Source organism: Ovis aries, chromosome 11 (assembly GCF_016772045.2).
Source record: "Ovis aries strain OAR_USU_Benz2616 breed Rambouillet chromosome 11, ARS-UI_Ramb_v3.0, whole genome shotgun sequence".
In the NCBI taxonomy this organism is placed as follows: domain Eukaryota; kingdom Metazoa; phylum Chordata; class Mammalia; order Artiodactyla; family Bovidae; genus Ovis; species Ovis aries.
Genome location: NC_056064.1, coordinates 60,457,499 through 60,731,188, shown reverse-complemented (window position 1 = coordinate 60,731,188; position 273,690 = coordinate 60,457,499). Strand labels below are relative to the sequence as shown.

The following is a 273,690-nucleotide window of genomic DNA, read 5'->3' as shown; positions in this document are numbered from 1 at the left end:
CCTTTGAGATATGGCTGCAGCCCTTTTAATAATGAAAAATTGTTTCACTACATCTTAAAACCGTTTTCACGAATGGTGTATCATTTTACATATGCCTAAATTTCTATCCATTTTTTCTCTCCTCACTATGCGTTTTCTCGGTATCAGTTAGTTTTCCTGTTTTTTTTTTTTTAAATTTTTTTGCCCATGTACTAATAGTCTTTACTAGTACTTTATTTTTATTGTGAGCTGTCTCAACTCCTTTAATCAAGATGAAGTGAAGTGTTAGTCACTCAGTTGTGTCTGACTCTTGGCGACTCCATGGACTATAATTTTCCAAGTTCCTCAGTCCATTCGGAGAACTCTCCAGGCAAGAATAATGGAGTGGGGTGCCATTCCCTTCTCCAGGGGATCTTCCCAAACCAGGGATCGAATTTGGGTCTCCTATAGGCAGTTCTTTACTGTCTGAGCCACCAGGGAAGTCCAATCAAGACAAGATGGTATGAACAGTGAATAATAATTGAGAATATTGTATTCTGTAATGGAATCATTTTCTTTTACTTTGAAAAAAATTTTAAAGTCTTTTTTGACACATAAGCCATGTAACGCTTTCTGCATCTGATTCCCACAAAAATCCCAAGAGAGGAAATACTTGAGAAGGAAGCTCGTCAGCAGCCCCTCGAAGGGGTTCAGAATGAGCGTCCCCAACAGGTGCCATCTGGGCACGTGGGTCATCCTGAGCCGAAGGCAGCTGAGACCCTGGGGCCTCAAGAGAAACATCGGCCGCTCCGCCAGTTACTTGGGAAAATGGAGAAGGGGGTCTTTCCAGGAGGACAATCGCCAGGGACCCCTTTTATCTGAGTGGCCGACCTCGACTCACTCACCTGCTCTTCCGCTGTCCCGTGAGTCCCCTCCCCCCCGCGGAAGCCCAGGTCCCTGACCATTTCTTAGCTCGGGAGGGCGTGTGTACTCACTCCTCGTCTTCCCCTTTTGTCTTTGAGCCTCTTGGGTTTGTATGAAGCTGCATTTGTTTCCCTCCTGTTACTCTGTCACACGTTGACTTGACTAGTAGACCGGCTGAGAGAGTCTTTGAGGAGTAGATGAAACCTTTTTCTCACCAACAGCACCATCCTTCTCCTCCCAGAATTCATACCCTCCTTCTCTGAATTCTTTGCCAACATCTTTTTGCCCTGCTGGGACTTGTTAAAGGAGCCAGGCTCTTCAATTTTCCAAAACACAGAACACCATTCCTCCGTAACGTCTCATCTTTCGAATGGTGGATATGCAGCATAGAGTCTCAGAAGTTTGCGTTCACCTAGACATGGCCATCTCTTTGTATTTGTTTTTAAGCATCTCTGCTCTTCAAAATCCCTCATCAGAGAAAAGGAAGGAAATGGCCTTTTATGAAGGACTCTCCAACAAGCAGAAACTGGATGTGACGTTGCTGAGACAGCGGGACCAAGTGTCCAGCAGCTGTGGTTTGCATTTTTGCAGTAAGTCCAATAGAGTCTCATACTGAACGATCGCAAACCACGGCCACGATCTCTCTATAAAAACTGGTTCAGGTGGCAGTTCTGAGAATAAAAAGCTCTGGGAAGTCTTCTGTCCTCTTCTTCCCAATCCCCCATCTTCCAATCCTCTAGGCAATTAAAATAATTATCTTAGAGTTTGTTGGTGTTGGCCTTCTGCAAATTGGAAAGGGGTCTAGGTGAGGTGGTAAGCTTTTTTTTTTTTTAATTAAGGTTGTGATAAAAGAAAAAAATTTAAGAAATTTGTTTATCATACTCAGAAACTGAAACAATTTCATAAAAGTAAGCTTGTTTATTCAGCATTTATACAGAGAAATAGAATCAGGGTAACCTGTAGAGACACTAAGACATTCCCGCGGGCTGGGCTCAGCCACATGCCTCTGCCCACATTATCACTGCACTGATCCAGCACTCACACCTCCTCTCCACCCACAGAGAACCACATCAATGCTTACACGATGGTCTCTACAAATATGACATTGATGCTATAAAAATGAGTGTCTTAGAAAACAAACAGGAACATGGGGGGTTTGGGGCTTCAAGGCTCTTCCGGTGGGAGGAACTTCTGCCTCACTGAGGGTCACGTTCCTCCATTAAATCATCCAGCTCCTGCTCCTTGGAGAGCCCCAGGAATATCTGAAATAGAGACTAAAGACAGGAGTGTCACACTGCTTCTCATGGTGCTCGCGAGTGCCCAGCGTGTGCACATCTTCGGCCTTCATGTTCCGGGGATGGTACGAAAGCGTGAAACAGACCCACCTGCGCCAGGGTGCGCTGGGGCGGCTGTGCTCCTCCAGGTCAAAGCTCTGCCCAACTGAGCAGAGAAGGAGGTTCGTTAGGGGTCCACATAGTTTTACATCCAGATGGTCCCATAAGTCAGCATATAGTACAAACCTCCGGGAGTTTTGTGACGGACAGGGAGGCCTGGCATGCTGCAGTCCATGGGGTCGCAAAGAGTCGGGCACGACTGAGCGACTGATAGACTGAGAGTACAAATCAGTTTTTAAAAAATCTTAAATAAAAAAGTTAAGGTAATTATTGTTCATGGTTTAAGCACAGAACTCAGTTGAAAATATACCAATCCATTCACTTGGGTTTCAGGGCAAAGGGCTGGTATTATGTCTGTGAGCTGCACAGTTATTGAGAGATGCATTTAAGGGATAAATGATGCTGAGAAGGCTTTCTGCCCCTCATGTGACCAGAAAGAGGGAAGAGGTGGACGGAAGATGCCTTCTGGAAAGGGTTGTGTAAGAAGATTATAGAGAAAGATGCTTGTGACCTCTTGCCTGAAACCATGCCAGCATGCCCTCAATTGGATTGAAGACCCTTCTTATTGACCAAAGTAGATTGAGAAGGGTGGTAAGAGCCCGGATCGGTGCCCAGCAGATGGGTGATGTGTCCCCAGCAGTACAAGGCTGGTGCTGGCCACGGTGCCAATTGGGAGAGCTGGGAGGGACCGTGGTCCAGGTGGCCAGTTGCTTGGCTCCCAGGATGGAAGGAGGCTGCGTCATGGACCATGGACGCTACGGGCAGGGGTGGGAGCAGCCACCCAGAACCAGGAGAGTCAGACTTCTTCCTCAGGAAAGCTGGCAAAGCAGCAAAGATAGTCTGTGAGCCGTGACAAGGGAGAGAGAATACCGATGGATCCTGGACATTTCAGAGAAGCAGGGTGCATGGGCTCGGATGGAGCAGGCGTCCGAACCTGGTGGTGCCGGGGGCCATGTGGGCAGCTTTACAGTGTAATGAACACAAGAAGACTGTCTTAGGGGCCAGGCAACAGGTCAGCTTCTAAGGCAATAACATAATACACACGTCCAGATAAAACTTAATTCCAAATACATGTGCATCTGCAGTCCACAAAGAAATACTGATATTCTCCTAAATGCAGGTATTATTGAGTTTTGACTAGTATTGTTTTATTGGCACACACACAGACAAATACATAGAAACACCCCTCAAAGCAAAACTCACTCCCATTGGCCCCCAAACACGCACGCAAGGTTCTCCACCCCCTTGATTTTCTGGTCCTACAATTCAGTCTGAGAGTTTAACTTTTAAATTGAACACAGTCCGTCACATCCCTTTTTTTTGTCATGCTGACGGATTAACTTATGATTTGGAATGATCCGCTCTCCGGGACCTTATTTCAAAGCTTATAGCTCTTACTCTTCTCTCATTTGAAGGAAGCTTGGGCTAAACGTGGAGCATCTTCCACTGGTAGCTCCTAGACCGTCAGAGACAAGAACCTGGGGCCAGAGGAGAGGAGAGGGAGGCGGGTGCGTCTGGGGCCGGTGGAAGCCGGCTGAGCCATCGCTCGGGGCGGGTGGGCCGAGCCAGTGAATGAGTGGGGATCCACAGCAGCAGCAAGAGGCTGAAAACAAGGAGAACGGGGGAAGGAGAGCAGCCTGAGACGGTTCAGGGTCCTTGTTCCCTGGGATGGAGATGAGCCGGTCCTGGTACAGATTTGCCAAGATCACTTTCCGCCTACTTTTCTTTCTTTTTCAAGATTTTTTTTTTTTTTTAAATTGGAGTACTGTTGATTTGGGGCTTCCCGAGGTGAAGAATCCGCCTGCCAATGCAGGAGGCGTGGGTTTGATCCCTGGGTCGGGAAGATCCTCTGGAGGAGGAAGTGGCAACCGACTCCAGTGCTCTTGCCTGGACAATGCCATGGAGAGAGGGGCCTGGCGGGCTAGTCCATGAGGTCACAAGAGAGTCAGAAAGACTTGGAGATTGAACAGCAGTTAGGTGGTTCACGCAGGATGTTATCAGTTCAGTCGCTCAGTCGTGTCCAGCTCTTTGCGACCCCATGAATTGCATCCTCTCCATGACCAACTCCCAGAGCTCACTCTGACCACTGGAAAAACCACAGCCCTGACTCGACGGACCTTTCTTGGCAAAGTAATGTCTCTGCTTTTCAATATGCTGTCTAGGTTGGTCATAACTTTCCTTCCAAGGAGTAAGCGTCTTTTTAATTTCATGGCTGCAATCACCATCTGCAGTGATTTTGGAGCCCCCCCAAAAATAAAATCTGACAGTTTCCACTGTTTCCCCATTTATTTCCCATGAAGTGATGGGACCAGATGCCATGATCTTCGTTTTCTGAATGTTGAGCTTTAAGCCAACTTTTTCACGCTCCTCTTTCACTTTTATCAAGAGGCTTTTAGTTCCTCTTCACTTTCTGCCATAAGGGTGGTGTCATCTGCATATCTGAGGTTATTGATATTTCTCCCAGCAATCTTGATTCCAGCTTGTGCTTCTTCCAGTTCAGTGTTTCTCATGATGTACTCTGCATAGAAGTTAAATAAGCAGGGTGACAATATACAGCCTTGATGTACTCCTTTTTCTGTTTGGAACCAGTCTGTTGTTCCATGTCCAGTTCTAACTGTTGCTTCCTGACCTGCATATAGGTTTCTCAAGAGGCAGGTCAGGTGGTCTGTATTCCCATCTCTTGAAGAATTTTCCACAGTTTATTGTGATCCACACAGTCAAAGGCTTTGGCATAGTCAATGAAGCAGAAATAGATGTTTTTCTGGAACTCTCTTGCTTTTTCGATGATCCAGCGGATATTGGCAATTTGATCTCTGGTTCCTCTGCCTTTTCTAAAACCAGCTTGAACAGCTGGAAGTTCACGGTTCATGTATTGCTGAAGCCTGGCTTGGAGAATTTTGAGCATTACTTTACTAGCGTGTGAGATGAGTGCAATTGTGCGGCAGTTTGAGCATTCTTTGGCATTGCCTTCCTTTGGGATTGGAATGAAAACTAACCTTTTCCAGTCCTGTGGCCACTGCTGAGTTTTCCAAATTTGCTGGCATATTGAGTGCAGCACTTTCACAGCATCATCTTTCAGGATTTGAAATAGCTCACCTGGAATTCCATCACCTCCACTAGCTTTGTTCGTAGTGATGCTTTCTAAGGCTCACTTGAGAGGCAGGTTAAAAAACCAGCACCCTTGGACTTGTGTATAGGTGAATTTGCTGTGAAAATATTCCAAGGACTCTACCTAAAATTGCCTGCAAAGGGCAGCATTGTTCTTCCAGAGGTCTGCACCGCCATCCACAGGGCAGGAATTAGCCACAGGTCACAGCTCTAGCGCACCCAACCTTGAGCAGAAAGACAGAGAATATGTGTGAGCAGTGTGGTGATTAGCTAGCAGATTTGTTCCTTCATTTCATTGCAGCATCCCCCCGATGCTTTGTGCGTAATAATAATATCGCACCTTTCTATAGCCCTGATCAACCAATGCCACACAATTATGTCCTATTGAGCCTCTCCTGCAAACAGCAGGACTTGACTGCTCCCGAAGGGTATTCAGTGCAGGAAGACACAGTGTGTCTCAGCGGAATTTTAGCAAGTAAAGAGAATCTGGAACAGGCCTCAGTTTTCTGGGAAACATGCCAGGGATGGAACTTGAAAACATGAGTCAAGGCTTCGGAGCAGGGAGCCAGCAGCCTGCCCTCGACGTGACCCTGAAGTCCCGAACCTGGAGTGACCAGTCCCTCTCCTGCGTGGGTCACATTGGCCACAGAGAGAAACCGCGTGGCCGCCGCAACCTCTCCCCTCGGCTGGGAGCAGACTGGCTGCCGCCCGGAGCACTCATCCTGTTGGTTACGAGCAGGATGATGCGCCGGTCAGTGCCGTTTCCTGGAGGCAAAGCTCAGAGGAGAGATGCGGAGCGGTGCTGACAGGAGGCACGCTGGCCAGGGCCTGCCAGGGGGAGAATCTGCCTGCAGTGGCTGGATGAGCTGAGCGGCAGTCTAGACAGAAGCGGACCGGAGCTCACCCAAACCCATGTCCATCGAGTCGGTGATGCCATCCAACCATCTCATCCTCTGTCGTCCCCTTCTCCTCCCACCCTCAATCTTTCCCAGCATCAGGGTCTTTTCAAATGAGTCAGCTCTTCACATCAGGTGGCCAAACTATTGGAGTTTCTACTTCAGCATCAGTTCTTTCAATGAACACCCAGGACTGATCTCCTTTAGGATGGACTGGTTGGACCTCCTTGCAGTCCAAGGGACTCTCAAGAGTCTTCTCCAACACCACAGTTCAAAAGCATCAATTTTTCGGTGCTCAGCTTCCTTTTAGTCCAACTCTCACATCCATACATCACCGCTGGAAAAACCACAGCCTTGACGAGATGGACCTTTGCTGGCAGGGCCTTTGTGGTCCCTCTTCTTAGAGAAACACAAGTGTCCTCAGATTAGGGCCCCACCTGACAACCTCGCTTATCTCTTTACAGGCCCCACCTCCAAACACAGGCACCCTGGAGAATGGATCTGTGAGTTTGCGGGGAACACAGCTCAGCACACGACCGGAAACAGTAAGGAGAGCAACAGCAGCAACGACTCAGCTGAGTAAGGATGGACCAGAGAACCGCGCCGATTGCAAAGTGTTTATAGGATGGACAGGCCACAGCATATGCAGACAGAAGAAAGCGGTACCTATGACGTTCTAGCACTGTGCAGTAGACCCTCACATCACAAGCAACGGAGAACAAAAACATGCTTCAAAATGATCAGCTCAGTTCAGCTGCTCAGTCGTGGCCGACTCTTTGTGACCCCACGGACTGCAGCATGCCAGGCCTGCCTGTCCATCAGCAACTCCCGGAGTTTATTCAAACTCATGCCCATCGAATTGGTGATGCTATCCAGCCATCTCATCCTCTGTCATCCCCTTCTCCTCCCACCTTCAATCTTTCCCACATCAGGGTCTTTTTAAATGGGTCAGTTCTTCACATCAGGTGACCTAAGTATTGGAGTTTCAGCTTCAGCATCAGTCCTTCCAATGAACATTCTGATGACTGATTTCCTTTAGGATGGACTGGTTGGATCTCCTTGCAGTCCAAGGGACTCTCAAGAGTCTTCTCCAACACCACAGTTCAAAAGCATCAATTCTTCAGCACTCAGCTTTCTTCACAGTCCAACTCTCACATCCATACATGACTACTGGAAAAACTATAGCCTTGACAAGACGGACCTTTGTTGGCAAAGTAATGTCTCTACTTTTTAATATGCGGTCTAGGTTGGTCATAACTTTTCTCCCAACAAGTGTCTTTTTAATTTCATGGCTGCAGTCACCATCTGCAGTGATTTTGGAGCCTCCAAGAATAATATTGCTTTATGCCATAAGGGTGGTGTCATCTGCATATCTGATGTTATTGATATTTCTCCCCCCAGTCTTGATTCCAGCTTGTGCTTCTTCCAGCCCAGTGTTTTCATGATGTACTCTGCATATAAGTTAAATAAGCAGGGTGACAATATACAGCCTTGACGTACCCCTTTCCCAATTTGGAACCAGTCTGTTGTTCCATGTCCAGTTCTAACTGTTGCTTCCTGATCTGCATACAGATTTCTCAAGAGGCAGGTCAGGTGGTCTGGTATTCCCATCTCTTTCAGAATTTTCCACAGTTTGTTGTGATTCAAAATTGTAAGATGTGTTTTTAAAAAACTTTCCTCGACTTTAACGTTCAGTTTCTCAGTACGACCATTTTAATGGGTTCCACGTTTCCTGTATCATCACGACAGATGAAGCATGACTGTACAGTCTGAAATCTGAGAAGTGACGGGAAACAGAGGAGAGCAAATTAAGAACAGGTGAGAAAGGAACGGAAAGAGCAAGACTGCGCTGCCGTGAAACGGTCAGATTCCGCCTCCCTGCAGCAAACGGCCAGCGTCCTGTCTCACTTTGTCTTTGTGGTTGTTCAGTCATTGTTTAGTCTTGCCCAACTCTTGTGATCCTATGCAGCCCGCCAGGCTCCTCTGTCCATGGGCTTTCCCAGGCAAGAATCCTGGAGTGGGCTGCCATGCCCTTCTCCAGGGGATCCTCCCGACCCAGGGATCAAACCTGTGTCTCCTGCATAGGCAGAAAAAATCTTTACCATTTAGCCACCTGCCTACTTAAAAAGATGAGAAAATAGTTAAGATTTTAAAGGTCAGAGAAAGAAAATTATTTTCTGCATCATTCTCAGAAACATAAAAATTCCATAATCAGGTGCATTTTAAAATCTGCTGCTGTATGAAACACTGGGTTCAGTTGCTGTTTCGGAGGCTGCCTGGTCCGCTGAGCCTCAGTGCTCTGACCTTACTCCTTAGTCCTACTATCCAGCATGTTATTGAGAGAAGTGATGATGTGAGTTTCAAAAGCATTTTGAAATCATATCTGAGCCAAGGTATATTGACGCTATAAAATGTTGTCTTAAAAATCGCGGATTTGGGCTTTAAGGCTCTTCCTGCAGGAGCTTCCACTTCACGGACAGATCAACTTCCTCATCAGAATTGTCCCACTCCTGCTCCTTGCAGAGTTCCAGGAACACCTGCAACAGAGGAAGGAATAAAGAGATGGGGTGACCACTGCTTCCTGTAGCCCCACGTGAGTGCAGAGTGTGTGCACATGGATCTTTATATTCCGTGAAGAGCAAAGTGTTAGTCACTCAGTCATGTCTGACTCTCTGGGACCCCAGGGATTGTAGCCTGCCAGGCGCCTCTGTCCATGAGATTTCCCAGGCAAGAATACTGGAGTGGGTTGCCATTTCCTTCTCCAGGGGATCTTCCCCACCCAGGGACTGAACCCGGCTTTCCCACGCTGCTTTACCGTCCGAGCCATCTGGGATGCTGTGGGGCGTGTATGACGGACCCACCTGCTCCAGGCTGCACTGCGACAGGCTGTACCCCTCCAGGTCGAAGTTCTGTTTAACTGCAGACGGACAGACGTGTATTAGGACTGCACATGTCTTTCATTTACAGGTCTGCCTAGTCATGCACCAAGGGCACACCCGGACAGATCTTAAATATGCAAGGTGGGTAACGAACTTGGATTGAGTGCGGGAATGCACGGTCCCCACGTGATCCTCTCTCTCAGCATCTTAGAGCTCGGGCAGAGGGGCCACAAGACTGGAAACAGGGCGCGAGGTTCTGGATTGCCCGTGCGGGTCGTGCTAAAGGCTGGACCACTGCCTCCAGCCGCTCTGCATCCGCCCTCACTCTCCTCCACCCCGCTCTCTGCTCCAGAGCCCGACTCGGGGGGCTCCTCCTGGGGGGTTCCACCAGTGGAAAGCCCAGGAGGAGGGACAGAGAGGAGACGGAGCTTTCATCCCTCCTCCTCCTCCCTGACCCCAGGCATGTCCTTGGATTCAAGGTCACTTCTTCCGTCAAGATGGCAGATTCTCCCCGACTCTGCTCCCAGAGTCCAGTCACCGCCTCCTCCCTTCAGCCCTTTGGACCCAAGAACAGGAACCCTGGTGTCAAGCGCAGCCTCAGGTGACTGCACCGTTCCTGGCACCTTGCCAAAGAGCCCCTTTATGAGGAAAAGTTCCTGGAATTATCCTTTTTCATTTTTTAAATTTATGGCTTTTTTTTATTTTTTTTGGCTGCTTGTGGGATCTTCCCTGACCAGGAATCGAACCTGCACCCCGCACTGGAAGCTTGGAGTCAACCAGTGGACCACCAGGGAAGCCTGGAATTATCCTGGTTTTGAGTTTCCTACCTTTTACCCTTGTGGACTGTGCCTGAGAGTCCAGATATGCAAATACATAAGAGAGAAACACCAGGAGTGGAGAGGAGACCCTGGAGAGTCGAGACTCCTCGAGGACAGTTAGTTACTAGGCAACAGTGAGTTACGAGACCACCGTCGCCCCGGGCCTCTAGAAGACCTTGCTGTTGCTGTTTAGTTACTCAGCCGTGTCTGAGTCTTTGTGACCCCACGGACGGTAGCCCGCCAGGCTTCCCCATCTGTGAGATTTCCCAGGCGAGAATACTGCAGTGGGTTGCCATTTCCTTCTCCAGGGGATCTTCCCGACCCAGGGATCAAACCCGCGTCTCCTGCATTGGCAGGTGGGTTCTTTACTGCCGAGCCACCAGGGAAGCCCCTAGAAGAGCCCCCAGACACCAACTATACCCCAAGCACACCACCAGCTGTGAAAGCCAGAGACGCAGGGAGCCCGCGTCACAGCGCAGCATTCCCGCACACCACGGGGGTGCGGCCGCCCTCGCCTGGCGCGTGCGTGGCGCCGCTTCCCCAGCGGTGTTTCCTCACTTTGTCTTTCTGTGTCTCATGTTGCTAATTCTCAGGATATTTCAGATCTGATTCTATTTCTCATGCCGATCCATGATCTTCGATATTATTATTATAGAAAAAGATTACCACTCATTTAAGACTCAGATGGAGGCTCTCACTTTTTAGCAATAAAATATTCTAAATTATGGCAAAGTAATTACGGCTTTTAGAAATAATGTTATCGCACACTTAATAAACTATGATACAGTGTAAACATCTTTTTTTTTAAATGTGGACCATTTTTAAAGTCTTTATTGAATTTGTTACAATATTGTTTCTGTTCTATGTTTTGACTTTTTAGCCTCAAGGCATGTTGGATCTTAGCTTCCCCGACCAAGGATCGAACTTGCACCCTGCACTGGAAGGTGAGGTCTTACACACTAGACTCAGGGAAGCCCCCTAAACACCACTTTTATTCGCCCTGGGAAACCAAAACACCCATGAGACTGCCTTTATTGCAGCATTCAATATACAGTGATGGTTGGAACCCAACCCACAATACCTCTGAGGTCTGCCTGTCTCCCCAGAAGTTGCCAAATTAAAACCTTACTATTTACTTATAGTATGTGAAGTGAAAGTCGCTCAGTCATGTCTGACTTTTTGCGACCCCATGGACTGTATACTTCCTGGAATTCTCCAGGCCAGAATACTGGAGTGGAGAGCCTTTCCCTTTTCCAGGGGATCTTCTGGACCCAGGGATTGAACCTGGCCTCCCGCATTGCAGGCGGATTCTTCACCAGCTGAGCCACAGGGGAAGCCCTTATCGTATAATATAGTAAACTACACTTATAGTATAATGTCACGTTTTAGGCCCATGTATTCAGACTTCTTATGCTGGTTTTATGCAAGACTTGAACGTGATCAGTTTCCAGAGGCTCACCTCAAAGCAGGCACTCTCACCTGTCTCTAAACAGAAGAAGGCATGTGATAAAGGGTGCACATCCTCAACGGGCAACTTGTAGACCAGCAGGGAGGCGAACCTGGGGGCGAGCAGAGAGAGAGCTAAATTCAGGACCCGGAGGCATGGCCGCGAGTGGGTGCCCTGTCTGGGAAGGGGCAGCAGGCTCATCCAGGACTTGGCTGTGTGCCTGGAGCTACCGAAACATTGTGAACTCACTTGCAATCCAATTATAAAATAAATAAATAGGCTCTTGAAAATTAAAAGAAAATAAATAGGAAGAATGTTAATTCCTTTACAAGAATCAGCTTCCAAACCAGGACTTGGTTCTCTTATTTCCCTCCCGTGCTATCCCTTGGAATTGGATATCTCTATACTCACTGAAGTCCTCATGATTCCCATACAGTTTTTATGTTTTTTTTTTTTTTTTTTTTTTTTTTTAAGAATGAGAAGATGAAGCTTTTATATCTTGCCATCACAGAAAAACAGAGCAAAGACCAGGACAAAACAGAACGAGCCCACATTGACCTCTCCTGCCGAGCAGCCTGGGGGAAGATCCTCAGGACCTCGCCGTGCAGAGCCTCCAGCTGGGCCAGGCTCTTCAGCTTCATCTCCAGCAGGTAGCCTCTGCTGAACTTGCTCTTCAGATGCTGGATGGAGCCGACGCACCTGGAGGTGAGAGGAAGATCAGCTGGCAGGGGAAGCGAGGGGAAACCCGCTGGGGACGCAGGGCCCCGGGACCAGAGCAGCCGGCCAGCCCAGCTCCAAGCATAGACCACCGTGTTGGGGAGAGGCCCTCGCTCAGAGCGCGCCTGGGGACCCACCCACCTCAGGCTCCCGGACACCATGACGGCCACACGGTCGCACACGGCCTCTGCCTCGGCCATGGAGTGGGTGGTCAGCAGGGCGCCCCGCGCTGTGTTTCTAAAGGAGGCCCGGATCAGCTGCCTGAAGTGAGGCCAAGGAAAATAAACGTCAGTTAGTGGGGATGCTCCAGACAGTGTGAAAGTAACGTGACGACGTTCCCACTGGCACTCACGAAACAACAGAGAATTCAGATTCACTCCTCAAAGAAAGGAGGTTCGGAGGGACAACGGGCACAGAAAGAACCAAGCAAACAGTGTCTCGTTCGGAGCAGGGCTTGGGCTGAAGGCAAGGAATGGCAGTAAGTGCAAGCTTGTCTACAGAGATGCTGCCTGTCAGTAATATTTATGAGAAGGCAGTACGAGGGAAGACGAGACCTCATGAGAAAGCGTGATGACATGCCCAGAAGCTCAGAAAGACAGATTTCAGAAAATTCTTAAAATGATTAGGGAATATATTGAGTATAATCTATAACAAATTTTTGAATCATTATATTGTACAACTGAAACTAATAAATATTATACATCAATAAAAGAATTTTTAAATAACATAAAATGAATATTTTGCAAGTCAAAAAAGAGAATACATTGGAATTTACTCTTCCCTCCGTAAGAATTATGTATTGGGTGATGTTGCAAAAGATTTAAACTTAATAATAGATTGATCCGATTAAATATAAAAATGAGCCTTGAATACTTACTTGGAAGAGCTAAGATGAAAATGAAATTTTTAGAGTGAGGATTGAGTTACAATTACCTTTTTCTCCTTAATACAAACTGGCTGTGATATGACGTCAGGACTTTTTTCTTCACACTGTTTTTTCTGGTAATGTGGGACATCTTTCCCTTTATAAACAGTGGTTTAATTTTGTTTTCTTTTTTTATTGCGTCAAGGACATTTTTAGTGGGAAATTTCAGACTTTTAAATAACAACTGCAAAGTGGTTGCTTAGGTGCCTTCATACAAGTGAGTCCAAGGGGAAGGAAATCTGTCAGCACACGAAAAATCACCCCTCTCGCCACTGGGTCTGACATGACCAGCAGTGCTTTCGAGGGTCAGCGGTGACAGGTGCCACATTCGCTCAGGGGAGCCCCGACGCCCCTCACCACATCTGCAGCTGCCCCTCGGGGTCCATCCCCGTGGTTGGCTCGTCCAGAAGCAGCACAGCCGGGCTCCCCAGGATGCTCAGCGCGAAGCTCAGCTGCAACAGAGAGGAGCTGCGTCGGCGCCGGCCTGGGGGCGCACAGGGGAGCCCAGCCCGGTCCTACCTTTCTCTTGGCCCCCTCGGGTAAGGCCTTGGCGGGGAGTGCCATCTGGTCTTGCAGCTTCAGCGCGTCCGCCAGCCTGCGGGAAGCAGGGGGAGTCAAACCCACAGCACCCTGCTCAGGGTGGGGGATGCGTCTGAGAGAACCGGCAAGTCAGAACAGATGCAGAGAGTTTAAATGAGGCTCACAGTGAACCTAAAATTGAAACCACCTAGGGTGTTTTATGAACCCTTCTTGGCAGCCAGACTCATTTCTGCAGTAACTTCTTTCTGTACTGAGAACAGTGAGTATATGATCCTATACGATCCTGCAAAGATCCTGCAATCCCACACTAGGGCAGACATCCAGAAAAGACGAAACTCTCCATCTGAAACCGCACGTGCACCCCAGCGTTCACGGTGGCTCTGTTTACAGTAGCCAGGATATGGAAACCACCCAAATGCCCATCAGTGGTCAACTGGTTTAAGAAGGGGTGGTGCACAGAAGCAATGGGAGATTACTCAGCCGCAAGGAAGAATGAAATATCGTCGCTTTCAGCAATGCGGATAGATCGAGAGAATATTACACACCGCGAAGTTAGTGCAAAGAAAGTCAGACAAAGGCAAGTAGTATATGATGTCACTTATACGTAGAATCTAAAAATATAATACAAGTGATTCTATATACAAAACAGAAATAGGCTCACAGAGCTAGAGAAACAAGCTTGCAGTTACCAAAGGGGAAAGGGGTGAGGGGCAGGATAAATTAGAACTTTGGGTTTAACAGATACAAACTACTATACATAAAATAGCTATGCAACAAGGATTTCCTGCAGAACACAGGGGACTGTATTCAGTGTCTTGTAATAGCCCATGATGGAAAAGAATCTGGAAAAAATATGACTGAGTCGCTCTGTTGCACCCGTGAATCTAACGCCGTATTGTAAGTCAGCTATACATCAGTTAAGAAATGATAACACATGGCCTTTTTCTCTCCAGGCGTAAGGCTGGCGAAAACACTGAACTGGGGTCTAGACGGTCCGCAGCATGGAGCTATCAGCACCGCCCGCCTCATTCTGTGTGAAGGTGTCTCAGCCCAGGTGGGGAGCAGGTGAGGCCCCCCCCCCCACGCACCTGGTGATAGCGGCCGCGGCGTCCGCCCTCCGCAGCCCTTTCACAGCAGCCGACACCTCGAGGTGCTCCCTCACGGTCAGGCTGGGCCACAGCGCGCTCTCCTGGGGGCAGTACCCCAGGAACCCCGGGGGCGCCCCTCCGCTGCCCCCTGCGAGCAGCACCTGCAGAGACAAGGCCATTCTCACCTTCCCTCCAAAATCACGCGTGTAGGCGCTGAGCATTATTTCAGCGGTGTCCTCCTGCTCACTCGGGGCCAGGAGCCCAGAAGTGCGTGGGTGGTCGCCAGCTCTGGGGAAAAGACAGACACTCCACGCGGTGACAGACAGCTGCTCTCACAGTTTGGACTTCGGTGCCAGGTCCATGAAAGAGTCCAGGGTCGCGTACTTGGTTGTCTAACTGTTGTTGTTCAGTCACTACGTGGTGTCTGACTCTTTGTGACCCCAGGCACTGTAGCCCTCCAGGCTCCTCTGTCCATGGGATTTCCCAGGCAAGAATCCTGGGGTGGGTTGCCATGTCCTCCCCCAGGGGCTCGTCCCGATCCAGGCAGCCAACCCGAGTCTGCCTCCTGCACTGGCTGGCAGATTCTTTACCACTGAGCCACCTGGTAAGCCTGGTTGTCCAATGCTTGACTTCGTTTACTGATCCAAGCATCCCTAGGAACAGGTATTTGTTGAAGATTCCGTTTTTCCAAAGTTAAAACCGTTACAATTACGGGATATTTCACAAGTATTTTGTGAAGATTAAATAAGCTAGTTTTTTCCAGCCCTCCTGCCAGGGGACATCTGGCCTGTACGGAGACACTTGGGTTGTCCTGGTTGAGAATCTAGTGGGCCGAGGCCAAGGATGCTGCTAAGTACCCCGCAATGCACAGGAGAGCCCTTCACAACAGGGATGATCTGGTCCAAAGTGACACTGGTGCCACACTGTTGATCACCTAACGTGACAATATGGGATAAAAAGCTTAAGAACATGGATGGACCTAGACACGGTCATACTGAGTGAAGGAAGACAGAGAAGGAGAAATATCGTATGACATTATGTGTAGAATCTAAAAAGAAATGATACAAATGAGCTTCTTTAAAAACAGAAACCTCAGATACACAGAGGACAACACCCTTATGGCAGAAAGCGAAGAAGAACTAAAGAGCCTCTTGATGAAAGTGAAAGAGGAGAGTGAAAAAGCCGGCTTAAAACTCAGCATTCAGAAAACTAAGATCATGGCATCCGGTCCCATCACTTCATGGCAAATAGATGGGGAAACAATGGGAACAGTGAGAGACTATTTTTTTAAGCTCCAAAATCACTGCAGATGGTGACTGCAGCCATGAAATTAAAAGACGCTTGCTCCTTGGAAGAAAACCTGTGACCAACCTAGACAGCATATTAAAAAGTAGAGACATTACTTTGCCAACAAAGGTCCATCTAGTCAAGGCTATGGTTTTTCCAGTGGTTATGTATGGATATGAGAGTTGGACTGTGAAGAAAGCTGAGCGCTGAAGAATTGATGCTTTTGAACTGTGGTGTTGGAGAAGACTCTAGAGAGTCCCTTGGACTGCAAGGAGATCCAAGCAGTCCATCCTAAAGGAAATCATTGCTGAATATTCACTGGAAGGACTGATGCTGAAGCTAAAACTCCAATAACTTGGCCACCTGATTCGAAGAACTTACTCCTTGGAAAAGACCCTGATGCTGGGAAAGATTGAAGGTGGGAGAAGGGGACGACAGAGGATGAGATGGTTGGATGAAATCACCGACCCGATGGAAATGAGTCTGACTAAACTTGGGGAGTTGGTGATGGACAGGGAGGCCTGGCGTGCTGCAGTCCATGGGGTCACAAAGAGTCGGACACGACTGAGTGACTGCAGTGAACTGATAAACAGAAACAGACCCACAGATGCAGAAAAACACTCATGGTTGCCAGGGGGATGGGCTGGGGGAAGGGATAGTTAGGGAGTTTGGGATGGACACATACACGTGGCTCTATTTAAAATGGATAACCAGCAAGGACCTGCTGTCCAACACAGGGAACACTGTTCAGTGTTACGGAGCAGCCTGGGTGGGAGGGGAGTCTGGGGGAGAATGGACACAGGTGTGTGCATGGCTGGGTCCCTTAGCTGTCCACTTGGAACTATCACAACACTGTTAATTGGCAATGTGAAATAAAAGACATTTTTTAAGTTAAAAAAAAGAGAAGATGAACAACAAAAACAAGCATCCTCGCCCCCCAAACCCCAACACGTCCCCAGGGCCAGACCTGAGAAATCCTGAGCTAAGGCAAATGGAAGCTTCTCAGCACTAGTCTGGCACATAGGAATCTATTAATACATGCATTTATAATTTTTTACGAGCCAGAGAGGGTGCCATATAATAATAATAACAGGTATGTATGTTTATCAGCGCTTACACTTTCTGTGTTTTAAATTATTTTAAAATAATAACACCCGACCTGGCTGGGGCATTAGCTGGATAGGCCTGCTTCACACGTGAGGAAACAGACGAGCCTCGTTTGTTGGAATCGTGCAGGGGGCCGCTCGAGGTAGAGCTGGGAGTGGGAACCGGGGCCTGCCCCGGGTCGGCAAGCCCTTGACGTCGGGGCTGTGTCGTCTCTGCCCAGGACAGAGGAGGAGAGCCCTCGCTAACCTGGCCTCCGAGGGCTTTCCGTCTAGACAGAGAAACAGGAAGCACACCAGCGAGCACACGCGCGAGTGAGTCACGGCGCCTGCCGAGCACACGCGCGAGTGAATCCAGATCCCGCCGAGCACACGCGGGTTGAGTCACGGCGCCCGCCGAGCACACGCGCGAGTGAGTCACGGCGCCCGCCGAGCACACGCGCGAGTGAGTCACGGCGCCCGCCGAGCACACGCGCGAGTGAATCCAGATCCCGCCGAGCACACGCGCGGGTGAGTCACGGCGCCCGCCGAGCACACGCGCGAGTGAGTCACGGCGCCCGCCGAGCACACGCGCGGGTGAGTCACGGCGCCTGCCAAGCACACGCGCGAGTGAATCCAGATCCCGCCGAGCACACGCGCGGGTGAGTCACGGCGCCTGCCGAGCACACGCGTGAACCCGCCGAGCACACGCGTGAGTGAATCCAGATCCCGCCGAGCACACGCGCGAGTGAGTCACGGCGCCTGCCGAGCACACGCGTGAACCCGCCGAGCACACGCGTGAGTGAATCCAGATCCCGCCGAGCACACGCGCGAGTGAGTCACGGCGCCCGCCGAGCACACGCGTGAGTGAATCCAGATCCCGCCGAGCACACGCGCGAGTGAATCCAGATGCCGCCGAGCACACGCGTGAGCGAGTCACGGCGCCCGCCGAACGGCCACACAGGTGTTAGCCCCGAGGGTCACAGGGGAAGGCCTCTGGGGACGTGGATTTTAAAGTGACGAGAAGGAGATGAGCAGACACTTGAAGAGCCCAGGGCGGAGCACTCCAGCCCCCGGGGGAGCACACCCGAGGGGCTCGAAGTGGGAAGACCACCGAAGGCTAGCGGGAGGCAGGGTCATCAACGGAGCCCAGACCCTACAGGGCCTTTTGCGGCCCCGGTGAAGGTTCTGCGCGCGCTCCAGCCGCGAGGTTATAAGAGGGCGATGGTATGAGCACTTCTGCGTTTTCCTAAGGACCGCTCTGGCTGCCGTGGAGTGAGAGGGGGAGGGAGACCAAGAGCGCCATCAGCTTCTCGTGGTGAGCGCGCGCTCCCGCCTTCACCTTCTGACCAGTGCTGGCAGCGTCTGCCCTGCAAATGTGCGACACTGTGGGACTTCCTTGGTGGCCTGGGGGCTGAGACTCTGTGCTCCTAACGCGGGGGGCCCAGGTTCAATCGCTGAACCTGGGATTGAGCCCTGTAACTTCAGGTTCAGTGCCTGAATCCCAGTTCAATGCTGTGACTAAGACCCATTGCAGATAAATAAATAAATATTATTTTTAAAAAGAACAATGGAAAAGCCAAAGTTGCAATACTTCAGTCCTCTGTCCATTACTTTCCACAACTTGGCCCAGACACAGCACCTCACTGTATTCATATACTATTGTGGTTTTTGCTTTGGAACTTGGACAGTTTTTCACTAATCTAAGATTTCTATTTTCTGAATAAATCCTGGATCTTGGCAGTCCAATTCAACAAGTTCTCAGGATATATAACTTAAAAAAAAAAAAAAGAAAGAAAGAAAGAAAAGAAAGACCATGAACAAAGCTACTGTTTAGCTTTACTTTCCCAAACGTTTCCTGCGAATGTGTCTATTTCTCACTCAGTAAAAGGCATCGAATAGATAACACGTAGGCTTCAGTGCCTAACTGTTTTCGGAATTAAGGGGAGACAGTTTTCATTAATCCTCTTCATTCAGTGCATAAATCACACTGATTAACAAGAAAGGACCAGATATATATTTTTAAGATTGGCCCCTGTGGCCACTGGAAAACGTTTGCTCTGGGCAGCACCGATTAGCGCATTTCCACGTGTTCACTGACCTGCCCTGCGGTTGGCCGCGCGTCTCCGGTTATCATCTTGACGGCTGTGCTTTTGCCTGCTCCGTTGTGTCCCAAGAGCCCTATGACTTCACCTGAAGGAAACAGGTACACTCAGAATGTCACCTTACAATGCAAGTCACACAAATGCTGTTCCATGGCTCACCGCGTGCCAAGCCACAGGCATTATTTCACTTCTTCTTCGCACACAGGCCTGAGTGTTGCCACTAGCTTCATTTTGCAGGCAAGGAAACGGAGATGCAAAGAGAATGAAGAGGAAAATGACCAAGGTCATGCAGCCAATCCGAGATTGAGCTGGAATCTGAAGCGCCTTTTTTTTTTTTTTTTTTGCATTTAACCAATACGCTGCAAAGCCTGCTGTTTGTGAGGAAGGATGCACTGCGGTACCCCAGGGGGTTCCTTCCTGGGAACTAATCCCTGTTGTGAAATTCATTATATCACTTAAAAAAGAAGTCCATCCTTCTTAACAGAAGGACCGCCTCCTTTTTGGTCATTGTTCTTATCATTGCTCTTTTCTGTGTGTCTGTCTGAATGGAACAGAACTGTCTTCCTATGCAAGGAAACACCATTATAATTATAGCTGAGATTTTCCATAGCCTGGCTCAGCTGTAGCCTGTGGAGGAGGGCTGGCTGCCCTCTGGGTTCCTCTGCAGATGGCCCCGGATTCAGACCCTCCCAGGCCTTTCAGGAGACCTCACGGTCCCGGGTCAAGACGGCTCTGCCAGCGGAATGAGTGGTTCCCACCTTTTCTCACACAGAAAGAGACATTTCTTATGGCTACTTTTTTCTTCCTCTTGGCAAAACAGTTTTTCTTTCTGCCTGCATATTCCTTCCGTAGACAGCTGGCCACAATGGCAGGTTTCTGGAAAAGCAAGGGGAGTCCGATGCAGCTTCATGCTCACTGTGAAACGCGCGTGTGTCCCCTCCTCCCCGGGTCCAGATCTCTCCTGCTCGATACCATGAGTCAGACCAGCCCTCCCCCCTAGAAACGGCCATTTTCCAGCACACTCCCCCAGTCTTATACATTCCTTCAGGGAAAAGACATCTGTACTGTATCATATGATTCCTGCTTGCTCTTCCTCTGAAGACTGGAATAGAGACATCCACTCAACCAGTAGGTCTGTGAAGATGTGTGTTCACGCACACAAATATACACAGAGACACAAACAGACACACCCAGGCACACAAACACACACACACCTCAGATGAACTCTCTCCCCTGAACTGCTTGCAGTAAACTTTACTCAGTGTAGAAAACTTACACAGCCTCGCTTTGGTTCTGTGATGATAAGCTTTACTTGCCAAAACTATGACTCTGAAAAAGGCATGAAGAATTCAGTGTGTGTGTTCCTCGGTTCTCTCATCTTTGTGGGCACTGCATATTCACAGAAGTCAAACGATGGGCTCCACGTGTAAGAACTAAAGAGCCTCGCGTGTTTTCGGAAAAGTAAGACTGCACACTGGCCCCCTTGCCCCGACAGAGTCAAGCATCCGACGCGCGATTCCACGGCTCTACCTCCTCCGAGTCCGGGGCGGCCACGGCGTCTGCTGTTCTCCTTCTTTCCATCTGGACGTCTTCATCCTCTCCTTCGGGTTTCTCTGGGTTTGCAAAAACAGCACTGCTCCTTGGCGAAATTCTACAAGCAAAACAGTGCGAATCTAAGAGGTTTCCAGCTGAAAACTGTGTACCAAAGTGGTGAATTCTGCATGTACTGCGATCAATTATTTGGACAGATTGAGTAGCTGTGGGGCTTTCCTTGTGGCTCAGCTGGTAAAGAATCCACAGCAAAATCTCTAAGTTTCCAGTCGACACTGTTCTCCTTTCAAACAGCCTTGCTCCCATCGATGATGCTTTCACATCATCCTGGCTTTCTGCCTGAGCGTAACGCTCCTTACTGGTCGCGACTTCTTTTTAAATAATAAAACAGTCCGCACTTCTCTGGAAAAGGCTTTTGAGGCAGGGTTGCACGTGGAAGGAACCTAGGAACTATAATTTTAGCACAGATACTTCAGAATTCTGAAGGCTTTGGGGCAACAGTGGACCAAAATGCTTATCATCGGAGGCATGACCTTCAGAGCCCAGGACTCGCACTCACCAGTAACTGAGCACCGTCGCTTCTTGGGAATGTGTTTCAGAATCACCCTTTTCTGATTGCTACCCACCGAATTCTCTCCTCCATCGTCCCACACCCCTGGTTACGGCTGCTCCCTCTCTCCCAAACTTCCACTGGCAGCCAATGCCCTAAAACAGAGCTGTCTCCCCACCCCCTCCTACTCTGCTCACTTAAGCTGGACTTGAGCTTGATTCCTCTTCTGAGTAAGGCAAGGTTTTCAAAGCACATCTGTCCTCATCTTCCATCGTGTAACTTTCAAAACCCTCCTTAAGCGTCTCTACCCAAGACCCTTCAGTACCGAGCTTCAGGTTAGGTTTTCATGGTCCTGCACCACAGGCCTCTAAGTTAGTTCCAGCAGCCTTCTCAAATCTGCAGGAAGCTGGTGTTTATTCCAACTTTCCTCCTTTTGCTCAGCTACTCCTCCTTCCTGGATGCCTAGACTTATCCAGCTGCTTACATAGATGTGCCCAGGAGTTGGTGATAGACGGGGAAGCCTGGCGTGCTGCAGTCCACGGGGTCACAAAGGTCGGACATGACTGAGTGACTGAACAACTCTACACAGTCCCTTCAAAGCAACCTTACACAAGACTTTCTGTGCAACTAATTAGACGTATTAAAATGTCTTTAAACAATGAGTATTAAAATAAGACGCGAAATAGTATTTGAATTTTCTTAACCTGAACACAGGATCCTTTCTCATTGGTTTCTTCCTAAATTTCATTTCCAGACATCGTAAGATAAAGAGGAAAATGAAGAAATGAAGGTAAGGCTGGGGAGAGAAAGACAATCCCAGTGAGCATCAATATAAAAGCAACTTCCATACTGGAACTGATTTAAGGAGCTTGATCATGTTCAAGGTTTTTAAGGATTCATAACATTTTCACAAGATTGAAAGATACTACAGTTAATATTTTACGAAGCTCCCCTAGTCTGTGTTATTGTGCTTGAGAGATCATGACAGAAATAGTAAGCCGGGCTTCCCTGGTGACTCAGTGCTGAGGAATCTGCTGGCCAGTGCAGGGGACGTGGGTTCGATCCCCAATTTGGGAAGATCCCACGCGCCACAGGGCAACTGAGCCCGGGAGCCGCAGCTACGCAGTCCTCAGCGCCCTGAGCCCGTGGTCCACGAGAGAAGCCGGGGCAGCGAGGAGGCCACGCGGCCCAGCTAGAGCGCGGCCCAGCTCTCTGCAACCAGAGAGAGCCCATGCAGGCTTCTCTGTTTATTTTTAAGTAAATGAATTAAATTGCTGTAAGAAAAGAAATGGTAATGCGTTGATACTAGCACTACCTACACCAGTGAGAGTTCGGGCTTCCCACTCAGTATCAGGAGATGAGTGTTAACCAGTGGCCAGATGCCGGAAGTGAGGAATTAAAACTGAAGTGGCGAAATCAAAACTGTTCATTTAACATAGAGCATACAAAGCTGTCCCCTCAGGCAAGAACATTTAAATGAAAGCATCTTCTTACGATTAGCAAGGTCAGAAATGCAACCTGCTGTTCTGAAGCCCCCAGGTAATCCACCGAGTCGGGAGAAATCTGTGAAAGGAAGAGAAAGGGGTGTTTACATGCACCTTGACCTGTGTGTGAATCTCTTCCCACAAAAAATGATGTCCGTTAAGTGACTGTCTGCATTCTACCTGAGTCCTCTTCTGCATCAGGTAAGAGTCAGTTCCTAACTGCGCCTTCCTTGCTTCCAAGGTCACTTGGCGACCTACCTGCTAACCTGAGTTTGGCTGTAGCTCAGGTGCGTCTGGGCAGGAGTGAGCAGGATTTGCTCTGCTGGCGGAAACCTGGGACCCACTGAAGCCAAGGGCAAGACGTGCCTGGACTTGCCCCCCGCCCGCTGCTTTTCTCGCCACGCCTGCGCTATAGAGCCGGTGCGCTGCCCCGCCGCCCGCTGCCCTGCTCCGGAGGACGCCTGTGACGGACGCCTGTGACCGTCCCTCAGCCAGGAGACAAAGTTCTTCACCTGGCCTTTCACCTGCACACACTCAAAGGCGTGGTTTTCATCAGGACTATTTAAAAGGTCTCCCAACTCTTTTGTGAATGAGGGCCAAAGGATCTGTTTTGTTTCTCAAGCTGTATCTCCCAAGACTTCTCTTCTGAGCATCTTTAATCCGATGTAGTAAATCTCTAACCACCACAGCCATCCAGCGTCTAAGATGATTGTTTTCATATTGGATGACCTGCCAGGATCCTGACGTCATCTTGCTCAGGTCCAAGGACTGGGTCATATCCAAAATCGACTTCAGGCCCCCTGGTCTTTGCTCTGTCTGCCACCAGTTTTATTCCGAGCATCCTTTCTCTATAACTTGGAGTTGGTGACGCTCCACCCACCACTCCTCTGTCCACAGACCCCCTCGTCTCCTCCCTTTCCTCATTCCCGAGCTTAGACGCCACGGTCCGTTGTCCTGACCCCTCTTTATACAGAAACGCTGCCTCTGACCCTTTGCTTCATCAACTCATCTGGCAAAACCCTATCCCTGGTCAAACCTAACTCTCCGCTTCTCCTGAGTTACACAGGAGCAGCAGACAAGATTACAGAAACAACTCTGCTGACTTCACTTAAAAGTAGGGTCGGGGTGGGGGGTCCTCTACTGCTGTCTCCGTTCTGCTGACCTGCCCTCTGAAACAATTTTTCACATCTTTCTTCTACCTTCAAAGTCCCAAGACCTCCCTTCGCTTCACTCAGATGACAATGTACCCTTTCTCCTAAGAAAGGAGAACATTTCAGTTTCCATATGCTCTGGTCATGATCTTTTTTTTTCCTGTGGCATCTTTTTTTAAATTGGACGGGGCCAAGATCAGTACAATCTCTTTCCAACGTTGTGTTGGTTTCTGCTGGCCAATGGAGCGAATCAGTTATGCGAATATGCATACCTCCGCTCCCTGTTGAACTGCCCGCCTCCCCAGCCCACCCTCTAGGTCATCACAGGGCGCTGAGCCGACGTCCTGTGCTACACAGCAGCTTCCCGCCAGCTCGCTGTCCTACACGCACTGGTGTGTACCTCGTCAACGCTACTCTCTCGACTTGCCCCACCCTTTTCGTCCCACCACAGCCCCGCCCTGGGTGCACACGTCCATCCTCTCCATCTGCGTCTGGAAGACTCCAGCTTTAGCGACAGGACCCCTCCCACCCCCGGCAGCTTGTGCTCTCTATGGCATCTTTTCCCAGATCGTCAAGGACTTGGCTTCCATCTAAAATTTCTCTCAAAGCAGCACAGCATCTCCTTTCTTAAACCTAAATCTATTCTCGCTCATCCACGCTTCCATCTCACTGGTGCTCTTTTTAGTAAAGCTCCTAGAACTATGCGTCTATAACCACCTCACTAGCTCTTCACTCTGCATTCTGCACTAAGCTCGCTCCTTCTGAGCTTTCGTGTCCACCCTTCCACTGACACCTGTCTTGTGAACATCACCAAGGACTCTAATCTGGTCCAGCCCAGCAGTTTCTTCTCAATTATCATCTTTCTAGACCGCTCACTAGATGACTCCCTCCGTCCTTCTTGAAGCATGCTTTGTTGCCATCCGACACACATCCTTATTTATCCCAAGTGTTCAGGGGGTTTCAGAGATGAGATTCTGGTGCACAAATCTCCTTTTTTTCTCCTCCCTCACAGGCTCCTTCTTAAACTGGTTTGTGGAGTCCTCCTCTTCCCAATCTTTAAAGTTTGTAGTTCAAAGTCAAATGCTTCATCTTCTTTTCAATCCATCAATGCTTACTCTGTAGATTATACAAGCTAGTCCTGTGGCTTTAAACATCACTCATAAGCATGTGAATCTCAGGGGTTCAGCTTTTGTTTTGAACGCACACACTGAATTTTAGGCTCCTATGTCAAGTGACCACTCGCCATTTCCCACTGCACATCCCTTAGGAAACTTAAACTTCATGTGTCCGGAATGAGTAGAAAAAGGGCATCTCTGGCACCTCCCAGTGGGTCCTTTGCCCCCAGGTGTGAGTGATCAAGAGCACTGCAAAATTCCACCACTGAGCCTTTGCCTCTGACCTTGATAAAGCATGGCGGGGCTTCCTCCTGGAGACTGTGACCCTCGCCTGTGGGAAGTGAAGTGACCTTCTGAAGACAGGCATCGAACGCTGACCGGCTGAGGGCTCTACATACGTTGTATCATATCCAAGGTTTTCTCCAACGACAGCAAATTTCATGATCCCAGAACAGACGTGAAATTACTCACCTCAGAAAAAATGAGTAGAACACCAATCAGTGTGAAGGGTGGTATTAATATGGTGCAGAGAAACAGCCCTAGGAATCCGTGTTCATTCAGATAACTAGCAACAATGGCGAAGAGGGTGACCTAAAATAAAAAGAGCATAGTTTCACCAAAGTATAACATCCTGAAAGCAATATTAATTTACCACCATGCTTACTACAAAGATTGAAATATATATTCTCAGAATTATTAAAAATAGTTTAAAAATAAAATCACACACATCATATGCATACTTACAAGTAAGAAGAAGAATGACCAAATGCCACTATTTTTCCTCCCATGGCGAAAGATGAATGAAATCACATATGTCAAGAAAACAAGAGATGAGACATAGCCAATTATACACAGGGTCTGAAAATAGAAATATTACAGTCACCTAAGGTAAATGCTATCTAAATACAAATTTATTTTTAAATCCTAGGACACAAGGAGATCAAACCAGTCCATCCTAAATGAAATCAACCCTGAATATTCCCTGGAAGGACTGTTGCTGAAGCTCTAATACTTGGGCGACCTGATGTGAAGGGTTGACTCACTGGAAAAAATCCTGATGCTGGGAAAGATTGAAGGCAGGGGAAGGGGACGACAGAGGATGAGATGGTTGGATGGTATCCCTGACTCAATGGACATGAATCTAAGCAAACTCCTGGAGATAATGAAGGACAGGGAAGCCTTGCATGCTGCAGTCCATGGGGTTGCAAAGAGTTGGACACGACTTAGGGACTGAACAACAACTTAAACTCAGCTTTCCAGAACTAAGCTATAACAAACATAATGGGACGTTCTTTGGTTGAAGATGAATAATGTAATTGCATTTATGAAAAGCAGTCTAGGAAAGCCTTTTGATAACTTTTGCCACTTACCTGAACTGCCAGGTTTTGAATGATAAACACAGACTCATCTGGACTAAAAATGTAATCCATTATTTGCATTAGAAGGAGGATCGAGAGGTACAGGGGAACATCCACCAGCGCCTGTCCAAACCAGTAAGCGGAAGGGTAGAGGCCTGAAATCCGCAGCTGGGAGTGAACTTTTTTCTGATAAAGAAGCAGAAGAATCGTCAAAAGTTTTTGAATAGTTTAGGCTGGAGAAATCGCAAATATGCAGCCCAAAAGCATTCGTTTCTATGTCTCTCTTATATATTATGCTAATTTAGCAAATGACACTGTGACTTGCCGGGTTCCTATTTCAGGGGCATTGATAATGCTGTATGCCAGTTTGTCTCTGGGAAGAAGGGATCTACACAGCACTGCGGCGGTGAGAAGATTCTTATTCTTTTCTTGTCAAAGCTACTGATGCCTCTGACCCTGTGGAGCTTTGCAAGCTGCACAGAGTTTCAGGAGAAGGAGGTGCACAATTTCCCGGAAGATTCTTGAGCTTTATGCCGAATGTAAACAGCACACTTATAATTGGCATCTTGCTTTGCTTCTTATGGGAGAAATTGCTCAAGAGAAGGATAGTTTAAGAGCAGGGTAAGTGAAAATTGATTTGAGTCCACCAGCAGCACCTGCTGAACTTTCACAAGGCTCAGCGGTGCAGAGGGAACCCCAGCGGAGGACGCTAAGGACGTGGAAACGCGAGGAGGGAACTTCTTTGGCACGGAAGCACCGTGGATGCAGAGGAAGTCTATCGTGGGTTCCTGACATTTTTATAGAATCTTTGCAAAAAGAAGCTTTAAAGGGACACTCTTCCAGCAATAAGCCAAAGTACTCTGGTGCATTGCTTAGGGCTGTTACACCGGAGAACCTCGCCTCCGGTCTGGAACGGGGGATGGTGTCAGCAGGGAAGTAGAACCCGCCAGACAGAATCCGCGGTTCCCAGCCAGCTGATGGTACCTTCTGAGCTACCCTTCCTGAGGTCTCTCATTGAAGGCAAATAGCGTCTTCCGTATATTCGCCAAGCTTTTATTCAAATGGTTGACCCTCCATTGTTTCAAGCATTGTTTAAATTAGGTGCACGATGCACGTATACGTGCGTGGTCATAAGATGGGGGCGGGGTCGCGGGGTGCTAAGAACAGAGCAATTGGGAGAGTAGCTCTGACCCATATAGCTACCGTGTGAGGCAGAGAGCCGGCGGGAGCTGCTGCGCGGCGCACCGAGCTCAGCTCGGGGCTCTGGGGTGACCCAGGGGAGGGGTGGGGGAGGGGGAGGGGTGGGGGAGGGGGTGGGGGAGGGGGGGGGGAGGGGGTAGGGGTGGGGGAGGGGAGGGGGAGGGGTGGGGGGAGCTCAGCTCCCTGCTCTGGGGTGACGCGGGGGGTGGGGGGAGGGGGGGGGGGGAGAGGAGAGGGGTGGCGTGGGGAGGGGGAGGTTCAGGAAGGAGGGGATATATGTGTACATACGGCTGAATCACCTTGTACAGCAGAAACCAACACGACGTGGTGAAGCGGTTATACTCCAATAAAAAAATATAAAAGAACAAATAAGGACTTTTGCTTTTTATTATCATTACTACTTAGTATAGGAAACATTTTTTTCCCTCAGGGAGGAAACTTTGAGAAATTTTACTTAATCCCTTTTGTTGCATTTTTTCTTATTTCTCGGCTTTTATTAATGTTTATTTTATACAGGGGTATAGTTGATTGACAATGTCGTGTTGGTTTCAGGCATGCGGCGGAGCGACTCAGTCGTCCGTCTGCATGCATATGTCCCGTCTCACTCTTTCCGTGTGGGTGTTACAGGGCATGGAGCAGGGCGCGGTCAGATAGCTGCTCTTACTTTGTAGTCACCGATGCTGCCCATGGCGATGTACGGAGCGAAGCAGGCCACCCCGGGGATCCAGAAGAAGGCCATGCCCAGGTACCCGTGCTCGTAAGACTCGTGCTCCTGAAGTCATGCCGGACACGTCAGCCGACGGCGGTCAGATATAGACGTCATTTATACGATCTCTAAACCAAATCATTTCAATGCGTGAAGCGGTCTAACTACCCAGAGCACTTCTCAAGGTCCTGTTTGCAACTTTGCTTCTTTAGTCGTGTGTTACAGCGGCTGGGACATTTGAACATGCATCCTGATTGATTCACGAAGAAGCAAACTCCATTGCATCGCATGAACTGACTAGACTCCCATGGTTAACAAAGGGAGACGTAATCACACAACCTCTTCTCCCCAGCTCTACGCTGACTGCATTGAGGCTGACATTTTAATAGACAGAGGTTGTGGGCTGTCGACAGGGGAGCTACTCTGCTATGTTCAGAACCTGAGACCAAGTCAGTTCAGCTCAACATATAGGAGGAATCATTTCTCTCGTTCAACGCAACTGAGAAAGCTCAAATGCCTTCAAAGTGCCGGGGGGTATGAATGATTGAGTAGGTAGGTGTCTGGGCTTGGAGAAAAATGGTCAGCCCACACTCCACATAAAAGCATTGAGTTAAAGTGACTCAAAGTCCTGTACAGGTTAAAGAGGGCTTTGGGTCTGGCTCGAAGCCTTGCTCTCATTGGTGACTGGTTGCCTCACTGCTTTGCTCATCGTCTGAGGTCGGGACCCTGAGCCTTGAGAGCTGCTTACACTCTCTCAGCCCCTCCTAAACGGAGGGCCCCTCTGAGCTCTTGCAGCAGGTCAGCACTGCCTGAATAAGGATGCACATGCGGAGATAAGGGGAAGAAAGTGCACCCAGGTCCGCCTCAGCATCTCTGATCTCTGCCTGTGGTCACCCCTGCTGGCTTGCCAGATCTGGAATATTTTCAGTGTGTGTTAGTCGCTCAGTCATGTCTGACTATTTGCGCCCCATGAACTCTAGCCCACCAGGCTCCTCTATCCATGGGATTCTTCAGGCAAGAATACTGGAGTGGGTTGCCATGCCCTCCTCCAGGGGATCTTCCTGACCCAGGGATCGAACCCAGGTCTCCTGCACTGCATCAGGTTCTTTACCCTCTGAGCAACCAAGGATGTTCTTTGGGAATGGAAAATTCACGATTAGTCTCAGTGGCTGACCCCTCACTCGAAACTTGGTTCATAAACATCACATTCTGTCCGTGTTAGAGGACGTGGATCCGCGGGCAGGGTGTGTAGAGCTCGGCCTGGAGGAGCCCACGGAGACTCCTGATGCCAGTTGGGTGGTTGGTCAGGTGGGGGCATGCACGGTGGACAGTGGGGGACCCTTCAGGACACTCTGATGGATGGTTAAAGGCATGAGTGGGGTCGGAAGCGAGCTCTGTGCCTTAGACTCAAGGCAGATGGGCTTGTAGAATTGGAGCAGACCAGGAGTGGGGGCGGGGAGGAGTCGACAGGGTTCACGCTAAGAGAAATTATCTGCACAGGTACCCAAGGCCCGCTAGCCTGGTAGGTAGCAGACATTTTGTAGTAAACCCATTTTTTTAAAGTTACCACATAATTTAATGCCGAAACTAAGACACTGCAGTGATAAAACTGTTACTAAATATAACTTCTTTAAAGTTTCACAATATTTATTTGAAGATTAATGCATTTTCTTTATTACTAGTAAATTCAAACTATTTACATTTTAAATTACCGGCAAATTTAAACTATTTTAACATTAAAATGTATTCTAAGAAATGAAAGCAAGTTATATTTTACTTATATTTGTATATTACAAAGTGTTCTTAAGTAGCTGAATTTTATGGGGTAAACCCTAACTTAGAGGTTCTAGACCCACGAGACACAGTTGTCCCGCTACCTGACCGACGGCACATTAAACAGTAAAAACCCGTCGGAAGCAGGATGGTGTGCAGGTCTCTCCCGCAGCCCGAGAGGACTTCTGTTCTGCAAGGCTGAGTGGGTCTTCATCTCCAGGAGGGCTGGGGGTCCAAGCTAAACCCTCCCCTAGACACCACACAGGTCCCCGCGGCGGGGGCCACCACGCGAGCAGAGGGGACCGGGGCAGCCACAGCCCGACGGCCGGGTAGCCCTCAGCACCTCGTCCTTGTCCGTCTACACGGCCAGCACCCGCCGCATTTTACTCAGGAGGGGCAAGGCGTGCTCCAGACCGAGGCCACTCTCCTCTCGGCTCCAAGAGGGTAGACTGCTGAAGGGGAGGAACGCGCGCCTCTCACCCGGGCCGCGCCCGCGAGGCTGCTGCTGACTAAGTCTTTGAACCGGACAAGAACTTGAGGTTTTGGACAGCACTGGAGTAGTTTTTGACAACAGAAAGTGACCCGTGAGCTACAGAGTATGCCCGAGGCGTCATTTAAAGGAGGCAAGGGGCGACTCACCAGAGAGGGACGTAAGGGGTGGCGCACAGATGCGGACCTGCACACCGTCACCCCCTGTGCGCGTCTGACTCGGGATCCGAGCATGGCCGGCCAGTCGTGTTTTACACAAGCGCGTCTTCTAGTTCTAATTCAGCCGGTCCCTGGTCTAGTCACAGCTGAACATTCTTTAATGGAAACTTGAAGAATTCCCAAGAAAAACAGCACTAACCTCAATAATGAGAGTACGTGCAGCTACCGAGCGCCTCTGGTTTTCTGTGTGCCCTGTCACTTGTCTTTATAGCAACCCAGCCCCAACACCTCCTGCCTTGTTTCCTTCTTAAGGGAGCTTTGTGATCGAGTTTCGGTCTTCCCTTATCATTCTCCCTGTCTGCTTTTATCTGTGGCTGTGCCTGGTCTTTGCTGCTGCCTGGGCGCCTCTCTGTTTGCCGTGCACGGGCTTCTCACTGCGGTGGCTTCTGCTGTGGAGCTCGGGCGCGTGGGCTCAGGGCTCGCAGCTCCCGGCTCTAAAGCACAGGCTCAGTACTTGTGGCCACAGACTCAGTGGCTCTGTGGCCTGTGGGATCTTCCCAGACCAGAGGTCGAACCCATGTCTCCTGCATTGCAGGCAGATTCTTACCCACTGAGCCACCAGGGAAGCCCCAGGATAAGCTTTTTATCTGCACTTTTTGGTGGATTGTTGAACCTAGAGCTACAAAAGTTCAGTTGTTACAAGGTCACAAAGCCTGGGATTTAAGATGCTGGCTGTTTAACTAGGTCCCACTACTGAGGGCCACAGATGGTAACAGATCTAAGCCCAAAATGCATCATTTTTTCCCAGTTAATTGTATTTCTGTTGTTCATTGGCCTTGTTATCCAATTAAAGTTATAGTGCTTATACACGTGTGTACATATAAATATATATGTAATTTAGTTGCATATAAAACATAAACATTCAAGAATAAGTTCATTAAAAACTACCCTGTTATTTCAGCATTTCAAGTATTTTCCTGAAAACGTCTCAGTTCAGTTCAGTTCAGTCGCTCAGTCGTGTCCGACTCTTTGCGACCCCATGAATCGCAGCACACCAGGCCTCCCTGTCCATCACCAACTCCCGGAGTTCACTCAGACTCATGTCCATCGAGTCCGTGATGCCATCCAGCCATCTCATCCTCTGTCGTCCCCTTCTCTTCCTGCCCCCAATCCCTCCCAGCATCAGAGTCTCATGACCTACGAAAGTGAGATAATACTATGCTTACCTCAGAATACGTGCTTCTGTCCGTCTGAATGTGTTCTGAAGAATTAAGCATTCCAAGTAGCCCATTGCTAATGATGTCCATGAGTACAGGAAAGCAATTCAGCCTTTTGGTGTTACATGCTATTGAAAATCTGGGATCCTAAAGCATAGCAAATATGCATTCTAAGTCCTCAGAAAGCAAACATAAAATTTAATGAAAGTACATGGTAGAAAAGCTTTCAAATTATGGACAACACAGGAAGGCTAAAGCACTGAGTGTCATGAACCGTCACTCATATTATTCAATCAACTCCCAACATACGGCAAGGAGTTCAATATTTAGATCCCTACCAACTGCAACAGCATTAGCTGTGTGACTATTTATGCCTAAACTAAAACAAAACACATCATATGATTTTTAGCAGCAACACTTGTGGCTCAGCTGGTAAAGAATCTGCCTGCAATGCGGGAGACCTAGGTTCAATCCCTGGGTTGGGAGGATCCCCAGGAGAAGGGAAAGGCTACCCACTCCAGTACTCTGGCCTGGAGAATTTCATGTAGGGTCGCAAACAGTTAGACATGAAAGAGTGACTTTCACTTTAAGCACTCACTATAAAACTCCATAATGCAACCTCACTTAAACACAACGGTAGGCTTTGTTTCAGGATGTGATACGTTCAGTTTACAAATAAAGAATGTGCAGAATGAATTACCCTCTAAAAATGAGAACTGTCCCGTCTGCTTGTGTCAGTGGGTATGTATTGTTCAAACCCCACGCTCCTGCCTGTCCTCGATGAGCTGGGCGGCAGAGCCCGGCATACCTTGCCATCTCCTGTCACAGTGATGGCCCCGTTGTACGATGACTCATTGGGGCCATTTCTTGTTCCAAAGGCGTCCACTTCTAAATCGATGTTTTGGTGCCTCAGTGAATGTATGAAGTCATCAATGCTTGACCCTATCATGCAGGCAAGATCAAAAGAAGCAAAAATGAAGTAAAACACAAAAAGGAATATTTTTTAAAACACTAAATGATGTCACTCAAAGCATACCATAATAAGGACGCTTAAGGATTTCCTTACAAGGGCAGAACCAATGCCGTGGGACTAAAATCCATTCTGGCGTCAAGGAAACGTCAAACTTGCTTTACCTACAGCTGAAGCATTTACCGATCATTTCTGTTTGTGTGCAACTGCTACTTAAAATTAACGTTCAAATCCTCGACCATATTAAACTTCCATCTTAGAAATGTGGAAAATATTTCTTTTCTCCAAAGCTCACAACTGCATAGTACTTAAAAAATGTTATAGGACGACCTCAGAAACCAGTCAGTAACCCCTTTCCTAAATTCCCCTGGGCTGCTGTGTGCAACATGCTTTAGGGTTTGAGTAAACTTGCAAAATGTGTTTTTAAAAACACACTCCCTACCTTGCATTTTTCACTCTGGAATTCGTTTCCTGTTTGGCCTCACCTACACCTTTCTAAAACATACAGAACTCCTTTTCCCCTCGTGGGTCCTGTGGTCTAGGGGAGTCTCTCAACACGAATCAACATTGAGCCGGTGTGTCCAGCCCCACGTTCACCTGTTCTGTTGATGACCAGTAAGCGGGTCAGCGGGGCTCGAGGTGGTTGTCCCGGGGAGAGGAAGTACATGTTCGGAGACAGTCCCCAAGAATAGCTTTTTTGGTGTAACCGATAGGACACATGCTCCAAAAGCTGAGGACCAAAGGTAATGCCGAAAAGCAGAAATCTGCAAGGAGGAAATGGAGAAGAGAACAATTCATCTGCAGCAGCCATTGCAGATTTTCCAGTTCAAGCAGGTAACGGTGCGAAAATAGAAATAAGTCACGAACACTGGTGAGCACATGAACGCGCTCCCGCGCTCCTGCCTCTCTTCTGACGTGAGGTGGCTCGTGTGGGCCCGTTCTGGGTCTCCCTGCATCCCTAAACCACCTCCCCTCCACCTCCGAACACTTCTTTCCAGTTGACGAAGTCGTCTGCGGACGACTCTGAAATCTCTCTCTAGTGCCCGCTTCTTCGTCCTGCTTCAGCCCTGCTTGCCATTTTTTCTGGAACGCTGCAAGCTGGCACGAGGCCAGCGCCCAGGCGTCCTACGGCCTGAACCTCCTCCCCTTCCTGTTCCCAGTTTCTGTAAATGACGTTTTCTCATTTGCTCAAGCTTGAACTTCAGCCTGTTTCTGCTTATTTCTCTCCCTTATGTCCCTTTTCCGAATGGCTGAAATTTTCTGCTTATCATATCTTCATTACTGCTTGCCTCCAAAACCTCTCTCCTACTTTGCAAATTTGGACCTGAATGAGCCCTTTCCTGACCTCTTTCCAACTGCCCTCAAAGTCTCTCTTCCTTGTCTCCAGTGCCTACTGTTTCCAGATCTTTTTGCACGCTTGCACAATTACGTTTCTTGGCATTCTGTCCTAGTTATACCAATCACCCATTCAAAGATAATAAAGGAGCCTCATTAGTTCCTTACTTTGTATATAGCCCAACTCCTTAGCTCTATTTAGTGTATTTTCAACATTATTCTTACTCTTTCGTAAATCCCGTGCTGCAGGATGTCAACTACCTGAAATTAATTCCAGTTCTTCCTCTCTCCTTACGTATCTCCATGCTCCAAACTGCTTTTTCTGCCGGCTTTTTCATCCTCCTTTCTTTCCTTAGCTGCATGCTCCAATTTTCTTACGCCAAATTCAAATTCTCCCTCATGTAAGATTCTCCTTTGGGAAGCCCCATTTGGACATCATTTCTCTTGTACCAGTGAAGGAGATGGCAGCCCACTCCAGTACTCTTGTCTGGAAAACTCCATGGGCTGAGGAGCCTGGTAGGCTACAGTCCATGGGATCACAAAGAGTCGGACACGACTGAGCGGCTTCAGTTTCAGAGCTGCAGCTGACGACATTGTCTAACTGTGCACCTGTGCTTTTTTTTTTAATTGGAAGATAATTGCTTAACAATGCTGCGTTGGTTTCTGCTGTACAACACCGTGAAGCGGCCGTGAGTATACACAGGTCCTATCCCTCTGCAGCCTCCCTCTCCCCGCTCCCCACCCCACCCCGCTAGGTTGTCACAGGGCACCAGGCGGAGGTCCCCGGGTCACGCAGCAGCTCCCACCAGCTCTCTATCTCACACGCGGCGGGGGTATGTGTCAGAGCTGTTCTCAGTTCATCTTGCCCTCTCCTTCCTATGTCTGTGTCTCCATTCCTCCTCTGCGAACAGGTTTTCCATAGATATACATATACATTAATAGACAGTATCTCTTTTTCTCTTTTTGACTTACTTTACTCTGCATAAAGGACCTAAGTTCATCCACCTCGCTAGCACAGCCTCAGATTCATTCCTGTCTATGGCTGAGTGATATTCCATCGTATGTAGGGACCACAGCTTCTTCATCCATTCATCTGTTGACGGACATCTAGGCTGCCTCAATCTCCTGGCTGTGTTGTGTTATGCTTCTTTAGTGTACTTCTAATCACCCTCCAAAACCAAATCTCATGTCTGGTTTATTCGATAAGTGTTTATTCGATAAGACATTCAGCAGAGAGTGTTATGCAGGAGTACTCACAAATATTTTTTAATGAATATGTGTCCTGGGTAGAGAGAGGACTCATGCAAGGAATTACTTAACAAACGGCCTGGAGCTCTCTACAGGTAAGTTCCAGGAAATGACTTGAATTTTGTGCGAAAATAAAAACAGCCACAGAGCCGCTCTAGGGAAAGAGGCAAGTCCTTAGAACCTAGGGCCTGACTTCCAAGCTTCTGAAAAACTACTTCAACCCTTTGATCAGAGCAGATTCTGTCAAAATTAAAAGAAAAATCCCAGACTTTATCTGGTTTAATTACATATCCACCAAAGCAATTAAAATTGATTTCTGTGTGAACTTATGGTTGCCAGAGGGGAGGAAGAAGGGAGGGATGCTTGGTTGTTTGGGGTAGACACGAGCACACTGCTCTGTTTACAATGGATAACCAACAAGGACCCGCTGTACAGCACAGGGGACTCTGCTCAGGGTTACCTGGCAGCCTGGGTGGGAGGGGAGTTGGGGGAGAGTGGACACGTGTGTGTGCGTGGCTGAGTCCCTTCACTGCCCACCGGAAGCTGTCACAGTGCTGTTGACGGGCTACATCCCCCGGGCAGAGGAGCCTGGCTTCTGTCCACGGGGTCACAGAAGAGCTGGGCTCAACTTAGCGCCACAACAGCACGCTCCAATATGAGATGAAAAGCTGAAGAAACCCTGGCTTCTGTGTTACAAAGGCCAGATGCAGCTGCGGGAGCTTCTCTCACGGCAGCTCGTCTCTCCTGATGCTGTTGACAGCGCACGGCTCACGTGAGCCTGAAACTCGCAGGTACTCACATGGCGAGCAGGGCTCTCTTTTCGCTCTTCAACTTCAGGAAGCGGACTTTGGCTACCGCACAGAGCTGCTGCCTCCAGAGGGCCAGGCCGCTGACCAAGCTGTTTGCTTCACTGAAGGACGACACGACCTGTTCCGGCTCAGCAAGGCTGCCTGTGGCATTGGTCCTGCCACTCTGCAACTGCTCCCGAACTCCAGGTCCTACAAAGGATGAAAGCAACCATTTATAAACAGCCGTTTGCTGTGGTTCAGTCGCTCAGTCGTATCCGACTCTCCGCGACCCCGTGGGCTGCGGCACACCAGGCTCCCTGTCCTTCACTGTCTCTCGGAGTTTGCTCAAACTCACGTCCATTGAATCAGTGATGCCAACGTGCATCATTTAGACTTTCCTGGGATCTTCGTTTCAACAATTGTTGTCAGAGGAGAGAGTCTTGGGCAAAGATGCAAATGATCTAATTCAGGGCACCACTAGAGAAACTGCTAAGGAAACAGGAACAGAGGAAAAAAATAAAAAGATACAAAGACAACAATACAGGAACAAGAAATAATGACTTAATAAAAGGAAATCTTGTATTTTCTGGAAAAAAAAAAAAAAAGCTCTGTATCCAGAGCTTTAAAGGACTGAATTCATTCCAGAGAACACAATGGACAGAAATCCATCTTTAGCCTGGAAAAATCTATTGCCAGAGATAAACTATCTTAGTATTTTTGACCAAGGGGAATATGAAGGAATATGAGGAACAGAAGAATAGGAAATTGGTTGAGACAATACTTGTAACAGCCATAGCTGAAAACGAGGTAAGTGAACATCGCTTATTCATGTCTGACTCTTCGTGACCCCGTGGACTGTAGCCCGCCAGGCTCCTCTGTCCGTGTGAGCCTGGGAGTATTCTCCTGGCAAGAACACTGCAGTGGGTTGCCAGTCCCTTCTCCAGTGGATCTTCCCAACCCAGGGGTCAAACCCGGGTCCCCTGCATTGCAGCTGGATTCTCTACCATCTGAGCCACAAAGGGAAGCCTGAAAACTAGATAAGTTACCTCTTTTGGAAGAGAAGCCTAGCGAAATTGATCCAACTCTAGATGCTTTGAATGTATGTTCCCTAAAAGTGAATTACACCACTTAAAAAAGTTATCAAGTATATAAATAAGACTTCCCACCTGATCAATCAAAAATGGAAAGAAGACGAGAGCATAGGCAAGACGAAACCCAGAGGGATGAAGGCAAACCAGACAAAAGAAACGTCTTGGAGCAGCTAGAGAAGAAAGGCAGAGAGCTTTCCAAGGAGTAACAACTAGCCTGGCAGCGAACCGTTCAACAGCAGCAGCGAAGTTCCCGAGGGCTGCCATTCCCTTCTCCAGGGCGTCTTCCTGGCCCAGGGATCGGACCCGGGCCTCCTGCGTTGCAGGAGGACCCTTTACCACTGAGCCACCAGAGAAGGCCAGTAGTGACATAATATCCTCAAATATGTCAAGAAAACGACTTTCAACTTACAATTCTAATTTCCTTTTATCCATAGCAGTTACATTCAAAACACACTATACTGCATATTTACGTCTGCCGCATAAAGACCTGCTCTGTACACGGCTGTGTTCCATGGGCTTAGTAAAATGTCCGGGACAAAATACAGAATTCAAGAGATGAGACCAGTGTTGAGAGAAGAGGGAAGAAACCAAGAAATAGACTTCTCATCTGCTCTAACTTTTTCCAAGATCATATTGAATCATAACACCTCAAAAATCATGTCACTTCATCATTCCAAGTGTGTTTTCAGGACAAAATATAGCGCAGAAAGAGAAATTTCAAGTTAAAAATTATTTATTACCTGATTCATCAATAGCGGATCTTCCTTCTAATTTCAAGAACACTTCATTCAGTGTTGTCATGGAAACACCGTAATTCTCAATGCCCTGGTTGGAACAGCTTTCAAGATCCCTGTAGAGGTCTAAAAATAGGCATAAAAATGTACTAAGTTAATATCAGTTGTAATGAGATTGATAATAGCTCTGTTTTTCAAAGTAGAAAACACTTGTGATAGGACAGATACGCTCGTCAGAAACAAACCTATGCTACAGACGGCCCCTCACTTCTGAGATAAACGACACGGTGCGTTAATTTCCAGATATTCTTGGGTATAAGAATCTAGAAATTTCTGTTTTCATGCCTAGAACACTACACATGTGGGGGGTTTTGGGAAAAACACATATTCTGTTTTATTTAATGTTTTTTTTTTTAAATGCAATTGTTAGGCTTCCCAGGTGGCTCAGTGGTAAAGAGTCCACGTGCCAATGCAGGAGACATAGGTCCCATCCTTGGGTCCAGAAGATCCCCTGGAGAAGGAAACTGCAACCCACTCCAGCATTCTTGCCTGGGAACTCCCATAGAGAGAGGAGCCTGGTGGGCCACACTCCACGGGGTTGCAGAAGAGTTGGACACAGCTTAACACGTATGCACACAAATCATGCAAGTATCAAAGGCATTGCATGAGTTAATAGGATCGTTATCTCACTGATTCTAAAATGAATACATTTCATCAACTTTTAATGCATCTGAAACGAGCATCCATCATAAACGCTAGGCGGTCATGTTTTAAATGCCAGCGTTGTTTCTTTCTGTTTCTTCCCTGGTGGCACATTCTGAAATTGAGGGTGTCTGAAACTTGCTGAAGTACCATAGGTGCTACCTGTCAGATATTTTCCAGGTGCTTGATTTATAGTTAACATTTTTATAATAAATGTAAATGAATTAAAGCTTCATAAAAACCCTATAAAGTTCATACTAAAATGAACCACTTTTTACAAATGGTCAAACTGAGGTGGAGTACACTAATATAGCCTGTTTGGGGTGACAGGGCGAGTACCCGCAGAGCCGGGCTTTGAATCTAGCCAGCCTGGCTCTGCCAGCCGAGCTTGCCTAGTGCTGTATCAGTCACAGTTGTTGCAGGCTTATTAATTCAAGCATGCAGATTGGTCCCAAGACCTTCCATTAACAGTTGGCAAGTTCTTGGAACGCAATAAAGTAAACACATTTTTCTGGGTTATACTTTTTAGTGCAATCCAGCTCAGAGTGCTTGGGGAATGAAACAGCTTGGGAAATCAGACAGAAGAGGGGTAAAGGCGATGCCTCTCCAGCCGTTCGCATTTGCAGCAAAGCTCTTGATTTTCATACAGGCTGATCATAATTACTGTTGAATTGTGGAGATTATAACGTTATGTTGTGGTGTCTATCACGCCTTCAACCTTCAGTGCACGCTCCCTCGGCTCCCATCCGATTTCCCGCCAGGGTTTGCCCAGATCTCTCCCTGCTTGGACCTCCGTCTCACGAATTCCCGACGCAAATTTCCCTAATGCTTCTCATTGTAGCTTGATGTCGCCCTGTATCTCTTGACTGCACATGTAACTTGAAACATAATTAGCATTTTCCTGGCCTCAGTGTGCTCATAAGTGCTGTTGAAATATTAAACAATATTCATAAATAATAATAGTCATAAATAATTCACAGTGCTATGTACTTTGCAAGCAGCAGAATGTCAGCCATCATTCTAAACACCACAGTGATCGTACACAACCTTATCACAAACAATTCTGAGGTCTCTCGCATTCTGTTACCTGGAAATTTGTTTGTCCTTTCCAAAGGCAGAATATACGCCAGCTTTTCTTCACTTTGGGCTGTTAATTTGGCATCGGGGATGTGGTGTTTAACAATCGACGTTACACTGTCTGGATCACACGTCTCATTCAGATGCAAACTGATGTTTAAAAAGAGTAGGTTAAGGCTGTTCTTATCCAACGCGACCTATACAAAGAATCCTAGCATGTGTCTGTTGCTTCATTAACACTTATGAGACAAACCAGTATAATCTAACCGAGGAAGCAAGACTTAAACATATCAGTGTAGCCCAAGTTGTATAATCTACAGAGCCTGCAGAGGGAGGAACATTAGGGATGCTTAAGGACAGGTAAGGAGACTCAAGGTTTGTTATTCGGCAGAAAGAGATGACCGGCTCCATCTTGACTGGGGTTAGACGGGGGAATGGCGATTTTGTCTCCATCTGTTCAAAATCTCAACTTTTGAATTCTCTCTTTGCAGTAAAGTATGAGTTCTACAAAACAGGGAGGAGGAAGTAGGAACGGAGAGTGTGAATTTGCTACGGTCATTAAGAACACCGCTCTCGTGCCCTATGGGTCCATATTCCAGATTCAGGCCTCTGAGCATCTATTTTCTACTCTGTGATTGGAAATAACACTCAGGTCTCCAAGAGTTTTGGAAGACATAACAAAACACAGTATGTGTGGAATCATATAGGTCTTGGCAACACGTAAACCTCAAAATATGTTAGCTGATTTTATCTTTTGGGGGGGCAAAATTCATTCAAGTCAAAGTTGGTCCATCTTCTTGATGAGAACATATGAAGTTCCTTATGGAATCATTAGCTTTAAGAAACCCTATTGTTGGTCACATCCACTGACATTTTCCGAGGCTGGGACTTGCCTAGAGGTCCAGTGGCTGGGACTCCATGCTCCCTCCCAATGCAGGGGGCCCAGGTTCAATCCACGGTCAGGGAACTAGACCTCACGTGCAGCAACTAAGACCCGGAGCAGCCAAGGAAATAAGTAAATACTAAAAGAAGAAGTCAGAGACTTTATCTGACACTAAAAAGAAAAAGAACCGCACTGAGGTTGTGCAATGACAAGGCATCGTAATGGACTTTGGTGAGACCAACCCCCCAAAATCAATTGCAGCTGAAAGTATTCTGAGTTTATAAAACCCCGCGTGACTCGCTCTTCAGGATACCAAACACGGAGAATGTGGTGCCTTCCCTAAAGGCGCTGGGGGCGTGACAGAGATACGAGCGGGTAACGGGAGGAAGAGGGAGCGACGCTGAGCTAAACCGGCTGAGCAGCTGGTTGCTCGTCAGGTAGTCTTTCAATATTTTTATTCTTCACTGCAAAGTAAGTATTGTTGTTTCGCCTTTTTAATTGAGGATCAAAGAAGTTAATTAAGATGCCTCAGGCAACAATTCAAAATAGTGCTTTCAGGGTTGTAGTCAAGAGGATGCTTATTGTTCAAGAGAAGGCATTCAGAGAAGACCTTCAAGAGCAGGTAAGATTTGAACACTGTTAAAATGTGATGGAGGAAGAATCAGCATACAGACGTCCCACCTTAAGCAGACTCAGAACACTTCAGTGTGGGGCCCCCTGAGGACAGCGTGTGTTGGTTTTAGTTGAGGCATTTATTCAATCAAGTCTTGCCCCCAAATCATGGTGGATCATAAATTAGGTCAAGTTAAACACTTGAGAGTGAATGATGTGAGATCCATTTAACCACTATGCAGTGGTTAATCACTATCCGGCCAAGCTGTGGTTTTTCCAGTAGTCATGTACCGATGCGAAATTTGGACCACAAAGGAGGCTGAGCACCGAAGCACCGATGCTTTTGAATTGTGTTGTTGGCGAAGACTCTTGAGAGTCCCTTGGACTGCAAGGAGATCCAACCAGTCCATCCTAAAGGAAACCAGTCCTGAATATTCACTGGAAGGATTGATGCTGAAGCTGAAGCTCCAATATTTTGGGCACCTGATGTGAAAAGCCGACTCATTGGAAAAGACCCTGATGCTGGGAAAGATTGAAGGTAGGAGGAGAAGGGGAAGACAGAGGATGAGATGGTTGGATGGCATCAGCGACTTGATGGACATGAGCTAGAGCAAACTGCGGGAGATGGTGAAGGACAGGGAAGCCCGGCGTGCTGCAGTCCATGGGGTCACAAAGAGTCAGTCCCGACTCAGGGCAACAGTAAAGCGCTCGGAGAGAACAATGTGGGGTCCAGGTAGCCGCTGGGGATGGAATGACTTGAATTACTTTTTAAGAAACATTACACTTTACTGGGAAGTATAGGGAGTGGTTTATATCACATCTATAACCTTGGTCCAAATTGCAATGTGGGAGACTGGGTTTGATCCCTGGGTTGGGAAGATCCCCTGGAGGAGGGCATGGCAACCCACTCCAGTATTCTTGTCTGGAGAATCCCTTGGACAGAGGAGCCTGCTGGGCTATAGTCCATGGGGTCCCAGAGAGTTGGACAAGACTGAGTGACTAATCACAGTATAAATGACGTGAGAGTGGGCAGATTATTAAAATTCTTTGACTTGTCAAAGAAGCATAATAATACCATCTTTCCAAAGTTATTTGGAGAATTACGTATGGTTATATGAGGAGCCTGGCATGCTGCGATTCATGGGGTTGCAAAGACTTGGACACGACTGAGCGACTGAACTAACTAACTATATGAGTATTGCATATGTGAACATCTTTGGACGTGCCTAAAATATAGCCCACGCTTAGTAAGTGACAGACATCCCCTAATAGTGCTAAAAGGAGACAGGACAAAACGGCAGGGAATGAAGTCAGGGAGAACAGAGAAGAAGCTACTGAAACGGCTGTGACTGGCAAAAATTAGCATGAGAAACAGGATGAGAGAGAGGCTGGAGTGTCAGTAAATTTCTCTTAGCAAACACTGGGTTGTGAACATATTTTCCAGATACTATTTAAATCTCACTGGTGGTTGTTATTTCGTTGCTAAGTTATGTCCAACTCTTTGAGACCCCATGGATGGTGGCCCACCAGGCTCCTCTGTCTGTGGGATTCTCCAGGCAAGAACGCTGGAGTGGGTTGCCATGCCCTCCTCCAGGGGATCTTCCTGACCCAGGGACCCAATCGCGTCTCGTGCATTGGAGCCAGGTTCTTTACCACTGAGCCATGAGAGAAACCCACAGACTTGATTTAATCATTCGTATATTCTCAATGTCTGCAATCCCATAAGTCATTTATTCTAGCTAAGAAAGAAAGCAGTTGTTTTAACACAGCTCTCTCGAAATGGTCTTACTAATGGAGCAACCTACGTTAACATGCTACCAGTGATGTCACGCCCCTGACATTTCCAGCACATTCTAACATACAGCAGGGGCTGTACCTTAGATGGTAGCCGATGCCCCATCTCTTCTTCAGGAATAGAGAAGAGCCCGCACACTTCAGCCTTCCGTTGGACATAAACACCTTTCTATCTAAGTTGGAAGAATGAAATAAATTGTATTCAGAGGTTGTTTTTTCACTATTTATTAAAAAAAAAACACACCCAAATTCATGAACAAACAGTGTATTTTAGGAGCACCACTTGCTAACACAGGCACATCCTAATTCTGGCCATAAGTAAGCCACGTTCTTCGACATCTGATAAATCAAGTGATATGTTAGTTTATTCTTGAGTAAACTAAATTCTTCTAATATCTTCTAAGAATTTTTCTAAATTCTTAGAAAAACTGTCATACACTAAAAGGATGTTTTTCAAGTCAACTGTTGTTCCAAATATACTGAATGTGTGTATGCATGCTCCGTTGTATCCAACTCTTTGGGACCCCATGGACTGTAGCCCGCCAGGCTCCTCTGTCCATGGGGATTTTCCGGTCAAGAATGTTGGAGTGGATTGCCATTTCCTTCTCAGGGGATCTTCCCGACCCAGGGATTGAGCCCACGCCTCTCGCGTCTCTACACTGCAGGCAGACTCTTTATCACCGAGCCACCTGGGAAGCCCCCTTCATGCAGGATGAGTCATAACGCATCTTTGGGAGCATGCTTTGTATTTAACAACAGGTGAGGCGCTTTGCAATAGGGTCACAATCCTTTCTGGGACGATGCCCTCTGGGATGAAGACACTCAGATCGGTCAGAGGACCGTCCTCCCCCTTGGCTCGAGGGAGCCACATGCTCGGAGCTGGCCGGGAGCCTCGCTACACAGGTTCCGCCCAGGTCCCTAAGTTGTCATTGAGATACACGAAGGAAACCCAAGGCTCACCAGCCAGGACGTCAGCCTCATCCATGAACGGGGTGCTGAAGAGGACCACGTGGTCTGCCTTCCTCTCTCGCAGGAGGTTCCACACCCGGTGTCTTGAAAGAGGATCTGACCCCGCAGTCGGCTCGTCCAACAGCAAAACCTGCCCAGCAGGAAAGCCCCTGAAATCGCTTTCCCAGTTCGTGCGGGATTCTTTTAAAAAGCAATGTACAGTGAGTCAGGAGATCAGGATGGACTCTATACACAGCGGGTGTGAAACAGACAGCTATCAGGAAGCTGCTGCACAGCTCGAGGAGCTCAGCTCTGTGCTTGGTGATAGTCTAGGGGGCGGGGGTTGGCGGGGAGGGAGCTCCCGGGGGAGGGCATGCAGGTATGCACACGGCTGATGGACACAGTTGCAAAGTAGAGACTAACACCGCATTGGAAAGCAACTATATCTCACTAAATAAGAACACCCCAAACCAATTAATAAAAAAGAAGAAGAACAAAAAATGAGCAATATACCGCGAACTGGTGAGCACACAGCTTTGGACTGCGAGGGCCTGCGTATTCGTGGATGGCTTTCACTGCACACCACAGCGCACGCAGTCCCAGGCTGGATGCACTTGCAGAGGCGGGACCATGTGTGCTGACGGCCGACTGGAAGGTTCTACTAGGATTTCCCACCATGCAGAGGGTTGCTCAACACCCCCCACCCCCGGCCCCCACCCCGAACCCTGCACTGTTCAAGACTCAACCGTACTTGCAAAATTATTTAGGAGAAATATTTTAGCACCTAACTCTTCATTGGAACAGTTCTCCTCCACTTATCAATTGCAAATTCCGTGTGATTGCACGCCACAGATTCGCAGCCCTCCGCCTGATTTCACCAGTAATTTCAGATCGACTTACCTGGGGATCTCCTAAAATGGCAGTCCCAAACGTCAGTTTCCTTTTTTGTCCACCGCTTAGATTTTGAGCAAGAACATCTTGAATGTTTCCCATCTCCAGATCCTGTAAAACCCGTTGGACCTAACAAAGGATATTGAGTCCAAATTTAGACCGTTTCTCTTAAAGACACTATCACTTTGCTGTTCATTGCAAAGGGCCTTTTGGATCTTTTGACGATGAATCGTGTAGAAATAACACAAACACATTTAGGATTTTCTAGGTAAGCAGTTTCATTCTCGTGGCTGTTGCAGCTAGCGCAGGCATCTACCTGTTGCTCCACTTCATGCGGCTGAATCCCTTTTATCTTAGCAAAGAGCCTGAGGTTTTCTCTCACGGTGAGGAAGCCAAATTGCACGTTGGCTTGTGGACAGAAGCCAGTGAGCTTGCGGATGTATTCTAGGTCAGCCGCTTCTGAAAGTGAGTGATTGTAGATGGTGACGGACCCTGGAAGGGAAACAGTCAGCCTCAGGATAAAGATCCAGGTCTCGTGTGAGAGATTTTAAAATGGAAAGCAACGTGTGTCAATACTAAAGTCCTTTAAACATTATAACAAGATTATTACAAGGCTTTTAAGTTTACTTGGAAGAAACAATAATGTGCTCAAATAAAAATAATGTGCTCAAATACAGGCAAGGCATAATGTCTGGAATATCTGTTCTTAATAGCGACCAGGACAGCCTCCCAGTGAGGCGCCATCGCTAAATCACACTAGGCTACATGTGAGCCCATTCCATCACCTTCCGAAGCTTCTACTTTCTCAGACTTTCTTTATCCATATTCCTTTCACCTAAAAGGAGTACTGTACACTCTTGATGAATTAAAACTTAATGTTCACCATACATCCAAGCCCATTAGGGAGCAGAAGAGCTACTTCTCATGACCTATTTAAGCCACAAAGATTTTCCTAAATAAGTTCAACATAAATCTGTCAAATAATAACTTGGAGGGCCTTCTGAGGATCCTGTCTCAAGTGCCTGAGTGCGGCTATTAGCCGATGAGACTGCTTGCTGGAGCTCGTGAATGGAACAGTGAGTGGATGAAAACACAGTGGGCTCACTTGCCCGCCCTCCTGTCGTGCCGTGACTGTCTTCTCACCTGACGTTGGGGCCGACAGTCCGCTGAGTATATTTAACAGCGTGGTTTTCCCAGCTCCACTGTGTCCGAGGATGCCCGTGATCTGGCCTTCGTATATGTCCAATACCAGGCCTGGCGTTATTCCAAGAAGATGACACTCAGGGCCTACACGGTAACTTTACAGTCTCTGAAATTTTTATAAATTCTCACAGCATCTGTGTATTTGGCTAGCAATACTCAAAATAAAACACACCCCCAAATTCATTCCTTTAAAATTGCATCTTCTGGGACTTCCCTGGCAGTTCAGTGGTGAACTCTGCCTTCCAATGTGGGAGGTGTGGGTTCAATCCCAGGTCAGGGAGCTAGGTTCCCACATGGACTCCCAGCAGAAAAACCAAAAGGTCACACAGAAGCAATATGTAACAAACTCAAAAAAGACTTTAACAATGGTCCACATCAAAAAAAATCTTAAAAAGTAAAACTGCGCATTCTATGATACACTTTGGACACATGCAGTATCGTCATGATAAATATTATTATCTGATTAACAATTCTTTTCAGTGAAAGCAATCTTGTCATTAAAGACAGGCTGACTATAACAAAGACAGCTTTAGGGTTAATACCATGAGTTGAAAATAAACAGTACCACGCTATCCTGTATCCTTCAAACCCATAAGATACCAGTGGTGCATCTGACTTCCTAAAATTATTATAAGATTTTGAAATTTACTTGGAAGAAACCATAATATGCTCAAATAAAGGCAATTCACGGCATCTGAGTATCTGTTCTTAATCGAGACTGAGACAGTGTAAAGTGAGGTACCGTCACTAACTCACGTCACTAGGTTACATAGGAGGCTATTTCATTACCTTCCAAAGCTTCTACTTTCTCGTGCTTGCCTCTTCCATATGCTTTTTTGAGATTTCTTATTCTGAAAAGAGAGGAAGACGTTTTGAGCAAATGGTAGAGGTGGACAGAGAATCCATGAGTCAAGCTGCCGAGGCTGTCAGGAAAGCTGGAGGTCCTTTTCCTTCACGCAGGTCCGCGGGCGGACAGAAACCTCTCGGCACCTCATCGGAGCCTTCCTTCTGGTCTTATTAATCAGGAAGCAAAAGACGAGAGATAAAGTGAACTGCAGAGAGAAGGGGGCTCAGAATAACAAAGACGAGGACTGCGTCTGTCGTAAAGGGAAAGGACAGAGAAAAGGCAAAAGAAAAGAGAGCGGGTGACGAAAGCGGGGATGTGGAGGTTATCACTTCGCTGATGGAGGCCGTCCTGTCGTAAGACATTAGTAAAAGCAAACGCGGACAAGATGAGGAGGTGGAGTGCTGTTAGGAGCCAGGCTAGCCTTGGGAATCCCTGGGTAGGCCAGTGGTTAGGACTTGGAGCTTTCCCTGCCGAGTTCCCCTGCTCCGTGAGGAACTAAGGTCTTGTAAGCTGCATAGCGGTGTGGCCCCCCAAAAAACGAGTGTAGCATCCTGGGATGGTGGGTACACAGAGGCACTGAGAGAAACCTCTGTCCCTACCCCGATCTTGCTGGATAGAGCTCTGCTCTCGGACCTGCTCTCCATTTCAGCCCCACGTGATATTTTCATTACCTGATGGCTTCTTTCCCGTGGAATTCGGGAGACACTGGTTCAAAAGAGTCATTGGATGGAGAATCTGGACCGATGTCATTCTCGAGGGCCGCACGATCAGCCCTTCGGCGTTGGAACCAAGAAGAGGACTTGAGGAAAAACCAGGGAGGCTGCTGACGTCCATATTCGGCTACATGGACAGGCGGTAAAGATGCACTGGGTCAGTCACCTCCTTGAGCGCTAGAGCCGCCGGAAGACGGTCCCAGCAACCCGTCTGGGAAGGTTTAGAGATTCCTCAGACCCAGCATCAGCAACTAGCATTCTCTGGCCAGTTCTGAGACAAGCACTAACAGTGTAGTTATCCTGAATCCGTTATCCTTAATCTATAAATTATCCTTAATCTATAAGTACCTTTTTCTTAAAGAAACCATCTAAAATGTTATGGTAGAACAAGATCTTAGCAAGTGATATTAAATGCAGAATACCGCTGAGGCTTATTTTAGAAACTTTGGTGGTGGGGGGGGAATGCTTGATAATTTATATCTAATATGCTGCAGACAGTTATTTTAAAGAAATAGAAATGAATGAAATTGTGTTGAATCACAATCATGCTACTACTTACTGGGCAAAATTTTGTCCAAATACAACGTCAGTACCAAATAGAGAAGAGCATCGAACGCCAGCATGAAAATAGTAGCTATTATGAGGTACTGGTCGTTTGGAGAATCTGAACGGATGTTAGAATTCACATCGTAGTCCAAGTGGATAAGCTGGAAAAAAAAAAAAAAAAGCTACATGTGTGGAATCGGAAAAGGATGACCAGGGCATTAAAAGTTATATTGTCTTATTTCTGCTAGACATTGGAGTTGAAACAATAAATGAAACATGATTCTGCCTTCATAGAGCTCTAATCTCTTGGAAGATACAGGAAGGGAACTAACCACAGGCAATTCAGGGAGTAAGTGCAGGTGGTACTCAGGGTTTAGAAGGCCACGGTCTGCAGTAGGGCAGTCTTCCAGGCAGAGGTGAAAACCAGGAAGCTGCTACTGGAGCTGGGCTGCCTGGGGGCTTCATCAGGCTGACCATGGAGGAGAGGGGGCAGTTCTAGAGGGGGGACACTGTTTGAGAGTGAAAGGGAGAGGGCTGGAGTACTTTTGCAGTCGGGCAGAAGACAGAGAGTAATTTCTTAGTAGAGGTGTTTGTGACCCCATGGACTGGAGCCCACCAGGCTCCTCTGTCCATGGAATTTTCCAGGCAAGAATACTAGAGTGGGTTGCCATTTCCTCCTCCAGGGGATCTTCCCAAGCCAGGAATCAAACCCAAGTCTCTTGTGTCTCCTGCAGTACAGACCGATTCTGTATCACTGTGCCACCTGGGAAGGTTTTCAGATTCCCCCTAGGTAATTCACACAACACTTACCAAAGGTTAAAATGCCCCTTTGCTTTTGTAAAGGTGCACACTGAAAAGACAGGAAAGGTTTTTCTTTCTCTCTCTCAGCATTATCCGTTTTCTTTTAGATCTGATTAATATAGACTGATACCCCATTACTGGTGTGGTCAGCTTTTACTTTTATAGGGCTGTCCCCCCAAAAAACATGTATTTCATTTAATGCTCAGGAAACATGACCCTTCCTGTTATCAGCTGTATTCCAGTTCCCTAGAGACGTTGTTAAGATCCACTTATTTACGTATTCACGGCTGTGCTGGGTCTTCACTGCTGCAGCAGGCTTTTTCTAGTCGCGGCGAGAGCGGGGTCTACTCTTCACCGCCGCGCAGGGGCCTCCATGTCGCTGAGCGCCGGCTCTGGAGCACAGGCCCAGCAGCTGTGGTTCCCGGGCTTAGTCACTCTGCGGCGTGGGGAACCTTCCCAGGCCAGGGATCGAATCCGTGTCCTCTGCGTTGGCAGGCGGATTCTTAACCACTGGACCCCAGCGATATCCTAGAGCACATTTTTCTTTCTTGACTGGCCAGTTCTGTACGAGACTGACCTCCTCTCAGAAAATTTAATTCTAGTTACAACATCGTAACTTGTGCTTAGTCGCTTCCCTGGTGGCTCAGACGGTAAAGAATCCGCCTGCAAAGTGGGAGACCTGGCTTTAATCCCTGGGTTGGGAAGATCCCCTGGAGAAGGGAACGGCTGGCTCCCCACTCCAGTATTCTGGCCTGGAGAATTCCACGACAGAGGAGCTGGACACCGCTGAGCGACTAACGCACGCAATAAGTGAAATGGTGAAGCAGTTTCATGAACTCTTACCTGGGCCATTCCAGCAGTGAAAGCAAAGGGGCTGAGAAGACATAAGATCCACTCCAAAGCCGCAGGAAGGCGTCTGTACAAAGCTGTGAATCCCAGGCTCCCCCAGAAGACAGTGAGGAGGAAGACCACCAGCCCCGTCAGGAAGGGCTTCTTCACCAACACACTCGTCAGGAAAGCTAACATTATCTGAAAGGAGAGGAAGGCTCCAGGTGGTCCACAATCCGCTGGGAATCACCAGAGGCATAACAGAAAAGAATTTCACCACGTAGAAGTGTATTTCATCATTGCCCCCAACCGCTAGATACTGTCTCATGCAAAGACTCAAATATTGCAAACAGAACAGAGGCCATGTGAGCAGAATCAGTGAGAAATGGCTGGTAGTCTTCTCTGAGCAAGAGTTCAGAGAGAGAGAGAATTCACCAACTCACCAAGGACAGGCCGTAGAGGAGAAAGAGGGTGAAGACCGCCGTGAAGCCCGTCAGGACGACCACTGGAGCACATGCCACTATCAGAGCCATCAGAGCGGCCGTGACGGAGATGAAGCCGGCGTACATCAGACCCCAGGACAGCCTGGCGGAGAAAGAAAGCGCCAGTTCAAAGCGCCGCTATTCCATCCATCGATCCATTAATTTCTCAGCAGCTGTCTTGTGAAGCTCGCCATATACCAAGAGCAAAGGAACAGACCATCTCGTAAGTCAGAAAACTTCTCTGCCCCTGAGCTTCATCTTCTACTGGAGAAGGTAGCAATTAAACAAGTTAATGGGTGAAATAGGTCGCTAATTTCAAAATAAGACAAATAAACTGAGATCAAACCAGCCCATCCTAAAGGTGATTCAACCCTGAGCATTCATTGGAAGGACTGATGCTGAAGCTGAAGCCCCAGTACTTTGGCCACCTGATGCGAAAAGCCAACTCAGGGGAAAAGACCCTGGTGCTGGGAAAGATTGAGGGCAGGAAGAGAAGGGGGCGACAGAGGATGAGATGGTTGGATGGCATCACCTACTCAATGGACAAGACTTTGAGCAAACTCTGGGAGAGAGTGGAGGACAGAGGAGCCTGGTGTGTTGCAGTCCATGAGGTCACAGAGAGTCGGACACAGCTGAGCAACTGAACAACGAAGCTGGACATTGTAACAAGACTAAATGGGAGAGGTTTCCATGGAAGACATTTATGATGATTGATTTGCCAGTTCTGGACCTCCTCTCTCAGTAATTACATAAACATCATGGAACAGAGACCAAAACAAACAAAGCGGATGATGAAGCAGGGATCAGCAAACTTTCTCTCTGAAGAGCCAGATAGTAAATATTTCAGGCTTTTCAGACCATATAGTCTCTGCGGCTACTACTCAGCACTGCCTTCAGAAGACAGAAGCAGTCACAGACAACACAACGGTTTGACCGTGGCTGTGTTCCACTGAACATGTATTTGTAGATGCTGACATTTGAATTTCATATAAAAATTTGGTGCCATAAAATATTATTGTTCTTATGTAAAAGCCATTCCTAGTTTTTGTTGTCGCTGTTCAGTGGCTAAGTTATGATGGACTCTGTGGCCCCCTGGACGGCAGCACGCCAGGCTTCCCTCTGCTTCACCAGCTCCTGGAGTTTGCTCAGACTCACATCCGCTGAGTCGGTGATGCCATCCAACCACCTCACCCTCTGCCGCCCTCTTCTCCTTTTGCCTCCAATCATTCCTAGTTTTGTAAAAACAAATGGCCCACTCAGTCTGCCAACCCCTGACGCAGATGACTAGGTCTAGACTGAACATAGACACATTTATACACAGACACTGGATACAGATAGACACACATGTTTAGATGGAAATGAAGATAAGCTTTGTTTGTCTTTTTATTTTATTTTTTGAGATTGATTTCAAAGAATCAGGAAGAAAGCTTCTTAATAAGGGAAAGAATAAGCTCTCCCCTTCTATGAAGCTGGTTTAAGCTTTCTCTGCTATACTGTACCTATCTGACCCTGAGGGTAGTTACTTATTCTGTTTAAACTTCCTTATCCTCTGCTGAAAAATGATGAGATAATTAAATGAAGTGCTGTGTTTTATGCGTTTAATGTGGCCACTGGTTTGTAAAGGAACCTACAGGCCCATTCACTCCATTCCTACACAAGGCACTATTTTATGACAGTATCAGGTTTAGATAGGAGACTTTACAGGTCTAGGGGGTCCCACCAGCTAACTTGCTCTCTCTAGGTTGCAGGATGGAGCGTAGCCATGGGGTTTACCAGAAGGCTGACTCTCGAAGTCCCATCACTGCCATGACTGGCTTCATGAATTGTCTTTCTTGGGTCACACTGACTGATACGTAGCATACGGAGGCAGAAAAAGAAATAACGCAGAAGAAAATGAAAAAATCAGTCATAACTCCTGCTTGGGCAACAAAAGGTAGTATCTTCATGTTTATACCAGTCACTGACATCAGTTTTTCCATCACCGAATGATTCGTTGTGATCTAAAGACAGACATCAATGAACACAGTGTTAGCATTTAGCTAATTATAGGCTCATGCGTGTTGTGCCAATCATGGAAGCGACGTGCATTCACTCCACATTTGATCTTACGTCCGTCGTGAGTCGTCCCCTTGTAAATCCTGGAATATACTAGATTTTGTCTCAATTCCTTAGAATATCCTTACTTAGCATCTCCAGTGGGTAAAACTCTACACACGCGTGAAGTCACTTCTGAAGCGTCACTTTGGTTAGTCACTCTTCTCCGACACATCTCGCCAGAGGATCCTCTGCCTGTGGCCTGCCTCGCCGTCACTCCGCTCCATGACAGAGCCGGAACTCTCACTACAACTGTCTATCCATGTCTCTGTCCCCCACGATCCAGGATCCCTGGAGAACGGTGCCGGCGTGCTACGTCTTCCTTAACCCTCAGTGCTCGGTGTGAGGTTTGGGTAGAGTAGTAACTCACTGTGCTGTTATATTAAGTGACTAAATTAATTAAATGACAAATCCATTCCATCGCCCTCCACGAAAGCCAGATTTTCAAAGCAGTTAGTTTCCTTGGTCTCGGTACTCACTTCTATGATGGCAGCATTAATAGCAGCTTGGAAACCTACGAAGCCTTTCTCCCAGAACAAAGAACCTTCACACATGACACTTTCATCCATTACTTGACAATGAGCTTTAGGGGAAAAAACGAAAAAAGAAAACACCTATTATGATGAGATGGTGCAGACTGGGATACAGGGAAAGTCAGAATTTCAAAAGTTCCAAAATATTGTGTCCTGGTCCACAATAATACAATGGACGGTACGGGTTCTCAGGGGAGTTCACCCAAGGAGAATAGACCAGGCATGCTTTATCAGTGTTCTTAAGACCCGCTCTCAACAGCTTTTCATTAAATTGTATCACCCTTTCTCTCCATTAGTTGAGGATGTTTTGTTGAGTTTTGTTCTTCTGTTGCTTAAGCACGACTCTTTTAATGACTGGAAATCATTAAGCAAGAGCCTTTTCTTGAGGTTTTATTTAGGAGAAACATAGGAATGATAGCAACATGATTTCTTAAAAAATACACTTAAGATCACAGACTTGATTTAATAAGGATGACTCTCACGTATGTTTAGAAATTAAACTTTATGCTGCGTACGTTTGTAGCGAGCAGACATCTGCTGTCACACAGGCCCCCTTGTGGCTAGTGACGATATAGCAAAAAATAGATTTTGTTTCCAATAGGAAGGTTACCTGAATGGTCTCCATGCTCCTTCATCGTGGGGATTCGATGTCCCCACAGAAACTTCAAATGGTATGAGAAGGCGTCATTAAAGATGACTCTCACTGCGTCTGCAGAGTAGTTTAGCTCCAGCTCGCCCATGCTCTGCTCATCAGGCCAGCCGGAGATGGGCCTTCCTGCCGAGCGAGAGGAGGGGACGGGGGTGAGATCTCTGTGTGGTCCAGAGACAGCACTGTGGCTGTGGTTCAGGGCAGCCTCACTGTCCCAGCCTTGGCCCCTCCGCTCTGCAGGGACCGCTGCTGTCCTCTGACAGGGTCCCTGTTCTCTCCTCGGGTCCGCCAGAGACCCTACTCCCACCCCTGACGTTCTGAGGTCGCAGGAGGCGCCTCGTCAGCTAGTTTTGTTGGACACGCTGCCCTTGGTTTTGAGGCAGGAGATGGATGGGCCCCCGCTGGAGCAGCGGAGACAGCCGCTGCAAAGCAGCAGGAGGGAGGAGAAGCGGAGTCCTGTCTGCGTACGAGACAAGAGACCGCAGATTCCTCTCCTGGGAGGTCAAAAGGGAGTGATGTCAGCCTTCCCGTAGGCCTCATCACTGAGGCGGGCACGCGTGGGGGCACCAGAGACAGACCAACCCGACTCAGGCTCGTGCGGAGTCATGTCCGACTCTGTGTGACCTTGCGGACCGAGGCCTCCAGCTCCTCTGCCCGTGGGATTCTCCAGGCAAGAAGCCTGGGGTGGGTTGCCATGCCCTCCTCCAGGGGATCTTCCTGACCCGGGGATCTCCCTGACCTGGGGATCTCCCTGACCCAGGCATCTAGCCCGTGCCTCCTAGACTTCCTGCATTGCAGGCAGACTCTTTAACCACTGAGCCATGGAGGAAGCCGAATACAGACTCAGAACCAGGCAAAGCAAGGTGATCGGCCAGAGGAAACCCAGGAGTATCTGAAGAGATTACAAGGCCACGTTGTCACCACCTCCCAATCTTCCCAGAGTCTTCTCACAAGCATATGTCTGAGTGGTCCTGGACTGTCTCATTTTGATAAGGACTACAACGAGGATCACCTTTTTAATATAAAATTTCTTCAACAGAAGACTAGTAAACAATAAGAAAATCTCCTTGATACTCGAGAGGAATATGAATTAATGTTAACTAAATCTAGATACTTGAACGTTGAACAGTTTATCAAAGAAATTGCAAATGAATTGGTGTATTTTGCAAATAAGGAAATTACCATGAACTGCCTAAAACGTACCTTTTATGAAAGGGGCAGAAGCCAACTTGTTCATTATCTCCTGGGTGGTCTTGGATTCAGGAGCAAAGGCGATAACGTAATCAGAATCATTAAAATTATCTACACGACCCAAGTCCACAGCGGGCAGTTGAGGGAAGTCATTAACTTGGTGCAAATTAGAGGACAACAGGAGAGCAAACAGCACCAGAAGGCAGGAGAAGAGCGATTCCTACAGAGCAGAGAGAAAAAGGGAGCAAGTCAGCAGCTGTTCCGCTGCGGGCTGATCGGAGACGAGCGCGCTGAAAGCTGGTGATTCTGTTGCGTTGCTCGGGCACTGTTTTTTCCTCTCTTCCAGTGTTTAAGTGTTTCGACTTTCTTCTGTCCTTTAATCTGTGTATTTTGAAATATGCACATCATCCATCAAGACAGAGTTTCAGTGTCAATTCCAATCATAACTAATAATTTAAGTTTATTTACTTTAATGCAAGTGTTAAAGGCTGGATTGCTTCATGAATGGTCGTGTTGACCCCTGAGTGAGAATGACAAAGAAATGTTCATTGGAATGAAATAGACAATCCGCCTCCATAATCAGGAATGAAGCAGTATATTTATTTTCTGCTGCCCCAATGCAAAAGAAGACAGCTCCAAAAACGTTGCTTCATGAAAAGAATTTTAAAAGCCTTTGTCATTGTGATGGCATTCTGGAATTGGAAATGTACTCCAAAACATTGCTTCCCGAACGGACTTTTAAAAGCCTTTGTCATTGTGATAGCATTCTGGAGTTGGAAATGTACCAGAATTTAAAATGCATTTGAAATCTGATAAGAACACACTTTATTGTTCAGTTATAGGGATAAAACCCAGGTCTTCTGCATTGCAAGTGGATTCTTTACTGTCTGAGCTACGAGCTGCTGCTGTTGCTAAGTCACTTCAGGCGTGTCCGACTCTGTGCGACCCCAAAGATGGCAGCCCACCAGGCTCCCCCGTCCCTGGGATTCTCCAGGCAAGAACACTGGAGTGGGCTGCCATTGTGTTCTCCATGAGCTACGAGGGAAGCCCATACATGGCCTTTAAAAGAGGTATATATCTTATTCACCAGATGATCATACTTTAACTCATATGTTGGCTTGTTTTTACACCTATTCTGTTTAGATAAATAAATTGACAGATATAATCCTTATACTGAAAGAAATAAAAAGACGTACAACATCTCTATAGCATAGACTCCAGCTGTTACACATACATGATCCTTCCTCCATACAGGGATCTTCGTGAGCTTTCATCACTGCCGATTTACACACTCAGTGCATATTTGTTGGAAGGACGAGTGCACACTTGCAATGTTCAGACAGTGAAGTGTTAATACACCCACGCTTGAAACATGGGCATTTTACAAGTGACTTTAAATTACATTTTTCTGAATTTATTAAAGTCCCTGCATGAATAGCATGTGATCTTCCTTACAAAGCTTACTACAAGCAAGAGTTCAAATGCCATTTTCCTTCCCTCTTTGTTTTTCTGCTCTTGATTTCTTTCAAATCGACATCCTCTCTGTCCATAGTACAATGGTGTGCAAATGCTACAATTTGTCCTTGGAGTTATTTTTTTTTTAAATTTTGTATTACTTTCTGGATTAAGTTCTGATTACTTTCTGGGTTAAGCAAATTTGTTTCACTTTCCTGTTGAATTTCTGTACTTATTCCTTTATGAGATTCAAATGAATTCAGATGTAATTGGCACCTCAGTAGGATAAATTTTCAGGCTTTATTTTTATGGGAGTTTATTTTCACAGCTTTATTTTTCTTCCCTGGTGGCTCAGACGGTAAAACATCTGTCTACAATGCGGGAGACCCAGGTTCGATCCCTGGGTTGGGAAGATCTACTGGAGAAGGAAATGGCAGCCCACTCCAGGACTATTGCCTGGAAAATCCCATGGACAGAGGAGCCTGATAGGCTACGGTCCCCGGGGTCGCAAAGAGTCGGACACGACTGAGCGACTTCATTCATTCATTCATCCATTCATTTTTCCTGGAGTTTCTGAATATAAATTATTTACAAAATGCTTCCAATAAGATGTGTCGTAATGACATATTTGAAAGGAATCTCACTTGAAATAATAGCAAAACTCAGAATTTGGGGGAAAAAAAAATCCAGCCTGCTAATTAGAAATAGAATATCTATGAAAGAGTAAAGAAAACAGATAAAGTGTTTGTGCCCAAGAAAGTACTGTGTCCTGTGTTCAATATAAGATGACATAGACTCCGAACCGTACCGACAAGGTCTCTCTTTTCATCCTCCATTTCTTAAGAAAATTCTTGCCAAGAAGCGCCCTCGTCTGCTGGCCCACGCTGAAGTGCCTCTTGCTCATCCTGACCTGTTTATTTTAAAAGGAGAAAGTGAAGGGAGAAAATGTGAGGGTTGGAAATAGAAAGCATTGAGCAACCCAGGCAGAGAGGGGCATCACAACAGCTGCTCCCAGTCGCGCGAGGAGCGAAGGGGCCGGGAGAGCTGAAGAACACGCGGAGGGATGACGGCGCTCGGGGTGGAATGGAAGAAGCCTCCAAACAAGCGTGCGCGTGCCAACTGCGCGTTGATTCCTCATCAGACCGAGAAAACTAGACAAAGCACCGGAGTCAAGGGTTCAGTTCTTTAACAGGGATGAAGGAACGTCACTGCCAGCGGGAGAAGGCCGCACAGCCCTTCTAGTGATCCATCACCAGCTCATTACTACTTAGCAACACCCCGCCGCCAGTCAGTACCGCTCCGGGCGTGTGTACCAAGGAAATCCCCACACGCGGCCACGCGGGGACCTGTACCAGGATGCTCTTCGTAATGTAGAGTATCGGGGTGCAATGTCGTCAGATTCGAATGGATACAGTTCACAGAGTACCAGGTAGGATTCAGAGGCAGTAAATCAGTACCCACTGATCCTCGAGAAGAGATTTTAAAACACACGGCCAATTTAAAAACTGGAAGAGAAGGTTGAAAGCGATGCCGCTACGTCCCTCATATTGATTAACGCATGCATGCTCAGTTGCTCTGTCCTATCTGACTCTTTTGCGCCCCCATGAACTATGGCTCGCCAGGCTCCTCTGTCCTTGGGATTTCCCAGGACTACTGGAGTCAGTCGTCATTCCCTGCTCTAGGGGATCTTCCTGGCCTGGAGACTGAACCTGTGTCTCCTACACTGGCAGGTGGGGTCTTACCGATGAGCCACCTGGGAAGTCCGTATTAAGTAATACTGCAAAAAGAACATCCAGGACAGTGAAAAGGTGACCAATCACATCCAACATATATAACCAGCGCCTACAACTCAACCCCCCCAAAACAAACAGCCCTATTACAAAGTGGGCAGAGGAGCCGAACAAACATTTCTCCAAAGAGGAGAGGCAGAGGCACAAGGAAAGACACTCAGCATCACATCGGCATCGTCGGGGAAAGGCAAGCCCAAACCCGAGGAGATGCCACCGCACAGCGGTCAGAATGGCGTCATCAGGAGAGCCGCAGCCTGCAGACGCGGGTGGGGGTGTGGAGAAAAGGGAACCCCTGAGCGCTGCGCGTGGGAACGCACACGCCTGCAGCCCGTGCGGAGAGCCGTGCTAAGGCTTCTCGCAGAACTGGAAACAGCACTACCGTGCGGCTGAGCAGTGCCGCTCCGCGTGTGCATCTGAAAACAAGAACACTAATTTGAAAAGATAGAGGCACCCCAATGTTCGGGCTTCCCCTGTGGCTCAGCTGGTAAGGAATCGCTTGTAATGTGGGAGATCTGGCTTGGGAAGTTCCCCTGGAGAAGGGAAAGCCTACCCGCTCCAGTATTCCGGCCTGGAGAATTCCACGGACTGTGTAGTCCATGGGTCGCAAAGAGTCGGACACGACTGAGCGACTTTCCCTGTCACTTCGCCAGTGTTGATAGTAGCGTCAGTTACAATCGCCAGCGTGTGGAAGCAACCCAGTGTCCACCAACAGACAATGGCTAAAGAAGATGGAATATTACTCAGTTACAAAAAATGAAAAGTTTCCATTCGCAACAACATGGATGGATTTGGAGAGCATTACGCTAAGTAAAATAAGGCAGATAGAGAAAGACCAGTGCTGTATGACATCACGTATATGTGGAATCTAAAAAATATTACAAGCTAGTGAACAAAACAAGAAAGACAGACTCTCAAACACAGAGAACAAGCTAGTGGTTGCTAGTCGGGAGAGGGGAGGGAGACACAAGGCTAGGTAGGGGAAGGGGTGGTCATGGGGTCATACGAATTCACATGTGTGAAACTTTTGAAAGCTGTAAAGTACCTGATGCAGAGAGCCGACGCCCTGGAAAAGACCCTGAAGCTGGGAAAAACTGAGGGCGGGAGGAGAAGGGGACGATAGATGATGAGATGGTTGGGTAGCATCGCCGACTCAATGGACATGAGTTTGAGCAAGCTCCAGGAGACAGTGAAGGACAGGGAGGCCTGGTGTGCTGCAGTCCATGGGTCGCAAAGAGTGGGACACGACTGAGCGACTGAACAACAACAATTGAATTTAAAGAATCTTTCATTCACCTAGAAAAGGGATGGGCGTGGAGGTAGCACATGAAACGGGAGTTTTAAACTCAGGAAAATAAATGATCAAACAGGCAGGAGCCTAGTTTGCGCTAATCATTCAGTCATTCAGCTGAAACAATGAGCGGGTGGAGGTTGTTTGAATATAAGAGATTGGGAAGGAAATAATACTAACTATATTTAATGATGCTATTTTTATGTTCCAGGTAGTGCCAAGTATTTTATTAAAATTAGTTCCACTCTTCCAATAGATCTTTGGGATATTATTCTCCCCATTCCACAGATGAGGAAACTGAGGCACAAACAGGTCCACAAGGCCACGGATTTAACCCAGGTTGCCAAGTTCTGGAGACCTTGCTACTAAGCGATGCACCCGGGGCACAGGAGGGTAAAGGCAGCAGCCTGTCGTAAGGCTGGTAGCCAGCTGACTTCTAATCAGGGAGATAAGCTTGGATCATCAGGGCAGACCCAGCGTCACCACAAGGGGCCTTAGACGTGCAAAGGGAGGCAGAGAGGAGGTCAGAGAAGCGATGCGGTGAGTGTACTCAGTCACTCTGTCGTGTCCGACTCTTTGCAGACCCGTAGACTGTAGCCCACCAGGCTCCTCTGCCAATGGAATTTTCCAGGCTAGAATACTGGAGTGATTGTCATTTCCTCCCCCAGGGGATCTTCCCCACCCAGGGATCGAACCCGCATCTCTTGCGTCTCCTGCATTGGCAGGCGGATTGTTTACCACTGCGCCAGCTGGGAAATCCCTAAAGTGCTGTTTCAAGGACTCAACCTGTTGTTTGCTTCCAAGATGGAGAAGGAAGGGCATGAGCCAGGGACACAGATGCGTCTAGAAGCCAAGAAAGATAAGAAAACGGAATTCTCTCCTACGGAGAAATTGTATGTATGTATCCGTACAGTGATGATACATCCTCCAGAAAGGAGCACAGCCTTGCTGGTCCAGTGACACCCAGCTCCCACTTCTTACCTCCAAGCTGTACAGTGATACAGCTCTTTATGAGTTAAGCCATTAAGTGTGTGGCCATTTGTTTATAGCAGCGATTGAAACCTAACACCAGGAGCAAAAGAGGAGTCTGAGCACATGCAGTCAGGGAACAAGACGGAAGAGGCCCTGCAGTCGGTCGGTCCAGAACGAGGGCCTCGGGGCACACAAAGAAGATGACTGGAGAGTCCGTCTGGGCTGTACCTCGTTGGAGGAACACAAGAGGGCATGGATTCAGGTTTAGAACCTGTCCAGGAAGGAAGGGTTTAGAAGCTGCGTGGATGAGCTCCTGATGATAACGTCATCGTCAGAGCAGACTGCGGCAGCTGAGGCTCTGACTGAAACCGAACCAGAATCCTTCCAGGGCTTCTCGGGTGCCCCGGTCGCTACGAACCTGCTTTGCAGTGCAAGGGCCACCCTGGTCTGGGAAGATCCCGGTCGTGCAGAGCCACTGAGCCCATGAGTCTGAGCCTGTGTCTAAAGCCTGCAAGCCGCAAGCACTGAAGCCCGAGGGCCCTGGAGCCCGTGATCCGCAACAGCAGACGCCCCAGAGGCAAACAAGAAAGGAAACTCGGATAGTAAACATTTCCAGTTAGGAAACCAGAGCTCCCGGAGACCGTGGTGTCTAGAAGGGTTAACACACTGCTGGGGTCTCCTCTGCTTTCTTGCTGTGGATGGATGCGTGTGCTGGAGAATATTTTAAAGAATAATGAACATGATCTAGTCATGATTGTGGTGTTTCTAACTGTTAAGGCTGATTTTTTTTTTTTTTTCCACAGCATGTCCTGATCGGAAATAAAAATACCATTCACTGTAGTTGCACAAAACATCTATTTAGCTTAAATTGCTCTGAATAGGAGCCCGTGTGATCTGGAAATAATAACTTGGCTATAAAAGCCAGTCATTTCCTATTCAGACAGAATTCCCAGTATTCAGAGAATAAACATGTTACACAATAAATTTCACAAAAATTGAGGATGATAAACAAAGTCAATGAAAATATAGCCTTAAGATTTCTTGATGAAGCCATTTAAATCATTTAAATACTCAGAACCTTAGGTCTCTGGTTAAAAAAAAAAATTAATACTCAGAAAATCATGTATCACCCCAATGCATGTAAAGCCTCTGGCAACAAAATTGAAAATGAACAAAAAAGAATAAGTAATTCTTACAGTTTGAGAAATACAGCTCATTCTTGTAAAGAGGCAACATAAAGTCACATTCCTTTCAGCTTATCCAATAGTCTCTTAGATAAAACATGCTATTTGTCCAAACATGCTTTAGTCATTGGGTAAAAATTTAAATAAATCTTGGTTCTCTACATGGTTATTTAGCAATACAATATGAAATACTCAGATAATTTGAAAAATCAGAATGACTTGCTAACACCATCCTGCATCTAATAGTTCTCATCCAAGTGTTTGGCATTCCCTGTTTGAAGTCACACGTTATATTTTCATATGCAAAACCACGATTTCAGAGGTTAACTTACTCTCAGGAAAGCTGGAGCAAGACTCCAGAAACAGTTCATCCACGGGTCTCCGCGGGTCCTGGAGAACAATTCACATTCCTTTTGGGTCACTACTACATCACGCTTTTAATTTCATGTTTATTGTGAATAGTTCCGTGTAGAATGATTTCCGAAAAGGATTATGGTCTTAATTCAGCCAGACTGCCAAAAACTCTGTGCTCACATCACATGGTGACTTCTTTGCAGTTTTCCATTTCTCTGTCTCCCTGCCAGCTCCTGAGCAGGGCGTTTGCGGCTGCAGATGGCTGGCTGGACACAGCGAGCGTAAGTACTATCGATTCAAAGAGAAGCTAGTCTCTCCAATTAGCTTTTTCATAAAGGCCCTCATGGGAGAGCTGGCTCCCAACACAGTCTTTTAAAGAAACATAAGTAAAGAAACAGTTTGGAACAGAGCAGAAACAAGTAAAAAAGAAAAAAAAATGACATGGAGAAGGGAACGGCAACCCACTCCAGTATTCTTGGGAGAATCCCATGGACAGAGAAGCCAGGCGGGCTATTGTCCATGGGGTCTCAAAGAGTTGGGCACGACTGAGCAGCTCACACACACACACACACACACACACACACTCTGTGCTGAGCCCGGGGGATGCCTGTGAGAAGCACGCATGCACCCATTCGGAAAAAAAAAAAAAAAAGAAAAATACAGAAACGGGCCAGAAAGCAACTCGAAAGTCTCCATTGAAATTTAGTTCTTAAAATCTGGATATAGAAATATGGCGATGAAGAATGTAATTTTTTTTAAGGGAACAAAATGAACTGAATTTTCATCTTCATCTGAGTTGGGTTGCATGCCAGCTACCTGCAGCACCCTTCTTGCAGTGGGCAACAGGAGGGTCCTTAGAGCAACAGCGCCTAAAAGCACCTGCCCTCCCAAGGTGGACAAGCTTGTTATTTCTGCAGAAGTGCCAGAAGGCAGACTACTTTCTCCGTTAGCAGCCGCTGGTTCCTGCTGTGTATTGGTTTCATATTTTACTGAAGAAACATTTTTAACAGGTAAGAGCTGCCATTCCATCTTTTTTTGGGCATTTCAGGTAAATCAAAGACGAGGCAATTCTAAAAAAAAGTGAAAAAGTTGCTCATGAAATTGCGTGAAATTGTAACTTCATGAAAGTATAATTCATGGAGAAGAAAGGTGAGTAGGGGCCAGCGTCTCTCTGCTCGCTGCGGGGGTCTGTTACGGTCCCCTGTACTGTAACTACTTTCTGAAAACGCCCCTGAGGGCATATGCTGTTCGGGTAATTCTCAAACCAAGTAGACTCATCCGTTTCCTACAGGCTGTGGTAATCGCGTGAGATCGTCCTCATTCACCTCCCATTCTCTCATATTTGTTCCCTTGCAAATTGTATGAGTCCAGAAATTGCTAGGCTAGCAAAATAGAGGCAGGTTGAACTCACTAAGGCCTACGACTGTCAAACAAAGACAGGCTCTGATTGTTTCTGTACGTCTGCTGTCTCCTCCAGAAGATACGAAATTATCATACTCAATAACACCTGCCAGAGAATATAACGTGGACATTTTGTTTTCAGCTGAACTTTGTATCTAGGAGAGAGATTATGTCTTCTGACCCCAGCTGGCTTCTGGACTGGATTCTTTCCTTTCAACACCCTGGCCTCTTCCCTGACCATGTGGCAATCTTTATAGTGTCATAACACAGCAAGCACACCCGCATGAATCCTCTTTTTCAACATTTTCTTGATCAAGTCATGTCTGCACTCTCCTAAATAAGCTTTAGTTTCAGCTTCCCAATTAAAAAAAATTGTCCTGTTGGGATTTCAAAAGTGGAATAGCGCTAATTTTGGAGCAGAATGCCCTTATGAAGCAATCACATATGGTATTTATTATGTGCAAGGCACAGTGAAATATTGCCACACTGAATAAACATAAGACTCTCATGAGGTGGGCATTACCATGCCTGCTCATTTGTGTCTGGCTCTTTCGAGACACTTTGGCTTGTAACCCACCAGGCTCCTCTGTCCATGGGATTCTCCAGAGAGATTCTCCAGTGTTCTCCAGGCAAGAACACTGGAGTGGTTGCCAGGTCCTCCTCCAGGGGATCTTCCTGACCCGTGGATGGAACCCAGGGCTGTGTCTCCTGCATTGGCAGGCAGATTCCTAACCTCTGAGCCACCTGGATGTCGGGATCAGCCCAACAACGAACCAACCCGAGGGAGCGGTGCTGCAGAAGAATAAAGAAAAAGAAGACTCAGAAATTAAGTGGGGACCAGGGGGCTGACCACTTGCAGGCAACGTGAGAGTGAGGTTGCTCAGTCGTGTCCGACTGTTTGCGACCCGTGGACTGCAGCCCACCAGGCTTCTCCGTTCACGGGATTCTCCAGGCAAGAATACTGGAGTGGGTTGCCATTCCCTTCTCCTGTCTTTTGCAGGCAGAACCCAGATCCCAGTTCTCGCGTGTCTTCTATTGTTAACTTCTGCTTCCTTGTTCATGCTCTAGAGCTATCTGTTCTTTACAATCTCAGATTGGGGATAAAGATACACAAGGCACAGGCCTCAGTGTCAAACCTGCAGGCCTTTCATGACTGTTCAGCTTTTGGGCTAGTGACGCCGTTTCTCAGCAGCTCCCTCAAGGCTCTGGTTACGGGAACAGTCACTAAGGGTTTTCCTTCAGTCACATCAGTACCTCAACACCTTGTTTTCAAGATCTTTCCATGATGTACTTTTTACTGCTCCCAGCCCTTCGCCTGGGGGCGATGCGAAAGTCATTCTTATTTTTCAAAGAAGCCTCGTTAATTATAGTACAGGGCTATGCATAGCATATCCCCTTCACTGGAAAGCCCAGGCATTCGTATAATCACTCCTATTTCACAGATGAGTAAAATGAGTCCCTGAGCTCAAATAACTTGCACAAAATCAAACAGCTGGCGAGCAACAGAACCTGGGTTAAACCCCACCCTCAGCCTGGGAGCTCAAATGACAATGCTGTGCCGTGAGCCCTCTGCGAGCCTCACGGGAGGTGCTTGGTTTGACAGCTCTCCTTGACTTTGCCTCCCGTGATTTGCAGCAGCATCCTCTGGTGCCGGAAGTCAGATGCTGTCCTTTGGAGCTGACGCATCCTCCTGGACGCCCTCCTGGCGATTTGTGCAGAGTACCTGGGGCCGTGGGGCTTGTGTGCAGCCCTCAAAGCCGCACCAGGTCAAAGTGTAAAGCCCTGAACTGCCAAGAGAGCACGCAGCAGCCCAGAAGCCTGACAGAGGCGGGGACGCTGCTCTTTCCCAGTCTTCGCTGCTCTCGCCCTTCACCCTTCCTGACCTAGCCTACATTTGGGTTTTGGTAGATTCTCTCTCAAAATTTCCTTGTTTCTTAAAAATATAACAAGGATATTTCACTTGGTCCTGCTTTATGAACTTCTTTTTTGTCTCGCCACACCCTTTGTATGACATATTACTGTCCTCCAGTCTTATCTGCAGGCCCATTTCTTGGGCATCTTTTAGCCTCTCTCCATGACCTGCCTGCGCTTCCCAAGTGGCTCAGAGATAAAGAACCTGCCTGCCAATTCAAGAGACACAGGAGATGCAGGTGAATCCCTCGGTTGAGAAGATCCCCTGGAGAAAGGAATGGCTACACACTCCAGTATTCTTGCCTAGACAATCCCATGGACAGAGGAGCTTGGCTGCTGGGGGCCAGCGTGAGGAGCTCCACCCATGGCAAAGGTCATGAGGAAGGAGGCTTGGCATATGCAAAGGCGTGATCAAGCCTCAGGAAACCCCCTGTTCCCGAGCATCTACCCCCAAAACCAGAGTTTGTTTTATGCTCTCACCTACACCTCTGACTTTACGGGGGGCTCTCCCCCATAGCCGTTTCTCTCGGAGAAGGAGTAAACGCGCAGCTCCAAGGCAATAAAAACTCCTGGGCGTGACAAGAGTGTTTCAGCTTACGGACTGCTCTGAAGGTTATCTAGCCCGTCTGTATAGGTTCATCCAGCCACATGTGATTGTTTACAGCCTCCCAATCTGAGAGGCACGAGATGTTTTAGACTTACTAAAGGCAAATTCTTTCGGGGAGTTGGAAATTATTAGTATAGTGGGTTGGTTAGGAATTATATTGGTGAAGGGTTCTTCATTTGTTGTGTCAATAATTGCTGCTAATTCCCTCCCCTGGGTGGGACAAGGATGTCTCAGGTCAAACCTCTCTGCTGACAGACTAGCTTGTGTGACAGGATTATCCATACTCCTGCCACTACCTCTCAACCAGAAACAGCACAGAGAGTTTGGGAGTATTTTGAGAGTCTTAATTAGCATAGGGCTTTTTCTTCTCGTTGAGTCAATGATTGCCGCCAGGCCTCCATATCCTTAGGCACCTGGGAATATATTAATCAATGTATTTGGAATATAGAAAAGGAAATATAGTAGTTTTTAAGGTTAGTAATACTAGACTTTTTGAGTTAATGAATTTTCTCTTTTGTAATAGATCACTGTGCTTTGCTATAAATCACTGTGTCCTTGCTATGTAAAAATGTAACTTTATCACTATCTTAAGACTAAATAGATCTTAAGGGGAGCATTGGTGAAAGGATTTTCATTTGTTTCATTCATTTTCATCTGTTGTTACTAACTTTAAATGATTTCCAAAGAAAAAAAATGTCTTAGGGATATTACATCATCTTCTGGCCTCAAGTGAGACCTGCTGACATTTTATGATCCTTTCTTTCTGATAACCAAAACACTTATTTCTTCCAAGGGTGTTTTTTCTTAAACCAGGCACCACCCTCCAAATAAAGTTACATTCCTATAGGGTGAGGGTATAGTGAGTTACAATCAAGAAAGGAATTTATTTAACCCAAGGTTAACATGATTAATCTTAAAGGTTAATGCTTATTTCTCCTATATGCTAGTTATATTCATTATAAGGGCAGGGAACATGGAGATTTAGCAGCAAACAGCCCAGCAAATGAAACCCTTTCACCGGTGCTCCCCTTAAGTCTGTTTAGCTTGCTGGTGGTTTCCACTTCCCCATTCCTACACAGGCTGTGTTTTCCTCTGTTCCCCTCCTTGCTCTTTTTCTCTCTTCTCATCTGGAGAGTTCTGAGTGAGAACCTCCCGGTATGTTGTCCTACTGGTGCTCACCTTCAAACATTGGCCGATGTATCTGAGCCTACGCTCTTTGGGAGATGTGAACACTCAGCGTCTCCACCATCTTCCCTCCACGGCCTGATCTGGACACACGTGCTGCCTTCCCACCCCCGAGGATGTCGTTCAGCACATTTGACCTTGAAACCTTAGCCTTGCTTCTTACGGGCTGTGCAGTTCTGACAGGTGATTTTTCTCTGGAGACTTCACTTTCCTCACCTGTAAGTGTCAAAGAACACAACAGCATCCAACGGGGTCATATAGAATTTTTAAATCTAGGGTTTGTTGGGCAGGGGAGTAATGGGTGAATACGTGATCACTTATGTGTGGAATCCAAAAAATAAATGACGGAATAAAGCAAGTCAGAAATAGACTCACGGATATAGAGAGCAAACCAGTGGTTACCAGTGGTTTACCAGTGGTTTACCAGTGGTTACCAGTGGGCTGAGGGAAGCAGGGAAGGAAAAGGGGTTAAGAGGTAAAAGCTGTGTGCATAAATGTGCTGCAAGGATACACTAGACAGCCCAGGGAAAGAGCCAAGGTTCTGCAATAACTTTAAATGAGGTATAATCTGTAACAATTTCGATCTCTACATTGTATACATGACACTCACATTATATACCAGCTATAAGGAAGTGAAAGTCGCTCAGTCGTGTCTGACTGTATAGTCCATGGACTTCTCCAGGCCAGAATACTGGAGTGGGTAGCCTTTCCCTTCTCCAGGGGGTCTTCCCAACCCAGGGATCGAACCCAGGCCTCCTGCATTGCAGGCAGAGTCATTACCAGCTAAGCTACAAGGGAAGCCCAAGAATACTGGAGTGGGTAGCTTTTCCCTTCTCCAGATCTTCCTGACCCAGGAATTGAATGGGGGTCTCCTGCATTGAAGGCAGGTTTTTTAGCAACTGAGCTATCAGAGAAGCGCCATATATCAACTATACTTCCATTAAAAAAATGTCAAAGAACTTGTATCTGTTTTTAAGCTCTAGGAAATTTTCAGCTAATACATTGGTCAAATATGGCCTGCCTTCTAGTCAATTTTTTTTTACTGGAAGTTTACTAGGTCTTTGAGATATATTTTCCCTGTCTTACCTTTTGCCTAACCACCATCTTGAAATTGGAAAGCAATCTGTTTCACACCGCACATAAACAACCTTTCCACTACATAATTTAAAACTTTTTATTTTTTTACTTTATAAAATCTATGTCTGTTATTCATGTTTATTGAAGGATAGTTGCTTTACAATATTGTGAGAGTTTCCACAGTACAGCAAAGAGAGTTAGTTACACATATACATACAACTCCTCCTTTTTGGATTTCCTTCCCATTCAGGTCACCACAGAGCCCTGAGCGCAGGTTCCCTGTGCTATTCACCAGGCCCCTCTGGCCAGGGGGTTCTCCAGGCAAGAACACTGGAGTGGGTTGCCGTGCCCTCCTCCAAGGGATCTTCCCAACCCAGGGATGGAACCCATGTCTCTTGTGTCTCTTGCATTGGCAGGCAAGTTCTTTACCACTAGCACCAACTGGGAAGCCGTTTTAAAACTATATATGCTGCTAATTGTTACATATGACATGAGCTGAAATCACATCAACAGAGAATGATCAGGCTGGAGGCTTCACGGGCCCTCTGAGGGGCAGAGGAGTTTCCATCTCATGGTTGTATCAACCTCTTCATCGACATTTCCCAGCTCCTGCTCCTTAGAAAGTTCTATGAACACCTGAATGGGAGGCGAAGAAGAAGGAAAAACAATAAGCAAGCTGTTGATTGGCTTCAAAAGAAACAGGGGATATACATGGGACTTTTATGTGAAATTTACAGAAACAAGACGCCAGATCACACGGGGCGACTCACCTTTTCCAAGGTGCACTGAGAGAGGCTGTATTCTTCCAGGTTAAAGTTACGTTTCACTGAAAAAAAAAAAAAAAAAAAAAAAAGACTGGTAGTAGATGCTTGCAATTTATTTATTACCAACCATCTTTTCAAAGTCATCTGAAATAAAAGTGCCAGTAATCAATATAAATGGGACACAGAACGGAATGAGCAAATGCTCGGTGAAAGAATGAAAGTGAAAAGTCATAGTGTCGGTATAAATACAAATTAAACTCATCTTGACATTAGAATTTTCTCACGTTACTTACCGATAATATGGTTTACTACTGGGTGGGCCACAGAGTTCTTTCGTAACATCTTATGGAAAAACTCAAACGAACTTCATAGCCAACCTATTACTTAGTAGGTGTATCTTGGGGAGCCAGCTAAGTTCCTTGAGGGGCTGAGGAATTCACCGATACATTCTTACACACGAGGAAGGTTGCAGTTCCATCGCATTCCCTTTAAAAAGATCTCAAAGTCCTGCGTCACTGTGCTACGGCCAGCTCCTCTGAAGGCCTGTCTCTCTGCCGGGCTTCCCCACCAGGAAATCTGCGTGAGACTGGCCATCAGATGCACTCCACACTCACGGGTGCACGGCTCACCGTTTACACACTGAGGCTCCTCTGTGCACGAGCCACCCCTGGGTGCCAGGGACGGAGCAGTAGAGATGAGGCAAAGCCTGAACCTCTGCCTTCATGCCGTTCGCATCCTAAAGAGGCACTTACATGTGCAATAAAGTAAATAATAGTAGCTACTCTGGAGAAAAGATATATCTAGGAAATAAGGGATGTTGGTGCTCTTTTTCCAGGATGGTTTTAAGGAAGGCCACAGCAGTAAGGTGATAATTGAGCAGAAACCTAAAAGGAGCGAGGAACAGCCTGGGTATTTAAGGAGCAGAATTCCGGGAAGAAGGATTGGAGTGTGAAGCCTGGCGCAGGAGTAGGCAGGCGTATCTGGAGTGTTGGGAAGAGCAAGAAAGCAAGCCAGAGAGTTCTTTCGTCTCAAACATGAGGAGTCGGGCACCGTCCTGGGCTCTTCCAGATGAACTTACTCAAGTCCTCCTGGTAATTCTGCCAAGTGGCCACTGATACTACCTTTCACTTAGAGACGAGCCATCTAGACACACAGGGGTTACGTAGCTTTACCAATGTCTCCTAGCTTGCAGCTTGTTCTAAAAATAGAATTACTCTGTGATCTAGAAATCCCACTCCTGGATATATAGCTAAAGAAAGTGAAAACACCAATTCAAGAAGATTCATACACTCCAATGTTCAAAAACAGTGCTGTCTACAATAGCTAAGATAGGGACGCAAACTAAGTGTCCATCGACAGATGCACGGATAAAGAAGGTAAGCTGTGTTATAAATATCTCACATAGAGTAAAAACTACAGGGATATACTGTGCAGCCCAGGGGATACAGCCAGTATTCTACACTAATTTTAAAGCGAGTATAATCTACAAAAGCTTTGAACCACTACTTTGTAGGCCTGAAACAAATATAATAGTGTAAATCAACTGTACATCAATTGAAGGATGAACATAATTAAGGTAAGAACTAATTCTTCAAAGGTTTTACTTAAAAATGGCCATTCTTACCTGTCTCTAACTTGTGAAAGGCCTGGGAGAGGGGCTGAACGTCCTGCACAGGCAGTCTGTAAGCCGAGAAAGAGGAGTACCTGGAGGCAGAAACAGTGTCACACTTGATCTTGAGTTTCAAGGGGGAAAATGACCATCAAAAAAAAAAAAATGCTGATGTTAAAAGTTAGTAAATAAATTTTATTATTTAAAAAATTTATTAACAGATAAAATGAATGCAAATTAACACTTGGCTTCAATATGAAACAATAAGATAAATTTCAATAGCTATTTCTTGCAGTGGTTTTGTTGGCTGGCGGCTGGAGATAATTCTCCTGGAAATGACCCAGTATAATTACATTTATGCTCCAGTTCTTCGACCATCTGATGCAAAGAGCTGACTCACTGGAAAAGACCCTGATGCGGGGAAAGATGGAGGGCAGGAGAAGAGGGCAACAGAGGATGAGACGGTTGGATGGCATCACCAACTCGATGGACATGAATTTGAGCAAACTCCAGGAAACCGTGAAGGACAGGGGAGTCTGGCATGCTGCAGTCCACAGGGTTGCAAAGAGTCAGACACCATTTAGCAACTGAACAACAACGCTCAGTTTAGTTTATTCAAACCTTTTTCTCGTGCAACACAGGCATTCTGAATGAATCCCTTTGATGAGTTTGAGTAATTTAGAACTAATCCCAACATGTCATCCTCGTAACCAGAAAGCAAAGGCAAGAGACACATGGTTGAGAGTGAGGGTCGTAACAGTGAGGGGACTGAGACGGCTTTACATGTGAAAAAGAAAAGCACGACATGAGAGTTGTGAGTCAAGTTTGATTTGGGGCAAAATGGGGACTATCGCCTGAGAGGCAGCGCCTGAGGTCGCTCAGAGACACTGCTCCGAAGAGGCACGGGGCAAGGTCGGCATGGAGGTGATTCTGGTGGAGGGGGGGTACGTGCAATCAGGAACGTGTTTTTTTTTGGCAGAGGATTCTGCTGGTCTCGTGATGGTTGCTGCTGACCACGAGGAGCCGTCATCACCATAAAGGAGGTTAGTGCTTTTCTAGATGTGGGGAGGTGCAAGAGCTGGGCTCGTAAAATGGGCTCCTGAGAACATCTAACCATCTGAGGACCGGAGCTGTTTCCCCGGAGCACAGATGCCTCATGCCTGCCCTCCCCTGGAACGCTCTCGGGGGTGTTGGAGGGCCGCAGCTGCAGCAGCAATCCTTGTAGAGGGAGGCAGGCCGACGGCTTGTGCCAACCTGCATTTGACCCAGCTCGAAGGAGAGGAAGTGCCGGGGCTGATTTCTGCCCCCGTCACCTCAGGCCCATGCACGGCTCCTTCCAGACAGACTGTGAAGCCCCCGGCCGCTCAGACCCTGGTCTCCACCCAGCCCGCCTCTCCTGCCTCTCCATCCGCATCAAAGCTGCGGCTCGAGGGTCTGGGAACGGGGCTGAGTCTGCGTCCCCGCACCCCGCTAGATAATTCCGTGACTTTGTACTGGGTGTTACGCCCTGCTTCTTCCGTGGCTTCTCCCCACAAGGAATTTCAAATTCAGCTCCTGCTCCAGCTCCCTGCCCTCCCCTTAAAAAACCACACCCCTCTGCCTCTATGCTCACAAACACGCTCCCTTCTGTTCTTCACTGTGAGGCAGGAAAATTCCACTAAAGGGACATGCTTTGATGATCCCAATTGCTGTTTCCGATGGGGCCGATTCACCCTAAACAGTTGTGTCTTTAAAATGGTAAATATTTACATCTTTTAAATATTTACAGGGAAGCCTGGGGAAGGTGTCCCAGGCTGGCTGCGCTTCTGTGAAGATTCAGGTCAGCAGAACTGCCTCTCTGGTTTTTCCAAGTCCCGCTCCAGACCTGGGGACCAGCCTTGGGTGGCCGCAGAGGCCCAGGCCAGTGTCCCCAGGCCTCCCTGTGGGGGAGGGGGGCACATCTTTCTGGGGACTCTCACAAATCTCCTATGATGGGGAAGGCTTAAATCTGTTTCTGAGGTCCCTCCCTTGATGCTGAAGTCTCATCGCCCTGAAGTGCTCACGGAGCAGAGAAGGAACCATGGATGGGAAAAGCCAACCTGCTCCTCCACAACCAAGAGCGCCTTCACCTTTCCTGCTGGGCGGCCTGAGGGAAAAGCCGCAGGACCTCCGTGTGGACTGACATCCCCTGGGAAGCCTCCTTCAGCTTTAATTCCAGAATGTAATCCTTGCCGAGGCTGTTTTTCAGGTGTTGGATGGAGCCGATGCATCTGTAAACGAGAAGGAAGACGTGCTGGGAAAACCTCGCCCCGGGGTTTTGTCCTGTTACTCCTAAATTTCAGGTCTAGGGAAAGGGGTCCCTGAGGGAGGGGGGAGAGTGTCAGCTGGTTACAGTGGCTTTGCCCTTTTCACGTTGCTGCTGGGTTAGTGGCTAAGTTGCGTCCAGGTGTCTGCGACCCCGTGGACTGCAGCCCGCCAGGCTCTTCTGCTCATGGGATTCTCCAGGCAAGAACACTGGAGAGGGCTGCCATTTCTTTCTCCAGAGGATCGTCCAGAACCAGGGATCCAACCTGCATCTCGGATTCTTTACCGCTGAGCCACTGGGCAAGCTTGGCCCTTTCATAGCAAGCCTCGTTTAGAAATCCAGGGCAGGCTTGGCCGGCACCCACCTCAGCCTGCCGGACACCATGACGGCCACACGGTCGCACACGGCCTCCGCCTCGGCCATGGAGTGGGTGGTCAGCAGGGCCCCCCGCGCCGTGTTTCTGACGGCCCTCTGGATCGTCTGCCTGAATGAGCCCCAACAGTAACGCCGTATTTTAAAAGGGAGAGAATAGAGACGGAAGGGAAATTTTACAGATAAAATACAATTCATGAATCATATTTAAATTCTAAACTTAAAAAAACAAACAGGAAAATGTGATTACATACAAGGTTTTGATAAAAGTTTTTAGGTGTTTTTAGGTGTGTTAATGGCATTCTGGTTAAGCTAAAAAAAAGAAAATTTCATTTCTTTAGCAGGCGTTCACTGAAATGTTCATAAATGAAGGACATGCTGCCTACTATTTGCTTCAAAATAATTGGAAAGCAGCAAAAGGAAGTGGGTGGAGGCAAAGACGAAGACAGATGGGCCTTACATGGAGAGCATTTGGCTAATAGAGTCATATATGATTCTCTTTCCATTTGTATAAAATTTCCATAACAAAGTTCTTTTAAAAGGTTGGGAAAATACTGGACAGGCACAAATATGAACGTGGATTGGAGGGTTTTATAACTCCAAATATAAAGTCCTCGATAGGAACATAAGAAGAATTTAAAAACTATTAAAAGAAAATCTAGATCAACAAATTTAACAGGTTAGGTAAAGGCGGGGCGGGGGGAAGCAAAGGAGGAAAATGTATAAGCAAGCTAATAGTTTCTAAGAAAAAAGTTACAGACATCTCAATAATTGGCAAAATTAATCTACATTCCAAATCGCAAGACCTAAAATGCCAGAAAGATCTTGAGAGGTTTTCTAACCCCACGTGAACGCCGCTTGAAGCTGGTGCCCTATGAGGGGATGCGCTGCTCAGCTGCTCGGTCATGCCTGAGCCCGCCAGGCTCCCCGTCCACGGGGCTCCCCAGGCAAGAACACTGGAGCGGGTTGCCATGCCCTCCTCCAGGGATCTTCCCAACCCAGGGACCGAACTCCCGTCCCCTTTGTCGGCAGGCGGGTTCCTTACTGCTGAGCTACCAGGGAAGCCCCTGGGAGAATCTACTTGTTAAACACTGGTTTTCCTGGTCCTGCGAGTTGTCTCCACTCAGCTAGGGGTCAGTGGATCTGCATTTCCAAGGTCAGCTTGAAAATGCTCCTTTCATGGAAGGCCCCTCCTCCTGGCCCTGCGGGCACTGCTCACCACAGCTGCTTCTGCTCCGTGGGGTCCAAGCCCGTGGACGGCTCATCCAGAAGCAGGATGGGTGGGTCTCCCAGGAGGCTCAGCACAAAACACAGCTGCAAGGCAGAGACAGGGGGCTGTTCCTGCCACCACCCGCCACCCGCAGAGGAAGCCCGCGGGACACACGCACCTTTCTGGCGGCCCCTCCCGGTAACTTCTGCACGGGAACGTTCAGCTGTCCCTGCAGCTTGAAGGCGTCCACCAGCCTGGCGGGAAACAGGGTCAGACGGTGAGATCAGGAGGCGATGTGGAGAGAAGGTAAACCATACGCAGGGGTTACGGCCCCGGGCCCCTCCTTGGCGCCATCACTCTCAGAACTTACCGTCAATGCAACGATGCAAAGCAATTCTCCTCCAATTAAAAAAAAAAATTAAAAATCTAACCATCAAAGAATAAAGTTTATTCTGAATATGAAAGATTTACATCTCATAAAAAAATTTTAAAACTAACTTGAATTCTCATGAAATAGGTGATTATTCATGATCATTCATTCAGTCAACATTTTTTCAATTTATTTTGTTGAACCGTAGCTGATTTACAATGTCGTGTTAATTTCTGCCACACAGCACAGTGAGTCAGCTACACGAATGCACGGCCTTTTCCATATTCTTTTCCCTTACGGTCTAACCCAGGATACTGACTAGAGTCCCCTGGGCTGTACAGCAGGGCTTTGTTATTCATCCATTCTGTGTGTGAGAGCTGGCACCTGCCAAGCCCAGGCTCTCTCTCCATCCCTCCATATCTCCGGGTCCCCGGGCAAGCACAAGTCTGTTCTCTGTGAGTCTATTCCTGTGTCTTCGGGAAGTTCGTTTGTGCCACAGTTTAGATTCCACATGTTAGTGATACCCTATGTTTCATTGAACACTGACAGCTACTCTACGCCGTTTACTGTTAAATGCCCCCCAGCCGGGGATGCAGGGTTTGGCCCCTGGCCTCCATCCCCGCTCCACCCCTGCTGCTCCCGGAAGATGGAGATGGCCCCCTACTACCCGCTCCTTATCAGCCTTGGCACAGAGGAGCCTCACGGGCGTGCAGTACCGTGAGATGGCCACTCGGGCGTCTGCTCGCTGCAGCCCTTTCACGGCGGCAAACACCTCCAGATGGTCGCGCGTGGTCAGGCTGGGCCACAGCACGTTCTCCTGGGGACAGTAGCCCAGGAACCGGATGCTGGCGTCCCCCTGCTGACCCGGATCCGAACCGTACCCCGTCAGCTCCACCTGAGAAAGTGCGCTGGTTTCAGAAACGTGCAAGCCCGTCTTCAGCCACGTGATTCCTCAAGAAACTGACCTGCGGCTAACGAATGCCTCAAGTTTTGGAACATCGAAGAAATACTACAGAAGTCACCCCGTGTATTTATTACAGGAAGCTATTAAACGACTCCCAGCACAGCCTCACAAGGACGTCACCTCCGTTACAGCATGTCTACTTGGGGAGCGGAAATCGCATCTTCATTTGCGCTACGCTACCTCTCCAGCCGTTGGCGTCGTCATCCCAGATATCATTCTGACAGACGAGCTTTTACCAGCACCGCTAGGTCCCAGCAACCCCAAAATTTCTCCTGAAAGAGAGGCACCCGCCATCAGGACTGGAAGTCAAACAATAACATAAATCTGCTTCTTCAGCAGCTTTCTGAGATACATGTTCAGCTCCATTGCCATTTTGAAATTTACATCATATGTGTAATTCATGTCGCCAAAACATGTTCTGTAACCCCTATAATTAGATAAAACATTTTGAAAAAAAGCTTAGAGACTGACATTTGCTGTCCATATATGGGTCTTTTTTCAGATTACTTTTCCAGTGGAAAAAGGTGCCCATAATTTTTTATACGGCAGACGGCTGACCTGCTGAGGACCTAAGCAATTCCCAAACCTGGGGAGCCAGGCACCTTTTCTCCGTCTCAAACTCGACCACCTGTGTCTGAGTCATTCTCATCTTTCATCTGAGATGGTACGATGATATGAAAGCCTCTTAACGGGTCCACCACCCAAATTCATGGACAAATAATAGCCAGGGTGAAATATTTTTCAAAGTATCAATTAAATGGTGACAAAAACCCTCTAGAGGCAGTCTGCTCAACTGGCCTGAAATCTAAACTCCGCTGTTGTTCACGCCGGACCCTGCGGGCACAGCTCACCTCTGAGAGCATCCCTTCTGATCACAGAGCATCTGCTGGCCCCTCTGAGCGCCTTACCCACTCCAAAGGCACGCCTGGGTCTGAGCCCTCGCTGTTTCCTCTGTCTGGGATGCTCTTATCTCTGCACTCGAACATAGCTGGTACCTTCTTATCATCTAGTGCTGAGCTGTGCCAAGTTGCTTCAGTCGTGTCTGACCCTGTGTGACCCCCATGGACTGCAGCCCACCAGGCTCCTCTGTCCATGGGTTTCTCCAGGCAAGAATACTGGAGTGGGTTGCCATGCCCTCCTCCGGGGATCTTCCCGACCCGGGGACTGAACCCAGGTCTCTCATGTCTCCTGTGCTGGCAGGTGGGTTCTTTATCACTACACCGACCTGAAGCCTGTCATCACCTGGATTTGGCCTAACCGTCTCTGCTCAAGAAAAGTCTTCCCTAACCCTAAGCTACGGAAACCACTAGACCATTCAGGTATGATCTAAATCAAATCCCTTAAGATTATACAGTGGAAGTGAGAAATAGATTTAAGGGACTAGATTTGATAGATAGAGTGCCTGATGAACTATGGAATGAGGTTCGTGACATTGTACAGGAGACAGGGATCAAGACCATCCCCATGGAAAAGAAATGCAAAAAAGCAAAATGGCTGTCTGAGGAGGCCTTACAAATAGCTGTGAAAAGAAGAGAGGCGAAAAGCAAAGGAGAAAAGGAAAGATAAAAGCATCTGAATGCAGAGTTCCAAAGAATAGCAAGAAGAGATAAGAAAGCCTTCCTCAGTGATCAATGCAAATAAATAGAGGAAAAGAACAGAATGGGAAAGACTAGAGATCTCTTCAAGAAAATTAGAGATAGCAAGGGAACATTTCATGCAAAGATGGGCTCGATAAAAGACAGAAATGGTACGGACCTAACAGAAGCAGAAGATATTAAGAAGAGGTGGCAAGAATACACAGAAGAACTGTACAAAAAAGATCTTCATGACTAAAATAATCACGATGGTGTGATCACTCATCTAGAGCCAGACATCCTGGAATGTGAAGTCAAGTGGGCCTTAGAAAGCATCACTACAAACAAAGCTAGTGGAGGTGATGGAATTCCAGTTGAGCTGTTTCAAATCCTGAAAGATGATGCTGTGAAAGTGCTGCACTCAATATGCCAGCAAATTTGGAAAACTCAGCAGTGGCCACAGGACTGGAAAAGGTCAGTTTTCATTCCAATCCGAAAGAAAGGCAATGCCAAAGAATGCTCAAACTACCACACAATCGCAGTCATCTCACATGCTAGTAAAGTAATGCTCAAAATTCTCCAAGCCAGGCCTCAGCAATACGTGAACTGTGAACTTCCTGATGTTCAAGCTGGTTTTAGGAAAGGCAGAGGAACCAGAGATCAAATTGCCAACATCTGCTGGATCATGGAAAAAGCAAAAGAGTTCCAGAAAAACATCTATTTCTGCTCTATTGACTATGCCAAAGCCTTTGACTGCGTGGATCACAATAAACTGTGGAAAATTCTGAAAGAGATGGGAATAGCAGACCACCTGACCTGCCTCTTGAGAAATCTGTATGCAGGTCAGGAAGCCACAGTTAGAACTGGACATGGAACAACAGACTGCTTCCAAATAGGAAAAGAAATATGTCAGGGCTGTATATTGTCACCCTGCTTATTTAACTTCTATGCAGTGTACATCATGAGAAACGCTGGGCTGGAAGAAGCACAAGCTGGAATCAAGATTGCCGGGAGAAATATCAATAACCTCAGACATGCAGATGACACCACCCTTATGGCAGAAAGTGAAGAGGAACTAAAAAGCCTCTTGATGAAAGTGAAAGAGGAGAGTGAAAAAGTTGGCTTAAAGCTCAACATTCAGAAAACGAAGATCATGGCATCTGGTCCCATCGCTTCATGGGAAATAGATGGGCAAACAGTGGAAATAGTGTCAGACTTTATTATTTGGGCTCCAAAATCACTGCAGATGGTGACTGCAGCCATGAAATTAAAAGACAGTTACTCCTTGGAAGGAAAGTTATGACCAACCTAGACAGCATATTAAAAAGCAGAGACATTACTTTGCCAACAAAGGTCCATCTAGCCAAGGCTATGGTTTTTCCAGTGGTCATGTATAGATGTGAGAGTTCGACTGTGAAGAAAGCTGAGCGCTGAAGAATTGATGCTTTTGAACTGTGGTGTTGGAGAAGACTCTTGAGAGTCCCTTGGACTGCAAGGAGATCCAACCAGTCCATTCTAAAGGAGATCAGTCCTAGGTGTTCATTGGAAGGACTGATGCTAAAGCTGAAACTCCGATACTTTGGCCACCTCATGCAAAGAGATGACTCCTTTGAAAAGACTCTGATGCTGGGAAGGATTGGGGGCAGGTGCAGAAGGGGACGACAGAGGATGAGATGGCTGGATGGCGTCACGGACTCGATGGACGTGGTTTTGGGTGAACTCCGGGAGTTGGTGATGGACAGGGAGGCCTGGCGTGCTGCGATTCATGGGGTCGCAAAGAGTCAGACAGGACTGAGCGACTGAACTGATTGACTGAACCCTAAGCTTCCCTGGTGGCTCAGATGGTAAAGAATCCACGTGCAGTGCATGAGACCTGGGTTCAATCCGCGTGTTGGGGGGATCCCTGGGGAAGGGAATGGCAAGCCTCTCCAGTATTCTTGCCTGGAGACTCCATGGACAGAGGAGCCTGGTGGGCCACAGTCCATGGGGTCGCAAAGAGTAGGACACGACTGAGCGACTGAGGATTTCCGCCTCCAGCCCCAAGTGAGCGTGGCCCCGAGTCACTCAGGTCATTTCTCAGATTTGAATGTTCCCCGTAGAACCTGCCAGTGTGACATCTGAAACTTCTCTTGATAAGTCATTTTTGTCTAGTGACCCCTCTGGGGATGCAAAAGCTAAGAGGTCATGCATTTGTCTCTTTGTTTCATAATTATCTTTCCGGATTCTTAAACAGCCCCTGGCACACTCAGAAAGACATATGCTGAATGAGTGAATGAACACTTCAGCGAATACAGCGGCGTCGATAACCTCGATGTTCAGGGGGTATTATTTCTAAAAATAACGGCGAATTTAAACAGTGACTGTTCCGAACCTTTTTTAACACAGAAGGAGATGTTTCTCACTGCTGTCTTCTTCCTCCTTCTTGAAAAGCACCTTTTCTTCTGGCCTGCATATTCTTTGTGCAGACAGCTAGCAATTATGACCGGTTTCTGGAACAGAGAACAGCGTGAGTTTCTTCTTAAGCAGCAGTCACTTTTCATTTCTGTGCTCTGCCTCCTGGAACCTCTCTTGCCCTCTGTCATGAACCAAAGCATGTTTGCGTCGAGGGCAATCCACGTTGCTTGTCTCAAATGTAGCATGCACTCGTGGGTGCTGACAATGCTTCTTGCTAAAAACAGATGAGTGAGTAAAGAATATAAATATTACTCAGTTATAAAAAGAATGAAATCATGGCGTTTGCAGCAACATGGGTGGACCCAGAGATGGTCACACTAAGTGAAGGTGAGTCAGAAAGATACAGACAAATGTCACATGAAGTCACTTCTACGTGGAATCTAAACTATATCACAAATAAACTTATCTATGAGACAAACAAACAAAAAATCAGTGGACTGAGTATCATTAGTATCAAATGAGTATCAAAAAGCATCATTTCAGGCTGGCTGCTTGCCTTTCAATAACAGAAGTATCTAAACTCATGTGAATACCTCCCACATCAAAATCAAAGAGTAATCCTTAAAATCTTAATCTCTACCCGGCATTCTATAACAAATCTCACGTAAATTCTTTGACTCATGAAACTGGGGGTTTGAAATTGCAGCTCTACACATCCAAGGCCATTTTTCTCAAACAAACGAACAAAAAAAGATGAAACCAGTGTGATTGGCATTCTTCTTGGAGCATCAAGGACTTCGAAAGAAGTGCCTGCATATTGAGGCGTTACATAAATGCATGGATTCCCTGGTGGTTCAGTGGTAAAGAACCCGCCTGCAGTGCAGGAGATGCAAGCCACGCGTGTTCAGTCCCTGGGTTGGGAAGATTCCCCCGGAGGCGGGCATGGCAGCGCGCTCCAGCGTTCTTGCCCGGAGAATCCCAGGGACGGGGGAGCCTGGCGGGCTGCCGTCCCTACAGTCACACAGTCAGACACCGCTGAGCACGACACACACCCAACTCCAGACTTTCTCAACAAAACCCAGCACATCAACCTCTACTCCTGAGCTGCTGAGCACTCCACTAACACCCATTCTGCCGCTTGCGTCCCCACCTCCTCTATTGACGTGTTCAGGGCGGTGGCTGTTCTTATTCTTTCTGCTTGGACATCTTCGTCTTCAGCTACAGGTTTTTCTGTATTTGAACGAGCATCTCTGCTTTGGGGGGAAATTCTACAGAAAAGATGAAATAGACAGCATGCGATTTTTTTGGTAGGTGTCAAAGATGCCTCAAATATCAGCTTCTCTAACTATCCCTTCCACGCGCCCCCACAGACTTGCACACCCAGCTATAGTTAAAGCGGGTAACCGACGAGCTCCTGCTGCACGTCCAGGGAGCTCAGCATCGTGCGGCAGCCTGGACGGGCGGGGAGCCTGAGGGGGACGGATACAGGCATATGCCGGCTGGAGGTGCTTTGCTCCTCACCTGAAACTATAGCACTGGGGTTGGCCGCACCATCATACAAAGCAAAAAGCTAAAAGAAGTCAGCTTCTCTGTGACTTCCCCGTGGTCCTTTCAACAAGCTGGTGATGGGGCTGACTATGGCCAGCAAGTCTCCTTTTGCCAGGAAGGTCCACCCCTGCAGTCGAATCCCCTTCTCTGTGTTGCTGTGGTTCTCCTAACGAGTGTCTCTGACCCTTTCAAATTTCTCAGCTTTGAAAATCAGGTCCCCTGCATTCTTCTCTGCTGACTCTGAGCCCATGTTACTCACACCCAGTATCTGCCTGGTATCCTTCACTGTTTGGCGCTTCCCTGGTGGCTCAGAAGCTGCCTGCAGTGCCGGAGACCTGAGTTCGATCCCTGGGTCAGGAAGATCCCTGGAGAAGGGAATGGCAGCCCCCCCACCCCAGTGTTCCTGTCTTGACTGTGACCCTTGCTAGAGTCCCTCCCCTGCTGGAACGCTCTGAGTTGTGCTGCCGAACCAACTCCATCCTAACCCTCTGGTCGGGCATGTGTGAGCCTCTTGAGTGGGAAAAGGGCATATTTGAGTTCTCATTAAAATGCTTTTCTCAGTATATATATTCTATTGAAGTAGAGTTGACTTACAATGTTTCAGGCGCACGGCAAGGTGATTCAGTTACACGTACATAGATTTATTATTTTTCAGATTATTTTCCTTTGTTCCTTATGATAAGATATTGACCACAGGTTCCTGTGCTATACAGTAACCCTTTCTTGCTTACAGAATATCTATTTTTTTTTTTTTAGTCAGAAATCTAGCATTCTATGCATATTAAGTCAAACAAGTATTTGAGTTCTCATTCAATTTTTGAGAGCTTGAAAGCTCCCTTCAGCTGACTACTGGCAGAGCTCTGCCTGGTGGGGGTGATTCAGTCACTCAGTCGTGTCCGACTCTCGCCACCCCATAGACTGTAGCCCGCCAGGCTCCTCTGTCCTTGGGATTCTCCAGGCAAGAATACTGGAGTGGGTTGCCATTTCCTTCTCCAGGAATTCTTCTCGACCCAGGGATCAAACCCAGCTTTCCTGCATTGCAGGAAGATTCTTTTACCGACTGAGCTACAAGGGAAGCCCCTGCCTAGGTGTCCCGTTTCCTGGCAGTTCAGCCAGAAACCCATCGGCCATGCCGAAAATCAGCATGCTATTCATACTGTCATACAAATCAGCATTAAGAGGCTGGGGGTGCAGCCACTCTCTAGGAATATTAAAATGCAATATGAAGTATGAAATTAACTTTTATCCCAACCTGAAAACAGGATCCTTTTGCATTATTTTCTTTCCACATTTTGCTTCTAGGCATCGCAGGACAAACATGAAGAGCAAAGCCTGAAAGTAAGGCTAGGAGCAAAGAAACAATTACACTGAGGGGTGAGTTCACATCAGAAGCATCTGAATCATAGTTTGGGTCTTTTGTCTTCAGATAAAACAGGTGTGAGGCATGCGTACAGATCAGTTCTATAGTGGCAATCCAGCTCGGGGAACCTGACTTCTTTCCTTCTTCCTGTTGTACAACCGACATCCGGTCTGTCAGCACGGGTGACCTGCCTCTCCTTTCAAAGTTACCGGGAACCCAGGGCTGCCCCCGACCCTGCCGGGCCGTAATCGCTGACGGTAACACCGCAGCCCCTGGCTGTGGGTCTCTCTTCTTCCCTTGCCCCAAACATCTACTCTCAACACAGCAACGGGAGGGAGCTGTATTTTGAGCATAGACCAGATCACGGCACTTCCCTGAAAACTCCACTGGCTCCTCGCCCTCACAAAGGAAGATCAAAGTCCTGGACGTGACCCAGGATCGACAAGCCACCCTCTCTGTTCACCCTCACTCAGCTCGGTTACCTCTGGGACCTTCACTCTCCCCTGTGGCTACCCAGTTCCACCCACCTGGCCACCCGCCTGCATCAAGCCAGGGTCACTCTCCCGCCTCCTCCGGGAATATTCCTCCCCGTGATGTCCTCACAGCTCACTTCCTTGCCTCCTGTGGGCTTTTATTTTTGAAGTCCATCCTTTCGCACAGCATGTTATTTACTTAGTTTATTATCAGCCTCCTTCCACCAGAATTGAAGCCCCATGAGGGCAAGGACTACTAGTTTTGATCTATGCCTAGAAAAGTACTGCCATATATGCAAAGACACTAATTTTCTTCAGCCCACATACACTGGTATAATCATTTTCCCTTTTCATTTTTATTTTTTACTTTTGCTTTGTTTATCTCTAACTGCAAAGGATTTAAGTTGTATTGCATGGATTTCTTTACAAACTCTCAGATTTGAGAGGCAGTAGACAGGATAAGCAAGAAAATCTAATTTTATACGGCATTCTGGATTTACACAGTCCATTTATGCATGTAAGAAGTAACTAGAACGTAAAATCGTATCTGAATGTGATTGCTTTTCAAAGACTATCTTAAAAACACTTTCAAAGTTGGCACACTTCAGACAAGATCAAAGAGTTACTACAGTAAATGATAACCCCCCCCAAAAAAGTGGGCAGTGAGGTAGAAAAGCCGTCTTACTATTAGGCACACTAGAAAGTCAGCTGCACTCAGGTCATAATTTGCCTCTTGATATTTTATCCAGTATTGAGAGATTCTCTGCAAAGACCAAAAAAAAAAAAAAAAGGCTCAATGGAAATTCATCAGCATTCTTATTTGCATTTAATTAACAGGGAATTTTACATATTGGAGATTTCCCTCATTCAGTCTGATTCCCCCTTTGTGCCCTGGTGACAAGCAATTCCCCACAGAGAAAAGAGAGGACCCCTACCCAACCCTGCCTGCCTCTCCAGGGAGGTGACCTAAGTCTGTCCATCTCTTCCTTCTATTTTTCCTTGATATTTTGGTTTAATGTTTGCTGACCGTCTACTCAAGCATAACAGACAGAGGGGTCTACACGGTGAATGATTCTAGGGCTCCACCTTTGCCCTAAATGGCCCCAGGAGCCATCCTGGGTCCCAGGGGCGACTGTTTCCACCACAATAATTAGTCCCATCCTGTGGTTCTTTCTTCATCAGCAACGCGTTCAGAAAGTCACTCATTCCGCCCCAGCCGTGTGCGTGACACACGTGGGTTGGGGTACTTCACCTCACAGGGCGACTTGCACCTTAGGAGAGAAACGCTCCGCGTGAAGCAATGAGTTTGTAGTAGGGAATTCCAGGCAGTGCCAGTGAGGGAAAGGACAGTCTGCAGCGGACTTCCCGGGCCCCTGGGAGCACACGGGGTCGGGGGGCCCTCGAGACTCCCTTTAAGCCACCACCTCCTGGCAGACGGCGTGCTCCTGGCCGAGCTCTCCTGCTCGCCTCGCCGTCCGGCTCTTCCTGTGTGAAGCGCCTCTGCCTCCTCAGCGCCCCATGCACCCTCTCCTGCGTCCCTGCCTTGGCCTCCCGCACCTGCCTCCCCCACCTTCGCATCAGGTGGCCAAAGTATTGGCGCTTCAGCATCAGCTCACTTCTATTTCTCAATGAGTAAGTGGTATTGTGTGGGAGTATATGCTCACACTGGATAATGAATACCCAAGGAATCAGGCGATGTGTTTCTATCTGGCATTCGTTTTAAATACATTTGACAATGCTTACGTGTTGTAAAGTGCACATGGCAGAAGCTTTCATTTTTAGTTTTTGGCTGCCTGGTATGCTTTTTGGGATCTTAGTTCTCTGACCAGGGATTGAACCTGGGCCCTCCACCGTAAAAGTGCTGAGTCTTAACTGCTGCCCGCCGGTAATTCCTGGCAAAGCTTTCAGAATGGCTTTATTGTGGTTAAATTCTCATGCCATAAAATTCATTCATTTTAAGTGTACGATTCAAAGCTTTTTAGTAGATTCGCAGAGCTGCAAGAGCATCACTGCAAGTCGGCTTAGGAACATCTCCACCACCCCAAAGAGACACCTACTCCTTTCCCACCTCAGCTCCCAGGAAAACACCAGCCTGCTGTCTGTTTTTGTAGAGTCAGGCAAAGGACTTTAATAGGCTGCACATTCAAAATTAATGGCACATTTGATAACATTTCTTACCTGTTGCAAGAAAGCTGTAAATCCACTCAAGGTTGCCGAGGGAACTAAAGTCATGCAGGTTATCAGGACAGGGACGTCGGGCGCAAATAGCATGATGATGCCGAATGTGATGACCGTGACCTGCGAGGCAAGGGGGACACGCTAGTGCCGCCACACACACTCCGCGCACTGATACTTTAGGAAATGCGTGAGGTGGGAGGCGCGCTGATCAAACACATGGGAGCTTTCCCTCGTGCAGGCACAGTCCTTCCAGGGGGAGGAGGGAAGGGAGGCGATTTTGTTATGAGAAAGTGGATGACCTTCCGCTCCTAACAGGAAATTCTTAGAGGGAAAATCTGGAGACGAAGGTGAGAGCTAAATTGTTCAGACTCGCTGAGACCTCAGTTTTATCCCGAGTCGGTCACTAATTTTTGTGTGACTTTAAATAGGCTACTTGATACAAACTATTATGTACAGGACGGATAAACAAGGTCCTGCTACAGTGCACAGGGAGCGACGCTCCATGTCCTGCGATAAACCACGACGGGAAAGAAAGTATATATTTTACAGCCACTTTGCCGAACAGCAGAAATTAAACTCAACACTGCAAATGAGCTACACTTTAATAAAAAAAATTTAAGAAAAGAAATTATAAAGGATTAAAGCATCAAAGAAAAACAATCCAAAAGCCGAATAATTTTTTCCTTCCATAAAATGAGGAGAATTATGTTAGATAATCGTCATTATTTTTCAAATCTGACATTTCAATCTTCCGTAAATATGTGGTTACTTTTCAGTGGTATAAAAAATGAAACTGACAATGTAAAGAAAAAGGGAAATAATCAGAAAGTATGACACTGTAACACTGTGGTGTATTTTTCATATTGTGAGGAAAGAAATTTTTAGTTTGCAAAATTTACTTTGTTTTTGCAATACTGCTTTGCCTTATTTTCATCCATAATAAATTTACAATGAATAGGCAATAAAGGGGAAAAAAAGATCTCCAATCATTTGTAGATACATTTCGATTGGAAAAAATATAGTTTTTCGGTGTCAAAAGTTCAGTTCTTTGCTGTGGTTCTTTATTTGCTAAGGCTCACTTATTCACACGATAGTGAGAAGGTCTTAGTCATCGTATTAATCCACAAACCTAACAGGAAAGGCCTTGGTATCATCATGCCTCTCCTTAGAAACAACAAAGCCAAATTTCCTTGTTTGTTTGTTTATTCACTTGCTGCTGAGGAATTCACGGTAAGACAGTGCAGACTCCAGCCCGCTTCTACCAGGCGCTGGAGGAAGCCTGTCCTCACCAGCCCTGCATCCCTTACTATGCCCAGAACTGGCCGAGGGGCGGGGGGAGACGGGGGGACGGTCTCTGCTCTCTAAGTGGAGAGACACGGAAGCCCCACTCTGGCAACGTCTGATGTTTCGAGTTCTGGAAGCGCTGTCATACGCTGCTGTAGTTGACACACTTTGGAATCTGCTGAGAAAACTCTTTCTCATTTTTCCCAACTGAAAGCATCACTGCAGAGGCCCGCTGCCGCAGCGAAAGCCAAGGGGGAGGCGCGGTTCTACCGGAGAAGCTGAGTGAGTCCTCATCTGAGAGGCTGTTGCATCTGTGCAGACAGGGTGAGTGGTGAGTGCCTGGCAACCCGACGGCTGCCTTCTCCCTCGACACACCGCAGCGGGCATTCGTCTAGAAGCGCATTTACTAAGTCTCAGCCTGGAGCGGTTTCTGCTCAACGAGAGCCAACAGAGTGACTGGGCAAAGACATAAAGAAAAAGGAAGCGCGACTCTGGGCTGCTGGTGACTTAGGACTGAAGACCAGTAAGCTCAAAGAGCGGCTCCGAGGCTGCTCACACTAGGATGGCTGAGTCCTCACTCACTCTGCAGGGGCAGACCTGTCAGAGGCCCTGCTGGCCAAGAACCCTGATGCCGCCTGAACGCCAGCCCCGAAAGAGACTTTGTTCACAGCCAAAACGACAAGAAAACACAGAGTGTGCGCGCAGATGTTTTGTCCACCTTTTCTGGACGTATGCAAACCAAGAGTACGGGCTGAAAAGAAATCAACTGTCAGTCAGACTGACATCTGTTCCGCTTACCCAGCTTCTGGGTTTACATTGTGCAGTATTATTAAGTCTGTTGGCTGGAAAAAAAAAAAAAAAAGAGTTCTCACGGCAAAGTACAAATGGAAAGACTTTGGTGTACCAAATTTTCATGACTGTCTCAAAATCAGTCTTTCAAATAAAGTATCTCTATAGACACTACCAGCTGAATACCGAGAAATACTGGGTTGGCCAAAAAGGTTCGCTTGGGTACTTCCATAACATCTTAACTTTTTGGCCAACCCAATACCACCTAGAGATGTCTGCTGAGAAAGGGTGAGTCAACAGCTAGCTGCTGACCAGGACGATCCACTGCCAACGTCTTACAGAAATCAGTGCATGACACCATACGCATTTTCTTAGCGGGTAGACTTTGGTTGGGTTCCTCTCGTGGTTTCAAGACTCCTACTCCAAGAACTGAGAGCTGTGTATGCAAGACAGACATTCAGCCAGCAGCTGAGGAGTTCAGCTAAACAGCACCTGAAATGCTGGGATCAGGCAGCCCCAGAGTTTTGATAAAACCTTTCCGTCCAAGTTTTCTGCGATCTTACGTGCTTAGTCGCTCAGTCACGTCCAGCTCTTCTGCAACCCCAGGGGCTTCCCAGGTGGCGCTACTAAAGAACCCGCCTGCCAGTGCAGATGCAAGAAAGTTTAAAAAGGAACTGTTTGTGTAAATACTTACTACATAGAAGCAAAATGACCAAAGGCCGCTATTTTTTCTCCTCTTACGAAAAATAAATGCTATCACGTATGTCAGGAAGATAAGTGAAGCCGCATAACCAAGCGTCATGACAACCTGAAGATAATATAAAGAAACAGCAGAGTCAAAAAAATGAAATACCAACTGCGGGAGAGGTTACAAGCATTGCTTACGTTTCTCATTACACACGCACTCTGCAGGGTTCTGTTTGGGTGTATGACAAACTAAAAATGGAAACACCGTGACTGTATGAAACTACATCAGCGCGAAAGTTTACTAGGAATTGCTGTGTAAGATATTGTCTGTGCCATTGTTACTTACCAAAGCGAATATAACTCGACTTGTGAGATAAATGTACACCATGTTTGCTAGGTAGAAAATCAAATACATGGCAAGGAGAATGAGACTGTAGAGGCTGACATCCACCAGCGCCTGCCCACACCAGTACGCAGAGGGGAAGAGGCCAGAGACCCACAGCTGGGACTTGGTTCTCTTCTGATGGGAAACCAAAGCAGAAACATGGATTCAGTTGAAATTCAAATCCCGAAAAAAGCACATCAGGTGATTTTCAACGGTAAATATAATCTAATATTCTAACACATTTAAAAAAAGATTTAAGTGTCTTGAAGTGAACCATTTTGTGAAGACTGTGTTGAACTTGTCACAACACCACTTCTGTTTTATTTTGTTTTTTCGCTGTCAGGCACACGGGATCTTAGCTTCCTGACCAGATACTGAACCTGCACCCCATGCATTGGAAGGCGAAGACTGAACCACTTGGACCACTAGGGAAGTCCCTAAATTTTTAAAAAAATCTAATATTTTTAAAATTTTAATATTTTAATCTGCTTCCCTGCTAGCTCATTTGGTAAAGGATCTGCCTGCAAGGCAGGAGACTCCAGTTAAACTCCTGGGTTGGGAAGATCCACGGGAGAAGGGATAGGCTACCCACTCCAGTATTCTTGGGCTTTCCTTGTGCCTCAGCTGGTAGAGAATCCGCCTGCAATGCAGGAGACCTGGGTTCGATCCCTGGGTTGGGAAGATCACCTGGAGAAGGGAAAGGCTTCCCACTCCAGCATTCTGGCCTGAAGAATTCCATGGACTATATAGTCCATGGGGTCACAAGAGTCGGACACGACTGAGCGACTTTCACTTTCACTTTTTCAATATCTTAATTACGTGTGCACCGCTTTTAGGGAGCCGATGACAGAAGAGCCAGTTGCATCAAGGTGGACGTTTAAACACGAGAATTGTTTTATCTGGCAGGTTCGAAGAATAAATAGAACAGTAGCCTCCTAATGATCAAAGTCTGAATCAGTCTCCTTCAAAAGAAATGCTATTTTGTCATCCCGAGAACAGTAAATTCTCCATTATCTAAATATACTCCTGGATGATTACTGACTCAGATGGTAAGAGATGACCTGTTTAAATCTGATAGGACTGTCTTGCCTCCATAATGGGTGTGACTCAACACAAATACAACCAAAAAACTGTATTCTGCACAATGGCAAGTGGATTAAAGTCTTAACTGCGGTCCTCAATTTCAGTATCAATGATTTCTTCCGTGTGGTTAGGAAATAATGTGGTTGAAAGTTTTATCACATTCCCCTTTGAAGGTTTAGATTAATTTGAGTGCCCGCCAGACTGTTTCCCTTTTCCTATCATTTTGAAGTCACAAGCGCTTTGTGTTTTTAGAAGTAACTTCTCTGCTGCTGCTGCTAAGTCGCTTCAGTCGTGTCCGACTCTGTGCGCCCCCATAGACGGCAGCCCACCAGGCTCCCCCGTCCCTGGGATTCTCCAGGCAAAAACACTGGAGTGGGTTGCCATTTCCTTCTCCGATGCATGAAAGTGAAAAGTGAAAGTGAAGTCGCTCAGTCGTGTCCGACTCTGTGCGACCCCAGAGATGGCAGCCCACCAGGCTCCTCTGTCCATGGGATTCTCCAGGCAAGAGTACTGGAGTGGGGTGCCATTGCCTTCTCTGAACTTTTCTGACTTGATGGAAATAATATTGAACTGCATTATCCGAGTTAAACACGTTACAGTGTCTTCCTGTGAGAAAACCCATGGCATTGAACACAGAATGACTGGGGCCCCGGTGTTTTTCTGCCCTCCTCCCTCTTCTTACTTTGTAATCGCTGACACTGCTCATGGCGATGTAAGGAGACAGGCTGCACGTGACAAAAAACAAGAAGAACGAGCCTTGGGGGAGCCCCGTCCAGAGCAGCACGTGGCCCTGCGAACAGAAGGCACGCTTGGTGGGCACACGAGCAGAAGCACAGAGTCACACCAGGAAGCCGTGGCGTGACGGTGCGAGTCGATGCCACCTCAACAAACAATTCATTAACCACATCCATACAGTGCAGTGCTTAAAGCCAGTGAGCATTTGTAAAAAAGGAAAGAAATACCGATCTTCACAAAAGCCCGTGCTTCTGGAAGTACTGAAAAATCAAACACGCACAGCTAGTTCCTCGATCTCCACCCACGGAGGCCGGGGGCAGGGGCGGGGAGAAGCTCCTGGTCACTCAACGTGAAGCTTCAACTCCGAGGGAAAAAACAGAAGTGAAAAATGACTCAGAACCATTTCAGGGCCTGTATCGGAAGAACGGAAAGTAGAGACCCATGCGCACTGTTCACAGCAGCGCTCTTCACACGAGCCAAGGGGACAGAAGCAGCCATGAGTCCTCAGGCAGATGAACGGATGTGCACAGGCAGAACTGTTCGCCCTTAGAGGAGGACGTCCTGTTGCACGCTGCAACACGCGTGAACTGAGGGGGTATCAGGGAAGCGGGACGGAAGCCAGGCACGAGACACACGTGCTGGTCAGATTCCCAGAAAGAGCCGCAGAATGGGGGTCAGGAGGGGCCGCGAGGGGTGGGGAGCAGGGAGTCTTGTTTGGCAGAGATAAAGCGCTAATTCCGCAGGACAGAAGAGTTCCGGAGATCTGACCCACGACGGTGTGAACATACTGAGCACTTCCGAAGCGCACCCTTAAAAACGCTTAGATGAAATGATAGCTGGTGGAATCTGCTGTGCGGCTCAGGGAGCTGAAACAGAGGTGACAGCCTCGGGGGTGCGGTGCGGTGGGAGACGGGGGGTTTCAGGAGGGAGGGGTCTATGTATGCCGATGGCTGGTCCGTGTTGACACCGACACTATACTGGAAAGCGATTATCCTTCAATCAAAAATAAAGACATTTTAAGACATGACTAGATGGTAAGGTTTTGTGTTACGGGACTTCTTTTAAACCACAATACAAAAAATAATAATTGAGGAACAATGAGAGAAGTTGATCATTCAGGCCCGAGCAACCGTCTTCCCCAGCAAACCTAGTGATGAGGAGGTGAAGATACCGGTAGCTGAGTGGGAGCTTCTGAAGCACAGACTTGAAAGGAAACCCCTCTGCACTAAGCCCACCATCAAAGAGAGAAACTTGAACTCACTTCCCCCAAACCGGGGTCTGAGTCTGGCCTTCAGCTCGGGGCGGGGGCTTCCCAGGTGGTGCTAGTGGTAAAGAGCCCGCCTGCCAGAGCAGGAGCGCTAAAGAGATTTGGGTTTGATCCCTGGGTCCAGAAGTTCCCCTGGAGGAGGGCACAGCAGCCCACTGCAGTAACAGCCTGGAGAATCCCATGGACAGAGGAGCCTGGTGGGCTACAGTCCTTGGGGTCACAAAGAGTCAGACACGACTGAGCGACTTAGCACAGACAGGTACAGGGCTGCCTCCAGGATTAATTACAGGAGGCCAGGGCAGTAGTAGCCTGTCTCAAAATCATTCTCAAACTTTCCTTCAGGCTTTGGAAGCTACATCTACAAATTCTAATGTTTCAGCAGATGGGAGAACACGTCACTGTCTTTCTGTGAATGGCTGGAAGGAGAAAGGTATGCACCTCCGGGGATGTCTAAGAGAATAACCTTGAGGCCTTGGTCCGTTTTGATCCTGAACAAATACGCAATAAAATGAGGAGACTCAATGACCAAGAGGGGCTGTGGCCCCCTCGGTCTACCTGGTGGCTCCCCTGTCTGCAGGGTCCCTTCAGACCCCCTGGTCCGGCCACTGCCCAGCGCTCACGGCCAGCGGCTGCTTCAGCTTAGCCCCGTCTGCCCCGTCTGCGTGTGCACCCAGCGCCATAAGGCAGCGGAGGCCCAGACTGAGCTCAGCCCTCCGTCACAGACCGGGCTCACGCCTCTGATGGCTCCATTTCCAATCGCGTTTCTCGCTCTCCCAACCTCCTGGTTTGGAACAGGCAGGTCCGCTTCGGGAGATCCCTCCAGGGCACCGGTCGGGGTCTAATCAGAAAGCCTTCACCCCCTTCAGTACTTTAAACAGAGGGAAGTCAATCACGCAAGGGTTACACGGGTGGGGAGAGTGGAGGAAACAAGGGTAAGGAAGCCACTGTCCCTTCCGGGTTAGAAGGCGAAGGGGAGGTGATGTGACTGGAGCCCACGGTGTGTGGCCTTTCTGCCCTCCTGGCTCCGATCCCTGCTTTCTGCTGTGAAAATCCAGGCTACAGCTGGCTGACAAAGACCCCTGAGAACGTGGCTCTGGGTATCAGACACCCTTGCGATGCAGAGCAATGATGGGTGAGTAAAGGGACGGCTCCGAAGGAAGATGGCCCCAAAGCCAGCAGATTCTCCTTCATTTCAGTCAACCCACTAGCCGCGGAGTCAATGAAGGGTCCACCACTGAGTGATACTGGCTTTACAAGATTGTAAAGCTGGTTACCAGGGCTCCCAACTTCCAACCCGTTGTACACACACACACACACACACACACACACACACACACACACACACACACACACTCACTCTCTGTCTCCAAGACACTTCTGCAGTCAAGCTTGTAGTTTTTCAGAAGATTCCCTAGGAGACTATCACAGAATACTGGAAAATATCCCTCCTGCAAACCCTTTAGTAATAACTTGGGAAAAATCATATGTTGCCAAGTATAGCCTGATTGAAAGATTAAGACGAAATGGTTTTCAGGACTGATGCCCCAGAGGACCCGTAGCAATTACTCAACAGCCCAAGAAGGTAAACGAGGAAGCCCAGCACTTACCAACGGGTACGCGCTTCTCTCGGTCCGAATGCGCCGCGTTTGATTGAACATCCGAAGCAGCGCGTTGCTGACGACGGTCACGAGGACGGGAAAGCAGTGCAGCCTCTTGGTGTTGCACGCGACTGAGAACCGATAGTCCTTCCCAGGAAACAAAGACAAACAGCGTCAGGCTGGTTCCACGCCACTGAAGAAGAGAGCGCTCGGCAGTGGCGCTTCTGGGCTGTGTGACCACCTCTGGGTGAGCTGGCCTTTCTGAGCATCGCTCTTCTCTTTTGTCGGGGGGGCAGGGGGACAGTGAATGGGCTGTTCTCTTTTGTGGGGAGGACAGTGAATGGGCTGGGATATGGCTTAAATGAGGTCATGTACAGCAGGTTCTGGTGGAGCGGACAGCATAGCTGGCAATACGCATTTTTATCAGCACTACTCATTTGAAACCATTCATCCTCATTTTGCTTACGAGGAAGTTTCATCAACCAGGATTCAACAGTGGTCCTGACAAGGGGCACTGAGCTTTCGGAGAGCAAGCAAAGGAACCCTGACTTTCTGGGTAGGAAAATCATGGAATCTGGCCCCAGCTTTCCACTGGGATGTAAACTCAGTTTTACTTAAGATTGGGATGTATTTTCAACAGTCTTATTCCTGTGAAAGGGTTTCCATTATCACTTGCACTCTTTTACCCAAATTGAAACATATTGAACAAAAAAACTGAGAGCACTTTCCTCCCAGAGATGTCATGTGGTTATTATAGTATTTGATGTATTTTCTCAATATATAAAAATATCACTTGGGTAGTTCGTCATTAGATGGGATTTCTTAAATTCATAATTATAGGGGTTGGTACTCAGAAGGTCTAATATTTTACTGAGTCTGAATAATGTAATGATATCTAGGTACCTTCAAATGTAAAAAATCTTATAATTCAAAATTTAAGATAAAAATGTTTTACGACAACTTATTTAAACGTCACGGTTTATTCAGTGATAACTCCACGTGTTTCTGAGTTGTCACTGTATACTAGCTGGGTTGACTTTTCACAGTGTTTTCATCAGCTAAAACGTAGCGCTTTAACTGTTTTTCATAAAAGCAAACACAAGAGGCAAGCGGCACGCATACCTTTTGTTTGCCAGAAACGACGATGGCCCCGTTGTAAGACGGATCTTCGGTGCCATTTCTATTTTCAAAGTCATCTACCTCCAAAAGTATATTTTGATGCTTCAGTGACTGTATGAAGTCTTCAATGTTTGATTCTAGTATGAAATCCAGAACAGAAGGCCACAGAAAGCAAGAACACGCGTGACCATTTTTTAAAAATAAACCACACACACAGTCAAGATTTGTAGAATGCCGTGTAAAGGCACATCTCTGTGGGCAGCAGAAGAATAACAGTGCCGGCCCGCAAAGGAGAAGCCTTTGCTTCTGTCTGCCGTTATCAAATCTTACGCTTCACCACTGAGCCACTGAAGAAGCCTGAAGTGAGCAGTCAGGCAAAACCAACTGCCCATCATTTAGGGGAACAAGATCATGGGTTCTAATCGGTCTTGAATCTTCCTAGATTTTGCTGGAGGGGCATAGGGTATAGCAATGCCATCGTCATGCTATCAGTCGGCGTGTACAGCGTTTCGGGTGTGGTTAGGCTGCTGTGACACAGAGACCTGGACACCGAGTGCTTCTGTGAGTACAGAAACCCGTCTCCATCTCCCAGAAGAGCTGAGGATCCTCAGGAGGATAGACTGGCAGGTCAGATGAGTTACAGGGAGACTCAGGCTCCCTCCGGCTGTCCCAGCAGCTCCAGAGTCACACAGACACGCACCGCCCCTCACAAGCTCTTTTCCATAAGTGAGGTTTAAACGCACATTTTACCCTCTTAGAACTTGCTTCCCTGCTCCCTGTGCTATTTAACAATAAAAATCACTATTTTCTGGATTTAAAATTTGTCTTTCTGTTTACCTGTGTTATTGATGATCAATAAGCTGGTACGGGGGTCTTGGGGAAGTTGTCCCGGAGAGAGGAAATACAACTCAGGTTTAAATTCCCAATCAGTGGTTTCATTCAACACAGCATAGAATATGCTTTCCACAATCAAAGGGAACACTGCAACTCCAAACACGAACAGTCTATCAATAAAGAAATATCACCGTATGACTGCCTCTGTGACAGGACAGCGTTATTTTTATTAGTTAGTTTATTCAGCCGGACATTTCACAAGCGTTTGCTGGGTGCCATCCATAATCAGTGCTAATGTTTTGAAAGTCACACCTTCACATGCCACGCGTGGGCGCATGCTCAGTCCTACGTCGTGTCTGACTCTCTGTGACCCCGTGGACTGTACCCATGGGATTCTCTAGGCAAGAATACTGAGGTGGGTTGCCATGCCTTCCTCCAGGGGATCTTCCCAGCCCAGGGACTGAACCCGAGTCTGTTGCACTGGCAGGCGGGTTCCTAACTGCTGAGCCCCCAGGGAAGCCTGGCATTGGGATATAAGCACAGACTATCAAACTATGAAAGTTAAACAGACGTGCGGAGAAGGCTGCTCAGGCCCTCACATCGGGCGTCCCCGCTGTTGGTGCAATCAAACGCCACATTTATTCATCCTCTGGCAGGAACGCTGCTGGGGGTATTGTGTTCCAGGCTTCTCGTTGGCTTGTCTGCTTTTGTCTTTTTTAGGTCCACAATAGCAACTTAATTTTTGCCCTTTTTGAAATTCTTTTCCAGTCTGGGTTACTGTAGAGAAGCGCTCCCTTGCTGCATGGCAGGCCCTGATTGGTTTTCTAGTTTTCACGTAGTACGTGTGCGTGTTCATCCCAGGCCCCAGCCCACCTGCCACCCCCAGCCTTTCTCCTTTGCCAGCTGTGAGCTTTTCCTGCTTCTGCCACTCTGCACTCTGCTTCTGTTTTGTAAATAAGTTCGTTTGCACCTTTTTATCAGATTCCACATGTAAGCAACATGCTCTGACTGTCTTTCACTTTCTCCCCTCACTAGACAGCCCCTGGGTTCACCTGCTGCTGTCAACGACGTCGTTCAGGTTTTTATGGCTGAGTAGTACTTAGTCGCATTCTAGTTTCAGATTCCCTCCCGTTTAACCCTCTCTTGACACTCACTGTCTAAGAAGCCGCGTGCCCCGATACTCACAGGGTCAGAAGCCCTTTCTTTCCTCTTCTTAACTGTAAGAAACGGAGCCGTGCCATCGCCCAGAACTGCAGCCTCCAGAGGCCCGCGACGCTCACAGCCTTCTGCGTTTCGGGGGCAGAAGGGCAAGGTGGATCCATCTCATGCAGCCGACCCGTGTCCCTGCTCATCTCCTCTTGTTCAAAATCTACACACGCGCGCACACACAGAATACACGCACATTACTAACGGCATCACGGGCACCACAGCTTTCTCTTTGTAACAATATTAAACATGGTTTTAGAATGTTCCCGGTTACAAAGCAAAGAAGGTCGGAAACAAATGAGGTACGTGATGCACACATTCAATAAACACGGTGAATTCATACCAAACGTGGAGCTCAGGAAAGATGATCACATTATGCCCAGTCTTTGGAAAGACAGAGAAGGTCTCATATGTGACAATATTCTGAGGATTTCAAGAAATCTCTTCCACAGGAACACCCAATCATGGATGCCTAAATATCTACTTAGAATTTTATGCGGAAAAATTGTCAGATCTGAAACCACTAGATCGGTACCCGATTCCCAAGTACATGCCGTACGGGCAGCATGATTTGGGACGAAGCATCTAACTGCTGTCGGCCTGATTCTCTGGGGTGAAAACGTGTGTCCAGGGCGTCTGTTACAAAGGCTATTCTGTTGCTTGTTAGTCGCTCAGCCGTCTCCGACTCGGCAACCCCAAGGACTGTAGCCCACCAGGCTCCTCTGTCCCTGGGGTTTCTGGGCAAGAATGCGGGAGTGGGTTGCCATTTCCTTCTCCAGGGGATCTTCCCGGCCAGGGCTGAACCCCCACATCCTGCACTGCGGGAGGATTCTTGGCGACTGAGCCACCTGAAAAGCCCATAAAGGTCATCACAGGAAGGTAGTTGCAACACAGCCACACGTGGATCCAAGCGTCTGCCACGAAGGCTGAAGCGGCAGCTCTTTCCATCATCGCCCATTAAACACACGCTGGGCTTCCCTGGTGGCGCAGCGGTAAGGGATCTGCCTGTCAATGCGAGAGGCCCACTGATTGAGGCCAGGGTTCAGTCCCTGGGTCGGGAAGATCCCTTGGAGAAGGAAATCACAACCCACTCCAGTATTCTTGTCTGGGAAATCCCATGGACAGAGGAGCCTGGCGGTTTACATAAAGGAGAGTCGCAAAGAGTCGGACATGGCTTAGCAACTAAATGACCACCACCACCACCAAAACACACCTCAGGAGATTATTGAACCCTTTTCCCCATTAAGGGCTCGGTGGAATTCTGCATATGAACAAGGCAAGGGCAATCTTGACGAGAAACATCTGCTCAGACCTCATGACCCTGTTGGAGAGCCTCTGACATCCTCAGAGCATCCAAGAAGCAGGGATTCTCTGGGAGAGGAGACAGCCGCTAAAAGAGGAAGCGAATCGTTTCTGAAGGGACGTCTGGGATGTGCCAAGAAGGGACCTGTGTTTAGTCCTAGTGACGACGTGAGGAAAAGGTTGACAGTCCTTCCCAAACAGCACAATCAGACCTGGAATGTGTCTCGTTCCTTGGCGAGAGCCACACACAAGACACTCTAGATACTAAGCTGGCACATGACCCTTTGGACATTGGTCTTCCATGATGCATACAAACGGATGTACCTTGCTCAGCCACTGAGTTTCCTTCCAGTTTCGTGACGACTTCATTCAGAGTTGATGTGGAAACCTCATAACTCATCACACCCAGGCTGCAACCCTCATCGAGGTCACCGAAAAGGTCTAAGACAACAGGAGGGGACAGAGACATCTGAATACCACGTCAACAGCTAAGCCTAGTGAACAGACCCCTGTCCGAACGATGATGCCGAATGTTGTGCAGAAGCCCCTTCTTTGGAGGCAAAATTTCACCAGGGTGCACTCCCTCTGAGACATGAAGCGGGAGGCCTCCCCACCCGCCCACCCTCATGCACAAACCCTCTGCCTCCATCGTCTGCCTACAGCTCACGACGCGCCCGCAAACCTCTTTGAGGAAAGACGAGTGATCAGAGAGAGCACCACCTTCTCACAACACCCCATAAATCAACTGTCACCCCACAAATCACCATCGCCCCTCAAACCACCGTCACCCCACAAATCACCATTGCCCCTCAAGTCGCTGTCGCCCCACAAACCACCGTCACCCCTCAAACTGCTGTCGCCCCTCAAACCGCCATCGCCCCTCAAATTACCATGGCCCCTCAAATCTCTGTCACCCCACAATCACTGTGCGTTTCTGCTTCTGTTGCTGACTTTCCTTCCGGGTGATCTGCAGCTCTGCCACCCAAGGCCGCCTCTTTGATTTGGGTCCTGACCCCCTCCCCCTCTGGGGCTCTCAGGGACGTCCCCAATTACCTCCTCCTTTTATCTCCTGCATCATCAGCGTCTGCAAGTACCCGGTCATCCCAGGTCACGTGCCAAAATGCTGTAAGGTCACCCACTGGGCAAAGACGTGTGCGCGCGCACACGACAAGCACCAGCAAAGAAAGGAAGACCCTGCTCCTCCCACCAAAAGCGCCCACCGCTCCCAAGATCCGTCTCTTCTGCTCTCTCACTGGCCACTCCTATCCACACCTAACCTACACAGACCCAAAGGCTGCCCTCATCCCCCCGCCACCTGCCCAGAAGCTACTGTTCGCAAGCACCAGTGATTCCAATTTTCTTAATTCAATGAATACGTTTTCTTGGCTGGGGAGGGGGGAGTAGTTTGTTTTTATTCTTTAAACTTGGTCTCTCTCTTTTTAAAATGTAGTGACATTCAAAGCTGTCGACTATACCCTCCTTCTGGAAACATTTTCTCCCTTGAGTTGATAAGAGCAAACTCTCGTTTCTCCTCCAACCGCCCCAGGGGTTGCGGATCTCCACCGCACTCTGACCCGTCCTCCACTCTCTCTCGGGGGTTCAGTCCTATACCACCTGCTCATTAATCCAGTCTCTTGCATTAAATCCATCTAATACACAGATTCAATATCTTCAACCCGAATCACTGAGTGAGTGGTTCCCAGATTCAGCTCTCACTCTGCTCTCCGAATTCCTGTATCCCATAGCCAACTATCCACTTGGCCGTTGGACAGCTCCACTTGGAAGTTCTCATCTCAGCTTCAGCTCCTTGAGAAACTCAACCCCAAACAAAATCCAAATCCCCCACATATGAAAGCTGCAATAATGGTGTGAACACTTGTTCCCAAGTTCGTCCCCTTGTACTTGTACTTAAATTACCTGGAAATTTATTTGTCCTTTCCACAGGCAATATATACACAAGCTTTTCTTTGCTTTCCGTTTTCAATTTAGCATCAGGGATGTGGTGATTAATAAGCGATGTTATTTTTTCTGGATCACACGTTTCATTTCTGTACAAACTAATATATAAAAGGAAAGACAGTTCATTTGTGTTTTCTCTGCCGCTGCCACAAAAACAGAGCTCTTATCAGATTTCTAGCCTTTGTGTATTAGTTTACTTGGCTTTAGGGAGCAAACAAATAGGAAATAATAACAGTAATAATGATGTCATCAGTTTGGAAAATCTTGGGATCTATACAGAGATGTATCAGCTCAAAACAACTCCAAGTACACAAAACTAAGTAATGCGATTAAAATGATATGTCAAGTATGAAGAGAAACACAGGCAGGCAGGAACATTAGGCAGAAGAGATTTCTTAGGGAAAATAATTATTACATCAGACTGTGCCGATGGTAAAAAATTAGTGTCTAATAGGGAAATCTGCCCTTCACCCATGCTTTGTTTCATCATCAAGGTTTTTTCCAAAAAGTATTGGTTTGGCCTGGATACACTCGCTGGTTAGACACAGTCCTCCGCTCTTTGTCTCCAGATTGACTGCCTGTTGGTGGTAGCTTCTGGAAGGACTTGACTTCGTGTCCTGTGAAAGGATGGCCATCTACCGGAGTTCTGCATGGGTCAGCTGAGGAGATTCAGGGCAGGAAAAGGTCGAGGCCTGTCAGACCACACATGGCCTCAGCCTGGATGGGGGTCCATGAGGTCAGACCACACACGGCTTCAGCCTGGACAGGGGTCCATGAGGTCAGACCACCCATGGCCTCAGCCTGGACGGGGGTCCATGAGGTCAGACCACACACGGCTTCAGCCTGGACAGGGGTCCATGAGGTCAGACCACCCATGGCCTCAGCCTGGAAGGGGTCCATGAGGTCAGACCACCCAACGTTCTCAGCCTGGACAGGGGTCCATGAGGTTAGACCACCCATGGCCTCAGCCTGGACGGGGGTCCATGAGGTCAGACCACCCATGGCCTCAGCCTGGAAGGGGTCCATGAGGTCAGACCACCCAACGTTCTCAGCCTGGATGGGGGTCCATGAGGTCAGACCATCCATGTCCTCAGCCTGGAAGGGGTCCATGAGGTCAGACCACACACGGCCTCAGCCTGGACGGGGGTCCGGGAGGCCATCATCAGTCCGCCAGGGCCTCTCCCTTTGAAGCCTGCCCCATCCTCAGCGCTGGGGAAGATGCAGGCAACAAGAATACAGAGGAGCACGCGGCAGACCTGGACCAACCCAGCTGAGCGAGCTGAAGCGTGAGGTCCCAGTCTCTCTCAGGGCGGCCCACCTGGGAGACAGCCCATCACTGAAGATGTGTCTACAGAGCCAGGCCACCCTCGGTGCCTTTACCTTAGGTGATAGCCGAGACCCCATCTTCGCTTCAGAAAGACAGAGGAGCCCGCACACTTCAGCCTCCCGTTGGACAGGATCACTTTCCTATCTGGGCAGAAAGAAGCGAGAGAGGGAAGACGGGGTCATCACCTCCTCACTGTGTGGAAAACATGGGGTGGGGGGGTGCCAGGACTCAGATTTCCAAAGAAGTGTCCTGCGAGGGCCTAACTCCATCTCACGAGCTTTTAAAAGCATGAGACACGCACCGAAATGGACGCATTTAAAATGAGCTTCTGCCAGCCTAGAAGGGAGGGGCGTTTGGGGGAGAAAGGGTACACGTGTATGTAAGGCTGAGTCCCTTTGCCTTTTGCCTGAGACTGTTGCAACACTGTTAATCAACTATACCCCAACACAGAATGATTTTAATGTTAAAAAAATTTTTTTAAATGTTATTGTGTATAAAATAAAGTTAAAAGTAAATAAAATAAACTTCTGCATGGGAGAATGGATAAATGTATGTTTTGAACTGTGATGTTGGAGGAGACTCTTGAGAGTCCCTTGGACTGCAAGGAGATCCAACCAGTCCATCCTAAAGGAAATCAGTCCTGAATATTCAATGGAAGGACTGATGTTGAAGCTGAAACTCTAATACTTTGGCCACCTGATGCAAAGAGCTGACTCATTAGAAAAGACCCTGATGTAGGGAAAGATTGAAGGCAGGAGGAAATGGGGAAGACAGAAGATGAGATGGTTGAATGGCATCACAAACTCAATGGACATAAGTCTGAGCAAGCTCCAGGAGTTGGTGATGGACAGGGAGGCCTGGCGTGCTGCAGTCCATGGGGTTGCAAAGAGTCAGACACGACTGAGCGACTGAACTGAACTGATATGTTTAGCTGAATTTCTCTGCTGTGCAACTGGAACTATTACAAAACTGCTCATCGACTATACTCCAACAGAAGATAAAAAGTTAAAAAATTAAATTAATAAAAAAAATGAGCTTCTGCATTCCAGTCTACCTCAGTGGCCTCTGATACTTCTTGAAAAAAAATAAACAAACCATAAATTCCATAAGCATATTTTCTACTCTGGATGATACAAAATGAGGGGACATTTTCAACCAAACAGGCATGAAAGGAGATTGGGATGCTGAAACTAATCGGAGCTGATCTGAGAAGCTGTCGGCACGGGTTCATTAGCGCCCACAGCCCAGCACACACAGAGCCGGTGAGGAGTGCTACAGTGGGGCGAAACAGCAGTCATTCCCCGGATTCCTGTGCCGTATAGACACACTGAGGGAGCAAGAGCAGCAGTCTTGCCCTGGGAATCCACGCCTCCCGAATTCTTCACTGTCAGACTGAGACAGAAGCTGCAGTTACCAGCCAGGATGTCCGCTTCATCCGTCAGGTTGGTGCTCAGGAGGATCACGCGGCCTGCCTTGCGCTCCCTGAGGAAGCTCCACACTCGATGTCTTGAGAAAGGGTCCAATCCCGCAGTTGGCTCATCTAATAGCAAAACCTACGGTGGATGAAGATATAGACACCATTTCTCTCGACCGAAAACCGTGCCAAACAATGACTGTCCAGCACTTGTGTCCAATATACTAACACTCACGGTGACCCATCCTGTGTTCTCTCTGGATACATTGTAACGAAAACTGGACCACTTTCAGGGGTGAAAGAAGAGCTTCATTCTTTGACATTGGTCTTAGCAGTATTTTTTTGGATACGCCTCCTCAGGCAAGGGAAGCCAAAGCAGAAATAAGTGGATGGGGCTGCACCAAGCTCACAAGCTTTTGCAGGGGCCTCCCTGGCAGTCCAGTGGCTAAGACTCTGCATTTCCAATGCAGGGGACGCAGGTTGGATCCCTGCTTGGGAACCAAGCTCTCTCAGGCCATGTGGTGTGGCCAAAAGATTAAAAAATAAATAAGAATAAATTCTAAAGTAAAATAGATAACTGAAATAACTATAAAACCAAAATAAAGCGTTTTTGCAGGGGGAAGGAAACTATCAAAAAACCCAAAAGGCTGCCTACCACGTGGGAAAAGATGCTTGCAAATGATTTGACCAATAAGGAATTAACATCCAAAATATACAAAGGACTCACAGGACTCTCTATAAAAAAAACCTGATTACAAAATGGTCAAGGTATCTGAACAGACATTTTTAAAAGAAGACATATTTATAGCCAACAGACACATGAGCTAGTCAACATCACTAACCATCAGGGGGAAAAAATGCACATCAAAATCACAAGGATATATCACTCACACCTGTCCGAATGGCTCTCATCCGAAAGACAATGAATAGCACATATTGGTAAGGATGCGGGAAAAATAGGACCCTTGTGCACTGGTGCTGGGAATGTGCAGTCACTACGGAAAACAGTATGGGGTTTCCTCAAAAGCTGAAATTGAAAATTGAACTACCATACAACCCAGAAAGTTTACTCCTGTATTTTTCAAAAAAAAAAAAAATCCACAAAAACAACCCAAAACACTAATTCAAAAAGACACATGGGTCCTTATGTTCACTGCAGTGTTATTCATAGTATCCAAGATATGGAAGCCACCTAAACGTCCATCGGCAGGGAATGGATAAAGAAGACGTGGTGTATATATGTATCTATAGTGGAATATCACTCAGCCAAACACAGAATTAACGCTTGCATTTGTGACGACAGGGATAGACCTGGAGCGTATTGCGCTCTAGGTATTAAGCAGAAGTCAGAGAGAGACAAATGCTGCATGACCCCATTTCCATGCGGAATCTAAAAATCAAAGCAAACTAGCAAACAGAGCAAAACAGAAACAAACTCACAGGCAGAGAGAAGGACCAGGTGTTGCCAGAAGGGAGCGGGGTGGGAGGATGGTGAAATGGGTGAGGGGGACTGAGAGGCAGCAACGTCCAGTTGCAGGTAAATGAGCCCCGTCCAGTGTGCTGCACGGGGCAGAGAGTCAGCAGTATTCCAGCTACTTTGCGCGATGGCAGATGGCTAGATTGATGGTGGAGGTCATTCTGTAACGCACAGGAATATTAAATCACGGCGCCTCGCACCTGGAGGTCACATAGTGCTGTAGGTCAGTTATGTTTCAAGAAGGACGAGAGAAAGAAGAGGGAGGAAGAGGAGGAAGAATCATCTGTGTTTACAGTAAAATGTTTTATTACACACACACACACACACACACACACACACACACGAGCTGGACCTTGTCCTGACGCTCACTCCGCAATCCTCCTCCTGTATAATCTCACTTACTTGAGGATCTCCTAAAAGGGCAATCCCAATGGTCAGCTTTCTTTTTTGACCTTCACTTAAAAGTGTAGCAAGATTATCCTGAATGTTCTCTATGTCCAATTCCAGTAAAACTCTTTGTACCTAGACAAGGAATAAACAAAGCTTGACATCCAAGATGATTCATATTATGTGGAATCGGTAGCCATTCCCTTCTCCAGGGGTTCTTCCTAACCCAGGGATCAAACCCAGGTCTCCCACATTGCATGTGGATTCCTCACCAGCTGACCCACCAGAGAAGCCCATATGTATATATATAATATATATTTAAGGATCTCACCGCCTGCATTTCATTTACAAGAGAGCAGTAAATCACTGATTTAACTTGGCAAATGTGCGGCAGTTCAGAGACTCTGAGCACACCCGTGTACCTCTTGTTCCACGTCCTTTGGCTGAATTCCTTTTATTTTTGCAAACAGCCTGAGGTTCTCCTTTACAGTGAGTGTGTCAAAGTGAACATTGAATTGAGGACAAACACCAGTTATCTTTTGGATTTCCTCCAAGTCTTGCATTTCAGAGAGATTTTTATTATAGATGGTAACTGATCCTAAGAATAGAAGTTAAAATAATTTAAATTTGGTCAGATAATATATTTTATTAATGTCTGTAGATCTTATTTAGGAAAATATTGGCATATATTCAGAAGCATCTAAAATGATGATTTTATTATTTACTAGCAACCACTAACTACTCTCAGCATAGATGTTGAGAATAGCGTATACACAGTATCTCCCCTGAAATATCACACAGCAACAAAGATCAGGATTTTCATGAAAATTTGGGAAATCGAAAATATCCATAAAATCCTGTAGCTCTGGTAAACAGCTTTAGATAAACGAACATCACTTCCTCTAAGGCGGTTAAATTACAACCTGAAAATGGAAAGGCACACACAGTCCCATCCCACGCTCAGGCTGCTCGCCTTTGGGAAGCGTCTTTTGCTCACCTTCTGTTGGAACAGATGACCCGCTAAGGACGCGCAGCAACGCCGATTTGCCAGCCCCACTGTGACCCAGAATTGCCGTGATCTGACCTTCATAGACGTCAAAGCACAAGCCTATTTTCAGAACAAAACATCAGCATTATAAATAAGAGGGCAATAGATAGGGCCATTTCTAGAAACAGAACAAGACACTTTATGTTAATTGTGTTTTTGAAGTATTTCAACAGTTTAAAATACATAATATTCAGTATTTTCCTGGTTGCTAAAATAACATCTTTACTGTAGAATATTTGAGAAATAAGCATAATCACTTAAGATAAAAATCAACCATAATTCCCAACAGCCTCATTATAATACATTTGTATCATGTGTATATTTGCACATATGACTATGTAAATATATTTATAAACTTTGTCTATATTTTTTTCTAGGCTGCCTTTTCAAATATTTAATCATAAACCTTTTTCATGGCATTAACTATCTTTTAAAACACATTCACCAAAAATCTGTGTTTCACCTTAATTCCATTTTTGTATTCTTTTGTTAAAAAAGAAAAATCATTGAGCTAAAACTTCTTTGAGATATTATTTTTTCTTTATTTGCTTTACCACCATGTGAAATCCAAACTTCATTGCAGAAAGTTGTTGAACAGAACAAGATGAAATTCTTAAGAATCTTGTAAAACATCGTATCTAAATGATCAAGGTCTTTCAGGTAAAATAAGTGCCCTACTTTCTAGTAATATTGAATTTAATGACTGGACTGAACTTTCAGTTCATCTATTTTCTATCTGGATGATAGACAAAACTTTATAAGGCTGGTTTACACAGTTATTAAATATACTAGTAAAAATAATTATAAGAGAAAATGCTTCCTGTTGTAATCTAATCCATTAAACCCTCACTTGCAATCTGACTGAAAGATTCTAAAAGGTCATTGGAAGAACAGACTCAAATGATTAGGAAAATCTGCAGAATAGTAAGAGATCAGTCTTGGCTGCAAGATATTAAAATATATTTGAGAACCATAATAATTAAGATATTAGTAATACAGTTATACAGTGGAGAAAATCTAATAGATAATATATTATCGGTCTAGAATACACTGACCAATAGAATCAGAAAGAAACCTAAAATGGACCAAAGTCAAGATAAGAAATTATAATCAATGAAACAAGCTTTCGAATCTGTTACAAATATGAGTTAATTAATAAACAATATGGAGAAAACTAAAGAAGCACACTGACACATCTTATGCTCATTGTTTTTAAAGGGAAAGATCAGTGTTTTCAAGGATAAAAGGGACGCTAGTTATCCAGAAAATTATACAAACGATCTGAAAAAAGAAACAGAAGCCTCAGTTTCCTCATATGTAAAGTGGAAGCGGAGTCAGGATCTCCTGGGTTAAAGGAAACGTCCAGGCGGGTCCCTGAGCATTCTTCCCAGCACACACTAGGTGCTCAATAAGCCTTGAGTGTTCGTTGCTACTATTATTTTTGTTGTTAATAACTGCTTGTGGGAGTATGAATTTTTATAATCTTGGAAGGAAATGATTTGGTACTTCAACCAAGAATCTTAAAAATATGGACCCATTTGAATAATTCTGTTTCTAGAAATTTTTATTCGGGAAGTTATTAGCAATCTTTACAAAGATTGAGCAAGAATGTTCACGATAGTGTTTTTATGACAGGGTAAAAACTGAAAACAAACTGAATTTCATACACCATTGTGTGAGTTAAGTAAGTCATGGTATCCCTAGAAGGGAGTGCTATTTAACTCCATTCAGCTATTAGACTGTTGTTATTATTCACTCGCTAAGCCGTGTCTGACTCTTCGCGACCCCATGAACTGCAGCACACCAGGCTTCCCTGTCCTTCACTACAGACAAGTTATTTCAAGGGCATGTTTTCAAAGGCGTTCCCAGTGGCCGCATGAACCAGCTGCCTCGGGGGGAGAAAGATAAGAGGGACAGCCACCACCTTTACTTCCCGAAGAGCAACTCCAGTGGGTTGTTTCATATATTTTTACACCTATTGATGTTCGATGCTTTAAAATTGTTTAAGGTTCTGCTACTTTAAAAAATAGAACACACCCTTGCAGAAGCTGGAACTATTTAGACATATTGGTGAGGGCAAAAGTGGTTCATACTGGGCTCTGAAAATGGAAATGAGATATTTAAAAATACTTTAACGTGTCTTCGGCTATAATTTAAAAGAGAAACCACAGGTCTAGATGCTTTCGGATAAAAATAAAATTCGACTGTCAGGAAGAAATACTTTGGGAGTCTTTCCATTTATCCATCTTAAATGCATAATATAAGGAGACATTTTTAAAAGATGCAGAAGGGAATGTGAATAACAGCAGTTTTTATCAACTAGGAAAAAACCCAAAATGTTTACACAGGTACATTAAATTTTCAAAGGGAAGACATACTCTCAAAGGAAGAAGCAAAATTGAGCTAAGGGATCTGCATTTGTTTGCATGTAACGTAAGCAAAGTGGACCGAGAACTTGCAACCTTGGGAGGGCTGACGGCTCTTCCTTTTTTAGCTGTTAAGGCTTCTGTCTCTTCTAAAAAGATATTCCTCCTAAAAATAATTATCTATACAGCAAGCTGTCCTCTATGAAATGTCACCACTAACTTTGATGCTTCCTACAAACGTTTGTTTGTCATAGAAATATATTTGTGAGAATACTCAGTTTCAAATATGTCAGTTCACTAGGAATCATAAACTATGGTTATTGTAGGGTACTGACTTGTGGCTCAGGGGTAAAGCATCTGCCTGCAGTGCAGGAGAGCCAGGTTCAACCCCTGAGTCGGGAAGATGCCCTGGAGGAGGGACTGGCAGCCCACTCCAGTATTCTTGCCTGGGAAATTCCACGGACAGAGGAGCCTGGTAGGCTACAGTCCGTGGGTCACAAAGAGTCAGACACAGCTTAGCAACTAAACAAGAACAGCAACAAAGGTGTTTATTTCTCTTATGTTAATCTTGCAGTACTCTGGCCACCTCATGCGATGAGTGACTCATTGGAAAAGACTCTGATGCTGGGAGGGATTGGGGGCAGGAGGAGGAGGGGCGACAGAGGATGAGGTGGCTGGATGGCATCACCGACTCGACGGACGTGAGTCTGAGTGAACTCCGGGAGTTGGTGATGGACAGGGAAGCCTGGCGTGCTGCAATTCATGGGGTTGAAAAGAGTCGGACATGACTGAGCGACTGAACTGAACTGAACTGAATCTTGCCAATACATATGGACTATGTATATTCCTTGACTAATATAAAAATTTATCCATTTTAAGTCTCAATATTCTTTCCTTACAGTGCAAATACAATAAAGTATTGCTAATGGCAAAGTAACCTTTTAAAATAGTGACATTTTTCTTTGTATGCTTCCATTTTCGTAGATAAGTAGATCCATGAGACATCTGGAAGGGTTTTACATCCAATTCTTAATTGCGGTGAGTCTCCAGGTAGTGGAGTGGGCTGTTTATACTTTTTTCTGTTTTGCTTATCTATAATCTGTAATTTTTTACACTGAACTTTTTCCATTTGTTTAAAAAGTCAATGAAACAATGCAAGTTTTTCTTTACCTTTCAGTACTTCCACTTTCCCAGTCTTTTCTTTATATACTTTTTTAACATTTCTGATTCTGAAATGAAAAAAAATGGGTGCTTAGGTAGCCAATAGAAAAGTTACAATTGTACAGATCACGAATAACTTGAGTTACAGAGAGGCAGCCAACTTTATGTGAAAAAAGATGACATAACAGTCTACTCAGAAAGACCAAGACTTATATCTGACTAAACGCTTCCCCTAAGGGGGAAGATTAAAGAGCCCCTTTAGAAAGTTACAGTTAGGGTGAGAGAGGAGCCTGGTGGGCTACAGTCCATGGGACTGCAAAGAGTCAGATGTGACTTAGCGACTGAGCGTGCACGGGTGGTCCAGTGGATAAGACTCCAGGTTCCCAATGCAGGGAGCCTGGGTTTGATCCCTGGTCATCGAACCAGATCCCACAGCCACAACTAAGGGTTCACACGCCACAGCAATAGATCCCACATGCATCAAAGAAGGTCAGAAAGATCCTGCACGCCACGACCAAGACCCAGTACAGCCAAGTAAATGTGTGTGCTCAATCATGTCGGATCTATGCAGCCCCGTGGACGCAGCCCACCAGGCCCCTCTGCCCATTCAGTTCTCCAGGCAAGAATACTGGATGGCTTGCCATTTCCTCCTCCAGAGGACCTTCCAGGGATCAAACCTGTGTCCCTGTTATTGCCTACACTGGCAGGCGGATTCTTTAGTACTGTGTCACCTGGGATTGCTTCATCAAACACACACACACACACACACACACACACACACACACACACTTCTAGATCAGTGATCACCAAGCTTGAATACACACTAAAATTTCAAAGGAAACAGATATAGGGCAAAGCAAGAATCAAGCTCAGACAGATGAGCAATGTCAGGACCTCATAAGACCACATATAATGCATCTTTGAGTTCAAAGGGAAACTTCACCCTCCTTTCTGACCCTGAATGAGAATAAAGGTAAGGACATTTATCAACCAGGAATGCTGGCGGTGGGCAGGTTAGAGCAAAGAGTCTGGAGATTTAAAAGAAAAGGCGTCAAAGCTGCTGAATCCAAGAGGACACTTTATTTCTGCCTTTCTGGCTATAGTGAGACCCCATGGGTGTGGGACCTCAGCATTTTAATACATAAACTTCCCCTTGGGAGAGGCTGCTTGATTTTGGATTTCAAGATGACAAACCACGGTGTTTAGAGCAGACACACTGATTCAAAATTTCTTGCTTCTTCCATTAGACAGTAGAAGCCAGTCAAAAGTACAGAGGAAAGGATTCAGAGACCCTAAGACCAGCATGGGAAACAGATGGGGAAACAGTGTCAGACTTTATTTTGGGGGGCTCCAAAATCACTGTAGGTGGTGACTTTGAAATTAAAAGACGCTTACTCCTTGGAAGAAAAGTTATGACCAACCTAGATAGCAGGCAAGAGTACTGGAGTGGGTTGTCATTTCCTCCTCCAGGGGATCTCCCCGACCCAGGGACTGAACCCAGGCCTGAGCCACCAGGGAGGCCCTAAACAGTAGGCAATCTTCCTCAATAAACTAAACACAGAGTTGCCATACGATCCAGCAGTGCCATTCCTGGGCTCATATCCGGAGAAGACTCTAATCCGAAAGGATACGTGCGCCCAGTGTCCACAGCAGCACTGTCGACCGCAGGCGAGCCACGGAAACAGCCTCAGCGCCCATCGACGGACGAGCGGACGCAGAGGGTGCGGCGGACGCTCGCACGGAGCGCCACTCGGCCCCGAAAGAGGAGGGAACGGCCGCCCTTGGCAGCAACGGGGATGCAGCTAGAGACGATCGTGCCGAGTGCAGAGAGGCAGAAAGAGGAAGACGGACGGCGTGCGGCATCTCTCATGTGTGGGGTCTCAAGCACGACACAGGTGAACGAACCCACGAGCCAGGAACAGACTCACAAACGGAAACAGACGCGGTTGCCAAGGAGTGGGGGGAGGGACCGGGAGTTTGGGGTTAGCAGAGGCAAAGTGTTAAAAACAGGACGGATACGCGGCAGGGCCCTGCTGTGCAGAACAGGGAACTGTCAGCATCCCGTGACAGACCACGGCGGAAAAGAATATGCAACTGAGCCACCCGACGTGCGGCAGAAATCAACAGGACACCATCAACCAGCGACGCTTAAATGAACTTTTCAGTGAGCTCATTTCCTGCGCCCTCATATCAGTACACGAGTGACTACCTGACGGCTTCTCTGCCCTGGAATTCTGGGGCTACGGGCTCACAGTGATCATCAGAGCGGGGCTCAGGGTCCACGTCTTTCTCATCGACATGACTACCAGTCCTCCGGTGTTGGATACAAGATGAGGAGTTCAGGAAAAACAGTGGCGAATAATGGGACTCGTTTCCATCTAATCAAGAGGTGGTAAAACATTTGTTCAGTACCATGAAAACAGTGAGCACATAAGCCTTCTTTAGGGCAGTGCAGAATGTCTTGGACTTTTAAGCATCACAAATATTGCTTTCTAACTCCCTATTATCGAGAAGAAGTCTTGAGAGTGAAGGAAACAATGAAAATTAAAAAGAAAGGACATTATTACGAAAGGTAAACAGTATAACAGAACCCTTGATAAGGTATAAATTAAAGACTTGAATAAATTGCTTTCTAAAATGTGTTTAGGATAATGATTAAATCACATATTGAGTGGGAAAAGCCTTCACATGGCACATTAAAAATAATTTTAAATATGCTTGTGAACTTAAGAAATCATGTGACTCAACAGGATGATTGAGCAAAATACTGAAATCTATATGGTACATCGATGATATGGTACATGGAGAACTTAATTTATTCAGGATGAACCCATGGTCATTCTCTAGATTTTAAAAAATGGAACTGCATTTGCTACTAAGAGCCTTCAGATGTTAACCAGAAGTGACAGACAGACAGACAGATAAACATGTAGGAATATACAGATCAAATTTAAAGCCAGTCAAAGAGGAAGAAACATAAAAAATAAAATATATAAGTAGGATCATTCAGGTAAAAAAGCACGCTGATTCTAGTATGTGTGTAGGAAGTCTAGACTTATGTGAAATTTTTAGTTGTTTTCAAGATAAAGAAAGTCTAACTGGGTAATAAAGTGAAGTCTGACTTTTTGTGATCCCATGGACTGTAGCCTGCCAGGTTCCTCCATCCATGGGATTTTCCAGGCACGCATACTGGAGTGGAGTGCCCTGCCCTCCTCCAGGGGATCACTGCTGTAAATACGAGCAACCTATGACAAAGGTGAGGAGGCACTTCCACTATGCAGTGTCCCTGTGCCAAGCAACACCATCTAAAGAACCAATTTATTCCCGCCTGTCCTGATTCAAACCCTCAATATCATTCTTTGAGAACACTTTCAGTGATCTTTGAAAAGTGTAACATTATTTAAAATATAATATTTGAATTATAATTATAAAATATAATTATTATATTATAATAATACATGGTTGTAATTATAATGTAATTTAATCATATTACAATTACAATTAAAGTATAATTATAATTAAATATATTTAATTAAAATATAATTAAAATGATCGTCATTGTATATTTAGAATGTGTATCACTATATCACATTCGGAAGAATAATTATTTTGGGGTAGCAATTCCTTTAGACCGTTAAAGCTATGAAGTAGAGGAAAAGAAATCATTCAGTCTTTTAAGGGAAATGCTTGCATTCCTTATGTCTTAAAATATATAACTTTAGGAAAAACATCTTCAATGTGAGCAGTACCGGTAGAGGTCAGGAAAAAACCGTAATTACTTACAGGGTAGGATTTTGTCAAAGTATAATGCCAACACCAAGTATAAAAGGGCATCCAAAGTCAACATGGAAAAAGTAGCTATCATTATATATGAGTCTCCAGAAGCGTCAGGAAAGACGACACCATTCATAGTATAATCCAGGTGGATAATCTAAGATTCAAACAAAAATAATAATAAATACTTAAATATAATTCAGTGTAGCAGCAAGAACCACCACTTTATTACACAGTTTCTCTAAGAAGCCCTCCTAATGAGGCTGTTAGGGGAACTTTCTATTTTACAGCAATCAAAGCAATATTAGAAGGAAACCCTGACTTTTAAAAATATAATGTTTTAATAATAGGAATTTAAGTTGTAATTGTTTTTCAAGAGAGTCTTTTCTAAGTTCTTAGAAATGATGACAGTGTTAGAATTAGCTGTGATCTCACCTGGTTAAGACCAGCGCTGAAGGCAAAGGGGCTGCAGATACTGAAAACCCACTTCAAAGGTGAAGGAAGTTGTTGGTGAAACGCAGTGAATCCCACACTCCCCCAGAAGAGGGTGAGCAGAAACACGAGCAAACTGGTGAGGAAGGTTTTCTTTAGCAACACAGTCATCAGGAACACCAGAGCGATCTGCAAGAGCCGAGACACGGCACAGACTGACGGTCAGCGGTCCCACCTCAAAATAAGGACTTTTGTACCATAACATAAATGTTCATCACAGACATAGCGATGAACGGCATTAACGGGCAATTATGCTCAATCCATCTCTCAACCTCCCTGTAAGGAGAATCTTTATTTGCCTACTTAAATGCTGGGCTTGAAAGGCTGCAGGAAGAGCTGTTGTTGCTGTATAGTAGCTAAGTTCTGTTCCGACTCTTTGCGACCCCGTGGACTGTAGCCCACCAGGCTCCTCTGTCCACGGGATTCTCTAGGCAAGAACACTGGAGTGGGTTGCCATGCCCTCCTCCAAGGGATCTTTCTGACCCAGGGATGGAACCCGACTCCTGCACTGGCAGGCGGGTTCTTAACCACTTATCTACTTGGAAAGCCTGCAGGAGGAGCTGAGAAAAGGATAAAAGTGCAGCCTTGGAAAGAGGGAAAGAAATTAATATATTAACAAAGAGCGTCTACTGTGTTTTGCAGAAAACCCCCTGGAAGGTTCGGGAGAAGTCAGAGGAGCCTGTTCAGAGAAGGAAGAGAGGGTGACATGGCCGGTCAGACGAGGGTGGGATGTTACAAGGAGATGAGATGCAAAAAGCTACCATCCGACAGGGAACCTTTGGGGAAAAAAAGGTGGGTCCAGCCAGTACTATTGCCTGGGAAATCCCATGTACAAAGGAGCCTGGTAGGCTGCAGTCCACGAGGTCGCTAAGAGTCAGGAATGACTGAGCGACTTCACTTTCACTTTTCACTTTCCTGCATTGGAGAAGGAAATGGCAGCCCACTCCAGCGTTCTTGCCTGGAGAATCCCAGGGACGGCGGAGCCTGGTGGGCTGCCATCTATGGGGTTGCACAGAGTCGGACACGACTGAAGCGACTCAGCAGCAGCAACAGCCCTTAAGAACATTCTCATCAATCTATAAAAATCTTAGCTATTTTTAGAGTCAAAACAATTTTCTTTCTTTTTGATGCATCATTTCATTAATTCAGACCTTTACGCAAAAAAAAAGTGTCAATTTTATTTACGTTACATCATTTTCTCATAAAGACTTCTCAAGCAAACGCACACATACACGCTCACGTACACACACGCACACAGTGTGAAAGAAGTGGCTACAGGAGCCTGCTCAGACATTCTTTCTGTTACCTATAACCAAGACCGAAGCAGAGACAATGGTAGCAAATGTACGAACTTACCAAGGATAAGCCATACAAGAAAAAGAGAGTAAATATGACCGTGAAGCCTGTCAGGATGATAATTTCAGTAGATGTTATGATGACTGTGATGATTATGGAAGCGACAAAGATGAAGGCAGCATAGATTAAACCCCAGGAGAGCCTAAAAAAGACAAACAATATTTCAGTTGCTTTAACTTCATTATGAAATATTTAAAACATACAAAAATACTTAAAGAATATACCATGGCTCCCTTTGTACCTGCCACCTATTAACAGATCCTTGCTCCTTGGAAGAAAAGCTATGACAAACCTAGACAGAATATTAAAGAGCAGGGGCATCACTTTGCCAACAAACGTCTGTTTAGAAAAGCTATGGTTTTCCCAGTAGTCACATATGCATGTGAGAGTTGGACTGTGAAGAAAGCTGAGCGCCAAAGAATTGATGCTTTTGAACTGTGGTGTTGGAGAAGACTCTTGAGAGTCCCTTGGACTGCAAGGAGATCCAACCAGTCCATTCTGAAGGAGATCAGCCCTGGGATTTCTTTGGAAGGAATGATGCTAAAGCTGAAACTCCAATATTTTGGCCACCTGATGCAAAGAACTGACTTATTGGAAAAGCCCCTGATGCTGGGAAAGACTGAGGGCAGGAGGAGGAGGGGGTGACAGAGGATGAGATAATTGCATGGCATCATTGACTCAATGGACATGAGTTTGAGCAAATTCCTGGAGAGAGTGAAGGACAGAGAAGCTTGGTGTGCTGCGGTCCGTAGGATGGAAAAGAGTCACACACAGTTAAGCGACTGAACAACAAGCTAAAGCACTACGCCGGCTGCGCTGGTGTCAGGCTGCACACTGCCTCGGCGTTCGCACTGCACGACTAACGTGGACGGGCTTCGGCAGCGTCACCTTGCCTGTGTTCTTCCGCAACTCGCCTTCACTCACAGCACGTGACTGTCACAGACTCTGCATAGCATCTCACTGGGCGAACACGACTCAGAGTTCTCCTGCCCGTGGCTGTCTAGGCTGTTTCCAGGCCGTCTTTCTAATGCAACATTGCTAAGAATGTTCTTGCACTTGCCTTTTTTGGGCAAAGTGCACACAATTTTTCTTTAAGGTGAAATTGCTGAATTCCAGGAGATAAGCATTTTGTGTTTCCAGCTTTGTTATATATTACCAAAGTGTTCTCATTATAAAACTGGAAGGAAACAACAGCTGCTGATCCATCAGTGACCGTGGATGTACCGGGAGCCAACCGATGATGTGGTCATCCCTGAGAACCGCAGCCAGCAGCAGCCCCGCCTTCCCTCTAGTAGAAAGTTGGAATCTCATAACCACACTGAGCCCAGTGCATGCTTGCTGCTCCTGTTCAGTATTTCTTTCTGAAAACGGATGCCGATCATGGTGGGTTTCCCAGGTGGCTCCAGGGTAAAGAATCCTCCGGCAATGCAGGAGACACGGGTTTGATCCCTGGGTCTGGAAGATTGCCTGGAGAAGGGAATGGCAACCCACTCCAGTGTTCTTGCCTGGAGAATCCCATGGTCAGAGGAGCCTGGGGGGTTACAAGTCCATGGGGGTCACAAAAGGAGTTGGACATGATGGAACATAGATTATGGCAACACCCTTATGTGTTCACACTGTTTTGCTACAGATGTGCTGGGGTTCACATTTTTATGAAGTGGGTATTAGAAATAGCAGTCAGTCTTAGATCTACGAAACCTGGAGAGTGTTTAGCCCAAGCTTCTCATTTTACAGATGAGTAAATGGCAGTTCTTCCTGGTAAAGGGTCCTACTCAAGGTCACCACAGTAAATCAGTAACAGAACTGAGAGAGCAGCTGTAGGCTTTCTGTCAGTTCAGAGCTCTTCCTTGTACATAAAACTGCTTAATAAGAAACAGCTGGAGAAAACAGTGAACTTATTAAAATCGGGAATTTGCATGAACATATCCCAATAGAGCATGTTTCAGTTCAGTCGCTCAGTCGTGTCTGACTCTGTGACCCCATGGACTGCAGCATGCCAGGCCTCCCTGTCCAACACCAACTCCCAGAGTTTACTCAAACTCATGTCCATTGAGTCAGTGATGCCATCCAGCCATCTCATCCTCTATCGTCCCCTTCTCCTCCCACCTTTAATCTTTCCCAGCATCAGGGTCTTTTCAAATGGGGTCAGTTCTTCGAATCAGGTGGCCAAAGTGTTTGGAGTTTCAGCTTCAGCATCAGTCCTTCCAATGAACACTCAGGACTGATCTCCCTTAGGATGGACTGGTTGGATCTCCTTGCTGTCCAAGGGATTCTCAAGAGTCTTCTCCAACACCACAGTTCAAAAGCATCAATTCTTCGGCACTCAGCTTTCTTTATAGTTCAACTCTCACATCCATACATGACCACTGGAAAAACCATAGCCTTGACTAGACAGACCTTTGTTGACAAAGTAATGTCTCTGCTTTTTAATATGCTGTCTAGGTTGGTCATAACTTTCCTTCTAAGGGGTAAGCATCTTTTAATTTCATGGCTGCAATCACCATCCACAGTGATTTTGGAGCCCCCCAAAATAAAGTCAGCCACTATTTCCACTGTTTCCCCATCTATTTGCCATGAAGTGATGGGACCAGATGCCATGATCACAGTTTTCTGAATGTTGAGCTTTAAGCCGACTTTTTCACTCTCCTCTTTCACTTTCATCTAGAGGCTTTTTAGCTCCTCTTCACTTTCTGCCATAAGGGTGATGTTTGTCATCTGCATCTTAGGTGATTAATATTTCTCCCTGCAATCTTGATTCTAGCTTGTGCTTCTTCCAGCCCAGTGTTTCTCATGATGTACTCTGCATATAAGTTAAATAAGAAGGGTGATAATATATAGCCTTGACGTACTCCTTTTCCTACTTGGAACCAGTCTGTTGTTCCATGTCCAGTTCTAACTGTTGCTTCCTGACCTGCATATAGGTTTCTCAAGAGGCAGGTCAGGTGGTCTGTATTCCCATCTCTTTCAGACTGTTCCACAGTTTATTGTGATCCACACAGTCAAAGGCTTTGGCATAGTTAACAAAGCAGAAATAGATGTTTTTCTGGAACTCTCTTGCTTTTTCCATGATCCAGCAGATGTTGGCAATTTGATCTCTGGTTCCTCTGCCTTTTCTTGAAGAGATCTACAGTCTTTCCCATTCTATTGTTTTTCTCTATTTCTTTGCGTTGATCGCTGAAGAAGGCTTTCTTATCTCTTCTTGCTATTCTTTGGAACTCTGAATTCAGATGGGTATATTTTTCCTTTTCTCCTTTGCTTTTGGCTTCTCTTCCTTTCACAGCTATTTATTTGTAAGGCCTCCTCAGACAGCCATTTTGCTTTTTTGCATTTCTTTTTTTTGGGGGATGGTCTTGATTCCTGTCTCCTATACAATGTCACGAACCTCCATCCATAGTTCATCAGGCACTCTATGTATCAGAGCATGTTTAATTACTGCTTATTCAACTGGTTTTTAAACTTTTATGTCATTACAAGGACCCGGACTGCACTAGACGATCAGCATTTTTGGAGAGGCACGCCTCATTCTACAGAATTCACCTCCTGAGTACAGAAGGGAACTGCCCTAGGTAGGAACTGAAAAGCCATAGGGTGTGGGGACTATGGATGAAGGAAGTTAAACCTTTCTAGAAAAGGAATCTATAGCAGGGAGTTGTGGGTGGAGTTGGGGGGGGGGGATGTTAATATATCTATGAAAAGCTTCATGATAAAACAAAGCAATTTCAGATATCACTACAGTAAATATTGACTGCTTTTCACATTTATTGCTTTAGTTAAAAAAAAAAAGTGGGAGTGTTGTAAAACTTATTACCACTAGACATTCTGTTCTTAATAAGAACATTTCAGATTTTTCTTTTCCTTGTTAGTTTTAACATATACCCATTTTGCTAAATTTTCGGTTACATGCACACTAAGAAGCATTTACCCTGAGAATGAAGCCTCATCTAAATAACCAGCACCTTCCTGATTTTAATCTAGAGTTGGCTTGTGCCTACCTGTCCTAAAATGGCTGCAGGGATACTGTCATTTGTACAGAGTTCCTCTCTCTCTTTCCTCCTGACAAACATCATTTACTTCTTTGTATATCCCAAGGTTTCACTGAACAAACATTACTTTCCTTTTTTAAATTTCAAGACCCACTTTCCCCTTTTACTATTTCATAATTCAGTTATATTAGAATTAAAACTCTTACTGTTAATAAAATATACTTTATAGGAAACTTAAAACTTCCTAGACCTTAATTTTGTTTCAGCAAATAAGTTTCTTATAAAGAGCTGTTCAATAAGTAGTCCTTAATCCATTCCAGATAAGTACTATACCCATAAACAGCATTTTGTTGCTAGGGGGAGTATACAGAGAAATATCTCCCAGGAGTCAACACTGAAAAATGCACAATTTCTTTTAGGGTAAAGCAAACAGATTATTTTTCTTTTTTTTCTCTTCCTAGACAGTATGAATTTTATAACTGATGCTATCACAGAATTCTCTAAGAGCCTTGGCCTCTTCGAGGTTTAGAGATTATAGTCACTCGTTAAGTTGTGTCTAGCTCTTCATGACCCCCTGCAGCACGCCAGGCCTCCATGTCCTTCACCGTCTCCCAGAGCTCGCTCAGACTCATGTCTGTTGAGTCACTGATGCCATCCAGCCATCTCATCCTCTGTCATCCCCTTCTCCTCCTGCCTTCAATCTTTCCCAGCATCAGAGTCTTTTCCAATGAGTCAGTTCTTTGCATTAGGTGGCCAAAGTATTGGAGCTTCAGCTTCAGCACCAGTCCTTCCAATGAATATTCAGGACTGATTTCCTTTAGATTAGACTGGTTGGATCTCCTTGCTGTCCAAGGGACTTTCAAGAGTCTTCTCCGGCACTAGTTCAAAAGTATCCATTCTTGGGTGCTCAGCCTTCTTTATGGTCCAGCTCTCACATCTGTACATGAGTACCGAAGAATCCATAGCTTTGACTATACGGACCTTTGTCAGCAAAGCGATGTCTCTGCTTTTTAATATGCAGATCATATGATTTGCATATTTATCTGTTAATCTTATCTACTCATTATTTTGCTCAACCTCTGTTTCTACTCCTCAATTATTATTTGTTATTATAATATACACACACAGAGACATACATACATATATGATAATCATGTTGAAATAAAAATGTTAAAATCACATTAAATCATTTGTGAAATGGGGTAAGATATGATCTAAGTATATCAATGTAAGAAGCAAGTGCTCTTATAAAGTGCTTCCTACCTGCCAACCTCTGGACTGGGCACCCTTATAGGCCATCTCAACTCCAATACACGGCATTTAGTTGCTCAAAAAAATATATCCTTGGTACTCAAAATCTGAACAGAAACTAGCTATTATAAGCCTGTACTTTCTTCAGCAGGAGGAAGTGGGGAGAAACCAAGCGATAACCCTGGGTGGGCCAGGTGGGAGGGCACTGGAAAAGATGTCCAGTATCACCCGTTATTAGAGGAAGGCAAATCAGAACTATAACCAGGTATCACCTGCCACTGGTCAGAACAGCCACCCTCAGAGCATCCACACACAAAACATGTTGGAGAGGGTGTGGAGAAAGGGCCTCTCCTACCCTTCCCACAGGAACGTCAGTCGGTGCCGCCACCATGGAGGGCAGTGCAGAGATTCCTTTAAAAAACTAAAAACGGAACTACCATACGGCCCTGGGCTGTAACGGACAACAATGCAGAGAAAACGGAAAATGATGCACGCACCCCCACGTACACTGCAGCGCCCCCCACGTGCACTGCAGCGCCCCCCCACGTACACTGCAGCGCCCCCCACGTGCACTGCAGCGCCCCCCCACGTGCACTGCAGCGCCCCCCCACGTACACTGCAGCGCCCCCCCACGTGCACTGCAGCGCCACCACGGGGCCCAGGAAACGGCAGCGACCCACGTGCCCATGCGCAGAGGAGCGGATGAGGAAGGCGGGGCACGCATTCACAGTGAAGGATTATCAGTTACACACAAAGAAGGGAATCACGCCAGGATGGACCTAGAGATCGTCAGGCTGAGTGAAGTCAGTCAGAGAGGGAAAGACAACGATCGTACGATATCGCTTATATGTGGACTCTAAAAACAAATGGGACAAAGGAACTTACTTACAAAACAGAAAGAGTCACAGGCGCAGGAAACAAACCTACCTGCCCAGGGGGGAAGGCAGATGGGGAGGGGGTGGTGGGAAGAGGTAAGTTGGGAGGCTGGGATTGACATATACACACTACATATGAAATAGACCGCGAATAAGGACCTTCTGTATAGCACGGGAAACTCTACCCAAGACTCTGTAATGACCTATATTGGGAAAGAATCAAAAAACGAGTGGACATGTGCACATGTATAATCTGATGCACCGCGTGGTCCCGCAGAGACTAACACAACACTGTTTTGGCTTTTCCAGGCAAGAGTGCTGGAGTGGAGTGCCATTTCCTTCTCCAGGGGATCTTCTTGACCCAGGAATTGAACCCAGGTTTCCCGCACTGCAGGCAGGCGCTTTACCGTCTGAGCCACCAGGGAAGCCCTGTAAATCAACTACCCTCCAATAACACTTTTTAAAAAATTACACCACCTGGTCTGGTACACATCTTCTTTCTGACACTAGGTGATTCTTTTTTATTCTCTGTGATCTTAACGGTACTTCTGTCGTTCCACTGGCTTAATATATGATGGCACAGAAATACAGCCCAGAAAAATATAATCACTATCTTGCATAGCAAAATTTAATCAGAACTAAATAAAAAAGTCCCAACAACAACAAAGTAGGCTGTGCATCGAGTTTAAGTGGTTGTGTTCTAAAACAGTAATACTCTTCCGCTGCTCCGGAATGTCTCTGTTTATTCACTTGCACTGCTTGAATCAGTCACTTACCAGAAGGCTGAATCTTGCAGACCCATCAAGTTCATCAAATCCTTATACTTTTTTCTCTCTCTTGTAACATTGAGTGATAGGAAGTATAGAAACGGGGAGAAGTAAAGCAAGCAGTAAAAAATGAACATCTCATTTTGAAGGTTCTCCTTAAAGATAAAGGGTGGCGTCTTCATATTTACAGCAGTAACTGACATCAACTCCTCCATCACATAGTGATTTGCTGCCGTCTAAAGAAGAAGGCACATGAACACAATCATTAAAGTATAGACACGTGAATAAGCTATGGGGCTCGGACCCTGGTACATTTCCTGTTTTAAATACTGTTCTGTGGTTATGCAAGATGTTACTTTCAGGAGAAACTAGATGAAGAACAGGTGGGTGCCTCCCTGTATATTGTTTTTGAAACTTTCTAAAACTACTTGAAAATTTAAAGTTAAAAAAAAAAAAAAGTACTCCTTCACCTAAATGTCAGTTTTACCATTTGGATACCCAGTTCATTATGTAAACACATGAAGACCTGAGTAGACACCATCTTTTATCAAACCTTGATGCCTCTGGAATTAGCTCACTTCAACTACTAGCGCTTTTCTTACTTGTATAATAGCAGCATTAATGGCAGCTTGTAGAGGCACGAATCCTCCTTTCCAGTATTTCTCCAGTGCACAGGAAAAGTCATTGATATTCGTACGCCGGCAGTAAGCTATAATCACACACAAGGGAAGCAGAACCAACATTATGGAAGGAAAAGTCATTAATATCTGTACTCTAGCAATGAGCTAAGGACATGGCAACCCACGCCAGTGTTCTTGCCTGAAGAATCCCATGGATGGAGGAGCCTGGTGGGCTACGGTCCATGGGGGTCACAAGAGTCGGACATGACTGAGCAAAATGAGAAGGAGGGGGGGCAATGAGCTATTGGCTCAAAATAAATAAATAAATAAATAAATAAAAGGAAAAAGCAGAACCAACAGTACGGGAGTAAGGCGGTTGGAAAATAAGATACAAGAATCCAAGAGAAGCTGCTCTAGAGGAGCCTTCACCAGGCAGGACTTTTTTGGGGGTTCTGTTTTTTTAATTAGTTTATTTAGTTTAATTGGAGGCTAATTACTTTACAATATTGCAGTGGTTTTTTGCCATACCTTCATATGAATTGTGCATGGGTGTACATGCGTACCCCATCCTGAGTGGGAATGCAAACTAGTACAGCAACCACGGAGAACAGTGTGGAGATTCCTTAAAAAACTGGAAATAGAACTGCCATACAACCCAGCAATCCCACTGCTGCGCATACACACTGAGGAAACCAGAATTGAAAGAGACACGTGTACCCCAATGTTCAACAGGCAGGACTTGTAACCACAGGAAAAAGGAGCAAATGTAAGTTCTAAATAAGGCGGCTTTACTCGGGGAAACTGTGGCATGCACAGGATGTCTCAGAAAATGAAGAGAAGATGGAAGCAAACACTCTGTTTGGCCCATCCTGGGCGTCTCATTGCGCCTCAAGACGCCAAAGGCGCTGCAGCACCAGAGCTGGCTTGGTGCCCAAACGCTCTCCCTGCAGGAGGGTCTGGGGGGCACGCCTTCCTGTCCTCTGCTCTCTCTACAAAGGTAAACTCGTCACACAGGCCCTTCCTGGCCGCCAGAATGAGAACATCTCCACTCTGGTCTAGGGAACGTGTGGAGTTCAAATCACGGTTGTTCTGAAGCAGTAAGACTCCCCCCGGCTTCAGAATTCCTCTGTTTATTCACTGCTTGTAACAGTCACCCACCAGAAGGCTGACCCTTGCAGACGCATCCTGTCCATCCAATCCTACGCTTTGCTGTCTCTTTTGTGCCACCGAGTGTTCTATCACTCAGCATGTGAGCGGAGAGGAGCAGAGCAGGCAGTGGCCAGGGAACATCTCATTGTGAAGCAGAACTAGTACATTTCACTCATTCTCCCCGAGGGGCCAGCGCTCCCTCAGGCCTGGAAACCTAACCGCGTCTGCCCTGATCAAAGCACCCTGATGCCTCTCCGCCGCCTCAGCCCTCGAGCAGGGCCAGCCTCCTCCTCCCGCCGCGGCCCCTTTTGCGAGCTCTGCCCACTTAAACACAGGACGGCTCCTCTGCCGAGTGGCATACCACATGCTCTTCCCCACCCCAGCGCCCCCGTCCACAACCCCCTTTACTCTCTGGAAGGTGAAGTCCTTGGCTCCCCACGTACGCCACCCAGTCCAGGGTTCACTGAACCATCACTTCTCCAGGCAGAGCTTCTCTCATCACAGGGCTTCTCGGGAGCCCCCGGTCTAACTGCCCCGAGCACCTCTCCTGGCGCTGGTCATTAACTGCTCACCTGTCCTGCTGACCCTGGACGCTCACCTGAGGCTGGGACTTCAGTCTCGATCACCTCTGCGTCCTTTCCAGCATGCCCTTGGGAATTCACTACATATCTGCTGGATGACTCACTGGGCTTTTGAGAGCCATCCTCAGAGGGGAAGAGACGACTGAGCTTGGAACAAGGTCAGCAGAGTGTGTGTCGAATCTGGTGCTCGCACGGGTACCTCTGCCGCCTGTCCCATCCTAGCGCTTGTGTTAAAAACATGCAAAACGCAACAGTAACACTTTACACGGAAAGTCACCTGTGAAAAAATCCTCCTTCAAAATGGGAACGTAATATCTCCGATAAAATTTTAACTTATAAGAGAAAGAGTCGTTAAAGATGACGCCCACGCTGTATGAGAAAGTGTCTAGCATTATTTCATCCATGGATTTCTCATCTGGTACCCCAATGATTCTTCTTCCTGTGAATTGTATGGTTAAAAAAAAAAAAAACAAACATAGAGGATTGTTAGAGTTTCACCAAAACAGAATGTGATATTCAACTTGGCCATCACCTATTTTCCATTGTAATCAACTAAAATCATTCTACCTTTAAATTAAATATAACCCCCCCCAAAAAAGGGAATTTTTTGGTTGTCATTTTAGATTCTAAAATCAAGAGATATGCATGAGAATTAACAGTTTTCCTTTAATAATGACAGGCATTAGGGAAAATTTTAGGTATATAAAATGGTTATGTCAAGAAAGAAGTATATATTAGAGAATCAGGGTACCAAAATAGAGGTAACTGTGGCAGTTACGATGTGGTCAAAGGACTCCAGATTTTAGCTTTACTAAGCAAATGAACTTCATATAGTCTTTGCCTTATATGGTGACCAAGAACACAAAGTGACTTTAACAGCAAGCAATTTTACCTGTTCAAATCCAGAATTTAAGAGTAGGTAACCAGACTGCAGCCAGCCTGCCCATGAGTGAAAAGCACATTGTGGTTCTCTCAGTTACCCAGAGGCCTCAATTAGAACGAACACCCTTAGGGACGTCCCTGGCAGTCCAGGGGTGAGGGCTCCGTGCTTCCACTCAGGGGCACGGGATTGATCCCTGGCTGGGAACTAAGATCCCACAAGCTGCATGGTGTAGCCAAACAGCAAAAATCTAGAATGAAAGACTTTAACGGTGTTTACAAATTATACCACATGCAGACAGAATATCCTTAGGTTATTCACCCTTAATTTTCACAGTTTTGAAATTAATGTTATGATAACCATACCTAATTTCTTTTATTTATATGTTTTTTCCTAAATTATAAATATTAATCATTATATTTCCATGTTAAAAACACCCACACTCACCAATAACATATTCCTCCTAGGCAGTATTCAGCAAATCTGAAACTATAAAGCTATTCCTTTATTTAAATTCCAATAGAAATGGAGGCCGGCCTGAAGTAGATTCTCATTAAGCCAGAAGGGTTTGAAAGGCTAATAGCTCAGGCTAAATGAGAGAAAGAACTGACAAAGCTCTGCTATCTTGCTATCTAGATAATCAGCATCACAGTTAACTGTGGCTTCACATTAAAAACGCACACATTTTAGCAAAAAACCATAAAGAAATGTGGCACGTATATACAGCGGAATGCGGACCAGCCGTAAAAAGAATGAATGCCGTTTGCAGCAATGTGGACGCAACAGAGATGATCCTACTGAGTGAGTCTGAAAGGGAAAGGCACGCGCCATGTGACACTGCTTATATGTGGAATATGAAAAAGGGCACAAATGGACCTTCTATGAAGCAGAAACTGACTCACAGACAGAGGGCAGACCTGGGGCTGCCAAGGAGGAAGGGGATGGAGCAGAGGCAGGCCGGGAGTGTGGGATGGACGCGAACTCTTATGTGCAGGGTGGATACACAACAAGGCCCACTATACTGCTATATTCAAAATCCTGTGATAAACCATAATGGGAAAGAATAGGAAAAAGGAACGATTCTGTGTGTATGAGTCAGTGTGCTGTGCAGCAGAGACTGACGACACTGTAAGTCAACTGTACTTCAACTAAAAAATAAACTAATAAAATCGGTAATACTTTTTGGCCGGTAGCACACCTACCTTTCATAACGGGGGCAAATGCCGTCGTATTCATTATCTGCTGGGTCAAGTTGGAGACTGGTGTGTACACAACATCCATAAAAGACCTATTATATTTATCTACCCTTCCCAGGTTCTGGGGAGGCATTCCAGGAAAATGGACATTTTGATTTAAATGTGAAAGTATGCACATATGAAGGGCTAAAAGTATCAGGAACCCCCATTCCTATATTAAAAAAGAGAGAGAACAAATTTAGATTGTCATCCCTTGAGGAGCTTAGTCAACAGAAGAGAGCAGTTGAAGACAAATTCCAATTTCACCGCGCAGGTGGCTTCCCGTTGCCGTCACTCTTCAGAGCAATGGGACCCAAACACAGACCCACACCAGGACAGCCGCCACACAGCGCACGCTCTACCGCTGGAGCTGAACTCCTGCGGGAAATCATGAGCTCCCGCGGAAGCCATTCCAGGGCCACCAGGATGGCGAACAGGCCCACAGTCCTTATGTGCACGGCAGGTGGTCCCAGAGCCCACAAGACACAGGGCACCCCAGGGGGCGTTCAGCAGGGCACAGAGCACCATTCCGTCAGCTGTCCTATCCACGGGCTCAGCGGTAAAGAATCCGCCCGCCAGGACAAGGGGATGCAGGTCTGATCCCTGGGCTGGGAAGATCCCCTGGAGAAGCAAACGGCCACCCACTCCAGTACTCCTGCCTGGGAAAGCACACGGACAGAGAGGCCTGGTGGGCTACAGTCCCGCGGGGGTCGCAAAGAGCCAGACTCGCCATAGCAGCTAAACCATTACCACCCCCGCCGCATCCGTGAGAAGGGGCGGAGTGGTGGAGAGTGTGAGTGCCTCATCGGCATCCATCAGCTCCTGTTTGGCACGATGCTAGACAGCCTTCCCCGCCTCTGCAAACGAAGCGGGACCAAATGCTTGAGTTCTGGCAGTGGGATGTGGGCCCAGGCCCGGTTAACGGAGCCCTGCGCAAGCTTCCTTCTTCTGTCTCAGGCCTTCCGCGTCCTGAGGGTCCAGGGAGAATCTCCAAAGTCTCGCACGATCGCTGGCAGAGTCGCTCCGTGAAGGAGCCTGGGGCCCTGCGTGTCGGTGCGGAGATCCCTCCACCGAGCCAACCTGCGTCCCTTTCCCTGCCAGCCTGACTTAGACTGCAAAGAGTGACAAGCAAACCTTTGCTGCGTTGAGCTATTGAGATTCGGGGCTCTAATGCACACAGACAATCAGTGGGGTCACTTGGTCATAGTTCTTGGAAATAATCTCTGGGTAGAAAATGTATGGCCTTGAAAATAAATGCCCCCAATTAAAATTCCTCTATTTTTGCAGATGCTGTGGTTAGTATTTCTTGACTCTAAATTTACTACCCATGATGGCAGCCTTAATAGTTGCTATGTGCTCAGTCATGTCTGACTCTTTGTGACCCCATGGACTGTAGCCCACCAGGCTCCTCTGTCCATGGAGTTTCCCAGGCAAGAAGACTGGAGTGGGCGGTCACTTCCTTCTCCAGGGGATCTTCCTGACCCAGGGATCAAACCCAGGTCTCCTGCATCGGCAGGCAGATTCTTTATTACTGAGCCACCTAGGAAGCTCAATAATTGCTTATAATCTAATTACCACATAATTAGATTTTAGTTACTTTCCTTTTTTAAAAAAAAATATGAGGAAAACTTTGTCTTTGCAGTTCTGGGTTGTTTTTCAGAGACGACTGTGAGTCTCTCAATTCCAATAACTGGAGAGAAATTCAAAGTCAATAAATGCAGTTTTCACAGATACAGAGAACAACCTGGTGGTTTCCAGCGGGGAGAGGAAAGGGGTAGGGGCAATATAGGGGTGAGAGAAAAAAAGGGTTATTATAGGAGCCGACTCATTGGAAAAGACCCTGGTGCTGGGAATGATCAAGGGCAAAAGGAGAAGGGACAACAGAAGATGAGACGGTTGGACAGCATCACCGACTCGACGGACAAGAATCTGAGCAAACTCCGGGAAGTGGTGAAGGACAGGGAAGCCACACCACAGCCCAGGGGTCGCAAAGAGTCAGACACGATTCAGCAACTGAACAACGGCAAATAGGCTTATATGAAATTGTGTGTGTGAACCTTTTGAAAATTGTAAAGCACTATAGAATTGAAAGAATCTTTCATTCAATAAAACAAAATACATCCTTACAGCTCCTCAGAAAACAAAATAAATGCAGTCTGCTACTTAAAATATAAGAGAACCACGAGGCAACGAAATAAAAGAATACTGCTAACTGAAAGGGATCAAATGGTCAAACATACCAGCAGGTTCTCCCTTTTCATCCTCCATTTCTTCAGGAGATTCTTGCACAGAAGTGCTTGAGTTTGCTGGTATACACTTTTCTGTTTCATATGCATTTAGCCTGTTCATTAAATAAAGAGAAAGTAGATACGGTGGAGTATAAGCTAGAAAAAAAAGTGTAATAAGAAAAAAGCCTTGGTCACATTTTGAGGGAAAATATTACCTACCTTTAGGAACTGCAAAAAAGGGCTTTAAAATATTAGTTCAATAATCATGATTATAAAATTTCACATCAAATATATGCTGTTTGGGAGATGAGTACTGGTAAGGAAGTAGAGCGGACCATTTACACAATTTTACAATAACATTCAGTATTACAATGGAAAACATAGGATTAAATTCTGAATCTGTAAGATACATCCCATTTTGACATTTTATAAAAGAAATTCAATTATATGAATAGAACAATTGAATAGTATCTCATCTGAATTATAATCTTTGTTATTTACTTTTAAAAAGAAAAGCCATAGCTAATTAACAAAAATTCTGCTAATGTAAATTCATCTAAATAATTAATCATGTCCATTAGAAGCAATCCCAAGGAAGTACTTTCTTTTGATATTTACCTTCCTGATTGAATCGAGCAACTTTTATCCAAAGAGCTTTGCCATGGAATAATTATCCGGACTCAAATGACTTGAAGCTTGATTCTGATAAACAGGAAGCATAAAACAATTTACCTCAATTTTCAGAATTCAAAAGTTCCTGAATAACTGACCAAAAAAAAAAAAAAACCCAACTATAAAGCAAGTGGAAAAAAGAAAGAAAGAGAAAAGAGAAAAGAAAAAAAGAGAGAAAGAGAAAAAAGAAACAGAAAGAGGAAAGAAATCACACAAAGTAATTTTGCCCAAATGTTTGCAAATAAAATGTCTTTCGGATTTCACATCGAAATACTCAGACGCGTCTCCCTTAGCTGGCACAGAAGCAAGCTCTGCTCTTTTCCTATGTTCTGTTACTGTTTCTACACAATGAAAGTTGGCTGGGAAAAAACAAACGTTTTGTTGTTAGGTCTTCAGTACAGAACACACAAGTATTTGGAAACATCTGGAAAATTGATTTTCGCAGCGTCCACCCGAATATTTGTCACAACACAACAAAACAGAGCTCTACTTACTGTCAGGATAATGAGAGAAAAAGTGCCCGGAAAGAGGGTCAAAGCACCCTTCTTTTTGCCTGAGGCAACAGTTAAAGTGTCTTTCTGGCCTTCTTCCTATATGCCTTCAATGAGGGCTCACTCCAGCAGCTCTCGCCCAGGCTGGTTTCTGAGAAGGGGCGGAGCCAGACCAAGCTGCCCTTGATGAGCTTGTTTTGTTTTCTGTCTTTTCTTCCCCCAAAGCCAGTTATCCTGCAGGGAAATGACTGTTCCGTGGCTGGTTAGGAATTAAACAGGCCCCGTGTTTGTTCACTCGGCCTTTCGACTCCAGGGATCGGGGGAGACAGTAAACAAGGAACAGAAAATCAGCTCTGCTACTGTGATGAGACCGAGATGGCAGGGAAGGCAGTGGATGAGCAACTGACCGAACAAGACGGTTAAATCTGTATGAGAAACCTTCAGCCGTTTTTTTGTTTTTTTTTTTTTTCTTTTCACTACTAATGCCTAAACACAGTTGCCATGGACATATCTGACTAACACGCACTACAGAACGTGCGGGAGCTGAGTTGTTTTGTTTTTTCTTTTTCTTTTTCCCTGAAACACAATTGGATTGCTAAGCAATCCATAGCCTGCCTTGGAGAGACATCTAAGTTGGACTAGGGGAGAATTATGAACGAATTCCTTTCTCCTGCTCCTTGCATCATGAATACAGGATTTCATAAGGCATCTGAGCAAAACAAAAGTAGGTGGATTGCTAAGGACTGAAAAAAAAATTAGGAGAAGATGCAGGTCAATTTTTACACGGGACGACTAGGGGAAAAACTGAAATATGTTCAATTCCCGTTATATCGTCTATCTTTGTAAAGAGTGACAAACTTTTCTTGACCCGCCAAAGTAAACCACGAAACAAGAGACCAAAGTCTGTGAATTGGGAAATCTCAAATATTTGACATAGCTCCCAAGGCACAGATGTTAATATTCACGAAGCTGAGATACGTTCTGGAGAAAAGAGGTATAATTTTAAGACAAACATTTAAAGTCATGATATTTTGTATAGACATTTCTCTCCTTGGTAATTAGCTCTGGTTTTGAAAATAGTCAACAGTGAAATAGCACGTGTCTTTTACACTAAAAACTGGCAAAAACTTAGCAATGCTGATGTTCTAAATGTCTCAGGGAAAGGGGATGGGGCAGAAGTTTGTAAACACTGGTAAAAGTTCTGTATCAATGAAAGATCAATGACCCACAAAAAAAAAATCTAAGTTTCCTTTAAATCGCCTGAAATATATTTTGGATTTTTACTAATTTTGTTGTTAAACTTGTTTTAGATCCTATAGACTCCCTGTGGCTCGGCTGGTGAAGAACCCACCTGCAATGTGGGAGACCTGGGTTCGATCCCTGAACTGGGAAGATTCCCTGGAGATGGGAGCAGCTACCCACTGGAGAGCTCCATGGACTGTGTAGTCCATGGGGTCACAAAGAGTCGGACACGCCTGAGCAGCTTTCACTTCACTTCTTACAGTTATGTTGAGTCACAACTGCAGTGTCAATAATTAGTAACATGTATTTCACTTGTTTCAGTTCTTATCATTGCTTCTTGAGTGTTCTTTCTATTCCTCTTTCTTGACATCCTTATTCTGATTTATTTTTATTTGGGGCGGGGGTGCTATTTTCCTTACTAAAACCTAAGGCAGTCACCATCAATATGACCTTCTGTGATGAGGAAAGGCCCGACTTCCAGCTAGAAACACACTGAAATAGAGAGTAAAATATGGAAGTTCAGATGTGTAACCAAACTTTAAAAAGGGAGAAGAAAAAACAGAAGAAAATAAGGAAGAATCATTGGAAGAACCAGAAAGAAATGGAGGCGCATCGTTACAGGCCAAAAACGAGAAAACTTAAGGCCAACACTGTGACTGCTTTGTCAGAAATACAAGAGTCCAGAGAGGTGCATCCATACCCCCCAACCTTGACTCTGTCCGCCACAGGTTATAGAGCTGGACCTCACACCTCTGCACGAATCTAGAAGCTTCACAGGACTGTGCAGTGCTCAACGGGCATTTTATAACAGGGAACATACCGGGAATAAATAAGCAAAGGTATGATATTTTTGTGGAATTGAAGATGTGAGTCCTCAGATTAGAACATCAGCGTATCCTATGCAGAACTAAAAACAAATAAAAATTCAGCAACTATTTTGCTGTGAGTTTTCAAAACATGTGCTGTGCTGTGCTAAGTTGCTTCAGTCACGTCCGCCTCTCTTCGACCCCATGGACTGTGGCCCGCCAGGCTCCTCTGTCCATGGGCTTCTCCAGGCAAGAACACTGGAGTGGGCTGCCATGCTCTCCCGCAGGGGATCTTCCCAACCCATGAAACTAAAAGACGCTTGCTCCTTGGAAGGGAAGCTATGGAAAACCTAGACAGCATATTAAAAAGCAGAGACATCACTTTGCCAACAAAGGTCTGTACAGTTAAAGCTATGGTTTTTCCAATAGTCATGTACAGATGTGAGAGTGGGACCATAAAAGAGGCTGAGTGCTAAAGAACTGATGCATTCAAACTGTGATGCTGGAGAAGACTCTTGAAAGTCCCTTGGATAGCAAGGAGATCAAACCAGTCAATCCTAAAAGAAATCCACCCTGAATATTCATTGGAAGGACTGATGCTGAAGCTGAAGCTCCAATACTTTGGCTACCTGATGCGGAGAGCTGACTCATTGGAAAGACCCTGATGCTGGGAAAGACTGAAGGCAGGAGGAGAAGGGGACAACAGAGGATGGGATGGTTGGATGGCATCACCGACTCCATGGACATGAGTTTTAGCAAGCTCAGGGAGACAGAGAAGGATGGGGAAGTCTGGCGTGCTGCGGTCCACGAGGTCGCGATGAGTCAGGCATCACTTAGCGACCTCGCAACAACAACAAAGTGCTCATTTACAGTCTTGTGAAAGAGGAAGCAGGGCTTTCGGCCCACTCCACATTTCTTCAGATCTGCTGAATCTTAGCAATTTAGAATCTTAGAGAATTCTTAGAGATTTAGGAATCTTAGAGATTTCTATGACTTGGTAGAGTTATAATTGCTAGTTGGGACCACAGATGAACTTGACGTGGGAACGGATAATAATAGGATTTCACGAGAGCATCGTGCCATTGTTTTCCCCTGAGGTTGTCTCGGGGACCCAGAGTTATTTGGGTTATGGCCCTCCACTGGGAACCTCCATGCCACCTAACAGGCAGCCCTTGTGGGTGGGCAGGCATTTGAATGTGCTTGAACGAGGGGGATAGTGGCGATGGTGGTGGAACCAGGAGCGCAGGTGTGGATCTCGGCCTTACGCAGAGGAATGTTGTTCCGTCACACGAATGGGAATGGGAAGAAAGCCAGTGCGCTGTGCAACCCTATGGACTGTAGCCCCGCAGGCTCCTCTGACCATGGAGTTCTCCAGGCAAGATACTGGAGTGGGGTGCCATGCCCTCCTCCACGGGATCTTCCCAGCCCAGGGACTGAACCCAGGTCTCCGGTATTGGAGGCGGGTTCTTTACCATCTGGGCCACCAGGGAAGCCCAAGGCAGCCTGGCTGGATGCTGAGGCTGTGAAAGCATGTGAAGATGCTCTCTTGTAATTGCTTTCATTTCACAGTCAAGAGGAAGGCAATGTCTTCTCCTGAGAGTTTAAGAAAAGAATGAGGTGTTCGAGTCTGAGAAGCAGTGTATTTGACGACGTCACTGAGTTGGTTATCCAATTCACTGAAAGAGTGACTATGTTGGGGGGTGCAGTGGAGTGGGCAGGCAGAACTGTGGCTCCACGGAAGGCAAGTTCATTCACTTAAAGTGAGACTTTTGGGGGACTTCCCTGGTGCCCAGTGGTTGAGAATCCGCCTTGCAATGCAGGGGACACCAGTTCGATCCCTGGTGGGTGACTAAGATCTCACATGCTGTAGAGCTACAGAGTTCGTGCCCTCCGGAGCCCATGAGCCACTGCAGAGAACCCACTCACTGCAACCACTGAGCCTGGGCACCGCACCTAGAGAAGTCACGCGCGGCAGCGAAAGATCCAGCCTGCTGCAACCGAGATGCAACGTGGCCAAATGAATGAATAAATAGGTAAGTACAAAGAATAGAGCCCTTTGAATCATTTTGTTCACGTATGTCTTCTCCCAGTGCTGATCTCCGTCCTGCAGGTTTAACCAAAACTGGGGTGTTGCCTGGCAACTGTGATAGAGCGAGAGGCCAGGCACTGAAAGTCTATGTGAGGAAGGGTCTCCTCCCGGAGGACCCCTAGTGGAACGGTCGGTACCGCTTCTTTCTTACCAGCGTGGCTGGGTCCGCTGGCTCCTAGACTAAGCTTTCAGGTTCACGGCAGAGAGCGATCTCCGTGTGTTCAGAAAGAGGGTGAGCTTTGGGTGGCTTGGTTGTCCAAGATTATAAACGAACCTGAATGAAGCGAAACCAAATACGTGGTCATGACTCACTTTCTAAATAAAGAAGCTTTCGAGTAAACTAGAGCTTAGCATCCTGGCGGCTTGTTAGCCGCTAGCCACGAGATTTCTGGAATTTTAGCTGCAGCAGTCGCTGTTGGCATCCGTCTGCTGCTTCTTTTTTGCCTTTTCTCGTACAAGCTTCCACATCTTGCTTAACTGCTTTATGAGGAACATATACAGACACCTACCTGTGGCCGGAATCTCTAGCATCAAGTGTCGGAATTGTAACAGCATTGCCCGAGGACAGAATTTCAGCATGAGGAGTTTGCGGACGTGTCTGTGAAGTTTCCCCAGCTGCCGGCACTCACTCGGACCTCGGGCGGGACCTGGCCGGGCTTGGCAGTGCTCCAGGCTGCCGTCATCCTCGGTTTGGAGTCACACGGGAGAGGTGCAGCTGCTCCGGGCCCAGCCCGTGAGCCTGACGAGAGGAGATAAGCTGGCCCCGCAGAAGGGGAAACTGACACGAGCTCAGCCAGCTCTTCTGAATGTGACTCACACAGAGTTCGAAACAGCAGTTTTTAAGAATGTCCCTGCTTCTGGAATTCGTGTTACTCTCTGTAGAGAGCTTTGCTGACCATTCTACTAAGGCTCAATCTTCCTCTAGTCAATTTCTCCTCTTCCCGCCAATACCTTTTTCCGTATCACAGAGATCACACAGAGATCACTCAGCATAACAGTCAGTGTCGTGGACCCTCTTGGAAGCCGATCTGGTCACTGTTCTTTTCTTTCGCAGCTTCCATTACGTCCTATGTGGTCATTGCAGGGATGGTGTTCACTGATGAGATGCTCTTTTTCACTCCGTGTGATCCTCCTTCTTCTCCTTCTTCTCAGGCTGGCTCTGAGGAGGGAGAAATGTAATATCACGTCCCTAGGAGAATGAACATTCTTTTCCTAGGATCTCGCTTCAGTGCCAGGTGGGACGTCCCCATAGCTTGCTCATGCATCCAGGAACCTCCCCACCTCACCCCCCTCGAGGAGGGAGAACAGAACAGGGGTTTCAGATTCCACTCCCCTTCCACCGATCACACTGCTCATCCATCGGAGACGGCGATCCATGTCTGCCGTCTTTTTTGGTTTCCTTTTGTCATTTTATCGAGAGCAAATAGAAAACAGGTCTGCGGCTCAGTGGTAAAGAACCTGTCTGCCAATGCAAGAGACTTGAGTTCGATCCCTGGGTCAGGAAGATCTCCTGGAGAAGGGAATGGCAACCCACTCCAGTATTCTTGCCTGGGGAATCCCATGGACAGAGGAGCCTGGCGGGCTGCAGACCATGGGGTCGCAGGAGTCAGACACGCCTGAGCGACTAGACAATAACAGCAAACACAGCAAAGTGAGCTCCGGAAGTGGGCATTTGAGCGGTCCTGGTTGCCGGCAGTTTCTAATCCCTTCCTTTATCGGGAGACTGCTGCTTTAGAGGGGCTGACTTCCATGGAGAGTCGGGCACCTGTCTGCAGAGTACCCGAGACACTCCGGGGAGCCTTTCAGCCTTCCTAGGCCAAAAGCCTAGGCCCGGACAAAGCCTCTGACCCAGGCATTCCAGCAACAGACTCCAAGGGAGAAGGATGGCAGTCACCAAAGACCTACGTGCAATCGCCTTAGTTGCAGCGTTATTTCCAAAGGGAGGTTTGGAAAGAACCTAAACGTCTTTCGATCAATTTTCAACTAAATATTGTGGGCACATCCAAACACTGAAATAACACAGCCAGCACAAGCAACGCCACGCAGATATAAGCAGACGAGAAGGTGTGGTGTTCACAGTGTGTTGTTAAATAAGACAGTTTCAGAACAAGTGACTTGCTAGTATCCTACGTGTATAGGATAGAAAAATGTATTAACTAAGCAAGAGAATTTCCATAGCTTAGACTGCTTTACATTGTATGATTTTTTTTATAGCAACCATGTATTATGTCAGAATTATTTTAAATTATATTTTAGAAAACAGAAAGGGTTAAATGTGCCATCAGAACCATTTTTAAGTGTACAATTCTGTGACATTAATTACATTCCCAATATTGTGCAACCATCATCACTATCTGGTTCCAAAACTTTTTCATTATCCAAAACAGGAAATCTGAAACTATTAACTCCCCATTCACCCTGAGCCTTTATTATTCTTTCCACTTCTGTGAATTTGCCTATTCCAGGTTATTTCCTATAAATGTTCCTATTCCTATAATACCTGTGTCTAGTTTATTTCCAGCAAATCTTCTGCATATATTTTACAACAATTTCCAAAACCCGGATGGAGCGAGACACTGAGAATTTCTAGGCCGTAAATGTCCATTCATTTTATCTGCAGCCACTAGTTTTATATCTTGATTGGGGTAGAGCTGCTTTACGACGTCATGTCGGTGACTGCTGTACAGAGTGAGCTGCGTGAACACTCGCGCCCCCTTCCTCGTGGGGCGCCCTCCCACCCTCACCCCCAGACGTGTGAGCACTGCCAGCGGGAGCCTGCACAGCACAGGGAGCTCAGCTCAGCGCTGCCCGGAGACCGTGAGCATTTTCAGTCCATCCAGAGCCATCCTGCTGCATCATCCGAGGCACTGGCTTCTGCGCTCACCCATCAGCGTCTGCCCTGCTGCAAACGCTGCGTATTACGAACTTCTGGGTGTTGGCAATGCCCGTGAGCTCTGCCTCTGGCCAGCCTGCCGTCTCACTGCTGCCTCTGACTCCTTTCAGGATGGCCTCTGTGTCGGTCGGCTCTCCTGCCGCTTTGGGAACCAGCCACGTTTTGCACAGACCTTGTTGTCTGCCTAACTTTATTGTCTGCGTGACCTCCTGTGCCTCCTAGCTGTTCCCCTGGCCCCTTTTAGGCTGACTACCCCCCAGCTTTACTGAGATGTAACCGGCATACAGCATTGGGTAAGTTTTTAAGATAGACAAAGTTCTGATCTGATACACTCCTATATCAAAAAATGGTGATGTGTGTTAGCTAACACTGCTGCTGCTACTGCTAAGTCAGTTCAGTCGTGTCCGACTCTGTGCGAACCCATGGACGGCAGCCCACCAGGCTCCCCCGTCCCTGGGATTCTCCAGGCGAGAGCACTGGAGTGGGTTGCCATTTCCTTCTCCAATGCAGGAAAGTGAAACGTGAAAGGGAAGTTGCTCAGTCGTGTCCGACTCTTAGCGACCCCATGGAGTGCAGCCCACCAGGCTCCTCCAACCATGGGATTTTCCAGGCAAGAGCGCTGGAGTAGGTGCCGTCGCCTTCTCCGTTGGCTAACACAACATCGTGCACTTGCCGTGACGTCACATAATTACCGTTGCTTTTCTGTGGTGAGGCTGTTGAGGATTTACCCTCTTAGCAACTGTCAAGAATGCAATATTGTTAACGAAGCTCATCCTGAGGCATGTGAGGTCCCCAGGAGTATGCGCTTGGAGCGTGAAGTTTACATCCTTTGACCAGCGTCTCTGCATTTCTCCCACCCTCCAGCCCGGAGACCCCCGCTCCACGGCGTCTGTGAGTCTGGCTTCCCTGGACTCCACATTTAAGTGAGATCACACAGCTTTGTCTTTCTCTAAGTTCACTAGGATGATGCCCTCAAGTTCCTTCTATGCCGTTACCAGTGGCTGGATATCCCGCTTTCCTGTGGTTGAGTAGTGCTCCTCTGTGTGTGTGTGTGTGTGTGTGTGTGTGTGTGTGTGTGTGTGTGTGTGACCTTTATCTGCCAAAGGACGCTCAGGCGGCTTCCTCGTCATTGCTCTTGTGAGTGACGCGGCAGGGAACGGGGAAGGGCAGACACCTCTTCAATATCCTGTTTTCGGTTCCTTTGGATATGCAACCACTGGTGGGCTTGCTGGATCATACGATTGTTCTGGTTTTGACTTTTTAAGGAAACTCCATCCTGTTTTTCATAGCAGCTGCCGCAGCTAACATCCCTACCACAGCGCACAGGTGCTCCAGTCTCTCCAGCTCCTCACTGATACTTGTTAGCTCGTGTTTCTGATGACACAGGTTGACTTTTTCAGCTGGGATTCCTGGACCACATGGGTAGGATAAATTCTTGTCCTGCTACTTGATTACAGCTCAGACTTTTTTTCTAGCCAGTGTCTGGACCAGCTTCCCAGGTGGTGGGCATCCCCCGCCCCAGCCTGAGTGGCCTTTCACAGGAGCTGGCTTCATGCAGAATTGTTGTCCTAAGTCCTTGCTTCTCACCCACAATAAACCACCGCATCTCAGGTGGGCACACAGACCCCATTCGCACTCTTGGTGGTTGATATCCAGATTCAGTATGATGCTGGGTCCCTGTGACACAGGCTGAAGCTTATTGAACTTAAGGTATTGAAGTGGTTTTGTCTTATTTTACCTGAAATTTCATGCATCTGCAATGGAGGAAGGGCTGGGTGGAAGGACGCACACTCTATGTAGGAGCTGAACTCGGATGGGTTTTATTGAACATGAAGAACACAGTGCTTCACAGATGCCTCAGGGGAAACTGCCCTCTGGAGGGATGAGGCCAGGCGCTTCTTGCTGCTCCGGCTCTTAGCTGTGGCACTCAGAATCCTTGATCTTTGTGGTGGCGTGCAAGCTCTTGGTTCCCTGATCAGGGATGGAACCTGAGCCCCCTGCGTTGGCAGCATGGAGTCTCAGCCACTGGACCGCCAGGGAAGGCCCAGTGTCATTCTTAACGGAGGGCTGACTGTCATTTGTATGGTGGACCCACGGCCTCGCATTTAGCCTGTGTGCTGTTGGTTGTAAAGATGTCCAAGTAGAAGCAAAGCCAGTCTCAAGCTTCAGCTCTCTGGAATGAGCACTGGGAACCAGAGGAAGCCAAGGACCACGGAGAGAGGAGACGAGGCAGGAGGGACAGAGGAGGCCGTGGCATAAGGTGAGACTTGAAGTCAACAAGGACTTTAAGGAGAAGGAGGCTGGGCACAGACGCACTGAGCCAGGCACCTGGAGGAGGAGGTCAGCCTGTCACGACGCACAGCAAGGCTGGGGGTGGGGCACTGAGGCCGCACACGCTCCAGGTCAGGGGCACACGGGGGCCTCTGCCTGCAGGAAGACCTTCAGGCCTGCTCTTAGAGGCCTGCTGCTATTCTGGGCTACGCGTGGGCTTACAACAAGCCCCTCCTTACCTGAGTCAGCAAGTGAGTCCAGCTCTTGCCATTGGAGAAACCCAGGAACCCAAGAAATGCTACCAGGCGTAGAAGGACGTGAGGGTTCTAAGACATCGTGCTGGAAACACCTACTATTTCCAAACTGTGCTGTCCCGCTGGTGGTGCCCTGCCTTCTCTGTGGCCACCATTCTAAGGGCAGAAGGGATGAAGCTGAGCAGAGTTGCATGGTCCCCATTTATAGCAGCAGGAAATTCACAATGTGGAAGTTCAGGGCGCCCTGCTCAAAGCAGCTGAAAGAAATCTGCTAGAGGAGGTGACTTTCTCTGACAGCTGACGGTGTCGGCTGGCGAAGGGCTGCGTCCGAGGACATTGCACAGCCTGCTGCGTCTCGTTTGACCATCTCCTGTTTGACTGGAGTGAGAACGTTTGTGGACAGCGGCAGGTGCTGCTTTTCGCCAAGCTCCTCTTTTAAGGAACCAGACGCCGTCCCGCCACCGTCGGGCGTGAGCGACATGCGGCTCGCGCCCCGCCTCCTGCTGCTGGCGACCCCTCAGCTCTGCCGTCCCCACCTCTGTGTCCCCCGGTCAGTGGCTCTTCCTGCCCGTCCGCTGACGGCAGCCCTGTGTGCCAGCTGTCCTGCACCGCTGCATTTTTCCACGCCCTGTACTGTACGGTGAAAAGTGCTCCACTTTTCTGTTCGTTTCAACGTATTATTTGTGTGAAAAGTATTATAACCTGCTACAGTACAGGACTGTGTAGATGACTGTGTTAGTTGGGTACCTAGGCTAACTGCGTTGGGCTTTTGAACAAACTGGACGTACGAACATGCTCTTGGAATGGAACTCATTCGTGTCTAGGGGACTAACTGTAATGTATACGAAATAACATCTGGCTTGAAATACATGTCAAATTTTCACGCACACTTCGGGCACTCTCCCGGGTCAGGAGGAAGCTGCTGCTCTTCACTGAGCTCCTGGTTTGACCAATGGTGATGATCCATCACAGCCACGAAACAAATCCCCCCAAAAGCGGTGGAAAGAGCCGTTTGTAAGCGTCTCGGTAAGGGGGCCAATCTCACCTCTGAGTCAGCGCCGAGCTGGAGACAAAGGAGCTGCCCACAGGGCAGGTAAGAGAGGTCAGCAGGCGGGCAAAGGCAGAGTCAAGAAGGAGCGGCGATGAGGAGCTCCTGCTGCTTCCTTGGCTCACAAGCCGAGGACCGACACTGACTTTTTCTACCGGTCAGAGAACAGACAGCAAAGTCTCACAGGGCAGAGAGCTAAGAGTTGCTATCTGAGCTCCGTACTCTTAAGACTATATCAAATGAGACGTCAACGCAGCGCATCCCAGCTTTATTTAGAAATGTGCATGGAACCAGACTGTCAGGGAACAGGAAAAAGGCTGACACGGTAGAACGTCAGAGGAATGCCATGAGGTTGCTACAGAACCAGAAGGGCTACAGCGACGCGGGAGGCATCCCGGAAATGTACGTGAGAAACAAAGAATTACTAGGCTCACTGATGCCCACTTCGAAAAAGTAATCCTGAAAGCACGTTGAACATAGGTCAGCCGAAATATTTACTGCGATTTCACTACAGATTCCTGTTACCTTTACTCACATAATTTCTATACACCCTGAAAGTAGCATTTATTTATTTTATAATCAGACTATATGATTAAATCTAAAAGTTACGCTGTGTCCTTTCACCTATCAGCTTTTTAGATCTTCTGACAGTCCGTGTCACATTAAGTTGGTACTAAGTAAATCGCTGGAGAAGGAAACGGCACCCCGCTCCAGTACTCTTGCCTGGAAAATCCCATGGATGGAGGAGCCTGGTGGGCTATAGTCCATGGGGTCCCAAAGAGTCGGACACGACTGAGCAATTTCACTCACTCAAGTAAATAATGCTTTAGAAAGATGATAAGCTTAAAGTCTAGGGTTTAAAAGCCTACAAGGTTTTATTTGTAACACGTGCTGAGCAGTCAGCCTTATTGAACAACACAGCACTTGTCTAACATCATGTGATTTATGAATTAAACACAAAACAGGCCTAATCTGTGTAACGTCTGATCACATTAATTTTGCCTGCTACGTTTCCCTAGCTTTGCCTCTTCTCTCCATTCTAAAATTTAAAAAGCCATTTAAACCCTTGATCATGGGGTTTCCCTGGAGATCCAGTGGTTAAGACTTCTCTTTCCAACACAGGGGGTGTGGGTTCCATCCCGGGGTCCAGGAGCGGATATCCCACGTGACACCCGGGCAAGACACCCAAACTTAAAACAGAAGCAGTACTGTAACAAATTCAATATAGTCTTTAAAAATGGTCCACATCAAATAAAAAAATCTAAAACCCTTAACCGTTATTGAATGTCTGAACTACTGAATGTTCTGTTAACTTCAGTAACATGAGCTGCTTCTGCAGTTACGGGAACTGAGGACGCAGTGAGAGCTAACATCTGACACGAGGAGGTCCAGGGTCTCAAGACTCTTCCTGCGGCAGAAGTTTCCATCTGACTGTCGTATCAATGTCATCATCCATATTCCCCAGCTCCTGCTCTTTGGAGAGTTCTAAGAATACCTAAGTCAGAGAAAATAAAGAAGGGACCGAACACGTCAGGGTGTTTCTGAAAGGTGGGAGTACCCAGAGACTCACACAAAGATTCCTGGGGTTGATGCTTGAGGGTTGAAAACCTCACCTGCTCCAAGGTGGCCTGGGAAAGGCTGTATTCTTCCAGGTCAAAGGCCTGTTTCACTGCGAGTAAAGGGGCTGACGTTAGGGCCTGCACACTTGTCAACAGAAGCACTTTCAAAGCCGGCAACATTAACGGTAGCTTCGAATCCAGGAGATACTTTAAGACATGGGCCAAGTAAACTGAATTTTCTCGAAGGATGAATTAAAGAGTGCTGATGCGGCCAGTTAAAAGAGCACTGCCTTCACGCGTAAATGCCCCGTAAGCCTCCTCCTCCTCCTCAACGAGGACCGCGCGTCCTATTTCAGCGCGCAGCGTGAGTCTCTGCCTGCACACTAGGGCCTCCACATCCCTGCTGAGCACTGCCGTGTTGCGGTTTAGCGGTTAAGTTGTGTCCAGCTCTTTGCGACCCAGGCTTCCCTGCCCCTCACTGTCTCCCGCAGTAGGCTCAGTGAGTCAGTGAGGCCATCTAACCGTCTCAGCCTCTGCTCCTTCAGCCTGTATTTATAGATCCGTGGAGTATACTCCCTGCTGGTCCCCGTTCAGTAAATGCCATGCCTCTTGCATGTCAAGGTCCCATAAACACCCAGCGCGAGCTGTGATCAGTGTCTCTGAAACCAGTTCAGAACCGCCTCTCCGACCCTGACTGGCCACGTCTCACCCCTGCGTGTTTTTCAGCCGTCCCAGCGCTGACACAAACACACGGATCAATGGAGAAGGGATTCACAGCTAGACTGAATCCGTGGCGCCAGGTTTCCGCTCCTTGTGCCTCTGACTTTGATAAACATGGAGCTGCCAGAAGCTCACCTTGGTGTTCTTTGGGACGGCACAACAATAATTATGCTCCAATGGTATGCAAGGGAACCAGGACAGAGTGTTCTGACTTATTTCCTCGTGAGCAGAGGGGGAATCGGGCGGTGTGAAGTCAAGTCTATGCATTCCCTTTAAGATTTTTAAGACTATTCCAGTGGAACTTTTCCAAGGTTTGATTGATGCTATAAGTGTTGTACTTAAAGTTATCTGATATGCATTCCACATGAAACTATTTCCAGTACATTAAGTTTCAACAGTCTAAACTTACCTGCCTCTAATTTGGAAAAGGTCTGAGACAGAGGGTGAACATCCTCTATGGGTAATTTATATGCCATCATGAATGAGTATCTGGGAGGAAGAAAGAGCGAGAGTTACTATCCTTCAACATTACAATATTGGGAAGGATTTGACAGCTAAAATAACCAAACAATTTTTAAAAAGTTTCCTTTAAATTAAAGGCAAATAGTTTAATTTGATAAAGCATGAATCTGAGCCAAAAAATTATCTTTAGTCATAAAAATCTGATCACAACAAAAATCTGCTTGCCCCTAACTTATTGTTCAAGATAAATTCTGAAAAATCACTCTGATACATTTTCACACTCAGCCTGTGGTGTCTTTCTTTTGTATTTTATTTCTTACTCTCAAAAGCCAATCTTTCTATGCTCCCTGGAACCTTTTAATCAAATTTTCCTCTTTTCAACCTTTTGTACAAGAATTAAAACTTGTAGAGCTCTCTCCCATTAAAAAATTCTTCCTTGACCTCTAGCCTTCCCAAATATGTTCATCCAGGACCTCATGTTGCGCAATTCAGTGAACATTCTTTGGTCTTTCTCTTTTAGACTTCTCAAAAGAATTAAATAAAATTCACACACACACACTTAATAACTTTCTCCTTTTTATTATTTGTTATGTCTTTGTTTTGGGGTTTTTAAATTAATTTTTACTGGAGCATAGCTGCTTTACAATGTTGCGTTACTGTGCAGCAGAATGAACCAGCCTCATATAGACACACGTACTGTCCCCTCTGGTTTGCATTTCTTTCCCATTAGATCACCACAGAGCACTGAGAAGGGTTCCCCGTGATCTTCCGTAGGTTCTCACTAACTGTCTCTTTTATACACACTATCAATCATCTCCCTGACTCATCCCACAGCCCCTTCCCCCTTGAAGAGAAGAGTAAATATTGCACATTAACACATGTGTGTGGGATCTAGAGATATGGTACAGATGAACCTACTTGCAGAGCAGACACAGGGACACATGTACAGAACACATGCACAGACACCTCTTTACACATCACGGATGTGAGCGTTCTCTCCGTCTTCTGTGCACAGAGCTCACCCTTGACTTGAGTGTTCACACGTGATGTTTTCTCAGAAGAGCGACTCTTATCCCCATTCTTCCACCGGCCACCCCTGCTCAGCCTTCAAGTCCGCCCTCAACGTCCTCCTTTGCTAATACTCTTTCCTCCAAAGGACTCAAGCACCGTAAGAGCCTCGGGCAGCTTTCAGTGGAGTTCTGGTTCAGCCTGCTATTCGCCTGGGTTTGCTTATCTTTATTTGTAACTCACAGCTGGCCTCACACAACTTTAAAGGAGCCATTCCATTCTACAGGGGGATCTTCCTATCCCCGGGATCGAAACTGGATTTCCTACATGGCAGGCAGATTCTTTACCATCTGAGCCACAAGGGAAGCCCAGAGGAGGATCAAATGATTTATAATCAATTAATTTAAGATAGAGTCAGGGACGTTCCCTGTGGTCCAGGGGTTAGGAATCCACCCTGCAATGCAGGGGGGCTCAGGTTTGATCCCTGATTGGGGAACTAAGATTCCACACGCCGAGGAGCAGCTAGGCCCACAGGCCAAAGCTAGAGTCCGCGGGCCACAAGGAAGAGTCCACGTGAGTCAGAGGGGAGCCCGTGGGCTGCGACCAAGAGCTGACGGGGCCAAAGGAGTGAGAGGGAGAGAAACCCAAGCCCCGAGTGGAGCAGGAGCTGCCACCCACTCCAGTGCCCCTGCCTGCAGAGCCCCAGGACACCTCAAACCCCACGAAGGCAGGGTCAGCCTTTCCCAGGCACGTGAGTCTGTTCAAGCTCTCGGTATAATTTTGTATCTGGTGAAATGTTATAGACTGATACAGAATTTTCATTGTCTATTTTAAAAAACCATTAAATTGGTGATCAAGCTTGTACTCCCCCCCAATCTCTCCCATTCCACAGCTCACACACACACACGCACACACCTACTGTCCACCCGTTCATACGAAGCACTCACTGGGAATAACTTCCATTGCTGCCTGTCTCCTGTACGGCCTTGTTGTTGCTCAGTCGCTCAGCCATGTCTGCCTCTCTGCGACCCCATGGACTGTAGCCTGCCGACTTCTCTGTCCATGGGGTTCCCCAGGCAAGATACTGGAGGGGGTTGCCATTTCCTCCTCCAGGGGATCTTCCCGACCCGGGGATCAAAGCCCCGTCTCCTGCATCGCAGGCGGACTCTTTATGGCTAGGCGGCCAGGGAGGCCCCCCTCCTTCCTAGTGTTCCCCCCACAGCCTGTTTGTGACCGACAGGCAGCCGGGGCCCCCCCTTCCTGCCCTCTGGATGAGCTGAGGCCGCGGGCCTGGCCCCCGCACCGGGCGGCCCTCACCTCTCCTGCCGAGCAGCCTGGGGAAAGAGCTTGAGGATCTCCGTGTGCAGAGGCTCCACCAGGGAGAGCGCCTTTACTTTCACCTCCAGTAAATAGTCTTTGCCGAACTTGCTTTTCAGATGCTGAATGGAACCGATGCACCTGGTCCAGGGAAGGGAAAGAAGAGCTGAAAGAAAAGAGTCGCCTCCTGGGTTCTCCCGCCCCTGCGGACTGCGGAGGGAGGCGTCCACGCGTCAGCCAGGCACCCACCTCAGCCTTCCGGACACCATGACGGCCACGCGGTCGCACACAGCCTCCGCCTCGGCCATGGAGTGGGTGGTCAGCAGGGCGCCCCGCGCCGAGCTTTTAACAATGGCCTGGATTGCCTGCCTGGAGACAGGGAAAGGGACTGTTTGCACTTCGAAAGTCATCTGGGAAAACGGATGACCAGGAACGACCAAGGCAGTCTCAACACAGGAAGCTGGGCTGCACTGCAAGAAAAAGTCTCTGGAGAGAAAAAAGAAAACTCGTCCTGTGTTAGGTAATTATACCACCACCTCAACAGGCTTCACAGAACGGAAAGCAGGTGTCTGAAAAGGGTGCCTAACTTGCTGTTTGTTCTGAAGAGCAGGAAAACACCACACTGTAGGATTTTCAACAACTGAAAAATAAAACGGAGGAAGAAAGAGGCGGCGGGGGGACTAGTAAGAGAAAGGAGAGTCAACCGAGAGCCTTCGAAAGTCCATTTGATTCTTAACATGTCGATTTTTGCCTTCCTTGAGGAAATCTGAGTGAGTGAGTGGTAGTTGCTCAGTTGGGTCTGACTCTTTGCGATCTCATGGACCGTAGCCCACCAGGCCCCTCTGTCTGTGGGATTCCCCAGGCAAGAACACTGGAGTGGGTTGCCATTCCCTTCTCCAGGGGATCTTCCCGACCCAGGGATCTCCTGTACTGCAGGCAGATTCTCTACTGTCTGAGCCATCAATATACTGAGTTTCAGTGAATCAAACAATAGAGGGTCTGAGCCTCAAAGGTTAGTGGAGAAAATGTGAAAACTCAATGAGCCCCACTCTAGACCTGGGAGGCCGCCCCGACGCCCCTCACCACATCTGCAGCTGCCCCTCGGCGTCCATCCCCGTGGTTGGCTCGTCCAGGAGCAGCACGGCCGGGCTCCCCAGGATGCTCAGCGCGAAGCTCAGCTGCAAGAGAGAGGAGCCACTTTGGCGCCGGCGTGGGGGTGCGCGTGGAGAAGGGGGAGCCCGGCCCGGTCCTACCTTTCTCTTGGCCCCCTCGGGTAAGGCCTTGGTGGGGAGTGCCATCTGGTCCTGCAGCTGTAGCGCGTCTGCCAGCCTGCGGGAAGCACTCGGATTACGTCCGTGCCTAAAACGTCTAGGGCACCCCAGCACTTTCAGTCAGAGAGGCGTGCACGAAGCCTCATTCACAGGGCCCCAAACAATACATGTCATGACTTGGTTCTTGTTCAGATTTTCAGTCATTTTATTTGCATGAAAGTTAGAGGCACGGTTCATCATCTCCTTTCCACATTTCCTGAGTAAGTTCTGTGTCCCCCCCCTTCTCCAGCCACAAACCACTGCTGGAGACTTCGCGCCGCACCTTGAAACGCTGAGAGCAGCCTCGTCTTTGGCCAGGCCCTTCACGGCCGCGTACAGGTCCAAGTGTTCCCGGACCGTGAGGCTGGGCCAGAGCGCATCCTCCTGCGGACAGTACCCCAGATCCCCAGGGCCGCCGCGTGCCTGTCGCGCCGGAGACGTTCCGCTGCCACCGAACACCACCTGCAGCGAACAGCGAAGATCAGCGTCACCGGCCTGCCGCTGCGGCCCTCCTGCTGCTGCCCTCCCGCTGCTGAACGAGGGAGAAACGGGCCCTCCCGCTGCTGAACGAGGGAGAAACGGCTGTTCAGTCATAGCCCCTCTCCAGCACGCAAGAGGGGTTTTAGAAATTCATCTGTTTATTCTTTATTTTTCAATCATTTGATGCTGGAGAGGGTGTGGAGAAAAGGGAACCTTCGTACACTGCTGGTGGGAATGCAAGCTGGTGCAGCCACTACGGAAAAGAGCACGGAGGCTCCTCGGAAACGTGAAAGACAATTGCCATGTGGCCCAGCAAGCCCAGTCCTGGGCGTACACCCAGATGCAACTGTCACCCCAAAAAACACACGCAGCCGTGTGTTCAGAGCAGCACTAGTCACAACAGCCAAGACGTGGAGACAACCTCCGTGCCCATCGACAGAGGAGCAGACAGAGGGGATGAGGCCACGATGGACTGTGCAACCACGAGAAGGCACGAAAGAACGCCATCCGCAGCAGCGCGGACGCGACTGCAGAGTATTTCACCAAGTGAAGTCAGAGAGAGGAAAACAGATACCGCACATTAGCACATATGTGTGGAGTCTAAAATACGGCACAAATAAACCTATCTAGAGAGCTCACGGAGAAGGCGATGGCACCCCACTCCAGTACTGTTGCCTGGAAAATCCCATGGACGGAGGAGCCTGGAAGGCTGCAGTCCATGGGGTCGCTAAGAGTCAGACTCGACTGAGCGACTTCACTTTCACTTTTCACTTTCATGCATTGGAGAAGGAAATGGCAACCCACTCCAGTGTTCTTGCCTGGAGAATCCCAGGGACTGGGGAGCCTAGTGGGCTGCCGTCTATGGGGTCACACAGAGCTGGACTTAGCAGCAGCAGCAGACAACTCACAGACGTACAGGTCAGACTTGTGGTTGTCAAGGAGGACGTGGGGAGGGAGGGGGTGAACTGGGAGTTTGGGGTTGGTATAAGCAAGCTATATACAGATATATAAACATATACGTGGGATGGATAAACGACGAGCTCCTACTGGAGCACAGGGGACTGTGTGCAACATCTTGTGATAAACCATAATGGAAAAGAATGTCAAGAAAGAAAGAAAGTATAAATCTGTAGAACTGAGTGACTCTGCTGGAGAGGGGAGCTTGGCGTGCTGTGGTCCACGGGGGAGCAAAGGGACGGACCTGACCGAGCGACTGAGTGACTCTGCTGGAGAGGGGCGCCTGGCGTGCTGTGGTCCACGGAGGGGGGGGGCAAAGGGACGGACCTGACCGAGCGACTGAACTGAACTGCTGTATGGCAGATATTGGCACAACTCTAAATCAACTATACTTCAATAAAACAGAGCTCGTCTGACTGACTGATGAGAAGAGCGTGAAGAGGCCGCTGACACTGAACAGGATGTTCCCCGGCTGTGAGCTGGGCTTCCCCCCACGCCACGTACCACTCCCGCGGTCGGCGCTGTGTCCCCAGTTACCATCTTGACAGAAGTGCTCTTCCCAGCCCCACTGTGCCCCAGCAGTCCCAACACTTCACCTGGAAAGAGGGTCACCGTCACTTTTTGTGCTTGCAAAGTCGGCTAACCTAAAATCACTTAGCTCAGGAACGTTTGAAATAAAGTAGCGTTTGCAGACAGCACCTGTGTCACATGCATACTGATGAAAAGTCTGCGGATTTACATGAGAAGAATTCGGACATCTGGATCCAAGATCAGTTGGCTTTCTTGACATTTGATCTGGGACAGGGTTTTAAAATAAAAACGTCTCTCTGCCCGCAGGTCAAGTATTTTTATAATTACATGTTAACTGAGATATGCGAACAGACTGAGAGAATGGAAAATCCTTCCCTTCATAGTGCTAAACCTAGAGAATAAGGAACATCCTAATAAACAAAACAGTATCCAAACCTTTGTTAATACAGAAGGAAACGTTCCGAACGGCTGCTTTCGTCCTTCTTGCTGAAAAACACCTTTTCCTTTTCTGTGTATATTCCTTGCGTAAACAGCTTGCCAATATTACCGGCTTCTAGAAAGCATGGGAGAGCGTGACTTTCCTCTGAAACATTGCACATTTTGTGATTCATGTTCCACCTTTCATTTCCTAGGCTGTGCATTTAACCAGGTCTCTGTGCCAATAGTAATCCAGCCTCTTGTTTCAAATAAAACTCTCAAATGTACATTTACGATTGAGGACTTCTTTATCAACTTATGAAACTAACTCCTAAGCAAATATATTTCCTTTGTGTTACGCTAACCTTGCCTTTTGCATTAATTGCCCTTCTTGTTAATTTTAATGCAGTATAAATTCACCTACTCCTTTCTCATACGCTATTTAGATTTATTGACACGACAATTTCAATATATAGCAAAACGGAATTTAAACTCTTCAAGATGTGGGATTTTGTTAAAAATTGATAAAGAATATCAGAATTCTTGAATTGCTCTGATGAATGAAGATTAAAATCCACCAAAAAGATGGAAGGAGAGAAAATTAAGAGTGATAACTGGATAAATTCTTCAAAAGATAATGACCTCAATATGAACTACAAATGGGAGGATTAAGGATGCAATGGCAAGTTTTCACAGTAAAAGCCAACCCTCTGTCCACTCTACAAGACAAGCCGACTGCTTCAGTCCTTCCCCAGAGGCTCAGTCGCGTGTTTTCACCTCATCCGAGCCGGACGCAGCGAGCGCGTTCGCCGTTTTCACCCTTTCCCTGTGAACGTCTTCATCCTCTTCTTCCGGTTCTTCTGGGTTTGGACGATATTCCCTTCTTCTTGGAGAGATTCTGCAGAGAAAATAAAGTAACATTAAAATGAAATGCTAACTGTACAACCACTACCAGGAGAATACGGCTTCAATGATTTGAGTCTTTTTCTCTGTTTTACAAGAATATAAATGATTACTTAAGGACATACAAGATTCTCCTTGACAGTAACAACTCTCTCAAGTAGCCAAGTCCCATTAAATACTCTTTGACTATTTCTTCTCTTTAAAACTTTTTATCCCATACATCGACCAGCTCTCTAAATCCTCTCGAATACAGACTTAGTCTTTTTGGTCTGTTGCCATCTAGGTCATCATCACGTTGCGTCATAAATGATCACCATAACTGGCAAGAGCCTTTTCAAAACATTTCACAATGAACTCATTTTTCATTCCTGCGTCTTCTACTCAGAGAGCTGTTCTTCTCATAAGCAGGAGAAAAACAATGCTTGATGCTTAACCACTGCGTGTGCAGCTCACAAGACAAACACCCAAGTTGCCTAAAATCACAAGACCTGTGTCTTAGAAACTGTGTATTACTGCATTCAAAGTAACTCTCGTTTTTTTTGTTTTTGTTCTATTTTTTCAGAATAATATTCCCCAGTGGGCCTAGCCAAGAGCTTGGACAGTAAACCCATACTAATAAAATGATGTTAAAAGAACTGCTGTACACATTAAATGTTTAAATAACATTCAGATGTTAATGTTCTCCCAACCTGAAAAATGGATCTTTCCTCATTGTTTCTTTTCCATACTTCATTTCCAGGCACCGCATAACAAAAAGAAAAATGATGATCTGAAGGTACGGCTAAAGGCAATGAAAAATGATGAGAGCATTAGTATCATCTTGGGATTCAAGCTCCATGGGTAGTATATGCCTTCTGCCATAGGAGATTTGGTCATTTTCTTATAAATTTGATAAAAATCTTATAAAATGCTTCTCACATGGGAAAGTTTATCTAACCAACCTATATACATGCTGCCTACGAGAGACTCACTTCAGATCTAGAGACAGACACACGCTGGGATGGAAAAAGGTATTCCCTGCAACGCAAATGACAAGACGGCTCACGCGCAAAAGCAGCAACACTCACATCAGACGAAACAGACTTTAAGCAAAGACTGTGATACGAGACAAAGAAGGACATTCAGGACTTAGGGGTCAATCAGACAAGAAGAGACGCCAGCTGCAAATACGCAGGCATCCAACGCGGAAGCGCCTAAATAAAGCGAATGTTAACAGACACACAAGGGGAAGCGGACAGCGACGCAGTAACAGTGGCGCGTGAGGCACGCGTGCTCAGCCCTGACCCTCTGCCACCCCGTGGGCTGTAGCCCGCCAGGCTCCTCTGTCTGTCCATGGGAGTTCCCAGGCAAGAATCCCGGAGCGGGTCGACTGCTGCCTTGGCAGGCAGATTCCTTACCAGCGCGCCCCCAGGGAGGCCCGCAGAAAGAGCAGGAGCAGGTGTTTGGGGGGTATTTCAATCTGCCGTTCTTTGAATAAGAGCAAGTGCATCATGCGGCTATAAATCCTATGCAGTATGTATCCAGATAGAAATATTTTCTTACTATGAAGACTGCTAGGAGCATGATTTCATCAACTGCACTTTCCTCAGAGTCCTGACTTTCGGACCTTCTGTGATACATAGAGGACAGCTGTTGAAGAAAAACAAGGGCTGCATGAGATTTCTCTGCATCACGGATATGACGTTCTTATCTTAAATACACCTGTATCATATGACCTGCTGTTTCACAGCACACGAGGGAATGCTCCGTGAATTGGGACAAGACTTGTTCTATGACACTGAAATCTGTCGGGAGGTGACGCCCTTCCTTGGTTATAATCTCCAGTACTTTCTGTATTCTGACTCTGTACTGCGTGAGTGCATGCATGCTGAGTCACTTCAGTCGTCTCCGACTCTGTGTGACCCCCATGGACTGTAGCCCGCCAGGCTCCTCTGTCCATGGGGTTTTCCAGGCAAGAATACTGGAGTGGATTGCCATGCCCTCCTCCAGGGGATCTTCCTGACCCAGGGATCAAACCCACATCTCTTATGCCTCCTGCATGAGCAAGCGAGGTCTTTACCACTAGCACCACCTGGGAAGCCCCAATTCTATGCAGCAGGGATTCACAAATTTCTTTTCAGTGGAAGTGACCAAACATACAGGCGTGAAGTACTTAAGATTTGCTATCACGGCCCCAGAATTCTCAGTGGCCCTTGGATTCTCCCAGAAGTTCCTACTAGTATCTTGCTTTCCTTCCTGCACCGACCGCTCACCCCCAAAGCAATCTACTGAGACTTGGTTGTCCAAACGTAAAACAGCACATCTTCCCTGCAGTAGGGAAAGGGAGAGCCAAGCACAAAAATAATTTCAGATATTAATCAAAATTGAAACGGGGACCTTCCACGTCATGGTGAGAAGAGAGCGTTCTGTAACAGTGGGAAAAACATGATCCTTTCTTACAATCCCCCCTTGGAATTCATAAACCACAGCTGGGTTTCCGGTTGTGTTTCTTAATGGATTTACCTGCTTCCTTCCGGGTGTGAATAATGGGTTCAGGGTCTGTGCAGCTTTTAACTTCATACAATTTTCGCGTCTTCTTTTCAGAATTTACCAGCAATTGAATAATTTCTAAAATTTTATTAAACGTCCCTGCTCCCCTATCGGAAAGGATTTAATTAACGAGCTACATGGTCAAGGTGAAAAATACAGTAGGTGAAACTGCTTACCTCTATCATTCGGGCAAGAAAAAAGACTGAAGTGCACGAAGGTATTAAAATTATACATAAAATTATAATATTTTCAGCATGAGTTAGTCCCAGGAGGATGAGCATGAATAATGAGATCTAAAGGGAAAAAACCCACAGACATAATTTGCTCAGTCGTATTTAATGTAAGATGTTTTCTATAAGTAATCTATCTTCCTGGAAAGATATTCCTGTTTTCAGTTTTCACCTTACGTACAACAACATCGAGAAGACCGCCCCTTTAAGAAGCATCAAAGTGTCATTACAACTGAAACACATGATTACAATTAAAGTCTGAAACATCTAAAAGGCGCTGTACTATCTGGTAGGGATACGCAGCAACAATTTAAGAGGGAGAGTAACATTATTTTATTTTATGAACATAAATCCTTATATGCGTTCAGCACTAGCATACAGTTAACTTCTTGTCGAATGGTATATGTAGTACCATAGTTTTAGGAATAACAAAAGAATAAAGAAGGGAATAGAAACTTCTCTTAGCATCCACTGAATACTATTTACCAAGGACTTTGATGAGCAACTCACCAGCACTGTGACAGCGGATGCTCCTGGAGAGACTCAGCCCCAACCCTGCAAAGTGCTGCTGCTTTATATGCATATTCTCTGAGCTCAGAGAACCGAACCTCAAAAACCTGAAGTTAACTTCACCCAGTATCTATTTAGCGCCAGATTTAGAATCCAAACCTGGGCTGTCTGACTCCAGAGCCTAAATTCTTTTATAAGCCTCCATACTTTTATAAGAAGAGATTGGACTTCCCTGGAAGTGTTAAGACACTGCTCGCAATGCAGGGGGCCCAGGTCCCATCCCTGGCCCAGGAACCAGATCCCACAGACTGCAACGTAAGATTCTGCACACTGCAAGAAGACTGACGGTACCATGCGCCTCTAGGGAAGATTCTGGAAGAGACAGGAAGACCAGACCACCCGACCCGCCTCCTGAGACACCTGCATGCAGGTCAGGAAGCAACAGTTAGAACTGGACATGGAACACCAGACTGGTTCCAAATAGGAAAAGGAGTACGTCAAGGCTGTATATTGTCACCCTGCTTATTTAACATATGCAGAGTACATCATGAGAAATACTGGGCTGGAAGAAGCACAAGCTGGAATCAAGATTGCCGGGAGAAATATCAATCACCTCAGATATGCAGAGGACATCACGCTTGTGGCAGAAAGTGAAGAAGAACTAAAGAGCCTCTTGATGAAAGTGAAAGAGGAGAGTGAAAAAGTTGGCTTAAAGCTCAACATTCAGAAAACTAAGATCATGGCATCCAGTCCCATCACTTCAAATAGATGGCAAAACAGTGGAAACAGTGGCTGACTCTATTTGAGGGGGCTCCAAAATCACTGCAGGTGGTGACTGCAGCCATGAAATTAAGATGCTTACTCCTTGGAAGGAAAGTTATGACCAACCTAGATAACATATTAAAAAGCAGAGACATTACTTTGCCAACAAAGGTCTGTCTAGTCAAGGCTATGGTTTTTCCAGTGGTCATGTATGGATGTGAGAGTTGGACTGTGAAGAAAGCTGAGCACCGAAGAATTGAACTGTGGTGTTGGAGAAGACTCTTGAGAGTCCCTTGGACTGCAAGGAGATCCAACCAGTCCATCCTAAAGGAAATCAGTCCTGGGTGTTCATTGGAAGGACTGATGTTGCAGTTGAAACTCCAATACTTTGGCCACCTCATGCAAAGAGCTGACTCACTGGAAAAGACCCTGATGCTGGGAAAGATTGAGGGCAGGAGAAGGCAATGCCAGAGGATGAGATGGCTGGATGGCATCACTGACTCGATGGACATGGGTTTGAGAAAACTCCGGGAGTTGGTGATGGACAGGGAGGCCTGGTGTGCTGTGATTCATGGGGTGGCAAGAGTTGGACACAACTAAGCGAATGAACTGAAATGAAGACTTGGCATGGCAAAATAAATAAGTATTTTTTAAAAATTAGAGATACCAAGGGAACATTTCACGCAAAGATGGGTACAATAAAGGACAGAAACGCTGTGGGCCTAATAGAAGCAGAAGATATTAAGAAGAGGTGGTCAAAAAAGGTCTTAATGACCTGGACAACCACAGTGGTGTGATCACTCAGCTAGAGCCAGACATGCTGGAGTGCGAAGTCAAGTGGGCCTTAGGAAGCATTACTACGAACAAAGCTAGTGGAGGTGATGGAATTCCAGCTGAGCTGTTTCAAATCCTGAAAGATGCTGCTGCTAAGTGCTGCATGCAATATGCCAGCAAAATTGGGAAACTCAGCAGTGGCCACAGGACTGGAAAAGGTCAGTTTTCATTCCAATCCCAAAGAAGGGCAATGCCAAAGAATTCAAACTACCTCACAACTGCACTCATTTCGCATGATAAGCAAGGTAATCCTCAAAATACTTCAAGCTAGGCTTCAACAGTACATGAACTGAGAGCTTCCAGATGTACAAGATGGGGAACCAGAGATCAAATTACCAACATCTGTTGGATCGTAGAAAAAGGAAGAGAATTTCAGAAAAACATCTATTTCTCTTACATTGGCTACACTAAATCCTTAGACTGTGTGGATCACCACAAACTATGGAAAATTCTTAAAGAGATGGGAATACCAGATCAACTCACTTGCCTCCTGACAAGCCTCTATTCAGGCCAAGAAGCAACAGTTAGAACCCGACATGGAACAATGAACTGGTTCCAAATTGCAAAAGGAGTACGTCAAGGCCACACGTTGTCACCCTGCTTATTTAACTTACACGCAGAGTACATCATGCGAAATGCTGGGCTGGATGAAGCACAAGCTGGAATCAAGATTGCCGGGAGAAGTATCAATAACCTCAGATATGCAGATGACACCACCCTTATGGCAGAAAGTGAAGAGGAGCTGAAGAGCCTCTTTTTTTAGTTTAATGGAAGGGTACCTGCTTCACCGTGTTGCGATGGTTCCTGCCGCACACCAACGTGAATCGGCCACAGGTGTGCGTGTGTCCCCGCATCCTCAATCCCGAGCCCCCTCCCCATCCTACCCCTCCGGGTTCTCCCAGAGCGCTGGTTTGGGGGCCCCGCTTCATGCATCAAACTTGCACTGACTGCAAAGGTGAAAAAGGACAGTGAAAAAGCTGGCTTAACACTCAGCATTCAGAAAACGTAGACCACGGCCCCCGGTCCCATCGCTTCATGGCAAATAGATGGGGAAAAAATTCAAACAGTGACAGACTTTATTTTCTTGGGCTCCAAAACCGCTGTGGACGGTGACTGCAGCCATGAAATTAAAGGACACCTGCTCCTTGGAAGAAAATTATGACAAACCTAGACAGCACATTAAAAAGCAGAGACATCACTTTGCCAACAAAGGTTCGTATAGTCAAAGTTATGGTTTTCCCAGTGGTCATATACAGATGTGAGAGTGGGACCATGAAGAAGGCTGAGCGCTAAAGAATTGATGCTTTTGAATCGTGGTGTTGGAGAAGATTCTTGAGAGTCCCTTGGACTGCAAGGAGATCCAACCAGTCAACCCTAAAGAAAATCAACCCTGAATATGCATTGGAAGGACTGATGCTAAAGCTGAAGCCCCAATACTCTGGCTACCTGATGTGAAGAGCTGACTCATTGGAAAAGACCCTGATGCTGGGAAAGATTGAGGTCAGGAGGAGAAGGGGGCGACAGAGGATGAGATGGTTGGATGGCATCATCAACTCGATGGACATGGGTTTGAACAAACTCCAGGAGACGGGAGAGGACAGAGGAGCCTGGTGTGCCGCAGCCCATGGGGCCACGGAGAGTCGGACACGACTGAGCAGCTGAACAGCAACAAAAGTTTAAAGAAATGAGGAGCCCTTGAGTGAGTCAGCTGTCCACACATCCAGCCGATGGGGCCAGCCTGCAGTGCATCAGGTGCCAAGATTCCAAGTGTATGAAACTGATCATAGAATTTTTAAAAAGCTCTTTAAAGTGTTCTCTCCACAAGCACAAGAAAAATCTTCTCATAGAAAAAGCAATATGAACGGAAACAATCTCAGGGTTCATCAGCGTATTTTAGGGCCTTAATCAGAACCTCCTCAGAGGTCCCCTGGCCGCACCGTCACAGTTATGAGAGGCGCTGCTTTAGCGAGACGCGTCAGCGCGTCTTCAGTCCCATGGAGACCTGCAGCCAAGCTCTCTAATCCAAGAGTGCAGGAAGAGAACCTATCTTTCACCTCCCTACCTCCTCCTCTCCATCCCTTTCTTTTACCTTTTGTATTTAAAGAACCATTTATTTGGCTGCATCGGGTCTTGGGCTGAGGGACTCTCTAGCTGAGCTGCACAGGCTGAGTTGCCCTGTGGCTTGGGGGATGTTAGTTCCTGGACCAGGGATTGAACTCGTGTCCTCTGCGTCACAAGGCAAATTCTTAATCACTGGAAAGGCCCCTTTCTTTTTATCTTACTATACAAATTAGCTCATCCATTGTTTCTAACCCATTAGAAAAATTAAAATAATCCTTCCATTAACTCTTCCTTCCAACAAGCAACAACAGGTACAATCTCTGTCCATGGCACTTCTCAGGCAAGTATACTGAAGGGTGGGAAGCCATTCCCTTCTCCAGGGCATCTTCCCAACCCAGGGACTGAACCCACATCTCCTGCCCTGCAAGCAGATTCTTTACCATCTGAGTCGCCAGGGAAGCCCTAGGATTCCATACTTAAAGGTCAACCAAATATGAACTCTTGGTTAAAAAAAAAATCAAACATACGAGGCAACAGTCCACTAAGTGTGAGTCCAGAAGGGGAAAAAATACAGATTAAAACTATCTGAAGACCTTAGCTACTAGAATTATCAAACAACAAATAGAAATATTTCAATTAAATGTACACGTTAATTACACGTGAAATTTGAAAAAAAACCACAAACTAGTAACAAAAGGCTGTGAGGAGCAGTTCAGGAAATTTGAAACAGAAGCAGAGTTCTGGAAAGCAAAATTGAGGTTTTAAAAATCAGCCAAAGATTAAAGATAATTCAGACATAGTCGAATGGTTTTTGGTCATAAAGCCACCGTTAGAATAAACAGGATCACTACATGAAGTCTCCAGACTTAAACATACCCAATAAAACAGTCTAAAACATACACAGCAACATTAATTAGAGAGTAAGACCAACAGATCTACCTTTCTATTGGGATGCATGAGGAAAAAACTTAGATCAAGACCGATTCCAACGGTTAAGGAGATATTACCCTGCTATGACATTCAACCACCAATCAAACTATCACAACCACCAATAAAACTGGCTCAGAATTACAGGTACACAGGGATGAGATTTAGAAGCTCGGAAGCAACTTCATCACCTTTAGGATGTCTACTGTTGCCATGAATTCTTGAACTGGTTGCGTTTGTGACATATCTGCCCACAGTAAGCCCGATCTTTGGATACCACCCACAGCGACCACAGCGTAGCTCTCACAGCCTTAGAGAAGCAAGACCTTGATCTCCTGACCCCAATCCCTCCACCACATCCCCAAAACAGACAGGAGAAAGGCGAGTCCACAAGAAAGAGAGAAAGGATAGAACACCTTTCCTTTTCTCACCAACGGTCCTCAAACTAACGGCATGCCTGAAATGGAGCTGGGGAAGGAAATTTTCATTGTTTGTAAGATTAAAGTTACGTTTTGGCCTCGACTGGCCTTGCTTAGAACTTAAAGCAAATCTTCATGAAGGAAACAAGACTGTGTTAATATCCGAAAGTCAGAAAGGCGTGCTGGCCTGCTCAGGACGCCAGCAAGGCCTAGGGAAGGAGGCGGAGCAGGATACGCCCGACGTGGCATATAATTTCATTTCTTAATAAAACTTTTCTCTGTTTACTTGTTTGTTTATGTTATTCATCAATATGGCCACCTAGCACAAATTTTTTTTTTTAATAAAGAGAATTAATTATTCAGGAGGAAACTCCCTGAGTTGAGAAACTTGGGCTCAGGTCTAATCCTTTAAAGTTTTTCCCACTCTATCAAATGAGGGAATTGATCCCAGTGATCCAGCCTTTCAGCTAGGACATGTCAGGATTTCTATAGCTGTTTCATCTCTTTCCAAAGAAACAGAAGTGCCAAAGAGAAACTTTTGAGAACAGAAAAAAAAAGAAGAAGAAGAAGAAGAAGAAGAAGAAGAAGAGGAAAATGAACCGAAAACCTTAAACCACGAACATGGCCAAACAATGACCGAAGTGGGAAAGAAGCAGTTCCGCTTCCTTCTAGGTATTTATGCCTAACTCCCCCCCGTTAGAAAAGGAGCTTCAGGAAAACATCACATAAACGTGCATGCGTGTACATCTTCAGGTACTTACGAGAAAAAAGCTGAGAGCCCAAAAGCCGTTGTTTTTCCTTCCCGTGGGAAAGAGGAATGAAATCACGTATGTGAGGAGTGTGAGACACGCTGCACAGCCAGCCACACAAACCACCTGAGCACACAGGGTGAACAGCAAGGTCAGAGACGGGGCCACGGACGGGGAGGGGGCGGGCAGAGGATCGGATCCCAGATCCCAGGGCTGTCAAAGGCAATTTTCTTGCACATGCCTTTTGTTAAGGACAAAGTGTTAACGAAAATGAATTGTTTTGTTTTGATTCTATTATTGTATTTGGGGAGTTTGGGGGAACATGATCACTTACCAGAGCAAACAGGAATTCTAGTACAATTGAGGATTCCAAAAATATGTAGTACATTAAATGTACTGAAACAAGAATTCCAAAATAAAATGGGATGTCCACCAGGGCCTGTCCACACCAGTATGCTGAAGGACAGAGGCCTGAGATCCATAACTGAGATTGGGCTTTTTGCTGGTGAAGAAACAGAAGGGATACGGGTGAGGCTGAGATCTTGAGTAGAAGAGGTATTTTGTTTCTGTGAAAATGTTAAATTTTAGTAAATTTTAGAAGGAGTATGCCGCAGCAGCTACTTTTTGTGTGTGAAAAGTCTATGTTCTTTTATATAGCAAATCTGACCTTCAGGAATTTGCTAGCCTGGGTTTGGGAAGCAGGCCACAGGGCAACTAAGACCCTAATACTATCCCAAAGAAAACAGTGTGTCTCCCAGGTGCTGCTAGTGGTAAAGAATCCACCTGCCTTGCAGAGACGCAGGTTCGGTCCCTGGGTGGGGAGGATCCCTCAGAGGAGGAAAGACAGCCCACACCAGTGCGCTTGCCTGGGAAACCCCCTGGACCGAGGACCACGGCAGACCACAGTCCGTGGGGTTGCAAATAGTCAGGCACGACTGGGCACAGATGGCACGTGGCCAGAAAGAGCATTTTCCAAAATCCCTGCCATCCCGCTGGGGTGGGAGGATGGGGTCACCACTGGCCCTGCAGGAAGCGTCTGACCCGTGCCCAGAGCCGATTCAAAGCCCCCTTTACAAGAATGGAGTGAAAAAAATCAGGAAATGTGACATATCTTATATTTCACACTAAAAAATTCCCTTTAGAATGGTAGATTAACTACACACAGTCGAAAATAGCGCATTTCACCTCTGAAGCTGATGTGAAGTGATTCCCTCGTTAGAGACGTGTGTGTGTTTGGCTGTGCTGGGTCTTGGTTGCAGCATGCGAGCTCTTAGTTCCATCATGTGGGATCCAGTTCCCTGATCAGGGATCAAACCTGGGTCCCCTATATTGGGAGTGCACAGTCTTAGCCACTGGACCACCAGCAAAGTCCCTAGGCTGAGTCCCTTTAAAACCAAGGTTACTTTCCTGTGGTCAGTCATGAACTTTCTCACCTCTCTGACATCACGATGAACCATTTAATAAAACGCATACTTGGATTAGAGTAATACAATTCATGTGTAAACATTTTTCTTGAACGGCGAGCTTGTGTGTCTAGGACAATAAAATTCCAGTTTGCTGAAGTCAGAGAGAATCATCTCTCCACCTCCGCCCACCCTCCATGCGCCCCCTCCCCTCACCCAGCCTCTTACTTTGTAATCGCTGACACTGCTCATCCCAACGTAAGGAGAAAGGCAGTTTACGACGAGCAGCAAAAGAAAATCCAAAAGGCCAATTGCCCATCTTGGGTCATCCTGCAAGCTCCAAACACATCCATGAGTTACTGCGCTTGTTACCAATCACACAGTCAAACACAAGGCTCAAATACATTTAGGGAAAGGGTGAAAACGTCCGAATGGAAGGATATACCTGATTTAGGAAGCAAACAAAGAGCAAACACGCTTGTTACCCGTAAAGGCAGGTTCCACTCCCAGGAACTGCATGGTTTGAAAAGAAATTTAAAATCTGAATTTTGTACGCCTGTGTTAAGAAGACAGACAACAGTTTCTCTTGCATATTTGTATCTGGGGCGTGAGGACTAAGTCGTTTCAGTTGTGTCTGACTCTTGTACGAGCCCACGGGCTGTAGCCCGCCAGGCTCCTCTGTCCATGGGATTCTCCAGGCAGGAATACTGGCGTGGGTTGCTGTTTCCTCCTCCAGGGGATGCGCCCGAGGCAGGAATCGAACCTGTGTCTCTTACATCTCCTGCACCGGCAGGAAGGTTCTTTACCACTAACGCCATGCCCTCCACAATCAAATACTTCTGTTAGGAAACACTTGAAGGCTCAGAAGTGGTTATTAAAATCATGTGTGATCAAAAGTTACCTGCACTCCACAAGATATAGAAGATAAAACAACCAAGACCCCAAAGGACACTGTAATATACAAAGTGACAGAGAGAACACTGTACTTGTACAAAGAATCATAATTTCAGGGTTGGACCATACATTCCACACTTGCTTTAATCAGCAGCTATGAAATGCTCAGTAAATTCCTCCAGGGAAATCTGACAGAAGATTAAGAATTGGGGTTGGAGGCTTCTCTGGGTGTTGTAGGTTTTCCAAGAAAATCTGTTCATGCATTAATTTCAGAATATATGTATTGGGTACCTAAGAAGTGCAAAAAGCTATTTCAGACTATGAACCAAAGAAAGCCCAAATTACTAATATGATTCTTTGACAGTTCTCTGTCATTTCAAATGTTTCCATGTCCTTCAGGATCCTGGCTCTTTCAGGTTCTGTGTCTTAGGGAGCTGGCTGTAATTTTTAACCAGACACAATTTTAGATGGCAAGAGTGGGGCCAGTGGTAAAACACGAGTTGACAGTGTATTAAGTGCAGTAAAAGAATGGAAAACCAGAGCCACACAAAGGGGTGAAAACAGTAGGGAACACTCGACTCCCTAGAATTCTATTATACATTTACGTTTTCCCATTAAAATTTTAAAAATGGTAATGAAGCTAAACGTTAAGTGAGCTGAAAACCTCTTTATCTTCCAGAACAATGGCAAGCATGTATGGAATGCTTACTCTCCCCTTACAGAACGTAACTCCCTAAGGTGCAATTTTTTTTTTTCCCCTGTGCAATGTATGTTGTCTCTCCCGCATCTAGAAGCACCAGGTCGTGGCAGATACTCAAGAAATACTCGCAGAATGAATGAAGACGGTAGATGCCAGGCCGTGTTGCAGGCACCTAATATATTCACGTAACCCTCACAGCTTCACGTACAGGAGGCGTGAGGACATCCCGCTCTTAGAGGAGGCCCAGGAAGCAGCAGGGCTCGCAGGGAGCAGGCTGCACGCTCAGGCACAGGCTCTGGCACCCCTGCCCCTTCCTCCCGGCTGACCTGCCTCTCACAGGAGTTACTCCTCTACTTACGGGCGGAAACGTGCTTCTCTCCGTCTTAATAAGCTCCGTGACATTAAAGATTCCAAGCAGGGCATTGCTAACAATCCCAATGAGAACAGGAAAACAGTTCATCCTCTTGGTATTGCATGCAACTGAAAATCTGTAATCCTTTAAAAAAAAAAAAAGGCACGCAAATATATGCTCTAAATTCTTGGAGTAAATCTCCTTATTGCAGAGTCTGTAAACTATCGGGTTGGAGTTAGGATAAGAAGGAGACAATTAGCTTTTCCTTGATACTTCTCCCTACTGGAATTGGTACAACAATGCCTTATTTTTGTAATTCAAGTGACTTATTCTATACATGAAATAAATGGACATTCACGAACATGGAAAGATGGCAAAGATCCAGATTCTAGGTGCCGAGGAAAGCCGTAGGACTTGTCTACTATGATTTTGATTTAGAAAATATGTTTCTTAACGTGAGATCATTCTAGATATGGTGAGCTGTGTTTTTATAAAGAAAAAGAGTGTAGAAGATAATTACTAAATGCATTACCATAAATATAATATGGAAAAACGAACGGAATTATGAAGAGAATTTTACCTTCTGTTACATACTTCAGTAATGTTTGAATTAATCTATTAAACAGTATTGCTCTTTTTTCTGCTTTACTGAGGTATAGAGAAAGTCGCTCAGTTGTGTCCGACTCTTTGTGACCCCATGGACTATAGAGTCCATGGAATTCTCCAGGACACAATACCGGTGAGGGTAGCCATTCCCTCCTCCAGGGGATCTTCCCAACTCACGAATCGAGCCCAGGCCTCCCGCATGCAGGCAGATTCTTTACCAGCTGAGCTATCAAGGAAGCCTTATTGAGGTGTAATTGGCAAATAAAACTGGAGTTATTTAAGACACTTGAAGTGTGCGTCGCAGTGGGAGTTCCCTGGTGGTCTAGTGGTTAGAACCTGGTGCTCTCCCGGCTCTGGCCCAGGTTCAATCCCTGGTCGGGGAGCTAAGATCCCTTAAGCCACACAGTTCTGCTAATAAATAAATAAAGTGTACATCATGGTGACCTGATATCGATATAACTGTGAAAGGATTCCTCCCATCAAGTTAACTAACACATCCATACTGCACATGTATATGTGTGTGTGTGTGTGTATTTCATATGTGTATAAACATTTAAATTCTTCATATGTGTATAAAACATTTAAATTCTTCCTTTAGCAAATTTTAATTACACCATACACTGTTACCAACTACAGTCACAAACTCACATTAAAGCATCGGATCTTATTTATCCTATAGCTAAAAGTCTGGACCCTTTTACCAACACCCTCCTATTCTCCCACCTGCCCCTAGCCACCAACTTCTAATCTCTGTTCTATGAGCTTGACGGTCTTTTTTCTTTTTTAAGATTCCACTTCTAAGCGGTACCATGCAGTATTTGTCTTTTTCTGTTTGGTTTATTTCACTTACCATAATGTCCTCCAGGTTCATCCATGGTGTCCCAAAAGACACTTTGCTTTTATAGTGAGTGAAATCATCTTAAACAATTTTATTAATAATAATTATTACTGATTTAAAACGATCCTTTTAAGAATTAAAGAAGGTGGAAAACGTGCCCTGTAGAGGATTAAAATTTCATACCTTCTCCTAAAAGCGGCAAAGCAGTGTTCAAGTCATATTGATTCTAGAGTAACTGAGCTGCTTTTCTGATTCACAAGTACCTGGATGTGGCAAAAAGCCACGCAGGATAAAAAGTACACGGAAGCAAAAAAAAATATTCAGATAGATTGTTTCCCTTGGAATTATAATTTGAATTGTTGAATGTGTATGTCTCTTAGGCAAATGTACTCAGCGGTAAACAGAAGTAGATCTTCCTTCCTTCCCACTTAAAATAAAATCTATTTAAAAATAAAATTTGGTTTGACAATCTTTTTAAAAAAGCACATGGAAGCAAACGCACCTTGCGGCCACCAGACACGATGATGGCTCCATTGTAGGAAGGGTCGTCTGAGCCATTTCGGTTTCTAGCATCATCTACTTCCAAAATGAGACCCTGACGCTTCAGGGACTGCACGACGTCTTCAATGCTGGATCCTGAGGAAGGCAGCACACGAGCAGGAAGGTCAGCGGCCACGCGCTGAGGCAGCAGGTTCCTCTTCTGCGGAGGGACGGGGCACCGGACCTGGTCGAGGCCCCCGCTCACGCTCCCAGCGTGGGCCAGCGCACTCTGCCGCCGGGACCTCAGACTCCAGCCTACGCTCTCGACCCTCTCTCTTGCAATTCTTAGTTACTTCCTGAGAAATCTGTGATTCTCACGGAAATAAAACTTTTTATTAGTGAATTGGACAGACTTTCCAGAACTCCGCAGGGTCTGTAGTTACAAAGAATACACACAGAATCCCCCTTCAGGACCCAGACGTGCTTGCTCTGGCCAGGGGACCCCGGAACGACGCCTACAGCCCCAGTGACCGAGTCACGAGACCGGCCCGGAATCAAGCGAGCCTGCTAGTCTCCATTCTTCCGTTATTCCTCTTGATTCGAAAACAAGTCCTTCAGCTTCCTCCACCTCGAGATGAGGCAGGCTAGACAAGCACTGCTCTCGCCCCTCACGCTGTTGTCAAGACAGGTTTGTCTGCCTCTCAACCTCGCGCTCCTCAAAGTTCTTTGATAGCGACAAGTGAAGGCTACGGACCTCCTTGGTGGGCCAGTGGCTTGGACTCCACGCTCTCACTGCTGAAGGCGTGGGTTCAATCCCTAGTCGAGGAACCAAGAGCCCGCAAGCTGCACGGCACAGCCAAACAAACACCGAGACACACTGAAGGCCTGCTTCTCACCTGTGTTGTTGATGATCAACAGATCGGTCAGAGGAGCTTGAGGCAGCTGTTCCAGAGAAAGGAAGTACATTCCGGGTGAAAACTCCCAGCAATGATCACGGAAAAGCACTGAAAACACGATCCTCTCGCAGACCGTGGGGATTAAAGCAATTCCGAACACCACTAACCTAAGCCAAAGAAAACAAAACCGTGGGTCTAAAGCATGTTCCCTCTGATGAAGTCACAGTCATACTCTTTAAAGGCCAACCTGCGGAAATCCAACACTCAGATATGGCACTTAGTTGCACAAAATGAAACCCAGAGTGGGATTAATCTGAAAGTGGGCCCACACTTTTGCATGATTCCTATCGCGTTGCCAGGTGTCCGAGGGGGTTGGAGGGCCAGCGGAGGAGGTGAGGTCCCGAGGGTTCCTCCGCAGGCGTGCTGGCTGACTAGGACGCGTGGAAGAGGCTACGGGACCTCAGACAGCCTACCTGGGGGGTGCTTTTAAAACACCTCTTGACTCTTGTTGCTTCATCCTTTTCTTCTTTCACTTTTATTTTTTAAATTATAAAAGTATGACAACACATTTACAGGAGACTTGGAAAATACAAAGTCATCTATAGTTCATTATACACTGCAGTTATTTTTTAGCTAGATAAACTAAGATTTTTAGCTGGGGTTTCAGTACTAAAACTCTCAAAAATGAATGGAATAGATGGAAAAGTAGGATATAGTAACAGTAGACCTGAAAAGCACTATGAACCAATTCCACATAATAACGATTTATCCGATTTAGAAAAGCGTGATGGACTCAGAGGGCCCGTCTCGCGGGTTCCGAAGGGCAAGGAGCCGCGTTTCACACTGCGGCTTTAAGTGAGCCACGAGCAGGATTTCACGTGAAACCTGACCTTCTGTCCGCTGTTACTTGACATATATCTTAACCTTGATGAACCTAGATGCAACACTGAATACACCAGCTTCAGATCCTAGAACTCACTCCCCCAGCCGCGAGGGAAACACTCCAAGCCGTCTTCTTGTTTCGCTAGCAAGTACGGGCATCCACTCTTCAACAATCCCCTTCCTATCAGACCTCAACTCTATCAGCCTCGCAGCTCCGAGAGAAAGAACAACGAAGTCCATCGGAGAAGATTCCCCTCCGGTCTCACCAACGACAAAGAAGACAGACCCGACGACGGGCCCGAGGTCCCGTTCCAGCCCTCTGGTACCACGGGCGACGTCTCGGCTCACATCACGGGCCGGGCCTCAGCGCTCCTCTGGACCTGCTCCACCCCGCTCCCGGGACCTCCCGCACTGAGTTCATCTTTCCTCCATCCTCCGTGACGCCCCTGCATCTGGCTCATTCCCATCATCACCCATCACCATGGTCTCTCTCTCTTCATAAAGAAATAATGAAATTTCCTCCTGACTGCAGTCTCCCTTCAGCTACTGGTCATAGAAAGAACAGTAGAAATTCCCTCTGTGGTCAAGCACCTCACAAGCATTATCTGCTTCCAGGCTTTCTCTTCGTAAAACCTGAAGGACTTCCCTTCTGCCAAATAAAACAGATGCTTTTGGTTCTGAGCCGTCAGCCTCCACCACTTGTCTGCTAATGCCTTCCCATTCTTGACTCTTGGCTCAAAGGTGACCATTCCAACGAATGACCCACCTGCTGAGAATGAAGCCTAACTCCCTCCCCAGCTTCTTGGTCTACTCTACTTTGTATAAACTATTATATAATGTATTTAGTTTCTATATTTATCATTTTTTACCTTTTCCCCCAGTCAGAAGGTAAGCACTACCAGAAGGGCACAGATCTTACTCAGTCAAAGCATGTAGAACAACTTTAGAACAGTTCACAGGCTGCAGTAAAGCTCTGCGGTGCACTGGGCAAGCAGCACGGTCCCTGGGTAGTTACTTGATTGGCGCTTTTCTCCCTGACAAAATCATCTGTCTCAAGGCCTTTTCAGTGGTGTTTACTACTGCAGGACACTACTGCAGGCACTCAAGAGAAACCGATTACATGAACAAAGAAATCAGTAGCCTTATTTTCTGGACATGGGGACCTTTTATGCACATATGGACGAAAGAAGAATCTTGAAGAATCTCATAAGGACTTCCCTGGTGGTGCAGTGATTAAGAACCAACCTTCCAATGCAGAGGGCGCGGGTTCAATCCCAGGTCGGGGAACTAAGATCCCACGTGCCTTGGAGCAACTAAACCCGAGCACTACAGCAGGAGAGAGGCCAGCAGGCCACAGGGAGCGGCCGCGCCCTGCAGCTGGGACCGCACGCAGACGAGCGTGAGTGAATAACTGCTGTAAAAATAACGAAACAAAAAGTGTGATACTCACAAGGACAGGAAGATCTTCCTCTCATTCCGCAACTTTAAGAAGCGGAGTCTCGCCACCGCACAGACCTGGCGCCTCCACAGAGCTGCGGAGCTGGCGGCCGTTTCCACTCCAGGAAGGGAACGAAGAGCCTGAGGGACGTCAGACTGCGCTCCAGGGTCGGGGGTCACGACGATTCCCGCCGGGCCCCCGACACGGGGATCTGGAAGCATGTGATAAACTGTTATAAGAGGTTACTTTACTTACATTTTCTCTTTAGAAACTTTGAGAAGTGACGCTAGACTCTTTGAAACAACGCTTGTAACACATCGGCTGCTGACAGCCGTAACGTCTACATTCAAGTCTTCCCTTCAAACAACGTCCTGGGTGCGGTTTTGGTGCGGGAGTGACTCAGTCTGCGGGCATGGTTTAGGTGTCCAGAGAAGCATGGCTTCATCTGTATCTGCAGCGAAAGCTCTTCACTGAGGGATTTTTGCAGAGCGAGTCTTACGCAAGAACACCATGATAAATTTCTGCAGCCGAATTTCCTAAAAATTCTCCTCCTGCCTTTGTCTCCTCCAGAGGATCAGTTTATCACCAACAGGTGACATTCAGTGACTTTTTCAAGACACCGTGGGGTTAAGAGAAAGTCCATGAAGACCCCCTGTTTGAGTCCCACCCACGCCACACATGAGCTGTATGATTGCGGCTAATCGCTCAAATGTGTAAATCTCACTTTCTCACCTACGTCATAATAGAAATAAAATCATTTATGGGGATTAAGAACAACAGAATCCTGGGTTTCCCAGGTGGTCCAATGATTAAGAATCGGCCTTGGAATGCAGAGGACACGGGTTCAATCCCCAATCCGAGAAGATCCTACAAGCTTTGGGGCAACTAAGCCTGTGCGCCCCAGAGCCCACGCTTTGCAACAAGAGAAGCCACCACAAGGAGAAGCCCGTGCCCCATAGCTGGAGAGCAGGCCCCTCTCGCCGCAACTAGAGAAAGCCCACACACAGCACCAAAGACCCAGTGTAGCCACAGATAAATACATACTCTTAAAGAATAAAAATAAAATCAGGTTTAAAAAAAGAATACCAACAGAATCCAACAGTTGAGCACCATGGCTGGCACAAAGGAGGCTTTTAAATGCTTCAAATTATTATTATTACTATAAAGTAAGGGAAGATAACATCTTATTTAATTATCTTCCATGAATATGTTAATTAGAATGAGTTGGTTAGCTAAACAAGAGAACATTCCTGCAGGGAATGCCAAGAAAGAGACAAAACCTGGATTTAGGACGTTAGCAGAGAGCTCCTGACGGAAGGCGGTGGGCACTGCAGAGGGAAGAGGTTAGATCCGACGGGGGAGGCACACAGTGTCACAAGGAGACGGGTCTGGCTCCAAGCCTGACGCCGTTACTGTAAAACATGTACGATACCTTAAAAGGTGGATGGCCCCCTTTATGCCTAATTCACCTTCTAGTTAGAATTCGACAGAAAAATCTATAAATATGAATTAACACATGGTCATTTTCTTTTTCCTTAATTTCCTGCTAGACACACATTTTTATACCTGGCTCATCAATTGCCGATCTGCCTTTTAGGTTCAAGAATACTTCGGTTAGAGTTGTCATGGAAACACCAAAATTCATTATGCCCTGGTCAGAAGAGTTTTCAAGGTCTCTGCAAAGATCTAAAAAGCAAAGTAACAGAACAATGCAATTATTATTGGTAAAAGAGCACACTAAAATACTGATTTCTAACAATTACTCAGGATAGATAAATCTGAAAATGTTTTCACATTAGAGATGCCAGCAACTCAAGAAAACATTCCCATTAGGGGTTCCCTCGTCCTTGAAATCATTTTTGTTATTTTACATCTCTATTATAGCTTCATAAACTTTAAAATCTCCATCTCTATGGCCATGTGTGTGTTTGTATCTGTATGTCTATTTAAAAACTCAAAAAACGTCAAAATAAAAATTCAGGAGGCACGGAATAAACTGAATTTTCCTCTTTGTACTTTCCAATTTTTTTTTATAATCAGTATCTTACATTCATAATTAAAATTATAATTTACCAAGAAACTATAGACCTGCTTGTAAATGTTCTAAAAATAAGGTTTACTGAGCCTGAATCTCAAACAGAAATGAAAGGTTTCTGCCGTTTCAGAAAAGATATATGTCGAAGCTTCGTTTAATGCTGATGAAGCGCGCAAACCCGAGTTTCTCAGTGGAGTACATTAAGAGAAACTTAGTTGCTCTCTCATCAAAACATGTCCAAGTAACACGCTTCGTTACATTAGAAATGGGAGGGAGAGTACTTAAGCACTCTTTCATGTAGAAGCTTCAGAGCACGACTTGGAGAAGCGCAGAAGAGGCAGTCAGCGTCGTCGTGGGCCGCGGCTGTATTCTATGTGGTCACAGAGCCTGTTACCTGGAAACCTGTCTGTTCTCTCCAAGGGCAAAGTATACACAAGCCTTTCTTCACTTTCCGCCGTCAACTTGGCGTCTGAGATGTGCTGTGTGATGAGGGAGGTGATTCTCTCCGTACTGCACCTTTCATCCCTGTGTAAACTAAAGTTTCAAAAGAGGCATGAGTCCTTCAAGGTCTCCTCCAATATGACTGCTCACAAAAAGACAGTTTTTGGTTAAACACAAAACTGTATACATTATAGGCATATCCTGCTAACATCAGTAACCGGTTCTGACATTCTATGAAGTGGATTTGGAGTACAATTTTAGACTTTTAGAACAAACCGTTTTATTAAAAATGATCGACTGCTTTTAGGGGGACACAGCTGCAGATTTTTCCTATATAAAAATTGCCAAAAATGTGGTATCGAAAGATACAGACATTTTTAGAAATTTGCATGTTTAAAACCAAGGTGTAACCAATAAGAAAATGTTAACAAGATATTTTGTAGTGTCTATTGTAAATCAATCCCCTCCCCAAATGAAGGTGACTTTTCTTACAGTTCTAAGGAATTACAATATGATCACCCCTCATGTGGATACAGTCTTATCAACAACGACGACACCCAGAATACGTTACCTTAAATGATATCCAATACCCCATTTCCGCTTCAGGAACAAAGACGACCCTGCGCATCTGAGCTTCCCATTAGACAGAAACACTTTCCTATCTGAGTAGAAAGAGAGAAAGAGTAAATTTTGTAAACTCCTTGTATAGAACATTCTCTCTGGAGACCAAAGCTGGCTGGATTTTTCAGGATGAGTGCAACCTTGGTACCACCGAGCTCCTGGATGCCGCTACTTGACACCAGTCTCCACCTTGTGACTGGCAGTGGTGAGCTGGCACACAGAGGCTTGAGCTGGGCTGAGGCACTGGGTCTTGCAATTCAAGGCTCAATCAACGCCACGAGAACCAGGAGCACGCCTCCTAGAAGCTGTGATTCGCCTACAGGGCCCGGGGTCACCCAGGGCACCCTCGCAAAGGAGACCCACCCTAAACATTCACTGAAAGGGCTGAGGCTGAAGATGGAGCGCCAAAGCTTTGGCCACCTGATGCAAAGAGCCGACCCACTGGAAAAGACTCTGATGCTGGGAAAGATTGAGGGCAGAAGCAGAAGGGGACGACAGAGGACGAGATGGTTGGATGGCATCACCGACTCAATGGACATGAATATGAGCAAACTCCAGGAGATAGTGGAGGATGGAAGCCGGGGCGTGCTGCAGTCCATGGGGTCACAAACAGTCGGGCATGACAGCAACCACAACAACAAAAGCCAAAAAAAAAAAAAAACTCAAGCCCCAGCTGAACTGCCAACTCTGCAACGCACGGACTAAGCGAGTGCCTGTTGATTTAGGGCTCTGAGCTTCGAGACGGCGTCTGACAGCGTTTCTGAGGCAGGAGACAGCTGACGCAAGAGGTGACGTGCGTCCAACCTCAATTTCGTGCGGGAAACTGCGGACACTCTCACACGGCACATCGACAGCAAAAACTTCTCTTCCCTTCCCTGAGACCTTTCTGACCTCATTTCCCCCAGACTCTTTCTCTGCATGATCCCTGGCCTCACTGAAACCACCCTCCCCACCTGCCGAGATTTCCGAGGCAGAGTGTTTGCTGTGTCTCTAATTCTCCAGTCTTCACATCCGACACCTCACTCAGTAAAGGATCTCCCTAGAGAGGCACCGAAGGACTGCAAATTTAAAAAAGAGTTTTTCCAGCTGAACATTTCTTTCTACTCAACAAAAAATAGATATTTTTGTATGTGCATGTGCTAAGTCACTTCAGTGGGAAGCCACATATTTCTGTGCACACACACACACACACAATAGAGCTTCACACACACACACATACATATACACACACACACACACTAGAGCTTCACACACACACACACAATAGTGTCACACACACACACACACACACACAATAGAGCTTCACACACACACACACACTAGAGCTTCACACACACACACACACACACACACATGCGCGCACACACACACACACACACGCGCACACACACACACACACACAATAGAGCTTCCCAGGTGGCGCTAGTGGTAAAGAACCTGCCTGCCAGCGTAGGAGACATGCATTTGATCCCTGGGTCAGAGAAATCCCCTGGAGGAGGGCATGGCAGCCCACTCCAGTGTTCTTGCCTGGAGAATCCCATGGACAGAGGAGCCTGGCGGGCTACAGTCCATGGGGTCACAAAGAGTCGGACACTGCTGAGCCTACCTAGCAAGCAGGCACACACATAAAAAGTAACACTGGCATTTCAGATTTTTAAAAACACGCACTTGTGATTAATATAAACAGAAAGTCACAAACAGGAAGATACATAAAGTGTGAGTCTGAGAACTCACGGGGGTCAGAACGCCTGGAGACAAAGTGCCACTTTCGGAGGCCCTCTCTCAGACCCATGGCAAATGAGACTCTCTTCTTTCCAACAGAAGTTAGAGAGACTCTCTCTCATATTAAGCCCTTGATACCAAGTCAGTATAAAGAAACCAAGACTCACCAGCCAGGATGTCAGCCTCGTCCATGAACTGGGTAGTGAAAAGGATCGTGTGGTTGGTTTTCCGCTCCTTCAGGAAGTTCCACACGAGGTGCCTTGAGAAAGGGTCCAGCCCAGCAGTTGGCTCGTCCAGGAGCAAAACCTGCAGTGGAGAGCACGCGAAAGCGCCTTCCGTTTAGAGAGAGGCTCTTCAGAGAAGAACACGGAACCCAGCGCGGCGTCTGCACGCAGAGTCCTTCATCAGGTGCCTAACAGGCTTGCATGGCCCTTTATTATAAACTTTCTCTCACTTTTGGCAGCTGAAATGCAGTCTGGACTTTAACAATCGTTTTACATCCTTCAATCCAAATTCATCTCAAAGATATTTTTATCTCTTACCTGAGGATCTCCTAAGACGGCAATCCCAAACGTGAGTTTTCTCTTCTGTCCACCACTTAATTCTTTAGCAATGACATCTTGAATACTGTGCATGTCTAACTCCATCACTATGCCTTTCACCTATCAAAAGCACCACATCAATAGAAAATATTTCACCTGAAGCAGTCTTAATTTGCTAATAGTTACAAGGAATTTATTCCAGAACTCCATTAATTAAATTTTATTTATGAAAGAGTAAAGTAATAGTGAAAGAGTAAAATATGACCAGAAGCAAACTAAGTAAATTATTTCCAGGGTCATCAGTTCTAATCTGTGCATCTACCTCTTGCTCCACTTCTTTTGCTGGAATCCCTTTTATTTCAGCAAACAGCCTGAGGTTCTCTCTCACGGTAAGAAAATCGAAGTAGATATTAAATTGTGGACAAAATCCAGTGTAATTTCTGATTTCTTCCATGTCCATTATTTCAGAGAGTTGGGTGTTGTAAATAGTGGCAGATCCTATAGATAAAAAAATGTAAGTCTTCAACACCAGGCTATTTACTCTATGCAGAGAGATAATATAGGATATTCATTGAAGAAACTCCCATTTTGTAGCTCTGTAATTAATACATTGAAAAGATGCAGATTATTCTTGACATAAATACCACTGTCCAAAGCAGCGCAAAATATACACGGAATGACAAATAATAGTGAAAAAGAGACACAAGCATTCTACTTTATGTGAACATGAACTAAATATTTCCATTTTAAATGGCTCAACTTTGCAAAAAGCCTCTTTCAGAGAAATGTTTTTCTTTCACATAATCAGACTGAGGAAGCTCTTTACCAGCCACCTTGGTTTGTGAAATTCTCTTCTCACCTTCGGTACAAGTAGACCAGCCGCCAAGGATGCTCAGCAACGAGGACTTGCCAGCTCCGCTGTGTCCAAGAATCGCTGTGAGCTGGCCTTCATAGACGTCAAGACATATGCCTGTCTCCGGATAAAATCTGAAAGTTAGACTTTGGATTATACTGCAATGAAGCGGGCCTTAAAAAAAAAAAAACCACTGAAATAGTAAAGTGTACCTCCGCACTTCATTTCATTTCATCGTATTTTAATGTGACTTTTTACAATTATATATCTACTTGTGTCTATTTATGAAGACAAAGCCTCACTTCCTCTGAAGAAATTAGATCAAGACTGGGAATATAAATTCCCACTTTCCTCCCTACCACAAGTACTTTGAATGCCAAAGGATATATACAGTTAATATTAGAGAACAAAGCCAGAGATACGAAGATAAAACCAGAGGAAGAAGAGTATGTGTTAATACTTCCCGGACAAAGGCAAGTCTGCATTTCTATTAAGAAGCAGTCTCACTGAGGGTCCCAGAGCCAGATACAGGGGCTACGGAGCAGTGTATGCTGTCTACTCTATCTTAGCAGGGAAAGGGGTCGGTAAGGACAGGGTGCTCAAGCTTCCCTGGAACCAGTCAGCTTCTGATCCGTATCACAGAAGTGGGGGCGTGGTCTCAGAGAGGGCTGCTGGGACCCAGCACGTGTCACAGGCATCTTCATACGAGCATGCTTACGATTTGACAGTCTTTTAACATTTGAAAGATTATCTAATTCCACTGGGAAGCAGCAGAGAGTTCTATGAGCATCCCAGAATTTTTAAGAGACTCCCTGAAAACGTAAATTGTGGGGTTAAATTGTGAGAGAATCAAAAATAAAGCAAAGCACAGCCCAAAACAGATGATGAAAAGCCCTATGAAAATATTAATACCAGCAAATCTGGTGATGCTCCAAGCTAGTGTCAAAGATTATACACCAGCATAATCAGTACAATCCCATTTCTTAAACTGTCTCATCCATACATAGGAAAATATGCGTTAGTGATTATGCCTCATAGCAGAAATTTTTAAAAATGCTTAGTTTTATGTATATTCATTCTCTAATTTTCCATTATGACTATTTTCAAGAAATGAAAAACATCTTAAATCAGAAACATCTCGACAATGACGTTGTTCTCTTTACCTTGCAATGCCTCTACTGTTCCAGGCTTTCCTTTATATTCTTTTTTAAGATTTCTGATTCTGAAAGAAGATTAAGCAGCTATGAGGTGATTGCAGTTTGTAACGACACAGATGAAGCTACCTCTCTCTTGATCACTACCCCTCACGATTGACCTTAACCTTCACCAAAGGAGGGATTCATTGTCGGAGTTCTCAGGAGCACGGTGGAAACACTGTCTGGGCGAGGGGATGGAGGTGGCACCCGCTTCCCACAAACTGGTAAGAGGATCCATCTTAATGGGAAGAGGAGGGCAAAAGCCCCTTGCCAGGCCCAAAGGAGATTTCCACGGATGCTCAGATTCTCACCAAGCCGGCATTTGATGCCTTCCAGCTGCATCAGCAAACGAAGGGAAGCTGCTGTTGGAAGAAAGTCAGGCAGAAGCCAGGGAGGGGGGCAGTGGAGAGCAGCTTCCTGTCTCTTGATTACTCAATAGTTCTCTTCCTCGGGCAAATCCATCAGAATAACAGCAGCTGCTGCTCTTCGCCGCATTTCTTTTCCCCACCTTCATTCCCGGCCTAATCGCAGAGCCTGGGGCTCCACCACGCTTCTGAAGCTGTTCTCAATGAAGCTACCCATGACGTCCTACATAGCACATCCAGGGGTCACTTTTCAGCCTTGTTTCATAAGCTCATCACTGATTTGACAGTTGCACACCCTGTCTTCTGGTCTTCAGCTCTGCTCGCTTCTGGTTTCCACCTCGTTCTCAATATTCCCTCTGGGCATACCTTATGGACTCCTTAGACTGGACTCTATACTGACCAGCTTTGTTTCTTATTCTCAGATCTTTGCCATACGGTCTCCCCATCTTTCTGCTTCCTCCTTACCCAAAATTCTCATTCTCAAGTCTGTGTCTTTAGACCTGTCTTCAAAGCTTCAGATTTATGAGCTCAGCCTTCTATTATCTATCTGTACATGGATATCAAACCCCCATGGATAATAAATTGACATGTACACACTTCCTTTTATGTAGCAGACATATTGCTTAATTATCTCACTGACTCAAGAAGACGCCACTGTACTGTGGAACTACATCACACATTTCTTGGGAAGAAATGAGGCTTGGAGAGCTCAGCATTTCCCAGAAAGTCACGAAGCTACTAATTATGAAGAAGTCTTTCAGGATGAAAGCAAAAATATCTGCAGGAAAGGAACTTTCAGAAACACATCATCAACTAATGCTGATCCACGTTGATGTGCGGCAAAACCCACCACAGTGCGGTAAAGTAATTACACGCTAGTTTAAAACAATTAAAAAGAATGAAAACACGTCATCCCGAATGGATAAAGCAGCTGTGGTACATACATACAATGGAATATTACTCAGGGTGAGGAATGCATTTGAGGCAGCTCTAAGGAGGTGGATGAATCTAGAGCCTGTTATACAAAGCGAAGTCAGTCAGAAAGAGGAAGGCAAATGCCACGTGTTAACGCATCTATATGGGATCTGGAAGGATGGCACTGATGAGCCTGTCTGCAGGACAGCAACAGAGATGCAGACACGGAGAACAGACTCGGGGCCTCACTCGGGGAAGGAAGGGGTGGGGCAAATGCAGAGAGTGGCTCTGACCACTTACAGGATCCTATGCAGAATGGACAGCCGGCGGGGGTTTGCTGCATGACTTGGAGCTCAACCTGCCGCTCTGTGACACCCTAGAGGGGTGGGATGGGGTGGGATGGGGTGGGATGGGGAGGGAGGTTCAGGATGGGGGACATGGGTGCCTGTGGCTGGCTCACACTGATGTATGGCAGAGACCAACACAGCACTGTAAAGCAGTTATCCTTCCATTAAAAAGAAATAAATTTTAAACCCACATCATCCATAACATTGGACCCGTGGTTGTCCTTGTGGCAAGTTAATTTTTCACGCTTTTACCTAACCGTGTACATGGTCACATAAACTGTTAAGTCACCTTATGGCTTCTTTTCCGTGGAACTCTGGAGGCACTGGCTCGAAAGAATCACCGCAGGAGAGCTCAGAATTCATTTCATTCCCGAAGACTTCCCGGTGAGTGCTTTGGCGTTGGGACCAAAAGGAAGACTTCAGGAAAAACAGTGGTGAACGCCGCTGGCCGTTTTCATCTGAGCCATAAAGACATGATTCCATGTTGGGTCAAGCAAACAGCATCAGTGAAGAACCACACCTGTCACAGTGCAGCTTGACAGCAATTTTCCCTGCACATTAATGACTTGCATTCGTTTTTCCCAGTTTTACTGAGAAATAATTGACACACATAATTATATACGTTTAGGGAGTACAGTACAATGGTTTGATTCACAAATAGTGTGAAACGATGACCACAGCAGGCTCAGCTAACATCCTTCATCTCACAGAGACAGGATGAAAGAAGGAAAAAAAAATCTCCTTGTGACGAGAACTCAGGATTTATTCGCTTCACAGCTTCTCCGTATAGCACACAGCGTGCTACCTGCAGCCACCAGGTTATGCATGGAAGCTACCTATTTATAACTGGAGTTTTGTACTTCTTGACTGCCTCCCTCCAGCTTGCCATCCATATATCTCCATTTTGCTTTTTGTTGTTGAGTCACTGAGTCGTGTCTAAGTCTTTATGACCCCAATGGACCGTAGCCCACCAGGCTCCTCTCTCCATGGGATTTCCTGGGTAAGAACACCGGAGTGGGATGCCGTTTCCTGCTCCAGGGGATCATCCTGACCCAGGGATTGAACCTGCATCTCCTGTGTGGGCGGGCAGATTCTTTACCACTGAGCCACCAGCAAAGTTCAAGCCTCCATATACCCCTGTATATGAACGGTAGAATCAATTAACAATATCTGACATTCAAATGAACTTATATTCTAATGATAAGAAACGGGAATACAGGGCAACAGTTAAAAGAAAGGGCAGCTCTGGATCTAAAGCATCAGAAAAAATAAAATGAGATGGAACTTTAATGATATACCCACGGAACATGAATTTCCTGGTGACACCAAGAAGAAATGCAATAGGCTTTTCCAGAGACCATGAAAAGTGAAAGAAAGTGAAGTCGCTCAGTTGTGTCCGACTCTTTGCGACCCCATGGACTGTAGACTACCAGGCTCCTCTGTCCATGGGATCCTCCAGGCAAGAGTACTGGAGTGGATTGCCAGTCCCTTCTCCAGGGGATCTTCCTGACCCGGGGATCGAACCCGGGTCTCCCACATTGTAGACAGGCGCTTTACCATCCGAGCCTCCGGGAAGTCCAGAGACCATACGAGAACGAAGGCAGCGGAGCTTCTGCGTATCACGCTGTGAAACGGGCCAGCACTGCGAGCAGACACAGGGGCAGCGCCAGGAGAGGGGCTGACGCGGCGGACACGCACATGGAGCTGCGCGCAGGAAAGGAAGACGCTGGGGACGTGGAGGGAAACGTAAGAGAAACCCAGAGCTGCAAAACGGGGCTTTGAAGAGAGAGGCAAAAAGGAGGAGTGAGGAGGCTTCAGAAACTGAACGTACCAAGAGGAGAGGCTCAAGGCTGGGCCTGAGCCGAGAACGGCTAGAGCTGAGCTGCCAGGAAGGGGGGCTGCGCTGCGCAAACGCGGGGAAACAAAAACGGGAAATACACGCATCCGCACGTGTGTGCAGTTCACTCGGACAAGAAAAGCATACTAATTATGAACGCGCGGAGGGCTTCATAAGAAAGAACAGAAACGCCACCCATCAGAATCGGAATTAAATTCTAGGTGGAAGTCCTGGAGAAAAAAATTATCATATAGTTAAATTGTCCGGGCCACCAGGGGGTTTCCCCAGTAGCTGACAGTAAAGAATCAGCCTGCAATGCAGGAGACCTGGGTTCCATCCCTGTATCAGAAGATCCCCCAGAGGAGGAAATGGTAACCCACTCCAGTACTCTTGCCTGGAGAATCCCATGCACAGAGGAGCTTGGAGGGCTACAGTCCAGCCGGTCACAAAACTGTCAGACATGACTGAGCTCGCACACAAAGGGAACACAGGCATATTAGTTCCTGGGATTATGTGTGTAGACTACACTTGAGTTTTATAATAATTATTTAAAAGTTGGTTGTAGGGTTTATTTTGTTATTTTATTTGTAGAACATTATATAAAGGTATTGCCGTTAGACTGATTTTTTTCACAAAAAGGAGAAGTTATCCATTAACTTTGCAATGTAAATGTTAATATTTTGAGATGCAGAAGAACAAGTTTCCTAGAGCCAAATACTGGCAGGAGTGATGTAATGAGCTATCTTATCTTATGGCTGTGAACTCAAGGGCTAAGAAGCAGTGTTCTCTAATGGTTGATTTAGGTATCTCCTTTCCTCTCCCGTTAATACACACACACACATATACAGACTCTTTACTTCTTACTTTTATAAAAGATATAAACCAACAGAAACGCAAGTGGTTTTTCATTAAAATGTCTCAACAAAATAGTTCCATTCAGATCATTAAACAGTGAGAGGAAAATGAGGAAATTCTACTGTTTTGAATGTTTTTCCTTTCCTCTGCAATCAGAAAGGCTTTTAAAATGACAAGTCAACAAAGAACTGGACACCACCTTTCAAGACACAGAATTACTTTAAATTCAACTTTAATCACATCACACTATTACTTACCAGGCAAAATGTGCTCAAAATATAATGTTAATGTCAAATACAGCAGAGTGTCAAACGCCAGAAGGAAGAAAACCAGTATCATTGTGTTTGACTCCCCAGAGGGATCAGGGAAAACAACAGCACTCACGTGGTACTCTTGATGCGAAATCTGAGACCACAAAGGAAAAAAATACAGTCAAAGTTAGATAAACCGATAAAACTGAACTTCTTCTAATGACGCTGCATAGGCAAATACAATTTTAATTTTAATATTCCTTTTCCTTAAAAAATGCATGGTGAAGCTGTGAGTAGCAGTGTTGCTTTTGACAAATATAATTATTGTCACCGAGTGGGAAATGCTCTAAGACAATTGAAGAACAGAAACTTCATTTATTCATTCACCAGAACTCTTCAGGAAGGCGATTTAGAGAAGTGGGAAGGCGACCAAAAGTAATTTTTTCTGGGAAGAGAAGCCCAGAGATGGCAGGGAAGTGAGAGGCCATTTGAAGGAAGTATGAAAATCCCAAGTGTTCATATGTTGCAAATGTGTTAAAACATTAGGTCAGCACTGAAGACTTGAAGAGCTTGATTTTAAGGCTAATAAAGATAAAACAGATGAAGATCACAGCTAAGCTTCACATCGCGTGATTCTAGCCTCATACATAAATAACAGCACGATTACCCGTGAGCTCGATTCCAACACCCTGACTTTGCAGACAAGCAAGGAGAGACTACAGAAGCCCTGTGACCCGCCCGAGGTGACTCCACGGGAAGTGCCGGAACCGAGCCTCATTCCGGGCGCCTGGCCCTGCGCCCCGCTCAGATCGTGAACAATTATTTTTCTCATTTAAATTTCCCAAGAGTTTACAAATGATCTGTTTGATAACTCTGATAAGATCTTTTTAAAGATTTTTCTGGATGTGGACCATTTTCAAATTCTTTATTGAACTTGTTACAATATTCCTTCGGTTTTATGCTTTCTTTTTTTGGCCGAGAGGCCTGTGGGATCCTAGCTCCCCGACCAGGGATGGAAGCTGGACCCCCTGCATTGGAAGGTGAAGTCTTAACCACTGGGTCGCCAGGGAAGTCCCGATAAGATTTTTTATTTAACTTTTCAATAGCCTAATTTCTTAAAATGCAGGGTGATTGATCATTAAGCTTGAGGAAGTACCAAACTGTCTCAATAATGCTGAAACTCACTAGATGGTTGTGTTCTTACCTGAGCCACCCCAGCAGTGAAGGCAAAAGGGCTAAACAGACATAAAGCCCATCCCAGTGACGACGGGAGTTGTCTGTACAATGCAGTGAAGCCCAGACAGCCCCAAAACACAGTGAAGAGAGAGGCAACCACGCCCGTCAGGATGGGTCTCTTTATCAGCACGCAGAGGAGGAAAGCCAGTGCTATCTGAAGGAAGAAAGAAAAGTTCCAGGGGGTATATTTTTTTCCTCTGAGTATCATGAATTGCAATATTCACTCGTTCATCACGTGAACAAAAACTTTCTCAAAAGCATACAGAAACCAGGTACAAAATGAGAAGCTCTAGGCTACCAACACCCTGAAGAAATACGGATACTGGCTTATATATCCGAGACTTGAAATAGGATGAGAAATGCATGTTTTGCCAACTCACCAAAGACAGGCCATACAGGGTGAAAAGCGTGACTACCACCATGAAGCCGGTAAGGACAATCATCTGGAATAATTTTATGACCAGAGTCATGAAAACAGATACGACAGAGACGAAGCCAGCATACATCAGCGCCCAGGAGAGCCTGCGGCAGAAGCAGAGAGCTAGTTCAGAATGTCGCACGTCCACAGACACGCGAGAGGCGGTCACAGCGCACGCTCCGGGAATGAACAGGCTGGAGTCACGTTTATTATGAGCGTGAGGCTCCGTGCACTCTAGCGGTGTGATCAGGGGCAAGCCTCTTTTCTCACTTCGTCTGTGAAATGCGATTAATTGTGTTAACTATCTCATATGGTTGTTTTGAGGATTCAGTGAAATAATGCCCATGAAGACTTTTGCCTAGCAATGATTAAAATTATCTTAACAAACACGGAATGAATGTTAAAATTAACATTGCCACTGTCGCTCAGCTGCCAAGTCGTGTCTGACTTGTTGCAGCCCCATGGCCTGCAGCACGCTGGGCTCCTCTGTCCTCCAGCATCTCCCCGACTTTGCTCAGCCTCATGTCCTTTGAGTCAGCGCTTCTATCCAACCATCTCATCTGCTGCCACCCTCTTCTCCTTTTGCCTTCAACCTTTCCCCAGCATCAGGGTCCTTTCCAACGAGTTCCCCCAGGTATTAACGTGGGATACACAGGCGACTCACCAAAATGCTGACTGCTGCAGACCCATCCCTGTCATCAGCTTCTTAAATCTTTTCCGTTCCTTTGTGATGTTTAACGAGGCAACATACACAAAAGGGGAGAAGTAAACAATGCAGATGAAAATGAACCACTCGTTTATAATCTCTCCCTTGGAAATGAAAGGGGGCGTCCTCATATTTATTCCAACAACTGATGTCAACTCTTCCATGACAGAATGATTCGCTGTGACCTGAATTGGGATGTTAACAAACACATAAATCAGGTTAACCATAGAAGAAATAGACTAGAAAACAGCATTCATTGTTTTTTTCATTTTCATATAGAAGAGTTTATATATTTCTAGCAGCTTAAAATATGGGGAGATAGAGGTGGAGGGAGGAAGATGAGGCTGGATACATAAATGACTCTCACAGTTCAGGCAAGAGATGAACATGACCTGAATAAACGCTGGTGGCAGAACTGAAGAGAGGTAAGTAGAGCTGAGCTTACGGTCGACAGGGCTGGACGAGAGAGAAGCTGGAACGGTGACGCCCCGGAAGTGACCTCTGATAACCCCCAGTTAAGTGACGGGCTTTGGCGTTCACTGGAGGTAGAGAAAGGGCTTCCCAGGTGACTCAGCGGGCAAAGAACCCACCTGCCAATACAATCCCTGGGTCAGGGAGATGGCACCCACTCGGGCCTGGAGAATCCCCACGGACAGAGGAGCCTGGTGGGCTACGGTCCACGGGTCTCAAAGAGCTGGACTCGACTGAGCACGCATGCATGAGATGGAGAAACTGTTTTAAAGACTGGGTCACGTTTAGAGAAAAACACCCACATGCAGGTTGGAACATACCAATCTGAATTGCTTATGGGGCATCAAGTAGTCAGCTCCTCAGGACTACAGTGGAGCAGGCCTTGCCCGTCACCTGTGTTTGTGAACGGTTTCACTGCGATGCAGGCAGCACACTGGTTTATGGGTGCTGCCACATGAAAAATGGAAAGCTGAGTATTTGCAACAGAAACTGTTTGGCCCCCAGACCGCAGAATACTTGCTCTCTGGTCCTTTAAAGGACGAGTTCACTGGTCAACAATTAAAGCAGGGTTCTTACAGTTATCAGCATGTAAGCTGTAAATGAATTTATGGTAAAGGATGGCACCGTGTGGAGAAAGTATGGAGAAAATTGCCTTGAATGGGACCTTGTAGAACCACAGATTGAAAGAGGTGGGAGTGTGACCACGGATAAGACTGCCAGAAGACGGAGAACTGCTGGAAAAGTGGAGAGCCGGGTGAGTGCTGTGGTATTTAGCTAAAAGGCCAAGGAAGACACAGAAGGAAAGCGTCACGTGTTAACGACGTGAGCCTTGTTACTGACCTCAGAAAAATCATTTTGGTGGCATGGTGGGAGTAGAAATTTTATTGCACTGAGTTGAGCTCAAAGGAAGCCAATGGTTTCAAGAAGTAAAGATGTTCAGGGGAAAGAGGGTGTTTGTTTGAGGAGGAACCGTGAATGCGAGGTCTTGATAAGAAGGAAAGAAACTGATCGTTGTTAAGTACTGAAGAGAAGAATGCTGTTGAAAAGGGGAAGCTGGGTCGTGGACGGAACGCCCATCGCGCCACGCTCCGGATACTGTGCGCAAGGATGGCGCCTCCAGCCCTGGCGCTGAGGCGGGGCCGAAGGACCGGGCGGCGGGAGAGGGCGGTTCCGCATCGCTGTGCTGGGAAGCGGGAGGCTGTGCGCCCCGACAGCTTCTCTGCTCGGAGAAGGCAACGCAGCAGCCTCTCCTGAGAGGGCAGGATGGAGGAGGAGGAGGCAGGCAAGAAACGCGGGGCAGAAGTACAGACTTCAAACAGGCCTTGGAGGCGGGGCACTTACTTACTTCTATAATTGCAGCATTGATCGCAGTCTGAAAAGCCACAAACCCGTTTTGCCAGTATATTGACAAAAGACAGAAAGCTTCATCACGGAGAGCCCAACAGTGGTCTTCAAAGAAGAAAGACAGGCACATCATTACGCAATGGAAATCAATGAACCGAATGAAAACAGTAACTCCGGTTCTAAAGCGAACTATCTGAGTGTCCGCTCAAAGTCCATGGCGACAAAATCCAGAGCATTTTTAAAGCAAAATCGCAACAGAGGAGCACAGCATTAAATAGCTGGCAAAAGAGTGAGACTCCTCCTGTAAGGAAGACATCCTGAAGGTCGGAAATGAACAGCACACTGCTCCTTGACTTTATTAACGATTCCGTCAGGCATTGCCCATAGGGGATGGGACGAAGCAGCAAAGACTGCAGTCAGTTCTCAGTGGCTTACCCGAGTACTCGAAGTGCTCTCTTACAACCGGGACCCTGTGTCCCCAGCTGAACTTCAGCCGGTATGAGAAAGTGTCGTTGAACACAATCCCCACCATCTCAGAGTCGTTCTTTGGGCGCACTCTGTCCATGGCGTCTTCATTAGGGATCCCAAGGATTGTTCTTCCTGCCAGGTGTGAGAAATGCGACTGATTAGACGAACTTTATTACTAGAGGACACAAGACCAACAGCAATCGCTTAGGTTTCCATCTAGTTATCGGTCCCATGGGTGCCTGTGTGCTAAGCCTCGTTAGTCGCCTCCGACTCTTTGTGACCCCGTGGACTGCAGCCCACCAGGCTCCTCTGTCCATGGGGTTCTCCAGGCGAGGATACTGGAGAGGGTGGCCACGCCCTCCTCCAGGGCATCTTCCCAACCCAGGTCTCCCGCATCTCTGTCTGAGCCACCGGGGTAACCCGCTGGTGCCGTATATTAAGGCATCACCAAGCAGCTGCCTCTAAGTTAAGGGCTGAAAGTCTTTCCTGTTGTTTAAGGCTCAATGTAAATACCTGAGAAGATGGGAACGATATGCCACTGACTCTGAATGCCAGAGGTTTGGGCTGCACGGGACCCCTCAAACATGCATTTTTCCCAGAAGTAAATGCTGCATTACTGCACTGCCCAGGCACTGGTGGAGTGTGAGGTTGCAGAACCCTGAATGGAGGGAGCTCAGATGCTGAGGAAACACAGATACAGGGGCCAACAAGGAATTACTCGGGTCTTTAGCTTCCTCAAGAGGAGGTTCCTCTAGCCCCGCAGAGGTTCAAGGGTCAACTACATTGGTTTTAAAAAAGCAGTTGTGTGTGTCTGCTCAGCTGTATCTGACTCTTTGAGACCCCACAGACCGTAACCACCAGGCTCCTTCGTCTATGGTTTTTCCAAGCAAGAGCTGTCTTGGCTTGCTGCGGGGTTTAGGGATGTCTGGGAGCATCAACTTCTGGGCCCATTTCTTCTTCTGAGGATTCACTTCCCTAACGTTATGGCACAGAGGCTGCGTGCCTCCACAGCGCTGTTGCTCAGACTACCCTCTAGGACTTGAATCTGGAGCAAAACCAAAACAGCACCTGGTCCTCAGTTATCCAGAGCAGGGCCTCGGTTAGGGTAAATCAAACTGTTGAGCTCACTGAGGGGAAAAAGCGTCTGTTTCTTTCACCGTAGCATCTTTAAATCTGAGAATGCTAGCTGAGGGCAAAGAGCCTAGAGTTAAGGCTGCCTGGACACATCTCCGCTGCCGCTTATTAAAATCTTAGCTGAGCAACTTGGAACCCTGGTTCCTCTATAAGCAAAGTAGTTCCCAATAATTTAGCATAATCATAATCCCCACTGAAGTAACGAAAAACTTAATTTGTGCACCTATGTGCACACATGCCTACATATGTGACCGTGTGTGTGTGTGTTTACATATTATCCTAGAAAGATACACACAAATTTTTAGAGGAGGAAATGGTGGCTTGAATGAACGCAAAAGCTTTCATTGTTTGCTTCAGACAAGTTTGTTCTGCTTAACTTGTCTTAGGCTGGCTGTTACTTTGGCAATTAAAATAATTTTAAAATTAAAAATATTTTAAATAACCAGTAAAAATGCTTCAGAATTTGGTGGGGTTTTTCTCTGCCAAGATTATAAGTAGATTTCTATCATATGAAAATAGTATGCCAAAAGTAATAAACAGCACACAAAAAATCAGGGTACAAAATCAGAGGTAAAGTTAGAACCCACCCAGGCTCTTTGGAGTCAAGGACACTATCTTAAGAATTGAGCTCATACAACATTTATAATGAATGAGTTCACCATATTAAAAGAGATGTTACTTTGCCAACAAAGGTCCATATAGTCAAAGCTATGGTTTTTCCAGTAGTCATGTACAGATGTGAGAGCTGGACCATAAAGAAGGCTGAGCACCAAAGAATTGATGCTTTTGAACTGTGGTGTTGGAGAAGACTCTTGAGAGTCCTTTGGATAGCAAGGATATCAAACCAGTCAATCCAAAAGGAAGTCAACTCTGAATATTCACGGGAAGGACTGATGATGAAGCTGAAGCTCCAATACTTTGGCCACCTGATGTGAAGAACTGACTCACTGGAAAAGATCCTGATGCTGGGAAAGATTGAAGGTGGGAGGAGAAGGGGGGTGACAGAGGATGAGATGGTCGGATGGCATCACCAACTCCATGGACATAAGTTTGAGCAAGGTCTGGGAGATGGTGAAGGACAGAGGAGCCTGGTGTGCTACAGTTCATGAGGTGGCAGAGTCAGACATGGCAGTGTCTGAACAAGAACAACAAAATCTATGTTCCTCTGAGACCTACCCGTACTTGGAGCTTCACACCAAGCCCTCCACCCCATGTGAAATGAGGATCCTGCCCCAGTTGAAAATCACTGACTCACAGGCTGGGTAAATAAACTCAACTTGCAAAACAGACTTCAAATTAAATGCGAACAGGTTGCATAATAATGAAGCGTGGGCTGCTGAACAACGCACCTTTCATGAAGGCAGCTGCAGCCACCTTATCCATGATGCTCTGGGTCACGTTAGTGACCGGGGTGTAGGCCACCAGCACCGGGTCGGAGTCGTTAAACTCATCCACACGTCCCAAGACCCGAGGCGGCTGTTCCAGGAAATGAGTAGCTCTGAAGAGCTCTGCAAAGAGGCAGAGAGCGAGCCCCGGGAAGAGCACCATGGTCCACTCCTGCAGCGCACGGAAGAGAAAGGGGCCCCGTCGCCACGGACTCTTAGACAGAGAGGGGCAGGCGAGCACGCTGAGGACGGACGCACTGCCACCGAGCTCGGCTTCACTTCACTCGCCCACGTCCTCGCTTTCTCAGTTACCAGCTGGCTGTTAGGCAGACCACCATTTCACTCGATAGACTGCCTGACCCAGGGGGCTCAGCCCGGGGCCCTGTGACACCCGAGGGGGCGGGAGGGGCGGGAGGGGGGAGGCAGGCTCAGGCGGGAGGGGACAGGTGTGAACCTACGGCCAATTAATGTCAATGTGTGGCAGAAATGCACACGCCGCTGTGAGGCAACTACCCTTTAAACGAAAACAAATTAGAAATAAAACAAAAGAAGCCACAAGGATAGATTGTACAACACGGGGAATATGGCAAATAGTTTATCTCGAGTGGAATGTTACAGTTGTGGATCACTCCATTGGACCCCTGTAATAACATGTAATATTGTACAGAAACTATACACCAATTTTAAGAAAACCTTTTAATGTCCAAAAAAGTTTTGAGGTATACAGCAAATATGGGATGGATTTATCTCCAAATATAGCTTTGAGATAACACCAAGTATGTCCATTAATCTTAACCTAGAATCATAGCACCCCTCATATGCTCCTGATTATTTGCCCTCATATGGATAAAATAGAAATACACATCATTCCATAAGAGATACTTTTGTCAAAGGGTTTAACGTAAAGTTAAAAATCTATTTTTTAATGTAAATACTGTTTACAAGAAATGCAGACGGCTATAAATCAGCCATGTCCAACTCTTTGCAACCCCATGGACTGTAGCCCGCCAGGCTCCCCTGTCCATGGGGATTCTCCAGGCAAGAATACCGGAGTGGGGTGCCATTCCCCTCTCTAGGGGCTCTCCCCCACCCAGGGATTGAACCCACGTCTCCTGCGTTGCAGGCGAATTCTTTACCATTGAGACACCACGGAAGCCCTTATTGTAAATCAACTATGCTTGAATGAAAGGTTTTTAATTAAAAAAGTTAAAAATCAGAAAAGGAATGTAGACGGCAAAGGAATGAGGTAAACGACAGCCTGAAGCGGCTCCAGGCGAACGCAGAGCACGGGCGTTCAGCCGGAGGACAGTGACCGGCTCCCTGGTTTGAACAAACCAACGTTAAGAGACATTCCAGGGAGCTCTCCGGGGCTCAGTGGCTGAGGCCACGTGCGTCTCCTCAGGGGCCAGGCGCTAGGTCCCACTTTGATCCCAGAGGCCGCACAGTCAAAAAAAACGTTTGACGAGATATTTTAGAGGAAATTTTAGGAAACTGAATTTCGACATGGAATTAGATGACTATACGCAATTGCCGTGAACTCTGTGAAGCGCGCTAGCGGTTACGAAGGAGCCTGTCCTTGATTTTCGTGGACGCTAGTGGAAGCCTTCAGTGGTCATGTCATACGTGCTAAGAGAGGAGCTGAGGGAGGTGAAGAGAGGCAGCCACACCAGCAGATGCTAACAGGTGTCACACCTGGGCTGTAGGTGAGCTGGACAGGAAGTGAGTTCACCGGGCCATTCATCCTAAGCTTGAGGTCTTAAACATTCCGTAAGCTTTTTAAAAATTGACTTGGACGATCACTGTAAAGGTTACCCTTTATCAATACAGCAACTAAAATATTAGAACTGAATGCTTCAAAAGCTAAGGATGACCGTGTACTTCAATAAAAAATAAAAAATTAAAAAACAGACAAAAAAAGAACTGCTATTTTTCAGCGGAACATAGCTTCTGTGTAGCCACAGCAGCTCCAGGGTGTGTTTCTTGAGAACATAAGCAAAATCCTCACCTCGATGGCCTTGACCTTATACTAGAGACTGAACAGAGGGCGAAGACGCTGACAAGCAGGGACCCGGCTCCCTGAAACTACTCCAAGTTTGCAAAAGCATAATCTTCAAAAGAAATCCCCCAGAGTTCCCAAATTTTTGCTCAGAAGCCATTTCCCCAGTCCCATGAATTAACAAGGGCCTCCCTGTGGCTCAGTGGTAAAGAGTTTGCCTGCCAGTGCAGGGGAGGCAGGAGACCCATTAGATCCCCGGGTTGGGAAGATCCCCTGCAGGAGGCCATAGGAGCCCATCCCAGTCTTCTTGCCTGGAGAAACCCATGGACAGAGGAGCCTGGCGGGCTACAGGCCACGGGGTTGCAGAGAGTCAGACAGGACTTCGTAATGAAACAAAAACAATTCACAGAATCTTGTCAAACCGTCCCCAGTAGAGTGTGATGGTTCACCTGTTTAAAATCTACTTGCTCTCCACCCCCACCCAACCTTTTTTCTTACACTAAAGTTGGCCTGGGGTAAATCAGGATAATTCCACAAGTTTCAAGTGGATTATTTACTTGGTGAATGGCTAGTTATGTTCAATAAAAAGTTATCTACTTTGCTTTTTAGGAGCAAACATATGAGCCTGCGTCTTTTGCCATAAATATTATCCTATTGCGCAACATTTGCAAAACATTACCTTGGGAACTCCAAATCAGCCAGCCCATAGAATTTGTGATCATAAAAAGGCAATATAAATGGCATAATGTGAAATGACGGATTTTCATTCACTAAATATGGAAAGATATATATTGTGAACCATACCAACACGCTCTCTTTTTTCATTCTCCATTTTCTAAGAAAATTCTTGTGCAGAAGGGCCCGAGTCTGTTGACACATGCTCCTCTCTTTTTTAATCATTTTGTCCTGTTCATCAACAGAGAAGGGAAAATCAATACTACAGAGCAATAGCCAGTCAAGAGAAAGGACAAAAAAACCCCCAAACAAACAGTTAAAACAAAGCTCCTGAACACACAGTCCCAGGAGCCCTGGCTGAATTCCTCATTTGACATTACTGTTAACACACATGCAGTGTTTTTAAAGATTATAAAGTGGTAACGAATATAAAATGTCCTGCCAGCTGACCTTTCTCTGAAGGCTCGATGGTTATGAACAAGGTAAGGGCTGTGGTGTGGGAGCTCTTTTCCTTTTTGTTCCAAAAGCAAATTTTCCTGCCACATCCTGACTTTGCAACAATCTAAAGCAAATAACTAACACAACATTGCAAATCAAGTGTACTCCAGTAAAAATAAATTAAATCAGAGAATAAGACGTTAGCAACGTTAAGACCCTGATGCTGGGAAAGATTGAAGGCAGGAGGAGAAGGGGGCGACAGAGGATGAGACGGTTGGATGGAATCACCGACTCAGTGGACATGAGTTTGAGTAAACTCTGGGAGATGGTGAAGGACAGGGAAGCCTGGTGTGCTATAGTCTGTGGGGTCGCAGAGAGTCGGACATGATTTAGTGACTGAACAACAATAAAGTTTAGAATCCAAAACACATTTGCCTTTGACTTAGTACTTTTTAAAAATGCATAACGGGAATAAAACCTCCTCTGGTTTTCTGTCCACTGGAGATCTGCACTTTGAAAGGCACGCTTTTGGAGGCTGATGTGATGACATCTAGTGGTAAACACAGAGGATGAGACGGTTGGACAGCATCACCGACTCGATGGACATGAGTCTGAGTAAACTCTGGGAGCTGGAGATGGACGGGGAGGCCTGGCGTGCTGCACGGTCCCTGGGGCCACAGAGTCAGACACGACTGAGCGACTGAACCGACTGACTGAGCGAGTGGTAAAGAATCTGCCTGCAAACGCAGAAGACAGTCCCCAGGTGGGGAGTAATCCCCTAGAGGAGAAAAGGGCAGCCCACTCCAGGGTCCTTGCCTGGAGAATCCCGTGGCAGAGGAGCCTGGTGGGCTGCAGTCCATGGGGTCACACAGAGTCGGATACGACTCACACACAGAGGAAACCAAGGGGAATCACTGCACAGGCCTTCTCAGGGACCCAGGGCACATTTCTACTCTTGAAACTCACGGGTCCCCCTTTAGGACTTAAGTCTGTCGGACACACAGCTGGAAACCAGGAGCCTGGGCTAGCGAGTGCGACTCGCTGCTGCTGCGTGTAGACCGCCACGCGTGTCAGAGGGGTCTCCTCTGTTTTCAGTTTAAAATGCCAGAGATGATCATTTGGTATCACGGTTCTGGTGACTTGCATGCACTCGAATAAATGCTGATGCTACATACAAACTGCAGCATTTATAGAACTTGCTGGGTTTCCTTTTCTTGATGAAAGGAAAAGGTAAAGCTACCAAATGCCAAAACAATCTCTAACTTCTAACTTGAGAAAGTTTCTAAGGGAAAACATTCATCTTCATGAAAAGAACATAGAAAAAACCACGAGGAGAAGCAACTTGTCCTGTTCGTGCACGGTCCCAAGAAACAAAACTCTGCAGGGTCTCAAATGGCCAACCAGACAAGCGCAGACCCGACAGAGAAAGAGAACACCCTTTGCACACGTTTCTGGATCTGCCTTGCACTTTGCTATCATGCTACACCACCATTTGACTGCGTTGAGAAAATGAAACTCCTCATCAGGTCCACCACACAGAACAGAATAATTTAGAAATATCACAACTATATAATAATTTTAACCATGTCAATCAAGACGCTTGCCATTGATTCTGCCCTTTGTACCTCATTACCTTATGCGGAATGAAAGGTAAAAACAAACTCAACTTACTGTCAGGAAAGTAAGAGTGAAGGGCACCTTTGATGCCCTGGTTTCTTTCTGTCCAGGAGAGTTTAAAGAATCCTTCAAGAGCTTCCCTTAGAGCTGTCTTCATTCAGTCTGGCTTCTGCAAACAGGCCGTGGTCTGTGTGGAAAGCGCCTGCCAGACACATCCTCTGCTTGGGAAGCTGCTTTCCTCTCGAGTCTTTCCTCCCGTCCAGCTGTGCCACAGGGAGGCTGCAGCCGCAGACCGTGCCCAAGGCTGTCACGTGCGCTTGCTATTGCTGTATCTTTCTGGCACAGGCAAAACAGCAATCAGATTCCAAAAGGGATTTTTAAAAACCCAGGCCTGAGTAAGTCTCTATTAGCTCTGAATTATTAAAACTTTGAGAGCCAACACAGAAGAGAACAGATTTAAAAGAAGGGAAGTTGAACGGAGGCCGTGAGAATGATCTCAGAAACGAGAGTAACTTATACAGGAAAAATGTGAGCGAAGACTTTCCCGCACGGCAGGCAGCTAAGTGGTGTTTGCGGCTGCTTGGCTCCTATGAGCCAGGAAGTATGCGTCTTATGCAAGCGCGCTTGGTTCTGTCTGACTCTTTTCGACCCCACAGACTGTGTAGCCCACCAGGCTCCTCTGTCCATGGGATTCTCCAGGCAAGAATACTGGAGTGGGTTGCCATTTCCTCCTTCAGGGGATCTTCCTGACCCAGGGACTGAACCCTTATCTCCTAGGTCTCCTGCACTGGTAGGTGGATTCTTTACCACTGCATCCCCTGGGAAGCTGCTAAAAAGTATGCTAAGGGTTTACAATGAATTATTTAATTTACACTCAAAGCAAACCTGTGCGGTGGGTAGGATATTTTTACACATTTCATAGGTTAGAAACAGGAGACTCAAAGGTGACATTATTTGCAGATGTTCAAATAAAACCTAGTAAATTCAAATAATTTAGACTAGATGGGCAGAATGGTTATTTTTTTAAGCTGCAAAAATACTGGACATTCTCAGAATTGTAAATAAACCCATCTTTCACAATTTTAACTGTAATCAGCACATTTCTTGGGGATGTGTACACAATAACCACTCAGGAAAGTGAAGGACAGAGAGAGGGTGGGGCACTCAGAATACTGGAGCTGTTTCCATTTTCATTAAGATTATGGAAATAAGGACTTGCCTGGTGGTCCACTGGCTAAGATTCCACACTCCCAGCGCAGGAGGCCTGGAGTCAATCCCTGCTCAGGGAACTAGGTCCTGCATGCCCCAACTAACATCTGGCACAGTCAAACGACATTTAAAAGAAAAAAAAAGAATATGGAAATAAACATTTTATTTGAGTTTCATTGGATCCCCTCCTGTCGTTAGCCACACTCCTCTTGTTTCCCCACTCGTTCTTTGCTGGAAGTACAAGTCCATGGACTAGAAAACAACAAATATTTAACCTGGTTCCAATCCCAGGCATGGATGACAATATTTATTTTAATGGATGGGAAAAACAACTTAAAATCGTATCATAATAGACACACGCTTTCTCAGTAACCTGCATTGAAAGGGTAACGCACCCATCTCCGTAACTTTAAGGACTGTAGTCTCCAATGTGATGCAGTGAAGCGGTTACAGGGTTAGGTGTTCTGAGACCCGCATTTCTAACTGTCACGCATAGGTGCTTGCCTCGGACAGGTGACATCTGTAAGAGGCTCCGACTCTTCCTGGTCCGGCTTCTGTGCCTTGATAACAGTGCAGCTCTACTATGGGGTCACAATTCTGAAATCCGCCAGACCGGGGTTTATGGGTAACTGCGCTGCGCGATGTCAACCCAGCCCTCATCACCCCACTTACAGATCTATATTTCTTGTTAAAATTGAAATATAGTTGATTCACAATATCATGCTAGTTTCAGGGATACAACAATGGGATTCGATTATCTCTATTTTCTAAGACTCTTTTACCTTATAGGTTATTACAAGACATTGACTCGAGTTCCTGAGCTATACAGTAGGTTGCTGCTGTTATTTATTTTACATACAGTGGTGTGCATCCTTTACCCCACACTCCTGACTTATCCCTCCCCCGTTCTCGCTCCCATTTGATACACACAGGTTTTCTATCTCTGCGAGTGTTTCTGTTTTGTATATGGATTCATGGGAATCATTTTTCAGATTCCACATGCAAGGGACATCATGTAATATTTGTCTTTCTCTGACTTACTTCACCAAGTATAATTATCTCCGGGTTCATCTATGTTACTGCAAATGGCAATATTGCATTCTCATTTATGGCTGAGTAATATCTCCCCCCCACCCGTCACACACACGTGTATAGGTACAGGCATGTTTCATGTCTTCCTCAGCCATTTGTTGATGGCGGTTCGGTTTTCCGGCTCTTGATGATTACAGCTGTGACGAGCACTGTAAACACAGCTGCAATGAACGCAGGGTGCATGCGTCTTTTGAGGTTACAGTTTTTTGCAATATACGCCCCTGGGCTTCCCAGGTGCCACGAGTGGTGGTCAAGAACCCGCGGTCACGGCGGGAGAGGAAAGAGAGGCAAGTGGGGTCCCTGGGTGGGGAAGGGCCGCTGGAATAGGTAACCCACTCCTGCATTCCTGCCTCGGAAATCCCGCGGAGAGAGGGACCCAGCAGTCCACAGAGGCTGGAAGAGCTGGACGCGACTGCTCAACCGTATTTGGGGCTCTCCATGCTGGCCCCCCAGCAGCACCAGGGGACAGGCCCAGGCAGGAGGCTGCCTCTCTGGGCCTCTTTCTGATCTCCCCTGCCTCCTCTCTCCGGCCCTGAGCGCTGGTCTGCACCTTTGCTCTGGAGGGCACCCGAGGTGCCCCTGGAAAGCGCCCCGCCCCGCCCCAAACTCAAGCCGGAGACCCACAGGTCACTTCATGGCTAAAGCCTCGCTAACCGCCTGGAACATTCGAGAACCGGCAGGTGCGGGGCAGGGACGCAGGGGCGGATGCCGCGGGGCCGCGGCGCTGTCACACCGACCTTAGTTTGTAAAAAACCCCGCAGTTTCTGCCAGGCGCAGTAGAGCGAGAGCCGCGTGGCCACGCAGTCATTGCTTGTTCACACCTCCCGCGTCCCGGCATGGAACCAAGCGGGCCGAACCCGAATCCGGGCGCAGGAAGGAGGCAGCCCACTCCCCGCCTCCCAGGGATGGGACACGGAAGGTTCGCGAAGCGGGGGCTCACGCACCAGGCGGGTCCAGGGCCTGGGGCGCTCAAGAGCATCTCCTGAGTTCACGTAGACGCCTCAACCGGGTTTGGTCACATGTCAGTCCCGACGGGCTGCGCAGACACAACAGCCCCCGTGGAGGCTGCGCCCTGGGAACGGCTCCCCGGGGAAGGGTGGGACTCTGGGGGCAGAGGGCAGGGACAGAGAACCTTCCAGGGCGGCGAGGGCCAGGGCCCCTGCGATAGCTGGATCCAGGTTTGGGGTCAACCAGCGGTCACCTCCTCCTGATGAACCACCCTGCTACCAAGAGCTGATGTTTGCATTTATAACTGAATTTTAGGAGAATTTACTTCTTTATCATATTAAATGTGCCCTCTCCTAATGTGATGAAACTGTTTTGAGGTCACTTTTATGTCTCTCAATAAAATGCATATAATTGACCCTAAAATTATTCCCTGTCTTTTGCAAGATGTATTGGTACATAGTGTAGACTTTCCATTACTAACATGATAGGATCTTTTTAAAGAAGAAAAAACCACCACATTTTCTAATTAGTTAACTGCTTCCCTGGTGGCTCAGAGGTAAAGAATCTGCCTGCACTGCAGGAGACATGTGTTGGATCCCCGGATCAGGAAGAGCCCCTGGAGAAGGAAATGGCAACCCATCCAGCATTCTTGCCTGGAGAATCCCATGGCCAGAGGAGTCTGGCCAGGCTACAGCCCATAGGGTCACAGAAGAGTTGGGCAGGACCGAGTGACTAAACAAATTAATTGCTGCTTGTCCAGACCACCTGACCTGCCTCTTGAGAAACCTATATGCAGGTCAGGAAGCAACAGCTAGAACTGGACATGGAACAACAGACTGGTTCCAAATAGGAAAAGGACTACGTCAAGGCTGTATATTGTCACCCTGCTTATTTAACTTACATGCAGAGTATATCGTGAGAAACGCTGGGCTGGAAGAAGCACAAGCTGGAATCAAGATTGCTGGGAGAAATATCAATAACCTCAGATATGCAGATGATACCACCCTTATGGCAGAAAGTGAAGAGGAACTAAAAAGATTCTTGATGAAAGTTTAAGAGGAGAGTGAAAAAGTGGGCTTAAAGCTCAACATTCAGAAAACGAAGATCATGGCATCTGGTCCCATCACTTCATGGCAAATAGATGGCAAAACAGTGGAAACAGTGTCAGACTTTATTTTTTTGGGCTCCAAAATCACTGCAGATGGTGACTGTAGCCATGAAATTAAAAGACGCTTACTTCTTGGAAGAAAAGTTATGACCAACTTAGATAGCATATTGAAAAGCAGAGACATTACTTTGCCAACAAAGGTCTGTCTAGTCAAGGCTATGGTTTTTCCAGTGGTCATGTATGGATGTGAGAGTTGGACTGTGAAGAAGGCTGAGCGCCGAAGAATTGATGCTTTTGAACTGTGATGTTGGAGAAGACTCTTGAGAGTCCCTTGGACTGCAAGGAGATCCAACCAGTCCATTCTGAAGGAGATCAGCCCTGGGATTTCTTTGGAAGGAATGATGCTAAAGCTGAAACTCCAGTACTTTGGCCACCTGATGCAAAGAGTTGACTCATTGGAAAAGACTCTGATGCTGGGAGGGATTGGGGGCAGGAGGAGAAGGGGACGACAGAGGATGAGATGGCTGGATGGCATCACCGACTCGATGGACATGGGTTTGAGTGAACTCTGGGAGATGGTGATGGACAGGGAGGCCTGGCGTGCTGCGATTCATGGGGTCGCAAAGAGTCAGACACGACTGAGCAGCTGAATTGAACTGTCTAGAAGAGCAGGATTAATTTTGCATGTTACTTTGAATTTTGCTGAGCTCTCTATTATCATTGCAGATTTTTTTGAATTTTCTAAACAATATGTTCATCTGTATTGGCGCAGTTTTACGATTTCTATTTTCTAATGTTTTACGATTTCCATTTTCTAATAACCCTTACAATTCTCTGAAGTTGAATTCCTGGGATAAAGTGGACTCGTTCATGACGTAGGTCTCATCCTCTGACTTTTTAAAAATAATCTCCTGTTTCCTTTAATGGCTCTGCATTAATTACATCTTTTATCCTTGATATTCCCTTTCTCAGTTTCCCCTTACCTCAAATTGCCTTTTTTTTCCTGTTTGGTCATTCATTTTAAAAGCATACAGCTAAGCTATGCTCTAATTTCTGACCTATAGAAACTGTGAACTGGTTAATCTTTATTGTTTTAAGATGCTACATTTTGGGGTGGTTTCTTATGCAAAAGTACATCACAGGACCCTGGGTGGTTCAGTGGCTAAGTCTCTACACTCCCAATGCCGGGGGCCCAGGTTGGATCCCTGGTTGGGGAACTAGCTAGCGCCCTCCTGCTGTAGCTAAGGCCTGGCATGGCCAAATAATTTTTTTAAACAATCAAAGAAAATATTTCAATAAAGTGACACTTGTGACTCATCTTGATGCTTTCTCCCATCTGAAAATTATCATGGACACCCCTAAGTCCTCGTTTATATGGGAAAAAACCCAGTTTTCTCAAGTATGTATCACTAGTTTTACGATTTGAAGCAGTAAAAATCAGGCTGTGATCATATCTTTATTACCAACGACTCCCCCAGGACTCATTTCCTGGAGGTTTGTTTTATGGTCTCTGCCCATCTGCCTCCTAGTTATCAATGAAATTCACCTTTGTTTAAGAGACAATGATAGAGGATTCTCCACAGGGCTTCCCTGGAGACTCAGACATAAAGAATCTGCCAGCAATGTGGGAGACTCCAGTTCGATCCCTGGGTCGGAAAGATCCCCTGGAGAAGGAAATGGCAACCCACTCCAGTATTCTTGCCTGGAGAATCCCATGGACAGAGGAGCCCAGGGGGTCGCAGAGTTGGACACGACTGGAGTGTCTAACACAGCACTGGTTGCCTTGCCAGGAGGACCTGGAAGGCTTGATTTTGCGGCTCCTAAGAGAAAAGCTAAGGAGGGGAATCAACGCTGGCGATGTAACTGAAGGCCGGCCTGGAGCTGGGCCGCACGCGAGTGGGGTCTTTCGCGCCCTGGCTGCGCGCCCCTTCCCTCTGACGAATGCCTGGGGTGCCTTCTGGCTCCCTTGCGTTTCTTCTCCTTCGTTCGGACGCTCTGAACCGTGCTGTCGCCTCTTCCCCAGTGAACTAGCGTAAGGATGCCCGTTCTCTCCGCGGGATGCTGCCTCCAGCTCCCGGGCTGACTTGCTGGCTCCAGCTCGGGCTCCTCCTGGGCCCCCGCGTTAGGTGGTGGCTCAGTCGTGTCCCTGCACGCGTGCGTGCTACGTCTCTTCAGTCGTGTCCGGCTCTGTGACCCCGTGGGCTGGAGCCCGCCGGGCCCCTCTGTCCATGGACTCTCCAGGCGAGCGCACTGGAGGGCCTCTTCCTTCGCGGGGATGGAGCCCGGCTGTCCTGCGTCGCAGGCCGCCTCTCCGCCGCCGGGAGGACGCGCGGCGCGCTGGGGCCACCTGGTGGCCGAAAGCGCTGCCGTCTCGCCGGCGGCTCTCACCCGCGCCCGGGTGGCTGGAAACGGCGCGCCTCGGGCTCTCCCGAGGGCGATCCTGCTGACTCCGCGGGCAAGAACCACCTGCCAATGCAGGAGCCCTGGCTTCCACCCCTGGGTCCGGAAGGTGCCCTCCCGTGCTCTTGCCTGGGAAGGCCCATGGACAGAGGGGCCTGGCGGGCTACTGCCCACGGGTCACAGAGCCGGACGCGCCTGTGCCACCGACCAAGCGCAAAAGGTCAAAGCACGAAACCAAACAGCCCCCGGGACAAGCGCCAGCCTGCTCTCCGAGCTGAGACCGGGTTCACGCTTCTCTCCCTGGAGAAGCTCCGATCCCCACCCGAGCTGCCTCACCCGCATCCTCCATCTCTGTCTTGGGTTATCGGGAGGTGGACTTCAGTGACCTTTGATGGCTTTATTTAGCAAATGCTATGACCCTGGCGAGGTCCGTGTGCAGACATGGGGGAAATAACTAGATTACTATACTGATATTCTTTGGAAGTCTGCATTTATGCAAGAGTGGCAGCAAGACTTCTAATCATGTAGTTTTGTGTATGCTGGTTTTATGCTACATAAAATTAATCTGATTAATCAGATCTGCAAGAGCTGCTTAGGTCCTTGAGAAACATTGGTTCATTAAATTTAAAATCTTATCTATCAATTTATTTAAATATCCTAAGGAAGATGATAAATATGTATTAAATATTTGGGAATAATTTAATCTGTTAAATGTAATAAAATATAAGCAACAATGATTGCTTTATATTTTTACAAAATAGATTTGAGATAAAAAAGATCTACAAGAATGTCTAAGTTTAAAATATGAATGTAAACTAAAACACAGGTAACTGTCAATGCTGGGCTGGATGAAGCAGAAGCTGGAGAACCATCATCAACTTCAGGTACGCAGGTGAAGGTGAAGTGAAGTCGCCAGTCGTGTCTGACTCTCTGCGACCCCATGGACTGTAGCCCACCAGGCTCCTCCATCCGTGGGATTTTCCAGGCAAGAGTACTGGCTGCTACTGCTGCTACGTCGCTTCAGTCGTGTCCGACTCTGTGCGACCCCAGACAGTGAAGAACAAGGAAGCCTGGCGTGCTGCAGTCCACGAGGCTGAAGAGAGTCGGACGTGACAGCGACTGAGTAATAACAACTATCAGTGTTCCTCGTTGAACATTCTTGAAAACACTGCCGCTGCTGCTAAGTCGCTTCAGTCGTGTCCGACTCTGTGCGACCCCATAGATGGCAGCCCACCAGGCTCCCCCGTCCCTGGGATTCTCCAGGCAGGAACACTGGAGTGGGGCGCCACTGCCTTCTGAACAGATACTAAAAATAAATTACCAACAATTTCAGTGCCAGATTTCCCTTCATTTTTAATATATTCTAAGTAACAAAGTATCCATTTCATACAAAACGAAAAGTTGAGCTAAAGTTTCAGTTCTTAAAGCTTACTACTAATACTATAATCATACTTACTTTTCTTAAATGGGCACACTGAGAATTAATTACGTGGAACGCATTATGAATAAAAAATAAATAAACTTTTACCTTATAAGAATAGCTGATATAAAAATTATTCACCTGAGAAAAGATTTTTTCATTTTATGTAACGTGTTCTTTCGGGAAAGAAAACGAAAAATCATTTAGCAATATTACAAATACATTAGAGAGGAGCATTTCTATTTTTAGAAGATGAACATCTATTAACGCATTACATAAAAATACAGCATAATGTTTTGTCAGATTCTTAGCACAATCAGAAGAAAATCTGTGGCCAACAGAACGATAAAAGCAGGATGCCACTAACCCTCAGTAGAGCTCTGCCCCAACCAAACATTGTACAGCCAGCAAAGCGCCATCATACTGTATCAGAGTCAGGACCCAAGGATCTGGGGGCTTCTCTGGGGACTCAGGGTTGAAGAACAGGCCCACCACTGCCGGAGACACAGGTTCCATCCCTGGATCAGGAAGATCCCCTGCAGAAGGAAATGGCAACCTACTCGTGTTCTTGCCTGGGAAACCCCATGGACAGAGGAGCCCGGCGGGCTGCACTCGTGGCGTCGGAGTCGGACTCGACTGAGTGCTAAGTGACCCAAGTTTCTAACGCCTTCCTGCTGCACTGCAAGACCTTACAAGGCCAAAGCGGAGAGTTACGGTCTTACCCAAAGACCCACCGCTTGAAACGTGATCACTACAGCGTCGGTGGAGTTAAATTACTCTAAAAACATTTTAACGATAAAAACAGTGGTTTTAGATAGTTTGGGGCGATTGGAAGGAAAGTAGGCTTTTAGGGGAACATGCAGCCTTTTACTGAGAACAAACCCACCAGAAAGACAAAGCGGCTCAGGAAGGGACAGAGTGGAGCCTGCTCATCGCTGCGCCTCTCCTGTCTCCTTCCTGAGGCTGCAGACGGACGTCTGCCTTGTTGGTCACTGACCACCGTGACTCCGTGAAGTCCAGCCTTTTTACTGTTAAAATTTGACTGTGGACGGAAAACATAAGCCAGGGGGGGTGGGTTTTTTCCCTAGCTGCTTCCTAATATATGTACTTATTTGCATTGATACAAAAAAAAAAAAAGCTTGGAGGTTATAATTTAAGACATTTGAACTGTACAGTCATCGAAGGTAAACTCCGTATTTGAGTTGCTGTGTCCTTTTCTTCAAACTCCACTCACCCTGGTTTTCCTAAGTAGTAGTTAAACGGTACTTCTGATTAGGAAAAATGCTCCTACTGTGAGAAAATGGGAACAGAACATTCCTATGAATAATTTAATTCATGACCAAGATGTATCCACTCAAAGTATGTAAAAACTTTTAAAAAAGGTGTGTTTTTTTTTTTTTTTTTTTTTTTAATGCTTACAAGAGCACAGTAACAGCACAATAATGAGCCTGACAGATGCGAACTATGGCCGGTGAGCACAACTGCAGAGCTGCATCCCCAGAGAAGCCCCGGGTGTTACACTGATGTCAGGCACTGAAGGTACCTCTGTAAATGTACAGCAACCGATCTGCCGTGACTTGCTTAGAAAGCACAGAGCGTTGCTGATTAATTCATCTATAAAGGGAAGGGTTTCCCCTCAAATGTTTCTGGACTTGTATTCGTCATCCAGTGCTACAGTTTAATAGTGACAGCTTTTACTAAAGATTCGAAGAGTGAGATTCTCAGGTGAAGAACCAAAGGTCAGTAGCGGGAGGCGAGTGCCGTGGTAACAGGAGGTCAGACTAGTGCCAACTGAGTCCTACAAGGAGAAATCACTCTGGTGCGGGCTGCAGATGCCAGCGGAGGCTCTAAGACAGCTCGTGCAGTTAGAAGGAAGACCTGAGACACCAGGCAAGGTCCGGTACTGTCAGGCATGTGACCGGAACAGCAGAGGGAAACGCCGGTCGGGCACCTTGTCCTGAGGCTGAGGAAGGTGCGCTGCCGTATCCTCAGCCGCACAGCCGGGCTCACAGCCGTCTCACCGCGCGGCACAGCCAAAAGTTCAGGTTCACCACGCGAGTCAGCAGCCTCATCAAAGGGTGTTCCACTTCAGAGAAACTCGGCACCAAACCCTTCTATTGCGACTGCTGTTCTCTCAGACTCTGTCACACAGCACAGTCACACCCCAATATACTTGCTTTTCCAAAGGTGGTCACTCTCATTCATCTGGTTGAGATGCAATGTCAACTGGGACTTCCCAGGTGGCACAGTGGTAAAGAACACGCCTGCCAGCGCAAGAGACACAGGTTTGATCCCTGGGTTGGTTAGACCCCTGGAGGAGGGCATGGCAACCCACTCCAGCGTCCTTGCCTGGAGAATTCCATGGACAAGGGAGCCTGGCGGGCGACAGTCCAGGGGGTCGCAGAGAGTCAGACAGGACTGAGTGGCTGAGCTCACAGCACAGTATGATTTATGTTATATCCCTACAGTCCACACACGGGGTCTATGCAGAAGTATTTGTACGGATACCTTAACCAAAATCTCACTTCAACTCTGTCACAGAAGAAAACTGGTTCCTTACTAAAGAGAATTGTGTAGAATTTACTTTCCTTAATGACCACAAGTTTATCTATGTTCCACCATATTCCAAAGTGAATCTGAGGTGAGTAAACAAATTCACAGTGACATACTTACAACTCTACAAAGGAGAGATATTCAAATAACAAAGTTCATTTATATAATAAAATATATTCTTTGTAATGAAGAAGACAAAGGCTTTCCATTTTCCATCCGGGTGGAGGAGAAGGTATGGATTAATTCTTGCAGCCCTACAGATGTCGTCATTTCAACCCCAAACAACAGAAGAATCAGATTGCTACACTGTAAGATTCTAGACACAGTCTTCCACCATAACTGAAACATCTCTAAACTTTACCGTAAGCAAAAGAACTGTACCTGAGTTACTGATATCTACAATCACCTAAGAGAACAGGGTCTCCTTTCAGTTATTTCGGCGCATGCATCTTGCCCAGTGAAGGTCACTCACGGCCTGCAAACCTCTCTCTGCAAGCAGCCTGTCCAGTGTTTAAGCTTTTTAGGAGGCCAATTTCCATTCAGTTTCTCTTAGAAATTAAAAAGGAGAGCGGACTTTAGCTTTATGTCTCTGTTCTATGTATCTGTCTTCTTATTTAGATTGGGACATTACATACTTACGTAACTAGATGGTATAAACTTACAGACAGCTGCTCAAAATAAAACAATCCTATCACTAGGTCTTCAAACCATAAATTCACAAGCGCTGCTTCTGAAAAGTGAACAAGGACACGGTCACCTTCACGCACAGACTACAGCGTAACACGCTGCAGACGCCACCACGCAGGCTCACGTGGCTGTACGCAAGGGTTATTCGAAGAAAAGCGAAACACACAACTGATGGCATTTCAATGCAGGGAGTCAGGAAAATCCCAAGTGCTTTCTCGGCTCTTCGATTATTGTTCAAGCAATAAACTGTCAAGCCAAAACTAAATCGTAAAAGAAAGAAATGCAGGAAGTGGGGCAAGCAGCATGAATTCAAAACACGACTCTGTCCTCCTGCGTTCTTTCCCACCAGAGTGCGCTGTTGAAGGTGCCACAGCTGCTGTCTTCCTCCTCTTGCTCTTTGGTGAGTTCCACAAAAACCTACGTGGAAATAAATGAGTACAGTATTCTGCACTGCAATTATCCTAGGAACATTTTAACTAAAGCAGCAGTGGCATGAAGCTGTACCTAAATACACGAACCACTGAAGTATCAAGAGATACACTTAATATTATTTAAGCAGAATGATCCCCACTAATCCTATATACTGATGAATATCATTTTAGAGGATTAATAGATCATTTTTTTGGACTGAAAAAGTAGCAAGGTGGTAAAGGATAATTTATAAATATTTAAGCAATGTAATTTCAGATGTGCCAATATGAATGCCATCCATCAGGAGTCATTTTCTTGAAACTAAAAAAAAAAAAATGAGCTATCGAAACAGGCAGGTGGAGGACCTCAAGTTGTTTAAAATTCACACAGCTGCGGAACACTCCGCAGTAACCGGTCTCTGGCTCTCAATCTCCTTCCCTCTCCAAAACAAACCTAAACACTTAGATGCTGCAGGCTTTCTCCTACAGAACTGTTAACAGTTAACTTTGTGGTACCTGTTCCAACGTGGCTTGAGAAAAGCTGTACTCTTCAATAGCGAATGTATGTTTAGCTGTGAAAACGCAAAAAACAGTATTTCACTAAGTAATATTTTTGAATAATCAAATGGCAATACCTACTGAGTGGCTAACCACTTGTGCTTTCTTCATCTCTCTGATCGGCCCACTCAGCTGCAGGCTGTCAGTGACGTCACCCCCTACCTGCCTCCCCTCCCCCGCCCGCGGCCTCCCCACAGCCCTGGGCCGGGCTCACGGGGGCGCGCGGGCTCACGGGGGCGCGCGGGCTCACGGGGGCGCGCGGGCTCACGGGGGCGCGCGGGCTCACGGGCCGCCCCACAGCCCTGGGCGCGGGCTCACGCAGGGTCACGGGGGCACGCGGGCTCACGGGCCACATCACAGCCCTGGGCACAGGCTCACCGCCTCGTCCCACTGCCCCTTCTCCCAGCAGCTCCTCGCCCCCTCCTCCGCTTCTGCCGCTTCTGTTGATCCCTGCTCTCTATCTCCCACCCCCACAATTCCAGCAGTCTGTCCCGGACTTCTGCAGCTAGATTCCGGGTATCAGTCCTGTGTCATTCAGATCCTTTCGCAGTCTAATCGGATATCGAAGTCCTGCTCTTCCATTCACTCCTTTAATCCCCCGCTTTACTCTAATGTCCCCTTTAACCACAGAGCGAGCACCAGGAAACACAAGCTGCTTCACGGTTTCCAGATGCTTTTTCATGAAATGACCCGGACCTGAACACATGCCCGTCCAGAAGATGCCTCTCTCTCCTGGGGAGATGTCTGCATCCCCCCTAACAGTTATTTTTAAAACGCTGACATCCCACAAGCGTCTCTGCAGGTCGGGTCAGGAAGGCCCACCCGTCCGCACCTCGAGCTCTCCTCTCCTTCCTCCTGCTGCCCCTGGGTCTTGTTCCCGCCCCTTCCATGGCCTGATACAAAGTGAGGACTCAAGAAATGCAAAGCTCCGGCTTCTGGACTGAACTAGTGGGGGTTAATTAAACTGAACTTTCTCAGACGCAACGTAAAAACTGCGGTGACATCCTCTCAAGAGGGTGAAAGGCTTACACGACAACACAGCTCATCGACAAAATCCCAGGCTGTATTTTCCTATAGCTTAGATTCAATTAACAGAAGGTCATCTTACTCACTGTAGTTTCTGCAGCAAACTGAGACCCAACTTCTAAACTTTTTCATAAAATTCCCTCATAATTTGAAACCATCTCAGTGTTTTTCAAATTATTACTCACCTTCTTCCAGCTTAGAAAAAGACTGTGAAAGGGACTGAACGTCTTCCTTAGGAATTTTATAAGCCAGAATAGTAGAGAAACTGAAAGCAAAGATGAAGGAAAATTCAGAAGTGACTACTAACTGTGTGTTCTGAAGCCAAAATTCAATACTTTAAAACTTCAAAATAAAACTCCCATAATTTGACACTTATTTAGATAAAAATCATTTGAAATCTTAAAATATTTCCATGCACAATAAAATAACTCTTTCCTTACTACCAAATAAAAGCTGTCAAACCTTTACTATCATACACTGAAAGATCTAACATTAAAAATAAGTTAAATGTGAAGGCCATTCTTCAAACTACATTAGTCCAATAATAAGAGCATCTCCCCCCAATCCTTAATACAGTAGCCAATTTTCACGATTACTGCTCTACCGAGAAACACAGCTGCATTTTTAAAATGTCACCTTTCCTGGCGGCTTGCGTTTGGGAAAATACACCGGATTTCTCTTTGGAGACGGTCTACTTCCAGGCCCTCTATCCAATCCTTTAATTTGATTTCCAAAAAGTACCCTTTTCCAAATTTACTCTTCAGATGCTGCACTGTCCCGATACACCTGTAGTGAATTTTAAAAGATATGAAAGAAGCTGATAGTTTCAAAGGTGATTTCTCACTTAAGGATAATTTAGGACGTCCGTGGTGGTCCCGTGGTTAGTCTGCCAGTCAAGGCCGGGGACATGAGCTCAGCCCTGGTCTTGTTCCAGCTGAGCCCGTGGCCAGAGCGAGCCCGTGGGCCTCCACCAAGGAAGCCACCGCATGGAGAAGCCCACACCCGCTGTCAAGAGGAGCCTCCTCGTCACAACTAGAGGAAGCCTGCTCACAGGAACAGACCCAGCACAACCAAAAGTGAAGTTCACTACAGAGAAAACACCGGCTGAGTAAGATTCTTATGCTGGAGTCCTTGGCCAATCTACGTAAAAGTTGCAAACGTAAGAGAGAATAGGGAGTCTCCACAGGCAGAATAGCTGGCCGGTTTTGGGGAGAAGCAACACTAATTTCCAAGTAATTCTACGGAAAGCTGATTAAACAAGGAAGCATGTCTCAACACTGAAAACCAACAGGACCCTGAGACGCCTCTGAAACGCCGCCGCCGCAGCACACACCCTGCCCCCCACCGGCCGACGCCCACCTCAGCCGCCCGGACACCAAGACGGCCACTCGGTCGCAGACGGCCTCCGCCTCCTCCATGTAGTGAGTGGTCAGGATAGCGGCCCGCTTCCTGTTTTTGAATGCGGTTCTAATTGCTCTCCTACAAAATACAAAGGAAACGAACAGAAGGGAAGATGGCACCTGAACGTTAACAAAAACACCTGAGTTTTTAAAAATCCAGCTCTTGGGTTAACAGATTTACCAAATATCAACTGCTATACTTATTATACTCTGCCCAACTATGATTCCTCTAGCCTAACTAATTTACCTTATTTCTGAAAGCTTGTCAAGTAGAAAGAAAAGTTCATGATTTCAAGTGTCCCTATGGGTTGTAAGTGTGTTAACCAACCAGTTATACAAACTGAAAGCTTTTCATGTTAGAACATAAATAGCCACAGAATCACAGGGAAGTCTTAACATACGTCTGACCCAAACCTCACATTTCATAGACGTGGAAACCTAGGCTCAAACAGGCAACTGCTTAGCAGAGAGTTTCACTGTACATAATGTACATTCTAGGCAGCACGGTCAGGAGATGTTCACTCCTGTATGTTACTTTAGACAAGAAGAAAACCATTTTAGAAACTATTCAGACAACACTATTCTCATTTTGGTCCCAGAATACACAATGTGTTGTCAACACTTCATGAAAAATATGATTAAGTTTAAGGGGATCTCTAGAAACACGTAATCACAATTTTCCTTCCTTGCAGGACTCTGAGTATGTATCCGTACCTGACAGGACCCGAGTGATGGCGGCCCAGCGCGGGGCCTCGCGTGTCCCCACCTCACACTCACCACATGTGCTGCTTGGCTTTGGGATCCATGCCTGTGGACGGCTCGTCCAGCAGCGTGACCGGGGGGTTCCCCAGCATGCTCAGGGCGAAGCACAGCTGGGGGGGACGACAAACACGGGGAGGGGGTGGCTGTAAGACACGCGGCCGGCACGGTGCCAGGCGCTGGGCTGCACGCGCGCACTCTGACAAACGCACCTTGCGCTTGATTCCTGCAGGAAGTTTCTTTACCGTTTTCTGGAGGTGTTCTTTGAGATCAAGTGCATTTGTTATTCTGCAAAAGAGATGGTATAAATGAGCATGCCATGATACCCTCAGACACAATTAATAATACGGATTGTGATCCCTGAAGCTTTTTTTTTCCTAAAACAGTTAAGTCGGTAGAAGCTCATTTCAAATAAATCAACATCATGACTAAAAGGTTCACTTTAAATTAATATAGGTTTCGTGGCAATTCATAAGTACATTGATTCCGTATTCAAAAATAGAAGTGTTTTCATTTTCATAGCTGTCATAAGTTGGTAGAAGAATATATGGGAAAGTAATGATCTTTTCCCATGGAAACTACGATCCAGGGAAATGCCTGTTGTGAAATTTTGAAACTGCGCGTCATGACCTTCCCCAGGTGACAGAGGGAGCTGAAGGCAGGGCCTCACCGATCCGTGACCTCCTGCACGTCGCTGGCGCTCATCCCTTTCACAGCCCCGTAGATCTGGAGGTGTTCCTTCAGGGTGATGTCTTGCCACAGGGGGTTGATCTGGGGACAGTAGCCCATACACCTCACGGAGTCGTCGTCTTCAGCTGGATGTGAAGAGTAGTCTCCTAGGAAGACCTGCAGAAGGACAAGCTGAGTGGAAGGACTAGCATCATAAAGGAAGTGGCTGGTGGAGCCACTCAAACTCCTTCCCAGAGCCAGGATAAGGCGAGGTCAGACTCTCACTCCTTCCTGAGGAAGTCAGGACCTACACTGCTGAGCTGGAGGTGAGTGACCTGGTCAGAAACGGGGACCAGGGATGCAAGGCTGGGCGGGGGTTGCATATTTAACCACAAGGGTCAGGGGCTGGTTTTATGTGTTCATTTATTTATATATTTATTCCTGGCTGTGCTGGGTCTGTCTTGCTGCAACAGCCTTTGTCCAGGGGCGGCGAGCAGGTTTCTCACTGCAGCGGCCTCCCTGGCTATGGGGCACCGGCTCCACGGCACGTGGGCCTCAGTTACGTGGCTCCCAGGCTCTCGAGACACGCCCAGATGCGGCGCACGAGCTTAGTCGCTCGGCGGCACGTGGGATCTTCCCAGATCAGGAATCAAACCTGGGTCTCCTGCATTGACAGGCGGATTCTTTACCACTGAGCCACCAGGGAAACTCTGAAAGGTGCTATTTGGGCCAAGGAAATAAGTGAACCTGATCATCTGGTTTTCCACGGGGTAAGGAGTAGCCAACATAAGCAACACCCAAGGTGATGGAAGCAGAGTCAGGTGTGCTGGGCGCTTTCTGGGAAAGCAGTGAGCCAGAGCTGCTGGCGAGAGGGAGGCAGGAGGTGGGATCAGGGCAGTCGTGCAAAGTGCACGCAGAGAGCTTGGGAGGTGAGCCCGTCACCAAAGGCTGGCTGAGGGCAGGCTCAGCTCCGCTCCTCCACTTCCTGAGGTCAACACAGGGGTGGCTGTTAAAGTCAGGGGACGAGTCACCTGGGCTTGTAGTTGCCACAGAACAGGAACACTGTATACGTATGCTCTGCGTGTACGCACGGACATTTCACTATTACAGTATTCTCACAAAGAGAGCATAATTTGATCAAGCTCTCCTAAAAAATTAACACCAAACCATAAAATCTGAGCACTGAAATCCCATTTGTCACTGTCGTTATTGTTATTCTGTTACGAAGTCGAGTCTGTTTCTTTTCACCTCCATGGACTGCAGCACGCCAGGCTCCTCTGTCCTTTACCATCTCCCAGAGTTTGCTCAGATTCACGTCCATTGAGTTGGTGATGCTAACTATCTCATCCTCTGTCATCCCCTTCTCCTCCTGCCCTCAACCTTTCCCAACATCAAGGTCTTTTCCAATGAGTCGGCTCTTCCGATTAAGTGGCCAAAGTACTGGAGCTTCAGCTTTAGCATCAGTAGTTCTAGTGAATATTCAGGACTGATTTCCTTTAGGATGGACTGGTTTGATCTCCTTGCTGTTCAAGGGACTCTCAATAGTCTTTTCTAGCACCAGTTCGAAAGCATCAATTCCTTGATGCTCAGCGTTTTTTACAGTCCAGCTCTCACAGCCATACATGACTACTGGGAAACAAACGCAAGCCGTATTCAATACAGGCCACACGCTAGACCATACCTGGCCCGAGGTTGGCTCGCTGTCACCAGCCAGGATATTGATGAGCGTGCTTTTGCCTGCGCCATTTGGACCCAGCAGTCCCAAGATCTCTCCTGAGGGAACGAGAAGGAAAGTCACCAAATGCAAATCAAACTGGAAAATGAGAATTACTTTTTCTGGGAAAGTTATTTAAGAAAAAAATAATTAAATACCAGCCTTTTTTCACACAGAAGGAGACATATTTATTTGCCACTTTCTTTACTTTTCTTGTAGGAAGAAAATCTTTCTTGTCTTCATATTCTTTATGCAAATTATTGACCATAATGGCTGGTTTCTAATAAGGAAAACAGGATTTTAAAAGAGAGCTATAAATCAAACATCTATCACTAAACGAAAGGCAGTATACGCCTTATGTCCCTGCCATAAGAACTATATTTCCTAACGAGGGGTCCTGTACAAACAAATATCCCATTTATGGCTGAAATAATGGCTTACTCAAAAGTAATTGGACAAAAATAGTTTTTCAAAGACAGGACTTTTTCCAGATTGAGTCATATGAAAGAGGACTATTTTTCCAGGTTAACTCCCGTGTGCGAGGAGCTGACCATTGCTGACCACTGCAGACGACCCAGCAATAAAGACCAGCTCACCTCCTCGCAACACTGACAGCTCATCAGCTCTTTGACCTTCAGCCTTTCAGCTTTGACATCTTCATCTTCATCCTCATTGTTGGGTGGTTCTGAAAACTTTCTGTGTTTGGACTTTGTCGAAAGACTCCTGAAAGTATAAACAGATTTTCAGGTAATACTAAGAAATTCAAGCACTAAGTTCAGAAAAGACCGGGGTGGGGAGACAGGAACACACGGGCATGAGCTCTGACGTTAGAAAGCTCTTAACCAGGTGAGAAAGCTGGAGCGGACGCCACGTCCTCCTCCAGTGGGTCTTCCCGACCCAGGGGCCGAACCTGCATCTCTTGGGTCTCCTGCGTGCTATACCGCTGAGCCTCCTGGGAAGCCTCTACAAGGTAGCATCACTTGGCAAAAACAAACAAACAGGTGATGAGGTCCTGCCACCTGCTTCAGCAGGGGTGAGCTTTCAGGACATTATGCTAAGTACAAGAAGCCAGACAAGAAAAGGCCGTGTCTTGTGTAACTCTACTTATACGACTGTGAAACTGGCAGATGTATAGACAGGAAGCAGATTAGTGCTTATAGAGGGCTGAGGGGAAGCTCAGGGGGGAAAGGAAGTGACTACTAACGTGTACGAGGTTTCTTTTGGGGAGGGGGGTGATTGAAATGAGAAAGTGAAGTGAAAGTCACTCAGTAGTGTCCGACTCTGTGACCTCATGGACTATACAGTCCATGGAATTCTCCAGGCCAGAATACTGGAGTGGGTAGCCTTTCCCTTCTCCAGGGGATCTTCCCAACCCAGGGATCAAACCTAGGTCTCTCTCGAATTGCAGGCAGATTCTTTACTAGCTGAGCCACACAGGAAGGCCAAGAAAACTGGAATGGTAGCCTATCCCTTCTCCAGCGGATCTTCCCGACCCAGGAATCGAAGCGGGGTCTCCTGCATTGCAGGCAGATTCTTCACCAACTGAGCTATCAGGGAATTAGATGACAGTGTGGTTGCACAACTCTGTCAATATACTAAAAAAAAAAAAACACATGAAAATTAAAAACTGACCTGAAAAAGGGATCCTTCCTTAACGATCTGCCACCATATTTTTTCTCGTAGTACTGCAGGAGAAAAACCCACAGCACACAGTGCAGGTAAGGCTGAAAGAAAAACAGCTCATGACCGGACAGTTTTTGGTTATTTTTTCTCCTGCCTGTACCAATGAAACCAAAAAACCACTATCAGTACATCGGGTTCCTTGCCATCACTGAAAGCATTCATCGTCTTTTTTTGCATGTCATACAGTGAGGCAGAGACGAATGTGAGCACAAACCACGACAGACGTTTACGAACGGTCTCTGTGCAGTTTTCTACTGCTGGAAAGTCCATTTGCTGCCAGCTTTGTAAATTACAGAATTTTTCTAAAAACGCTGTGTTTTTGCTCCTATGGAAGCCAGATTTATTGTTAAATAGAATTAGTGGCATGTCAAAAAGCCCAGTATATTAGAATGGGTGTGTGCAGTGCGCACGCATTAGGCAGCAGGACTAGCACGCCTGACTTCCCACGCGCCTTTGTTTTTATGCAACGGGATGACAGCTGAACAGAGAGTTACGACCTCTTGGCCAAACTACGGGCAAGTGACTTCTTACCGATATAGCAGCCACCAGAAGGTTATCCCGCGGGTCGTAGGTGTCCTCATGTCTCTGAAGATTCTTCCAAGTAATCTGAGACAAGACGTTTGGAAATTTGTATGCGGCTGTTAACACCATGATGCGATGTGATCTGGTGTCTGTCCACAGTTCCTGGCACAAAACTTCTAAAGCCCTTGGGGTTTCCTGAGTGACAGGTGAGGAGAGCCAGACCCTTCCTGCTCGCGGAGTCTCTGCTCCTGACGAGACCCTCCGGAGACCCTCCGCCAGAGGAGCCAGCCAGACCCGAGAGCTGGCGCTGCTGGTCCAGGCCACCGCCCCGGAGGGGAGGAGGGCCTGGAGACTCATCAGCGCCTCCTCGCCAAGGGACTGAGCCACCGGTTTCTGCCCCGGGGCTCAGGAAGCGCCCCAGGCGGGGGGTGGCTCACCAGATGGCTCGGGGGCAGGAGCCCTGCCTGCGGCCCTCTGTCCCTGGGGTCTACTGCAGGCCCACCGTGATGGGCTGGGACGGGAATTCAGGGCTCCCCTGAGTTCTGGGAGCTGCTGGGGCAAATCACCGAACCTCTGAGAAGGGGGTCCAAGTCAGACAGAAGGTGGGTGGCGGGGGCACCCACAACCTGCGTCTGGAATCTGAGGTGGGGGGCAGCCTGCAGGACTGACCCCTCGGCCCCCCAAGTCTGCACTGACTGTGCTCAGTGTCAGAACTGCAGCACGCGAGGGAAAAGCCCACGTGTTTGGTGTCAGAAGCTTTGTGGGTAGAGGAGACCATGTTCTTTGCTGCAATGTGTACAAATAGTTGGATTAAAATTAAAAAATATGTATTTAATAGCAAACATGTCTCCTCCATAAACTAGTTAGCTATTCATATTAATAGCCATGTTTTGTAGTTAGATTAAAATCTTCCTCATGCCAAAATATGCCTGTCAGGGCAGGTATAAATTAAACCTATAAACTAAAGCTAAAAAAGGGGAGGGGAGGAAAGTAGATACATGAGCAGAATTAATCAGCAATCATCCTAAACTAAGAACTCATCATTTAAATTTTTTTTTTCTAATCACATAGCAATTATATTCAATTAACTAGGCTTAATATAATTTTGGTATATTTTCCTCCAGAAAAATTCTCTCTCACCCTTTTAAAACAATGTTTAATCTTTGAAAAACTCCGCCCAGACAAATACTGACTGCAGTCAGATCATCATTCTAATTTAGGTATATTGTTTGGGGTACGAAAGATGTCCTAATGAGTACAGTCCTCTCCTTTGAGAACTGATGGCCTAAATATATGACTGAAAAGACTTCAGTCATTTTAAACTGCTGCCTTAAGTAGTAGCAGCTAACTCAATTTTATTATTATTATTATTTCAGTACAAGAATTAAGATCCCAAAGAATTAGGCAGTATTTATTTCCGCTTTTCTAAAAATATTCAAACATCTAAGAGGCCTACCTTTATGAAACCAATCAGGCAACCTAGAAGCGGATAGATTGGAATGGCAATGCAAAAGATATAATGAAGAATGACTGTAGCTGTGTTTCCCATGAAGTAAGTTATTTCGGTGACTGCGATGCAAGCCAACGCTGTCTAGAGAGAATGACGAGAGAACAGGTGAACAGGGGTTTAGAAATTTCATACAAACTTCCTGTGTGCCTCAGCATTAACTGAGCCTTTACTCCTCAAATAAAACAAGGAACCGTAGTAGACGCTTAGCCAGGAAGCACCAGGTGGCTGACACCAGCTGTCCGCGGCTGGCACCGGGGCCACTGTGGTGGCGGTGTCCAACTGCTACGCCCGTCTGTGTAAGTCTGTATCACTGATGCTCTGCGTCTGTCTGTGTAAGTCTGTATCACTGATGCTCTGCGTCTGTCTGTGTAAGTCTGTATCACTGACGCTCTGCGTCTGTCTGTGTAAGTCTACATCACTGACGCTCTGCGAGCCCCACGGCTGCAGTTCCTGCACTATCTCCCGGAGCTTGCTCAGATCCATGCCCAGAGTCGGTGATGCTATCTGCCCATCCCATCCTCCGTCATCCCCTTCTCCTTTTGCCTTCGATCTTTCCCAGCACCAGCGTCTTCTCTAATGAGCTGCTCTTCACGTTGGATGCCCTGGGCATGCCAGGTGCGGGATGCAGCAAGACACCATCCCATCTTGGAGCGGACACACAGGCAGATGCTGCCAGCCAGCCATCTAAGTTCTGTGCTCAGCAAAGACACAGCAGCCTTTATGAGTGTGACCACAAAAAGGAACGGAGCCTGTGACTCCCGAATCGTGTGCTATGGAAAGCTGAGACAAAACGGTATAAAAGGTGACTTACCACAGAATACATAAATGACCAAAACTCTCTGGTATTGACAATTTTTTTACAGGTGAAGGAAGTAACGTAGGTAAACAGGATGACTGATGGGACGTAGCCGATGAGGCAAAAAACCTGGAAAACAGAGGTTTGCATTTTTATGTAAAAATGAGTAGCTAGCCATACATATGATGTAAGATACCTGCCACATTAGAATATCCAGGAATAATTATTTTTCAAGTTTTACTGCTTTACAAATTGCTCCAAAGACTGAAATTGTGGTAACCTAAGGTGTTACCATCCACCCAGCCACTTTTCTCCTAGATCAATAAACCTCATGTTTTCAACTGTTCACACAACCTTGAATAAGTCATTTACAACTAAATACTACTTGTAGTTCTTTTTTATGCCAAGTAAAATATTATTTCATCATTTTATTACAAAAAAGCATAATGAGTTACCCATTTATTAATCTCAAATAAACTGTTAGCTTCTACTTTAATGTATAGCACAACGCATTTTATAAATTTGTAAGAAAAATGTTTATTAATTTATAAGGTAGAAATTAACATGCAAGGTCAGTATGCTCCCTGGTTAAAGCTGCCATGTTTATTTTCAGCAAATCTAACCTACCAACCTCTGTCTTCCTTTTTTCCTAATATAATTCACAGGAAATTATCTAGTATCAGTCATTCACTGACATACAAATATGAATCCAAGTCATTCTCGTCCTTAGTATTTTAAGCCATATTTTAAATTAGGGAATAAAAGAGCTTCCTCTTCATGAAATTATTCTCAGGCACGGAGACAAAGGAGATACTTAAAGGAAACACTCTTTACGTTTTCCTGAGGACAGACCAGTAGGCCCTCCACATGAAGGATCACCTCAGCTCCAAAGAAGTGTTTTACAATGGTGAAACATTGTTTTTAAAAGCCACTTAGAGCAATACGACCTGCACTGGTTATAGGTACCATATACAATAATTAAACAGACGCTGGTTCTATTTTCTGGAACATCATAATTACTTAATCAGACAACTGTCACATTTATAAACATTTAGCTTTTTAAGATAACATTGTATTTATAAAGAGCATGAGCACAACTGATGTTAACTTACCACAGAAAGGAACTTGACAGCATAAAAATATAATCCATAATGAAATGCAAATAAACTGCCTAACATCAGAGTAAGGACCACAAAAAATAAGGGGATGTCAACAACAGCCTGTCCGAGCCAATACGCAGAAGGCAAGAGCCCTGAGAGCTTGAGCTGAGTATAAGCTTTGATCTAAAAAAAAGGAAAAATTGATTATAATTTTAAACACACTACAAACAAAAATCTCTAGCAGATGATTGCAGAGCTTCTAATTTTACATCAACAAGAAGGGTCACATTCCATCAGTAGGTAATAAAAGCCCTCTGACAGCTAAATATAAATTCCATTTAGCCTTTAATCTGGTTCATTATTTCTGAGGCATAACAATTTCAACAGTATTTTTCAGCATCAGAACACAGCAGCGCTGCTACGAAACACAAAACTGAACTAAACTAAAAGGGCCACACGGGGTTGAGAGCTGCACAAGCGGTAAGCTGCTGAAATGTAACTGGTTTTGAAATTCTGTGAAATAGAAAAAATATGTCTAGGAAAAAGGATGCTTACTTTTAAACACTGACCTTTCATGAAAACACTAATAAATGGCCAAGCATCATCAGACTTACACAGGGCTTTCAGCTTGAGTGTGGACCTTGTACTTGGACGCATCTGAAAACCTCTTATGCATTCATGCGTAGAACAAGAGTGTTAATTGTGATTATTACCACGAGGGAGACCATGTTCACCGGTATGAACAGGTGAAAATTTAAACAATCATTGTTTTCCTGACATTCTCATTATATAACTTGAAATTTTAAGATCTTCCATAAATGCAAATGCCTAACAATCTGATTCAGGTGATTTTTGTCATCTATAAAAACATCTACTCATAATAAAAAAAAATCTACTCCTAGTAATTCAATGCCTGATATGAAAGAGCTGGCCACAGAGGATGAAAGAGAGATATAAACATTCGTTAAGAAGAAATGATTTTCTGGGCTATAAATATTAGTTAAGAAGAAGAAAAGATTTTATAAGTGGGCATTTGTGTTCAGTGAACACAAGAACAAAAATACCAATTCCAATATGCACATAAAAATATAAAGCACGTCAAATGCAATCATTTTTTGAAAATTCATGTTACTGTCCCTCATACACTGCTGGTGGGAGTGTGAAAGGCTTTCATCTACCCTGAAACCCAGATCAACAATGTCTTATAAAACTAAACACACAATCACCATGTGACATGGCAAGGGTGCTCGCAGGCGCTCATGCCGGAGAAAAGAAAACTTAGGTTCACCCACGAACCTGCAGCAAAGGTCCAGGGCAGCTTAATGCATAACAGTCAAAGCTGAAAAAATTCAGATCTGCACCCTGGAACACTTTTAAAGCGCACGACAAGCACTCAGATAAGTGACAGTTGTTACTCTTACTGTAATAAATATGTTTATGCTCCATTTACTTACTTTCAAAATAACAGCTGCACGTAAGTCTCGCACTCACACAGAAAAGCTCAGTTTTCTTAACAGTCAGCTGCACCTGTGATTCTTAACTGAGTCATTACCTTGTGATTCTCTGCATTTTCCATGGCGAAGTAAGGAGGCATTGCGGTAACAATAACCCCAAGTAAAGCGGCTTGGAAGTACAGCTCGATTTTGAAAACGATGTCCGTGATTTCCTGAAAGACAACCTCAGAGTGAGACAGAATGGAGGATCCCTTTATATCAAGTCACTAAATGCTTCCTAACAGCCCATCAGAACTGGACAAAGCCTCTATGAAGAGACAGGTGCAGAGTAGTTAACACGCAGTGGCCACAGTGCCAACCTCAGCTCAGCTGCTCAGTCGTGTCGACTCTTGCGACCCCATGAGCCGCAGCGTGCCAGGCCTCCCTGTGCATCACCGACTCTGAGTCGGTGATGCCATCCAGCCATCTCATCCTCTGCGTTTCAGCTTTAGCATCATTCCTTCCAAAGAAATCCCAGGGCTGATCTCCTTCAGAATGGACTGGGTGGATCTCCTTGCAGTCCAAGGGACTCTCAAGAATTTTCTCCAGCACCACAGTTCAAAAGCATCAATTCTTCGGCGCTCAGCTTTCTTCATAGTCCAACTCTCACATCCATACATGACCACTGGAAAAACCATAGCCTTGACTAGACGGACCTTAGTTGGCAAAGTAATGTCTCTACTTTTCAATATGCTATCTAGGTTGGTCATAACTTATCTTCCAAGGAGTAAGCGTCTTTTAATTTCATGGCTGCAGTCACCATCTGCAGTGATTTTGGAGCCCCAAACTGCGCCTGATTAAAATAGCTGTGCCTGTGAGCGGTTCCAGCGAGGAACGCAACTCTCAGCAAGTCTTCACTGATGCCTGGACTATAAGCCAGCAGGCATCTTGGAGACTCCTCTTCTCCACTAGGAAAGTCACGCCCAAGCTCAGCTACCTGTGGAGCCAGGAGCTTCTTATTCCCAGCAGGGTGGATTGTGACTCCCTCAGGCCCATGGATCCAGGTGCAGACAGCAGACACACACAGCACACACTCACAAAGCACACACGACCTGAGCGGGTCCTGTAGCAGGCCCAGACCCAGGACGTGAACCGTCCCCAGCTCAAGTTTAAGAAGAGGAGACATCACAAGATGAACGTCTATAGGTTTCGCTTGTCACTATCATTGGTTATTTCACACACACACACACACACACAGAGACACACACAGAGACACACACAGAGACACACACAGAGACACAGAGACACAGAGACACACACACACAGAGACACACACAGACACACACAGACACACACACAGACACACAGACACACACAGAGACACACACACAGAGACACACAGAGACACACACACAGACACACACACAGACACACACAGAGACACACACAGACACACACACACAGAGACAGAGACACACAGACACACAGAGACACACACAGACACACACACACAGACACACACACAGACACACAGAGACATACACACAGAGACACACACGCAGAGACACACAGAGACACACACACAGAGACACACACAGAGACACACACAGACACACACACACAGACACACAGACACACACAGAGACACACAGAGACACACAGAGACACAGACACACACAGAGACACAGAGACACACACACAGACACACAGAGACACACACAGACACAGACACACAGACACACACACACACAGACACACACAGACACACAGACACAGACACACACACAGACACACACACAGACACACACAGAGACACACACAGACACACACAGAGACACACACACAGACACACACAGAGACACACACACAGAGACACACACAGAGACACACACACAGAGACACACACACAGACACACACAGAGACACACAGAGACACACACACAGAGACACACAGACACACACAGAGACACACACACAGAGACACACATACAGAGACACACAGAGACACACACACAGACACACACACAGACACACACACAGACACACACAGAGACACACACACAGATACACAGAGACACACACACAGAGACACACACAGACACACACACACAGACACACACACATAGACAGACACACACACACAGACACACAGACACAGACACACACAGAGACACACAGACAGACACACACAGAGACACACACAGAGACACACACACAGAGACACACACAGACACACACACACAGACACACACACACACAGAGACACACACAGACACACAGACACACACAGAGACACACACACAGACACACACAGAGACACACACAGACACACACAGAGACACACACACAGAGACACACACACAGAGACACACACACAGACACACAGACACACACAGACACACACAGACACACACAGAGACACACACACAGACACAGACACACACACACACACAGAGACACACACAGAGACACACACACAGACACACACAGAGATATACACACACAGACACACACACATACACACACACAGACAGAAAGACACAGACACACACACAGACACACAGACAGAAAGACACACACACAGACACAGAGACACACACACAGACACACACACAGAGACACACAGAGACACACACACAGAGACACACACACAGAGACACACAGACAGACACAGAGACACACACACACAGACACACACACACACAGACACACACACAGACACACAGAGACACACACACAGAGACACACAGACATACACACACACAGACAGAGACACAGACACACACACACAGACACATACACATAGACACACACAGACACACACAGACACACATACACACAGAGAGACACACAGACACACACACAGACACACACAGACACACAGACAGAAAGACACACACACAGACACACAGACACACAGACACACACAGACAGACACACAGGCAGACACACACACAGACACACACAGACACACAGACACACACAGAGACACACACACACAGACACACAGACACTGACACACAGACACACACACACAGACACACACAGACACACAGACAGAAAGACACACAGACACACAGACACACACACAGACAGACACACAGGCAGACACACACACAGACACACAGACACACACAGACACACAGACACACACACACTTCTAAGTTTGCTCACCTGAAAGAATGGGGTATTCCAGACCTGGATGCTTTCAGTGACGTTTGAATGATAAAGATAGTAGTTACTAATGATATTCATCAACACGGGTAAAGAGTAAACCATAGTACTGTTGAAAACAGCAGTAAAAACGTAGTCCTACAATTCAAAAAAAAGAGAGTTACTAGACATCGTATATGTGCAAATGGACATATGATGGCTGTGTGCCCAGACACAACTGCTTTTCTCATCAACTAAGTTAGTTCTCACTATTTTGGAAACTGATGCAACGGGTCACAGAAACAATACTTAATGATGGATAAAATCATCCTAGTTTGGAATCTAGATATTTTGCTATTTTAAGCAAAAAAATGTGATAAATATAATTATATTCCTCGTAGCTTTATATACTGGTTTTCCATCATGGCATAAAATATGCTACAAGTAAACACAGCAAGCTATTTCCCAAAGTAAATTTTAATTTCCAACTCATAAGGTCAATCAGCAAACAATTAATTTTAGAGGAAAGATTTCAATCACACGCATTGCTCTCACCCTTTCTGACCGCACCACGTTCAGAGCGGCGCTGTGGGGTGCGGCAGACGTGTAGTCACTGTCATTAAACATTGCCACCATTATGTTCTGATTTGTGAAAAAGCTAAGAAGGTCACTGATATCCGAGTCTGGTATCAGAAAAGAAGCAAATGATAAACAATTAGCTTAAATGAAAAACAGACATGGGCTTTTAATAATGTTGCAAAGCACTCTCTTTCCTGTTAGCTAAGACGTGAGTAAGAACACTGGCTCTGCAGCCTGTCTGCTGAATCCAAACCCGCATCGATGCACAGACCTCAGAGCAGAGGCTGACACCAGCAATGTGCCACGCTCCGCTGCTGCTGCTGCTGCCGTGACTCACGCTGAAAGTGGCCCATCACACAAGAAATCCGTCTGAAGACTGCTCCAAGCAGTCTTTTGTGACAACAAAAGTTCACCTGGCAATTTTATGTAACGAGGTAACATGCCAGGCTCAGAGATGCCAAAGCCAGGGGCGGGGTTAGGTAACATCCCACCTGGAGGCCTGCTGTGTGTTCTGAACAAACTGTATGGACATCAACTGCGTTCAGACAGTGACCCTCCGATGCAGGCCTCCATCTACAGCCTTCGGGACTCGTGGAGCCAAAGGGAATGCCGAGTCCCGCCCGAAGCCAAGCCTGTACCATAACACCTGGGGAGTGGGAAGAGTTCTCTGTCCATCACCAGAAAGGCCAGGATTCAAGGAAGAACCAGCGTGAATTTGAGAGGAACCAAAACGAAACAAAGGAAAACTCTATGGGTGACTGAGCGGTACAGCCAGAGGCTCAGACTCAGCAACAACCGCTCTAGAGTCAGAGACGGGCGATCCCAGGGACACGGTCTCCACTCCTGATCCAGCGTGTTAACAACACGTGTTTTAGTGTCAGAGACAGGCGCTCCCCATGACATGGTCTCTACTTCTGATCCAGCATGTTAACAACACGCGTTTAGTGTCAGAGAGATGGGCGCTTCCTGGGATATGGTCTCTACTCCGAATCCAGTGTGTTAACAACACGATTCAGAGTCAGAGAGAAGGGCCCTCCCAATGATATGGTCTCTAATCCAGTGTGTTAACAACACACATCTTAGTGTCAGAGAGATGGGCGCTTCCTGGGATACGGTCTCTACTCTGAATCCAGTGTGTTAACAACACGTGATTCAGAGTCAGAGAGAAGGGCCCTCCCAGTGATATGGTCTCTAATCCAGCGTGTTAACAACACGTGTTTTAGTGTCAGAGAGATGGGCGCTTCCTGGGATATGGTCTCTACTCTAACCCAGTGTGTTAACAACACATGATTCAGAGTCAGAGAGAAGGGCCCTCCCAGTGATATGGTCTCTAATCCAGTGTGTTAACAACACACATCTTACTGTCAGAGAGATGGGCGCTTCCTGGGATATGGTCTCTACTCTAACCCAGTGTGTTAACCACCTCCCACCTCTGAATGCAAGAGCGGTTCTGTCTTCTCGAGACAGTACTGCATCACCTGTGATACAGAAAGCCTCGCCAGGAGGGCAGGGCACGCCCGAGACTCAGAGTCAGAGGCCATGATTCCTAGAGGAAGTGAAGCTTTAGGACCAACGGCAAGGCCTGGGAGAGGTGAGACAGACAGACAGATACAGTGACAGATAGATGGCTGGGTGGATGGACAGAGACGTGGATAGACCGAGAGACAGACTGATAGACGGGTGTAAGTAATTCTAGATATACTTAAAAATATCAAATGGGACAAAACCTTGAAACCACTAGAATGTTTGGAGATCAGTGAGAGTGAAATCCAGGCAGAAACACTTGAGATGACACACAATTCCTCAAACACCAAAAAATGGCCACAACATCTCAGTGTCGGGCTCCATGTGGTACTGCATTTCAGCAACGTGAAATGGATATTAAAACCAAAACAAGAACTCTAATGAAAGAAGTGAAAAAGCATAACGTTTTCTATCAAGTGTGTTTTCTATCGCTACGTACCTTCTTCCCCCAAAAGAAAAGAGGTTGTTGCGTCATAAACTGATGGAATTTAGGGGTGAGGATTCTAACAGTCATCTGTAACCATCGCAAACTGTGATTGTGATGCAGGGCAAAAGTTTTTGGCTGATAGTGAACCAAAACGGAAAGGTATTAGAATATAGGTGAAGTGCTGGGAAGTGTTAGACTACAGAGAATTCGTGAGTGTGCAAGGGGCACAAGAAATGCAACTCTCCACTGTGTTTCAGCAAGATAAGCAAAGAAGCCGCTGTGTTTTACTGAAGATTTGTATTGTTAGCTCACTTTAGCTTCCTCCTCAAGAACCTTGGGACTATAAACCATCTACACAGATGGGAGATGTTGTAGAAACACCTAATCCACGTCAAATTCTGAATTAGGTTTTAACGTTTTGAAAATCAAAGTCTTGTTATCAGGTTTTAAAAATTTTATTCTGAGCTTTGCTCAAAGCCATGGGTTTTAAATTTTCTTTCATGTTTGATACTTACATGATAAAAATAACAACAAATCCAAAAATATCCACTACAAATTTAATGTATTTGATTATAGAGATTTCCATGACAACTGTCCTTTATTCTAATTTTTCACATAGTCCTTAAAAACTGTTTAAACACTTCTTTGTAGATATGTAACTGCGTTAAATATTATATGCCGTAACTCTTTCTAAAGAGTTTTCAAGTTCTGAGGTTTGTTTTGCTCATCATAAACTTTTGAGATGAATTACGCTGCTCTGAGAATAATGCCACTACTAAAAAAGGAAATTTTATGAGTATCAACAACATAAATCAAAATATTTTTAAAAGTGTTAGATTAGTCCTGGGTGTTCACTGGAAGGACTGATGCTGAAGCTGAAACTCCGATATTTTGGCCACCTGATGTGAAGAGCTGATTCTTTTGAAAAAACTCTGATGCTGGGAAAGATTGAGGGTGGGAGGAGAAGGGGACGACAGAGGATGAGATGGTTGGATGGCATCACCGACTCAATGGACATGAGTTTGAGTAGGCTCCAGGAGTTGGTGATGGACAGGGAGGCCTGGCGTGCTGCAGTCCATGGGGTCGCAAAGAGTCAGATATGACTAAGTGACTGAACACTTAAACCAAAATTTCATAAATCTGTTACTCGAAGGGTTTTATTTAACGTAGGTTTGTGCAGACAGACCATGCCTTTATCTTAGGTATATTTCTAAAATCCAAATCTCTGACCTATGTCTTCCCCTCACCCCAGGCCAACAAGCACACGCTCACAAACCTTCACACACTCTCACCAGTGGAGTTCTGAAGGAGCAGACTGGTTCTGTATTTATCGGGTTCGTCTCCAGGTTTGAGGAAGTATAAGTCTGGAACAAGTCTGATGGGAACCACGGCATTTTTCAAAGAGTGATGCACCAGAAACATGAAAACCTGAACTGTGAAGAAAACTAGAAGCAGAAGCAACCTGAAAGGAAAAGAAAACGCAGTTGAAGGCGTATTAGCATGTGAAAACGCAAAATAACCTTCCTTCCCATGACGGTTAAAAGGCACTCATTTGAAAAAGAAACTTCTCACCAGCTCTGTTTCCCACGAGAGTGCGCGATGTTGGGGCCACTCTCCCCTCGCCCCCTGCCCCCTGCGCCCACAGGCCCGTCATCTGCGTCTGGGCCTCTGCTCCTCCCCTGTGAGCAGGCTCATCCTTGCCGTGTTTCAGGATTCCACAGATATGTGTTACTAGCGTTACTCGCGTTTCTCTTTCTGACTCGCTTCGCTCTGCGCACAGGCGGAAGGCTCCCCCACCTCACTAGAAGTGACTCAGTGTGTTCCTTTTTATGGCTGATTCAGGGTGCCTTGGAGGGAGGGGACTTATGTATACATAGGGCTGATTCGGGCTGTGGCACAGCAGAAACCAATACAAAACTGTAAAGCCATTTTCCTCCAATTAAAAAATAAAGAGAGAAAAATCTTAAATTGAAAAAACCCCAGCTCCTCGGGCAGGAGAGCGCCTGTGCTTACACAGATCTCAGGGACTTGCTTTCACGTCTCAAGTTGAGGAAGTGAAACCGGGCAATGGTAAACGCCTGCTGCCTCCAGAGGCCCTTGGCGCTCACCAGAGCAGCCTTGCTTTCGGAGAGAATAAGCAAGCTCTGCTCCATCTCGTCGAAGGATTTTGATTCCAACTCTTCCTCCTGCGGCTGCTGAGAAAACACGCTGTAATCTATGTGCCGAAACAGAAGGATGGAAAGTTACATTATGGCCCTTAGGAAGATGGAAACCTTCCCGAAGCATGTCAATTTCAAAGCAGCACATGCCTGGCGGGCAGTGACACGGGACAGAGAGGCTGTCACGGACTTTGGCTACATGATCGAAACTCATGACCAGGACGTGCCCTCTCTGGCAGGAGCCCAAGAGAACCAGGCGCAGAGGTTCACGGAAACGCACGGACAGGGACATCCGTAGCGACTGCCCTATCCAGCAGCCACCCGTGGGACGGAGCCCACATGTCCATCAACAGGGGAGAGCAGAGAAAGCCATGAAGCTCAGCTGTCACAGAGCCGTGTAAAGCCACGAAGTGACCAAACTGTTGTACGACTGTGGCGGCTTGATCTTACAAGCAGTATATTAAGTAAGAGAAGCCAGAATATACGTGAGTAAGAGACACGTTATATGGTTGATGCCCAGAGACTGACACGAGCTGAAACGTGTTGATGGGGATACAAATCAAGATACGCGAGTTTCTAAAGAGTGATTCAAATTAAGAGAGGTGAAAAATAATAAAAGGAGATGAAGACTGGCTTCAGCATGAACAAGGACTTAAAGGTGCTGCAGAAAGAGCCAACAACACCTGAACAGAGCACAGGCCTCTCATCTTTATCCCCACGACACAGACATTTTCTAGAAACTGCCTCGTGTCCCTCAAGCTGTTGAGCACCACACACAGGAGCGCCTTCTGCGTGGCGCTGTCCTCCCCCCCCCCCATCACACCCGCTCACCGACAGCGCACCGCATCCTGACGCCAGACTCCCTCTGTCGCCCTGCTCCCACACCTGTGTCTCTGCTCAACTCCATCCAACTGAGGAATGCCTGCACCTCTCCAGCTGTCTGAGATCTAGAGACTTGCTGTGAGCGTTCCTTCTCTAATCACAATATAAGGAAGGGACTTACAGACACAGCGGGGGAAGGACAGAGAGGGGCGAATGGGGAAAGCAGCGTGCACGTGTGCGTGCTACCACGTGTAAACAGGCAGCCCGTGGAAGGGGCGGCACAGCACGGGAGGCTCGGCTCCGGGCTCTGCGGCGACCGGGAGGCTGGGCCGGGGAGGCGCGCGCACACACACACACACACACACACACACTCTCACAGCTGAGCGACCTCGTGTGCAGCGGAGGCAGGCACACTGTAACGCAACTTTCCTCCAATTAAAAAACAAACAGGAAGAGTACAGGGACACCACGCTCTCATCGTAAAGTGACTTTCCTCCATGACCGAGAGGACCACCCCACGCCCACCCTGCTGCCGTCAACCGTCCACTCTCAGCCTCACCTTGAGAAGCACTCATCTCCGCCACGCCGCTGATGGTATGTCAAGCTCCCGACCGGCTTCCCCACTTCCAAGTTTCTCCATCTTCCAAGTTACCAAAACCACCCTTTCTATTATCACCCAATTCTCACGGCGATCAGCAAGAAGCGACCACCTTCTTTCCTTAAACACCACGTGGTCCTGGCTGCCCCCCTCCTCTCACGAAGAGAGAAAGCGCAATAGCGGTGCCTTTCCACCAGCGCCTCCTGCCCTTCACTGCCCATGCTCTGGCGGCCCCTCTACTCCGCCTAAGGGGCCGCACCGACCCCCGGGGCTGTCTACACACAAGCGACGGCAGAGCGCGTGTCTTCAGCCCTAGCAGCCTCTCCCAGCTCTAAGCATGCATGTCACAGCCCATGGGCATCTCCACGGGGATATCTACCAAGCGTCTCCAACAACACAAATGAAATCACGCCTGGAATCGTGATTTCCAGGAACTGGCTGCTCCCCTTTGGTCAGGAAACAGTGATTCCACTTCCAATCCTCAGGCTGAAAGCTTGGACACCTTCCTGACTCCACCCTTCCCCAACCCCCAACAGGAGCGCAGCAGCAGGTCACCACCAGCGCCCCTAACATGACCCAAATCTGCTCGCATTTCCCAGGTTCACAGCCATCCAAGTTCAAACAAGGATCAGCAGTAACAGCTTCCCGACCGCTCTTCCAGAGCGGAATTCTGCTTCCAGAATTCCTTCACAGTCCATCCAGCATCCAACAGCCGGATCGCGCTTGCTGAAGGTGCGTGTCAGCTCACGCTGCCCCTCTGCCCCGGAACTCTCTGCAAGCTGCACATCACACAGCACACAGCTCTCCTGCAGAGCTTCGGGGCTGCACGTGCCCCTCCCCTGCCTCACCCCCGAGCTCCTCGCGCCATGCTCTCCCTGGCGCTCCGGCAGCCCTTCTCTGTCACCAAAAACATCCCACCCAGTCCTCAGTCAGCACTGCTGTGGCAGCAGCTCCCTCCACCTGGGAGACTCTGCAGGGAAAGCTCCTCTTTCCTGCCTCTGGATCTCACGTGAGTACCGTCTCCGCACCTGCCGCCCCAGGCCGCACCACTGTCTCCTTCACAGCGCCTACCGCTATCCGCAAACATCCCAGCTACTTAATTACCTGCTTACTCCTACCCTTTCTTTCCCAAATAAGCATTCCAAACACAGTCATTCCACACGCTTACACACTCACTCCACACGCTTACACAGTCACTCCACACGCTTACACAGTCACTCCACATGCTTAGAGTCACTCTACACGCTTACAGTCACTCCACACGCTTACACAGCCACTCCACACGCTTACACTCATTCCACACGCTTACACTCATTCCACACGCTTACACAGCCACTCCACACGCTTAGTCATTCCACACGCTTAGTCACTCCACATGCTTACAGTCATTCCACACACTTACACACTCATTCCACACGCTTACACTCATTCCACACGCTTACACTCATTCCACACACAGCCAATCCACACACTTACACACTCATTCCACACGCTTACACACTCAGTCCACACACTTACTCATTCCACACGCTTAGTCACTCCACACACTTACACACTCATTCCACATGCTTACACAGCCACTCCACATGCTTACAGTCACTCCACATGCTTACACAGCCACTCCACACACTTACACACTCATTCCACACACTTACACAGCCACTCCACACGCTTACACACTCCACACGCTTACACAGCCACTGTCGGGATCGCTGCCTGAAATGTTTTGCTAGATTTGTTTTTACCTGCTTGGTCAATTTCCGCTTCAACTTCTAGCTTTAAGAATACATCTTCCAAAGTCGTCATGGAGACACCATAAGAAATAACACCTAAGTTTGAATGACTGTCTAGAGCAGAAAATAAGCCTAAAAGGAAAAAAATGAAAGAACTTTGTGTAGCTAAGAATACTGTCACAAATGATTCTAAAATGTCCTTTAAAAGTAGAAAACGACTGAATTTACTGTGCTGCCACCACGGTTCCCAAACTTTCTTCTCTCAGAACCCCTTCAACATTCCTACAAATTGCTGAGGACCCCACGGAATGCTTGTTTAGGGACATGTACCTGTTATATGTGAACCATGACGTAAATTAAAACTAAGGAATGTTTTACAGGCAGAATGATAGGCAGAGTACACTAAGTTGACATATACACTTCAGTTAATTAGTGATTCCTTTTCTTCAAACTAATTCAACTAACATAGAAAATTTCTATCTAACTATAGGAATGCGATGGGATTTCTGTATAACTTATCTTCAGCAGTAATATCCTTATGGTTATTAAGAGATCCCTCAACAGATATAGGAGACTAAGCTTGAGTTCCTCATCAGAATGCAGAAAATTAAGGCTACAAATAAGATAATTCAAGAGTTTACTGTATAATAATGTAATTCATTATGAAACCATGAAACTGAAAAGGCAGTTGAGGGCTAACACAACCATGTGTGTGTGTGTGTTGTGTGAACATGTGTCCACATTTGTGTATGCACACGTTTGCATGGGTGTATATGTGTGTCCACATTTGTGTGCATGTGTGTATATGTGTGTCCACGTGTGTGCAGGTGTGTGTGTATATATGTGTGTATATTTATATTCTTATTCCCAGGGGACCTACAAACAAACGGAGCCGTTTCTTTCCTGATAATGCAAGCAATTATTTACGTAGGTTAATATACTAGTTAGCAATTTCTTGCATGATATTTATGAAAACAGAAACGCTGGCTTACAGCATTTCTGGTTTCCAAAAGTAAAATAAAGCAGAAACAGAATATTAACTCTGGGTACCTGGGAGCGTGTAAATATTACACAGAAAAATAAACCAAGTGAAAAACCAAGTAAATTAAGAGAACCAGTCCCCAGGGCAGGATCTTAGTTTAGCAATCATAAAACCAGAAGTAGGGAATACCTGAAAATTTGTCCATGTCCTTGAAAGGCAAGCTGTACACAAGTTGCTGCTCATTCTGTTGTAACAAAGTGGCCGCAGGTATGTGTTGTTTAACCAGAGAAGAAAGAGATTCTGTGGCACAGTATCTGTCTATGCACATGCTGGAGAAAACCCAAAACCATGATTTCTTATGATGACTCTGAACAGCCCAAAGTAAATTCTGAGTGCTTTAAGCAAAAGTCTGTGCCATAGGGCTTCCCTGCTGGCTCAGTGGTAAGGAATCCAACTGCCAAAGCAGGAGACAGGGGTTTGATCCCTGATCCAAGAAGATCCCACACACCCAGGAGCAACTAGGCCGTGTGCGTCACAACTACTGCGCCCGCGCTCTGAGGCTGGGAGCCACACCACCGAAGCCTGAGCGCCCCAGAGCCTGCTCCACCACAGGAGAGGCCATGGCAGTGAGGAGCCTGCACACCGCAGCCAAGAGCAGCCCCTGCTCCCGAAAATAGGGGAAGCCCGCGCAGCAGGGAAGCCCTGCAGTCAAAACCCTTAGTAAGCAAGTGAAAACAGTTCAAAAGAAAAGAGGGAGCCATACCTCAGCCGGTAGCCAATTCCCCATTTGCTTTTGAGAAAAATTGAAGAACCAACACATTTTAACATTCCTTGTGATATGACAGCCTTCCTATCTGCAGAGAGAGATTGGCGTTTCAATTTTACCATCTGTGACAGCATTAATAACCAGTGTTTGCATTTTCTGGATTATCCTATGAGATACCAATGTTAATACGGTAAATTATCACATCAATTATCATTACATTGTTATGACAGCTTCCCACACGTCAGAACTGAGTGCGTCCTGAGCGATTCTGTGGGAAGGGCCCCCGGGAAGTGTGTCTGGTTCCCACGCAGGGTCAGCAAAGCCTCTGCTGTCTGCTGACCCTGCCCTGCACCCTGTCTGCTTCACTGCGGTAACTCATGCTGGGAGTGGGGTCCTGTGAGCTTTCGTGGCAGATTACCGAACCTGGAGGGTCAGGGGCTCGCCCCCAACACAAAAACATGTGATTTTAAAAGCAGTATAATAATACCTTTTTGGTGAAGAACACACAATTTATTTACTCCTCAGAATTTAGCATTTCTATGTCTAATTCCCACTTGGCCCCAAGACCTCATCCTTTAAAAAAAGCAAGTAAAAAATCTCACCAGCAAGAATGTCGGCTTCGTCCATGAAGTGAGTGCTAAACACTGTCACCCGGCCTGCTTTTCTGTGTTTGAGAAGATTCCAGACAATGTGCCGAGAACACGGGTCCATCCCAGCTGTTGGCTCGTCCAACAGCAGCACCTGCATGCAAAGGGGTGGGTGAGGACAGGAAGCCTCAGGAAAATGAAGGTATATAAAATCTATGTGGACCCTGAAAAGCCTCCCCATTTAAAGTTACCGTATTAAAATGTATTAGATCTGAGTTTTTCACTCATACGTGAGTTAGCATCAATTTAGAAAGTGATCAGTTTGGCACGTGAATCCTTTCTTTGGTTTTAATTTTAAAGCCTAGAGTCTGTAATATATAAGTCATAAGTTTAATAACCAGATAAATAAACTGAGAAACAAAACACTGAAAAATAAACTGAAAAACAACACTGAGTGTATCGCTTTTGGCTAAACAGTTAAATTTGGTAGATGTAACAACCGCTCATTAGAGAATGATGTTCTATATTAGCTCAAGGAAAGCAGTTTAAGACTATTTTTCATTTCAGAAACACGGAGGAAGAGGGACTGCCGTAAGCCGGGATGCTGGGTCCCCCGGCCACAGCAGCGGGGTAAATGGGGCAGGGTGGGGGACCCGGGGCTCCTGGCTGCAGGCGGGCACCTGGAAGCCTTCTGACCCAGGGCACAGCCCAGCTTCTACAGGACTGAGAAGAGCACAGACCAGACACGAACAGAAGCAAGTCAACAGCGCAGGGCGAGATCCCTTTGATCCTGTCCTTATTATTAGATTACTACTATAAGCGTAACAAAGGTGCAGAAACCTGCAGAGAGGAACAGAACAGTACTTTCACAGCCACCACTGAAATGTAACAAATGGTGTCTTACTCCAGATCTTTCTTCAGAGAAGTAAAACACTGCAGACACAAGTGGAGCCCACCTGGCCCCTTCCCCTTCTGAGAGAGGGCTGCTGTCTTCAAGAGGCTGTGTATCTTTCTGACTTCAGTTTTAGAGCTGTATTATTATAATTACATCTGTAATAACGTATAGTATTTTATATATGTTTCATAGACTGTGTCTATGTATCTATTTCTACAGCTTGCTTTTTCATTCAAATTAATTTGAAACTATCTCATCGACAACACTATTATCTGCTCACCTTTGGGTTCCCGAGAACAGCGATTCCTAAGGATAGTTTTCTTTTTTGGCCGCCACTTAACTTTTTAGCCTGATTATCTTTGATAGCCTGCATGTCTAAATCCAGTAAGACTCTCTGCACCTGTGAAAGGCAAGTGTGAATAAATGTGGTTTAAATCTCATCATTTACATAATTATCAGCACTACTTTCTAAGTGTTCCAATTTAATATCAATCTTTAAAATGTTCTCCTGGTATAGAATTTAATTTTGACATATTGCTGCTGTTGTCCAGTCACGAAGTCTCGTCTGACTCTACAACCCCAGGGACAGAGGAGCCTGGTGGGCCACAGTCCATGGGATTCTCCAGGCAGGAACACTGGAATGGGTTGCCATGTCCTCCTCCAGGGGATCTTCTCAACCCAGGGATAGAACCTGTGTCTCCTTCATTGGCAGGCAGATTCTTTACTGCTGAGCCACCAGGAGAAGCCCAATTTTGACACATACCCACCAATAATTTTGAAATAACAAAAAGATTCCTGATGGAAGGGCCTGTTTTACTTCTGTGACCTCTGGCCGGTGGGGAAAGGGGGGTCAGTGCAAAGGCTCTGTGTGTATGTGTTTGTCTGGCGGGGGGAAGCCGGCAGGAGTGAAAAGAAAAGAAACACCCACACGGAGAGACGGGAGTCCTCCGGCCGGAACGAGGACTTTCTCTGCGCGCTGCAACTTTTGCTCCAAGTTCCATCTGATTCTTCGTGATGACTTTCTGCTCACCGGCTCAGAAGAGGTTTTTATATTTAGATTTCCAAGCATACTTTCATTACACAGGTTACTGCAAACGGTTACTAATTTATAGCAAATAAGAGTAAAGGTTTCTACACAGATAACATACTTCCTGTATGACATCATTGGCTGGTATTCCTTTGATTGATGCCAAAATGGACAAGTTTTCCTCCACCGTCAGGACATCAAAGTGTATGTCTAGCTGTGGACAAATGCCAATCATTTTCCTGGCTTCAAACATTTCATCTATTTCTGAGACTCTGTGTCCATATATGGATGCGAACCCTAAAAAGCAAAAACATTTACATTAAATAGTAAACATTAATATGTGTGTTTTAAGGTACACTAATAATTCAGGTTTTTGCATGTATTAGTAACAGACATAAAACAGCAGTCAGCATACAGCTGGAAGACACAGCACACCCTGATTTCTACACGAATGGTGATCTGCTTCCAGTTACATTCCAGCCTCACTTATATTCCCTATAAACGCCCTTCGTTTTCAGGGCATATTACAGAGCAGAGACAGCAAGGGACCAGAGGTTTCACACCAAGTACAAGGGTCCACTGATGCGTGAGTTACACTATTAACAATACTCCAGCAACAATTTCCTCTCACTTCTAAGCACTACGCAGTGGCAAAGAGAACAAAGAAGTTAAAATTTACCCCTGAACAGCTGCGTGACTTTGGGAAAATCACCTGACCTAAATTCGAGCTTTCTTATCCTATAAGCTGAATATTAATACATCTCGCTTTACTTAAGAACTAGTAAATCAGTGTGATAGTGTGGAAAATTGTACCAAAAGTAAATAAACCCTTACATGAATGAAAGACATTATAAAGACCAGAGAGTGACAAAGAGACAAGCAACAAAATGAAACTGACTTTAAGTCGAACCGCTGCTGCTGTGCGGCCGAAGCCGACCCAGGACGCTGCAGCAGGTAACCGCCAATCAAAAAAGAGCTGAAAGCACATCTGAGAAGACGCAGGTTCGATACACGGAGACGTGGCCCTTTCTTGCAGTGAAATGTCTACTGCCCTGCAGCTCTGTGCGGTTCTGGAAAGCCGGAGCAGCTGTACTAGAGTCTCAGCTGCAGGGCCACCACACACAGCAATCACACATCTGAGGCGTTGCTCTAAGAATTCTAAGGAGACTGCACTGACACTCGGCATTCTTCCCTTCTGAACTGACTGGGGCTCACTTAGAAATGTTCGTTTTCTCAACCAAAATGTCTACAGGCCTCATTTAACTTCCAATTAATTGGTTTATCCTTCCTCGAAAATGAACAATAAGCATAAGCACATACAACACCTGACAAAACAGGCACAGAATCACTTTACTTAAATGTGACTGAATCATCTTTATTTTCTGCTGAAGAGCAAACAAGTGTAATAAAAAGGAGAAAAAAACAAACACAGAAGCTGATACCAAATCACTGACAAAAATCAATCAGTACATATTTCAAGGATAAGTACATGGCCACGGTGCCTCAGTTACTAACCCTAATGAAACAAATCAACAGATGCGTAAGGCAGAAGGCTCCTACCATCCGAGGGTGGGCAGAGCCCGCACAGGATGTTCATCAGCGTGCTCTTCCCTGTGCCGCTGTGGCCAAGCAGGGCGGTGATCTGGCCCTCGTATATGTCAAACGATAAACCTGGAGCGGGGAACAGGACGCTCAGATGCGATCTTTATTCGCTGAGTCTTGCACAATAAGATAGATCATAATACTTGGGCAATCTTGAAATAAGTCAATAGATTTAAAGACAGAAGTTACCAGCATATTTAATAATGTAAGATTTAATACTGTAATACGACAATAATTCTTTCTTATAGTCAATAGTATGAACAGTAAGAAAAGGTAACACAAAATAAACTTTTATTTTTTTGTTACACTGACAGAGTCAGGGGGCACAAAATATCAGGAGGGAGGTTTCCATGTACCCACTTTCGGGAACTCCTGAGGGTATTCAGAAAGCCCACGGACAGAAAGCGACTAAACAACAACGGAAATTAAAACAAAGAGAAGAACAAAAGTTTGTTTCCAACAGTATTTAGAGGCATGTTAAAAATATCAGCAAAAAGTTAGAAGTTAATCAACAGCATTTTGTTGTTTGACTCGCTAAGTTGAGTCTGACTCTGCAACCCCATGGACTGCAGCCCACCACGCTCCTCTGTCCACGGGATTCTCCAGGCCAAGAGTACTGGAGTGGGGAGCTGTTCCCTCCTCCAGGGCATCGTCCCGCCCGGGGAGCGAACCCAAGTCTCTCATGCCTCCTGCACTGGCAGGCGGGTTCTCTACCACTAGCGCCACCTGGGAAGCCCCGTGTACACATGCATGACAGTAAAATTAAAACGGACACAGGGTTAAGAATCGACAACTTTCCATCTTAGTAGATATTACTTTTTCCTTTGACTACTTTGACGTTGTTAACTTTTATTCTGAACATTCATCACATAAAGAGAGTATCTCTAGAGGAAAGACGGAAAATTGTGGTAAAGGAGTCTGAGTGTTCCGTGTGCACCTTAACCTACAGACTGGACAGGAGCGGCACTCACTTCTCAGAACCTCCACGTTTTCACCTCTCGTTCTGTGGGTCTTCTGAACACCACTGATTCTGAAAGACACCGTTCACTCCTCTAAGTATTTAAAGCAGAGTCCAAGTGTGTGTTTGTGCATGATACTTTTAATCAAAGCTGTCATATTTAATGGGAATAAAGCATCTTCCTACTAGAACAATAAATCAAGGAAACCTGGCAACAATAAACAAGTACTTTAAAGGAACTACAAGAGAAGAGCATATCACTTCTCTCCATTTTATGTGTGATTCATTCACTTTTCATGGCAAGCCAACCTCTAAAAAGAAACTGAAACATTTGACTCAAGCAATTTACAGATTTCTTATTTCACAGTTGATTCTTTTCCATTTGTAATTAATTAATAAAGGGAGCTTAAAAATCAGACGCTACTTCACATCAGTACACTTTTCAAACTGTCTTGAAGTGATTCTCTCAATGTATTTTAAATGCTTTACATAATTTTTTAAAGATTAACGGTCTTGCTCATTAGTTTAACTTTTACTCTCAAGAAGGCCGACCACCAGTCCCCTGACTGCATCTTAAATACCTCGCTCTCCTTTGCATCTATATGTTTTTCTTAGATTTAAAAAACACAAACTATGCTCCACTTTTTCTTTCACTTTTCTCTCTTTCCTCCTTCTCCTCATTTTTTTAAATTTGGTTTTGACTGAACTAGTAAGGAATCGTTATGAATTTCTCTGGTTCTCTGAAATTATGCTGGTGTGACAGGTTAATTGTGTCACAGTTTCTAGGGGTCTATCGAATTAACAGCACAATTTAATGTCTGGCATGTCTCAGACAATGCAGCTCGAATAAAAATAGAAAACTAGTATCTACTGCTTTAATTCACATGGTTTTAGTAGCTAAGTTGTGTCCAACTCCTGCGACCCATGGACTGTAGCCTACCAGGCTCCTCTGTCCATGGCATTTTCCAGGCAAACACATTGGAGTGGGTTGCCATTTCCTTCTCCAGGAGATCGTTTCAACCCAGGAACTGAACCCAGGTCTCCTGAATTGCAGGCAGATTCTCTACCAACTGAGCTATGAGTGAATCCCTCTTAATTTACATAATGAAAAAGATTTTAAATGGCTTAATTTTATAAATACTAGATTTTATTACTTAAAAAAATTTCTATTCAAACGTAAAATGTCAAACCTAGCAGCAAATTAATTCTAAATAGTTACAAAGAAAATAAAAACTTAAAAGAGAATTAGCCCTTGATACTGTTTTTTAAAAATCACCAAACGTGTACCAAATCTCCTAAAATACCATGCTTAATACATTACATAAAAGACAGGATTTACACATGGCATGTCCCATGAGCAGCTCTTAACACCTAAACTGCCAGAGATTAAATCATACCTGATGGCTTCTTTTCCTATAAATTCTGAAGAAACAGGCTCAACAATTTCGCTAAAACTAACATTCCCATTCACGTTGCCCTCTGATAACTCCTCATAATTCCTTTTGCTCTTTGACCAATATGATGGCTTCAGAAAATAAAACGATGATCTCCGTAAGCCAAATTCTCCTGAAAAAAGAGAGAGAGAGAAAAAAAAAAAAAAACACACAACTGAGTTATCCTAACAAATTATTTCTGAAAACTAGTGTTTAAATCAGAAAGGCAGTCTGTGAAACCTAAGACAACCTAAAGTTTAGACAAATTATTAAGTCAACAGTGCGGGAAAAATAGAAGTCTTACTGACAGATAACTCTTGTCCATAAAAAGTTTCAGGGTGGCTGCGAGTCCATGGAATGTAAAAGGCAAGCAGGGCACATTTTCTGCCCTACAGACTTCCATCATTATGAGGACAGGTAGATATCTAATGGCTAACATGCAGCATACAACGTGAGGCACGAGTGCCAGCAGGAGTTCAGAAGGTGAAGAGTGTACATCGGGGTATTCTGAAGGCTTGAGTCAGCATCACCTTAGTCTTTTGGGAGCAGACAGTATTCAGAAAGGTTGCTAGAGCTCACAGAGAGGACTTTTTAGATGGAGAGTAACAGGGCAGGACTGACACAGGAGACGCCAGCCTGGTGGCCCATGGCACAGGCGGACTTTCTCCCTCTCTCCCCAAGGAACCAACGTTCCCCACCCTTTCCAACACGCCCCCTGCCGATGACCACGTTTCAGAGGGAGCCGCTCCCAACTAGTCAGAGTCCAGTGGACCAGACGGGCACCGTGCAGGCTCTGGTGACTCCTCTGCTTCAGCCACGAGCAGGCACCAACTAGAAAGAAGCAAAGGGCTTGCTGGGCACAAGTCTCCTGTCCCTCTCCCACTGGACGTGAACGAAGAAGTGCAATCCCATGCAGGCACCAGGCAATAAATCCACCAGACTCTGAGACAGGAGCAGCAACATGGAGAAGGTGGGATCCTGGTGGCACAGCCCAGCAAGGCGACCGACTGGGAGCCCACCCTGACTCTGGACTCTGAATGAAGAGATTGATTTCCTCCTTGCTTAAGACAATTAAAAAAAAGGTCCTCTGTTACATGAGTAACTAAACATAACCTAACTGATACACTGGAGATGTGTTTAAATAAACAGGACTGAATGGATGGATATAAAACACAATAAGGGGAGGGGAACAGTGGTGCCAAGGGACTGGACGCATAAGAGCACCGAGCGGGACACCAACGCTGGACGAGGTTCTCTTTAATTCACCAGGATGTGCTCAGCAAGGGTTCTGAGCAGGTGATCAGCTTGACTAAAGGCAACGGCAAGGTTCTTAGACAGACTTGAGGTAGGTGATTAGATAACAGAGCAGCCAAACAGGACTTCGCAACAGTGGATAAGACCTCGTCTGCGCTGTAACCAGTGACCAGGCGCAGCTGCTGACCCCTCGGCAGGTGCCTGCGCTGCTCCCTGGGGGCTCAGCTGGTAAAGAATCTGCCGGCCCCGCGGGGCTCCTGGGTTCAACCCCTGTGTCAGGAAGATCCCCTGGAGCAGGGTGAACCTGCTGGCACCATGGGAGACCTGAGTTCCATCCCTGGGTCGGGAGGATCCCCTGGAGGAGGGCGTGGCTGTCCACTCCAGAATGCTAGCCTGGAGAATCCCGTGGACAGAGGAGCCTGGCGGGCTGCAGTCCATGGGGTCACCAAGAGTGGGACAGGACTGAGCGACTACACAACGCTCGCCCTGCTGAGGAAGGAACTGCTCATTTGCTCAACTGTAAGTAATTAAAACTTAAAAGTCACATGTGTCTTGTCATGTAAGACTGCAGATCAAGAAGACAGACAAAGGAATGAGGAACTCAAGGGGAAAGGGGGGGCAGGGGTCATTCTAGAATATTCTGAACCTGCACAGGCTTGAAGTAGGTGGAGGATAAAAGACACGGGGATGGGAGAGGTTACAAGGTTGTTCCACTGTCTCGGACCTTAGAGGGTACAATAGTGAAGCGCTTCAGCCAAAAAAATGGACATGGGGAAGGACTGAGTTAAGAAGCTCAATTAGGGATTTAAGGCTTTCAAAACAAACTGTCTCTCTCTGCCCAGTCTCCTTACATTCACTGGAAGTTAAGGTGTAAGGTACAAAATACAATTACAGTTAAATTAAAAGCTGTGAACAGTGAATACGACTTAGAGTACTCAGCTAGAAAAAAAGCTAAAATTACGTTAACTCACCGGAAGCTCAAGTTGGTGCTCTGTGACAACATAGCGGGGTGGGATGGAGAGGGAGGTGGGAGGGAGGCTCAAGAGGGAGGGGACATGTATACACGAGGCTGGTTCCCATTGATGTATGGCAGAAACCAACACTATATTGCAAAGCAACTATCCCGCAATTAAAAATAAATGCATATGTCAAAAAGAATATTTTAAAAAATCAAAAACAATAAACCATTAATCTTGTAAGAAGAAAAATTAAGATAACTTTAGGTGGACAAAAACCTGAAAAATCTTTTAAGTAAAATTCAGTGACTACCTGCATACCTGGAATGACTTGATCAAGATAAACAGCCAAGAGGGCGTAGAAAATGCTGTTAAGAAGCAGCATCATAATGGCAATGATTAGAGGACACGGGCCTTCAGTCAAATTAGAAACTAAAGCACCTTCATCAACGTCTTCTAAATGCATGACCTGGAAAACAGAAACGTCCACCCGATAATATGAAAATGGCCAAAAATAAGCAAAAGCCACGTTATGCCCAGAGTCAAGAAACCAGGCCGCTAGGAGAGTGAACGGCCTAGCCAATCGAGCAATGTGAACTTATACAGAGAACGATAAAAGCTTGACCAGAACGTGAGTTACCCCGACAGCCCTGTCTGGTCGTGTTTTTAAAGCCGTCGGTCGGGTCTCGCAGCGTGTCTTGTTAGTGCTACGGCTATCAAATGAAATGAAAGCTGACGCTAGCGAAAGGGTTTACGGTCCAGAGAAGTCACACAAGTTATCAGAGGATAAACTCATGGTCAGCACCTTTCAACCCTGAAAAGGGAGAAGGGGAAAACTAATCAACGCTGCTATTAAATTATTCACAGCAGGTGTGCTGGCAGAGCGGGAGGAAGGACAGTAGTGCTGAGGTCTCGCCCGCGTTGCAGGCCCGCCGTGAAGGGACAGACTCTAACTGCACCGCAGAGGGTGTCAGCATCCCTATCCAGCCAGTTACTTCTTATATGAAGTGATCACATTTTTTCTTTTTTACACATTAACTAAATATATGTCCTAATATATAAAGCAGTTTTTTGTGAGAATTTTCCTCTTAGAGCCTCACTGCTCTTAAAAACTAAGAAAAATCACATTATAAACACCAATGAAAGTGAAAGAGAAAGTTGCTCAGTTGTGTCCGACTCTTTGTGACCCCATGGACTATACAGTCCATGGAATTCTCCAGGCCAGAATACTGGAGTGGGTAATATTTCCTTTTTTCCAGGGGATCTTCCCAATCTAGGGATCAAACCCAGGTCTCCTGCATTGCGGGTGGATTCTTTACCAGCTGAGCCACAAGGGAAGCCCATAAACACCAATACTATTCAGATGAAGACAATCCCCTGAGTCCTGGACCTATAAAACCCACCAGGGTTTCCCTGGCGGCTCAGATGGTAGAGAACATGCCTGCCAGTGCGGGAGACCTGGGTTCAATCCCTGGGTCACGAAGACAAATTTTTGATGACCGTAGTAGTGAGATAAGAACTGTGGTTGTCTAGGTACTAAGTTGTGTCCGACTCTTTGCAACCCCATGGACTGTAACCCGCCAGGCTCTTCTGTCCATGGGATTTTCCAGGCAAGAATACTGGATGGAAGAGGGTTGCCATTTCCTCCTCCAGGGGATCTTTCCAACCCAGGGGTCAAAGCTGTGTCTCCTGCGTTGGGAGGTGAATTCTGTACAACTGAGCCACCTGGTGCTTTAACCAGTGACTTCTAACAAGCTGAGCTGTTCCAGTGAAACAGACTACTGAGTTCCATTAAAACAAAAAGTGGAGAGCTCGTTGATAAAAAGGTCATACAAATGAAAAGCTTAAAAATGGAGAAAACATAAATGAAATCAATATAAAACATACTCCGGTTTTCAAATAGCACCCCTTCTCATGTCTAACCCTAACCAAAGGCAGGGTTCGTGGTAGTATACTACGCTGCACGGAAGTGGAGAGAAAGCACGCACCGGGGGAAAGCGAGACGGAACACTTCACGCACCTGCGCGACGCCAATCAGGAAGGTGCACTGGCAGAAGGGGCTGAGCAGCCACACTAGCGATCGGGGGAAACTTTCCACGAGGACCACCAAGAGGCCAACAAATCCAAAAGCCACCGTGACTAAGAATTCAGCTATTCCCACATGCTTTGATTTTTTAAAAAGAGGCGTCAGCATTAAAGCAAAAAATACCTGTAAGATACAAATGTTAATGTTAATACATTGTTCATGTACACTGATGTAAAAATAAGATTAAATTTTTGCTTGTGAAAAAACAAGCTATTTTCAGTAGAAACTACATTCACTAAAATTCAATCAATTCCCAATTAATTCCTTGGTGGCTCAGTGGTAAAGAATCTGTCTGCCAATGCAAGAGACATGGGTTCAATCTCTGGGTTGGGAAGATCCCCTGGAGAAGGAAGTGACCACCGACTCCAGTATCCCTGCTCAGGAAATACCAAGGACAAAGGAGCCTGGTGAGCTATAGTCCATGGGGTCCCAAGGAGTTGGACACACATGTCTTAGCAACGAAAAAACAACAAATTTCTAAAGGTCATGCTGAGATATTTAATTTTCATACAAACAGTGCTATACATTAACAATATAAACTGACAAATATTTAAAACTTCTCTTTATCTATCTAATAGGCAAACATGACCATCTCAACCTCACAGAAAGCAGAAACTACCAGGTGTCTCTGCAGTTAAGACATGTTCAAATATGAACAAAACCACAACTCGGCAAGCTTTCAAGTAGAGGACCTAGCTTTTAATGTGTTGATAGGAAACAGAGTCAGTTAAAAACCACGCAACTATATAGAGAAGCATACATGTTACTTGAGGTGGGCGTCCCTGGTGACTCAGCTGGTAAAGAATCCACCTGCAATGCGGGAGACCTGGGTTTGATCCCTGGGTTGGGAAGATCCCCTGGAGAAGGGAAAGGCTACCCACTCCAGGATTCTGGCCTGGAGAATTCCACGGACTGTATAGTCCATGGGGTCGCAAAGAGTCAGACTCGACTGAGCAACTGTCACTTTTGCGTACAAGTTCTTTATAAACTGTCGTGTTAAAGAGCAGAGATGACAGTCACAACATGTCACAGCTGATACAGCACGGGCACGTGGGCCAAGCAGAACGGAAACTAGGGCCACGGGAAACAAAGGCTGGGGGCGTCTCTGGTGATCCAGTGGCTAAGACTCCACGCTCCCAATGCAGGGGCCCAGGTTTGATCCCTGGTGGGGGAACTAGACGTCACAGGCTGCAACTAAGCCTCAGCACAGCCAAATACATATTTAAAGAAAACAAACAAAGGCTGGTCGTGCACAACCAGCATTCAACCAAATACCCAACCCGTATCAGCAGTGTCAAAGAATTAATTTACAAAGACATATCTTTACACAGCATCGTCCTGTAACACATATTACCTTGAAACGTTTAGGATTTCACGAAAAAAAAAAAAAATAATAGAGTCTAGTACAAGACCATCTTCATGGTGTATAAGCACAGTTATATGAAGATCATAAAAGACAGACTCAGAGGAAGTGTGTGGAATACATCATGTGAAAACTAGTTAAATTTAAACTTGAGAATATTTTGTAACTTTCCTAAAAGTGAGGAGGTACAACGATACAACTCATTCATCAGAATTAACCGAGGAACAATCCTATCTTTCACGGGAAGTCGACTGCAAGTAAACCAAAAAATAAGACTTTACTGTATTAATCAAATATTTTGGCAGTCCTTTATTCCCATTTCAAGTTAAAGTACTTACAGATGATAAGCCATAGAGGAAAAAAAGGAGAAATATCACAAAGCAGCTACTCTGAGGGAATAAGGAAGATGCTGTTGCGATGACTGCCATGAGAAGGGACATGAGAAAAATCAAACTTGCGTAGAGAAGAACCCAGGAGAGCCTGAAAAGGGAACACAGACACAGTCACGGCTAAAAACACAAGCCTTAACAATTAAAAAAATCCATTTTAAACAAAACTTCAGCTTTATTTTAGCTGTTTCATTCTTAAAATTAAGTCAATCGCTTCATTTCTATGTATGCTCACGTACTGAAAATTACAGCTCTTGTACATGGTGAAAAATATAGTACTGGTTAAGCTGTAGATAAAATTACCAAGCTATCATCTCATATAGAGATAAAATGGTGATTATCTTTCCAGGAGTCAAAAAAACCTTACAGATTTATAGCAAATCACGATTCATTTAAATCTAGTACTTTCAGAAGATCAACAAAGGCACAATTCTGGTTTTCTTAAAATACGAAACAGTTTAATGACTGACGATTTTCTTCATGGTACACGTGACAGTTTAACTCTGATGGCTTTTGGTGCTTTAGATAGTCGTGAAGGCCACCCTGCTAAGCAACAACGTCATTACTGTGGAACTCGATGTTGAGACCAAGATCAACAACAGATTCATCACAGGCCTCGACATTTCTCCTCTAACCGGAGCTCAGGGGAATTGCCCCACAGTCTATTATTTCGCTTTTACTTTTCAAGTTAGCAGGTAACGTAATGTATGGCATCATGAAAACCACCAAAAGAGGGCTAAAAGATGCCTAAGCCACCAAAAGTAAACCAATTATTTTACAGAGGCAGAAACGAGGCACGGAGAAACTGATCTACCTAGATGCTTCCAGCTACCGTCTCCTCACAAAACATTTAACACTCCAGTGCGGCTCAGAGACCGGCCACGAGCGAAACACAGGAGTGAGAAATGAGCAGAGCCGGCGTCATACGGGATAACCCCACTATGTAACGCGGCTCAGCTGCTGCCCCGAGCTAAATGGAATAAAATGGTAATAACAACTCACATTTGACAGGACTAACGTCTCCCCCAAAGTGAGGTCAGAATAAATGTTCTTACTGCATAGTCGGCAAAGTATGGAAAACACACTTGGAATTTTATAAAATTGCATGCCTCTATAAAATTTTCATTGTACAAAAATGTTAATGTGCTCATTGTTGAACTTTTTTCATTTGTTTCCATGGAAATAATTATTTGTATATTTTCATCCTAAAAAATTCACAAAAGTAACTTTTCCCAGGGGACAAAAAAGCGCAAAACTTGAGTTTGTGTATATGAACGTAACAATATGAGCAGGCTACGATATTTGCAGAGGACTGTAACAGGAGATTAATTCTTAACTTTCCACAATCTCCTATTTTTCTATATACTGAAAGACATGGAGCATGCCTCATCAAACAAAACACAAAATGAAACTTAAATATATAATATTGACATGAGCTTCCCAAAGCCCACCTCCCTTATGTTCGAACAAGCCAGTTAACTGCTGGAGCTTCGTGATGAGTCTCAAACTCCATGACAAAGGCGGGAACTGCAAGAAAAGAGGGTCAGGACCTTGCTGAGTCCTGTGAGTAACAGAGCTTCAGTACTGAAGATGTGTGGAGCTTACGCAGTTATTAGCCACACTGAATAACAAGGTTCTAGTAACATACCAAAAGGCCGTGTCATGAAGTCCCATTATTTTTAAAAACTCTTTTAACTTCTTTTCTTTTTCTGCCACGATATGAATTGCCAAAAAGTATCCAAAAGGTGAAAACGCTATAACTAGGTATATTAAAATCACTCCTCGGGGAAAGGTGTCTATTTCTACAACAGCCGTTTCTCCCATAAGAACAGCTTTAGTTGACTCCAGCTCTTTCCAAAAAGAAACGTTGGTCTTCATCTACAATCAGAAAATGTAAACACATTCAGTTAACTTAGTCCTGAGAGCAGTCCTGAAATAATGAGACAATTACATACACAAAGTTAGTCCATAACCTACTGTAAACACAACCCTCAAAACACTACACACCAGAAATAAAGCGACTGACCCCAGGATCATGGTACTGCATAGAACATTGTCTTCACTCGTTCTGGAAGCATGTCACAAAGTTTCAAGTCTGAAGTTGGGAAGTACATACGTTTCTATTAAATAATTTGCCAAAGAAAATAAAACTGCACAATAACCATCTTTAGTGACAGCTATATGCATCTTAATAAAAATATGTGTTTATACAATCGAGACGTTAAAGGATGACGACAAGTGCCATGAAAGGATAACTCTCTTTTTAAAAAATGTTCTTTCAGGTAGTGAGTCCTTCTATCGCATATCGCATATACACGTATGCAGCACAGAGACAGGGTGACAGAACCACGCTGCCATACGACACGCCTCCACCTCACGTTCACATGGACGGCACGGAGCTCTGCTCCACCTGCTCGTGCGGCGCGGTCTGGGCTCTGCGCGGTCTGGGCTGTGGACAGCTAAGGTCTTTGGCCAAAACACAAACAGGTACTTCAGCACCATCAACACAACACGCCCTGTATTCATTTCACCGTCATTAGCCTGAGCTTGTGTGTTACTGAATACTGTGTCTACGATACATTAATACCATGCTGTGAGAGCTTGTAGGACACTTCTGTGTATCATCTCATGTGGTTCTAACGACAACCCTGTCCAGCAAGCATTACTTCTGCAGTCACTGATGCACAGCAGTCTAACAACTGGCAGTGACAGGGCTCCTACCCAAGGTCTGCTGTTCATTTCCACTAAAACGAGAAACACTGGGTCAGATCTTCAGAATGGAAACACAACGTTCATACACAATGTTAGTGGCAGTATACTACCAAAACACAGAAATGAGAACCCAAAAGCCACAGTCTGAATTAGCTTTGCCACTCATCATCTGAGGTTTGCAAAGTCACTCCATCTTCCTGAGTTTCAAGTGCATAAATGAGGTGTAAACAGCAGCACCAGCCCCACGGTGTCAAGACTAAACGGGCTGATGCTAGCACACAAGGGAGAAACAACGTTTTCAGACAAGCGATGAACATCTGTTAAAAATAAGATCGAACACTATGATTAAGATAATAAAGGTAACTTCTTTAAACTAAGTTACTCTTATTCAAGGGGAAAAGTCTGCGGATACAGACCTTTCATAAATATTGCCTACAGACAGCACAGACAGGATAACACAGGCATACAGAGTGCTGAACAGCGTGCTTGAAGACCACGAAACTAAAGTGGGTTTCAAAAAAAATTAAATCAGAAAATGAGACTTCTTCCTTCTCTTTTTCTGTAACGGAGCTGACCTGCAAGATGTAATTTGGTATGTGTGACAGCAGTGAAATGGACTCCGATGGTAAAGACGTGGGGCAGCATATGAACCCTTGCCTTCCTCCAGCACCTTTACCTGTATGATGGCTGCGTCTATCGAGGCCTGCAGAACCGTGAACCCTGAGGACCAGAACTGGACGGCATCACATGATGGGGAACAGCCAGCTACAGAAGAAAACACGTGAGAGCTAAGGTCCAGCATGATACACAAGTGCTTTCCTTAGAGACAGCACCCAGTGGGTTACCAAAGTGATACAACTGATCCATCTCTAACAGAAGCAAAGAAAAGAAGCAACTGCCCTCCAAAGGCAAACAAAGTCTATCACATCCCTTACTGTTTGTTTGAAATGTTTGAAATCAGAGAGTTACATGTGTTAGGATACTGAGTAGTAAATGCACACAAATGGAAGCAAAGAAATCAGTGGCTGCTGCTCAGCTGCTAAGCCATGCCTGACCCTTTGCGACCCCACGGGCTGCAGCACGCCAGGCTCCTCTGTCCTCCACTGTCTCTGGGAGCTTGCTCAAACTCGTGTCCTTTGAGTCCGTGATGCCATCCAACCATCTCATGCTCTGCTGTCCCCTTCGCCTTTTGCCTTCAATCTTTCCCAGCATCAGTCTTTTCCAATGAGGTTTTTTAAACAAGTCACTTTTCTGGCTTAACCTAAGTCATTCTACAATGAATTATCAGCTTTAAAAGCTTTCCATGTGCAAAGGCAGGTCCAAGTAAAGAACACAGAAAAAAAAAAAATTATCTGAAGGCTTTTTGGAATCAAGTCACAAATATAGTGACTTTAACATTGTTTCAAGAAATGTTTTTGGTTGATAATTTTTTTTTCAGAGGCTTAGGCATTGAAGGCTGTTTTCCATGTTTCAAACATAGAATTAATAAACTTTATTGGTAGAAGATCTTGAGATTTTAAATATGTACCATACCATGTACAAAAACAATTATGTGGAGAAAAGAATATAGATTTAGAAAGTCATATCAGTTCAGTTCAGTCGCTCAGTCGTGTCCGACTCTGTGACCTCATGAATCACAGCACGCCAGGCCTCCCTGTCCATCACCATCTCCCGGAGTTCACTCAAACTCACGTCCATCAAGTGGGTGATGCCATCCAGCCATCCCATCCTCTGTCGTCCTCTTCTCCTCCTGCCCCCAATCCCTGCCAACATCAGAGTCTTTGCCAATGAGTCAACTCTTCGCATGAGGTAGCCAAAGTACTGGAGTTTCAGCTTCAGCATCATTCCTTCCAAAGAACACCCAGGGCTGATCGCCTTTACAATGGACTGGTTGGATCTCCTTGCAGTCCAAGGGACTCTCGAGTCTTCTCCAAAACCACAGTTCAAAAGCATCAATTCTTCGGTGCTCAGCCTTCTTCACAGTCCAACTCTCGCATTCATACATGACCACTGGAAAACCATAGCCTTGACTAGACGGACCTTTGTTGGCAAAGTAACGTCTCTGCTTTTCAATATGCTATCTAGGTTTCCTTCCATGGAGTAAAGTGAAGTCGCTCAGTTGTGTCCAACTCTTTGTGACCCCATGGACATCAGGCTCCTCCATCCATGGGATTTTCTAGGCAAGAGTACTGGAGTGGGTTGCCATTTCCTTCTCCAGGGAACTTCCCGACCCAGGGATCGAACCAGGGTCTCCCACATTGTAGACAGATGCTTTACCATCTGAGCCAAGGAGTAAGCGTCTTTTAATTTCATGGCTGCAGTCACCATCTACAGTGATTTTGGAGCCCCCCAAAATAAAGTCTTGACACTGTTTCCCCATCTATTTACATGAAGTGACGGGACCAGATGCCATGATCTTAGTTTTCTGGATGTTGAGCTTTAAGCCCACTTTTTCACTCTCCTCTCACTTTCATCAAGAGGCTTTTAGTTCCTCTTCACTTTCTGCCATAAGGCTGGTGTCATGCGCATATCTGAGGTTATTGATATTTCTCCCGGCAATCTTGATTCCAGCTTGTGCTTCTTCCAGCCCAGCGCTTCTCATGATGTACTCTGCATATAAGTTAAATAAGAAGGGTGACAATATACAGCCTTGACATAAACCTTTTCCTATTTGGAACCAGTTTGTTGTTCCACGTCCAGTTCTAACTGTTGCTTCCTGACCTGCATAGAGGTTTCTCAAGAGGCAGGTCAGGTGGTCTGTATTCCCATCTCTTTCAGAATTTTCCACAGTTTACTGTGATTCACATAGTCAAAGGCTTTGGCATAGTCAATGAAGCAGAAATAGATGTTTTTCTGGAACTCTCTTGCTTTTTCCATGATCCAGCAGATGTTGGCAATTTGATCTCTGGTTCTTCTGCCTTTTCTAAAACCAGCTTGAACATCTGGAAGTTCATGGTTCACATACTGCTGAAGCCTGGCTTGGAGAATTCTGAGCATTATTTTACTAGCGTGTGAGATGAATGCAACTGTGTGGTAGTTTGAGCATTCCTTGGCATTGCCTTTCTTTGGGATGGGAATGAAAACTGACCTTTTCCAGTCCTGCGGCCACTGCTGAGTTTTCCAAATTTGCTGGCATATTGAGTGCAGCACTTTCACAGCATCATCTTCCAGGATCTGAAATAGATCCACTGGAATTCCATCACCTCAACTAGCTTTGTTTGTAGTGATGCTTCCTAAGGCCCACTTGACTTCACGTTCCAAGATGTCTGGCTCTAGGTGAGTGATCACACCATTGTGATTATCTTGATTATCTTGCAAAATAGCAAAATGGCTGTCTGGGGAGGCCTTACAAATAGCTGTGAAAAGAAGAGAAGCGAAAAGCAAAGGAGAAAAGGAAAGATATAAGCATCTGAATGCAGAGTTCCAAAGAATAGCAAGAAGAGATAAGAAAGCCTTTCTCAGGGATCAATGCAAAGAAATAGAGGAAAACAACAGAATGGCAAAGACTAGAGATCTCGTCAAGAAAATTAGAGATACCAAGGGAACATTTCATGCAAAGATGGGCTCGACAAAGGACAGAAATGGTATGGACCTAACAGAAGCAGAAGATATTAAGAAGAGGTGGCAAGAATACACAGAAGAACTGTACAAAAAGATCTTCACAACCCAGATAATCACGATGGTGTGATCCCTCAGCTAGAGCCAGACATCCTGGACTGTGAAGAGAGAAAGTCACAGAACTCAGGATAAAACTGTCTAACAGAAATCTTGTGCAGGACTGCTCAGTCACTTCTGTGGCATCGGGTCTTTGAAGCCCCACAGATGGGAGCCTGCCAGGCTTCTCTGTCCGTGGTATAATCCAGACAAGAATACTGGAGGGAGTTGCCATTCCCTTCTCCAGAGGCTCTTCCCAATCCAGGGATCGAACTGCAGGTGGATTCTTAACCACTGAGCCACTGGGGAAGCACAGTATAAATTATACTTCATATTATATACGTAGCTGTGGATATACAGATATACACACATGTTCTTATGCTAGAGTTGACAGTCTTCTGATCTGAATAATTATAGTTGAAAATGTCAATGTAGGCCTCCATCAAATTTTGCATTTGAACTAACAGCAATAAAAACATGCATGTAATTGATTTTCGTTGACTATTTAGGGCTACTTGCCTCTTGAATCCATATAAACAGAAGATACTGGAATCGTATCAGGAAAAAACCGGAGCTCGTAGGACATGAAGTCTTTGAACACAACGCCTACAAAGGAGCCGGACTTGGAAAGACTAGATGTCACCAATTCTTCTTCATCTGCATATTCTTCAATAGTTACGACTATAAAATATCACAACAGAGTTAGCTCAAATACACGAATAGTTTATTATAATACAACAGACCAAATTTACCATTATACTTGATGAATGTAGTATTTTATAAGCATTTGTTGAATGCTCTAACTTCTTAGAAAATGAATACAGCTCTTCTAAAAACCAAACTAAAAAGCAACAGATATTAAAGTAGTACAATTTTACAGACACTATTTCTTACCTGTCATTTGACTACACGTAAGTTATGTGTCGGTGTAACACATAAGCTATTAACATAATAGATTAGAGCACACACCCTACATGTAATATGTGTAGTTCATTTCCCTATCGCAAAGTGAAACCATGAAATAACTCCTTGATGAATGAATGGATATTTTATTTTCAAATATTGCTTCTGAGGAAGAAAATTCCACAATCCTTCTCAGAAACTAAATATGTGTTTTAGTAACTATGACACAACTCTTCTTTGAATAAAAATTGACATTTAAACCCAATATTGCTTTTTTTACCCTAAACGAATACGCTTGCTTTATAAATGGCCCATGATATAAAATATTAAAACATAAAGTATGCTGTAAATGAAAGTTTCACAAGAAACATAGGCTAGCAGAATCAGGTAATATTAACGCTTTTATAAAACTCTGTTATAGTGAAAGCATATATACCTAAATGTTAAGAACGGTATTTACTCAATAAAGCAAACAGCACAACACAGAAGAGGCCATCTGTGAGGGACAGGACCCACGCCAGCTCACAGTACCGTCAAGAAGGTGGTCCACAGACACTCTCTGCATGACGCTCCTCGTGATGTTAGTCGCGGGCGTGAATCCGAGCACGACGTTGGCGAGGACGGACACGTCCAGGGCACTGAGTTCTACATCAGGCACTTCTTCATATTTCTTATTTGGATGCATCATGCTAATTAATATTAACCAAAACAAAAAGAACAGTGGAAAAAGAATTTCCTGCAACAAAGGAAACAAAATGATCACAAAGCATAGCACAGGCAGCAAAAAGCATCAAGCTTTCCACGAATATAACCAATACTAAGAAAAAACACGAAGAACTTGGGTCTCCTTTCTTCAGAACATAAAGTAAAAGCACTTCTATCCTAAAAGAAATATTGTGCTGAACCAAGCCCAACAGCAATAAGTTTTCCTTTACATTCCATTTCACTAAAATATTTTAAAATTCAAGTCACCATAACATATTTAAGTGACATAAAAGCTAATATTTAAACATCTGAGATTATTAACATAAAATATAATAATAAATTTATTCATATATAACTTTAAAGTAACTTACCAATTGTCTGTAACTCAAAGACACCATAAAAATGTCTTTGAGTCTGAATTAAAACTTACGTTTAATTACACCTAAATTTCTACTCCTGAAACTAAACTCAGTTACATTCAATAGTTGACTTTAATGGGGATGAACTATTTACTGTTTCACCTTGCGGTTTAATTGTTCTGCTGATTTCAAAAGAATAATACCATTCCATCTTTTAAAATCATTCTTGACTGGTTCATCCAGAGTTCTTACTTCCTTTTATCTCTTAGACCAGTGTATGCTAAACAAATAAACATACAATAAAGTGGTGCATGCTTGTGGAGACAGATGCGTGACATGGCTGCAGTAATCCTGGCCAATTCAACCCAGAGTCCAAAAGATGGGGGGCCATGGGGAGGAAATGCGGAATAATGTTCCAGGGAGTTATCTGCAGACTTTATTTTCCACCTCATGAAACAGGAAATACAGGCCTTGAGGTTCACAGTCAAGCACCGACATGAAAAAGTCACTGAATTTGGAAACGTCAGCATTTCTGACATTTAGAAAACGCTGGATAATTTAGGTGTTTTTTTCTGAGGCTGACGCAATAAGTTGTCACTTCTCAAGTGAAACTGTGATAAAAATGCATCCAGCAGAGCAAATCATCTCTTAAAGGTGGAACACATCAACGTGGAGCACGCATGACGGCCGTGCCGCTCACCTGGACACTGCTCTTCTTGGTCCTACATTTCACCAGGCAATTCTTGAGGAGCAGCGTTCTTGTCTGCCTCCAGACCCCGTCTTCCCGGACTGTAGTCGCCATGTTTTCTGGGCCAGTTTATTAGAGAAGGGAGAGCAGAGGGAGAAAGCACCTGGAAGCACACAGTCAAGCAGAGGCCATTTTTAATGTTAAAAACAGACAGACAGATGTCTGAGTCGCAGATCAGATAGTTACACATACTCCACACTCTCTCTCCTACCTGGACAGGATGCACTGAACGGAACGAGAAGGCTCTGAAAGGCAAATAGCAGCACGCGAAACCAGCGAGGGGCCCGCCGGGAATCTGAAAGCGGCAGGGAGGGCAAATGGACAGAAGAGCTTAGGGAAGAAGACCACTGCCCAGACGCAGACGGGTGGCTGGGTGGCACGCGCGGACAGATCCCAGATGCACTGCAGAGGCTTCTGAAAACTAAACTGAAATTAGACCCACAGCTCACAGACTGTGGGCAGAAACTTAAGACCCAAACCTAACCTGGTGGACAGCATGTTCATAGAAGACACCAAGGCTCTCTGCAGGATGAAAACAAAACTCGAGGTCTCATACCAGCCAGCAGCATTCCACTCATGAGGCATGTGGAAAACACCAACTCTGTTAGGAGAAGAAAACCCATAGATGCCAATACCAAGGTGATGCAGATTTTCAAATAATCTGACAAAAACAGTAAAGCAGCTGTTTAAAAGGCACTCCAGCAAACAATGGTAAGAAGACAATGAAAGAAAACACTCATTTCACTCTTGAAAACAACCCAAGCGTCAGCAAAGAAACAGCACTTTTAAAGCAGCACCAAATAGTAATTTCAGAACAGGAGAAAACAGTAACAAAGCAGATCCGCAGAATGGGCTCAGCAGCAGGATGCAGACAAGAGGAAACAGCCAGCAAACTGGGCACAACAGGAGGAGCTGGTCAGTCTCAGAGAAAGAGAGACCAAGTTGTGTGTGTGTTTTAACAATTAACTGATCATTGCTCAGAGAACTGAGAGAGTAAGAGTCTAACATTCAAATGGCCAGAGAGGCAGAAGTGTGTTACGCTGAACAAACACTTACAGAATTAATGGCTAAAAGCTTCCCCGATCTGGCCAGAGATGAAAAGCCTACGAGTTTCAAGAAGCCTGACGAAGCCCATACAGGATAAATCGAAGGAAATCCACACTGAGACACATCATAACCCAACTGCTAATAGTGAAAGACGGAGGAATCCTGAGAGCAGCCGGAGATTAACCAGGTGCTTTCCTGCAGGGCAGTAATGCTCCGAATGAGAGAAAATTTCTCGTAAGAAACTCCGGGGCTAACGGGGGGCAAGGGGTCCTCGTATAGAGCTGGCGGGGCTGCAGAGAGGTTCCGCTGCTGAGACAAACGCTGCAGCTGGTCCCCGAGGGGAAACCAGAATTCCTGTGTGACTCCACTCCTCCACTTGTAGGTATTCACCCAAAAGAACTGGAAACAGGGGCACAGATAAATGCGTGTGCACGCAGGGTCAGAACTGCCAAGACATGGAAACAGCCTGAATGTCTACCAACAGAGGGAGGGACAAGCGGAGGCGGTGGGCACACGGCTCACTGTTCAGCCACAAAGAGGAGAGAAGCAGGCACGCGTGCTGCGTGGGTGAGCCTCCAGAACGCTACAGTGAGCACTTAAGAAGCCAGACCTGAGAGGTCAAGCGTGAGCCCATCTCCATGACATTTCCAGAACACACGCTTCCATAGAGATGGAATGTGGATAGCTGGTTGCTGGAGCACAAGGGGAAAGTGTTTAATGAGTCAGGGGCTTTACTCTGGAGCGAAAGAAACAAACCTCACCTTTTTTTTTTTTTTTTTTTTTTTTTTTGAGCTGTATGACCTAAACCACCGCATCACAGGCCCAGTATCCCTCTCCCAGGGTAAGCTGACCCTCTGGGGGCCCTTCTGGCAGTGGACCTCTGTTGGAACTATCTCTGCTCTTCAAAGAGGCTATGTGAAAGCAGCAATCAGGGTGGCTGGGGCCCCACTGGCGCCCTCCGGGGGCCCTATCCCCATCTGCTTGCCCTTGTAACCCAGAATGTGTGCAAACCAAAAGGCACTGAGTGGGCAGCTCGGGGGAGACGCCGAGACAGTTCTGCTGGGCCTCCTTCCAGGGCAGAATTCACTGCCTTGTTTTATATAAACGCGTCTGATGGGAGCCACTGGGGTGACTCCCGTCCACAACAAGCACCATCTATTCCAGGCCGGCTGGCCATCTCCTCCTAGATGAAAAAGCAGGGGACTTTTTAGAGGCAGCTTGTCTCAACCCCCAAAAGTCAATATACACAACTAAAGTTGGGATCAAATAAACATCCTCCTTACAGGTACAGAAGACAGACAAAAGGGTTATTTTTTTAATTTAACGACTGGATTACAGACAACTTTTCCTTGTGTTTTTTTTCTATTTTCCCATCAATATGTGTTCTTTAGACAGTGGGGGAAAAAACAAATTACACAATTAGACATACTGTAAAAATACGAAATGAGTAAATTTAAAAGAGCAAAATTAAAACAGGAAAGGAAGATACACTAAAAGTAAATTCTTCTAACAGCCTCATGGATGTTCTATCAGATCCTGTAAAGAACTGGTAATCTCGAGGCTGATGAAAGGAAGGAGGGGACTGGGAGGGAGACAGCCAGACGGGTCATACTTGTTCAAGGATGGCTTCCCACAAAACACAGAAACCCTAACCAGTGGAGCGGCAAGAACAGCCTCAAGTCCTCCGCCAAGCACACTGACTTGGCGTAGTGGGCGCCACTGAATTATTCATTCGAATTGAACACTGCACGCTTAGTTCTTTGTTTTTAGAGAACAGGCCCTTCGTAAGGCAGCTGATGGACTCCCATTATTTTCCCTCCTTTGAGAAGTGCTCCCTGAACTCGATTAGAATTGATGGCCTTGCCTGAAGTCCAGGAACCTCTGCACCTGCCCACCGCAATCAGGGCTTCTTAAACCATCACCATCACCCCTACTGCCACTGAGCTGTGCCAATTAAATCTTCTGGCAGCATGGAAGTTCTACTTAAGAGAGCCGGGCTTGGGGACTGCAGAAACAGTCATAGAAACATCTAAGAGAGTTCATACGTTCTTGGTACTAAGTTTTCCCCTAAGGTTTGGTAACTACTGTGCCCAAAACTTGATTCTTCTTCCTTGGAGTATGTGAAATGCCCTGATACCCACCCAAAGTATTTCATTTTCCCTGAAGGCAGAGAGACCAGACAGTTCCTGTCTCTGCTATCCATGGACTCAACCAGCCTAACAGTATCATGTGCTCCTAACTCCATGGTTAGGACGCTCCCGAGGGTAACCGAGACTGTCCAAGTGAAGCACGGCAGTAACCCAGCGAGACGCTCCACACCTGCCCACCTCCCCGGCCACGAAGGGCAGGGTCCCACGGGTACTGACGGGCGTGAGAGCACAGGGCGGCAGAAAGCTGAGGACTGCTGTTGCAAAGGTTTTCAAGTGGCTTAAAAAGTAAGATTAACAGGGAGGCATCTCTGCAGAAGATGACACAGGACGACTAAGCAAAGAAGTCATGCTGGTATCTGTTCAGCCTATTTCCCCCTTTCTTCCAAAGCACAAAGTCCCAGGACTTTCCTGGTGGTCGGGTGGTTAAGACTGCGTGCTCCCAACGCAGGGGGCCCGGGTTTGCTCCCTAGTTGGGGAACAAGATCCTGCATGCCACAGCTAAGACCTGATGCAGCCACACACACACACACACACACACACACACGTGCACGCATACACACACACAGACGCGCGCACACACAGACACACACAGCCCTGCTGCACACACACACACACTGACACACACACAGATGCACATGCACACAGACACACACAGACACATACAGTCCTGCTGCACACACACTGACATACACACACAGACACACAGACACACACACAGAGACATACAGACGTGTACACACACACAGCCCTGCTGCACACGCGCACACACACACACAGATGTGCACACACATACTGACCCACACACAGACACACACAGTCCTGCTGCACACACTGACACACAGACACACACAGATGCATGCACACACTGACACGCAGATACACAGACACACACAGTCCTGCTGCACACACACTGACACACACACAGACACACACAGATGCACACAGACCCACACACAGACATACAGACGTGTACAAACACACATGCACACACACTGATGCGCACACACACTGACCCACACACAGACACACACAGTCCTGCTGCACACACTGACACACACATACACATACACACACAGATACATACACAGACACATATAGTCCTGCTGCACACACACAGACACACAGACGCGCGCACACACACATACACACAGCCCTGCTGCACATGCACACACACACTGACACACACACAGATGCAGACACACAGACACAGTCCTGCTGCACACACACACTGATGTGCACACACACGCATGTGCGCACATACAGATACGCACACACACACACAGTCCTGCTGCACACACTGACACACACAGACACATACATAGACACACACAGACACACACTGACACACGCACACAGACACATACAGCCCTGCTGCACACACACACACACAAACACACACAGATGCGCATGCACACACTGACACACACTGACACACACTCAGACACATACAGTCCTGCTGCACACACACACACGCATGTGCGCACATACACAGATGCGTGCAGAGACACACACAGTCCTGCTGCACACACAGACAGAGACACATACACACACAGTCCTGTTGCACAGACACACACACACACACACACACACATACATAGTCCTGCTGCACACACAGACACACAAACATACACACACACAGATGCACACAGACACATATACAGACATGTACAGACACACACACACACTGACACACAGATGCGCACGCACACACTGACACACACACAGACACACACAGTCCTGCTGCACACAAACTGACACACACACAGATGCACAGACACACAGATACACACACAGACACACACAGTCCTGCTGCACACACACTGACACACACACACACACAGATGCACGCACACACACAGACATACATAGTCCTGCTGCACACACTGACACACAGACACACATACATACACACACACACAGATGCACAGACACAGACATGTACAGACACGCACACACACACTGACACACAGATGCGCACGCACACACTGACACACAGACACACACAGTCCTGCTGCACACACTGACACACACACAGATGCACAAACACACAGATACACACACAGACACACACAGTCCTGCTGCACACACACTGACACACACACACAGATGCACGCACTGACACACAGATACATACACACACACACACACACAGTCCTGCTGCACACACACATACACAGTCCCTTCTTCAGGAGAAGGTGCTTTCACCCTGTCCTCCCACCCCGAGCTCCATCCCAGATGGACTTCCCCCCCGTTGCTCTTCCTCAGCTAGAGCGCCCTCCACCGCTTTGTGCTCGGGTCTCTCAGGGAGCAGGGATTCGGTAAAGCATCCGCCTGCAGTGCAGGAGCCCCGGGTTCGACCCCTGGGCCGGGAAGATCCCCTGGAGAAGGAAATAGCAACCCACTCCAGTACTCTGTCTGGGAAATCCCATGGACAGAGGAGCCTGGCGGGTTACAGTCTGCAGGGTCTCAGAGAGTCGGACACGACTTAGTGCCTAAACAACAAGAAGAAGTTGTTTGTGGTTCTCATATTCTAAAATTCTCATCAGGTGAAAAAATGTAAAATGTCAGTAACTTTGACCTATCTACTCAAGTTATTAAAGTGAAACATCCTTTTTTTTGGTTGTTTGTACAAACCAGCTGACATTACTTTCTTTGTAGCAGCCTGAAAAAAGACACACTACTCTGAGAATGAAAACATCTTTTTTTTCTATTTTTTAAAACATTTATTTATTTAACTTTACAATATGTATCGGTTTTGCTATACGTTGACTTGAATCTGCCATGGGTGTACACGTGCTCCCCATCCTGAACCCCCCTCCCACCTCCCTCCCCATTCCATCCCTCTGGGTCATCCCAGTGCACCAGCCCCAAGCACCCTGTACCATGCATCAAACTTGAACTGGCGATTCATTTCATATATGATATTTTACATGTTTCAATGCCATTCCCCCATATCATCCCGCCCTCACCCTCTCCCACAGAGTCCAAAAGACTGTTCTATACATCTGTGTCTCTTTTGCTGTCTCGCATACAGGGTTATCATTACCATCTTTCTAAATTCCATATATATGTGTTAGTATACTGCATTGGTGTTTTTCTTTCTGGCTTACATCACTCCGTATAATAGGCTCCAGTTTCATCCACCTCATTAGAACCGATTCAAATGAATTCTTTTTAACGGCTGAGTAATATTCCATTGTGTATGTGCACCACAGCTTTCTTATCCATTCATCTGCTGATGGACATCTAGGTTGCTTCCATGTCCTAGCTATTGTAAACAGTGCTGTGATGAACATTGGGATACATGTGTCTCTTTCAATTCTGGTTTCTTCAGTGTGTATGCCCAGCAGTGGGATTGCTGGGTCGTATGGCAGTTCTATTCCAGTTTTTTAAGGAATTTCCACGCTATTCTCCATAGTGGCTGTACTAGTTTGCATTCCCACCAACAGTGTAGGAGGGTTCCTTTTCTCCACACTCTCTCCAGCATTTATTGCTTGTAGAGTTTTGGATAGCAGCCATTCTGACTGGCGTAAAATGGTACTTCACTGTGGTTTTGATTTGCAATTCTGATAATGAGTGATGTTGAGCATCTTTTCATGTGTTTGTTAGCCATCTGTACGTCTTCTTTGGAGATATGTCTGTTTAGTTATCTGGCCCACTTTTTGACTGGGTCGTTTATTTTTCTGGAATTGAGTTGCAGGAGTTGCTTGTATATTTTTGAGATTAATTCATCTGTTGCTTCGTTTGCTATTATTTTCTCCCATTCTGAAGGCTGTCTTTTCACCTTGCTTATAGTTTCCTTTGTTGTGCAGAAGCTTCTAATTTTAATTAGGTCCCATTTGTTTACTTTTGCTTTTATTTCCAATATTCTGGGAGATGGGTCATAGAGGATCCTGCTGTGGTTTATGTTGGAGAGTGTTTTGCCTATGTTTTCCTCTAGGAGTTTTATAGTTTCTGGTCTTATGTTTAGATCTTTAATCCATTTTGAATTTATTTTTGTGTATAGTGTTAGAAAGTGTTCTAGTTTCATTCTTTTACAAGTGGTTGACCAGTTTTCCCAGCACCACTTGTCAGAGATTGTCTTTTCTCCATTGTATATTCTTGCCTCCTTTGTCAAAGATAAGGTGTCCACAGGTGCGTGGATTTATCTCCGGGCTTTCTATTTTGCTCCATTGATCTACATTTCTGTCTTTGTGCCAATACTGTCTTGATGACTGTGGCTTTGTAGTAGAGCCTGAAGTCAGACAGGTTGATTTCTCAAGATTGCTTCTTTCTCAAGATTGCTTTGGCTATTTGAGTTTTTTTTGTATTTCCATACAAACTGTGAAATTATTTGTTCTAGTTCTCTGAAAAATACCATTGGCAGCTTGATAGGGATTGCACTGAATCTATAGATTGCTTTGGGTAGTATACTCATTTTCACTATATTGATTCTTCCAATCCATGAACACTGTATATTTCTCCATCTATGTGTCCTCTTTGATTTCTTTCACCAGTGTTTTATAGTTTTCTATATACAGGCCTTTTGTTTCTTTAGGTAGATATATTCCTAAGTATTTTATTCTTAGTATTTTGTTGCAATGGTGAATGGAATTGTTTCGTTAATTTCTGTTTGTTAGTGTACAGGAATGCAAGCGATTTCTATGTGTTAATTTTATATCCTGCAACTTTACTATATTCATTGATTAGCTCTAGTAATTTTCTGGTGGAAAACAAAACATCTTAAAGAAGGAAAATCAACTGACTGCTTGTTTTCTTTGAGATATGAAATGCCTGGCTGGGCTGTTTGAAAACAAAGAAACATCCTTAATGTCGATTAACTTTTCATGCGCATCTAACTGGGAACTTAGAGTCGGGTTTTTGTGAGCTGACACACCTCTGATCTTACCTGCCCGCCCCTGTGCCCATGCACACAGCCACGCTGGTCTAACCAGGTGCACCATGAAAAGGGCTTGGTGGGGGGGGAGGTCAACCCGGGAGGGTGGCTCTGCATCAGGATGGGAAGCACCAAGGACCGTGAGAGCCGCCCGCACATCACAGGTGCGGGGAGACGCCGTGCAGTTTCTTCAAGTGTGAGGACCACGCCTTCTCTAGGGGTTCCATTCTGTCAAGAGGACAGAAGGAAAAACAACAGAAGAGAGGAGCCTACACCAGACTGGCGGGAGACAAGTCCCCAGGGCGCCCCTTGTCCCCAGTTTAGCAGGGCTGGGAGAGAGGGCTTGGGGTGCGGGTGGGGTGTGGGAAGGCAGTGCTGTCTGCACTGAAGATCTGGGCCAAAGATAGAGACCTGTCTGAGCTGAAACCAAACCCTGCAGGTGGGCGGGCAGGGCAGGGAAGGGAGGTTTCCTGAAAGCTGGGGATCTTCCCCGCAGAGAGGACATGAAAATGGTTCTTCTGACAGGAGGGCACAGCTGGAAAGGGGGCTGGAAAGCTAGAGACGAGGCGTGGCCAGCGAGGAGATGTCTGTAAAAGCTTTAAAACTTGTGCGGCGCCTGATCTTGGTCCCAAAGGAAACCTGTGTTTAGCATCAGGTTGTAAGTTCCTCCTCTTTCTCCACTATGATGCATCTTAATTATTCAAAACATTATAGCCTACGTGTGTGTGCTCAGCCGTGTCTGACTCATTTGCAACCCCATGGACTGCAGCTGCCAGGCTCCTCTGTCCATGGGATTCTCCAGGCAAGAATACTGGAGTGGCTTGCCATGCTCTTCTCCAGGAACCTGAGTCTCCTGCATTGACAGGTGGATTCTTTACCACTGAGCCACCTTGGAAGCCCACAGTCTATGTGGTGGCCTTCAAAAGGACAAAAGAGAAAGGGAGTTATGGATGCCTGGCCTGCCCCCCATTTATCACTGGCTGCAAGTGGAAAAGAATCAGACAGCCAACATCAAGAAGCTCCCCCACTAGGAACATAGTTAACACAAGCCCTGGGCATCCTAAAGAGAGGACCAGACAACCACAGAAAGCGGCTTTTTGAGTAGACAACACACCTAAGACCTTCTCTTTTGCAACATATATTAGAAGATGATCTTTAGAAGCTCAAGTTCACAATTAAAAGACAATAAGTCTTCTCGTGGCATGTTTTTAACAAATCGTACTTTTTTGGAAAACTCCTAATACTTGATCCAGTTCCCAAGTCTTTCCACTACAGTACCTTGAACTCTTCAACAAAGGCAAATTCTCAATTAAAAAAGAACTGGCTAAAGAACTATGACAAAGACAAGGAAATAAGAGCACAAAATTATTTTTATAAACCTCTGAAATTACTTTCCATTGCTCCACAGTATGTCTAGGGAATGTACTGATTTGTTTATCATGAAATGATAACTAGATAAGTTTTAAACACCTAGTATCCCTGAAGGTGTAATCAAACATTCAACTTCCTGCTGAAGGATGGAGGGAGGAAAACTGCTCACGGAACTGAGAAAGCTACCTTGAGACCAAGAAAGGGAGGCAGGAAGCTCTGTGAGATCAGTGGATCAGTTTGTTATAGGGTAACTTCCTCACAGGGTGGGCCTGGGGTCAGGAGAGGGGGTGGCAACCTGGGGGCATTTGCAATCTGCACTCCTGGGGCGACAGGGACAACTTCACAGTTACCCTAGAGCATGGTGGTAGGTGGGGCTTCCTTGGTGGCCCAGACAGTAAAGAATCTACCTGAGATGCAGGAGACTCAGGTTTGGTCCCTGGGTGGGGAAGATCTCCTGGCGAAGGGAATGGAGGTAGGTGCCTGGATAATGGAACATGCATTTATAAGTCAAGATTCACGAATGAGTAAGGAGGCTCATGGACTAACGGAGCACACAGGGCACCTGATCCTCATGATTTTATTAAACAGTTTCTAGTAACTGCAAAGCCCTTAACACCAGAGAAGTGACCCCCTGCACAGGTCAGTCCTGGACCCACTGTAATGGAACAAGATGGCATCACTGACGCTAACAGCCATGTATTTTCCCAGAGTGAAATGACTCAGAGTAAATCTAATAAGCAGCAAGGAAACTGAAAGTCCACTAAAGCCATTTTCCTTTTCTAATGCATTAATAATTGACTTAAGGACTAAATGCTACAAGGCCCAAAATTCAATATCAGAAATTCATTAATGTATTAAACAAACATTGATTACTACATTAGATGCACTATGAAATATATTTCACCTTTTTCAAAGCAATAAAAAATATGTGCATGACCTTTGGAAATAACTGTTAGGAAAAAAATCATTTGGAATGTATTAATTTTATTTCTGAGAAGAACAGATGAAGATTACATCCTACAAAACAGAGGAATTGAGTCATCTTGAAGTTCATAGCCATCCTGGCAAAAGATGTGGTCAGTCAAGGTGATCAGATGTGGTCAGTAAGGGGCAATCACGTGGGCCCCCTGGGGCAAGTTTGCAAAGAGTCTTGGAAAGGATCTTAGCTGAAAATGTTCCCAAGTCCCCACCAGAGGACCATTAGATGTGACTTCTGATCCAACCAAGCAGAACTAGTTATGACTCCTTCGTTCCAATCAATAAACTGTAATTGCAGTTACCATACTGTGTCATCGTTATCTGTCTACATCTTAATTTTGAGCTTGACCATGAAATCCTTGACAAAGAAGACTGCCTTCTTTGCTTCTCTACCACCAACAATAATACTAAAACCAGTATCATCTCACTGCAAATCCCTCTATCAAGATTCGCTGTCTTTACAGATCAAAGGTCTGCAAAGCACAGTGGAGGATGCGGGGGTGAAATGCAGCCCAAAGCCTGCGTGTGTACAGCCCGGGAGCTAAGCCTGTTTTTCACTTGTTTAAATGTATGGGGTTGGGGTGGGAGGGAATCAAAGAACAGTAATATTTTGTGATATGTTAAAATTATATGAAATTCAAATCTCGAGTCTATAAATAAAGGGTTCTTGGAATGGAGCCACGCTCACTTGTTTCTACGCTGCCTACCCCTGCTTTTGTGTGACAATGGCAAAGTCAGGTAGCGAAGAGAGAGACGGTAAGCCCACAAGATCTACAGTATTTATTAGCTGCCTCTTCACAGGAAAAGTCTGCTGACCACCGTTTACAGATTAAAGGAGGAAGAAAAGTGGTTTACTCAGCAAACATTTTTTAAAAAAAAAGGAAGTATTAGACACTGTTACTGACTTTGCAGACAAGATTTAATATAATGTGTTAAGTGCAACTGGGAAAAGAGCTTGGGGAAGAGAGGAACGCAAACTCCAGGCAGAGAAAAAGGATGGAAAAACTAGACTCTGCACAGTGGCCTGACCTGTGTGAGAGCAGCGGAAGTGCTCGTCACTCAGCCCACCAGGATCTAGTGTGCACGGAATTCTCCAGGCGAGAATCCTGGAGCGGGTAGCCACTCACTTCTCCAGGGGCTATTCCCCACCCAGAGACCAAACCCGGGTCCCCTGCATTGCAGGTGGATTCTTCACCATCTGAGCCACCTGGGAAGCCCAAGAATCCTGGAGTGGGTAGCCACTCCCTTCCCCTGGGGATCTTCCCCAGCCAGGGATCAAACCCAGGTCTCCTGCATTGCAGGCGGATTCCTTACTGTCTGAGCCACCTGGGAAGCCCCGTGTAAAGAACAGGGGACCTGCCACGCAGGCAGAAGCCAGGCAAAGTGAACCCAGGACACGGATGGTCAAGTACCTTGTGTGCCAAGTTAGATTAAACACTTATTTTGCTCATTGCTACCTCCTTGCCTTCACTTGTCATATCTGAGAACAACTGTTTAATTACTGGAATATCACACATTTCACTAGCCCTCTCACTCTAATCTCCAAACCTCAAACTCCCACCCACTGCACCACCCTCAGACTATGACCTTGATTGCTACTTTCTTGAGCAACTGAAGCCATTGGGGGAAATTTCCTAAATGCCCCAGGACTCCTCCTATCCACCCACCTACAGCCATGCCAGAGGCAATGTAACCCATTTCAGCAAGTTACCATTTCTGCCTATAGTAGAGACTCTGTTTCCACTAGGTCTCTGAGCAATAAAGGCTAAACAGAATCTGCTATTAATGGTACCTTTAAGATTTAAATTTTGGAAGAAGAGGTTAAGAACATCTTTGGCAGATGACTTAAAAGAAATTCCTGCCCTGCTACACATACCACTGGCTTCTCAGTTAATAAAATAAAAGCACTACTGAAATCAAGCCCCTTAACAGGGGATAAATTATAAATGTTCTCTTCTTCTCTAACATTTTAAAATTTGCTGAAGGTAGTGTAATGATAAAAGAAAATAATAACCATCAATATGATTTAACCTAAATTTTTTGATAGTATTTCTCACTGAACGGGAAAATAATGCCAAGGTACGCACATGATAAGTCACACAGTACCTTTTCTTATACACAGTATTAGCTGCTCAGTTATGTCTGACTCTGCAACCCCATGGACTGTCCATGGAATTCTCCAGGCAAGCATACTGGAGTCGGTTGCCATTTCCTTCTCCAGGGGATCTTCCTGACTCAGGGATTGAACCTGGGTCTCCCACACTGCAGGCAGATTCTTTACCATCTGAGCCACCAGGGAAGCCCTTTCTTATACATAACAGGTTCCTAAAAACTCGTGCTTAAAACTACTCTAATCTGGTTAATTCACACACTAGCAAAGATTCCAACTTATTAGAATACTATGAAATTCTTTTATACAATCATCCTCTCAAACTCAAGGGCAGAGGTTACAAATTGTATTCATCTTGGTATTTCTGGCACACAGTTTAGTATCTGGAATATAAAAGACACTCAACTAAATCTGTATTAATAAATTTGTTCTTGCCCTGAATGTGAGATTTCCCTATACTAAGCCCTGTCTGAAGGAAAATACACTTAAACCGTACATATTCAAGGATTAATTGATTTCCTAGAGGAAGTGAACCTTAAATATCCATTGGAAGGACTGATGCTGAAGTTGAAGTTCAATACTCTGGCCACCTGATGCAAAGAGTAGACTCACTGGAAAAGATCCTGATGCTGGGAAAGTTTGAGGGCAGGAGGAGAAGGGGTCGACAGAGAACAAGATGGTTGGACAGCATCACTGACTCAATGGAAAAAAGTTTCAGCAAATCTGGGAGATGGTGAAGGACAAGGAAGCCTGACTTGCTGCAGTCCATGGGGTTGCCAAGAGTCGGGACACGACTTAGTGACTGAGCAACAACAATAATGCGTTACAAGTTAGCGTTTAGCCCAAATACCCCAAAAGCCCTAACTGCCTTAATGATGTCCTTTTGTATGGAGTCTCCCCTAAAAAATATGTGATATTGCTCTCTGGTTGGAAGCAAAGAGACTTTAGAGTCTGGCATCCCTGGGTTGCAATCTCAGCTATTCTTGCTAGTTGGGACCTAAATAAGGGACTTAATCTTGTGCGTGGACCGTTTTCCACATCTGCCCCGTGGAATAAAACCCCTCCGGACCTCAGAAGGATGCAGGAGAGACTGAGTAAGATAATACTGAACCTCGCCTACGGCCGGGAGTCCAACATACACTCACTCTCTGACTCCCCTTCTGCTCCTGCAGAACCAGGACGTCCTCCCTGAAAGTAGATTCTTCCAGACTTATTGATTTAGAAACGCCTTATGAATACATTATGACACATTCATGCAACAGAATACGAGGTAACTGTTAAAAAGTTACATATGTACATATGAAACTCTTTGGCCAAGATATCAGAAGAGCCAGAGGTTAAAGCGTCTGCCTGCAATGCGGGAGACCTGGGTTTGATCCCTGGGTCGGGAAGATCCCCTGGAGAAGGAAATGGCAACCCACTCCAGTATTCCTACCTGGAGAATCCCATGGACGGAGGAGCCTGGTGGGCTACAGTCCACGGGGTCGCAGAGTCGGAGACGACTGAGCGACTTCACTCATCCACGCCTTGGGAGCCAGGAGCAACCTTGCTGCAGCTCCGAGCGCCTCCAGCCTCCGGGGCATTCGCATTTTAAGTACTTTCACGCCTGGAGCCCGTCCTGGCGTTTTCGGAATGAGAATCGGGTGTTTCTCCCCTGACTGCGCGCGGGCTCTGCGCATCTCTCCGCAGTCCTCCTGAGGCGCGGGGTCGGGGACAGCCAAGCCCCCAGGGGACCCCGTTCGGTGCTGGGTCAGATCCACACGTCCCCTCCTAACGACGCCGGAGGATGGAGACCGTCCGGCCAAGCCCGGGGGCCGTCCCGCGGCCGGACGCCCCGAGCCCTGGAGGGAGCGGGCAGCACCCCCACAGGACGCACCCTCGAGCCTCGGGGCCCATCCTGCCCCCCAGCGCCCGCTCGGCCGCCCCGCGCCCCGGACGCCCGGCTCGCCCGCCGCCCCTCCTCGAGCCCTCACGCCTCCCCGAGGGGCGACAGCTCCAGGGCGGGGCCTCCCACGCCGCAGCCCCCGGCGCCCGCCTCACCTCACGGACAGGCCGCGGGCTCCGCGAGCACCTCAGCTCCCAACTGGATCCGAGAGCGCGGCCGCGCGCGCGCCCCCGACGCCGCAGGCCCGCGAGAGGCGGGGCGGGGCGGGGCGGGGCGGGGCGGGGCGGGCGCGGCGCCGGAAGTCGCGCTCCGCCCCGCGCCGGACGCGCCTGGGGGCGGGGCTGCCCGAGGACGCAGCCCGCGGACGCGCGCGCTCCCGCCTCTCGGCCCTGAGCAGCGTGTGGGCGGGGCTATGAGGAGGCGGGGTTACGGGGGGAGGCCATGAGGAGGCGGGGTTACGGGGGGAGGCCATGAGGAGGCGGGGTTACGGGGCGGGGCGAGTGGGCCCGCCGGGCCGCGCGTGGCCGAAGGCTCATGCCCGTGGGATGTGCCTCCTCCGCGGAGACCTCGCCTCGCTCACCCTGGAGGCTCAGGCAGAAGCCACGGGCTTGAGGTCAGGGCCTCCAGTTTGAGCCCAAACCCTGCAGCCTCCTGGCGGGTGACTTTGGTCCACCCTGCCCTCTTACCTGCCTCCCGAGTCACAGCTACTTCAAGACTCCTTTATTTTCTGCTCCCGGCTTTTGAACGGTTCTCTCCCAGGTTTTCCCAGGAAGCTCAGTGGTAAAAAATCCACCTGTAAATGCAGGAGACGCTGGTTGGAAGAGGTCCCCTGGAGGAGGAAATGGCAATCACTCCAGTCTTCTCACCTGGAGGATCCCATAGACAAAGGAGCCTGGCGGGCTCCAGTCCACGGGGTCACAAAGAGTCGGACACGACTGACTGAGAACTCACCCATGCTCCCAGATCTGCGTCCAGCAGCCCCTTTCTCCCTCCCGTCGCCCGCGTGGAGTGCAGCGTGCCCGTGTCCCCACCAGACCCAGACCTAGGGCATCTGGACGCCAGGGATGCGTCCTCCTGAGAATCTGGCAAGTGGCAGATCCTGACTCTTCCAAATGGCCTGAGACATATGGCATCCGTGGGAGGTTCTACACTGCAGTTATTTTTGCTAAAAGTGTAAACTGGTGTTCTGAGTCTTATTGCCCAAAGTGACCTAAATGCTTTTCAAAATTATTGCAAAGGAAAGAAACGCTCACAACAGACTGTCCCCCCAGATTTCTGTAGGGCCACATTTCTTGGCACAGTTTCTCACTTTTGGGGAACTTAAGTTCTAAAAAAATTCCCTTGATCCTGTATACATCAAGTAATTAAAAAAAATCTTATCTTAGTTTTTCTGCTTCTTGAATTTAAACCAAATCTCCACCCCAGCTACTCTACTAAGTTCTACCCAAAAAATACATAAATATATATGTGTGTGTGTATATGTATATATATTTCAAGAAAACAAATGTTATTTCTCCTATTTAATATGGATTAAATAGGAAATTCAAAGAGCTACAGTGAAATCCATGCTGATTACAAACCGGGCAGCGAGAGAGGGGAGAAGGGAGATAGAATGTCCTAGGAACTAGGACATCGGAGAACTGAAGAGGACAAGTAGTGAAAACTATACATGATACTTTTTTTTTCTTGAAATATCTAAGACATTCTAGTTACAAATTCAGAAGAGTACATTCCTAATACCCTAGGATTTGTGGGCAAGTAAGTAAATGGAGGTCAAAAATAAATCTATTAAATAAACAAACCTACTTGTGAAAATGTGTTACTAAAAATATACATTCACACCAATTCTCCAATTGTACTTCTCACTAGCAGCTTCAACCAGCTTTAGCGTCAGAAGTCTCGGCATTGTCTCTACTGCTATTCTAGACATTTGTTTCCTAGTTTCTTATCCTTGCAATGTTCTCTATCGTTCAGGCTGCTCTTAGTTCTACTCTTGCTTCAAGATAACGTGACGAAAACCCTAAAAAGCTCATCACCGTAGACAAAACGATCTCACTTTCCTCTACTAGACACAGGCTACCCTCTTGTTCAGGTGGTTTTACTTATGTACTGTCCCTTCAATTGTACCGATTCAGTCTGAGATTAACAACTTTTTTCCCCCACTTTCTTTTTCTTGATTTACTTTCAACTGAAGGATGATTACAACATTGTGTTGGCTTCTGCCGTGCCTCAACATGGATCAGCCACGGGTTTACATGTGACAGCTGTTTCTTGTGCCAACTCAAATCCTCAGGTCTATGTGCAGGGTAACAGTGGGCAGTAAATGTTGTGGCTAACCCTGCTGATGAGAAAACTCGTCCAACGGTATGCAAACATTGTCATCAGTATTTCCACAAAAGGTCACACCATGCACTGCACAAAATCTACCTCATAAAAGCAAGACATTAAACTCCTCTCAGGGATGGATGAAAAGTTATGATGGTAAAACGGTTTCTCTCCTGTAACAGAGAGAACACTGAACAAGGCCTTTTTAATAAACAGACGACTGCAGAGTAGTGCACCGGTCGTAACACGGTCCACCGTCTTTCTGAGCCAGCTGCTTGTCAGCCTGCGCGTACCTTGTAAACAACTTACTCACATCATCTCGATCCACGTTGCCATGGCTACCAGGTCCCAGGACTCAATAAGTAACTGCAGGGATGATGTTCCTTTCTGAGACTCTGTCTCTAGGAAACAGCAAACAAGCTATACGGCCTGGTTGTCATGGTGGCAACCCAAACGCCCATATCTCATTAACAGATTTCTAGACAAACAAGTCACATGGGAACACACAGAGCGTAGAAGTCGTAGACTGAGATGTAACAGGTTGCTGGTTAAACAAAATAAATGAGGACACACAAAATTTTCATGCATTTAATGTAGAGAAAAAGAGTTTGTTTTGCTTGCTGAACCCCAGACCTGCTGCTGATGAACAGAGGAGCCTATTTGTGTTGCTTTTTCACTTGCTAGAGTCTCATGGCTTCTTCATGCTATTTTACTCAAATTTAAGAACAAAACTGCTAAGCTGTTAGGGCATTTTTTTTTTCTGACATCAAATCAGTACATTATTTTGCATGATATCAGTACACTGAAAATTACCCCATCCATTATTTAAATCTATTACTATGAAACAATTTATTATTATTATTTGTTTTTAAGCACTTACCATTTCTACAAGCTAAGAAGAGTGCCAAGAGAGTGATGCGGTTTCTAAACTTAGGGTTTAAATTAGGTGCAACTTTGAAGAATCTCAAATTGGTAGTTTTTTCTAGAGTACAGTAAGACAAATGAAGAAACACAGCTTTGACCAACAAACTTGAAAGAGAGTCTCTTTAATAATAGATTTAACGATAGTCTTGAATGATAGATTTCCAAACTACCATCTTTACTGAATTTGTACGATACGGTTTGTTTTCTGTTTTGGTGATTTTTTGACCATGATGCGTGTGGGATCTTAGCTCCCAGACCAGGGACTGAACCCACACCCCCTGCATTGGGAGGCAAAGCCCTAACCACTGGCCCGCTAGGGAAGTGCCCACACTGCCGTCCTAAATGGGGCTGAGATTGTTAATAAATGGCTTGGGGACGTGACTAATGGTTGGTGGAAGGTCAGACAAGGGAATGACTTCCAAAGGTAGTTTTAGTTCATTTGGCTTTTACTACTTGCTATTATTACTAATTACCATCATTGTTTTCATTACCTCGAGGAGGATTTCAAGTATTATATTCTTTCTTTGTGTTTCTCCAAATGGAAAAATTACTCAAGAAGATAAATATTTGAAGACCTAGCCAAATTTGATACGTAAAACCTCAGGCAACCAACAGTAAACTCTAGAGGGGCTCATTGTCTTGCTTAGCAAGAACCCCAACTTTGCAGGGGAACAAAAATGTCAACAAATCAACAATTAATTCTAAGACCAAATAATAATAATAATAATGTAAAGAGGAACCCCTGCCCCATTGTTAAACCATATGGTGCAAATGATAAAAGTACCATAGGAAAAAATCACTGAGAGCCAGAGTTACTGGGTGCCTCCAGAGGGGAGATGGGCAGATACATTTAACCAGAGTGGAGAATGTATCAAAGGGCACAGAGAAATAAGCCTGCATAGGTTTTTAAAAGCTCCGAATTATCAACTTACCTAAAGAATACTAAATGTGATAAAGAAGAGATGGCTTAATCTGTGTGTCCTCTCCCTCCACAGTAAGGAAAATGGACTTTAGTGGTGAAGGCAAACCAGCAGAGGAAGAGAGCTGAGACTCCAGTCGGCTGAGGAGACAGCAAGCGAGCATCTATCTATTTCAAATAAGCTCATGTTTCTGGGCACAAATTACATCCCACAGCTGCTTATGGGCAACCTGAGACCTACTGCATTGCTGATAAGCTCAGTGAAACTGTAAAAAATGAAAAAATAATAGATCATCAGCTTTCTAAAAAAAAATGGTTAAAAGACAGTGAAAACTTGAAAACAGAAAAGTAAAACTGCAGAGTCTTTCATTAAATATATTTTATGAAAGTTTAGAAGAGAGTGGTCACTAAGAACCAGAATAAATAAATTAAAGCTAAGTCATGCTATTCTTTTTTGATCCTCACGTTAAAAATGGGAATTATATAGTCATGACGGAAGTTAATTTCAAAGCATTTAATCTGATCCTTCATGCTATTTGTGGATGAGGCTCTAAAATAAGGTTGTTGTTGTTGAATTTGCTAAGTCCTGCCTGACTCTTTTGCAACCCAATGGACTATAGCCCGCCAGGCTCCTCTGTCCGTGGAATTATCCAGGCAAGAACTGGAGTGGGTTGCCATTTCCTTCTCCTGGATCTTCTGCCTAGGGATCGAACCTTCGTCTTCTGCATTGACAGGTGGACTCTTTACCCCCGAGCCATCTGAGCTAAAATAAGGACTCAACATATTATAAACAGGTACACTCAAAGTCTGTTGGATAAATGTAGCCAATTTTTGTTGATAATTTTTGATAACTTACATAGGTTAGGATATAGAAAATCATTTTCTAGTCAAATCACAGCATGAAACAAAACCTATATAGCATAAAAAACAGGACTGAAGGCAGTACTAGGGAACAAAATTATTCTAACAATTTTAACACTGAGCCAAAACCTAAAATATAACACTTACAGAAATATAGAAGACTCTTGAGAGTCCCTTGGACTGCAAGGAGATCAAACCAGTCAATCCGAAGGAAATCGACCCTGAATACCCACTGGAAGGACAGATGCTGAAGCTGAAGCTCTAATACTTTGGTCACCTGATGCGAAGAACTGACTCATTGGAAAAGACCCTGATGTTGGGAAAGATAGAAGGCGGAAGGAGAAGGGGACGACAGAGGATGAGATGGCTGGATGGCATCACGGACTCAGTGGACATAGGTTTGAGCAAACTCTGGGAGTTGGTGATGGAGAGGGAGGCCTGGTGGGCTGCAGACTGGAACACGGCTAAATGACTGAGCAACAGCAAGGAACAGCGACTTTAAAGGACACGAGTGTGTTAGCTTACAGTCCTGCAGGTTAGAAGTCCACCACGCAGTCCGTCTGGGCTAACACTGAGAAGCTGGCCCGGCTGCACGCCCTCCTCGAGGCTCTGAGGCAGAGTCTGTGTCCGATCTCTTCCGTCCCTCCCTGCATCCTCACGCCCAGCAGTGGGGGTCAGGTCCTCAGCGCACAGCCTGCTGGCAGCGCAACGTCTTCCTCTTCTACTTTTAAGGATCCTTGAGATTACACTGGGCCCACCCAGATGATCCAGGATAATCCCCCTATTTTAAGGCAGGCTGGTTAGCAAATGTAATCCTCTTTTTCCATGTGAAGTAATGTATTCACGGGTTCCGGGGGGGGGGGCGGATGTCAGGATGTGTATGTCTTTGGAGGGATGGGGGCATTATTCTGCCTATTCCAGAAGCAACTGAATTCGAAGGGGGAGCTTGGCAAAGGGATCCTCAGGTGAAGCAAGCGAAGTGTTAAGAGATGTGATGATCAGCTCGCCGGGTGGACCAGTAAGCGCCCACTGGGCAGATACTAACTCCTCTGGGTGGTGGTGACGTGGCTCCACCAGCATCTCACCGATTTTGTGTTTCTGCAGCTTTTTTTTTTTTTTAAACTGGAACAAATGTTGTTCTTTAGTCGCTAAGTCATGTCCAACTCTCTGTGACCTCGTGGACTGCAGCACAGCAGGCTCCTCTGTCCTTCACCATCTCCCAGAGCTTGCTCAAACTCATGTCCTTTAAGTCAGTGATGCCATCCAACCATCTCATCCTCTGTCGTCCCCTTCTCTTCCTGCCCCTAATCCCTCCCAGCATCAGGGTCTTTTCCAGTGATTTGGCTCTTCCCATCAAGTGGCCAAAGTATTGGAATTTCAGCTTCAGCATCAGTCCTTCTAATGAACATTCAGGACTGATTTCCTTTAGGATGGACTGGTTGGATCTCCTTGCAGTCCAAGGGACTCTCAAGAGTCTTCTCCAACACCACAGTTCAAAAGCATCAATTCTTCTGCGCTCAGCTTTCTTTATAGTCCAACTCTCACATCCATACATGACCACTGGAAAAACCATAGCCTTGAAGGACCTTTGTTGGCAAAGTAATGTCTCTGCTTTATGCTGTCTAGGTTGGTTATAACTTTCCTTCCAAGGAGTAAGCATCTTTTAATTTCATGGCTGCAATCACCATCTGCAGTGATTTTGGAGCCCCCAAAAATAAAGTCAGCCACTGTTTCCACTGTTAAGGACTTGAAAATGCTAACGCACAAGAGATGACAAGTAAATGGGCGTCATGGGTGGAGTCAGCATACAATGGAGAAATGCGTTTGAAGCAAGGGGACTCCCTGGTGGTCCACCGCTTAGGACTCTGCCCTTCCACTGCAAGGAACAGGATGTGCTCCCTGGTCGGGGGATTGGACCTCACAGCCCCCCATCCCAAAAAAGCTTTTTTTCTACTAGTACTGTTTTTTTTTAAGATTTTTTTTATGTAGACCATTTTTAAAAGTCTTTATTGAATTTGATGCAATATTGTTTCTGTTTTTTGTTTGCTGTTTTTAGCGGAGAGGCATGTGAGCTCTGAGGGATGGAACGCGAACCCCCCGGCAGTGGAAGTCAAAGTCCCAACCAGCAGACCACCGGGGAAGTCCCTCTGCTCATAATTTCCCTGAAAATATTCTTTTTTCATTTAAGCTTTACTGATACTAATTTTCAATATTTGCTCCTTGAACATCTCCACCACGTTCTTCTCTTCATGAACCCGTCCCTTCATTTTGTCAATAATACACGAGTGGTGCCTATTATATAGCACGTAGGTATTATATATCCCTAAGCGTTAGGGATAGCAAAGTAAACACCAATAGCATGGACCAGCTGTTCAGGAGTTTAAATTGTGTTGAGGTCTATCGACAAAAACGGGGAGTGGCAGGGCGGTGTGGTCAGAGCATCGAGGAGAGGGCAGCAGTAAGAGGACCTTAAGGGATTCATCTAGTACAGACCCGAGCAGTCAGGGACCTTGATCCAGGAGAAGTCACTGTACATTATTAATAAGATCTGAAGGCAAAGATGGAATCAGGCTCAGGGAAAGAGAGACTGTCCTAGAACACCGTTACCTTCCGTCTTTCAGCCTCTTCCTTCTTTACATTTTCCCTTCCCTTGACTCTCTACAAGCTCAACTAGATCCTGCTTTAAAGTTCCTTCCAAAAGACAATTTGATGTCAACTCCCTCATGTGACATTTTCAAAGGTTTCCTATTTGAGAAGCCCTTTGTCTATCATCCATGTTTATCCAACCCCGTATTCTCTTAAATCAATGATCAAAGTTATTTCAGAATACTTGATTTCTCTATCCAGTTAGGCACTTTTATTAGCTAATCATGATAACAATTTAAAAGTGAAAACCACGTTTTCTGTTTTGGAGCTTCATTCCGGTGCTTCTCTTCATTAGCCACTAGATGGCGCCTGCACGCCTGAGAGACAAGAATGCTGATTCCGTTTGCCTTGGAAACAAGTGAAACTGCGCAATCAGGACCCCGAGGAGAGCAAACAGCCCAAACTAACTTGTAGGTGTTCCTGGCTCTTAAATGTATTCTTAGAAAGTAAAGCTGGACACCCCCCAATCAGTCCAGTGGTTAATGCTCCACACTTTCAATGCAGAGGGCACAGGTTCCTCCCCTGGTGCGGAAGCTAAGATCTCACATGCCTTGCCCTTTGGCCGAAAAACTAAACTAAAAAAAAAGTAAAACAAGCATATTCCTTTCTTTCAGGAAAGTAAGGACAGTGAGAAATTTTAAATTACAATCCATGCCCGTCTTGGATCACCTCATCCTGATCCAAGCTTTATTTTCATTTCTTTTATTTTGACATTCTAGTAATATGCTGTCTTGTAACATCCCAACCTGGCAAATGGGCTTCCCTCATAGCTTAGCTGGTAAAGAATCCTCCTGCAAGGCAGGAGACTTGGGTTTGATCCCTGGGCTGGGGAGATCCCCTGGAGGAGGGCGTGGTAACCCACTCTAGTATTCTTGCCTGGAGAATCCCAGGGACAGAGGAGCCTGGTGGGCTACAGTCCGTGGGGTCGCAAAGAGTCAGACCCGACTGAGCGACCTGGCAAATGGCACTACTTGCCGTTCTCTGTTTGTGCACCCCCCTCTCTCCCATCTTCTTGTCTAAACGGAGGCTTTTCTCTCCATCTGGGAGCCCCACTCCCTCCCTCCTAATCCCCCACTTCCATTATACTTTTAGAAACCCCACTCGTTCTTCCAGACACACTTCAAGTGGCCCCTCCTCCAGGACGCCACTACTGCAAGCAGAAGCTTTCTTTGGATTCCATTTCCCCTGTTAGCAAGCTTACTGTTTTGTTTAATAATAAATGTAGCAGCATCACCACACCATGACATGCACTTCTCCAGCACGTAAAGATGTTCTGCCTTACGGTGATTTATGAACAGTCTTCATCCCTGGGCTATAAAACGTTTGCCTCTTGCGTGTGGAGACTCTCTCAGTCGTCTGTATATTTCCTTAAGCATTTCTGTGCACACTCAGTTGCTGAGCATGTTGGGTGACTGAGAATCTTTGCAGTGCTATGGACTGCAGCCCGCCAGGCTCCTCTGTCGGGAGGATTTTCCAGGCAAGAACACCAGAGCAGGTTGCCATTTTCCCTGGATCTTCCCGACCCAGGGATCGAACCTGCATCTCCTGCATTGGCAGGCGGGTGGATTCTTTACCACTGAGTCACCCGGGACGCC

The 273,690-nt window shown here is 46.3% G+C and overlaps 4 protein-coding genes and 1 long non-coding RNA gene across 45 annotated transcripts; 1 reads left to right on the top strand and 4 right to left on the bottom strand.

Moving 5' to 3' along the window:
- Nucleotides 1-1,780: 1,780 nt before the first annotated feature.
- Nucleotides 1,781-62,096, bottom strand: LOC101115808 (ATP-binding cassette sub-family A member 9). 2 transcript variants are annotated; one of them, XR_009595429.1, is made up of 40 exons: nucleotides 61,903-62,096; nucleotides 57,145-57,246; nucleotides 54,894-55,101; nucleotides 53,652-53,816; nucleotides 52,988-53,091; nucleotides 52,188-52,414; nucleotides 50,376-50,517; nucleotides 49,948-50,133; nucleotides 48,317-48,464; nucleotides 47,716-47,884; nucleotides 46,987-47,048; nucleotides 46,138-46,248; nucleotides 45,311-45,486; nucleotides 45,004-45,123; nucleotides 44,116-44,254; nucleotides 43,238-43,328; nucleotides 39,877-40,016; nucleotides 38,094-38,213; nucleotides 36,274-36,472; nucleotides 33,489-33,655; nucleotides 32,730-32,863; nucleotides 31,931-32,068; nucleotides 28,242-28,349; nucleotides 26,390-26,563; nucleotides 25,764-25,877; nucleotides 25,491-25,610; nucleotides 22,764-22,832; nucleotides 21,974-22,065; nucleotides 20,699-20,819; nucleotides 19,927-20,044; nucleotides 19,165-19,256; nucleotides 14,695-14,855; nucleotides 13,586-13,661; nucleotides 13,424-13,518; nucleotides 12,283-12,402; nucleotides 11,983-12,123; nucleotides 11,457-11,536; nucleotides 9,142-9,197; nucleotides 5,725-8,817; nucleotides 1,781-5,608 (listed from the first exon to the last, which is right to left on the bottom strand). XR_009595429.1 is itself a non-coding variant. In XM_027974000.3 (39 exons), exons 1-39 carry the CDS (start codon nucleotides 61,939-61,941, stop codon nucleotides 8,722-8,724), a joined length of 4,920 nt encoding a protein of 1,639 aa, XP_027829801.2. In that variant the 5' UTR covers nucleotides 61,942-62,096; the 3' UTR covers nucleotides 1,781-8,721. The 2 variants fall into 2 exon arrangements, 1 of the variants encoding a protein (XP_027829801.2); XM_027974000.3 differs by having other exon boundaries at nucleotides 1,781-8,817.
- Nucleotides 62,097-68,188: 6,092 nt separating this feature from the next.
- On the bottom strand, nucleotides 68,189-133,744 carry LOC101115555 (ATP-binding cassette sub-family A member 6). Of its 18 annotated transcripts, none has more exons than XM_042256483.2 (42): nucleotides 133,634-133,744; nucleotides 133,276-133,398; nucleotides 128,443-128,526; nucleotides 127,837-127,980; nucleotides 125,564-125,768; nucleotides 123,759-123,920; nucleotides 121,734-121,840; nucleotides 121,141-121,367; nucleotides 114,256-114,397; nucleotides 112,843-113,028; nucleotides 112,417-112,564; nucleotides 110,843-111,011; nucleotides 108,643-108,701; nucleotides 105,056-105,166; nucleotides 104,481-104,656; nucleotides 104,074-104,193; nucleotides 103,635-103,832; nucleotides 102,195-102,333; nucleotides 100,834-100,924; nucleotides 99,412-99,551; nucleotides 97,819-97,935; nucleotides 96,172-96,355; nucleotides 94,990-95,156; nucleotides 94,156-94,289; nucleotides 93,043-93,180; nucleotides 90,116-90,223; nucleotides 88,312-88,485; nucleotides 87,973-88,086; nucleotides 85,206-85,325; nucleotides 83,713-83,790; nucleotides 82,447-82,538; nucleotides 80,797-80,914; nucleotides 79,624-79,741; nucleotides 75,859-75,950; nucleotides 75,431-75,609; nucleotides 74,523-74,598; nucleotides 74,354-74,448; nucleotides 73,127-73,246; nucleotides 72,587-72,727; nucleotides 70,494-70,573; nucleotides 68,876-68,931; nucleotides 68,189-68,741 (listed from the first exon to the last, which is right to left on the bottom strand). In XM_042256483.2, the coding sequence occupies exons 4-42, from the start codon at nucleotides 127,930-127,932 to the stop codon at nucleotides 68,640-68,642; spliced, it is 5,079 nt and encodes a 1,692-aa protein (XP_042112417.1). In that variant the 5' UTR covers nucleotides 127,933-127,980; nucleotides 128,443-128,526; nucleotides 133,276-133,398; nucleotides 133,634-133,744; the 3' UTR covers nucleotides 68,189-68,639. The 18 variants fall into 18 exon arrangements, with proteins under 18 accessions (XP_042112417.1, XP_042112416.1, XP_060251054.1 ...); XM_042256482.2 differs by having other exon boundaries at nucleotides 127,837-127,937; XM_060395071.1 differs by lacking the exon at nucleotides 103,635-103,832.
- LOC121820672 (uncharacterized) lies at nucleotides 129,288-135,621 on the top strand. Of its 2 annotated transcripts, none has more exons than XR_006061341.2 (2): nucleotides 129,288-129,711; nucleotides 130,298-135,621. It is a non-coding gene; the product is annotated as an uncharacterized LOC121820672 (long non-coding RNA). The 2 variants fall into 2 exon arrangements; XR_006061340.2 differs by having other exon boundaries at nucleotides 129,288-129,981; nucleotides 130,298-133,093.
- A 4,221-nt stretch (nucleotides 135,622-139,842) lies between these two features.
- On the bottom strand, nucleotides 139,843-190,897 carry ABCA10 (ATP binding cassette subfamily A member 10). 13 transcript variants are annotated; one of them, XM_042256476.2, is made up of 39 exons: nucleotides 190,687-190,897; nucleotides 188,707-188,808; nucleotides 185,871-186,078; nucleotides 183,355-183,519; nucleotides 182,921-183,024; nucleotides 181,063-181,289; nucleotides 180,361-180,502; nucleotides 179,949-180,134; nucleotides 178,751-178,898; nucleotides 176,091-176,259; nucleotides 174,142-174,200; nucleotides 172,985-173,152; nucleotides 172,448-172,623; nucleotides 172,126-172,245; nucleotides 171,751-171,889; nucleotides 169,812-169,902; nucleotides 169,194-169,333; nucleotides 168,331-168,450; nucleotides 166,777-166,975; nucleotides 164,445-164,611; nucleotides 163,571-163,704; nucleotides 161,631-161,768; nucleotides 159,907-160,008; nucleotides 158,610-158,777; nucleotides 158,288-158,401; nucleotides 151,960-152,076; nucleotides 150,797-150,883; nucleotides 149,944-150,035; nucleotides 149,129-149,249; nucleotides 148,370-148,487; nucleotides 147,908-147,999; nucleotides 146,250-146,428; nucleotides 145,910-145,985; nucleotides 145,740-145,834; nucleotides 144,906-145,025; nucleotides 144,657-144,797; nucleotides 142,279-142,358; nucleotides 141,204-141,259; nucleotides 139,843-141,085 (listed from the first exon to the last, which is right to left on the bottom strand). In XM_042256476.2, the coding sequence occupies exons 2-39, from the start codon at nucleotides 188,800-188,802 to the stop codon at nucleotides 140,987-140,989; spliced, it is 4,953 nt and encodes a 1,650-aa protein (XP_042112410.1). In that variant the 5' UTR covers nucleotides 188,803-188,808; nucleotides 190,687-190,897; the 3' UTR covers nucleotides 139,843-140,986. The 13 variants fall into 13 exon arrangements, with proteins under 13 accessions (XP_042112410.1, XP_042112411.1, XP_027829802.2 ...); XM_042256477.2 differs by having other exon boundaries at nucleotides 148,370-148,484; XM_027974001.3 differs by having other exon boundaries at nucleotides 172,985-173,095.
- Nucleotides 190,898-198,716: 7,819 nt separating this feature from the next.
- On the bottom strand, nucleotides 198,717-264,620 carry ABCA5 (ATP binding cassette subfamily A member 5). 10 transcript variants are annotated; one of them, XM_042256472.2, is made up of 42 exons: nucleotides 263,971-264,463; nucleotides 250,488-250,604; nucleotides 250,215-250,298; nucleotides 249,956-250,106; nucleotides 248,723-248,927; nucleotides 247,808-247,969; nucleotides 244,311-244,399; nucleotides 243,296-243,388; nucleotides 242,571-242,800; nucleotides 240,872-241,013; nucleotides 239,105-239,293; nucleotides 237,406-237,553; nucleotides 234,839-235,007; nucleotides 233,455-233,513; nucleotides 232,442-232,552; nucleotides 231,003-231,178; nucleotides 230,135-230,254; nucleotides 228,975-229,113; nucleotides 228,370-228,460; nucleotides 227,796-227,935; nucleotides 226,637-226,756; nucleotides 223,326-223,527; nucleotides 222,605-222,774; nucleotides 219,338-219,465; nucleotides 218,804-218,941; nucleotides 215,749-215,862; nucleotides 214,209-214,379; nucleotides 213,112-213,225; nucleotides 212,247-212,381; nucleotides 210,800-210,874; nucleotides 210,218-210,309; nucleotides 209,182-209,308; nucleotides 208,748-208,865; nucleotides 208,553-208,644; nucleotides 206,873-207,048; nucleotides 206,415-206,490; nucleotides 206,221-206,315; nucleotides 205,403-205,522; nucleotides 204,680-204,829; nucleotides 204,229-204,308; nucleotides 202,976-203,031; nucleotides 198,717-202,466 (listed from the first exon to the last, which is right to left on the bottom strand). In XM_042256472.2, the coding sequence occupies exons 4-42, from the start codon at nucleotides 250,055-250,057 to the stop codon at nucleotides 202,359-202,361; spliced, it is 5,022 nt and encodes a 1,673-aa protein (XP_042112406.1). In that variant the 5' UTR covers nucleotides 250,058-250,106; nucleotides 250,215-250,298; nucleotides 250,488-250,604; nucleotides 263,971-264,463; the 3' UTR covers nucleotides 198,717-202,358. The 10 variants fall into 10 exon arrangements, with proteins under 10 accessions (XP_042112406.1, XP_042112405.1, XP_060251040.1 ...); XM_042256471.1 differs by lacking the exons at nucleotides 250,215-250,298; nucleotides 263,971-264,463 and adding an exon at nucleotides 264,576-264,620; XM_060395057.1 differs by lacking the exons at nucleotides 243,296-243,388; nucleotides 250,215-250,298; nucleotides 263,971-264,463 and adding an exon at nucleotides 264,576-264,620.
- Nucleotides 264,621-273,690: the final 9,070 nt, after the last annotated feature.

Bases quoted from the DNA above. Each gene is read 5' to 3' on its own strand.
- LOC101115808 (XM_027974000.3), bottom strand. From the start codon at position 61,941: ATGAACTGTTTCTGGAGTCTTGCTCCAGCTTTCCTGAGA. The intron at 52,415-52,987 runs GTGAGTACCGAG...GTCTGTCTTTAG, and splicing joins TTAATGCTGCCATCATAGAA to ATCACAACGAATCATTCGGT. The intron at 28,350-31,930 runs GTAAGCATAGTA...GCATGACTTCAG, and splicing joins ACAGAAGCACGTATTCTGAG to GAGCACGAGTCTTACGAGCA.
- LOC101115555 (XM_042256483.2), bottom strand. From the start codon at position 127,932: ATGCATATGAAACAGAAAAGTGTATACCAGCAAACTCAAGCACTTCTG. The intron at 121,841-123,758 runs GTGACTTTCCGT...GTGTGATTATAG, and splicing joins GAAGGAGGATTTTTTCACAG to CTTACTGCCGGCGTACGAAT. The intron at 73,247-74,353 runs GTGAGCAGTGCC...GGGCTCATTCAG, and splicing joins ACGGAGCAGAAGCAGCTGTG to GCAGACGATCCAGAGGGCCG.
- ABCA10 (XM_060395060.1), bottom strand. From the start codon at position 188,802: ATGATTAAAAAAGAGAGGAGCATGTGTCAACAGACTCGGGCCCTTCTG. The intron at 183,520-185,870 runs GTGCGTTGTTCA...CACACCTGGCAG, and splicing joins TGCAGCTGCCTTCATGAAAG to GAAGAACAATCCTTGGGATC. The intron at 171,890-172,125 runs GTAAGAGATAAA...TCTCCACTGCAG, and splicing joins CCGTCTTAGGAGATCCTCAG to GTTTTGCTCCTGGACGAGCC.
- ABCA5 (XM_042256471.1), bottom strand. From the start codon at position 250,057: ATGGCGACTACAGTCCGGGAAGACGGGGTCTGGAGGCAGACAAGAACG. The intron at 248,928-249,955 runs GTGAGCGGCACG...CCTTTGTTGCAG, and splicing joins CCAAGAAGAGCAGTGTCCAG to GAAATTCTTTTTCCACTGTT. The intron at 243,389-244,310 runs GTAAAGGTGCTG...TTTTGGCCAAAG, and splicing joins TAGACGCAGCCATCATACAG to ACCTTAGCTGTCCACAGCCC.